Source organism: Acomys minous (genome assembly GCF_964271855.1).
Source record: "Acomys minous genome assembly, chromosome: 11".
Lineage (NCBI taxonomy): Eukaryota > Metazoa > Chordata > Mammalia > Rodentia > Muridae > Acomys > Acomys minous.
In genome coordinates this window covers 113,593,369-113,881,726 of record NC_140492.1, presented here as the reverse complement: position 1 = coordinate 113,881,726, position 288,358 = coordinate 113,593,369, and the positions used below count along the sequence as shown (strand labels likewise).

The 288,358-nt window shown below is 38.9% G+C and overlaps 1 long non-coding RNA gene across 6 annotated transcripts; it reads left to right on the top strand.

The window, feature by feature from the left end:
- Positions 1 to 104,029: 104,029 nt before the first annotated feature.
- LOC311608606 lies at positions 104,030 to 246,123 on the top strand. 6 transcript variants are annotated; one of them, XR_014783047.1, is made up of 12 exons: positions 104,032 to 104,114; positions 106,193 to 106,256; positions 106,863 to 106,954; positions 133,491 to 133,615; positions 140,235 to 140,280; positions 143,601 to 143,752; positions 168,717 to 168,814; positions 170,989 to 171,127; positions 193,293 to 193,500; positions 203,385 to 203,500; positions 243,583 to 243,725; positions 245,950 to 246,123. It is a non-coding gene; the product is annotated as an uncharacterized lncRNA (long non-coding RNA). The 6 variants fall into 6 exon arrangements; XR_014783045.1 differs by lacking the exon at positions 106,193 to 106,256 and having other exon boundaries at positions 104,030 to 104,114; XR_014783043.1 differs by lacking the exons at positions 106,193 to 106,256; positions 140,235 to 140,280 and having other exon boundaries at positions 104,030 to 104,114.
- The last annotated feature ends 42,235 nt before the right edge of the window (positions 246,124 to 288,358 follow it).

Genomic DNA, 288,358 nt, shown 5'->3' with positions numbered 1-288,358 from the left:
CTGCCCAACTCAGAGCCTTTGGGTTTTTGTACAACCCAAGAAGCCTATGGGTCTTCTACAAAGACCATAAAAAGGGATCTCACCAAAATGTGTGAGTGTATGCTTTCCCAAAGTCTCCTATTGTCTCTTTGGAAGGACAGTAAACACAAAATGGAGGTAGAGAGCAGAGGGAAGAGTGGAAGAAATTACATAATGTGAACAAAATGTCAACGCCTTTCTCTAATCACTAAGATAAACAGAACCACATGAGGACCAGTTGTCTCTTTTGGCATCCTGCCTGGGAACCCGGTTTTTCTGACTCTCAGGTCACTGCAGCCCAGAGGGTGGGGAGTACCACCTTAGCGGCTGACTTCCACTCTGCTTTTCCTAGCAGAGCTCGACCTAGCAGCTACTCCGTGTACATGATGAGACTGGAGCCAGAGGTGCGCGAGGAGGAGGAGTGATGGTAGGAAGGTTTTTTTTAAATACATTTTTATTAATTTATACATATTACATCTCAGTTGTTAGCCCATCCCATGTATCCTCCCATTCCTCCCTTCCTCCCACTTCCCCCCTACTCCCCTCCCCTCCCCTAAGTCTGTGTCTGAGGGGGACCTCCTCCCCCTGAATATGCTCATACGGTATCAAGTCTCTCCTTGGTGACCTATTATCTTTCCTCTGAGTGCCACCAGGCATCTCTGTCCAAGGGACATGTTCAAATATGGGGCACCAGAGTTTGTGTGAAAGTTAGATCTCCTTCTCCACTCAACAGTGGAGAATGTCCATCGGCTAGTCCGGGTAGGGGTTCAAGGTTTTTACTGCCTATTTTTTCCTTGGCTGTTGCCACAGTTTGCGGAGGACCCCAGGGCCCAGACTCGCCTGTAGTTTTCCAGGACCCACTGGATCCTTCCATTTCCTCTTTCTCCCAGGCTTCTCACACCTAAAGTTTCAATAGGATGTCCTCCCCTCTTACCCACTATTCTGGTAGGTACAGTTTTTCATGGGGACGTACACCTTGGACTAGTGTCTCGATATAAGTGAGTATATACCATTTAGCTCTTTTTGCTTCTGTGTGAACTCACTCATTATGACAATTTCTAGTTCAATCCATTTGTCCACAAATTTTGGGAATTCCTTGTTTTTAATAGCTGAGTAGTATTCCATAGTGTAAATGTACCACAGTTTCTTTATCCATTCTTCTATAGAGGGACACGTAGGTTGTTTCCAAGTTCTGGCTATTATGAATAAGGCAGCTATGAACATGGTTGAGCATATGTTCCTGTTGTGTGGTGGAGCATCTTCTGGGTATATTCCAAGGAGTGGAATAGCTGGGTCTTGAGGAAGCACTATTCCCATTTTTCTGAGAAAGCACCAGATAGCTTTCCAAAGTGGTTGTACTAGTTTGCATTCCCACCAGCAATGCAGGAGTGTTCCTCTTTCTCCACACCCTCGCCAGCATGAGGTGTCAGTTGAGTTATTGATCTTAGCCATTCTGATGGGTGTAAGATGGAATCTCAGTGTCGTTTTGATTTGCATTTCTCTGATGACTAAGGAGGTCGAGCATTTCTTTAAGTGTTTCTCAGCCATTTGATATTCCTCTGTTGAGAATTCTCTGTTTAGCTCTGCGCCCCATTTCTCTATTGGGTTATTTGGTTTGGTGGTGTTTAATTTCTTAAGTTCTTTATATATTTTGGATATTAGACCTTTGTCAGATGAAGAGTCGGTGAAGATCTTTTCCCAGTCTGTAGGCTGTCGCTTTGTTCTCTTGACAGTGTCACCTGCCTTACAGAAGCTTCTCAGCCTCATGAGGTCCCATTTATTAATTGTTGATGTTAAGGCCTGGGCTGTTGGTGTTCTGTTCAGAAAGTTGTCTCCTGTGCCTATGAGTTCCAGACTCTTCCCCACTTTTTCCTCTAATTGGGTTAATGTCTGTGGTTTTAGGTTGAGGTCTTTTATCCACTTGAGTCTTACCAAAAGCAATTTACAGATTCAATGCAATCCCTATCAGAATACCTACTAAATATTTTGAAGATATTGAAAGAACAATTCTCAACTTCATATGGAGAAACAAAAAGCCCAGAATAGCAAAATCAATCCTATACAATAAAAGATCCGCTGGAGGAATCTCCATACCTGATCTCAAGTTGTACTATAGAGCAACAGTAATTAAAACAGCATGGTACTGGCACAGCAATAGGCTAGTGGATCAATGGAATCGAACTGAAGACCCAGAGATGAATCCACACACATTTGCTCACCTGATTTTCGACAAAGAAGCCAAATCCATTCAATGGAAAAATGACAGCATCTTCAACAAATAGTGCTGGTCTAACTGGATGTCTACATGTAGAAAAATGAAATTAGACCCATATTTGTCACCATGCACAAAACTCAAGTCCAAAAGGAAGGTTTTTCTTATCTCAGAACATCCTGTCGGTCTTATGGGACAGTTCAATTAAACCTGGAATGAAGACAGCAAATTATGCATTGTAATGTACTGTATCTACTTTAGGGGGGTGCAAATACTGTGATTTGGTCAGGTTGTGGGGGCTCACCTCTTTCATGCCAGCACTCAGGAAGCAGAGGCAGGTGGATCCCTGAGAGTTAGAGGCCAGCCTGCTCCACAGAGCTAGTTTCTGGACAGTTAGGGCGACACAGAGAAATCCTGTCTTGAAAAACGAAAACAAAAGCATGCTTTTATATCTAGAAGTGTCACATGTTTATGGTGATTTCCAAACGCTGGATTCTTACCACTATTCATTTGTTGTTCCTACCGCTGACCTGTCTGACTATTTTAGATAACAGACTGGGAGAATCTGCGTGTATGAGGCATTTCTGTGATAATGCAGAGAGCACCTCTGCGAGAACCATCCCTCTCTTCCCTCCTGGAATCATGAGTTAAAGGTGTAACTTCATAAGAAAGCAAGCAGGCTAGGCCCGTGGAGTCAACCACTGGGAGGATGGGAGCCCTGATCAAAGCATCCAGGCACCCAGGATATCTAGAAGGAAATAAAAATTTAAAAAATTCTTAGTGTTAAACCTCAGAGATTTTGATGTTTGCTGTTAGCCTGGATTAGTCTGTCCTGACTAATATACTTACCGAGTAGTGCCTGTCTGCTCTGGCTTTACCTTAACTTGGGTTCCCTCATTTGGGCTACACTTATCTCTTTAGCTACGAGCAACTGGTTGATACAACGGTTTGTAACATAGCAAAAGGGGAGAACTCTATATAAACTTGTAAGTAAGTCTCAGGACAACCAGAGAGCTTTGCGCCAGGTACAGCATGCCATGGTTTTGATTAGAAATACAAGGACTCTGACTGCTCTGTTTAATTTAGCACATTCTTTTAGAAAATTCTAGAATAAAGGACAGGACTAAAACACTTGGAAACACACCAAGGCTACTCACTTATTGAATACAAAAGTGCAAAGATACCTATTGTAAGGCTCATCTGTTCATATCAGTAATAATCTATCATTTGTTTAAACTCAGAGAACAAATTTCAAGCAAGATTCTCCCATTGGCCCATTCTAACTCTATGAGTTGTGTGTGAACTTTTGAGAGTCCGGGAAAGGCATGAAGAAGGAAATGGGAAGTGGAACCATTTCCTCTTTTTGCTGGAAGAGTGCAGTAGGCAGGAACCAGCCTCCCACTGCTCCATCTGCATCTGTGAACACTGGGATGAAAATGAATTCTCTACAGACGCCCTTCTAGATGGATTCCTTAGAGTTTAACAGTGTTACCCCCCATATGTAAAGCAATCAGAGGTAAGAAACTACCTTTTTTCACTTTCAAAGAAATAAAATAGATTTTGCATTTTTGGAGACCTCCTTCTAAAGAGTTTTTACGTTAAATGTCTGAAGAAAATTTTTTTTTAGGCATTTGAGACCCTCAACACACATTTCCAAGTACTTAACAATCCATTTACTTTCCAAGAATGGAGGCCCAAGACAATTACATAATTTTGTTATGTCTGTAATTACTGATTTAAAATCCCACACAGATTGACAAATACATTTTACAATGAATTTCCAATTTCTTTATGTCTCAAATGATAACAAGGCTGAAAAATAGATCGTAATGAAATTGAATTCTACTCGGGGCAGAGAGAATATGGTACCGAAGAGGACGTGCCTTAAGGTTGGAAGATTATGTGAAGTTAGGCCTCAAAACTAACTTTTGTCACCTCCAGAATGAGAAATGGTCACGCGTATTTTAGCAGGTCTTTGTAAGGAATGATGTCTTCATCAAGGTCACTAGTAAGCAAAGTCCCTCCCATCTCTTGCAGTGCTCTTCACTTTCCCCTAACACCTCATGAGTAAGTACTAAATGCAGCCAATCACTCTTTGCTTCTTGAAGTGACTTTCCAGTTCTTAGGTTCCAGGACCTGACTTTGGTTTTCTTGCTGTCTCTTGAGCTACTTCCTCTAGACAGAGAAGACTCTAGAGAGTGTAAGCAGTTTCACCGGTTCAGACAAGCCTTGTGTGCTAGGCAGCTTTGGTAACCTGGGAGGACCCAGACTTCTCTCATCAAACCAGACCTGTATCTGGTTGAGGTTGCAGAATCATTGTGTGTTATGACTGTATATTGCACATGTAGGTAGATGTCCAGCGGACGTCACAGCCTGCACGTCTCTAAGTCTCATCTCAGGAAGCCCTCCATACAGGTGCAGAGATGAACGCTCTACCATGTCATTATAAATCCCCCTCGTTCTGTGCTTCTGTAGACTCAGTTAGCTCCATGTCCAATCCTTCCCCACCAACTCAACTGTGAAAATGCTAGTTCCCAGGTGCCCTTATTACTTCCTTGATAACTCTAATGACCTGCTTTTAATTGCTTCCTTATCTCCACAGTGACCCTGCTGCAAGTTCATTTTTTTTTTTTTTTTTGCTGAACAGAAAGGTTATCTGTACAACACATTATATATGATGTCACCTCCTATTTCAGGATGCAGTCGCCAACAAGCATCTCTTCGTATGATCCAATCCCTGCCAACTGAAGGACCTCATCTCCCTGCCCTCTGTCTCTCTTGCCTGTGCGTCGGCACCTTAGTCTTCTCTCTGCCGCACATGCTGTGCGTTTCTAGTTCTCCCAGGGTGTTCGCACGTTTGCTCTCAGTTTGCTATAGCTTCTCATTCACTCATGTGTGTGTTTGGAGGTTGAAATGTCAGAGTTGTCTCCTCCTTAAATGTCCTAATGGAAGCAACTGCCCCAGCTTATCATCTACCAAGATACCTAACTGGTTTTGTATAGAGCATTTCATCAGTTCCCAGAATCATTTACACTGTTGTTTATTGGGCTTCCTCATCTCCTTTCCACTAAAATGTGAACCTCTAGTCACTACTGTCTACTTCCCCAGCCTGTTGCTGTTGACCGAGTGGCTAGCACTAGCTTCACACAACTTGACAGCAGAAGAAATGACTGTTGGAACCGCAGTTTGTTCAGTCACGTCTGACTCAGTCTCTAATGCAGAGGGCAGAAGTAAGTGGCTTAATAATAATTTTTATAATTGTCCTTTTGTTTTTTAAAAAAGATATTGCATATCGAAGGGGAGTTTTTACTTTGTGTAAATGTTTACCAATTCTGACATTACTAGGAAAAGGGAAGCCGTATCAGCTCAAGGCTGGATTTCTCTGTCTTAAGTAGCTATTCACAGCTATACACAGCCTTTAGGCCAACAGTCAGGTGGAATGATTTGAGACACAGGCTAGTTCAGCCATTTTGCAGCCCTGCTATCTAGAACCTCACCTTCTAGAAACTTCATTATGTAGTTGTACATAGGACTATGTTACTGATGGCTTTACATACTATAGACCTAAGTCATCTTTTGTCCTTTAGTTAATTTCTCTTCTGCCTTTCCCCACCGGTTTCTTCTGTCCGTCCCTGCAAAAGGCTTCATAAATTTTGCCATTTTAGCTTTTGTTTTCTCTTGCTCGTATTAGTGAAAATGTGTTCAGCCCCATAGGTAGTGCATAATAACTTATTAAAGATCAGCTAAACTGCATTGTAGTTGCCTCGGATCCACACCTTAGGCCCTCGGGCTTGTACACCAGGAGGTTTGCCATCAGCTGCAGCCATCTCATCCAGGCGCTCTATTTTGGATTCAGCTTTAGTGAAAGTTTAAGCCTATTTGCCAGACTGAGTTAAGTGTATTGTGCACATGATGTTTATTCCAAATATTTAATGCTCAGTTCTTTCCAGATAATCTTCATCTGTGGGCTACAGTTAGTGAAAAATCTGGACATTTGTTCACTTCTACTCTTGCTAAACCCATTTTCATATTTGTGCTATAAAAAATTAGCAAGTGAACACGTAAATCCAGCTATTATTATTTGGAACTCAATTTTTTGTTTTTTTTTGTTTTTTTTTTTTGTTTTTTTTTTTTCCGAGACAGGGTTTCTCTGTGTATCCTTGGCTGTCCTAGACTCACTTTGTAGACCAGGCTGGCAGGATGTATCTTTTGTGATAAAATAGATTAGTAATTTTTAAGTTATGATAGATAGTGATTTACATTCAGAATTTCAGACTCACCAACATAGGAACGATGTTTTCTTCAAGGCGGCCAAATACAAATAGGCAAAATGCTATGAATGCAACATTTATATAATTCCTGATTGTTTCGTGGCTCTTCTTGATGTACTTAGTTTATTGTATATATGTATAATAACATAAATGTGTATGTAAAAATATTTAATAAAAAATTGTAAAAAAAAACCCAAAAATTAACTGTAGAAGATGATAAGAAATTTCAAATGACGGAAGGAGAGAGAAAGCAAGAGAAGAGGAGGATGTGTGGATGTGTGGTCGCAGAGACTTTCAGGAATCTGCCCTGGAGTGGGAAGCAATTCCAGTTTTTGTTTGTTTGTTTGAGGAAACGCCAAGGATATTTTCATAGTAGCTAATCTAGGTGGCTATCAATAGAGTAATGAATAAGGAAATTGTTATTATACATAACGAGATAATATTCAGTCATAAAGATGAGTAGTTTTATGATATTTGTAGAAAAATAGATGGAATTGTACATTATCATAAGTAAATTAAGTCTGTCTTAAGAAAAAGATTATTTTCTCCTGTTTGTCCATAAGCAAATGTATATATGTATACACACACATGTATATGGATAAAAGAAAATTGTCTATAGCAATAGGCAAAACTAATAAAAAGGGGAATGGGAAGAAATTTGAGGCCAGGAAATAAATTCAAAATGCATTATAAATTTGCCTTGAAGTGTCCTTACGAGCCTCTATATAGTGTACAATGAGAATATGCAATAAAGGTGGGAAAATCCTGCTGTTATCCAGTCCCACATAGTTTAAATGAATGTGTGTGAAGCATAAAACTGTGGAGAGCATTTGATTCAGGCTGCCATAGAGAAGGGGGGAAGACTGGCCGGATCAAATGCACGGGAATTCGAAACCACGGAATATCATGGCCCACTGGGATTCTAAATATTCAGGCATCTGTTAGGTAGCAGATTCAGCTAAATATGGCTCATCAAAGGAATTCCAAAATTATGTTGAGGACAAGTTTGTAATCCACAAAGGAGAAAATCTGTCACTGGGGAAGTTATCCTAGAAGAATGTAATTCTTTGAAATATTTACTCTGTTAAGTAGAAGTTCCTGGGGAAAGAATTACAGAATTTTTCAACCCTCTTACTTGCTTCCATTTCCACCTTGGAGAGAGAGAGAGAGAGAGAGAGAGAGAGAGAGAGAGAGAGAGAGAGAGAGAGAGAGAGAAAGCCACTGAGGTCAGTTTGAGAAAACCAAGCTGTGACTCAGAAAACAAACATGCATTGTCATTGGTTTAGAATAGAGTGTCCTAAGTGACTTGGAGTTGAAGGTATTTGCTGCAGTTGTTTGTCTGTGCTTTGTTTTTTGGCTAAATTTTACAGTCACAAAGAGTAGGTTGTTTCTTTATTCTTTAGAAATATTCTACTTTTCTGAGCAATCTCTTAGGTCATTTTCTAGAAGCAGATATTGGAATGGCCAACCCAATCTTGGAAGGACAAGGAGGATGGAATCTCCAGCTCTGGGACTCTAAAATGTGCTCTAAAATGTGCAACGTCACACTGTCTCCACGGTAGTGATATTATCTCAGTGACAATAAGAACATCATTTTATGCAACAAATACTTGTGAACTGTCTGATATGCCTTCATTTTTAAGACCACGTAAATAAAAAAACAATAGTCAAAAATCTCTGGTTTACCAGAAATCCCTTCTTTCTCACAGGAAGGGTTATGATTAGAGTGTGAAGTCTACAGATAAAAACATCTCACATCAACTCTTCCTTATTCTTTCATTGTAGTCACTCAGCAAGATGTCCTTTGAACATTTTTAATGTTTTCCTTATATTTTATTTATTTTAAATTGTGTACACTTAAGGTTTCGTATCTGGTATACATTATGATGAATGTATATTAACACCCTCCAATTATATGTTGAGGTACAGTGACCATCCATCCATCCATCCATCCATCATCTATCCATCCATCTATCATCTTTATATATATATATAAAGTGGCTACTGATTCTTACTCCTTTGTATTGATAGGAAACCCATAGGACCAATGGAGTTCACGGTGTAGACGATGAGGATGCTCCAGTGAGGGATGCAGAGGCCTGATGTAGTTACAAGTCAGAATCTTACAGGAAGCATTTCAATCCAGTAGTGAAGGATGCGTCACTCTATTTTTCTCAGTAGTGTACATAAAACTTTTTCATCCTTTCTTCTTCTCCATGTATTTATTGTTTATTATTTTTCTTGTCTCCTCTTACACACTCACTGTTCTGATAAGAACAATTTGAATTTCCAGCCTGTAGAATTATTGGAAAATTAATGTTAGATCGAATGTTGGTGGGAAAAGCATGGCTCTGACTGTAGCTGATTACCTGTATGTCACTCAATTTACAGCCTTAAAGAACATAGTTATAGTGCTATTGGTATTTTAAATAATTCTTTTGGTTACAGAAGTTTCTATATTGTTTATGAAAGCCTTCACTTACCAGGAAACTGGCACAGAGGGGAGGAAATCCTATTGGGACTCTAGATGAGAGAAGCATGGGAGAATAGCAAAGTAGAAGGATCCAGAGGGTCCTAGAAACCTACAAGTAGAACATTATGATAGGCAGATTTGGGCCCAGGGGTCCTGCTCAAACTAAGGCAGCAACCAAGGACAATACAGGCGGTAAACTTTAAACCCCTACCCAGATCTAGCCAATGGTCAGAACATTCTTCACAGTTGAGTGGAGAGTGGGATATGACTTTCTCACATACTCTGGTGCCTCACATTTGACCATGTCCCCTGGAGTTGGCACTCAGAGGAAGGACAGCAGGTTACCAAGAAGAGACTTGATACCCTATGAGCATATACAGGGGGAGGAAATCCCCCTCAGGAACAGTCATAGGGGAGGGGAATAAGGGGAAAATGGGAGGGAGGGAAGAATGGGAGGATACAAGGGATGGGATAACCATTGAGATGTAACAAGAATAAATTAATAAAAAATATGAAAAAAAAGTTGAACAGTATTTAGAATCTTTATTTCCTGTCTCTCCAGTTGGTACCTTTACACCATGGTCATTTTATTGCTCACTGACAGCTCTGTTAGCTGTTCCTCAAACTAATCAGTTGTGATAGCTGGCCGATATGGTTTGTTGTGGGGAGAAAGTTTAAAACATTGCTGACATAGGTTTGGGGGCCAATGCATAACTCTGACGTTGGCAAATTGCAGCGGATTTACCACAGGTAGGGGACATTAAAGCTCCAACCCCTCTGCAAATTCCCAGGGCTTGCTTTAATGACTCAAGCATAGTTGCCACCCTCCAGCTCAGATGAAGCCTTCTCATTTGCTTTTACAGCTTGGCTCCTTAAGAGAGAGCATTCAGAGTGGAAACCAGCAGCAAGGGTTAGATGACTTTAAAAAGGAAGCTGTTAGGGAGGTAGTAAAACTTGGCCAGGTAATTTCTGCCTCCTCTTGTTCATTAGCTTCCATTCTTCTTTAGTATTATGACTTATCCAAAACAGACTAGCATTGAGTCAGGGCTTTCCATTTCTTTTTTCTTAACTATGGGAAGTTTGCCCCTTAGCTCTATTTTAACTTGTCTGACTGTACTCTGGGCCTGAACCTCAATAATTCTTTTATTAATGTTCTCAGAACATGAGCTTCAGAAGTAAATTCTTAAGCTGTGTCCTTAGCTAGGTTTTCTGAAAATGTATCAAACTTGAAATCATTCTGATCGCATTACTAGCTCCGTCGGTATAGAAGCATAAGCTCTTATGTTTATGTATTTTTTCTTTAAAATTCTTTTTTTATTATGGAAATTTTTAAACAGCACCCAAAGTAGAAAGTGTAATAAGCCTACATCTACCCGTTCCCAGGTTAAATAACCATCAACATTTGGCCATTTATGTTTATGTTTTAATAATGATCGTTACTAGGTAGTAAGAGAAAGGATCAGCTTGTTTTGGGTAAAAAAAAAGAAAAATACCAGTAAGATTCCCAACCACTATGACTGTTGGTGCACTTCATTAATTATGGTAGTTGTATGCTCTGTATTACATTACAAAATTACTTATTTTAACATTTTCTCTGTTTCATTAAAAATATTAGAGGAGGATAAAGTTTGGGTTCCCAAGTGTCAGCTGTTCTTTTCTTTCTGTTCCTGACTCAAAGCCAGTATTGTCAGAAGGGAGACAGGTTGGCAAGATGCCTAAACACCAGTGGGAATACAGCATCTCATCTGGATGTATATTCTTAAATAACACCTTAAACATCTGTAGGTAATTACCGTAGCGATTCTGAAAATATTCATTAAGAAATGAGCTAATAATTACCGCGTCTCAAACAGAAAGTGATATAATTAGACTTAAACTGTGAGGTTTTTCTTTGAAATTGATTAAGACTTTCAATATATTACTTGGCAAGGAGAATTTCCACATTTCTCCTATTCACCAAAATATGAATAGGCCCAAGTGCCTTATTGATCCTTGTGTCTAATTACTTCTTGTTTTAATTCCCTACCCGTGAAATGCTTTGTGGAAGTGAAATTTGTCAGATCTGGACAAATAATCTTGATACACTGAAGAAATTTGGTCGTCCTTTTACAAAATGCTATACACTTTGAGCACGTATTTTCTCTGGGGCGCTTCTAGAAGATTTTCTATAAACTGTTGCTTATGTACACTTAACAATGCTTTGAATTTATGTCCCCCCACCCGCACCCCTCACTGCCCAAGCAGAGAAGCCTTGTAAAGGTGACTGGAGTAGGCAGAACTTTCCCAAGTGGAATGATGCCAGTGTGAGTAGTGTGGCGCTGACAAGGTGAGTGTGAGTTGAAGAGCCTTGGGTTCTGGCTCTACCCTAGCTGTGTGCATAATAACGACTCTTGTGAATTGCACAGCCTGCTCTGCCTGCAGAGAACTTAACCGCATCACTCAGCCCCTTTCGCCTAACCTATGAGGTCATCATTATTACCTCATTTTTTTTTTATTCAGACATAATCCAGGCTGAACTTCAGAAGGCTTTCTGCTTTCCCCATCACAAGTTATTACCCTGAAATATAAAAATAACCCATGAGACCTTTTATGAAGCCTATCCTCTGCTTCCCACTGAATTTGTAGGTGAAGCCACACACCGTTTCTCTGGCCAGTAGATCTACAAGACCTACATCAACCCCAGGGCATTGGCTCAACATGAGCAAATAGAAGAAAGATGCTATATATGTATCTCAATGTTCTGTGCAAAAATCTTAATTTCAATTTTGCTTTCACATATATATGTATACAATTGCAGATGTTCACAAATTTTCTTGAGTAATAACTGACTAATCATATGCAAAACCTTATGAAATGCTTTTGATAAGACAAACAACCTATAAAGTAAAATAAAGGCTCATGCCATCAGTATTAGAAATAAGAGTCCCTACAACCTGTATTGTAAAAATAACCCTATGGTACAAGAAACTTCTTGGTCACTCATACATAGTGCTATTTGTGTGAGAGTATTAGCTCAGGGAGATCAGAATTTCTCCAACTTTTATTCATCCTTTCAGCCAGCATTTACAAGAATAGCTTCTTTGCATCAACTGACGCACTTCTGACAGATGGGTGATTTGGATAGAGAAGGTATTTAGATTTCATTTTTTGAGTCTTAAGTAACATTTAGAACTTTAGAATATTTCTATATTCACTAAGTTATTAGGATGTCTAAAATTAGCCATAGTGGAAAATTTCAAGAAAAAAAAATATAGTCAAGACTGAGTGTTTCAGAATGAACATTAAATAGCAATAATGATGCCATATTTTACACTAAATGTAAATGACTATAATCAAAAGGCTTCCGATTTTTATTCCCTTGAGTCCTCAAGTGTCACCAAAAGCTGTTGTATAGAAGAAAAATACCTTTAACTCTACAGAAAACAAAAGCCAATTTTCCCTACCTGACCATTATCTGAAGTTCTCTGGAGTGAGGTTATTCCATTCAAGAACAACACTGTAGCGACCAGTGTTAAAGGGCTGGTCTAGACTGAAAGTGGCCGTTCATTCCGCGGCTGCATCTCGCCTAAGCTGCCTTAGCCCAGGGTTCTGTACTCTCCAGAAACTGAGGCTCATACAATCAACCTTCTGTTTTGTTTTTGTTTTTTTTCTTTTTTACTGAAGGTTTGTGGGCTACAGAAAGTAGTTGCATCTCAGAAAACACTTCCACTATAGTGTCGGGTACGGATACCGATGCTTTCAGTTATCGTTGGTCAATAAGAAGATTTCGTGGTTGTTGCTGTGCCTTGAAATCTCCAGCTTCTCCCAGATGCCCTTGCAACTCTCCCCTCTCATTACTTCCTCAAATGCCTTTCCCCCCTGGGCTGCCTGCAGCAGAGGCAAACCCTTCTCGCTCTATTAAGCAGAGTAACAGTACATTTTTGTTCGTAATCACGCACTACTCATATAATCATATGCTGGGATCTGGTCTTTTCTCAAACAAAGTAGAAAAAAAAACCATATACCATTAAGCTTCATCTCTTTCTTTTCCACCTGTTTATTTATTTATATATTCACTCACTTTACATCCTGGTCATAGCCCCATCGCTCCTCTCCTCCCAGTCCCACCCTCTCCCCCGCCGCCTCCCCTGTTGTATTCCTTAGAAAAGGGGAATTCTCCCTTCTCACCCACACCAGTCACACCAGGACTGTGCGTGTCTTCATCTCCTCTGGCCTGGCAAGGCCGTTCCTCCAGGGGGAGTGATAAAAGAGCTGGCATCAGAGTCCATATCAGAGACAGCCCTCCTCCCCTTACTAGAGAACCCACAGGAAGCCTAAGCAGCCCGATTGGCTCCATCTGTGTAGGGGCCTAATTAAGCCCACTCCATGCTTGGTCCTTGGTTGGTGCTTCAGCCTCAGCAAACTCCTCTGGGCCCTGGCTAATTGGTGGATCTTCATGCTCAGCTCCTGTCACCTTCAGGTCCTTTTCTCCTTCCCATCCACTTTTCCCTGCGTATCACCCAATGTTTGGCTGTGAGTCTCAGCGTCTGTTCTGAACCGCTGCTGGGTGGAGCCTCTCGGAGGACAACCCTACTAGGATCCTGTCTGCAAGCATGGCAGAGTATGGTTAATAATGTCAGGGGTTGGCTCTCTTCCATGGAGTAGGTCTTGGCTTGGGTCAGGCGTTGGTTGGACTTTCCCTCAATCTCTCGTCTATCTTTAGCCCTGCACATCTTGGACACCAGGTGAATTTTGGGTTGAAGTTTTTGTGGGTGGGTTGGTGTTCCCCTCCCTTTACTAGGAGTCTTGTCTGGTTAGAGGGTATCTTCTTCAGACACTATAGTCCCTGCTACTAGGAGTCTTGCGAGAGCACCCCTCGTATTCTTGCCTACCCTCACTTACCTCTCCAGCTTGTCACAGAGATGCTCTGCCCACAGTTTTTCTTTTCTCTGCTGGCCTCCTGACTCTGCTGTCCCCAGGCCAGATCTGCATATCTCTCTTTCCTCCCTCTCCTATCTTGTTCCCTCTTGTCTAAAACTACCCCGGTCTTTTCTATTTCCCCTTCTGAGTGATATTTGAGCATTCTCTATGGGATTCCCCCTTGTTACTTATCTTCCTTGTGTCTGTGCATTTTAGTATGTGTATCCTGTATTCTATGGTTAAAGTCCACTTATAAGTGAGTATGTACCATGTATGTCTTTCTGTGTCTGGGTTATCATACCCAGGACAATCTTTTCCTGCAAATTTCATAATTTCTTTGCTTTTAATAGATGAATAGTATTCCACTCTATAAATGTACTACTGTTTCTTTATCCATTCCTCAGTTGAGGACTTCTAGGTTGTTTTTAGATTCTGGTTATTATGAATAAAGCTGCTATAAACATAGTTAAGCAAATGTCCTTGTTGTATGGTGGGGAATTTTTTGGGTGTAGGCTGAGGGTCTTGAGATATAACTATTTCCAATTTTCTGATAAAGTGCCAGATTGATTTCCAAAGTGATTATACAAATTTGCACTCTCACCTGCAATGGAGGAGTGTTCCCCCTCTCTCCACATTCTTACCAGCATGTGCTGTCACTTGAGTTTTTGATTTTAGCCATTCTGACAGGCATAAGATGGAATCTCAGAGTCCTTTTGATTTGCATTACCCTGATGACTAATAAAACTGAGCACTTATTTAAGTATTTCTTGGCCATTCCATATTTCCCTGCTGAGAATTCTCTAGCTCTGTTCTCTATTTTTTAAAACTAGGTTGTTTTGTTTTTTGATATTTAGTGTTTTGTGTTCTTTATTTATTTTGGTTATTATTCCTTTATCAGCTGTACGATTGATGAAGATATTTTCCCAAGCTTTAGGCTGTCATTTCATTCTACTGACAGTGTCTTTTGACTTACAGAAGCTTTTCAGTTTCATGAGGTCCCATTTATAAATTGTTGATCTTAGAGCCTGAGCTATTGGTATACTATTCAGGAAGCAGTATCCTAAGTCAATGAGTTCAAGGCTCTTCCCCACTTTCTCTTCCAATAGATTTAGTGTATCTGGTCTTATGTTGAGGTCTTTGGTCTTGGACTTGACTTTTGTGCAGGGTAATAAATATAGATCTATTTGCCTTTTTCTACATGGAAACATCTAGTTAGGCCAACACTATTTGTTGAAGATGCTTTCTTTTTTCTATTGCATGGTTTTGGCTTCTTTGGCGAAAATCTGTAGGTGTGTGGGTTTGTTTCTGGGTCTTTGATTTGGTTCCGTTGATCGACCAGTCTATTTCTGTGCCAGTACCACAGAGATTTTATTACTACTATTCTGTAATATAGCTTGAATTCAGGGATGGAAATACTTCCAGAAGTTCTTTTATTGTATAAGATTGTTTTATCTATTCTAGGTTTTTGTTTTTGTTTTCCATATCAAGTTTAGAATTTTTCTTTCAAAGTCTGTAAAGAATTGTACTGGTATTTGATGGAGATTACATTGAATCTGTAGATTGCTTTTGGTAAGATGGCCATTTTTACTATGTTGATCCTACCAATCTGTGAGCATGGGAGGTCTTCCCATCTTCTGATATCTTCTTCAATTTCTTTTTTTCAGAGACTTGAAGTTCTTATCACACATGTCTTTGACTTGCTTGGTTACAGTTAAACCAAGATACCTTATCTGTGGCTATTGTAAAGGATATAGTTTTCCATATTTCTTTCTCAGCCTGTTTTTCATTTGTATACAGGAGGGCTACTGAGCTTTTAAAATTAACCTTGTATCCACCACTACAGCTGTAGGAGTTATCTGGTGGAATTTTGGGGGTCACTTATGTATACTATCATATCATCTGTGAATAGCGACACTTTGGCTTCTTCCTTTCCTGTTTGTATTCCCCTGATCTCCTTTAGTTGTCTTATGGCTCTAGCCAGGACTTTAAGTACTATAAAGAAGAGACACAGAGAGACTGAGCAGCCTTGTTTTGTTCCTCATTTTAGCAGAAGTGCTTTGAGTTTCTCTCCATTTAAATTGATGCTGGATATTGGCTTGATGTATATAGGCTTTATTATGTTTAGGTATGTGCCTTGTGTCCCTGATCTCTCAAAGACTTTCGTCATGAAGTGGCATTGCATTTTTCTTTAATTTCTTTACTTTACATCTCAATTGCAGCCCCCTCCATCATCACCTCCTGATCCCACCCTCCCTCCCTCATTCCCCCCTCCTTTTCTCCTCTAATCTTCAGATAGGAAGGAGCCCTCCTTCCCTGTCGTCTGACCCCAGCCTATCGAGTTTCATGTGGACTGCCTGCATCCTCTTTCTCTGTGGACTGTCAAGGCTGCAACACCAGGGGAAAGCAACCAACAAGTGGGTACCCAAGTCCAGGTCAGAGATACCTCATATTTCCCATATTATGGGACCCACAAGGAGACGGTGCTGCCTCTCTACTACATCTGAGCAGAGGGTCTAGGTCCTCACCATGCATGGTCCTTGGTTGGTGCATCAGTCTCTGCAGCACGCCTCCCCCAATCTGGATTTGTTGGCTCTATTGGTCTCCTAGTGGAGCTCCTGTCCCTCCAGGTCCCTCTATTCCCCAACTCTTCCATAAGACTCCCTGTGCTCCACCGTGATGTTTGCCTGTAATTCTTAGCATCTGCGTCGATCCCCAGCTGGGTGGAGTCTCTCGCAGGATCTTTATGGAAGGCCCTCACACTGCTCCTTCTCTTCACCCACTTCCGGTGTCTATTCTATTTGCCCTTCTGAATGGGAACTAAGGAGTCTCCCTGGGGTCCTCCTTGTTGTCTATCTTCTTCATGTCTGTGTATTGTAATATGGTTATCCCGTATTATGTGGCTAATATCCACTTACAAGTGGGTATATACTGTGCTTGTCTTTTGGGCAAGGATGATCTTTTCTAGTAAGTTACGGTCAATGCCTCCATGTCGGGTTAGGTGGTAAGAGAATGAATTGGATTTCATTTGGCATGTCCAATGGGAGGCTGGTTCCTGTCTCCTTTCCTGCTAGAATACGCTGTACAGAAGTGGCCGATGCTGTTGGATAGACCAAGGCATGACTACCTGTGTCAAACAGGAGGCTTCGAATCTCCAGTTGGCCACTGTTTTCCCACTGCAGGAAGACATGGGCGCATTTGGAGTTTAGTTTTGCTAGTGGAAAGGATGCCTGCTTTGTTCTTTTGTGAAGCAAGTCTGGGACACCTGTGGATTCTTGGGGTGGAGGCCATGAGGAAGTGTTTAAGGTTCTTTGCTTTTCTGCATGCCAAAATCCTACTTGCTACCTATACAACAAAAACAAAAGCAAAACCAAACCAAACCCCATATAATCCCATTTTAGTATGATAACACCCAGACTTAATTTTTTTTCCTTTTTTATTTTGTTTTTCTCTCTCTCCATTGGACAGTTTGGCTAGTGACTAACAGTAGCAAAGCAACTGGAATTCTACATACTATCATTTTTTTATCTCATTTTTAATAGGGAATGAAAGAAGAAATAAACGCCCCTCTAAATGATTCAGTCTTTTCCACATACAGTAACTCTAGCAATTAAATCACAAGTAAATCAAAACTGATTAAAGAATGTCAGCAAATAATGACATTCTGCTCTCCTCCTAGATCAGTGTCGTGCTGAGCTATCGTCGGAGAGTCTTGTTCCTGCAGTAGAGTATTAAACACAGAGGCTCACAGCCAGACGATGTACAGGATGAGAGTTTGGAATATTTAGCCTAAAATGGGATGTCTCTATCCAATCCCCTCAGGGCTTAGGGAGCCCTGAGCAAGAGGAGACAGGAAGAGTGTAAGAGCCAGGGCGGATGAAGGACACCAAGAAATTCAGGCCCTCTAACTCAGTGGTTCTCAGCCCCCCTAACACTGACCCTTTAATACAATTTTACATGTTGTGGTGACCCCAGTCATAAAATTATTTTTGTTTCTACTTCATAACTACAATTTTGCTACTGTTATGAATCATACTGTAAATATTTTGGGAGACAGAGATTTGCCAAAGGGGTTGTAACCTACAAGCTGAAAACTGCTGCTCTAAATCAACATGATCAAAGCTCATATAAACTCACAGAGACTGAGGCAGCGTGCACAGGGCCTGCGTGGTGTCTGAACCAGGTCCTCTGTGTATATATTATGGATTCCACTTTCATGTTTTTATGGGATTTCTGAGTGTGTGAATAAGTGGTTCTCTGCCTCTTGTGCCCTGTCTTGGGCACTTTTTCTTCTTCTTCTTCTCTCTCTCTCTCTCTCTTTTTTTTTTTTACAATTCAGATATGCTAGTTTTGTTTTTTATCTTATTATGTTAATTACATTATATTATTAAGTATATTATTTGTATTATATTACACTATACTATATTATATTCCCATTGAAGTATGTTTGCTTTAATCGATTTGAACGGGAAGGAAGGTTGGAAGGGATTTGGAGGAATCAAGGGAAGGCAAACCATAATCAGGATATATTATAGGAGAAAAATATATTTTCAATAAAAGAGAAGAATGTTAGGAAAACTATCAACACATTTAAAATCATGGAAAAAATATAGCATTCATTAAGCTATCCACAGAGAAGATACATTCTACCCAATTATAACAATTGAAGTTATTTCTGTTATTTTTGGCTTGTGACTATTCATACACTTAAATTCCAGAATGTTTCAATAACTTTACATTAATAGGATATGAACTCATCTGAAGAATATGAGTGTTGGGGACAGAGAAGTATTTTGGATCTTGCATTCTGGATTTTCTATTGGTCAACTAATATTTTGTAGAACAAAGCTTAGAGAAAGCTTAAGATGGTTTTGAATATTCACACACAGGCTTAGAGGCTACTTAAAAAAAACTGTACTATAGTCCTGAAGGCTAAATTTTAAACAAGGACATTTAAAATTTGCTTCCTTCAAAGGGTCTAACTTATACGAAGTGTGTTTAAAATTTGTTTGCTTCAGAAGGGGGGTCTAACATGAAATTAGAAAATTCAAAAGGTAATCAGTATAATGAAATTTGGATAAAACCAAATGTTTATCGAGTTTGGCAGTTCAGCTAGGTCTGTGAATGACGCTAACGAAGGAGATGCCTTGCAGAAGGGTGAAACCCAAAGCATCCGGGAGGTTGCTTTAACTCCTCACTGGCTGTGGCGGCTAGTCTTAATTATCAACCTGATTTGGAGTCATCCAGGAGACACACTCTCTTTGAGAATGTTTATAGAAGGATTTAAGTGAGGATGGGACACCATTCTGAATGTGATGGCATTACCATCTTGTTCACTGTGGTCTTAGATATTTGAACATAATTGAAAAAGAGGAAAACATCAGCTAAGTGTCAACATCTGTTCTTCTCGATGCTCTTACCCAGGTGTGATTAAGTCTATAATCACATCTTCCCTTACCACAAGGGACTGTATCCCCTCAAATTGTGAGTCAATACAAACCCTTTCTCCTTTAAGTTTCTTTTTGACATGGATTGGGTGACAATAATGAGGAAAGAAGTTACAACACGGTTCTTCAGAATACATTTGGAATGTGGGATGGAGCTTAAAATCTGACTCAAGAGCGAAACCCACATCAATGAATCTACTGGGGAAAAAGAAACCCTTTTCCCAATGTATGTCAGAAACTTGAAATGTTATAAAATGGTACAAGAAACAATAGGTGAGAATGAACACAAAAGGCCTTTGTATGGCAAATGAAAAGACAAGCAAATTCTTAAAAAAATATATGTGTATATTATCTTTCCCACCACAAACCAAGTCACTGAGGAATTTGGAAGCACATACTAAATTAAACCTATAATTACCAAAGTCTCTATCCAGCTGAACAATGTGCCTTTTCCCCTCTTATTTGTTTTAAGGATGAATATAAAATTTGCAGCTGATTAGACCCCGTTGCCACGTTTGGAAGTCGTGTCAATGCTGTTGTGGCCGAGTCTTCCACTTATGCACAAAACACTTTCACACTCTCTTCTCTTTCAGCCCTTCCACAAAGTCCCATTGTCCCCAGCATGCTTAACTGTGGTCCTTCCATGGGACTTTCCCGTGTGGAAATGTAGTTTGTTGAAGGAATTTAACTTTCGTTCTTTTTGGAGCAGATAATTTGTGTTTGTTGTGATTCTGTTGGCACAGAGAGAAAGAGAAAGCACCGCTGAATGCACTATTGTGTAAAAGACCCACAAACCATCTCTGTATGTTGTAAAACTACCATAATTTAATCTTCTAATTATATATGATAATTTTTGGAAGGTATCTTCTCTGGAAAATAGAGATATATTCTTACAAGTGAACAACAACAAAGAAAGAAACAACTGATGGTAAGCTTGTGGTTATAGATGTATTTTAGTACTTTAGTAGTACAGCATTTGCCTTGATGGTACAAATTTCTCCATTCTAGAATCAAAACAAAATAGTACAAAATGGTAAATAACTGCATATATTTTATTGGCAACATATGCTCTTAGAATGTATCAGCTCTAGAAAAGAGCGTCCTGTGAAAGATTCCTGATTTGGATAGTGGTCATATTTTGAATTAGAGGTGTTTGCTGATATTTAAGTTACTTGGCATCTTCTTTGGTGTAAAAGTGTTCTTGTACTAGAAAATTACTCAGCAAATGATGAACAAAAACATCATTTCTTTTCCTGTATAAAGCCACCACCAAAATTTAACCTCCTGGTCTTTTTTCCCTCTTTATGATATTACAATGACAACATGCCTCAGTCTGGTAGCAGTTATTCACTATTGTTGATTTTTTGTGGGCTATTTACTTTTCATCTATTTCTAGTAAAAAGTTCTTTCTTCTTCTTCTTCTACCATGTCCTCACAACGCTACTGAGTTACATCGTCTGCTATTGTAGAAATACTCTGGAGCCACAAATCTCAGCTCACGGAGCTGTGGGCTCTCAGCCTGAGTACTCAGCTGTGGCTTCCTCTTTTTCTTTTCTTTCTTAATTAAAAAAAACATATTTTTATTTACATTCAGATTTTTAATTTTTTAAATTTAATTTTAATTTATGTGGTTTGCTGTGAGGATGTCAGATCTTACAGACAGTTGTGAGCTGACATATGGGTGCTGGGAATTGAACCCGGGTCCTTTCGAAGAGCAGGCGGTGCTCTTGACCACTGAGCCATCTCTCCAGCATGGTGGCTGGGCATTGAAGTCTCTCACAGCACTGGAGGGAAAGGTCTTTACCAGCACAGAATTATGGAGGCCAGGCCGGTGCAGACCCTTGTAGAAGGAACAAAGACCAAAGGCTCTGCAGTACGTGATAGAAAGTCTTTGTCATTGATTCTAAATGAATTATGCCTTAGAAGCCAGAATATTTTTTCCATTAGGACGGTAACACACAAAAAGACTTACGGTTCTGGAGACATCCTTTCAGCCTATTTTTAAAACTATAGATCACATGGTATTTGAGTCTATGAATGGAACAAATATGCTGTGTAGAACATTACTCCTGAAAATCCTCATTAATCCTGAAAATGTGTCTCTGTATTCATGGTGACAAATTCTTAGACAGGAAGGCAAAATAATTTGTTCATACTCTAAATTATTTCCAGATAATTTAAACAATTTTGAAGAGTAAAGATGAACATTCTACTCACGGGGGCCTCAAGGAGACTGAACCACCAACCAAGGGGCGTACATGGACTAGTCCTAGGTCCCTTGCACAATTGTAACAGAGACGCAGCTTGGTCTTCATGTGGGGCCCCGGAAACAGGAGCAAGGGCCCTCCCTGATTCTGAGGCTTGCCTTCGGATCCATTCCTCTAACTGGGCTGCCTTGTCTGGCCTCACTGGGAGAGGATGTTCCTAGCCCTGCAGTGACTAAATGTGCCTGCGTGAGCTGGTCTCATGTGGTACTTTTCCCTTCTCTGAGGAGGGGCGTGGAGAATGGGCGTGAGGGATGTATGAGGGGGTGGGGCTGGGAGGAGAGGCTGTAAAGTGAATAACTAAATAAATAAAAAGAAACTTCAAGGGAAATAAAAGAATGAGAAATAACATTATAAAATAGGGAGAAGATTTTCTAAGTTCCATGACAGCTGACTAAGGCCCTGGAAAGATGGCTCAGCCGTCAGGAGTACCTTCTGCTCTTCTGGAAGATCTAGGCTTCATGCTCACTCTCACATGGTGTATCCAGCAACCAGCAACTAAGGGAAACTAATACGCTCTTCTGGCCTCTACAGGATGCAAGGAGTGCACACACACACACACACACACACACACACACACACACACATACACACACATGCGCAAGGAAAAAACCCCATAGACAGAACATAAAAAAAAAACCTAAATAAAAAAAATTCTTTTTAAAAGATAGTTAAGTAATGAGTGTCTCTTAAAAAGCTGTATTAACTTAGAGTCCACACTGGTGCCATGGCTGAAACCCTTTAGCTCTTGACCAAGGGGTTGGTTTGATGCATCTGTTTTCTTACTTTTAAAAACCAGCCCCAAAGATAAGACACATATCACCATTGTGTGACCTGAGGTACAGAGGTGCTGCAGGTAGAACGAGAGATAGGCAAGATGAAGTTAAACTCCTCCCGGCTCTTTCCTAGGGTGCAGTAAGTCTGTAGCCCATTTCCGCTGGCCAATGAATCTAGCTTCTTGATATGCTATTTTTTCTCCTTTATTACTTTATTCTTGTTACATCTCAATGGTTATCCCATCCCTTGTATCCTCCCATTCTTCCCTCCCTCCCATTTTCCCCTTATTCCCCTCCCCTATGACTGTTCCTGACGGGGATTACCTCCCCCTGTATATGTTCATAGGGTATCAAGTCTCTTCTTGGTAACCTGCTGTCTTTCCTCTGAGTGCCACATAATGAGTGAGTTAACCCAGAAGCAGATATGCTATTGAGAATGTGACAGAGATCATCTTAGGAGCAAACTAATGAAAAGAAAGGTGATCAGGGAAAGGTGATTATTTAGAATAATTTCAGAAGAAATAGGTTTTTTTTGCCTGCAGCCCTTGTTTTCAGGAACATTTTAATGCCGTACTTCTCGCTACTCAAGCCTCAGCTCACCATCAACACTGTGTATAGAATCATTTAAGAAAGTAGGGAACGTAAGGCATTACTCATTACTTATGTGTAAAAAAATCACAGAAATAATTTGAGAATGATAAAAGTAATGTCATTATTTGGAATCCAGCTAGCAGTTGAAAAATGGATATCAAAATCATCATTTCCATAAACACCTTATGAGGAAGTCTTCAACATGACTAGCAGTGATAACCATGAGTTCTTGACGTGTGTGAACAGAAACAGCACCACTGACCGTGTACAAGATATTTTTAAAAATGTATTTAATTAATTTATTTGGATTACAACTCAATTGTTATCCCATCCTTTGTTTCCTCGCATTCCTCCCTCCCTCCTGCTTTCACCCTATTCCCCTCCCCTAGGTCTATGACTGAGGGGGATCTCCTCCCCCACTATATGGACATAGGCTATCAAGTCTCATCCTGGTAGCCTGCTTATTCTTTCTTTGAGTGCCACCAGGCCTCCTCACCAAGGGGAGGTGGTAAAATAGGGGGCACCAGAGTTCATGTCAGAGTCAGTCCCCGCTCTCCACACAACTGTGGAGAATGTCCCGTCCATTGGGTAGATCAGAGAAGGGGTGCAATGTTTACTGCATGTACTGTCCTTGGTTGGTGCAGCAGTTAGAGCAAATCTCCCTTGGCCCAGCTCAAAATATTTTAATAGTACATGCTACTACTAGGAGCTGCTAAGTAATTTTTGAAAACCCATTTTGAAATTAAGTAACTAACGTGGTGTCTGTTCATGTTTATTGATTCCTAATAAAAATTATGAACAAGAATATCTTCAACGTCACTCAAGCTTTGGAAGACATCATATATGACAAAATCCTCTAATTTAAATATTAAAGTGAGTACGGTCTTTAAAAGAATGCACACAGGATTTTATCGTAAAGAATGCTGCATGTAACTGTGTCTTGTTACAGTTACAAATAGTATCTACTTACTATTTGTAAGTAGATAAGTTGATTAGCAACCAAGTGATAGAATCTTTTAGAAGAAAGTCTGGATACATTCAGTTTTAAGAATCTCCTTTGTAAACCTAAGTTCAAATTCATTTAGCATCTAGGCACCACGATTGCACAGTAGTTGAACACTGAATGGATTCTGTGACAAGATGTGCAATTGATTGTAAGATATTTATTTATTTATTTATTTTTTGTTTTTCCAGACAGGGTCTCTCTGTGTAGCCTTGGCTGTCCTGGACTTACTTTGTAGACCAGGCTGGCTGCGAACTCACAGGGATCCACCTGCCTCTGCCTCCTGAGTGCTGGGATTAAAGGCCTGCGCCACCACCGCCTGGCAATTATAGATAATTTCAAGATGCAGCTGCTTGTACTTATGTACTAGGTGGTATGTTTCGATTTTAATCTAGCAAAATAATATGAGTCTTGATTTTAATTCTTTGTTGTATGTAGTGTTCTCTCCAGTAACAAAATAAGTACATTCTTGTACATTAACCCAACTTTTTGATTAGCAACCATGCCACGGGAATGTTGTGTATATGTCTGTGTCAAACACAGAGACGCTGACTCACACAATGTGCCTCTGCAGTTATGAAATCTGTTGCCTTTCAGTTATTGTATCTTTGTTTTCTTGCTGAGATATCCAAAGATATTATCAGGACAGTTGTGTGTTTAGGGTAAATATAATGTACAAGAGGAACGCATTACTAAAATGCTTTTCATTGAAATTCATATTTAGCATCTCCAAAACATACTTTTAGAAGCTATTTTCATGACTACTAAAATTCAGCATTGTAATTAGTACATCATAGGCTTAAAATAGTGAGAATCATAAACAATCAGATTCTCATAAGATTGTGACGATTGAATCATTTTTTTTGTTTTTAACTTGATAAAAGTCCATAGTGAGAAACATTTTTGATCCTCGAAAATTTGTAAATTCACTAATAATGTAACTTAATCATATATGCTAAAAAATTGAAAATAGTAATTTTTGGTAGAATCTTTCTTTCCTAGAAAATGTCAATGAATAACTTTGTTAATTCATCTTATTTCCAAACCTTGCATGTTTGAGCAAGCCGGCATTCATCTTAATTTTCAGATTACAATACTGGAATTGTTAGCAAATCTTAATGCTGGTTACTTCTGTCTGAATTAACTTGCAGTCTTTATTGACGCATGGAGAATGGAGGTTTCTCCTCTCGCTAATAATTATATTGTTCTGGTTGTTAGAATTACAGAGTCACTGCTTGGCTCAAGGCTGGTCGGGGCAAGTCTAGTGCAGCTGGATTTATTACCACTGACTCGTCTGAGGTCTACCACACTCTCCAGAGTTGTGACAGAAACGCCTTACCTTATACTTTAGCATGTTAGAAGGACAGGAACCCAGACTATAACAACCAAGGTTTAGGAGTGCTTATTTCTGAAGGAGTAAAAGCACTCAGGTGCTAAGTGCATCTAGTCATGCTTTAGGCTTCGGTTTTCTCAGATGTAAAAGGCAGACTATGTGTCTTGGATCGTATGCTCATAATTTGCCAAAGAAAACAAGTCGCTATTTTTTTTAGCCAATAAGAATAAAGATATATTTGAACACATTTTTTTTTCTTCAAAACCTTTTGTCCAGGCTTCTGCTTACTACAATAATACTTTAAGTATTGTGACTTTACCTGTCTCTTTCACCCCCACTTTTCCATCGTTCTCTTTCAAAAGCTTTTTTTTCCCAATCTCCCATGAAGGACTGAAAGAATATTATTTAGTCTTGGCTTTTCCCTGCACTTTATTCAGCAAAGCTCCTGACTGGAACAAAAGCAGCACTGTACCTGCGTCTGGTCTCCAGAAGCAATGACTAGCACCCTGATAAGATTAGATGCAATTTTAAATGCAGCGGGGACAAAGCCTCCCTCCCGCTCACCCTGCCCCTCTTTCCCCCTACTGTAATTCCACCACAGCCAGCAGTTGCAGAATCCCAGGCCAGCGCCAGACTGCCTGGTAAGCACCACCTCACAGGACAGTAACATGATCTGCATCGTTTTCAGGCTTGGCAGACATTTTGTGCATAAAAAAAGGGGGTGGCGGTGGGGTGGGGGAGTGAAGAAAAAGAAAGGGGGAAAAAGGCCATCTTTGAAAGCAGACACAAGCAAACTGCATTCCAGTTTTACAGCTCTTCAAGAGTGACTTAAATTTCAAGTAGTCCAACAAACACAGAGCTCAAAAAGAAAAACAGGTTGACAGCTTAGATTAGAATCCCTCCTTTTTCTATTTTCATTTTTTTGGGGGGGGCAGTGAATGTCTTTTCGCAGCTGAGATACACTGCTTTGTAGAGGGCATCACTGTTTTCAACTAGTGACCAGAAGCAGAGGCGCACAGGATTCTTAATGCATCCAGGAAACTTGTTTGCATACACAGCACATCTTCCTTCTGTTTGTAACAAATTAACCAGTTCCTGGACACGTGTGTGCTAAGTCCAAGAGCAGGTTGCTTTTTTTATTCCTGCTATTTGGGAAAAAGCTTACACGTATGTTTGTTTACATGTTATTTTTCTTATGCTTGAAAATACTACAGACACTTCCTTACACTCCTCTTGCCCATCTTTACCTACTATTTACTCATCTCAATCTATTATCTCTCTATCATCATCTATGTACTTTTCTATCAAGCATCGTTTTCATAAACAGTAAACGCTGGTTTCTAGACTTTGAAAGAATCTTACTTGGCAGCAAAAAAAAATGTGTTTGATTACCCAGAAGCAACTAATTTTTCCCACATAAAGCGTTTCATAACATCATAGTAAGGCTGATTTTGTGTGTGTGTGTGTGTGTGTGTGTGTGTGTGTGTGTGTAAGATGCACCGATTAATTCATATCTTAGAAATAGTTTTTAAGCTTAGGTATCTACTTTGTAGGGTGTATTCGATCTTAATTTGTCTTTGGAGGTACTCTTTTAGGTATCAACTGGTTTTTATAGGGGGCATGCCCACATGCTGAAACAAAGTCAGATGTTGAAAGAGGATAAAGCACTCGACCGAATTTGAGAGGCCTGCTAATCTCTGAACTTCTGATCCCATAGCAGTAGGTGTTTTTGAGTAATACAAGAGGACAAATCTCCACACTCACCTAGTTATGGAAATTAATAGCCTTTTCGAGTCAGAGCCTTGTACACAGACTGTGCTCCTATGCTCTTATTGCTCCTTTCCCCCCCCTTTTTTTCTTTTATCATAAAACTTCAAAAAGCTGAGAAAACGCCTTTCGGGTCTTAATCTCTATTGCAACACATCCTAAATTTTTATGCTGTCTTTCTCTGGGAAATGAGAGAGGCCTAAGGAGAACTTACAGGAATACCATTTTACTAGATTCTGTTAAACTTTGCTGTAGCACTATGTAGAACTGGTCTACTGAATGTACTCTATATCATGCACCATCTACAATGTAGCGCGCAGATCGACCCTCTGGAATAGTGACCTAGCCTGACTTTCTAGTTGTCTGGTTGAGAATGGAGTTTGTTTCCTTTCTCCCTCCCTCCCTCCCTCCCTCCCTCCCTCTCCCATCCTCTTTTGCTTCCTGTTTTATGCTTCTTAGCTTTATAATCTACCCACACGTCATCAACATCTTCAGTGCTCCTTCCTTCAATTTATTTATTTTTTTTGTCTTCTTCGGTCTGTCCTAGCTCTCCAGACAGCCTTTTGGTAGGGTGTTCTCTGTGTTCCTAAAGCCACAGCAATCTTCTCAGATGGTTTCCCACTTGTTTCATCTTCCCCGTCGGTCTTCTAGACACCACACACTCCCACACCCCGACCCCCCAGCACGCCACCCACTGGCTTTCTGTTTTCCCCCCACAGTATATATATATATATATATAAACTGGTGCCCCAAGTTTGCTTCCCTCAGGAGGACCGTCCAGCCCTGGACAGGGAGGAGTCAAGTGCAGAAGGAGGTCCATGCCACAAGATTTTTGGTCCAGCCGAGGGCACGAGAGAAAAAGATTTCTCTCAAGTGTTCTCTCAAGTGTTCTCAAGTGTTGTGTTCTTAATAAACAGCCAAGTTAGTGGTAGATGGTGCCGGTGAAGGTATTAGTTCACCTGTCTGATCAGGTTACAGCTGGAACATGGGTTCCAGAGCTGAGCCAAGCTGCAACGGAAGCTCAAGGCTCCCTTGACCTAGTCAGGTAGTGGAGGAGGCCCCGCAGTGACAGCCTGGCTAGCAGTCAAGTCGGGGTCCAGATACGGATTCTTCCAGGAGAGAGCAGGAGGGGAATCTTTCCTCAGCGCTACAGCTCAGAATAAAAAGCTAATCCCAGATGATCTTAGGTGAAGTAGATGGTGTGCCCTCACGTGAGTGCGTTTGGGCGTGTGCATGTGTGTGTGTGTGTGTTCATGTGAAACAGGGACTTCCAAACCTTGGGCCGTGGGAGGGGTTTGGGGGATGAATTTGTGTCACTGGCTGGGACTAGGATGCTAGCAATGCTCTGTTTACATGGGGGCAAGATAACAGGTGACAAACTTACATGACTGACCGCCTGTGATCACCTTGGGGTTGTGTCCTGTGCCCCTGAGGCAGGCACAGGAACAAGCAGAGAGCTTTGTCCCACACTTTTTTCTCAGGATGAGATTTTAAATCTCAAGTTTGAGATTTTTCTGGGTTTGAACACGCTTCATCTCAGCAGGTCCATACCGGTTTCTCTGGAGGCACAGACCACCAGCCTCTCAGTTCACTGTTGACAAGAGAGTAGAGCAGGAGGAGGGGTAGGGAGAAAAGGAGGAGGGGGGAGGAAGAGGAGGAAGAGGAGGAAGAGGAAGAGGAGGAGGAGGACAAGGAGGAGGATGGGGATGAGGAGGAGGAGGAAGATGAGGAGGAGGAAGATGAGGAGGAGGAGGAATACTTCTTTCTAATCATTTGGCATTCCATTCCTGATCAGACTGAGGGTGTCAATGTCCTCTTCTGTCTGTCAGGAACTGCGAAAAGAATGAGAGCCAAACAAACTGTTAATATAGTAAAGTGGTGTCCATCTCAGCATTTCAATTCCATCTCTTGCCTTGAATAATGAAATAGTGGCAACAAAGAAAACAACTGGAGGAAGGTGCGTTCTACATTGGGAACACGCTATGCTCTCTATACTCAGAACATTACAAACACAAGGAAATGTGTTGTCCCTAAAATTGGCCCTGTTTGCATTGTCTGGAGTTTATTCTGAGAAGACTTTTTTACATTTTTTTCTGATTTTCCATATTTTGACATTTACCATTTTGAACATAAAATCTGTGAAACAAAATAAATCAACACATGATTTGCATGGCAATTCATACAGATTCTACAACAACAAAATTTAGAAATAGGTTTGAAAATGATGTTTTCTTAATTTTACTAATATGTCCTTATAAAAATCAAAGGTGATTATTTGGCTCAGAAAATTTATAAAGACTCTCCCACATCCCCCTCATATTATTGTTATATGCACTGTAAATCCTTAAGTAAAGAATATTTATTGTGACATCATCAATTAACAACAATGACAAAATTAAGAACAAAACAGACCAAATATGTTTCTAATGTTTGACACCTGCTTTCAACATTTTCATTTGAATATTTTCCTGTCATTCACAGTGAAGTTGTATTGTGGTTAGTAGTTTTTAACATATGGAGATCACATATCACATTCATTTAAAGTGACACTTAATTTATGAATGTTTCTGTTTTTAATGTCTGCGTTGTATAGCTGTAGAATGTGTGCACACTCTTCTTTTCTCATTTACTACTTAGTCTGTCTCCTTACATCACTCAAGCTTACATCATTTATTGGAAAATCCTAAGTTTTCTGAAATTTGAATCCTTCCAGAATACCGATGTTACAACAAAATTCTACACATGAGCCTTGTTTTATGCAAAGTAAAGCCTTATCAAAAAAGTACCATAAATTACCTAAAATTCTGTGTATAGGTCTATATGAAACATTTATACATTTTATGTTTAGACTTGGGCCCGTTCCTAAAATAACTCACCATGTACCTGAAACTTTTCCAAAATGCAAAACCCCTAAAATCTGAAATCTGTCCTCACCCCAGGATTTCCAGATGAAGGATTCTCAGCCTGCACTTATGTCTTCCTGTTTGACTCCTCAGCCGCCAGCTTCCATGATTTTATCTTGTTTTGTCCAAAGAGAAAGCAGCCTTCCCCTCCCTTATCACCCTGACTGGGAATCTTGCTTTCCTTGCAAGGCTCAGTTGCTAGCCTCGCTTGCTCAGAAAAACTGCAAGTTCAGCTTCTTCCTCTGCACATCTCCCATGCTCTGTGTGTGTGTGTGTGTGTGTGTGTGTGTGTGTGTGTGTGTGTGTTTAGTAAAATTTACCACCCTGTATAGTGTGTGTGTGTGTTTAATAAATTTTACCACCCTGTATAGAATGGCATCAAGCCAGAACAGGCATCAGACTGTGCCCGGCAAGTGGCATTTATAGTCAAACCTCCCGCCGGCCTGCACTGTGTGCCCTAGGTGGCAAAGAGTGTTTTGGGAACTCTGATTTTTTTTTCATGGAAGGAAACTCTCCTGAAGCAGCTGTCTGGTTAAGTTCCATAATCAGCGTCAGCCCCAGAGCCCTGGGAGAAAGGACCCGAACCCCGGTAGTGACTGGGATTTCTGCAAAAGCAAACCTGATTGAGTGGCTGTGGATCCCTCCAGAGAGACCTGGCTAAAGGAAACTTCCCAAGAGAAAATGCCTTTCGGTTGACAGAGTTTGATTGAATGAAATGACAGAAATGGAAAAAAAAATGATTGTGGCCTGACTGGTATGGGCATCTTTGCTCAACCTGGGACAGAAATTACTGTGTTGATAAGGAAAGCCTGAGCCACTGTACACCCAGAAGGTTGGCCGTGGATGTCCCCCTGACACTAATAATGAGTTACACTGGGAGATGGGTGTGCACAGAAGGGAGGGGACCTGAAGGATCCCCTGCAGGTCACTCTGGCCCAGCAGAACAAGAAGCTGGGGCTGTGGCGTCCTGTGGTGGGGTACTGAGGCCCAGAGAGATATAGCACGTAAGAAAAGCAGCAGAGAACCCTCTCTGGAGGTTCCCTTAGTGATCCCCAGAGCCACACATTGTCTATTAGTGTACATGAAGGAAATGCACTTTCTGCATGTATTTGATAAATTTATTTCCTACTATGATCCTGACTTATTTTCTTTGGCCCAATAATGAAACTAGCATTGATAAATACACTTTTAAACAGCTTTTATTATTTCTTATTATAATTTAATTATATAATTTCTCCTTTCCCTATTTTCCCTCCAAAGTTTCCCATATACCCCACCTTGCTCTTTTTCAATTTCATGGCGTCTTTTAAATTAATTACTTTAAAGTGGACTCTTGTTTGTTTGTTTGGTTGGTTGGCTTTTCAAGACAGGGTTTCTCTGTGTGTTTCCTTGCCTGCTTTGGACTCACTTTGTAGACCAGGCTGGCCTCGAACACACAGAGATCCACCTGCCTCTGTCTCCTGAGGGCTGGGATTAAAGGCGTGCGCCACCAAGCCCGGCCTATATTGGATTCTTATTGCATGCTATGTGTTTCTTAATGTGCTTTTAGAGCCTATGCTTAGTTCTTGGAGAGAAAGAAAAGTGATAAGAGGTAGTTTTCACTTTCAATACAGACTCAAACATGGAAGATTTTTGCTGAGGACTCAATCCTTCAACATGAACTGTGAAGTATGCACTACATGTCCCCACTGTGGATAGGTTGGCAGCTTCATCCAGGCTCCTTATGCTGGAAGCGAGAGGTGAGGAGAAAAAGATGATGGCCATAGGCGAGAGCAGTGTAAGTTTTCTAAACAGCATGTTACTGACTTGGTGAGTGCAAGGTCTCAGTTTTGCACAACCATCACACCCAACGGTGTTTTTATCCATTTTCCACACTAGTTCTGAACTCTGTGCATCCTGTGTTTAATGCTGGGAGTGGTGGTGTGCATCTTTAATCTCACCACTGGGAAAGCAGAGGCAGGCACATCTCTGTGGGGTCAAGGCCAGCCTGGTCTACATAGTGAGTTCTGGGATAGCCGGAGTTATATAGTGAGACCATGTCTCAAGCACACACACACACACACACACACACACACACACACACACACACACACACACACACACACATCCTATGCTTGAGACATTGCCTACCAAAATAATTAGAAAATAAGCAATTATTGGAAAAGGAATGAACTCCATCTTTTTCTTTTCTTTTTCTTTTTTTTAACTTTCTGTTGATTTTTTTGTGAGTTTCATATCATGTATCCCAGTGCCACTCACCTCCGTTTTCCTTTGTACCCACCCTCTGCCCTTGCAACCTCCCCCCAAAAAGAAAAATTAAAAAAAAATCTACACAAGCAAACAAAACAAAGCAGAGAACACAGCTCCTGAAAGGTGTCATGTGTCACAGTGTGTCCACAGTATACCCTTTTGTCCACACTTCTTTGCTTGCAAATGTTCATTTCACTGAATCACTGGCTGGGTTCAAGGCCCCTGGCTTTTGCCCGCACTGTCAGTATTGGCTCCTCCCCAGGACTCCTCTCGGGCATCCTGTGGCTGCCCTGTGTCGTGGAGGTCCTGCAGCTTTGGGTCAGCAGGACTGGCCCTTTCACATGCTCCAGCAGTTCATAGAAGAGGTAGATTTTGTGGTGGGCCAACTCAGAGCCCTGGATCTGGGCCTGGCTGGCAGCTGAGTTGGTCAGCCCACCAGCTCTCTAGCGCTCACACCACTGGGGTGAGCTGTCCAGCATGGTCCTGGCTAGCTCACCCAAATCCATCCCAGCAGTGTGTAGGGTCAGCACCCCCTGTACTGTACTGCCCAGTCAAAGCAGGAGGCCTGCTCTCCCAAGTGTTGTAGCTGGGCAGGGGCTGAGCCAGCTTTACCACTCTCCCACATTCAGGGCTGGCTCATCACGGCCTTCTCTTTCTCCACTGTGTTGCCCATGTGAGGTGCAGGGCTACCTCTCCTGAGTGGCTGCAGCTGGGCAAGGGCAGAGTCAGCTCTTCCACTCTACAGACCTTGGAGCTGGCTCTCCTGCTTGTGCAGGCGGCAAGGAGTAGAAGGGAGGAGGGCATCACCATCACCCCTACACCTGGGCCATCTCATGACCGAAGGGTGGCCCTGTCAGCTAGCGCTCTCTCTCCCCCCCCCCTCTCTCTCTCTCTCTCTCTCTCATTCCCTCAGGGAGGCTCACGTCCTCCTTTAAAATACATCTTTTTTTCCCCCAAAGCTTTATTTGCCCCTGAATAGGCCTTGAACACAGAAGTAACTAAAATATGTAATATATACTAACTCATAAAAACAATAGTCAGACATTTAATTTGATAACAACTCCAGAAGCCCAGAATAATTATCTCAAGTTTATAGGTGACAAAGTGGGTCAAATATTAATTAAAAGTTTCTAATTTGACTAAGATCTGACAAGAAATTCATCAGCATTAAGAAAATAGGTGTATAAATTGTTTTTTTCTCTTAATTTTTGGCAAAATGTGATAATCATTTGTGTTTGGGTAAGATGCTCGTCAAATGACCGGTAATGCCTCTGTCTATAAAGATTTTATATTTAACTGTGAGTAAAGAAAATCAGACTTGTAAAAGGCCTATATTACATGTATGGGTGTAAAATAATACAGGACATGCTATAGGCACAAACTCTGAGGTCATGGAGGATGGAGAAATAGTATAGCCCTGAGGTTAATGCTATTAATACCAGGGATATTGCTTTCTCAGTGCATTGGAACGGTGTTGGGTGACTACCCTGAGTGACGAGACGTTCCCTATAGAATAGTAGTAAGGGACCAGCCCCCCCCCCAAAAAAAAAGTAGGTATCTTTGAGCAGGGGACAGTTTCAAAGAGAGGCAGCCTGCTTCAGAAAGCTCAATTTTATGACTAGTGAAATGAAAGTTACTATTGTTATTGTTTTCTTATTAGTTAATGATGCTGTTGCTTGTAACAACGTTGTGATAAGTCCTTGACAAAGTGTTAAGTAGTAAATAGGTGCCTCAGCTATTAAGACAGAACCTTATTTGGAGGACTTGGAATCTGCTGTGGGAAAATGCGAACCATTCACCAGAGCATCTCCCTTCCTCCAGTAGATGCTTGGTGTGAACTGCACAGGACGGTGTCTCCCGTTCTAGGGAGAAGGGAGGACGCAACACCTCACCTCTGTGCAACGCAAAGTGATACTTTCTGGAGTCAGGTTTTAGTTTACAACAGACCTGCAGCAAATATGCCCACAGGTGTAACAGTGACCTACACACACACACACACACACACACACACACACACACACACACACATATATTAAGCACTGAAGTTTTTGAAGTGAAAATGATTTTCAACAGACTGGCCTTCAGACCGCAGGCCCCAGGATAGAAACCATTTATATGGACAGTGATGAACTTTAAAGGTCAGGGAGGCTCGCCCAGCTTGTTGTGCTTGGAGCAATCGATGATGAGAGCTGGTTGCATGGAAAGAAATACATTTTCCCATGTAGGCGGCGGGTTCTCAGTTCAGAGAAAAAAAGCACTTTGTGAAGTTTTCAATAAGAAAACATATTTAAACACAGACACCTGAGATGTTGATTTTTTTCCCTTTATTTTGGCAAGTAACAGAAAGATAGTGCTTAAACATTGTATTCATTGGTTCATTCATCTGGTATTTTCCCCCGGATCTTAGCTGATTAGCCCAAGGTGGGGGTTTGTGAAAATAAAATAAGATGTGAACATTTAAAAACACTAATTGTTCAGATCCTACCAGTATGCTGAGTTACAAGCTTAGAAATGAAATATTTGTGGACTGGAGAGATGGTGGCTCAGTGGTTAAGAGAACTTGCCGCTCTTTCAGAAGACCCAACTTTTGATCTTGCTTTGTGAGTCAGGAGACTGACCTGCATCTCCAGTTGTAAAGGATTTGATGCTCCCTTCAGGCCTTCAGAGGCATACAAGTGACACACACACATAAACACATAAATAAAAACAAGAAATAAAATTCTATGTTTTGTATGAGATCTCTGACTCAGTATTTTTCACATTTTATGAAACATAGATTCAGGGCTGTCTCTCTTTTCCTTAATCTTTATTTCTTAGGTTTGGAGATAGGGGTTTGAAAAGAAAGAAGGGGGAATATAGAAATGTATAGGGAAGATAGAACAAAAAGTAGATTAGTGAAGATATCCCTCAACTTTAGGCCTTAATTGTTACTCACAAGGTTGTTTTAAATTTATTGGTATGGAATTTTGTATATTGATACAAATTAAGTTTAATTTTGATGCATTTAAGATTATTCTTCACACAGATTATATATATTTCAACTCTAATATGAGGTATTGCACCCATACCACTCAAGAAGAATACAAAGTTTACCTCCAATACTTTGAAAGTGCTATTGCTGACTGCTTAGGATAAGTAAGTTATACAAGTTAATTGTTAGTTGATCAAATCATGATGATAACAATTATTAGTCTATTTATATTACAAGAATATACATTCAAGTTTCAATAGATAGATATGATTCTATAGACAGATAATGTAAAATACTTAGATAAAGTCTTCAAAACCTCAGAGACGTACAGAATAGGGTATTTAAAGATGTCTTTACTATCTTACAGATTCATTGACAGTGAGACAGGTTAACTCCTGGCAACACCCAGCCTACCTCCAAGAAGATGGTGAGGATCAAAGAACTTCCCTATGGAGATGGCTTCAAATGTGGCCAACAAGCCCCTGGGCAAAATGTCCTGGTTTTGGCCACTGACAGAATTCTGCCTAAAAATGAGCAAGCTTGGATGTAGGCAGAGTCAACAGCCAAAGTCAGCCAAGAGAGGGAAGGCAAGTCCCCAGTACTTCCTGTCAGATATACTGGGCCAGAAGGCTGAAGGTGAGGCTCTAATGCTGTAGACAGTTTTCAGTGACTGTTCAGGCAGCAAACTTGCTCTTTCATTTTTTTTCACTCTGGATGCTGCTAACCTGCACTTCCTGTTTACTCAGGTAATTAATTTCATTCCTTCTCAAGTCTCTGATGGAGTTGAAGACCAGATAGTTTAGTTTTACAATTAAACTTAGTTGTTTGGGAGTAAAGATGTTTTTTAGGCCTAGATGGATGTTTTAACTTTTGTAGTTCCTCTTGCTTTCTGTAGCTTATTGTATATATGTGTAATAATATAAATGTATATGTAAAAAATAAAAAAATAATATTAGTGAACATTGCTTTCTGAATGACAGGAGCATACCTAGATATTTATTCCTACTTGAGGCTGTGACTTTATCTGTAAGATTATTAGATACTAGGATGGGTGGAGGCCACCAGGGTCTCGGCTTCCCCTTTTCATTAAATTTGCTGCACGATACACTATACAGTCCACTTAATTTCTTCATATCTCAGTTTTTTTAAGGTTTCCAAAAGCATTAACAAAGTTATCCCTTAAGATTCAGTTGGGAATGTCATAACGTGCCTGTAATCTGTGTGCTCTGGAGGCTGAGGCCGGAGGATCATTAGCTTGAGGACAGCCTTCGTCCACAGTAAGACCCTTTGCAAAAGAAAAGGAAGGTGGTATATTTATATACCAATACTTTAATGTTCACACATTCAGTTCTTTTCCTTGAACTAAACAGAATGTGATATACGTTATTATTGATACTGTAACTCACAGGTGCTTATTTAAAACTAAAAATATAGGTTAAATCTGTGGAGGTTCCAACATATGTAATGGTATGTTGAATATGAAAATTTTTAATGGGAGAAGAGACTTGAAATTCTGTCTATTTCTTACTAGTGCAGAATCATGGCGGAACTTACTTATCTTCAAGGAATCTTTATTTCCCTATATGGAGCAGGAATAGTGATATTTGTGTAACTGCTTTTCAAACAGAGCCAGGGAGTTCAGTGCTGGCAAAATTGGCATCATTCAAGTACAGGGCACATGTGATCAGTGAGTTGATTAGTGTGTGAACACATCAATTACTAATAGTCTTTTTCTTGCTTTCAAACATATGATATCAAGGTAACATTAACAAATGCTTGCTCTTCTTGCTCTTCTGAATGCCCAAATAATAAGGAGATTAGCTATCTTCATTGTTTCTTCTAACTTTAAAGAGGTTCATTTTGTAAATTTCATTTTAACTTATAAAAAAAGATTACACACACTTATGGGGAACCATGTAATAGTATTTTCATACATGTACAAATTTTATAGTGTCAAATCAAGTTAAATACTGATCTTTTTAAACATTTATCATTTATTTGTGCAAAACTGGCAAGGTTGCTCTTAAATTCTCTAAGAAAGAGTTATTTTGAGAGCTAAAATATTGGATTTTTGCTACATTGCAGAGTAATTAAAAATGACTACACCTGGGATGTGCTGTATTTTCTGGGCAATCAGTGAAACACTCCACTGATTTCTTCACAGAATGATTCTCTCAGTCCCTAAGAGTTTTAGAGTAAGACTCTTTAAGTGTTCATATTTTATAAAAGTGAGTCAAATTGTACCTTTGCTCTCAATTGTTTACTGTTACTGTTTTACGATAATTAGATGATCACAATTATTTTAGTAAGGTTTAGAAGTTCTTTGCAGTTTAAATAAGTGTAAGTTTGTTAGGGTTGCCTGTCATTTGGCTCTTAGAGGAAGTAAGATACGTTTGTTTCTGGTAATAGAAACAATTTACAGTTGTCATATTGATGTAGAAAAATTCTCTCCCTCTGTTCCTTCTCATCTCCCTCTTTCTTCTCCTCATCTTAGCCCCGCCCCCTCTCTCTTTTCTCTCCTGAAGTGTGGAGAATCAAAGCCAGAGGGCCTTGAGAATTCTTGGCACACACTCATTCCACCTTGCAGCTATTTCTCTGGTGTCTAGAATATTTAAATATTTTCATTACTTTGGAGGACTTCTTTTTGTTGTTGTATTTATCTACTCCCCACTCTAAAACAGTGAGTCATATTCATGACTATGGCTGCGTTTCTGTGTATATAATAGAAGTCATCCATCTTCACGGGCATTAGACTGAGGGCCTTGGCAGACTGTATTTACTTTCAACTGTATGTAATTTATTTTGTCTTTGAAGAAGCTAACTGAACTCCTATGCTAGGTTTTATTAGATACAAAACAAATACTTGATAAATCTTAGAGTGGGCCTTTAGGAAAACAATTCAGCCATGAAAGTGAATGCTAATGCATACACTTGCTCACATGAATATTGGTTATTATAGGAGAAGTTGTATAAAAAAAAACACAGAAAACTAATTCCTGGAGAAAGCATTTTGTACAGTCACTCAAACGTTTGTACTACAAAGAAAAGTGGCTTAAAAGCCAATGAAGTTACAAATACAAGCTTTGCTATGAGACGGAACAACTGCAGCGCTTACTACAGAACCATGGTAACAACATTTTTTTTTTCACGTAGAAGATGAAAGGACTTTCCTTCAGTTGATGACAAACAATATCCTGTCATAGATACTCACTGAAGATCCTCGACTTAGTTGCAAGATCCATTATTTCCTTCAACATTGGAGAGCTCGCATTTAAAGTTTGTCATTTAAATAATTGACATGTAATATGTGCATACGTTTATTAGGTAGAACTGATATTTTGATTCCTAGACAATTGATCAAGGTAATACCAGTATTCATTATCTTAAAATCTTATTGTTTCTTGATATGCATCACATATTCAAATTCCTCTTTATTTTTGAGTTAGGGAGTGCATCCTTGCCAGTTTACTTCCCCTGCTGTGGCACAGCACATGCCGACTTGTTCCTCCTACCAGACAGAAACCTTCGTTCTTCCCTCCTGCGGCATTGCCTCTTAAAGTTCTTTTGAGAAAGGGCCTTGAGAAACTGCTTTGGTGGCGTTCTCTCGATGCTGTGATGTCCCACAAGGATGCTTTTAGTAGGGGTCAGAGTTCACCCAGGGAGAGAACATGCCTCCAGAGAAGAGCATTCCGTCCTGGAAGAATTTTGTGGTTAGAAGGTTTTCCGTGTTGTTAATGGAGACGAAATAATTGTGTTGCTTTTCAGACTCGGAATGGAGATGAGAGTTTCGTGACTTCACAGTGGAAGTGCTTGTGGCACACGGTTCTCTTTCCTCAGCTGAACCAGGAGGTTTGCTTGTAGCTCAGATGAACCATACTCCGAAAAGACCGAGGGAGGCCTTGGAGACTGAAAAGGGCTGCTCGGTTGTTCTCGGTCTTTTCACTCTTCTCCTTCGTCAGCGTTTATACTCTGGGTAGATGTCTCTAGAGAGCAGACCTTCCCGTGGGCTAGACGCTTACATTTCTTTCGAGTCCATATGAGTGAGATTAAATAATGCAAGAGAATGCTGAGATGATGGATAATTTTACTTATGCAAATCAGTAACTTTCCTGTGTGTGTGTGCATCTATGTACGTATGTGTTGTGTATGCATGTGTGTGCATGGTATGTGTGCCTATGGATACATGTGTAGAGGTCAGAGGTCGACATCAGGTGTCCTCTTTCGTCCCTTTCTTTTAAAAGACGTGACTTAATTTTTATTTTGAAAATGTTTTACTTATTTTTGATAATTTCACACATGCATATAATACATGTTGATTAAATTTGCTCCTCCATTCCTCTCTCTCATCCTCTTGTGAGGTTGGTGTTATCAGTTTGACAGAATCTGGAATTACCTTGGTGATGGGCGTTCAGGGACACTTGTGGGGGATTATATTGATTATATTAATTGAAGTAGAAAGACCCATCCACCATGGGTAGCACCATTCCCTGGGCAGGGACAGACTGTCCAAACAGAGAAATTTAACATGGTTTGAGCATTTATTCATCACTCTCTCCTGAAGGTGGATGAAGATGTGGAAAGATACTTGAAGTCCCTCCTCTATCTCCTGTCATGATTGATGTACTTTGAGTACCCTGAATGAAAATTAACTTTTTTCTCCCTTAAATTACTTTTCCCAAGGTATCTTTTTTTAAATCACAGAAACAGTATTTTATTCAACCAAACTCCTTATTAGTAAACCTCCCTCCTATTTTCACTCCTTTATTCTCTCCTTCCTTTTCTTTTCCTTTCTTTTGTGACCTACTAAGTTGACTTAGGGTTGTTTGTGTAAACGTGGCCGGAGGGACCATTTACTGCAGCATGGTCAGCTGTGGCTACATCACCACAGAAGATGACTGCCCCCTCTCCAGCATCTCTCAGCTGTCAACACTGTCAGTAGCTTCTCAAGAAGAGATGGTATCCACTCTATTACCTTGCAACAGGGCCTCTCACTGAGCCAGACCTTCATGGTTCTCAGCAAGAGTGGCTGGCCTCTGAACCTCTGCGGTCTGCCTGGTCCTTCTCCACAGAGCGTGGGTTAGTGTATCATACCACCCGACTCCTCTTGTGCATCCTGGAGATCCAAATTAACACCCTCGGGCTGTGCAAGCAGTAGTCTAACCACTGAACCATCTCACCGGCCCTAAGGGCTAGCACTCTGAAGCCTCCTGCAGTAGGCAGCCGAAGTACTCATGATTTGGCAATGAACTATCATCACTTTCGTCCACGGTTAAATTCAAATAGGGAAGAGAGTATCTGTGTTAAGTTAAAGTTCAAATAGAGAGCAATTAATAGCAGTCATATCACCTTTTTTATTTAAAAAATGAACATTATTTAAATGAATATGCTATTTTATAAAATTGACTGATACGGGAAAAGTGGATGATGCTCATGTGTCTTCTTAGTAATTTTAATTGAGTTTTAAAATACTTTAACTCATTAATGAGGGGAGACAAGGTGAAACACTGACATGTTTGCGCTCTCTGGTATTAACAGTAATTCTCAATATGATCTCGGTAACAAATTTTAATTATTTTTTTAAAATGTATTTCCATAATATCTTAGTCCTCACTTATTGAACATTAAAATTATAAGTACCTTAAAAATGAAAACTTTAAAGCTGGGTGGTGGCACAGGCTTTTAATCCCAGCACTTGGGAGGCAGAGGCTAACGGAACTCTGAGTTCAAGGCCAGCCTGGTCTACAGAGAGAGTTTTACAGAGAAATCTTATCTAGAAAAACAAAAACAAAAACAAAAAAAACCCCAACCAACCAACCAACCAAACTTCAAATTTTTATTGTTTCAAAATGGACCGTGCCAGCAAGTTGTAGTTATATGTATGAAACAGTAATGGTTAAAAATGAGGGGTCAACAAGTGTATATGTGGGGTGTTAGAACTGGGGAGGGGATTGGAGAGAGAAAAAATATTTTAATTAAATAAATTTTTTTTCTGGAACAAAAACAGTACAAGAAGTAAATAGGTCAATGCAGGTCAGTCGTGATGGAAGGACCAGGCACCCCAAGCTTCCCATGAGGCAGGCGGGGTGTGCATCGGTCATCCACGCCAGTCAGTCGTGTCAGCGAAGCAGATTTCCACTTCTATCTTCAGAAATCATAGAAGCAGATAACTGAGTATCACTGTTTGAAGTACAAAAAAGCAAAATTGAGAAAACCAACCAAAGACTAAATTGGTGGTAAAATCCTAACCCCCTTTGATGTGGGGATGCCCTTCATCAAGTCTCTCAAGATATGGTGCATTCATTATTTATTTTATTTATTTATTTTACCTGATTACAAATATTAGCTTCTAGGGGCTGTTTCACTTTTCCACTGAAAGTGTTCCTTGTGACACAAGTGATAACTAAATTAAAACCAATTGTTTTTGTTTTTTTAATGGGGGTGGGGTGGGGCAAAGGGCTACTAAATATTTTTTATTTGCTCATCACCTCCAAATGCAAATTGGACATCTCTGGTGGATATTGTAGACAAAGCAGTTAACAGTAATACTTGTTTTGAGAGGAAAAAAAATGGTACATTTCAGTTTAAATAAGTAGTTTACCTTAATCTTTCTGTTGCCTAAAGTTAATGACATAGCTTTCCCCTAAGGCGCTGTGCTTATTCTTTATGGATGTAACCTTGCTTCCACTGATAAAGTGGTCATCTACATAAGTGATACTTGCACGGTGACACTTTTAGGAGTTAAAGTGGCCGGAGAAATGAACAGGGCTGATAGTACTAAGTTACACGTTTAAAAGTGACACCTTTGTCCTTTGATACCATTTCCCAATAAAGGTTATCGCTGAAACTCCTTCCAGTCCGAAGAATTGTATTTCTCAGTCGGCTAAAGCGGCTGACAACACAGTGTGAGCTGACATGCAGCTCCAGTTTCTTCCGACCTTGCTCGCCCCCTCCCCCTTCTGGAGTTCTCTTAAAAAGATTTCAGTTATCTGTCATCGGGCTCCAGTTTAGATTCCCAGGGCCAAAACCAGCTTGGAATGTGTTGGTGAAGGGGACAGTCCGAGACAGGACAGTATGCTTGTCTGCAAGGCAAGCTCTTGAGGAGGAGGAGGAGGTGGCGGCGGCAACGTTGCTTTGGCTGCTGGAAGCCAAAGAGCGCGGGGCCCCTGGAGCCGGACCTTAGTGCTGAAAGGGTGTACTTCAACCTTTCAGTTTGTACACAAACCCCAGAGCAACAGCATTATCTGCCAATTGGCCTTCTTGTGCCTAATTTCCAACCCACAAGTAGGAGTGATGTTGTTGAAGATCTACTGGCCCTTAGAGTGATTCACTCTGCATAATGACTCTACTTAGCACTTTCAGATGAAGTGCTGGTCCCTAAGTGATGATCTGCTCCACAGTCGTTACTACGCACCATCCAATTAAGAAGCCCAGATGTGAGTTCCATGAGATAAACCGAAACTGACTGCAGCGGTGGTTACAGGCCGTGTCCACTTGTCAGAACTCACCCAGCACCTAAAAAAGTGGGTGAATTTATTGTAAGCAAATTATGCCTTAATAGAACTAGATTTAAAAAAGGGAACGCAGAGTGTGAAGAACTGTTAGATAAAGTAAGAAAGCTGCTGTCATCAAAGGCATGGTAATTTTGGTTACTGTTGCAGAAAGAAACTTTCGAGTGTGGAAAGTACAGGAACTATTTCTAATAAACATTAATAAGCATCCCACAGCTAATTTGTTTCACTTTGATTGTATGGAAGAAGGGTGCCTGTTTTTCATTATTCTATCTCAAGCAATTTGCCTGATGCACAGCATGCAGTGAGTGCTCAATGGGTATTAGCAGACTAATTGATGTCTGATATTATAATCTTTAAGGCATAAAGTGTCATTATGCACCACTGTCTTAAATATAAGTAGAAGGAAAGGTGTAATAAGACGGATTGTTTAACTAATCTATAGCTGCAAAGGGAGTTTTGAAGCGTTTTGATAAATATCATATAGTGTTTTCATCCTTCATCTGCTGCCATGGGATCCATGTTGGGTGTTAGAACATGTGGCCAAAATCCCAAGTCTCAGCATAAGATCACTATAATGTGTATTTGATTTTGATTGGTTCCACATCTCAGGTACATGATACGTACCAATGAATAACTCTATTCTTACAACAAGGAATGGAAAATGACCAAGACTAGTAATTCTCGGCCTTGGGTCACTTACCTAGGTGGAGATGAGAAAGCAGAAAGGTTAGGGCTTTGCTCCTGTGCTGTGGAAGCTGCAGATCAGGGCCCAGGGGTTCTGCTCAAACGATGGCACCAACCAAGGACAGTACATGCAGTAAGAATCAAACCCCTACCCAGATCTAGCCAATGGACAGGACATTCTCCACAGTTGAGTGGAAAGTGGGGACTGACTTTCATGTGAACTCTGGTGCCCCATATTTGACCACATCCCCTTGATGGGGAGGCCCGGTGCCACTCAGAGGAAGGATAGCAGACTACCAAGAAGAGACTTGATATGCTAGGATCATTTACAAGGGGAGGAGGTCCCTCTCAGTCACAGTCATAGGGGAGGGGAGTAGGGTGAAAGCAAGAGGGAGGGAGGAATGGGTGGATACAAAGGATGGGATAGCAATTGAGATGTAATATGAATGAATTAATAAAAATGCAAAAAAGAGAAATTTGTCAATTTGATTGTTTTGTCATGATGCAAAAAAAAATGCATTACTTGAAAAATTGGAAATAGGTGGTGGGGATAGAGAAAACCAAATAGACAAATCTTTTTACCTGAAAGATGATCGTACATAATGATCATGTAGTTTGGAGAAAATCAAATGCCTAGAGGAAACACACCCAGGAATATTTGAATTTGCAACCAGACTCATTCCATTTGCTAGGAACGGACCCATAGTAAATGTTAAGATGTTAAAGTCTGGGGACAGTGGAAATGGAGGAAGGTGCTTCCTGTCTCTACTGTGTTAACTAGCCTGAGCTCACTCAGAAGAGAGGAGCTGGAGACTGTGTGTGTGTGTGTGTGTGTGTGTGTGTGTGTGTGTGAGAGAGAGAGAGAGAGAGAGAGAGAGAGAGAGAGAGAGAGAGAGAGAGAGAGAGAGAGAGAAACTGTATCAGTGTTAGAGTTTCTTTAAAATATTTACAAAGTAAAACTATTTCTTGGATTGTTTATGATCGGGCCACAGTTGTATTTACTTGGCTTTCTTACAATGAATGCTCACTTGGTTAAGTAAATCATTTAACTTTAAAGATTTTTTAGACAGATGAATAGATATTATTATAGTTCAGTCATCACGAACCTACAAGTTAATATTTGGACTCTAGATTCTTTCTTGACGTTTCACTTTCACAATTTTCCCATTATATCGTAGTTCCAAGGTTGGGGCAATTCATGCTTTTTACCTTGTCTAGAACCTAATAAGAAGCTAATTAAATACTTAGAGAGTAATGTTAAGAATGTAACAACAGGTACATAAATATGTGTAATCACTTCTGATAAAACTATTAATATCCTTTATACTTTCTGTCACCTCTTTGCATCTCCAGAATACCCCAAATATAAATTTCCATTTATAATCATTTTTGCAGGTAATTATGCCTGCTTGGCCTCTTTTACTAACAGAAGGAAAAAATGCCCTAAAGACAAGTTAGTAGGGCCAGCATGTCCAGTCTTTTGTCTTCTTGTGAATGAAATGCTAACTTGATTGTGACTTTTTATTTCACTGGACTTTGTAAAAGTTTTACTTTTGAAGTGAGAAAGTGTATTTTACTTATGAGTATATCAACAGATTATGCCCTTTTGGTTTCATTCTCCCAAAATTTGTCACTAAATAATTATTGTGAAAAAGTTAGCAGCTGTACTAATGAAAGGGACCTAGTTCTTCAGTGGGTCATACACAGTGGCTTCAAAACGCATCTTGTATTCATGTGGCCCTGCGGGTTTATGGGTTCAAAGACAAAGACTGTCCCTCTCTCCTGAAAGAGCCTTCTGGTTAGACTATATTACATATTTTTAATAAAAAGAGTCATTGTTTGTCAAGTTCAGAATAGATTCAACCACATGCACACATACACACACACACACAGACACACACACATACAGACACACACACATACACACACACACACACACACACACACACACACACACACACACACACGGGAAGCGACAGTTCTTCAGCCTTGAGAAACTCGCATGTGAAGTGGGGAAGCTTGAAGGAGAGATAAATATGTTTTTTGTTTAGATCACAAGTGGGGGATGAGAAAAAGACTTGTGAGAGAGCAGGTGATGTTTATCCCCTTAGAAGTCGAACCACCGTGTGGGGGAGATTGGTTGTTAACCAGCTGAAAAACATCCTTGAACAAATTCTGAGAGGAGGTATAAATGTGAGCCAAAAACAAGAGGCGGGGCCTTTGGAGACTTGGGATAGTTTTGTTTTGTTTTGTTTTGTTTTCTGGTTTTTCGAGACAGGGTTTCTCTGTGTAGCCATGGCTGTCCTGGACTCACTTTGTAGACCAGGCTGGCCTCGAACTCACAGCGATCCGCCTGCCTCTGCCTCCCGAGTGCTGGGATTAAAGGCGTGCGCCACCACGCCCGGCACTTGGGATAGTTTTGGCTGTTCATCGCTCCACTTAGAGACTCTCCTAGAGAGAACGGCTCGAGGGAAGGCTTCGGGGGCTCCGGGCTCCCGCTGAGGTTCTGGGTTCTGGTTGCTCCAGGTTCCAGCAGAAGAAATCCTGCTGATTACACCAGGAGAATCATTCCTCGGAACTGATATCCTTATGGTTTCATTATTGCTTTCTTTAATCTGTGTTTCCTATTGTTTAGGTTAGTTGGGTTATAAGTGAGGTACTCTCGGTTAATAAGCTCGTAATAAAATGTATTTGTTAAGAAAATTGAGCCTATAGAAGCTGAAATCATGAGTCTTGATAGTTGATAAAGAATGGAAATGAAGCCTGAAGTGTGAATAGGCTTGGCAGGAGCCTGGCAATGAATTTCAGCCAGGAGGAGGCAAGGAGAGAAGCCACGCATATCGTCAGCTAGCCAGGAGCAGCCTGTCTTTAACCGAGGCACTCCACTTAGGATCCACAGGGATAATACTAGGCTACACTTATTTCCTACTTACAGATAACCTTAATCGGTATAGACCTTACTTATTTTTTAAATACTGAAGAAGATACGAAAGCTAGCCTTTTAGAAAGATACATTTCGTGTTAAAGAGCTTAGAGGAGACAGAATGCAGGCAAAGAATGACACTGGAGGCAAATCACGGGTACTCAGGAAGGCCAGCATGTGGGTCTGAACTAAAGGAATGGCAGGTGTGTGGCTCTAGGGTCCTCTTTCTGTTGAAAACCACCTCTAGTTGTAGCTTTGAAGATTGACTAACTAAAAAAAATGCTTGCAAAGGAATTGTTTTCCATATGAGATTTTGCTTTGGCCAATGTCCTTCCTGCTTCATCTCCCTGCATGCCCACCTCCTGCTGTGCCTTTCCTTTCCTTTCCTTTCCTTTCCTTTCCTTTCCTTTCCTTTCCTTTCCTTTCCTTTCCTTTCCTTTTCCATTTTCTTCTGTTCTCTTTCCTTTCTTTCCCCTGAAAGCCCTCCCTAGCCCTTCCCAGTTTTCTGCATTTTTAACTCCTTTTATTCCTTCGTGGACAGGAGCATTTGGTAGTTAGAAGCCACAGTCCAAATTGGGAGAGGGCATTCAATGTTTGTCTTTCTGAGGCTGGATTACCACCCTTAAAATAACGTTTAAAGTCCTGGTTACTTTCCTGAAATTTTCATAATCTCATTTGTCTTTATGGCCAAAACTTTATGGGTTGATGCTATTTCCTTGATGATAAGAAACAAACAGTGAGAAATGTGGGTGTACAAAAGACTTTTAGGATATGGAATCTTTCAGATACATGCCGAAGGGTGGACGAGCATATGGCACATCTTTCTTTCTTTCTTTCTTTCTTTCTTTCTTTCTTTCTTTCTTTCTTTCTTCTTGTGAAGCCTCCAGTCTTACTTCTTTCACTGATTTACATTATCACCCAGTGTTTTCCGTTAGCAATTTTAGCACTCCTGGTTTTAAATTATAGTCTGTTGCCCACGTTGGTTTGAGTTTTGTACAGGGTGAGAAATAAGGGTTTACTCTCACTCACCTATAGTTCTGGAAAGTGCTTTCAATTTGTTTGATGGCCGCTGCTACCATTTTGTTACTTCCAGTGACTATGCTGAGGAGTCTGTCACACTGACTCTTCCTACTTTGTTAATTGTTCCTATAAAAGAAGTAAGTAAACCAGTAGGTGGCTACCAGTTCATAACATTTTTCTTCACTTCTGTTCTGTGTACTGTTGTAAGGAATTTACACGTACTCGGCTGACCCTCACAAAAACTGTCATGGTTACAGGTAAAAAAAAAATGATAGAAAAGACCCATCTTATATAGTTACTTAGTCTTCGCAGCAAATATAAACTGGCTGCCAGTGTTAACCACGATTTCATGCAAAGAAGTGGAGTCAGAGAGAGGTTAACCTGTCCAAGGCTGGCGAACAGTCCGTGGCAGGGCTGGAGGTTGAACACAAGCAGTATTGTACTATTCGCTAGTGGAAGTCGCCTCTTATCTCTTCCCCTACGCTAAGCCCTTTGGTGTAAAGCTCCCAACAGCCTCAGGAAGGAGAGGTTTCCATGTTGGATGCAGAAGAAAGCTTATGCACAAATCTCTAGCTTGCCTGCAATTATACACACAAAGCAATTGATTTGAATTCATCTCTGGCTTTGGATTTTTTCATATATCTATCTATGTATATCTATATCTATCTATCTACACACACACACACACACACACACACACACACACAAACATATATCATAGTATGCATTCTTATTATGGTTTCCTCTTCGCTTACTCCTTTCCAGTCTTATCCACTTCCCCCTTTACCCAAGTCCGCGTCCTTTCTCTCTCTCTCTCACTAGAATACAAATAGGCACCTAAAATTTAATAAAAGTAAAATAAAATAAAATAGGACAAAACAGACAATGACAAACAAATAGAAAAATAAAAAGAGCCAAAGAAAAACTAGAAGACAGACATGCAGGTGTAGATATTTCCACCTAGCCCCCGTACTATACCAGGAGTAGAGAGGCAGGCAGGCTGGTCCTTTTTGTTTGCTATAATCTAAGGGCTCCATCCACAAACTCTTTTTCATCACCCCACTTTCTTGCTTTGCTCTTAGACTTTCAGACTTCTGTCTTGACACAGTAGTGTGCACCATTCTTTCTCATGCCTCCTAGGTGTTGCCTTTGACCTGACGGTGACATCATTTCCTGGACTGTTTTGACCTTACCAGTTGGTCCGTTTCCAGCCATCCCACCTGTGCACTTCAGTGCAGGCCATAGCCAGGTGTTTCATCTCCACTTTTCATATTGTTTCAAACTTTGAAGTCCACAGACTGATTTGTTTTTAGATTTCCAGCTGAAACTCAGACCTAACTCAACCAAACTAAGGATTTTGGCTGATTTGCATAACCTCAGTGCAAATGTGTAATTTACAGCCTACGTTGATATTAAATAGCCTTTTAAAATGAAATGTGTGCATATAATGCATTCATATATTTTCGTTGAGGTTTCTAAATACCTCTTATTTAAAATGTTTAAGTTGTTTTAAATTATTTCTTTTGGTCTCAATCTGCCATTCACTTTCCTTTGAATTTAAATCTCGATTTTAATTTGGAGGAAATTTAGGATTTCCACTCCTGACACATTACTAACATGCTTATTCTGCTGGTTTTGTTTGTTTGTTTGTTTTCTTTCCCCCTTTATTCCTTCCATTTTTAGGACAAGGGTACAGGGACAGGGTCTCACTCTGTAACCTAGGCTGGCCTCAAACTCAGATAATTCTCCTGCCTCAGGCCAGAGCCACTGTGCTTAGTTTGTTCATTCACTTGTCCCAATGTAATAATAGCTCAGCTCATTATATATATATATATATATATATATATATATATATATATATATATGTATGCACACATATATACATATACACACACACACAGTGCTCTCTCAAATTCAACCTTCTCCAAAAGTATTACCTTTACCTTGGATTTTGAGTGTTACATTTCATTTTCTCTCTTATCAATCTCTCACTCACTCTTGACTGACTCTTTGTTGCTGTTTTAAAACTTAAAGCTTCGGCTCACCTTCCTACAAAGGAAAGCCAAGCAAAGCATAGACTCAAGATATATTCTAAGTCTAACCCTATGGAGTTTTCTGTCGTTTCCTGGGCTGCCGTCCTCTGCCCACTGCCGTGAAGTGGCCACTCCTGTGTCACTTGTCAGCTGAGGCCTTCTCACCAAATGCTTCTTAAACTTATCCAGATCAGTCCCGACTCTCATCACATGCTCTGTTCGTCACCGGCAGCCTCACCTTGCCTTTTATCTCACCAGCTCGGCCTGTGCTGTGATGTATACTGCTTTTTTGCTAAGTACTTGACACAGCTCACTGTGGACCTCCTGCCTGGAGAACCTCCTGCCAGATGACGGAATGTCAGTAATCTTTTCACTGTCTGCTGCCTTCTTTATTTTCTTGACTCTTGAATTCATCCCAAGCGCTCTCCATACACTGCTCACTCTCAAGCTTTGTCTGGTCTATGGAATATGATCTTGCTTGGTTAACACGTGGCCTTAAAGTCGGGTCTCCACATCAAGGTCCCTCATTGTATTTTCTTCTTTTTTTTCCAGATGATTCTTCTATATCGTTGTTTCATTTGTTTTGGGTTTTTGTTTTGTTTTGTTGTTGTTGTTGTTGTTTGAGACAGGGTGTCTCTGTGTAGCCCTGGCATCCTGGAACTCACTCTGTAGACCAGGCTGGCCTTGAACTCACAGAGATCCACCTGCTTCTGCCTCCTGAGTGCTGAGTGCTGGGATCACCAGGGAGTGCCCAGACAGAAGTATTTGTTACTGTTATTTACTTGTGAAATTTGTAAACATTTCTGAGCGTGTTTTGTGATATAAGAAAACAGCAGGCAATAGGGAGAGAATGAGGATGCACACATACATCTTTTCATCCTCAGGAAATTGCTATTCTAACTAGGGAGGGTACCACGGACTTCATATATTATAATAGAATGTGTGTTTTGAAACACTACAGAGAATGCTGAGGGGGGATAGAAAAGCACAAAAAGAATGTGATGAATTTATCAGTTTAAAAGCTCTCTTTCAGCCATATTCAGTAGCTTTCTTCTCTTCCTACGCCTTAGACATCTGTTTCTTTCAGAATTACTTTTTTAAAAACCTGTTCTTTTCTAATGGTGTTACTGTTTTTAGTAATCTCACATACCCATATTTCACGTCACTTCTCGTGTGTAAATCTACTTTAGTAGCCTACTCTTCTTATTCTTATTCTTTTCATTATTGAAAAAGATCTTCCCTTGGTTTCCTGTAACACCCTTGTATCCTTCTCGGCTTGGATGTCTTCACTAATAGCCTGAGCTATCCAGTCTCCAACTTTGTGATAGCATGCTGTGGGATGCCGCCACATTGTCTGCTTACTCATTCACAACTGAACTTTGCCTGTCATGCTGAGGGTGTAGTGATGCTCAAACTAAATGCACAAAGATGGAGAGTTTTAAGGATTATTAACAACAGGACGGGAATGGTAAGGGATGTGCGAAGCCAGGGTAATGGGGAGAGATGTCATATTGGCAACATTGAGTGAGAGAAAGAAGCAGTGTATCATTTCTTGGCTATGTTGTTGAATGAAATTCTCACTGGACTTCAGAAGGAAATTTGCTTGCTAAGGATGCCAGCCTGGTCTACAAAGGGAGTCCAGGAGAGTCAAGGCTACACAGAGAAACCCTGTCTTGAAAAACAAAACAAAACAAAACAAAACAAAACAAAAAAGAATGGCATGGGATTGGTACTTTTAGTTACCTGGATGTTAGAAAATGGAATTTTAGCCGTAATGTATTTGAGGTCAAAGTTGAAAATCCAATTGGAAAAAGTCCTGCAGATTTGTATAGACCACTTTGGAGTAAAGGAAAAAAAAATACCCACAACCATTGAATATTGAACTAGAACAGTTGTCTTGCGACAGAACTCAAAGCTGATAAAACAATGATCTGGTCAGATTGATTAATCTTCAGAGTGGCAGTGGTGTCCCCCCCGTATCCACAGTTATTTAGAGTCATCCTGACAGAGGTCTTTTGTGGAAGGCGATCAACCACATTGAAGCTCAGTTCAACCTGAAATGAGATGCAGGCGGGGAGAGAACAACGCCAGCTGAGCACACTGCACTGTTTGGTTTGATTACACAATTACAGCAGTTAGATCTGTAGGTATCTGGCTTACTTTTCACAAACAGGAGGAAGTGTACATGAAGGACATTTCAAAGAATCTGGTGTAATGCACAAGAACAATCATAAAAGTCAAAACAGCAAAGTTATAGAATTTTAGCTAACGTCAACTTACTTTGTTTCCTTTAATTTTTTTTTTTTCTGGAAGGGCTGAGGAAGGGTGTTCTCGCTGTGTCCAGAAGTAAATGAGGTGTGGGCAGAGTGGTAGGCAGGGACGAAAAGGGAAACTGAGCACAGCACGAACACACTAAGTGTCTGGCTGGACCAGTGTTGCCCAACTCTGCACAGCCCACCCAGACGACGCCTGCCTCCCCAGGCGGCAAATGCCTCTTTGTTGAGGGCACGCTACTTCTTTGGTGGCCAAAGCCTAGGATTGTGTGGTAATTTTCGTCTTACACTGGGGGATGTTCAAGCATGCAGAGATCTAATCCTTCCTCTGACCTTTACATACCTTCTTTTGTGGCCTTAGTAAAAGTATACCTGGTTGTGAGTGGAGACATGGCTTTTACCATTGAGATGCTGGCGAGGAGTCCAGCGTGAGTGATTTTTCAATCTTGGTTATTTTTTTACCATGTTAGATAACAGTCTTCTAAAAATCAAAGCACAAAGTAAATATGTGCTTTAATATACCCAATAAGGACTTTTATTAGGTATGATAAAATAAATAATTGAAATCGTTCATAGAAAATGAAGGGACTAGGCTCATATTTTGTTGTGATTGTCTTTGTGAATGCCAGTTTGTTGATGCCAATAATATTAATATACCTGTAGAAGATCTAATGAAACAGATAATTTCTGTTGCATCATTTAGAAAAACATTCAGAAAAACCTGTGGTATACAACTGTATATTTTTCTAGTAATGAAACAAATTTAATAGAGCCAGCTTTTATTATAAAATATTCTTTCAAGATGTTAATCTTATTTAGTGACTTCAAGGATCAGCACAAACATGACATATTTGGGTAACAGAATCTTCAAGTCTATAAAAGGCCTATCAGTAATTTCATCCACTTCTCATACATCATCAAATGCTTGCTACTGTCATATCCCCAAGTTTCACTGTAAATTACAAAAGTAAATCACATTTTTTTCTTACTACTTTGAAATACATACATTCATTAACCTAGAAAAATGTCTAGAACTTTATACAAACATTTAATTCTTAAGGATAAAAGTGATTGCTTCTTGGCACTGTCATCATATGTAAAGGGATTAGCAATACTTGACAACATGCATCATGCATGTGTCAGACTAGTCCACAAATTCTTTTAATAGGCAGAATTATTTGTCAGGCAACAGGTTTCAATCTGTCTTTTCACCTTTAGGTTGCTCCATCTGCTGTGGGTCATACCTACTAGTGTGGGAGCACTGCACACTGATTTTACTCCTCTTTCTTAGAAAAAAGAGTTTTTTAAAAAGACATCGTTTTCTCTATAGAATCACAACAAAAATGAGGTGACACAAGATGCCAATCACAGATACAGTCCAGCCACTCTCTTTAAATTTGAGAGATTAACCTCAATTATTTGTATAATTCTTGCAGTTGAATATCATCCTATATTAACTTAAGTAAATAAATATTATTTAAAAAAATTTTTTAAATCAATTCACTGAAGGCAGGTTACCAAAAGCTTTTGGTTCTATGCAGATATCTTGTTCCAAGGCAGTTTAGATCCTCAACCTTTAATAAACTAAATGTTATTGTGTTACAGATTATGTCTCTCATCCTAACTGAATGTATAAATGGTCTGTTACTAGGTTTTGTGGCTTTTTGTTTAGGAAAGTGATCAGGATTACTACAGTTTTGTATTTTATAATAGGTTATGCAATGAGTTTTATTGTTTTGTTTTCTTTTGGTTTTTGTGACTTGGGGTTTCTCTTTGTAGACTTGGCTGTCCTGGAACTCATTTTGAAGGTCAGACTGGCTTTGAACTCAGAGATCAGCCTGCCTCTGCCTCCTGAGCGCTAGGATTAAAGGTGTGCACCACTACCTCCCAGTGCAATGACTTTTTTTTTCTTGATGAAGTAAAGCTAAATTTTACTCAACAGATTTAAAACCTAAATTTAATAGCTTCTAAAACAGGTAGAGGTATGGAGAAAGATAAATTTTCAGTGTGTTATAATAATTTTGAGTAGTCTAGATACTGTAAAAAATAAGAGGAAGAAGAAGGAGGAGGAGAGGAGGAGGAGGAGGAGGAGGAGGAGGAGGAGGAGGAAGAAGAAGAAGAAGAAGAAGAAGAAGAAGTGTGTAGGTTTCTGATAGTATTGATTAAACACAATTGTCAGGCTTTCAAACTTAACTGTGAATTACTTTTATAATTTTATCTACCATTTTTAAAAGAACTGGGATTTGGATATATTGTATAGGAGAAATTCGTTCTTCAAGACCTCTGTTTCATGCTGCCTAGAAACCAGTTTTAGTTAACCCTGATTCAAGGATAGATTCCTTTTTACCATTGCTGTATCCACCTGGGCCAGCCAGCAATTAAAGGGTTATTTAATCGGAGAAGTTGAGCAGATCAGCATTTCCCAGTGGCATGTATCTTTAGCAGTGAGTGTGGAAGCCAGCTCAGAAGGAACACGTTTGAAGTGGCGGGACTAAATCATGCGGAAGCAATTCGCGATTTTCTCTCTCAGCCGAGATAAAGCAGAGTATTATGGCATTGGCTGTGAGGAACAAGGTCAATTTACTGTGAAAAACCATCTATAGACTACAACTTCAAATAGACTTTTATCCTGTACAGCCAGAAATAGGATTTACCCTATTGCTTACACTACAAAATGGGCAAAATGAAGTGGACAATTCAGTTAGGATGCACCAGGAATCGTCATGACTCCCGCCCCCCAACTCTTTCAGATAATCACCTTGTAACTAGAGCTGACAACTTCTCCCACCTACGAGAACAAAATATAAACGCTTGATTGCTCATGTCTTCTGCAAAGAAACTTATTTTTTAGTGCTAGTAATTTAATTGATAGAAATCTACCAATTAAAAAAAAATATTTGGTGCTTATTTTCTTTTATATTATTTAGTTCAGGAGATTTAAAATGACATTTGTTACTCCAATACACACAGAATGGCTTTACAAAATATATCGTATTAAACTTGGGAATGAGTTTTTTTCCAGTTTAGTGTTGTGTGATGTCCTACAGGAGTGTTTATCATCTTTCACATGAGACACTTCATAAAATGATCCCCACTTTTTTTTTTTTCGATGAACTGGTTGGAAAAGTGCTTTATCCAGCAGTTGGTGGAAACAGATGGAGAGACCCATAGAGCTTGTGAGGTCTTGTGGAATAGTTGGAGAAAGCACTGAGGAGTTGGTGGGGTCAAGGACACCACAAGAAGCCCTACAGAGTAAAGTAATCTGGGTCCACAGGGGCTCACAGAGACTGAACCACCAATTAAAGTGCATACATGGGCTGGACCTAAGCCTTTTACACATATGTAGCAGGTGTGCAGCTTGGTCATCATGTGGGTCCCGTAACAATTGGAGTAGGGAAGGTCTCTGACTTTGTTGCCTGCTTTTGAACCCCTTTCCTTTACCTGGGTTGCCTTACCTGGCCTTAGTGGGAGAGGATGCTCTTAGTCCTGCTGTGCTGTGCTAAGATGGGCTGGTACCCATGGTGGGGGGGGGGAGGCTCCCCTTCTCTGAGGAGAGAGCAGTGGGGTGAAGGAAGGGAACTATGAAGTTGGGTCTGGAAGCAGAGATGGGAGCAGACTGGCAACAGTCTGGAAAGTGAATAAATAAATAAATAAATAAATAAATAAATAAATAAATAAATGGAAAAACATTAATTTTTAGAAATTCTTATATTTATGGCAACAGTATAAATTATTTGAGTCATCACTGTAAATAAACAGTTTACTCTCTCCCCAATGAGTAAAGACTGCCTTACCTTATATTCTGGCTGATTTCCAGGGAAGGTTAGTCTTATGAAAAATGAAACTGTGTGTATTCTTAATTAGCTTCTCAAGGATTCAGCCATCTAGAATAGCCACACTTAGTACATTTAACTTTATTAAGTCCATCTGATAGACTCCCTCTAACCACAGTCTGTATTGATAATGGTATCAATTATCAACTATATTCAAAATATCCCAAAAGTTGGACGAGACTTGTTCCCCAAACCCAGGAAGTAAAGTAAATGAGGATCTGAATAAACACCGCTGTTAGTGTTGTTCTTAACACGGCATTTACACCCGCATAACAACGGCTCTAAGCTTGTGTGCTGGTCAGCGGCTTCTGGACCATGAACTGACGGTTCCACAAAAAAACTGGCAAGTGAAGGAATACCACGGTGTTGACATTCACTCCCGGAACATGGGGGAAGCCAGGCTTTAATGTTTTCATTGGCTCATGCAGGAGCTGAGCAAATGCATCTCCCGGCCAAGGATCACCAGGGCCCTGCTTTTGCTGACCTGATGTTCGAGGTAACACGGTGTTCTTTTAGCTTATGACTCTGGGTACAGGGCAGAGGAAAACATGTGACTTGGGACTAAACCGAGGAAGAAGAAAAGGAGATATAAGGTGCTCATAAAAGAGAAAAGGTCAAACCACTTAATTTACGTTAGGATGCTGTTTGAAAACTCAACTCTCGAAAGATGAAAACAGAAGTGAGTTTATAGTTCTCACAGGTATTAATTATTACAATAAATATGTAAGAATGCATAAGGCACACAAATATATACTAACCCTCTTTAATGTAAGTATTTTAGATTATTTACATATTTAGATATTGATTTCCTTGGAAGGATATCTGCTTGTGGATAATCTCCACAATGCAGGCCATATTGTGAATTGAGCCTGTCCTCTCTATTATAGCACAAGGCCATTCCATTTTGCAGTATGAGATATAATCCAGTCAGTAATTTACATGTGTTTCATTTTTCCCAAGTAATATTTTTATTCTTTAAAGTTAGGAGATCTCTTTTGGTATGGTGTATCTATTTGACTGTAATTTTAGTATGTTCACATTATTCTGTAAATCTAATAGTTATGGATGGAAATTATTTAAATATAATATAGACTCATTTAACTTCTGTAGTTCTCAGCTTTTCATTGGAATAAACTGTGGAGTGTCAAATATCTCATGGTGCATCTCGTGCTTTTTAATGTGAATCAGTTTGAGGCTAGAGAAATGGCTCAGAGGTTAATAGCATCTGTTGCTCTTGCAGAGGACTTACGTTCAACTCCTGTTCAAGGCATCTGATGCTGCCTTCTCGTTTCCACGGGCATGAGACATGCATGAGGAACACATACATTCATGCAAGCACATAAGATATTACAACTATTTTAACATATTAATAATATTATGAATATTGTGTGATATATTGTATTACCATACCACTTGGGAAGTAAAATATGTGAACTATTTTTGACGAGCATGATCCACTTTTCTGATTCTCTCACTACAAGTTTTGGGGCAAGTGTCATAGGTTTAAAATATATTTTTTCCTATTCTATTTTTACCCATATCTGTGTGTTAGAGACTATTCTCTCAGTCTGGTTTTTATGCCAAGTTCTTAGTGTTGCTTGTATAAAAAGAGACCGGTAGATGCCTCAAATGCATTTAAAAATTATTTTATTAATAATTTGCCTTTAACAATAAGTATAATGACTGGTGTGGTGTCGCATGCCTTTAATGCCAGCACTTAGGAGGCAGAGGCAGGTGGATCTATATGATTTTGAGGCTAGCCTGGTCTGCCAAGCTAGTCTTGGACTCCCAAGGCTACACAGAGAAACCCTGCCTCAAAAACCCAACCAAACCAAACAAAATGGAAAAAACAAAACAAAAAACTCAATATAATGGCAATTTAATATTGAATAAAAGTATATGTAAAATGATTATATACACACATATGTTTTGAAGTTAAGGAAAACAAATATGATATAGTGATATTGAGGTACTGTCTTGTATCAATAAATTCACTATGCTGAGACATTTAAAAATTCACATTGAAGCATACATAATCCAGCTACTGTCACCAAGCAGAAGTCTCAAGTGCCTTCTTAGGTTGTCTTCTTGACATTTCATGTTTAATCTAACCTCAATCAAACTTCTTAAAGCTTTAAGCTCCAGATTTTTTTTTGTGTGTGTGTGTGCATGTGTGTTTGTCTTCAAAAAGAGATCGCTACTATTGTACACATCTTGCATTTGGATAATCTAATCATGACAAGTTAATACTTTTGATTTAGTGTCAAAATAAGATACATCTTCAGGCTTAGTAATTATCAAACACGTTATGAAATTATTGCACTTTATGACCTGATAGTTGTCTTGCATAACATAGTTTAAGTGCTTTTAAAACTGCAAACACACCTTCAAAAAGAATTGAATCTATAAGAAAAACCAATGGTCTCCCACAAAGCCGCTTTCTGCATTTATTGACAGTGAAACCAATGAACAGATATGTTTGATTGACAGAGTTCTATCGTTCAATCTATTAAATACAACACACCAAGTACACAAAGGCAAGAGATCATCAGTTCCAGTCCTACTGTCACCCAAGATAAGAATCTTGCCTGGAAACTGTGAAACTGATGGGATAATCCTGATGCCAGGTAGAGTTCTAGAATATATCAAGAATGCAATCTTTTCAGGATTAAAGAACAAAGTGTCTTCAGAGAGACAGACAGAGGGAGAGAGAGAGACAGAGGGACAGACAGATAGAAGTGTGGGGAGAGGGAGGAAGGAGGGAGGAAAGGAGGGGGAGAGAGGGAAGGAGGGAAGGAGAGGGAGCGAGAAAGAGAGGGAGGGAGAGAGAGGGAGAGAGACAGAAACAGAAAGAGGGGGAAGGGGGATGGGGAGGGGGGGAAGGAAGGTGGGAGAGAGGGGTGAGGAGGGAGGAGAGAGGGAAGGAGGGAGAGGGGGCGGGTCAGGAACATTTAGTGCTTTTTTTTTTTAAGAACAGAAATGACTACCATAAGAAGAGAAACAACTCAAAGCAAATGACTGGTTATGCTTTCATAAAAGTGACAACAGAGAAACAGCTGGGGCCAAGGTGCTGAAAAGAGCAGCATGCAGAGCCTATTAAAACTAAAACAGTTTCCCTCACCCCTGAGTTTTTGTTTTAACCAGGAATAAAAGAAATCAATCTACTTGTGGGGAAAACTGGATAGTTTAAAGTATGCACTTGTCTTTGAACCGAGATTATCCAGGATGATAGGCAAGGAGAAATAAATCTGAAAATGAATCAAGAAATACAGGAGTCCTTCACTGGTCTCAGAGATCTGTACGCCTTTGCACCTGGTTACGTCTCACGAGTGTCTTTAAGTTTCAGCAGTCCTGTGATAAGTTGACGACACCGGATCTGCTCCACATGTCCTGATGGTTCTCCGTTACTTTCTCTTCTACTAAACTTTTGCTGCTACCACTGAGAAAAGTCAGCATTTAGTTCCTGTGAGCTAATTAGGATTAACTTTGGCCTGAAAGTGTCTGAACGCTGTCTGCTCTTTTCTTCCACAGGCACCAGGATGATAGTGAAAGGAGACTCACGTCTTCTTCTGTCCAGTCCACATCAGCTCGGTGAGGACAGGGACAAGCAAGGGCTGCAGCTTGAATGGACTGAGAACTAGGCAAGACTCTCTTTTACATACTCTGTAAAAGGCATAGACTTCAGGGTTGCAAAAATCTAGAACGAGGACCTCTCTCTGCAAAGCACTAATTGTGTCACCACAAAGACACTAGAGTGTTAGAGAGCATAGCCTAGTGGAAAGATAGGTTATGGAGTATGCAAATATCTATATTAGGGCACTGAATTTGTGCTATAATACAAGCCACTGGGTTATTTTAGGAAGATTTCCTCTTTGCAGAAGTAATTTTCTTTTTCTTTCTCTCTTTGTTTTTTGTTTGTTTGTTTGTTTTAACCTACAGGGAAGAAATGTTACAAACACGTGTGATCTTTATCATGCCTTGAGGAAAATCTGCTGCTGGTGGTCACACTGCAGAAAGCTTTGCCCAGTCTGTGTTATTTCCTGACCTATCACGCTGCGCTTAGCCTACTCTACCTGACTTCCTTTCTTTGGATGATGGTTCATGCTGTGTGTGTGTGTGTGTGTGTGTGTGTGTGTGTCTGTGTGTGTCTGTGTGTCTGTATGTCTGTGTAGTGCAAGGCACACCAGCCATGCTCAGTGTCCATTTAAGTGAACTTCAGGCACATGGCATGAAAGTGTTTTGTTCTTAAAAAATTTGAAAGTAAACACACGTGGACAAAAGGCTACACTGTGTGATACACTACAGCTTCTGTGACAAGATTCTTTTGTTTGTCTGTTTGTTTTATTTTACTCGGGGGAGGAGAGGGATTTTGGTGCACGACATGTAAATCATAGACATCCAAGAAAAGTATAAAAAATTTCACATATTAAAATAATATTCTGACAGACAGAAGTAAAGTGTTCTGACAAAAGGGTAGATTTATTCTGATTACACAGAACCATTGTCCCAGCCAGCAATGATCCATCCAAACTATATTCACTCAGATGATAGACTGCCTTCCTTAGGAGACAGAGGCCAGGAGCTGTTGTTTCCTGTGTGTTTTGTGTCTCTCTGTGCCGTTGTGACTCCTCCATCTTTCCTGAGGCACTTGCAGGTGCACAGCGAACAGGAACTTAATAGAAGTTTGCTACAGAGGCATCTGGTCCTTGACGAGAGGTGGTCTGGGGGAGTGAGAGATGTCAATCAATTTTAAGTTTGTAGCTCTTAAAACATTTTGTCCATTAAGATACTTTTTAAAGGTTTATTCATTTTTCTTTTATGTCTATGAGCGTATGTGCCCATCTGCATGTTTGCTGTCCTCAGAAACCTAACGAGGGTATAACTTCCCCTGGAACTGGAGTTTCAGACGGCGTTGAGCTGCCATGTACAGACTGTGAATTGAACCCAGGTCTTCTGAAAGAGAAGACAGCGTTCTTTCCAGGCTAGTACTGCAAAGGTCCTCAACAGACACACTTCCCAGCGTGCTGTACTGAAATGTCATAAACTGTATTCCGTGGAACTTTGAAAAGGCGTTTTTAAAAAATATTCTTCCTGGGTGTGGAGAGGTGGCTCCCGGATGGAGGAGGGCTTGCTGCTTTTATAGAGGCTCACAAATGCGTGTCACTTTAGCTTCAGAGTCTCTACCACCCTGTCTGGTCTCTGCAGGCATGTTTGCTCAAACTTAGGCACATATATACATGCACACACATAACTAAAAATAAGATAAATCTCTAAAACTAATACTAATTCGTCTATTTCCATTTAACACTTTAAAGGAATTAGCCTTAATTTATAAAATTAACAGTATATTCAAAACAGTTTCAACCTGATAGTCACATAAAATTATAAAGGAATTCTTGCAACTCATTAAAAAATAATAGTTGCTAAAGTCAGACAAGAAACATAAATAGGCATGCTGTGGAAAATGACATAAAAATGACCAATAAATATTTTAAATATATAATCAACATTATAACTCCAAATTATCCTTTATAAAAATTAAAACATTTATAGAACTATTTATAATATTCCAGGTTAGGAAATCCACCAAATGAGGCAATAAGAGAGTGGATTACATAATTTTGTGACCCAGAGACAATGAATACCGTAAAACTACATCCACTGAATAAATCACATGAGTACAAAATATGTCCTATCATTGCATTTCTATAATTTCATGACCATATAAAATTAATTTATAGTATTAGAAATTAGAGTAGTATATTCTTTTGAGGCGTGTTTTGGGGGGTATACATGGAAACTTCCAGAAGACTGGTGGTAATTTATTTCCTAACAGAAACCTGGAAACACATATATTTTTAAAATTTAATTTTTAAAATAAACTGTCTATATTTGGAGTTAATCATGATAGTAAGTAGAAAGGGAGTAGCGAAGATATTTCCTTAGAATAAAAAAAAAACTTTCTAAGAGATAGATCATAAAGAATACCACTGTTGAGGCAGACATTTAAAAAAATTATAAAATCCCTTAAGAGCTTTTATTAGCTTGATGGAAGACGGTGAGCATATTGTTAGGAGGAGAGAGTCGGAGGAGGGGCTTGGGCAGCCATGGTAGGCTAGGGGAGGGTCCAGATAGTCAGTCTTGCCTTTTGAAATATCTCCACCTCATTTCTTCTAAGCCTTTCTTTTGGGGCCCATCAGTCTTGCCCGCTAAACGTTAAGTGTCATATTAAAAGCTAAACAAAACAACCATAAAATTCCATCGTAGCTGTGCTAACAGCTCACTGAACATTTTCTTGCCTTAGAAGAATTCCCTTCTCTTGTCTGCAAAGCCACGTGATGCTCATGTGTATCTGTATCCGGAACACTCTGTCCCCTCTTCCAGTGCTATAGACTGTGTGCTTCCTCAATCTGACACCTATTTCCAAGAGAAGACCGTCACTTAGCCGCCCCCTTTGCTGGAATGTTCCTTCAGGTGGGCCCTTCTCTTAGCTGACCCTTTAAAAGTCATTTCCTTAGAGAAGTCTAAATCATGTAAACCCAATCTCGCTCAATTGCATTAGTGATCTGTAACTATATTTCTAATGGGTGATTAGACACGTACCGCTGTCTGCTTGCTTCCAACAGGCTACCTGGCCCATTACCAGAATGCATTGCCTGTTCTTTCTTCGCAGCCAGGTGGTAGGAGGCTTGGGCGTCAGGACACAGCAAGATGCTGCCTAGTTGCAGAGACAAGTTTTTTTTTCCCCCCAGAGATGAGCATCCTGGGTGTCGTGAGGGCTGAGGAACACAACGCATGGTTGGCAGTAGTACAGGCTCCTGGTCTCTAGTGGTTCCTGGAGCTTGTGCGCAACAGAGGTTTGGGTAAGCTGCTGAGGTAGAACAAAACCACACAGTCTAGCTGAGTAAGAAGACGGGTACGTGGGCACACTGGCGGATCCATAGACCTTGGAGGAAGAGACAGGAACCATCTACTTTGGCAGTTGGCCTGAGTAGAATATTTTGAATCCCAGCCTCATCTAACTTTTTGTCTAATTGGTAAGCATTTCTCAAGAAGAAAAGTAAATCCCAGGAAGCACACCGACTTTGGCTGGCAATTTAGCATTCATCCAGCTTCCTGCCTTCAGTCTTGAGCACTTTTGCTTGCTCACGCAGTGCATTGTTGTGTCCCTTTTACTCGAGGCAGAGTTTGAAGTGGATTTGAATCCAGTTCAAACTTCTCCTTGGCTTCAGCTTCGCTCTGTTGAAACCGACTCTCAATCACCTCGGTATCTTTTTTATCTTAATTCCTACATTGTTGATACAGAAAGGCAGAGCAGAAAGTTTATTCATGGTCACACCCCGAATTGCCAGTGTCTCTGAGAACCGATGCTTTGAGACTTCAGTTCTAAAGCTGTCTTGTTTTGAACTTTTGATGACTGTGAATTTCACCTCAACTCAGACTCAGGACCATAATAGAAAAAGTTAAAATTATAAGTCAGTTGTCTCCGACATCAGGAACCTGCACACAGGAAGGTTTATAATCGCCTCCCGATAATCCTCGTGGCATGCATGACTGTACCATGCCAGAAGGCTGCGGATCCTCAGGACGGGAATCAAGATTTCAGCTTCAGGCTAAAAAGTCAGGATAAGCTGGTGACTTACGCTGCCACCCATGACTCAAAGCACATCCATTCTTTGAAATGACAGGTTTTCTAGTTTAAACTGTAGGCATGAAAGAGAACATGCCTTTCACTGATGCATCATTGTTACTGCGGTTTAACTTCTTAACCTCTCTTCCTGTTGAGCATTCTCGCAAGCTGCAGAGGGTCTGCAGCTTCAGTCAATAATTACACTTGCACCTACTAGAATCTATGAATAAATTCACAGAAATATGTTCTTTGGGTTTATTTTGCAATGGAAAATGCCCCTTTTTATAATCACCTACATAGCTAACAAACATTGTTCCTTGATAAGATATTCAATAATATTATTTATTAAACATCACACATATTTAACTAGAATGATGGCTCAGGGTGAAGAGCACTTGCTGTTCTACCAGAGGACCTGAGTTTCGTTGCCAGCACCCATGTTTGGCTAACAGCACCCACATCAGGCATCTCACAACAGCCTGTAACTCAGATTCTAGGCATTTTAACATCCTCATGGTCTGTGAAACTACATACACATGTAGTTAGTCATACATTCATCAGAGACACATACACACACACATACATACTTATTAAATAAAAAATATATAAACCTTCAAAATCACATATTTTAAAGGCAAAACCCTATATAATTAACATATAAACATTAATATTGATAATTTTACATCATATAAAATAAAATTTTGAATTTGTCCTGAAGAAGTAAACTTTATTTAGTATTTTCAGTTTAATTAATTCATTCTATTGGAGTCAATAAATCATTTTTCTATTTAATAAGAATTATTGTCTCTGCAGTTTCACATGTATTTATAATTATAAGAAATCTCCCAATACCTTATCTACTTATTTAGTTAACCTATTCCATTATTTTACATATGCTCATGAGGAGTCCTCTATTGTCAACATTTCATATATACTGTGTCAGGGGTTAAAATCAAGAATGTATAAAGAACTGCAAAAAAGAAAAGAAAAGAAAACCCAAAACAAACAAACAAAACAAAACAAAACAAAATAGACACCCACTAAAAAAGAAATCTTTCAGTAACTAATTGAGCTAATGAGCTGAACAAAAAGCTCTTAAATGAAGAAATACATTGAATCAGTAATATCTGAAAATGGTTCAAAATCTTTAGACACCAGAGATAGGCAAAATAAAACTACTTTGATATTCCGTTTCATCTGAGTCATAATGGCTTAACAATAAGAATACAAAGGATAAAAAAATAATGGTGGGGGTGTGGCTGTTAGAAATGCAAACTTGTTAGCCAATGCAGAAATCAGTGTGGAGGTTCCTCAAAATCTAAGAATAGAACCACCACATGACAGTGCTGGTATTCACCCGACGGACATTTGAATAGCTTTGTTGACCTGCTCTGTTCACCATGCCTGGGAAATGGAACTCACTTAGATATCTAAAACTTGATGACTAGATGAGGGGGTTTTATTTTCCTATAAGGAAAATGAAATTGAAACATTTGCAATAACCGGAAAGTTATTACCTTCAGTCAAGTGCCCCAGACTCAAAAAAAAAAACACTGCATGTGTTCTCTAGTTTGTGGATTCTAGACTTAAATTTTCCTGTATGCAAATACACGGGTGACTTAAAAACAAAAGTGTGAGGGTGAAGAAAGAGCGCCAGGCAGAAGGGGGGCAGGAGATTATAAGAAGGAAGTTGGGAAAAGGGATCAATAAAAGCAAATCATTCTGAAAATTCTTTTATGAAACCCATTGCATTTTAAGGTAGTGTTACAGGCTAATTAAATCACAATATAGGATTAAACTTCAAGTAAAACTAAGATATGATCATCAGTACAACGCGGAAAGAGAACTACAGATCTTGTTTGGATAGGCCTTTCCCCCAGTAATGCTCTTTGTCTGTTTCCAAATTCCGTTCCACAGCTCACTTAGTTGTAAGATCTCCTCCACTCTGTGACAGCTTAGTCTTTGTCTTGCACATACCTGACACCTTTTAAAAGAGAACCGGTCCAGAGCTTTGTAGAACGTTCCTCAGTTTCTGTTTGTTTGGTGTTTGTTTTTCTTTTTTCATTAATTAATGTATTTATTCACTTTACAACCTGTTTGAAGCTCCCTTCCTCCTCCCCTCCCAACCCCCCATTCTGCATTCCCCCTCTTTTTCTCAGAGAAGGGGAGACCCCCACTTGGTGCCAACCCACCCTGGCACATCAAGTCAGAGCAGAACTAAGAGCGTCCTCTCCCAGTGAGGCCAGACAAGGTAGCTCAGCTAGGGAAAAGGAATCAAAAAAGCAGGCAACAGAGTCAGAGACAGACCCTGCTCCAACTGTTAGGGCACCCACATGGTGACCAAACGGCATGGCTGCTACATATGTGTGTGGGTCTAGGTCCACCCTACACATACTCTTTGGTTGGTGGTTCAGTCTCTGTGAACACTCATGGGCCTAGGTCAGTTTACTTTGCATGTCTTCTTGTGATGTTCTTAACCCCTCCCGCGCCCTCAATCCTTCCTCCCACCCTTCCACAAAACTCCCCTAGCTTGGCCTAATGTTTGGCTGTGGGTCTCTGCATAGGTTCCCATCAGCTGCTGGATGAAGCCTCTCTGAAGACAGCTATACTAGGCTCCCGTCTGCAAGTATAGCAGAGTATCACTATTAGTGTCAGGACTTAGCTCTCTCCTAAAGGGCGGGTCTCAAGTTGGCCCAGTCATTGGGTTGGTCATTCCCTCCATCTCTGTGCCATCTTTATCCTTGCATATCTTGGAGGCAGAAAAAAATTTTGGGCTAAAGGTTTTGAGGGTGGGATGGTGTCCTCTTCCTCCACTGGAAGGTCCCACCTGGCTGTAGGAGGTATCTATTTCAGTCTCCATATCCACTGATGGTAGGGTCACCCCCGCAGACTCCTGGGAGCCTCTCCATTCCAAGAGATGCCCCGAGTTGATTTCCTTCTCTCTCCCAGCCTTCCCCACACCTGATCCCCGTTCCTGTTCCAGTCCCCACCTCCTCACCCACCCGTTTCCCTCAGACTTCCCCTTCTGAATAAGATTCAAGTATCCTCCCTTGATCCCTCCTTGGACCGGAATTTTGGGTCTGCACGTTGTAGCATGGATATCCTATACTGTATGACTAATTTTGACTTATAAGTGATGCTTTTCTTTCTGTGTCTGGGCCACCTCACTCAGGATGCTTTTTTTCTGGTTTCGTCCATTAGCCTGCAAATTTTATAATGTCCTTGTTTTTAATATCTAAATAGTATTCCATTATGTATACATTATCCATTCTTTGGTTGAGGGACATCTAGGTTGTTTCCAGATTCTGGCTATTATGACTAAAGCTGCTATGGACATAGTTGAGCAAGTGTTCTTTTGGTAGGTTTGGGCATATGCCCCAGAGTTGGGTCTTGAGGTAGAACTATTACCAATTTGATGAGAGAGCTCCTGATTGATTTCTGAAGTGATTGCTCCACATCCTCACTCGCATGTGCTGTCACTTGAATTTTTGAGCATAGTCCTCCTGATGGGTGTAAGATGGAATCTCAGAGTTCTCTTGATTTGTGTTTCCATGATGACTAAAGGATGTTGAATATTTCTTTAGTTGCTTTTTGGCCATTAGAGATTCTTCTGTTGATAATTCCCTTTTTAGCTCCGTACTCCATTTTTTTATTGGGTTATTTGGTTTATTGGTGTCTAATTTCTTAAGTTCTTTACATTTTTTTTTTATATTAGCCCTCTGTCAGATATAGGGTTGGCGAAGATCTTTTTCCATTCTATAGGCTGCCGTTTTGTCCTATTGACAGTGTCCTATGACTTACAGAATCTTTTCAGTTTCATAAGGCCCCATTTGATGTATCCCTGGATTTGGTCTCACCATCACAAAATAAGATAAGAGTTGGCCATTACATTAGTATTTGTGGCCACAGATAAGTTGTCAATCAATTTGCAGTGGTTAAATAATGTATACTTATAATTAACACCAGACTGTATTTCCTAAATGAGTATGTTTTTCATCACATGTGAGGCAGCAACAGTGTTAGTGTTTCTGCAGTATCTTATGTGTCTTTTCTCTCCAGCTCCACAGCATTACACTTAGTGCCGCTAGAACAAAATGCTGGAGATGGGGAGATTTGAAAATAGTACTTTGTTTTTCCCATAGTTCTGGATGCTTAGGGGTCTAAGATACCAAGTAGTCTGATTCTACATAGCAGAAAGGCAAAGGCATTAGCCAAGCACTCTATCCAAGTCCTTGGGCACTATCACTTGCTTGTCAGCGGCCACCCCTCTAAATGCTCTTATGACTTGTGGAACAGCAAATCATTGAAAGCATATAACCCCCAAGACTCACTCCCTGCAGCTTAAATAACAGTTTTATTAATAATTTGGAAATTTCATACAATGTATTTTGACAATAGTCACCTCTCTTTAACATCCTCCAAAATTCACCTTCACTTTTGGAGTCTTCCTCCCCCTCCTCCTCCTCCTCCTCCTCCTCCTCCTCCTCCTCCTCTTCCTTCTCCTCAACTGAGTCTAGTTTGTGCCGCACAAGTGTCTGGAGAATGGCACCGGCCATGCAGTGCAGTCTATCTACTAGGAGTCACATCATTAGTAGAGAGAAGTACTTTCTATTCCCTGACCCAGCAGCTATCAAAGGCCCTTGTATCCTCAGCTTGAGGTGTGATTTTATGTGCCCCCAGCATGTGGGATCTTACCTGGCCTAAGCATGTCCAGGCCCTCTATATACTGTCGTAATCATTATGATTTCATATGTGCAAATTTCCCGTGTTGTTTGTTAAACAGTATGCTTGAATTTACTTACCAGCTCTATGAACCTTACAAGAGGTACTACAAATGATATTTTCAGAGGTGGGAGGATGACCCTCCATCCATCACTTATTCTAAGCATTCTGGGCAGATATGCTTCTCTAAATTCTCTGCTATCGACTACAGAGATAGGCTTTCATGGTTCAGGCAGACGGTAACCTTCATTCAAAGGTGTAAGCATAGATAGTTAGGAAGCAGTTGGAAGCTATGTCTATTTATCTAATAATCAGTAGTAATTTCTCCCATAGAGCCTAGGACCATTCCCCAAAAGACACAGTTCGGACTTCCTCACTTGTCTGTATTGAGCGGCTAACAAGCCCAATCCTTCCTCTGAAAAGGGGCAGCATAAGTTCCCATTCCCATGTTCTGGCCTAGAAGTCCTTGACCTTGGGCTTCTCTTCTCATAGGGTCATGGGTATCTACAGCCACTCCACCCATGCTAAGAGGCTAAGAGATAGTTTTGAGTCGTGACATAATTTCTTCTGTAGACTTGAGAAAAATAGTTATTGACATGACCATGATTTAATCTACTAACAATTAATTTGTATAACTTATTTCTCTGAAACAGCTGGCTATAGCACTTTCAAAGCATTGGAAGTAAACCTTGTATTATAATTGAGTTATATGGGTACAATAACTCATATTAGAGAAGAAATATATATATATATATGTATATATATATATATAATGAAGAATAATCTTACATTTGAATTCTATACCACTGTATCTAGAATTAAACTTATTTTACACCTATATACAAAATTCTGTACCAGTCAATTAAAAATACCTTGTGAGTGACAATTGCGGCATTAAGTTGAGGAGTATATTCACTAATATGCTTTTTGTTCTGTCTTCCCTATATATTTCTATTTCTATATCCCCCCTTCTTTCTTTTCAATCCCTTTCTCTTTTATCACAAGAATATACATCTTAGGCGCAGCAGATAGATATGACTCTATAGAAAGATAAGGTCTTCAAAAACCCTAGAGACATGCAGAATATGGCATTTAAAATGTTTTTTAATTACTTTAAAGATTCATTGACATTGAGGCAGGTTAACTCCTGGCAACAACCAGCCTACCTCAAAGAGGATGATGAGCATCAAAGAACCTTCTTATGGAGATGGCCTCAAATTTGGCAAAGTAGCCACTGGGCAAAATGTCCTCATTTCTACCACAGACAGAATTCTGCCTAAAAATGGGTAAGCTTGGATGCAGGCAGAGTTGATGGCCAAACTCTGCCAAGACAGGGTAAGCAAGTCTTCAATAGTTCCTGCCTCACAAATATGTTTGTCAGATATATTGGACAAGAAGGCTAAAGATGATGTACCAACATTATAAAGAGTTTTGGGTGACTATTCAAATAGAAAACTGTCTCTGTCATCTTTTCATTTGGAAAGCTACTAGCCTGCACTTCTGGCATACTCAGGTAATCAAGTTTGTTCCTTCTCAAATCTCCAAGGGAGTTGAAGACCATGTAGCTTAGTTTTACAGTGAAGCTTAATTGTTTAAGGGTTAAGATGCTTTTAAGTCTAGATAGGTGTTCTAAGTTGATAATGACATATGTTATGGAGATTGGTTTACATTCAGAATTTTAGATGCACCAAGATAGGAAACATGTTTTCTTCAAGGCTGTCAAAAACAAATAGCCAAAACACTAAGAATGTAACATTTATACAATTCCTGATTGTGCCATGGTTCTTCTTGCTACAGGAAATCTATTGTATATATGTGTAATAATATAAATGTATATGAAAAATTAAATAATAAAAATAGAATGAAAGAAAAAAAGTTAATTTTCAATTTGTGCTACTTTTTTTTCTTTTTCTAACTTGTAAGAATGTGAGGGATTTTGATGTTTTCCATAAGCTAAACAGGAAACTCAAACTCTACTTAGGTAATTTTGCATAAAATGCAGAGCTAGCAATTGCTCCTCACTTCGATGACTTCTATAATCCAAGGAGAATATACTCTCTGCTTTGCATTAACACATGGTTTCTCTATAATATAGACTTGATGCCATGCCTTGTACAATGCCACTTTAGGTAAATTCTACCAAACTCTTCGCTAGGCTCTCTGCTGAATTCCATCTTCCAACTAGTGTTCTATTATCAGTTTAATAAGAATGAATTTTCTTCATTGGGTCTGTGGATAGTAGCATGGTTATCCTTTATGTTAATACTAATAGCCACTTATAAGTGAATATATATCATGTTTTACTTTGCAGGTCAGTGGTACCTCACTTAGGAGGATCTTTTCTACTTCCAATTATTTGCCAGAAAATTTTATGATGTCATTTTTAATGACTGAGTAATACTCCATTGTGTAACTGTACCACATATTCTTTATCCACATATTCTTTAGTTGGGGGTGGGCATCTAGGTTGTTTCCATCTTCTAGCTAGTACATACAAATGCACAATGAATATAGCTGAGCAAGTGTCCTTGCGGTATGACGGAACATCCTTTGGGTGTACGGCCAAGAGTGGTATAACCGTTTTGTGGGGTAGATCGATTCCCACTTTGTTCCCCTTGCTCCAGGTCCTAACTCACATGAGGTGACACTTGTGTCTTTGATCTTAGCCATTCTGTCAGGTGTAAGATGGAATCTCACATGATACGAGTCAAATGAACCTAACAGATATCTATAGAACATTTCATCCAAACACAATAAAACATGCGTTCTTCTCAGTACCTTATGAAACCTCTCATGGGATGGGTGTCAACCGGGACCAGTCATTGGTTTGCTGCCACTTTACAGTTTCTGCACCAAAATTGACCACATTCTCAGTGACAAAGAAAGTCTCATCAGACAATAAAATTGAAATATACCTCTGTCTCGTATCATAACACTGTGGATTCAAGCTGGTATTTAATAACAACAGAAACAATAGAAACTCATGGAAACTGAATAACTCTCTACTTAATGACCATTGGGTCAGGGAGCAAATAAATAAAGAAATTAAAGACTCCTAGAATTCAGTGAAAATGAATGCACAACATACCCAAACTTATGGGAAACAATGAAAGCAGTGGTAAGAGGAAAGTTCATAGCACTAAGTATCTTCATAATGAAAGTAGTGGCATCTCATAGTAGTGACTTAACAGCACACCTTAAATCTCGAGAAACAAAAAGCTGGTTCTTTGAGAAAATCAGCAAGAAAAACTTTTATCTAAACTAACTAAAAGGCAGAGGGTGGGGGAGAATCCAAATTAACAAAATCAAAAGTGAAAAGGGGGACATAGCAATAAACACTGAGGAAATCCAAAGAATCATTCAGTTTTATTTCAATAATCTGTACTCCACAAAATTGAAAAATCTAAAAGAAAAAGACAATTTTCTCAGTAGCTACCACTTACCCAAGTTAAACCAAGATCAGACAATTTAAATAGATGTATTTTACTTATAGTTAAAATTAAATGGACTTTAATGGCTATGGGTATAGTGGTATAGAGCCAATGGCACTGATATTAACTGCGTGGCATTGAAAAGAATCAACACTCTGGACAGAATATGTGTGATTCAAACAATTCCCTGATGTTCCTCCTCAGAACCTGCTTTGCTCATCTCTGTTACCTGTTTAGCATTTTATTTTTTTTTTAGCTTCTGCTCCAGTGTGTTTATTGTTTGTATTTTGTTCCCAGCTAATCAAATTAACCTCCTAATTTTTCACAGTATATATTTTCAGGAGAGGAAAAAAAGTGTGAGTAAAAAAAGTATTGAATTCACAGAAACACTGATCTGGTTTTCCAATGACTAGTGAGTCAGGCAAAAACAACAGAGGACATAAATACTTGAGGTTGAAAGGAAGCAGTTGAGATGTCGAAAGACCTAAAGACAGGGACATGTAAGTGCTACATTGTGGGTTAACGAATGCTCAGAGAAAGTTCTAAAAGGAAATAAACCAATTTCCAAAGTCCAATCAGTCATTAGTTATATACATCAAGGGGGTTGAATTTGGAATCATGATTATGAGATACAGAAGATACACACTCTGGCATCTTTCTAGCTAGCATCTTTATGTGACTAAAAACAAAAGGTATGACCACAGATTTATAGAAATGTCTGGCTTTCAGGGCTCAGAATAAATTAAGTACATTATCTGATATTTTGTTCTATGCACAGTGAATATATATCAATCAAAGTATGTTGTGATAAACTTAAGACAAAAGCAATATAAATTTGGGTAATAGTTTGTTCAAACCAATCTAGTATGGTAAACTGTATTCACAGTGCTTTGCTTTGAAGTTTTTCATCTTTGATAACCTCTTTAACATTCTTCGTTCATTCATCTCACATTCTGCCTAACTAACATGTTGACACATGACCAATTTGATATTTTGTGCTGACATACTCATTAAAATTCTGAATATATTTTTTATTGTGGTGTTTTAAAATAGAAATGTCCCCCACAGATCCAAATATTTGAATATGTGGTTCCCAGTTAACAGTGATGTTTGGGAGGAAGCTATGGAACCTTTAGGAAGTGTAAATTTGCTGCAGGAAGCAAATTACTGTGACGAGGCTTTGAGAGCTTGTGGCCTTGCCTCTCGTTTGCTCTGTGTTGTCTGTGTGCAGATAATCCCACGTCTGATGCTTGCTGTCATGCGTTTCTTCCATAATGGCTTCATATCCCCCTGGAAATGTAAACCCAAATAAACTCCTTCTTCTACAGATTGCTTTTGGTCATGATAGTTAATCAAAGCTACAGAAAAGTAATTAATGGAGCAGCTGGTACCAGAGAGTGAGCTGTTACTGTGAAGAACACCCTTTTCTTTTTTAAATGTACAAGACTTTGGAACGTTGGATGTCGATGATGACAACAACAACAACAACACCCAAACAAACAAAAACCAAGCAAACAAAAACCCAACCCAAGCCAACCCAACCCAAACCAAAACAAAAACAGCCCCCTAAACCCCAAACAAAAATCAAAAACAGTTGACTATTGGAGGCAGTGCTTTACAGACTGTTCTCGTAGGAGTCTGGAAAACATTAGTGCTGAGAGAGAAGACAGAGCCTAGCTAGGATGTTTCAAAGGGAGTCGAAGACTTTACTATCAACTACTGTATTCTGAACATAGTTTTGAATCTTCTGGTGATGTCCTTATGGCCTTTACTCATAGAATCATATTATCTGCTATAAGAAAATGTAACTGCCTTTCCTACTTACATTCACTGCATCTCCCTCGCCTTGCTTGCTGCTTTAGCTAAGACCTCTCCCCCTGTACATCACCCCCTTTTCCTGGGTAAATCTTGCCACTCTCTCTACTCATTTTTTCTATTTTCATATCACACATGTCTGTTTTACTATCCTCACTGGTTTGAGGACTCTCTCCACTGCCTCCCTATGACCCTTTTATTACTCTTTGCTCTCTGAAAACATTTCAAGGTAAACAAAAAAATATTTTCAAGTTCAAAGCTAAGATCTACACACGAGAGAGAACACGAGGTATTGTGTTTCAGGTGTTCTTCACTTGGTGATACACCACAGTGCCACCCTTTTAAGAGCCAATTTCATTTTTACATGTGAATAAAGTTCCATTTTGTATGTATACCATATTTCCTTATCCACTTATAATTACCCTTCTTAGCTACTGCAAATGGAGCAGGAAGAAACCCGGAGGTGCAAGCATCTCTGCAGTAGGATATAGAGTCCTTTGAGAATAAGCCCAATTGTAGTGCAGCTGCATCATCTGGGAGATATTTCTACTTTTAAAGAGAAACTCCAGACTGATTGGAGGAAAGGCTTTTTACTTATTTTTATGTAATGTTGTCAATTTACTGGTAGAGTGTCTGATCCAGACTGATTGAAGGAAAGGCTTTCTATTTATTTTTATGTAATGTTGTCAATTTGATGATATATTGCCTGATTAGTTTTTAAAATTCAGGATGTTGAATTCTCTGGAAATTTTATATCAGTAAAAGTTGCCTTTTTTCTTGTTTCTTCTATTAGGTAGCTCCATGGTGTTTTATGTCTGTTGATGAGCTAAAATATCCAAAGTTACAATACTATTCCTAAATTTGTTCTTTATAAAAAACTTTTGCTGTTTCTGTTTTATCATTAAACGTAAGATTAACTATCAGCTGAGGCTAGACATGTGACAGTGGAAGAAAATAGCTGTTTTCTTTAAGGAAACTCAGAGGTCTAATATTTTGCTCAATGGCACAAAATGAAGAGAAATGAAGCTTATTTTGACTGTCTGACAAGTTATTTCCCCCTCTAACTTGATGGTGCTATACTTTCTCCTTTTGTTACTCAGTCTACCTAAAATGTATGACTTGTTTAAAGTCTCACTCTTGTATTTAATATAGAAAACTTCATGCACACAGGCAAAAATGTAAGAACAGAACATAGCACTGGTTAATTTTTATCTCTTTATTTTGAATCTCTCTGCAACTTCCATTAACTGCAGGCTTTTAATCACACGTATATGCCTATTTGCTGAAAGTATTATATCATGAAATCTGCTTATTTAAAATTTATAAAGAATTACACTGAAAAACTATTTGGCAAAAGTTTCTTGCAAGCTAATTCTTCAACAATTTGTAAATTTAATTTTTTCTTTATCTATCTGACATTTTGTCATGAAAATCAATGACAACAGACTCAGTAGGATGAGCAGAGGAAGTAAAGGGGTGGAGCTTCTCTAGAATAGAGTTTCAGTAGTATGCTTAATATTTCAAAGGCTGATCTGAAAATCTTCCTGAGGATTTGCTTCAGGAGATCTCCAGGGACTCAGGGGAAACAAACAAACAAAACCTTAATCCCACCACCAAAACAAAACAAAAACAAAAAACAAAAACAAAAAAACAAAAACAAACAAAAAACCAAACCAAAACCAAACCAAACCAAACCAAACCAAATCCAAAACAAAACAAAACAAAACAAAATGCCAAGCCAGAGAACAAACCAAGACAGTAATATCAACAACAAAAACCCACATGCGGCAACTTACCCCATGAGTCCAGTCGAAGTTGAGCGCTTGCTTTTCCTCGAGATCTGGCCAGCAGTGACTTTGCAGAGCTTAGTGGGGTAGCTGCTGAAATAGAACAGGGGCCTACCCACTAACTTAGGAAAATGATAAAAGACAGAGAAGAGCCAACAAGTTATGGCTCCATAAACAAACAAACAACTCTCATGGGTCTTTCAAACTGAAGGTGAGGTCACTGGCCAGGTGACTAGGTTCAGCGCTTATATTGTAGATGAAATCCATGCTGCCAGGCCCAGCTGCAGTTCATAGCCAGCAGGACTTGCCAATCAGAGCCCAGGCTACTGCAGAAGCAGCTTTGAACTTGGAGATCAGCAACAGCTGTGCTCATCAACTAAGCTCTGTTTTCAGGTACATTAAGAACCTTACAATTTGAATTTTCAGTAAAGGTCTGATGCTTTCCTAACTAAAGAACAAACAACCAAAAATTTCTCATTGGTTCTTAAGAAACCCTCATATGTATTGACTTGTAAAATCCTTAAAGTTTTCTCTTTTATCATTCCCAAGGGCAAGTGGAGTCCTTGAATTTGATACAGGCACGCCAAACGTGTACTTGCTGAGGCATTGCTTGCTGTTTTTGTCCTCCCGGTCATAGTGATGAAATCCTTAGTATGGAAACCGCTATTTTACTCTTTGTTGCCCAAAATTTTATGACTCACATTTTCTCTTGACCACTTGGAATTTCTAGTTGCGAATGTTTTTTTTTCATTTTTAAAATTATGTTTCTTTTTTTTAAACATGTACATTTATATTATTACATATGAATAAAATAAACTACATACAGCAGGATGATCCAAAAGGCAAATTAGGAATTATGTACATGTTACATTCATAGTGATTTGTCTATTTGTATTTGGCATACTTGAAGTAAACATCTTCCCTATCTTGTTGGGTCTAAATTTCTGAATGAAAAATCAATATCTATCATATCCCACCTCTATTAACTTAAAATATCTATCTTGATGTAAAAATATCTTAATCCCTAACCTACTAAGCTGAATTGTAAGACTACACTATGGTTCTATCAGCATGTTTCTGAAAAGCATCTTTTGGGAATAGATTATTAATCTTATATTTGCAAAGTAGCCATGGAGGTCTTATTAAGAAATTCTGTTGTAACATTTTTGCAAATTATTTTGTAAAGTGAATAATGTGTATGTGTAATTTATGACAGTTCATGTACTGGATCGGATAATTTAATAACTGGTATGCATATATGATGTATTCACACTTAACTATAAATCAGATTTTTATTTCCGTAATACCCAACTGACTGCTTAGTTGGGGTGTAAACATGATAGTTTTAGGATGTTGTGATCAAAGATGTAAACGTTAATTTACAGTTTCATCACAGTTCCACATACCATATGCAAAAAAACAATCTTGCATTTTAGGCAAAATGCATTAGTCTTTAGAGACAGGGGCTTTGGCAGAGTTGTTTCCGGCAGAAGAGACTAAGCCATGAAACTGACAAGGAAAGTAAATGAAGTGGATAACGAAGAGTAAACATTGCATCTGCCTGTGTGAGACCGTTGAGGGTAGGAGTTTAGGAAGTGTCAAAATTAGACCGTGACTATATTTAGGAAATGAAGGCATTGATATTAAAAATTACACAGAGTATTCAATGATTGTGTGAAGTCCCAACTCTTGAAAGAATAATGTCTGCCTTCTTACAATTAAAAAAAATCGTGAATTCATTCACTAGATCCCCCTTTAGGTGGGTCACTGATAGTGTACGATTACTTAAAGGCTAAGCCAATGAAATATGTACAATTAACCCTTCCAAGTGTTCTGAGCAGTTTTATGTAGGAACATAAGCATCTGTCAGGTAACCACCCATATCCATATAAACTGGTAATTAACTGCTCACTTACTGTAAAACTTAAGGAAAAGAAAGTATATGCCACTTTAATACTATGGCGTGCTACCAAAAATGAGTACTCTGTTATATGCTCAAGATATGAAGATAAACATTTTTGCACTTGTTATTTTTTAAAAATACTACTGCAGATTTTGAGTGCTCAGAAGTTCAAATGGTTAGACACTGTTATTTATCGTAATAGTGAATCAAATAAAAACAAGCTTTTTAAATTAACATTTTCATCACCTTTATCTACCCCTGCCTATCAAACTTTAAACAAATACTTATTATTTTTATTACTATAGATGATAAAAAAGCCAAAACAACTCTATGGAACTTTGCAGTCTTAATGTGGGCTCATTTTTGGAGTTTGAATAAGCATTACTTGAAGAAATAATCTTTAATCTTTATTTACAATAGTCCTTAAAAACATAAGCATTAATATTTTTTGAAAAAAAGAATATAATGTTGCTGATATTAAATTAGGAAACATGCAGTGTCTTCTGTTTCTGAGCTGAATTGCTTAGTTGTATTTTCAACCAATAATATGAAATTCAAACTATATTTGCTTTTTATTTTATTTAATTTATTTTTATTTATGTCTAAATTGAAATCAAGACAAATGTGATTAAATACTCAGATTTGCAATTAAGGAATTTATTACATGTAAGTATTATAAACATTTTAAAGGGAAAACATTAAAGTTTATAAATTATGTACGTAAAGAAAAAATATAATCCTATGTTCTATATTATTGCTTATTTGATTTTACAAATTCAAAACTGAATAAAACAATTCTTTTAAATATCCAAGCTACTGCCCCAAGCCCCATCTTTGGATAGGTGATTGATTGGGTTTTTCTGCCACCATTAGTAACAATGACTATTGAAAAAAGACTCTTGTCTTTGAAACTCTGAAAACGGATTTTTTGTTTATGTTACTGAAGAACGGAGAAAAGGCGTGTACATATGTAAACAGCAAATACTCAGGCTGAACTTGAGGCCTTGGGTGAAATTTACGATGAACATCATGATAAAGCGCGGGTTGGGGGGGGGGGCAGGAAAAAACATTTTGTGAGGAAAATGTAGAAACTTTTATATAGCTGGAAATTTACAGAGTTTTCTGAGAAGATTGGGCTTGTGAGGAAAAGTCTGGGTAAAATTTCAGGATTTAAGAGAATACCAATAAAGTGAAGATTGACATTAACCAGACCTGGCTATAAATACCACACAAAGAGACCAAACAAGTCCACCCTTGACAGGCCTGACCACCTCTCCTTCAGAAGGAACCAAAGGGAACGGCACTGGTATGAAACCCTGTGTTCTTTTAGAAGCAGCGAAACTTAATATGTTAGTTAGAGACTGTAGTTTTAGGATGCCTTCAATCTCTGTGTTCACGGTGGACGTACGTCTCTCCGCGCCGACAGCATCACGGAGCAGACAGGAATCTGCCCTGCTAGCGTGCGTTCGCTCATCTCCCGCATCTTCTTGTCTTACCAAACTGATCACACTTCCTTTTTCTTAGCATCATTTTGGTTGGAGCAGGAAGTCACTTTTATGTTTAAGGAAAAACTTCTGGTTCCCTGTACTGTACTGTGGAATTCAGCACACCTCTTTCTGCCTTTTCTTTTTATACACTGCTTGGAAAGCCTAAGGATGTGGCTGGTATTGACTTACATATTTTAAGGATTATTAATATTTTCAAATGTCTTTATTTGAATTGAAATTTCATACTCTATAACTGTTACAAATACAAATATTGAGTAATTACTTTTTTTTTATTATTTAGTGTTCAATAGTCCAACAATGATTTTAAAAGTATATATTCTGAGTTACATTCTTTTTTAACAAAAGAAAATAGCTTTCTTTGGCAAAACTTGCAACTTTCAAGTTGGAACAAAATGAATGAAGTATTGTTTTATATACAAAAATATAAAAACAATGATCTTATCCAGAAACTATACTGGTTCAAATGAAGAAATGATAAGCATTTGAGTGATAACAGATACCCTCTCAAGATATTTCCCATGAATCCATGTGAAAATTCCACCCTGAAGGATGTGATATGTAGTTTTCTAAGTATGTGTTTTAAAATAAAATTTGAATTCAGAAGCACAGATTCCAGAACATTCTGCAAGGTATAACTGAAAAAAAATCAATTTATTTAAAAATTTTAAATTTCCCAGACATTCTCAACTCTAAAATGTAATAACTTCTCTTCTTTGTTTATTTTAATTATCCTATGTTTATACATCAAGATAGAAGAATTAAAAGAATATTCATTAAATTGCTGACAATACCACCTGTAAATGATCAGTGTCAATATGAGCAACTTAAAGCAGTAATATTTCAACATTTTTATTTAAAAATTATCTGTAATATATAGTACGTAAATGTTTCAATTCTATTTAAATTGTTAGACTTGAGTAAATATATATTCAAATACATTGATCAACGATTTGACACTTAAGAAAAAAATGTTGGTTATAAATGCTTCAAAATCAGGTTAGAAGACAGAGATACTATCATCTGCAACTTTTCAAATTACGATTTTTCTGAAATTAAGATCTTTTTGGTAATGCATAAATAAGATATGTCTATTTTATTGGTTCTTGAAATGACAAATGTAGCTTTTAAAAGGAAAATATCCCTTACATATAACTGATTAATTCTTTCGCATTTCCTTTAATAAAACCTTCAGTGCTTTGGGGTCTGTCTAGCGTAGACTTGATACATTGTGTACACTGTTTTTCAATGTCCTGTCCCAATAAGCAAATGCAAGCCTCCAGAATGAAATAAATTCAATACTCATCAAACTTTTATTCTTTCTCTGATAACTCACTATTTTCTACTCTTTCAAGTTTCTTCGATTCACTTGTTGCCGAGGAAATTTTATTTTACCCTCTAAGAAGCAAAAATATTTTCCCTGTAATCGTACACAGTATCAAAGCCAATTTACCCATACACGGTGGGCCAGCAAATAACTTCCATTTGACCTTTATTATCCCATGTTGTCTTCATCTTCTCTTTGCCTCTTTTAATTATAATTATGCTTGCAGACTGACCTTTCAGTTTCTGAGTGGGCAATAATATTTGTAAAAATAGTGAGTCTTAAAACTTCCAATACTTTTATGGTGGTTGACTGTTCCATGGCAAGGGGTAATACGCATATTTCAAAACCGAGAGAAGATGTTTCTGTTTTCAAACAGAGACAATGCAACTTTAATCCTGGCATGGTGTGAGCTCCTCACTCCATACGTCATGTTACTATTTGGATTAATTCAAAGATGATCTTTTCAAATACTGACATAGTACAATTTTACTTTCTTAAAACTGTAGGGAAAATGTCAGCATTCAAAACAGAGCTTTAAAATTTGCCTTGAAACAAATGGAACATGTATTTACTGTTTTGATACTTTGGTAGAGACAGAATGATTTGGCTAATTTTAGAAGCTGACATTGCTGAACACAGAATGGATAAAATACATGTTACAACACTACTTTCTAAAGGGTGATAATTTGCAGTGGATGAGGAACTGTTCATCAACTAATTCTACCTTGAAAATTTAACAATTAAGGTTTGATAGCAGATGTTAGATAATGCTAGCAATTCAGTCTCAGAGCTGCTTTCTGCCTCTTCTGCTTTCATCTTCCAGATGAGTTAAATTGAAGAGCATCATGAAATTGCAGGATGAGTTGTTTAAAAACTGTTATCATTTGCAATTGTTCTATGTAACACGGAATTGTTTTTATATCACGGAAGCCAAAATAAAACATGCTCAGGCTTCTATTAAACTGCCATCTCTTATTTAAGATCTCTACTTTGGGATCTTTGTTTTGAAAATAACAACTCTGTTCTCCTCCATTCATATAGATATAAATGCATATAGACAAATTACTTCTTATATGTTTGACATTTACAGTTCTATGTCAATTTTTATTATAAAGGAGAAGTTCTAATTGTTGAGCATATTTGAAAAGACGTTTCTAGATGTTCTATTCTAAGTATTGATGTAAGGGACACACCTCTGACGGTTCCTCTGTAAAATACGGTTATTGTAGAAGCTGACTTCAAGAGCTGTCATAACAATTAAGGACAATATGTGAAATGTTTACAGATGATTTATGAAGCCATGTCGAGATACTTAGCCGAGTGTTTGCGCTGGACTGATCATGCCATAAATTCCATCATTATTGCTCCTGGATGGGCCTTCTTGTGTGAGCAGGAACCTACGGGGCCTGGCACCTCTATCTCCACTATCTTACCATGCGTCTATTTTGTATTACAGCTCCACTTGGGTGTCACACAGAATGAGCCTTGGGCATGAGCCATTAACATGGTCAAACTTTTTGGCAGTGTCCAGTTCCCTGTAGGGTCTCATCTATCCAGAGACTGCCAATTAAGATCTTTCCAAGTCTGTAACAGTGTGGAAACTGTCTGCAGTGAACCCAAACTAGACGTTTGGAGCTACCTTGGATTAAATATATATATTTACTGTTTTGCTGCTTGTAAAGAACATTCCTGTGGTCAATAAACTGGCTCTTCTGTGATCCAAGTTCATGTGTCAGCATCATCTGCTGTTGTAAAGAGGAAGATGGCTGTGGAAAAGGCACCTGACAAATGACTTTTGTGCTTCTAGCAATAAAACCATAATTAAAGCTTCCATCCTACCAGCCATGTCTGATATTAATAAGAGCATAAATATACATATCACCACTAAGCAAACACTAAGCAAGGAATTTGAGGGAGTGAAATGCTGTGACTTCATGCTTTTTTTTTTTTTTTTACTTTTAAAATGATAAACTTTGTTTGAAACTTTGTTTTAAAAAAGCCACAGAGTATGAAATGAATTCTATCTATATTTTGGATATTTAGAAGCAATCTGCAGATAAAAAGACTCTTCTTTCGTCTTTCCTTTAACGAGAGAAGAGTTGTGATGGTTAGGGTTACAGTACATCAGTGAGGGTCTCTGTTCTCTCCACAATATATCATGTGTCAAAACGTCTCTCTTTAAAATAACAAAAGTGACCTTTTGGTGCCATAAGCTCCAGCTGACCTTTTAGTAGCCATAACAGTGGCAAAGAAACAATAAAGATACGTCAAGCAAGGGTTACTTTGTGCCACTGGGATGTTCAGGAAATGAACCAAAATACTTTACAGAATATGTTCAACTGGATTGTAAGTGCAGATTAACAAAAGTGCTTTCTATGAAAAACAGCATTGTGACCTTGGAGTGGTATTTGACCATTCCAGTTGACAGAAAGCTTACAGGAGTCCATACTTTAGAGAGTGCCATTTTCAAGATACACTTGAGTGAGTGATGTAAATATCAACATTTTGAAGGCTACATTTATAGCTTCAAGTGAGTTTATTAATAGAAAATAGAATTTAAACACAAGAGCACTGCGGTTTAATTTAGATAAATGCAATAGAAAATAATAGTTTTTTTTTTTTAACTTTCTCCCATTAATTAAGATGTTAACATCAGCTTGTCACAGAGAATCTATTTCTTTTTCAAAGGGCTCGGAACCACACACTGGCTGATGTTTGAAATCCTGTATCTATATGATTTATCTGTAGGGCACCGTTTGAACATTTATTATCTTTGCTGTCCAGCGCTTCTAATTTTGTTTATGTTTTTCATGAAGTATAGAGTCACAATTATGAATTTATATAAACCCGGGCCCAGTAGTTAAATAAGATGAAAGACCTGAATTATTTCAAATACATTCCAGTGAGAGCAAATTGGGGTTCTTGTTACAGTGAGACTACTGTGAGCAGCAAAGTTGTTCCAAAGTCTGGGGAGTTGGCCGCTGAGTCTTCGTAGGCAAATCAAGACTACCAAAGAACAATGAATTCTTTTCTTCAAAGCAAGCCCAAGAATTACTTATTTGAATGCCGTTTGTTCATTGATTGGCACTTGTAGCTAAGGTTTTCTTCGTTAGTTTACTATGGCCTTTAGAGCACAGTAGTTTTATTCATTGTTGGAGAACGTCATGCAATGTGTTTTGATCATGCCCACCCCAGCTCCCCTCACAGACCCCCTCTCTCCATCTTCTTCTCCCTAGTTCAAGTTTTTTCTCCTATATTAAAAAAAAAAAAAAAACAGAACAAAAACAACTCCTCGGGTCCACTTTGTGTTGTCTTTGGGAAAGACTCTACTCTGAAGTGTGGTTGAGCCACCAGAGTTCACGCCACTAAAAGATGAGTCTTCCTCTTACAGCATCCATCAAAACTAACAGCGCCTCATCAGCTGTGAGATTTCACTCCCACCTCCCTCTCTTCAGTGTTAGCAGTGTGTGTGTGTGTGTGTGTGTGTGTGTGTGTGTGTGTGTGTGTGTGTGTGTGTCTGCCTTGAGCCTGTGCAGGTGTTGAGTATAGTCTCACAAATGCCGTGAGCTCAGGTGTGCTGTTTCCTTACTGCATTCAGGAAACCCTGAAGTCCACCCAGGAGCTCTAGCTCTTACAAATTTTCTTCTCGTTCTGTTAGATGACTGAGCCGTGCAGGGACGTGGGTGATGTGTACACCCCATCTAGTGTTGAAAACTCTACCATTTCCCATTCTCTTCGTTGACCAGTTGAAGGTGTCTGTGTTAATTCCATTCACTCCAAGAAGCCTCTCTAAAAGGGATGTATGGTCAGTGAGTATTTAAAACCTAAGTAATAAAATAATGAGGCTTCCATAGAAGGTTTCTTTGTGTGTGTGTGTGTGTGTGTGTGTGTGTGTGTGTGTGTGTGTGTGTGTGTAAATAAATTCTCCTTTTCTAAGCACTCCCTATGATAAAATGTATTTTAAAGTTGGTGGGTTTTTTTTTTCTCTCTCCTGAGGATGGAATCCAGTATGTTGTGCATTCTGGGAAGTACCATGCCATTGAGTTATTTCCCAGCCATAAAGCCTTTCACGGTAAATGTCAACTTAAAAATATAGCCTTCATGGTGCTGTAAGGTACTATGCATGTTTATAGAGGAAAGAAATGATCATCAATTTTACCCAGATGTGAACCCTGTGAGCTGCTATCATGGTTGACTGCCAATACATGCCCAGTAGTGCAATAGTGAGATGAAAATCATAAAAACCAATGACTTTCTGAATGGGTTTAAGACCAGCTCTACACGATAAAACCATATCTGGTACCAACATTTAGCCAAGAAACTATGGATAGACAGGACAGAGACCCTGGTTATCAACTACTATTACTCTGCTGAATGGATATATTAAGCCAATTCCTAATGATTTATCGTCACACCCATAGACTAAAGTACTTCTTAACCGTTAGGGGAGAAGTCCCCTTGTGTAGTGGCTGTGATTCCTACACCTACTACAGTTAGACACCTCCAGCTGTCTGAAGTGCAGAGCATATGACTGTCATAAAGGGGACATATTCACTCCTTCAAAGAAATCAGTGTGGAAGAGGGGGCAGACAGAGTCAAAGAGGCCCAGAGATGGTGGGCGAATACAAGGGCACAACGTATTCTGTACATATGAGCTCACTGCAAGTGTGACAGGATGCAGAACACCTGTGGGAGCCAAAGTTGGATCACACCCCAGCAAGAAGAGGGAAGGTGGGCATGAAGATCCATGTCTGGTCAAGGAGCTATTGGCCATTGTTAGCTCCTTGGGAAGGAAGGTCAGTTTTCTCAAAGAGGGTCCCCCTCATACACCAACTGTACCACATCCAAGCACCCACGTTGAAGACTATTTGGGTGGTACACCTTGGGCTTGATGCACTCAAAAAGAAATATACAAATAAAGGACACAGGTTGAGTGAGATAGGGAGGAAGGTTGACCTGGGAACAGTTGGGGAAGATAGGGTTAATATGATCCAAAACTGCTTGTATAAATTCTCAAAGAATTAATAAAAGTAAAATTAGTCTTATTCACTTAGACATATTTATTTAAATTATTTTAAAACAGTATAATTATTCTCAGGTCTTCACTTTAGCAATTAATATTTGAATTTCGTTTAATGGCAAATTCTAATAAATTATTTTTGGCAACCAAGCTTTGGCTTCACTCATTTAATTATGATTATTAATTATCCAGTATGTTCTGGGCTCTGTGCTTTGCCTTAGAAACAACATAAACAACAGCTTTTTGAACTATGCACCTACTTTTCAATCTAGCCATGATCTGGTAAAATGACTGATGGATTCCCAAAACTTTTCATTAAAATGCTCACTGTGTCTGGGATAGGGTGCAAGATGTGGAAGACAAAAGCATAAATGTTTTGGGTAGAACTAATTTTAAAGGTGTCACTAGTCTCCCACCCTCCAGGTTGCCTCTTCCATTGTCACCCCAATTGTCTCCACTTGGCTTTTAAGGATGTACATGTAGACACAATCTTTTTCCAGGAGCATAGCCTTCTTCTCAGTGAGTATAAGGCACCTTTGAGACATACGCTGCAGCTATCGCACACTGAGTGTCAGTAGTACATGTTACCATGGATTGCAAGGATTACTTATTGTTATAAGTGTTTCCCCTAAAACTGCAGTTAGGATTGAATCCTCCTAGTAAGAATTCTCATCTGGCACTTTGTGGGCCCAGGGAAGTCAGAAATAATAATAGCTGAAGTCTCTGAGGACAAAAATGGCAGCCAGATTGATGGGATGGAAAGTAAATGCTGCAGAAGGAAACAGGTGAACTGCAAACCAACAAAATCCCTTCTTTTCGGCAGAGACTCTCTTCTCTATTAGAGCAAAACAAGGATTCCACAATTAATAAGAACCGAGAGAACTAATTTCAACAGAACCATTTCTAAGAAATACTAAAGGAAGATTTTAGGCTGGAAGTAAGGGATTTTTGGCAGGTACAAATTGGTGCACATACAAGTTAGAAATGATCAAAAAGCTAATTACAAAATTATAAGTCAGCTGAAGTATATTTTTCCCTTTCATGTCTTAATTTATTTAAAAAAAAAAAAAAGAGACTGTTTCTAAAGGCTAGGGCTGGAAGCGCATGACCACAGTTCAGGCATTCAGGATGTTGAGACATCAATAGCTCAAGTTTAAGACTGTTCTTTTTTATATAAGTTTATTTATTTATTCACCTTACATCCCAATTGAAGCCCTTCCCTCCTCTCCTTCAGGTTCTACCCTCCCACCCTCTTCTCCCCCTTCCTCAGAAAAGGAGATGCCCCAACCCTCTATCTAACCACAGCACATCAGGACCCTTCCTCTTCTCCTGTGGCCAGCAAGGCAGCCTTACTAGGCTTCTGTCTGCAAACATAGCAGACTACCGTTAACAGTGTCAGGGGTTGGCTCTCTCCCATAGGGTGAACCAGGCAATGAATGGACAGTCTCTCAGCCTCTGCCTTTTACCCTTGTATAAGGGGTAGGCAGGTTACATTTTGGGTGAAAGCTTTTGTGGGTGGGTTGGTATTCCCCTCCCTTCACTAGGAGTCCTGTCTGGCTAGAAGGAAGCTTCTTCAGTCTCCATGAGCACTGCTGCTAGGAGTCTTAGCTAGAGTCACCCCCATATCTTCCCAGGAGCCTACTCTGCTCTCCGCCTTGCCTCTGAGATGCCCCAGATCTTGGTTCTCTTCTCTCCCCAAGTTGTCTGGCCTCCCTTCCCCACTCCTCCCACATCTGATCCATCTTACACTCATCAAAATGGCCAAGATAAAAACTCAAGTGACAGCGCAAGCCGGGGAGGATGTAGAGAAAGGGGACCACTCCTCCATTGCTGGTGGGAGTGCAAACTTTCACAACCACTTTGAAAACCACTGACACACCTCAGGGCATTTACACAATGGAATACTACTCAGTTACTAAAAACAAGGAAATCATGAAGTTAACAAGCAAATGGATAAAACTAGAAAATGTTATTCTGCGTGAGTGAACCCAGACCCAGAAACACACATGGCATATACTCACTTACAAGTGGATATTAGCCATAGAGTACAGGATAACCATGAGACAATTCACAGACTCAGATAAGCTAAGTGACAAGAAGGGACCAAGGGAGTATGAATCTCACTGAGAAGGGGAAATAGAATAGGCAGTGGAAGTGGAGGACAAGAGGGAACAGGGGAGGAGGAGGAGTGTGAGGGAACATCTATAGCAAAACCCTCCTTAGAACAATAACATTTGTGCAAGATAATATGTCTAAAATATGCATCTGGGCCTATGATATATACAGATCCTGCATGTCTCCCAACAGAGAGAAAAAGATGAATGGAATGAAGCAAATTCTAACAATGTAACATTGGGATTCTAAGACTCTTACAGGTAAGTGTATATTGCTGGTTTCTTGCACAGACAGATTACATATGTACATACAACATAATATTATTATAAAAATATATTAGAGAAGAAGAAGGGAGGGCAGGAATGGGAAGATAAGAGGGAGGGGATAACAATCAGAATGTAATGTGAATAAATTATAATAAATAGAATATACATTAAAAAATAAAAATATTAGTGTTATAACCATAATTTCACACAAGGAAACAAAAAGAAATAGACATCTATAGAAATAATTTTAAATTTTTTAAATTTTAATTTATTATAATTTATTCTGATAATACATCCTAAATGAATGCTATCCCCCTAGCCTGTATCTTTTTGTTCCCACCCTCTCTCCCTCTTCCACACTATACCCCTCCCCTAGACCTCTGCTGAATTAACTTTTTACATAACTGCCTCACGACCATACTCTGGAAGGGTGGTCCATGTATTTTCTTCTAGCCCTTGGTTTTTATGAGGTCTCCCCAAATGTTTGTATGAGTGAATCCGTCAGGACTTGTTTCTTCTCATTGTCTTAAATTATGCAGCCTTGGTCTCAAGGAGCCATACAAAGCTACCTCATTCAGTTTCCCGGCACTCGGATTGGTCCTCCTTCCTTCTGAGTCCAGTGATGCAGAGTGAGGGGCTCTGCCATTTCATTCTTGACGATCATCTCCAATTCAAGTAGTTCTTTTTCTCCTTTATTAATTTATTCTTGTTACATCTCAATGGTTATCCCATCCCTTGTATCCTCCCATTCTTCCCTCCCTCCCATTTTCCCTTTATTACCCTTCCCTATGACTGTTCCTGAGGGGGATTACCTCCCCCTGTATATGCTCATAGGGTATCAAGTCTCTTCTTGGTAACCAGCTGTCCTTCCTCTGAGAGCCACCAGGTCTCCCCCTCCAGGGGACATGGTCAAAGGTGAGGCACCAGAGTATGAGAGAAAGTAATATCCCACTCTCCACTCTACTGTGTTCTGTCCATTGGCTAGATCTGGGTAGGGGTTTAAGGTTTACCGCCTGTATTGTCCTTGGCTGGTGTAGTGGGACTCTAGATGAGAGAATCATGGGAGAATGGCAAAGTAGAAGGATCCAGAGGGTCCTAGAAGTCTACAATTCAAGTAGTTTAAATGCAACTGTTCTTTGATGCCAGGGTTTCCTCTGTTGGACCATTCTTAAAGCGCTCATCTCAGGTTCTGGGTCATGTGTCTTCCCTTCTTTTGCACTGAACATTGGGCACAAGGACTGCTTTATCCCTTCTCTCTTTATCTCGCTCCCTCCTCATATTTTCATCGTTCTATGAGTCTATATTTTTGAATGCCAAGTAAGACCCCTCAGCACAGAACTAATTTCTGTTCTCTGCTACAGTTTGCCTACTGTATGCATTCCCAATATTTCCCTCCCCACCCTTCAATTCCCTTGCTCTCCTATTGTTTCACATCATATATACTTGTTTCTTTGTCATGTAAAATCCAAGACTCACAAATGAAATAACATGGTATTTTGCCTATATGAGACTGACTCAATATATGTAACTTGGTTATCTCCACTTGCATCCATTACATTATAAAAGACACAATTTTGTTTTTCTTTAAGGCTGAAAAAAAATTGATTGCGTGATTATAGACCATGTTTTCTTCTCAGATATTTTGTTGGTATGCACCTCAAGTATTATTTATTTATTGTTATTATTATAGTTGTTTGTATGACCAAATTCTTGAAGAGAAACAACTTGACCAGAACCCGGAAATAGAGCCAGCATAGGTGATGCCAGACTGTAGAGAGTTCCGCTAAAGAGCCATTTCCTAGACTAGCAGGGCTTTGCTTACCAAAGGTCACACAACCTTCCAAAGAAGTGCCACCAGGTGAAGACCCAGTGTTCAAACACACTAGTCTGTGGTGACATTAGGCATACAGCCTACGACATTTCCCCACAAGCCTTTATAGGCTCATTGCCATTTCTTCATTCAAAAGACGTGTACCCCAACTTCAAAAATCCCCACAGGCTTTAGCCATTCCAACCTTGTTCCATAAGTCCAAAGTCTGAAGAGTGTTCTGAGACTCAAAACAATCTCTTCACTATGAGTCTCTGCTAAAAATAAATCTTACATGTTTCCAATATATATACTGTCCTAAGAGGACAGAGTAAGCGTTTCTGTTCCAAAGAGGAAGAATATGGACATAAGAAGGAAAGTCTAGACCAAAGTGAGGCTGAAATGCGGGAGGGAAAATACCGCCTCCTGCACGTCCACTTCCAGCATTTGAGCTCTTGTTGGAATACTCTCCGCTCCATCAGGCTTAGACAGATCTGCCTCTTCAGCCTTTTCCCTCACAGCGAATTACAAGCAGCTACTGTGGTCGCCTTGAGCACTGAACCTTGAGGCACTATGTAAACGGCTGGTAGTACAAGGGTAGCGACTGTAGTTTGATGAAAAAACGCTGCCCTGCTCCGGGGACATGTTCTCAGAATACAGACTGAACCACGGCCACTCTTTGACCACTGAGCTGGTGCAAATCTGGCTCTTTGTACACTGTTACACAATGCACACTCTGTAGCACACATATTTGTCTCGGGTCTATGTTTGGAATAAGGCCTGACACCAGCTATCTTGGCATTAAAACCAGGTTGAACTTTCTGGAAGTAACCAGCTCGGCTTCTTGGGTTATATCTTATGTAGATTCATTGCCAGCAACACGCAGGGATCACCACAGAGCGCAGACTGGTGAGATGTGCCTATACGACCGCAGGCCATCTAGCGGGCCGCTCTCACGCTCTCTCTGTAAGGGTAGGCTAACCTCCCTGGGAGCCATCCAAGTAGAAGGAATTGGGGAGTAGAAAGCCCAGGTCACTTCTTCTCTTGTCCCACAGCGAAAAGCTTGAGTCCAAAGGATCTAGTCTCTCTAGCAGTACGCAAACTCCGTAACAGGAAGAGAGAAGAGAGGAAGAGGTGCAGGGGAAGGGGGGAAGGAGAAGGCTAAGCAGGGACGGAAAGAGAGGCTGTTGCTACTTATATTTCACAGGGAGATTTACGTTGGCTTGAGGATTATTTCAGGCATATTCCAAAATTTCATAATATTTATAAAATGTTAAAGTGTTCTAAATATCCCATAGCGGCTGCTGTTCTTTCTTTCTTTCTTTTTTCCCCCTCTTATTTTTCTTGGCTCCTATTTTGCTGCCTTTCAGGGACCACGCACGGCAAACAAATTATTTACTAAGTTGAGAAATTTCCTCTTAGTTCTAGTTTATGGAGAGCTGTTTAATCGTGAGCAGAATTGGGTTTTTTTTTCTCAAACGATTTTTCTGCATCTATTGTTAGGAGCGTATAATTTTTCCTTCTTGGAATGTTTATGTTGTGGATTATATTAATTGATTTCAAATGTTGAAACAGTCTCGTATATCTGGACTCCATCTCATTTTGTCATGAGGCATAATTAATTTTATTCTTTGTTGGATTCAATTTGCTAATATTTGTTGAGGTTTTACATCTATGTTTGTAAGATATATTGGTCTGTAGCTATTCTTTCCTTTAATGCCTTTATCTGGTTTTGGTATTAAGGTAAATGGTTGCCTCATAGAGTGAGCTAAGTACTGTTTGCTTTTATTTTGTTCTCTGGACAGCTTAAGCAGAATTGGTATTTTTCTTTTGGAAATATTTATTATCTTCCATACAAAACATTTCTAGATCTAGTATTTTCTGAATTTGAAACATATTCATCAGCGTGTCACTTTCTCTGTAAATATACATTTGAATTCTCTATTTTAGTTTGTATTAATTTTTGAAATTTGTGTATTTTAAGAAATAGGTCCATTCTATATAGGATGTGTAAACATGAAATTACTAGTAATTTCTATTCACTTAACCCACGTAATATAGAAAGAATAAATAATGATGACTTATTTTTAATATTTATAGTAAATATCCTTTTCTCTTTTCCCTGCCGCTCAGATATAATTTTGTCAACTCAGTTTATCTTTTAAAGGATTACCTTTTAGTTTTACTGATTTTCTCTAATGTTATTCAACTTTAACTTTTTATCTGTATATTTTTGGATTTGCTTTATTTATTTATTACTTATAAGTTATGTGTGTATGTTCCTGTGTATTTACGTGAGGCCAGAACATATTGCTGAACCGAAGTGGGTACCCTCTGTAAGACCAGCAGGTGCTGTTAACATCCAAGTGATGTCTTTTCAGCTTTCTCTGATGCTTATTTTTAACTTGATTTAACATTTCTTTTAGTTTAATAAAGTAAAAGCAATGCCCTTGAACAATATCCTTCTTTAGTGTGAATGTTCAAAATGTCTCACAGTATTAATTTTTGTCAAGTTTATAAAATTTCAGAACTTGTATTTTTCCTTAGTTTAGACTGTTTTGAAATTTCTCTAGAGAATTATTTTTACAAATTTATTATTTAGAATATGTTATTATAGGTAACATGAAAGAGAAAGAAGGAATAATATGGGATGAGGTTTAGGTGTGGAGAAAAATAGGAGGCTAGGATAATCAGAGAGGGTGAAGGAAGGATAAATAACACTAAGTATGTTTAAAAGGCCATATGGAAGATCACTATTAATCATTTAATAAGTAGCTTAAGTGTTATAATATTACATAGGAAATAATGTTCTTCTCAGAAGGCATTGCCATACATGGATTTGTCAAATAAATAATTAATAATTAAAAACAAAACAAAACAAGAACAATGAAAACAGTGCCAGGTACTTCCCCATGCTTATTTGTCAGGGGTGTCCCAAAGAGTCTAAAATAATACAGACGATTGTGGTTACTCTCAGCTGCTCACCAGAACTTGATAATACGTCTCTATTGCTGAAGACATTGCATAGTTGATTCACACAACATGAGGAAGTCAAGCTGGTAATGACCTGAAGGCTTCCTCTCACAGGGCTAGCTAGCTTTCTTAGTCTAAGGACGTCTTATATAGGCTGCTAGGGGGGAAAAGTCATCAACCGTCTTACTCTTCCGTGGTCTCTGTGAATGACAATAATGACAGACATGACAAAACATACTCATGGGCACAATATGGGTACGAATGTTATGCTTTCTCACTGGATTTAAAGTCTGTTAACACGCTTGGCACTGTGATTCTGGACATGGATGGGGCTTCCCAGACCCTATGGGTGAACCTGTTACTACTTTTCTGCTAAATGGACATAGTGTCAGGCAATTTTCAAATTTTATTTCCACATCAGACGTCATCAGAGAAGATTCTCTGTTCAGTGGATGGTAGCTAATGCAGAAAGTCACGGCTAGTCAACGTGCAGAGGATAAGTGCCATTGGAATGCTAGGTCACAAACGGTATATGCGTACAGCCCCTCTCCCCACAAGGATTAGGAGTCATCTCAGAAGAAGAGATGGAAGGAATGTGGAAGGCAGATGTCAGGGAGAACTGGGTCTAAACGTTGTCTTGTTGACATGGCAGAACAGTTGCAGCCTTGAATTCACGGAAGCTACACTTCCCTAAACAAGACATGCACAAGATCAAGCTAGTCCTCACTCCAGCGTGGCGCTGGAGAAGCTGCTGACAGAAGGCTGGTGGCTTCTACGGAAGAAAGAGTCATTTTCCTTAAGGGCTTGGCTACCCTGGGTCGACATTTCATGAGTATGTGGGCAGCACAAATTAGCCTCAGCTGATTACAACAACAAAAGAGCGATACATGACATTGGAGAGGGAAGGAAGGTAAGGGATGGATCTATGAAGTGTTTGGAAGGTACTGGTAGGTGATTGTGATCAAAATACATTGCATGAAATTCATAAAGATTAATAATATTATGTTTTAGAAAGAGGTGTGTGTCATCTGACCTCAGAGTTGTTATCATCTTCCAGCTACCTTTTGCTCAATAATTTCTATTTTAATCCTGATATTATTTTTAAATTTAAAAAAATTATTTTATGTGCATTGGTGTTTTGCCTACATGTATGTCTGTGTGAGAGTGTCTGATCTTGGAGCTACGGAAAGTTATGAGCTGCTATATGAGTGCTGAGAATTGAACCCGGGTCCTTTGGAAGAGAAGTCAGTACTTTTCCCTACTGAGCCGTCTCTCCAGCCCTCCCACTACTGTTTGAAGATACACATTGCATGGTTCTATTCTTTTAAACTGAAGATGTTTTTTAAATGTCCGTCTTATAGTCTATTTTAGAGGTGTTTCATGAGTGCTTCCAGAAAAGAATATATTTTAATGTTGGTGGCTGAAGTTCTCTGTATTTATTGATTACTTACGTATTACATTTGGTGTTGTTTTTCTCCAACTTCATTCTATTTTCCTGCTATTTCTGTAAATCACTGAATTGTGTTAAAGTTACCAACATTAGTAGACTTTTATCTTTAAGTTATTCCCAGAAATTTTTCTTATTTATCTTTGTTTATTTTTCCTCATAAGTATGATTTGTCTAAAATGTTGTAACTTCTCTATTTTATTTTGTTTAGTGCTAACATTTTATGGCATTTTCTTTCACGTTAAGCAATCTGGTTTTTTTTTTTTTTTACATATGAAGTGTTGTCTAGTAGGCAGTGTACAGCTGCTTATTACTTTCTGATGCACTCTGGTAGTCTTTAACTTTTGGTTTGTATTGTTGGAAAATCCACATGTACAGCATTACTTGATCCAGTTGGGCTAATATCTACTTTTCCACTTCTGTTCTACTTAGTGTTTTGGTGCTTTTAGTTTCGTTTCCCCCCTCATTTTTGTCTCATCTCATTTTTTCCTATCTTTTCTGGCTTTGTCAATGCATTTTATAAGAATTTATTATCTTTATTTTGTCATGTTTGTAATTACTTTGAAGGTCCCCATCCCCCAATCATGTAGCATCTCTAAGGTTTGCATATCTAAACCTAATCAAAGTGCACTTCTAAATCATACTATAATACTTCATGGATCATATGGGCAACATACACTGATACCAGGAATGCATGGTATTAAAATTTTCCTCTCCATCCATTATTGCATTGCCCTCACTTAGTTTCCTTTTCTATATCTAAAATAAATTCTGTCTTGCATGGTTAATTTGATTGTTTTTCTAGTTTTCAGTAATCAGAGAAATTGCTTCCCATATTGTGGAAGCATAGAATGTACTACCATAAGTTGTCCTCTGATTTCCACACTTTACCCAAGATACAAGTATGTGCGCAACACATTCGCGCTGTGCACACACACACACACAATATATATATTTATATATATTTTATATATATATATAAAATATATATATATTTTTTTATATATATATATTTATAACCCGACTAACCTAAGCAACAGGAAAAGGAGATTAAAGAATACAATAATGAAACCGTAAGGATATCAGTTCCGAGGAACAATTCTCCTGGCGTAATCAGCAGGATTTCTTCTGCTGGAACCTGGGGCAACAAGAACTCGGAACCTTACCTGGAGCCTGGAGCCCCGAAGCCGTCCCTCAAGTGGTTCTCTCTATGAGAGTTTCGAAGTGCAGCGATGAACAGCCAAAACTATCCCAAGTCTCCAAAGGCCCCGCCTCCTGCTTCTGGCTCACATTTATACCTCCTCTCAGCATTTGTTCAAGGATGTTTTCCGTCTGGTTAACAACCAATCTCCCCCACATGGTGGTTCGACTTCTAAGGGGATAAACATCACCTGCTCTCTCACAAGCCTTTCTCTTATCTCCCACTTGTGATCTAAACAAAAAAAAAACATGTTTATCTCTCCTTCATTATATAAATAAAATATAATAAGAATTTAAAACAATGACAAAACTTATTATCTCATCTCAAGTATTTTATTGTAGCTACAAAAATGTGCATGATGGTTAGCAGATGTATATTAAGCACAAGCCTCAATTTGCATTTATCTGAGAAAGTCTAGTTCACCGTTTAAAGGACAGTGTGTTTTGGTGGAGAACTTTAAGTCAATAGAGTTCCACTCTCAACACATATATGCCTATGTATAACTGTTAGTTTCATCATTACTGTGACAAAGACCTGACAAAAGGAGTTTATAAAGAAACATGTTCATAACAGCCTTATTCATAATAGCCAGAACCTGGAAACAACCTAAATGTCCCTCAGTTGAAGAAAGGATACAGAAACTGTGGTACATATACACTATGGAGCACTACTCAGCTATTAAAAACAAGGAAATCCTGAAATTTGTAGACAAATGGATTGAACTAGAAATGATCATACTGAGTGAGTTAGCCCAGAAGCAGAGAGACTCACATGGCACATACTCACTTATAATTGGGCACTAGCCAAAAAGGGATGTCCCATGAAAGTCTTCACTTAGCAGGAGATTGAGATAGATGTGAGGACATCCTACTGGGACTCTAGGTAAGAGAAGTCTGGGAGAATGAGAAAATAGAAAGACACAGAGGGTCCTAGAAACCTACAAGTAAGACATCATGATGGGTGGATCGGGACCCAGAATTTCTGCTCAAACTACTGCACCAAGCAAGGACAATACATGCAGTAAACACTGAACTCCTACTCAGATCTAGCCAGTGGACAGGACATTCTCCACAGTTGTGTGAAGAGCGGGGACTGACTCTGTCATGAACTCTGGTGCCCCATATTTGACCACTTCTCCCTTGGTGGGGAGGCCTGGTGGCACTCAGAGAAAGGATAAGCAGGCAACCAGGATGAGACTTGATAGCCGATCACCATGTAGTGGGGGAGGAGGTCCCCCTCGGTCATAGACGTAGGTAAGGGGAATAGGGTGAAAGTGGGAGGGAGGGAGAAATGGGTGGATACAAGTGAGGGGAAAAGAATTGAGATGTAATTTGAATAAATTAATTAAATAGTAAAAAAATTTAAAAATAAAAAGTTTGGGTTTTGTTTTTTTTCCGCTTTGGTCTATGTCAGTGCATTAGGGTGGCTAAGCAGGGCAGCAGGAGGTTTGGGTAGCTAGTCACATTGTATCATGACTCAGGAATAAGAGGAAGCAATTGATGCTGGTGCTTAGTTCCCTTTTTATTTTTATTCACCCCTAGAAACTATTCCAGGTGATTCGAGATCCTGTGAATATTGACTTTTGATGTCAATCATCACACCATCTAATCTTTTCTTAGAGCCGTAGTTTATGAGAAGTCTTGTGTAGCTTTTTCTTGTCAATCTATCAGTAAGATTTTCCCCCTCCATTCTGTCTTCTTTAAATAACTACTTTGTCTTTGATTTTAATATTATGCTTAAATTTTTCTGAGTTTTCTGCATCTTGAGTTCTGTGTCTCTCATTAGTTTTGAAAAATTCTGAATGATATGATTATATTATTCCCTGTATATTATACACATTAGTAATATTTGTATCATCCTTTAATTTTGATTCTGAGATACAAAATATAGGGCAAGAGAAACCTAATTATTGCCATAATAATAGTTATATTTGGTCAATCTTCATTATTGACTGCTGATTATTATTGCATTATTACTATATTGAATATTATCAACATTACTTACTGATTATCAGTGAAATTTATTATTCTCCTGTGGACATACAGAATACAAAGAAACTTTAACACAAACTGAAGAAGAAAAGTATTCCAAGTGGTGTAATTTCTATTACAAATTTCTCACATTAGTTTTGTCCTTATCCCAAGTCGTGGTCTTTTACCTGATCATAAAATATTCAAACTCTTGCTCATGTTATACGCAACTTCTAAGTCTGCTTTGTGAAAATTCCTTAATCTTAAAATGAAGAGTTCACCAAGGTATTGCATGGTATAACAACGCAATGAGTAGCATCTTGTTGGAACCAAAATTGATTGTGTAATCATTTAATGAGAAAACTTTTGCAGAGTACCCTGGATCCCACTGAGTATATTTAGAAAATTTTATTTGTAGTTGTTCCTTAAATGAGTAGAATAAGGTTGAAAATTTATGAGAAATTCTGAATAAAGTTCATAATTCTATCCAATACTTAAAATGATTGCACAAAAACCAGAGCAGGAAGAAACTGGACTTATTAAAAGGACCATTAAGTAAGGCACTAAACAACCTCAGCTTGCAAACTACTGTATTTAGATGGCTTTTCCCTTGTGGACACATAAAATACTTAGAAATTTTATACAAACTTAAGAAACAAAATATTCCACATGGAACAATTTTCTTGAGTCATTTGGACTTAGCTACCCCACTTTAAAGCAGTTTGCATTATACTAATTGACCCGAGCAAGCACTTTAGTACTCAGAGCACACACTGGAACACAGGCTGGGGAAGTTTTAAGCAATGAGTTTTCCTGACTTCCTATTTTTGTTTTCTTGATGACCTAAGTACTAGTAGCACACTTTATAAAAAGCACAACAGCACTCAGTTCATACAAAATTCTCAGAATTTTATTATATACTTAAAAAAAATTAAAACAAGATGTGTTTCTGATTTGAAATAAATTTCTTCCAAGGGAAGGAACTTTGTGTTCCACTTTACACACACACACACACACACACACACACACACACACACACACACACACACATACACACACACACAAGAACCCAAGACTATGCAAGAAAATACTTAAGAAATACATGAATTTATTTCACTGTAAGATTCTTATTTAAAAATCTCAATTCATTTGCACTCACCTGAAATTTCTCATAGTAACCACACATATATTAAGTGTCCCATTATGTCTGCTTTCATTTTCTAATAAAAAATTTATTCATTCATCATTTATTAAACCATATGTATCCAAACTAGATTTGTTTGTTTTAGGACAAGCATTGGTATCTTTATTTTTTTTTAAGTTTATTTTGTTTTCTATAGAGTTCTAGAGAGTATTTTAGGATCCCTGTAACTGGTATGGAATTCTGCACAGAAGCATGCAAGAACACACAAATGAGCTGTGTTGAAATTTTACGTTTAACATCTACCCACTGGCTGGATTTGGCGATGGGCTACAGTTTTCTCATTTCTGTTTGTCAGTGTCCTTCCTTCCTCCCTCCCTCCCTCCCTCCCTCCCTCCCTCCCTCCCTCCCTTCCTTCTTCCCTCCCTCCCTCCCTTCCTTCTTCCCTCCTTCCTTCCTTCCTTCCTAATCCTCCACTTACACTTTAGAAAGATGACGTGACACTTGGCATTGTTTTCTTTCTAGAGCTTCTACAATAGCGTTGGTGACATTCTCCATCTGCCTTTTTAAAAATCTTATTTGAATATTCTAAGCAATTACTACTCCCTTTGAGCCTGTTGACTCTTTAGACCTCAGAGGTAACTTTAGCCTACTCAACATATCTTGGTCGACCACACCATTCAATTCATATTTCATCAAACTTAGAAAGATAATCTTTCCTTGATAACTAGCAGAAAAATTTTTGCCTATAATGTTCATTTATATAACTTTTAGTTATAAAAAGTATTCTAAACTACTATGTTTCTTATGATGGTTTTGAACTTGCTTTGTAGCCAATATGTCCTTGAACTTTTGATCTACTTGCCTCTACCTCTGAAGGCTGGGATTGCAAGAATTTGCCCCCATTCCTGGTTTATGTGTTGCTGGGGACTTAATGCAGCAATTTAGACACACAAGGCAAACATTCTACCATCTGATACATAACCTAGTAATGCATTTAACCATCTGCCTTTCCATCTGTATTTTAGTTCATCCTTTGTTAAGCATAGTTTTAATTTAATCCACTTAGGTTAGTTTCTGCTTAGCATCTAATGCTTTTAACTAAAGCACAACTGTTTAGGGGGACGAACTATGTTAAGCTCATTACTTTCCCTCATACTATCCACACAGTGACCACTGCATGGAAGACGTGGAACATTGTATGAGTGGATGGAGACCTCTCAGGCCACTGAAGTTTCTCAAGATGGTAGAGCAGAGAACAACTGCTGCTTGGTGAGACACTTTTCTCTCAGAAGCACTGAGCTGACGCACCAGACCTTCCTACCCTGATCTTGTGCAGCGGCTGCAGCCTTATGCTATGGAACTCTATGCTAAAACAAATCTCTTACTGATGCTTTAAAATGCTACTTCTGATTTTTTTCCACAATGACAGAAGTCTGAGTAACAGTGCATATGGTAAGAAGTGAAAAAGAAGAAATGAGTGCATGTCTATTACAAAATTCCAATTCCAACAATGAATAACATGTGTCAACTTGACTGGGTTATGAGATGCCAAAACGTTAGGATAAACTTTATTTGGTGTCTGTGAATTTATTTCCATATATGGTTATCCCTTCAAAACAAAAATCCATCTGAAATGTCTTGCTTGGTTTCCCTGCAATCTGCTGAAAGCATGAAAAATAAAAATGCTCCTCCCTTGCAGATTCCCCTTGAGCTGGATTATCAGTTTGTTTCTTGGGACTGAGACAGACAAGAACTTACAACATTAGCTCCCCTACTCCTTAGACCGTGGTCTTGGCTTCCAGCATTGTCATCAGCCCTTCTTGGTCTTCAACTCATCAGCTTAAAGTCACTTTACGACTTCTGACCACCTTCCAAAATGAAAGGATAGAAGCCGAGAGTCTTGAGAAAGAGAGTTCTACATTAGAAATAATCAAAGAGAGTATTATTTTTTTCTCAAAATAAATGGAAAAAGAGGACATCTTTAAACACATCTTTAAACAATTTGCCAGTAGAGCCATGATATGCAATGATAATTCTTCAACTGGTAATAAATGTTCACAAGTGGAACCAGATAAAAACTATGAAGTCGGGGTATAGGATAACATATGGGAAAATGTAAATTATTATTTTTCTTTTAAAAATTACAGTTAAATGTTTCTATCTTACAAAATGTGTGTGAAATTAAACTTTATGAAAATAGCTGACTTGTCAGGAGAAAGGGCTAGGCAAAACGTGCAAAAGAGAGCTTGCATTTGAATGTAATAGACCAGATTGCTACCAGGATGCCTATGAAATAGCAAAACAAAGTATAAACATGCCTCGATAAAAGAGCATGTAAAAATATGTATCTTTAAGTCCCCGAGCTGAGAAGGGGAAGCGGACATAAAGTCCTACCCCTGACAAAGAAACTATTTGCAATCGTTCACTCCAGGAAAGGACATCCTCAGAGTCTGGGGACCGCTTACACTGACCAAAGGGGACACTTTCCCAGTTGTCACTGGCGGATAGGGTGCTGAGCTATTGGTGAGCAGGTGGGTGGATGAGTCTGTTGAGGGTGGACTGCAGACGAAGGAGAGGGCCCAGTGTGACTCCTCACAGGCACCAAAGATAAGTGTGTAGCTCTGAAGGGAAAGGGGTCTCCTACTTCAGCTGCCAGGGAAATTTCCCCAGTGCCAGTGCAACCGCTCTGTTCAGAGAGGAATCCTGGTAGACAGTCGGGAGCCAAGGAACACCAAGTCACACAGCACAACAAACACCCCAGGAGGGTGGCTGCCTCTGCTTGGGTGTCCCTCCAGCACCCTCTGGCATTCTTGGAGGCATAGCTGGATCTCTTCACCTGACTCCATCCCACTACCCCCAGAGCTTCAACCAAGCAGTTTCTTTAGGCCAACTGGGCTCCTTCCTGCCCTCTTCCCCATCTTTACTTTACAGCTGCCTGTAAACCCCATAGCTCCTTTAGGCCCTTAAGTCTCTTGAGACTCCTTTCCTGTTTCCCAACCCTTTCCTGTGGATGAGACCATGACTACTAAAGTGCATGGATGGAGGGTGGGGGAGGAGGGGGTGAGAAAAGAAAGAAAGAAAAAAAAAAGGAAAAAAATAAAAAATAGAAACCAGAAAAAGATATTTAAGGCTGGGGATATAACTCAGTGGTAGAGTACTTACTCAACACATGTAATAGAAGAGCAGATTCTCATCCCAGCCTGTACAATACATAAATAAAATGAAAATAAAAACAAAAAAAAATTTTTTTACAAAGAAAAGGTAAATAGAGGAGTAAGGAAAACAAAGTAGATCAGTTAAGTTGAAAATAGTAGCATGGCAGTTGAAATTCAAATATATCAATATGAATGCCAATTTAATAATTATTTCTGTTTAAAATTCATGACTTAGTTTGAGCGGGACCCCTGTGCTCAAATCTGCCTATCTTAATGTTCTACTTGTAGGCTTCTAGGACCCTCTGTATCCTTCTACTTTGCCATTCTCCCATGCTTCTCTCATCTAGAGTCCCAATAGAATGTCCTCCCCTCTGTCTCAGTTTCCTGGTGAGTGAAGGCTTTCGTGGGACATGCCCCTTGGGCTAATATGCAGATATAAGTGAGTATATACCATTTGAGTCTTTCTGCTTCTGGGTGGCACTCAGAGGAAGGACAGCAGGTTACCAAGAAGAGAATTGATACCCTATGAACATATACAGGGGGAGGTAATCTCCCTCAGGAACAGTCATAGGGGAGGGGAATAAGGGGAAAATGGAAGGGAGGGAAGAATGGGAGGATACAAGGGATGAGATAACCATTGAGATGTAACAAGAATAAATTAATAAAGGAAAAAAAGAAAAAAAAAAGAAAATTCATGACTTTTAGATGATATTGAAATAACATCATACATAGGCATATATCAAGAGGTATATTTATATCATGCAAATATTAAAAGAAAGTATATGTATATTAATGTCTGGCATATTTGAGCTTTGGAAATGTAAGCTCTTAAATCTAACAACTTTTCACCTTGTATTAATTATGAAAGCACCATACATTACATTGGTATGCACCAAGTACTTTAAATGAGTGCTATCACTCATCTGAGAGTCTGAAAGTTCAGGGAAGAAACAGATAGTATTATTGTGTGTACTGCTATAAGACTGAATATACATGGGGCATGCTCTTAAAGTAAGAAACTGGTCACTTAGAGTAAGTAGTTGCCTTTAAAAAGTCACTAATTTGTCTTCAGTAATAAATGAGCAGAGAGCTCACATGTACATTTCTTGCTATTATGTTTCTATTTTAAAATGAACAAATAAGAGAAACAGGACAAAGATTGATATAGAGGAAGAGGCAAAACAGATGTCATTATTTTGTGTGTGAAATTAGGAAAGACCTTAAGCTCAAATCCTGTCTTTGGCCCTTTAAATTATAGGCTGCAAGCTTGCACACAGAATTCACACTTTAAGTAGCTGTGTAAAACATGAAACTGTACTAATTTCCTAGGGACATCATAAGAAATACCCATGGATTGTGAGGCTTAATGCAAGAGAAAAGCAATCCCACAGTCCTTCTTGCTGGAAATTTGCAATCAAGACATCAATAGAATTGGGCTTAGACTGAAGACCTTGGAGGGTGAGGGGAGTTACTTTTTTCTAGATCATAATTTCTAGTTCTTGGCTGTGGTCCTTGGTATTCAACGGCTCACTGCCTCATCTTTAATTACTGCCTTTGTGTTCCTATAGCCTTCTTCTCTCACTGTGTGCCTGTGGCATGGATAGCAGCAGATATAGGGGTCTAGTGGATACGTCCAGGGTTCCGGGTCTGTGGGTCACAGGAAATTAAACAGTTAGTAGCAGAAGCAGAAACAGGGCATGAGGTACAGATACAGTTCTGAGGGAGGAAACGTGGGCATTGGGGGTTGGGGTCAGGGGAGGGTAGGTTATAAGCTCAGATGGGAACTGTATAAGGAGCTGGGGTTTTTGTCTTAAATCAAGGACTTTGTGGTTCATTAGCAGTGTGAGTTTTTCCTGGCGTATTCTATGTCTTAAACACAGTCCTATATATACGGTCATACTCTGAGTACCTTGTTAGATATTTAAATATATAATATAATAAATATCCTAAATATCTGCCCAGGGTATATATTTTAGCATTTTGCAATCTACAGGGCTCTTTTGGCATCCTGGAGCGCACTCTGCTCGACACTGCCTTGGGTAGGGAACTTCCCAACCTGCCTCCTAGCCAGCTAGTTGCCATCCCATGCTAACTTAGTAAGGTGGCCTACACCACTCCCATCCTTTTTTCTTTCCTTACTATCAAATCTCTTTCTTTAAGAATATCAGTTATAGCCAAGCAATGGTACCTGCCAGCCCTTGGGAGGCAGAGGCAGGTGGATGTCTTGAGTTCGAGATATTCTTAATGGTGAGAGTGTGTAATGACTAAACTGGTCCTTACAGAGGAAAAGAGTCTCATATGGGGAGAAGGGAGGATAGCCAGAGAGATAGATCTTTGTGCCAACCTCCATGACTAGACAGGCTTTTTACTATTTTTTTCTAAAATCTTTTAAACAGACAAATTCTTGTTTTTTTTTTTTAATGTATTTATTTAGTTATTCACTTAACGTCACAATCCTTCCTCTCCTCCTGGTCCCACCTTCCTTCTCTCTTCCCTCTTATCCCCTCAGCGAAGGTGAACCCTCCCCACCAACCCACCCCAACTCATCAAGTCACATCAGGCAGAGCACACCCTCTTCCACGGTGGTGTGGCAAGGGAGCACTGCCATGGCAAGGGAGCACTGCCATGGGAAAGTGATCGAAGAGCGTGCAACAGAGTCCGTGCCAGAGACAGCCTGGACTCCCACCGCTAGTGGACCCACATGAAGACCAAGACGGCAGAATCCATACAGAGTATCTTCCTATGAAGGTTAATGGCAGGAATGTTTGTACTGATGGGATCATCATACTCCCATCACATCAGCCAACCCAGCCCCCTCTGTGACAACACATACATATATTCTCTAGGTTCTGTTCATGTAGAGAAATCCCGACTAATAAGGTTTTATCATCAGGAATGCTTTTAGAGAAAAAGAATTCTAAGGATGGATATTTTTAATGGCTTTGATGATTTCTGGGTCTGGATTTGCAGTTCAACTATAGGTAAAATTGCTAAAGACTCATTAAAAAAAAACCACCAGTAATCTATGACAGGACCTGTTTAAAAATCCATAAAATTACATTTGGAATTGCTGATCTACTTCTTGTGTATTTTGTGGCTCCAAATTAGTGACTTCAACAGGTTGGTGGCTGTGGTGGTTTGAAAAACAAAGTAGCCTCCATAGGCTTATAGAGAGTGGTACTACAATGAGGTGCAGCTTTGGATTTGGTGTGGCTTTGGAGTAGGTGTGGCTTTGGAGTAGGCGTGGCTTTGGAGTAGGCGTGGCTTTGAGTAGACATGGCTTTGTTGAAGGTGAGTCAGAAAAGGGTGCGCTTTGGTACCTCAGAAGCTCCAGCTAGTTCTCTTCCTGTTGCCTAGGGATCAAGGATTAGACCTCTCAGCACCATGTCTGTCTGCTTGCTCTGCCCGTCCTCCCATGATGATAATGGACTATACCTGTGAACTGTAAGCCAGAATGGTTTCAATTATAAGAGTTACGGTGGTCATGGCGTCTCTTTAAGAGTGATAAAAATCCTTATTAAGGCAGCTGCTTAGATGAAAATATCACTTTTAAACAGGTCTGGAAAGCTAAAGACTACAACTATGTTGGCCGGTTCTTTTAAGATCTCTGGACAAAGTAACAAAAGAGACACATGAACTCTGCTTGACCTGGGCTAGAGGGAATTACTGTTGCACTTGACCCGCGATCTGGCTGACTCGTCCCAGTTTCCTGAGAGCCTGGGTGAGGATGAAGTCAGAGGTAATGGATAATGATTTTTGGGTGTGAAAAATTAAAAAAAAAGTTTGCTTTCTGTTAGAGTAATGGCTGTTGTCAACTTCTGTTATTCAGATCTATAATACATGGCAGCCAATGGATGTGAAAAATATATAGTTTGATTAGGAAAGGCATGTGAGCAAGCTTGACGTTGTAGGGCAAGAAATACAAAGGATCTCTGTTAAAGAGATTAGAGATAATGATAATGTCTGCTAAAGAGATTAAATGATTTTCACTCTTTAGTGAGACCATAGGAAAGCTTGTAAATGAGATCCTATCCGTTGAAGGCTCCAACATATGTAAATTAAAGTTCATCTGAAAGGAGAAAATTGGACCTGACAATGCAGCTGATGTGTTTGCCTTTTCAAAAAACAACCCCTTAATTGTCCAGGACGATTGCTCAGTTGATGATGTATTTGTCTCACATGGGTCTTTGTCTTACATGGGTGTGAAAGTAAATTTTATGGCCTGTTATTCATCTTGGAGGCTTACTGCCTCCGTCTGCTAACCTAGGCCTAGCCCTGCAAGTTTCTAGCCTTCATACAATGTAATCTAGACCTAGAATGCTTTCAGCCCCTGAGACTGCCGAATAAGCTCACCAGCTCTAGCTCTTTCTGAGCTCTGGATGGCTGGTTCAACTCAGCTCGAACTCCTCTCCAAGCTGACTGATTCAGTCTGGCCTCTCTCACTTTCTCACTGAATTGCACTGCTTGGACAAAAACTAACTAGCAGTCTCTTCTAACCTCCTGGCTGCTTCTCATTCTCTGGATTGTTCTGTTTCCACCTGTGTCTAAATTGTGTCTCACTTCAATCTCTCTCTGTAAAACCTGCCACTGAATTACATGATCAGAACTGCCACAAACTCAACTCCACTGCACTGACTCAACCAAACTGCTTTAATAGCACTGACTAGAACTCAGAGGTCTGCAGGCCTCAGTCTCCTGAGTGCCGGGATTAAAGGCCCATACCACCACATCTGGACCTAAGCCTTCTATACCTAAAATTTGCTCTATTCTGGGCTGGCCTTGAGCTCATAGATCTGCTTTCCTCTATATCCTTGGATTAAAGGCTTGTCTGTATTCCAGGTGAACCACACAGACCTAGAAGGTCCTTGGATGTGATCTCTTACCAGAGCAGCCATGTTCTGAATTAAAATGTCTCTACAAATGAAGCATAAAGTTTGGATTTCCAGCAACCACATTAAGAAAAAAACTGGGTTTAGTTTTGCACATCTACCACATCAGACTGTTGGGAACCAAGTCAGATGATGTACAGCCAGTACGGCTGACTTGAGGGGCTTGGTCGCTGGAGCTCACTGTACAGCCAGTATGGCTGAACTGATGGGCTTGGTGTTCACATAGAAGACCAGTCTCAATAAAGTAAGGTAAGAAGCAGTCAAGGAAGACCCATAACCTCAACCACTAAGTTTTAATGCATGGGCAATTCTTATTAATCATCTGGTAAACTATGATATCAAGAGAATGACCTTTTTAAATTCAGGGCAAATTTTCAAGGTAATACTGTATTTGGGGCAAATGTTCTCTTGACTTTATAAAGTATTGAATTGAGTTTACTTTAAAATTTAAGAGTGGTTTTATTTTTTCTTAAAAGTAGTAAAATATGTCATAGGAGAAATAAGACATCGACTCTGGAAAAAATTTAGCTCTTTGGAGCTGAACTATCTCAATTAATGGTACTCTCTCACGTCTCTTAAATCCTACTCCTTTGCTCAAAATTCCATTATCATAAATTTATTCTTTTGTGTTAGGACAGGTCCAAACTTACAAAGTAAAGTGGAAAATGGAACCAACTACTGAGATAATTGCACTGAGGTACTTATTTCCCCTCATTGCTATGGCTTTAGACAAAATTATTTTTAGGGCTGATTACATGTAGAATTACCTTAGTTCCTTCTCTATTGGTGTATAAAGTTAGATAATATTATTTATTTTTCTAAATCTCATATAATTTCCTATTTTTATACATGGTCTGTGAAAGTCACTGTCTCCTTATCAGTATTAACATACATGCAGAGAACCAACTCAAAAGTGAAATATTAAACTTTGTTTAACATATCTAGGGCATTAAAAATTTTTTATCCCAATATGAAAAAACCTATAAGTAAAACAAGAGCTAAATTACTTTGAATAATACAAAAATAGATTTTAAAAATCTCACTTGCTTGAATAATTCAAATTTGCCACTCATGTGGAACACATTTTTGAATCTAAAATTCAAAGACACAGTGAGTCATCCTTTTTGGAGTGGCAGAAAGAAGAGCAAGGACAAGCACTCGTTCCTTACAACACACATTTTCTGTTAGTCATTCTGAAAATTATAAACCGTGGTTTCCCCTTATTAACTACGGATGCTCTAATATATTAGTTTTAGTTTTGTTTCTAAAACATTCCTTAAATGTTCATTTCTCTTTCTTTCAGTGCACTTAAAAATATATATGTGGTGATTTGTGGATAGCTAACTCATCATGCCAACAAATAATAGGCTAAACACAGAAGAAGGCATTTCTAAGGTGAGTTGAAAACTTAGAAGAGGAGGCCCTGTGCCTCTCCTTGTCTGAGCATCATGATAGATCTGATTCTAGTGGTGATGGGTGAGGCAGCCCCAAGAGCCTGAGCATGAGAGAGCTAGCCTTGCAGTTTGTCTGCCTTGTGGTGGTGTGGGCAAGGTGGCGACGTCCTCCTGCTCCCCCTCGCCTTTAGCCATCTCTGGCAGGCAGGAGAGCTGGAGACCTGCCCCTTCCCCCTCACCAACTGCAGCACACTAGAGAGCAGCCCTGCACCTAGCCTGGGCAGCACAATAGAGCTGGCCCTGCTGGGGGAGAGGGGCAGGGGATGAGCCTGTCCTGAGGACATGGGAGTCAGAAACCTGGCTCTGCCCCTTTCTGGCTTTACCATTGAGTGAGCTATCTGGGGGAGTCCTAGGGAGCTCAGCCTGGGGGTGTCGGTACAAGAAAGCTGGCAGGATGACCAATTCAGCTTCCACTCAGGCCCAGATCCAAACTTTGGGTTGGCCTACCCCAACATCTAGTCTATTTATGAACTGCTGGGGCATATGAAAGAGCACAGCATGTTAAAAAGCAGAACAGCAGTTAAGAGGGCATACTGTTCCTACAGAGAACCTTAGTTTGGTTCCCAGCGCCCATGTCAGTTGCCTTGCAATGACCAGCAACTCCTGTTCCAGGGCATGCTTGTATTCTGCAGGCATGGGTACACACACACGCACACGCACACACACCTTAAAAATAGCAAATAACTAGGTTTGTGTATTTACTGTTCCACAGTTTTGTAACTAGAGTATACTCTTACTTTTCAAGAGTACTTTTCTGTAAAGAAAAATGTAGCACTGAGTGTATAACTCACACTAATAAGAAAACACTTACATTTGCTATAACTTAAATAATGTAACACCTAATTATAACTCACATATATTAATAAGAAGAAAAACAGGAGGAATAGAAAAACTGTCAGGAGAAAAAAAATAAATATTTAATAGATAAATAAAAAGATTAATCTCAGTTCCAAGATAAAAATTAACAATATATTTAGATATATACATTCATCTAATTGTTAGAAATTATATCATATTACTATTGTTCCAGACATGTGGAAGGACAGTGTCTTATGTGCCACCTATGACAGTGCAAAAATGATATAATTCTTCATTAATAATTTATACACATTTTGACAAAATTAACAATTCATGTAATCCCTGGTCCCACTATGGTGTTGAAACTGTAAGTAGCACAACCAAGTAATTCCCTGGGAGAAAATTTTGAAAATGTAGTTGTTGCTTTCTGTTGGAGTACCAAACATATAGGGACACATTTTTTGCAAATCATGACAAGGTTGGGTAAGGAGGAGCAGATCCCTCACTTCTGAACATGCCTGCACCTTACAAGGTCAAGTTGGAGAGAGACCCTTCTATAGACGTGTACACCTAACTCCAAACGAGCTGGGTTAGGACATTGACAGTGAAGAACACATGCTAATCTTCTGCTTCTCCCATCAATGGAAGGGTGAGGTCATCCTGTTCACTTCCGTAGTATCCCCCGAAGGGTAGTATCAATCCTACTCAGCCAGAATGTTGGCATTGACTGTGCTGTCGGTGGAGCTTCCTGAGAATTAATGGGATCCTGTTGCTTTAGCCAGACAGGACAGTTTCCGTTAAGGCTTAGGTAGAAGCCGGGGACCCTCACTCCACTCAGGGATAGCAACAAAGGCTGAAAGGAGGTCTTGGACTCCCGTGCCACCTGCAAGCTCTCATATGCCTTATTTTGTGCACCAGAATTCAGCCAAGTGAGGTCCAAAATAAACATGTAAATACGGCCAAGTCATTTTATATGGTACCCCAAAGTGTCAAATTGCAATTGCAAAATATCTAGAGTATCATAAGCAAGAAACATTAAATTTAAAAAAAATCACCAGATGTCAGCACTGAGGCAAAACAAGTGTCAGAATCATCTGGGGTGCAGTTTAAAACACTCTTGGAAAAAATATGACCAATTGCTGGTGATGAATAAGGCAGACATTTTAAGAAGTAAAAAGAAATTTTGATTGATTCAATTGAACTTTTGTAACTGAAAAAATACACTCAAATGAAAAGTTCCGCACATGAGCTCAACAACACAGCGGAATGGACAGATAAAAGAAGAAGGAGGAGCTTGAAGACAGAGTAGATGCTCATTTAAATACTGAAGACAGTGTACTAACACAAGGAAACATAGGTCTTCAAATATCTGTCAGACTGCTGGACCAGATCTCATATTCTTGTCACTGGATTCCCAAGAGATGTGAAAGGGGATGGAAAGGCATACAAATTAACAGTAGATAAAACTTTTCAAATGTACTTTTAGACAAAAATCTGAAGATACAGTAAACTGAGAACACACCCGACAAGATCAAAGGATACCTATACGAAATAAACACAACCTGAATAAATATCTACAAGATAATAAGTGTATTACACCTTAAAGCTAGCAGGAGAATAAGTGCCCCTCCCCCAGAATTTGGAAACAAGAGTGGTGATAGGGAGTTACTTTCTCATCAGAAACCACAAATTTGTCTAAGGAAATAGTATGGTTACCAATTACTTTTTTTTTTTTTAAATATCTGATTGTGTGCTCATGATTTAGTGAGAAAACAATAATGTCATGGTAAATTACAAGTGAGTATTGTTGTTGTCAACTCTCTAATTAGCTAGCCTTAAGTGTATGGGGTGTACCTGCACGTTAAAGACAGACTGTGAGGAAGTGCTGCCGTGTAATAAGAAAAATGAAATTGTGTTGCCATTTAACATATTAAATGAAGTAGTAACGTGAGGCGTACCTGACATCACATGTTTTGATGCCATTCATCACTATACATTCAGATATCAAAGAAACCATAATACTCTGTTCTGGTCTGAATAATTAGGAAGGAGGTTAGCCTGCAATTCATATGAATACAAGGATACTGAAAAAAATAATACCACCTGGGAAACGCAGTAGAGCATTTTGTAGCTGTGTGTTTCATATAAGGGGCAGATAAAGCCAATTCTACAAGTGCACTCATCATTCATTCCACAGTGAAGCAAGTGGCACAGACTGCAGGGGCAACCCTAGAAGTCTGCGAGATTTGGGACTTTGAAATATGTCCCTCCCCTCCCCCCAATTAGGCCAAGTCCTACCATCATATAACCTCTTTTCCCTCCAGAATTATGCAATTTTTTTTGAATGGATTGAAGTTTCCGAGCAAATAAAAGGAAAACAGAAAAATCCAAATGTTTCTCTGGCAAATACCATGTTGGACACCATCTCTTTTATAATCTAAATTCTCTCTCTCTCTCTCTTTCTCTCCCTCTCTTTTTTAATTATTGATTTGTCTTATGATCAGCTCTAAGACAGCTGGAGCATGGTCCTAGTCAGTACACTTACTACGAACATTCGTTAAAAAAACCAGGAGCATGAGGCAGTGGTGAGCCAACAAGACCTATCTCCTTCTAGGTTGTCAGACGGGGTTTCACCATCTCCTGTGTGAAATCGTCCCATCCTTCCCTGTGGATGCCTGTGGCCACATGGGTGACTATAAGACAATCCTAAGATGAAGGGTGTGGTTCAGTGGGTATGAGAAGATTCTCTTACCCACTTGTCAAAGATTCAGCTCAGTCTAAACTAATGGCATTTAGAACGACCTTGCAGATATTTGAAAACGTTCTGTTCAAAGCAAGTTTTGGCTCAGCTTTATAAGAGAGCTTTCTTTGTGCTGTTGCTAAGAGTATGTGTATTTATGTTATTTTTAAGAAATATAAATATTTACATAGCTATCTATTTATTTACTTTGTGTGTGTGTGTGTGTGTGTGTGTGTGTGTGTGTGTGCGTGTGATGATCTAACTTGGAAGAGGGAGGACAACTTGCTCAAGTTATTTTCCCTCCAAGTTTTCCAAGTGGATCCCTGAGAAGGAGCACAGGCTTTAGGGCTGGCAGTCTGTTACCACTAGCTGATTCTCTCACTGGCCGGCCCAAGAGCAGTTCTAAAGTTTGCCCTTGTTTTCGTTTACCTCACTGAAAAAAAAAATTTTTTTTTTTACAATTAAGTAACTAACTAACTAAACCATGGAAAACACTTCCCTTATGCTAATATACAGATCATTCATCACAATCAGTCACTATACGATGAGAATGAACAGGGACTTCCAAGTTTGAAGATGTTCCGTAAATAAGTTAAAACCCGCAACCCCTTTTGTGGGCCTGCGTTTGCCCACAGTTGCTCCCACTTCTCAAAGTAATCAGTTATAACAGTGTACAGTTTATAGATTTCATGCAAATCTGTTTGAAGTGTTGCTTAGACAATCTTACATTTAAGGAAAAAAAATACTTCCATCAAGATATTGTACAATAGAAAATGGACACACCAGCTGGATAAATCTATCATATGTGGGGGGGGGGGTGGAGGAGGCAGGCACTTTTAATTAGCTGAGTGAATGCAGTTTGCTGAACACAGAAAGCACAGCCCGAGTCATATTAAAATGTGCCTAATTTTCTGTGAAAAAGTCCCATCTGAAAAGGCCTGACCACAGTCAATCATACTAAAAGCCACTGGTGCTTAATTTGATTTACCAATATAAAATGCAAATTAGGTTATTAAGTGGAGTGGCAGACAGAGTAGGGCCCCTTTCAAACCATCAAGTTAAATGCAAGCAGACAGCAAACTGGCTGTGCAAAGAAAATTTTAGCATATTCGTTTGATTAGTGCTACAAAAATTTAATTAGGTTGGCTAATTACTTGACAAATTGCTCTACACTAGAGAAAAGGCAGAGGAGTTTTTTTTTTCTTTCTCATTGTAAATACCTTGTGTGTATTTTATCCCAAATGCTATCTGCCAATTTGCGAAAGCCGTATTAAACGAACAGAAGATGGTTTCCAATAATAGCAAATCGTATAATGCATATAATTAGGCAAGGCCCACACGGCTGTACCCGTATGTCCACACTCTCTCATGACTAAAAATATTGAACACAGTATTCATATGTAACTTCTGTCAAAACAGATTATTACTAGGAAGCAGTCTATTGCTAAAAAGGAAAATAGTGTGCATGATATAGAAAATAGATGTTTGTAAAAATCCTACCTCCCGGAGGCATTTGTCTGTAACAATTAAATGAAACCAAGGTGGCATGCTGAGGTTCATGGTCTCAGGAGGGGCCCGTCAGCCAAGGTGTAGCTGGCCAAGGTTAGATCTAAGATGCAGTGTAAAAGTGTTCATTTCCGATAACTGCTTACTGACATTTTGTAAAGCAAAATTTATTTACTCCAAATGCTTTGTGTTTGTATGTGTTCATTTTCCTCTGATTTTCTCTAACTTGACATGTGAGAGAGACTACATCACACACTCAGGTTTGGGAAGTGAAGGCACAGGTCTGATCACAAGATATTGCCTTCCTGTCAGGATTTTACAGAGAGTTTAGGAGTGACTTTGAGCGGAGTGCTCTCTATCCACAGGCGGATATGATTCCTAGCAGAGAAACTACATTGTTGTAGGAGTGGCCAGGGGAAACAGAAAGTGGGTTTTGCATAATTACAATATTCTTTGCCACATTATGATTTTTTTTCAGAAACTTCTCTAAATTTTTTAAAGTTTGATTGTCAGAAGATCTAATGAGCCTGTAGCAACCAAATCCGTATAATTTTATAACAGATAATCACCTTGTCTATCTAGCTGTAGAAAGAATTCGATTTCACAAACACACATTACAGTTCGTAATTAATGCTGTATGTAACCCATCTTCGGCCAGGAAAGCTGTAAGAAACAACATGTAGGCTCCAGACTTTGATTTTTTTTTTCTTCCTTAGGTTTTTCGAGACAGGGTCTCTCTGTGTAGCCTTGGCTGACCTAGACTCGCTTTGTAGGCCAGGCTGGCCTCGAACTCACAGAGATCCACCTGCCTCTGCCAGTCCACTCTTCATGGTTAGGATTCCAGCAGGTCCTCAGCAGCAGCAAACAACAAGCGAACAGCAGCGCACTTCCTGAAGCGACCTCTCTCACTTTCTTTCTCTGGGCTCCTATTAATACCCTCTCACATGTTTTGAAGCTAGCAAAGACCATACTTCTGGTCAAGGCAGTTCCCAGCTGACAAAGATCACGCACGCTCTCGGGAGGCTGTTATCAGCTGTGGATAAGCTAACGGCAGTTTCACATCCCACATTTGGGATCGGAACAAAAACATGCTTACATAACACAAAAAGAACTTCCACTACAGTAGACTCTGCATTATTTTTAAAAATTAGTATTTTGTAAGTTTAGGACAAACTCTTATCATAGAAGTAATAGATACACAGGCTTACAGATTGAAGAATCTTTATAGCCCTTTTCTACTTTCAATTCTCACCACTTTTAGGCTTTTGCCCACTGCTAAGATTTAGTAAAATTGTCTGTAGTATGTTGACTATGCAGATAATTGTCTTATTATAAAATACAGTTATAAGAAAAAGCTGTGGCCCCTGATCACACATTTGGACATAACATTAAATTCATAAGTCCTGAGGGTGCTGTTTCACTAAGAACAGTTTTTATAAAACAAAGCTTGGAAGTGCAAAGTGAAGTCAACAGTGAAACAAACATTATCTATATAAGAAGGCTATACCAACTACTGGACACTTTTTCCATCATTTATTTGATGACTTTCACTAATTTATCCATACTGTTACTTATATAATAGGCTAACTGATATTTTAGAAAGATCTATTAAAAATAATTTATCAAATGAATGAGTTTAAAATAGTAATATTGTTGGTTTACAAATATACTAAAAATTTTTATGAATCATTGTGTTAATATTACCTGCTGTCCTTGACTGTTTAGAGACTTCTGCTGTATTAGTTTCCGAGGAAACAGACAAAAAAAAATCACTGACTGAAAGTTTTGTTTTGTTTGGAATAAATTGTATTCATGTGTAAAAACAGTATCATATTTCTTGAGCCTTATGTGAATTTGAAGGCTTTGATGTTTACATAGATTTTGTTATCTAACTCTTTTAACAAAGTAAAAAAAACATAACTATTAGTTATAAAAGATAATATTGAGATCATTGAAATGATTCAAGTTTAAACTAAACATATGTTTTAAAAAAGAGCTTAAATAATTACCCTGGGATAGGCAACAGTCCCCCTACCAGGCTGACAAATAAAAGCCCAATGTCAGAAATGGGCTACTTCTATCTGAGCTGTTAGGCAATGTGGTCCCATAGGCCCTCAACTATTACTCTCCAGAGCTTTATTGCCAAAAACATCAAATATTTGTGCCTTAGAACAAAGAGAAATCACAATGGTTGTAATAAGGAATATCCATGCCTCCTCGTTAGACCTCTTAGTTCTGGAAGGCACAATAGGTATTTCCAGAGCAGAAAAGTACTCATCACATCTTACCCATATGTGAACGCCCTGAGCAACAGTAACTACCTGCCCAAAAAGGTATGCCCACTGATGTGATAATGGCACCAATGGCATAGGGGTAAAAAAACCCCCAGAGTTTGGTTAGACTTATGATCCAGTACTCAAGATGGCAGTGGTCCAGGGCTGAGAATCTGTGGAAAGTCACACCACGGACTATAGGAGAGGCCTCCTACTTTTACTGCACTAAATATACCTAGTGTTAAACCATCTCCCAGCTGCTTCTTGTTATAGTCACAGATTAACACGTCTGAGAAACCTCTTTTGTGGTAGATGGAATAAAAACAGACACCAAGAGGTAATCAAATAAAGATCATAAGTGACTGGGGAGTGACCAGTTCTGTACTGGACACCCCTTTCTTGTCAATCCTTAGGGATCTTTGCACAAGAGTGGAAGAAGAGTGTAAGCACCAGAGGAAGGACAGCAGGTTTCCAAGAAGAGACTTGATACCCTATGAGCATATACAGGGGGAGGAGGTCCCCCTCAGGAACAGTCATAGGGGAGGGGAGTAAGGGGAAAATGGGAGGGAGGGAAGAATGGGAGGATACAAGGATAACCATTGAGATATAACAAGAATAAATTTTTTAAAAAAGACCCAGAGGCACGGATGATTACGAGGAAATAGTGTTCTCTAGACACAGTAGGGCAGTTTCATATGTGAACTCATACAAACTGTGACAACGTGCGTAAGATCTGCACAGCCACAAACAAGGCAAATCCTAACGGGAAGGGAGACTTTGGACAGAGTCCCACCCCAGCTGAGAAGATTCTGGCAAATGATAGCTTCTGGTAGAGGAAAGTCAGTTGTTGTTGTTGTTTTTTTTAATTGTGTGGCCCCTGGTAGGTCTAACATTCTGTAGTGGATGAATATAGTGTGTGTATTTCTCAGAGAGTTAAGCAATAACAACAACAACAACATAACCCACAATTGGCCTATAAACCTATATTTGAGCTGTAGCCTGTCTTAGTTCACATATGGTCTTTCCTTATGCCATGAACATTTTTCAATGTGAATTTATAATTCACCTATGTATATAGCATATAATCAGTATGTTTGTATACAGTCTGAAAATGACTTTAGTATGCAATTATATACAATTAAGGCTTAATCCCTATGACTATAAGTTATACATGCCCAATGTAAACTAGTATGATAAATATATGCTCAGTTTATTTTCATTGATCATCAAATAATATTTCATAAACTATAATCAGTCAAGGTAATTGCTCTTTTTCAAAACAATTAAGTTTTTGTGGTTTTTTCTATTTTTTGAGAATTTCATACATATATTTTGATCATATTATTTCCATTCCCCCAGTTTCTCCTAGGTCTTATCTTGTCTATGGTTGAGTGTTTGGATATTTTTTTGACTGATTGATTCTGCATAGTCAGATTCAAAGCTTGCAAATGCCAGTATTCCATGTAAACTGTGGTAATTTGGGAACTTAAGATATTTGCAAAACCCTCACCCTCTAAAGTTGGATAAACAGAAATAATGTAATTTACTGAATTGTACACATGAAAAAAAAATGAAGAAAACCACCCATCAAAGCAAAGATAGGGGCTTGGAAATGGCTTAATTGTTAGTAGCATTTGCTGGGAAAGCAAAGGGACCCAAGTTCAACTTTTTAACATCCTTATAAAAACTATATATGGCAGAAGTGCAGGTCAACATCCAAGTGTTGCCGGATAGATATACGTACATACCCGGACTTCACTGGCCAGAAATCCTACTCTAATTGTTCCATCTTAATTTCAATATAATTCCTGTTAAAAATAAAAAAATACGCCAGGCAGTGGTGGTGCATGCCTTTAATACAGGCACTTGGGAGGCAGAGGCAAGTGGATCTCTGTGAGTTCGAGGCCAGCATGGTCTATCAAGCGGGTCCAGGACAGCCAAGACTACACAGAGAAACACTGTCTCAAAATAAATAAATAAATAAATAAATAAAATAAATTAAAAATACACCCTAATTTATTCTTGATGGGATTACAACTTGGTCCAGCCACTGTGGAAGTCAGTGTTTAGAATCCTCAAAAGGCTAAAAGTGATGATTCGGCAATGCCAAGCTTTGACACATCCCCAGAGGATTCAACATGCTATCCCACAGATAACTGCTCAGCCATGTTCATGGCATCTCTGTGTATAGTAGCTAAGAGATATCAACAATGTAAACGTCCTTCAGCGAACGGGTAATGAAAACGTGTCTCTGTTTCCCCAGGTTCAGGCTCCACCTCTCCTCCCCTTGCTCCGACAGAAGAGCAGCCGCAGCCTTCCTTTCTCACCTCCTCAACTCCTGTGGATCATTAGTCCGTTCCCTCAAAACCTTTCCTTCCACTTGGTTCTTTTATTCCACCTCCAACTCTAGAAGGCAGGCTCTGCTAACCTATAAAATACTCATGCCAGAAAACCAGTGGGCTGCCTGCGCAACTTCTCTTTTCTCTTTGTTTCCTTAGACGCAGCTTCAGTGTCATCGCTAGAAGAACACCCTTCGGAGCTGTCCCTGTCCACCTACTCCCACCTCCTGTGGATTCCACACATCCTCCCTGCCTAAACTTCATTCCCCAACTCATTGCTTTGCCCCAGGCCCCAACCCTATCAGCACCCTCCTCGTAAATCAAAAGCCACTCCTCCAAGAGCAGCAAGTAGGATGAAAATAGACCCCACCTCTCCTACTGCTCCTGAGGTCCAGTCCCTCAGTCTCATGCCTAGCTCTGTAGCAGGAAATCTTTCATTTTTTCACCCTACCCTCAGCTGATCACAAAGACCTTCTTCCACAACTTTTCTCTCCCCAACTCATCCTGGTATCCCAGTCTCCAACACCACGAGGCATTCCCTATGAACACATCAGCTGAGCCACAGTAAACAATAAACAAGCAATATACAACCATCATGCCCTCCTAAAGCCTAGAGAGAAAACGTGAACCAAGTAACAAAACACACATTCAACAAAGAAAAATCCAGAAATCAGTACCTAGACCTGTAATCATCCCAAACCCAGACTCTTCAATGCTAGCTTAAGAACACATTCAATAACAGCCAGGATAAAAATGTCTCCACTAGAGTCCAGCCATCCTACAATGGCAACTCTGGAATATTCCAACATAGCTGTGGCAGGAGAAAAAGACATTAATACCAATTATATGGGTCCCACAATGTGGAGAGTAGGGACTACTTCGGAGATGGATTCAGGCCACCGAACTTTGATCACTTCCCCCTGGCAGGGCGGCCTTGCCAGGCTGCAGAGAAAGAGGTCACAGGTAGTACAGATGAGACTTGCTAGGCTGAGGTCAGGTGTTAGGGGAGCAGGGATCCCCTTTTTGAGGACTAGGGGATGAAGGAAAAGGGGATGAGGGAGGAGGATACAACTGGAGTGTGAAGACTTTATACTGAAGAATAAGCTAGTCCCACTATATGGGAACAGCTCTGAGACTGACTGAGGCATGCATGTCTAGGCACAGACAGTGCTTCGTGTTGGCTACAGAACCCCTATGAATTATTATTAGATGCCATTCTTCATATGGCATCAATGAAGATTTACAGATGTCTTTTTTTCCGGCTCATACAAAGAGCAGAGAAGCAGCCTTAATTGTTCTGTGCATCACCCTCACCTTATACATTCATAATTTTAGGACAGAATAATGCTGTGAGAATTTATACGTTTTCAGAACAAAAGAACCAAACATTGACATTGGATCAGACCTGACAGGATTCATTCCTCTCAGCATGCTGGACACTGACATCCTGTATCCTTCATGTTCCAGCACCAAGTGCTTCAGTTGCTGTTCCTCATCAGAACAGGACAGCTTCCAGGACACCTTCAAAGAAAGCTTCCGATTTCAATTCGTCTAGTATTTTAAACTGTGCCACACAAGACTCTAATTAAGACTGGAATTTATCAACATTTAGAAACTGGAACACAAATGCTATTCCTAACTTGTTTAACAATTTCCCCAATTTTATTTGGGCCCCTACAAAGGTTCTATTCATCCCGTATCAGCCAGAAGAAACCTTAAGAGAATGATACTCCATTTCCTTTAAGTAGGGTTGGGTAAGTTTTTGTTTGCTTTCTTGGGCTATAGAGGGTTATTTTCAATGGGAGCTCGTTATAAGTTATTATTGGTCTATTTAGAGAGAAAACAAGGTTGGACCCAGGGATGTCTCTCTTTTCCTTTATCTTCCATTCTTAGGTTTGGAGATAGGGGTTAAAAAGAAAGAAGGGGGAATATAGAAATATATAGGTAAGATAAACAAAAAGTAGATTAGTGAATCTACTCCTCAACTTAATGCCTTCATTGATACTCACAAGGTTATTTTTAATTCACTGGTATAGAATTTTGTATATAGATTCAAAATAAGTTTAATTTTAGATATATTGGTATAGAATTCAAATGTAAAATTATTTTCATACACATTATATATATTTCTACTGCAATATGAGGTATTGTACCCATATAACTCAATTATAATACAAGGTGTACTTCCAATACTTTGAAAGTGCTATTGCAGGCTGTTTAGGACAAATACATTATACAAGTTAATTGTTAGTTGACCAAATCATGGTCATATCAATTACTAGTCTATTTTTATCACAAGAATATATCTTAGGTGCAACAGATAGATATGATTCTATAGAAAGATAAAGTAAAATAATTATATAAGGTCTTCAAAAACCTCAGAGACATACAGAATACGGCATTTAAAGTTTTTTTTTTATTATTATTTTAAAGATTCACTGACAATGATACAGATTAAATGCTGGCAACACCCAGCCCACCTTTGATGAGCATCAAAGAACCTCCTTATGGAGATGGCTTCAACTGTGGCAAACCAGCCTCTGGGCAAAATGGTCTCATTTCTACCACAGACACAATTCTGCCTGAAAATGGGCAAGCTTGGATGCAGGCAGAGTCAATGGCCTAACTCTGCCAAGACACAGTAAGCAAGTCCTCAACAGTTCCTGCCTCACAAATATGTCTGTCAGATATATTGGGACAGAAGGCTGAATATGATGCTCCAACGTTATAGAGAGTTTTGGGTGACTGTTCAGCTAGAAAACTGTCTCTGTCATCTTCTCATTTGGAAAGCTACTAACCTGCACTCCTGGCATACTCAGCTAATCAAGTTTATTCCTTTTCAAGTCCCCAATGGAGTTATAGACCAGGTAATTTAGTTTTACAACTAACCTTAGTTGTTTAGGGGTTAAGATGTTTTTAGGTGTAGATAGATGTTTTAAGTTGATAATGATAAGATATGATAGATATTGATTTGCTTTCAGAATTTTAGACACACCAAGATAGGAAAATTGTTTTCTTCAAGGCTGCTAAATACAACTAGCCAAAACACTTAGGATGTAACCTTTGTATAGTTCCTCATTGATTTATGATTGGTCTTGCTTTAGTCAGTTTATTGTATATATGTGTAATAATATCAATGTATATGTATAAAATAAATATTTAATAAAAAGATTGAGTTAAATGTAAATTTTTGTTTGTTTCTTTAAAAATATTTTAAAATTTATTGTTTTTATTATAATTTATCACATACATCTGGATTGTAATACCCTCACAGTTATCTTCCTGTTCCCGCCCTCCCTCACTTTTCTGATGCATTCCCCTCCCTTAGACCTCTGACCAGTGGGGAATCCTCCCTCACCGTGTGACCACTTCTCTTCCTTTATTTATTCTATTTTCTTTTTAGAGCCAGTGTTTCTCTGTGTAGCTTTCCTGGACTTGCTTTGTGGACCAGGCTGGCCTTGAACTCACAGAGATCTGCCTGCCTCTGCCTCCCCCAATGCTGCTACTACTTTCTCCATTAAAAAAAAATTCTTTCTATATAGTGATTTATTTTTTTCGTTGTTGTCAGAGAAATTAGGTGATCCTAAACTATGTAGTCTATTCTCCTGAAACCATTAATTTGTCTGTGTGTGTTTGTGTTTGTATGTGTGTTTTTGTATGTGTGTGTGTGCGCGTGTGTGTTTGTGTTTGTGTGTGTGCACATATCAAAATTCTTTTCAGTTGTACTGAATTTAGAGACTCCCAAATAAATAGAATTTTGCTGGTTTACCTCTGGTTTTGTCTTTGTTCCTTCAAAGAGTTTAAAGCAGTTGGCACAAGTCTGGGTAACAAAGGCCTGTCTGTGCTGAGATGCTGAGGTCAGAGCCAGCAAGGTTGTCTGCTATCTATAGACATGCATCAGCCTGTGCGGTCCTCTCCTGTCCTGAAGAGACAGCCTTTCCTCCCCCTCTCTCTCCCTGTTAAGAGTCATAATGAAGGGCTGAATAATTTTCAATGTGGTATACAGAAGACCCTTCTTAAGGCCAAAGTACACACAGTAAACAGCAAATTGTCTATTTCACCTTGAAAGGAAAGCTCTGGCAGGAATGCATGAGAACCGTGCTTTCTATACCGTGAGCTGTCTAAGACTTAATTGCTTACTTACAAAATGCCTAATAGGCTCCTTGCCTGATAAAGCCTTGGCTCCTTTTATTTCCTAATATTCCCTAAAGTATTAGTTACACATATGTGAAACATTCCTCGTTTATCGTGACACCAGCAGTCTAACATTACACACTGTGAATATGTTATAGACACCTGAGAAAATGGGGACAATGTGCTGAGTGACCAGCAGGCCATCTCGGTCCCAGTGTGGATTCTTACCGAAGGCAGATAAGCACCTGTTCTGTAGAGAAAGCTACTAGCTTTGTTTTCTTCTTTTTGCAAGAAATTTTAATTGAATAGTCAAAAATAACACCAAGCTAAAAAAAAAAAACTTCTCAGACTTGTGACAGTTTAAAACTATTTGACTAGAAAGATATTTTCAAAAAAAAAAAAAAGATTTCAAGTGATATCAAATTAACCTAAAAGTTTAGCTCCATTCTTTATGAATGGTATAAACAGTAAAACTTTAAATCTTAAAGTAAAATTCCAAGATTCAATATTAACTGTATTTTAATAGAAAAAAAGGGCTTTCAAAAATATAAACATTATATTCATAGGCACTTTTTATGCAATCTTCGTATTTGAACTTGTTACATTTCTTTTCTTCTAAGGATTTCTCACCTACATTTGTTATTAGAGAGATCTTTTTCATATGTTACTCATGATTCGTTAGAGTATATGACAAAGTAACACAAATGTTAAATATTCAGGGCTTACTGATTTTAGCTGTAGCAAGCCTAGTTTAGATAGGAGAATGCCGTAAAGTGAAGTTTTGACCAACAGAGGGAGTGGGAAGGAGATACACATCCTCGAGAGGGTTTCAACACAGCGAGAAGGCTTCATGCTTTGAATTTGTTTTGACTTATGCTTTAAAATATTTACTTTTCAAATGCTCCTTACAATTAAAAGCAAATATTTCTGTAGAATTACTGGTATGTAACTATAGGCAAAACAGTTTTTGCGTTAGTATAAAACACCTGCCTAGCTAGGCAAGCATTGTGCCATAGAGCACTGTGTAAATATAAAAGAAATGCATTTTCTCAATAACACTGAAAGTAATCAAGCACGACTTAAGAGAACACATTCTGTGTGTCAGTTTAAAACTTTCCTTAAGTTTATTTTATCCTTGTGAAGAAATCCCATGAGACTTCTATTTATAAACACTTGATTTTAGTAAAGAAATTGTCAAGAAATTTAACAATGTCTTTATTTTATGCCTAATTATTAGTATCAAGAAGCATACAAGCCCACATAAACTTTCTTCAATACAGTTTTCGTATTTTTAAAAATTTCAGTTTACTATAACCTATTCGGATTGCATCCTGGTTGTTATCCCCTCACTTGTATCTTCTGGTTCCCTCCCTCCCTCCCTCTTCTGCCCTATTCCCCTCCCCAGACCTCTGACAGAAAGGGACCTCCTCCCTCACCCTATGACCACAGACTAATCTGCTCTCATCCTGATAGCCTGCTTCCCTTTCCTCTGTGTTCCCACAGGGCCTCCCCTCCAAGGGGAATTGATCAAATCGGGGGCACTGCAGTTCACGTCAAGACAGTCCCCGCTTTCCCCACTACCGTGGGGAATGAGCTATCCATCGGCTATATCTGAACAGGGGGTCTAGATTCACTGCATGCACTGTCCTTGGTTGGTGCCACAGTTTGTGCAGGTCGCCCTGGTCCAGATCTGCCGGCCTTGGTGGTCTCCTTGTGGGGCTCCTGAACCCTGTGGGTCCTTCCATTCCCCTACTTGCCACGCTGCTCTCAGCCTCCACCACTCCACCCAGAGTCCAGGAGTGAGTCCCAGCATCTGACCTGATCCCCTGCTGGGTGGAGTTGAACAGCTTTATTAACAGGTTAATAACTGATAAAAAAAATTTCCCATTATGAAAGATAAGATTTTACATAAAAAAAGAAATTTTTCTTCTGTAAAACAAAGTGTTCATGAAAATCAATAGACTATTCAGTGAAGTGCACTGGGCTCTTGGTGTAATGAAAATATTCTTCCATACTCAATAGTTACTAAGTATATTTTGACTCATTAACAAGACTGGAATACTTGTATGTTTCTAACTGCTCTCCTATCTCTATTACATTTTAAAACATGATTTCTCTTAACAACTTAATATTATAAATCTATGAGCGGTGGTGGCAAACGCCTTTAATCCCAGCACTTGGGAGGCAGGGGCAGGCGGATCGCTGTGAGTTCGAGGCCAGCCTGGTCTACAAAGGGAGTCCAGGCCAGCTAAGGGTACACAGAGAAACCCTGTCTCAAACAAACAAACAAACAAACAAAAAAGTATAAAAAATAAAATGCAAGATAATTTCAAGGTTTAAAAATTGGTCTGAGATCAAGCCTGGATTCATAGACTCTGCTGTCTAATGCAAAAGGTACGTCCTATGTTCCAGGAAGCTGCCTCAGACATGATTGTGTTCCTACCAGTTGCTCTTGGTCTGTAGTGTCTTGCTGAGAAACTTCAAGGAGGAGCTGCTTGACAGTGTGTGTTCACTTTTGGAGCACCATAAGATCAAAGAGATGGAATTCTTTTGCCAATCAGGTAGAGGAGTAGATTCCAACATCGTTCCAGAACAACTGATTCCAGGATAATTCATTCCTTCCAACTTAAATTAACTTAAGCGAGTCAACAGTATTATTGTACAAAAGGGATGGGGACGGATGTGCAAGTGAACACATGCTCTGTTAAATCAGCCATTGGGCCATGTTTCCTTAATACAGAAGTATTAAGAACAGAATTCTCAGAGTCACAACTAATCTCTGATTAGGATAACTGGTGGTTTAATATTACACACTCGAGACAGGTATAGCATACATGCAAATCGCTTCGTTGTGCTGTAATTTTCATTTTATTTACTTCCAAATCAAACAACATGTTTGGGATGCTAGCCCTTCTAGTTGAATTTTCTGTCTGAACAACTATGCTTTCACTAGAGAGCACCTTCTGAGTACCAAAGATGCAATCTCAAGAAGAAAAGTGAATTCCCAGCTAGGGGAGCAGGTGGGCGAGCTGCACATTTGCACCTTTCCTGTCCTCCACATCCAGTGCCCTCGCCTCATCCCCAGTCTCAAGCAGACCACCTGTGATGGCTTCCTCTTCCTCTCTGCCTCCACCTCCAACGGACACAGGTCTTCCCTTCCCAGTGTCCCTTTCCAGCCTCGTTGCTTTATCCAAGCCTCCAACCACAGCAGCACTCCATGCAATCTCCAGGCCACTCCTGCTAGGGAAACGGATAAGCTAACTGCAGATCTTCGCCTATCGATAATTCAACTCTTCCAAAGTCAATGCCCCAGTCTCATGTCCAGCTCTCTAGCAGACCATCTGCTGCAGGCTCCCCCCTCTCTCGCCCCCAACCCAAGCCTACTTCTCCAGTGGTTAACACTGATCTACCCTTCTAAACTTCCTTCCCCTCACCCATTGTTTTATCCCAGCAACCAACTCCAACAAGCATTCTCTGAGAACCCTCAGGACATCCCAAAGACCAACGCAGGAACCTTAACCGCAGCTCTTCACCTCTCCCTGCGTTCTACCGAGTGGTGTATCCTAGTCTCATCTACAGCTCGGTGCCAGACCACCTACTGAAGTCCTTTTCTCACTCTTTGACATTCTTTACCAGTATTAAACGAATCCTGGTGGAAGACCCTGTTTTCTTCCATCTTGTGGATGCTGTTAGCCACCGCCATTCCCATGTCTAAATTTCAGTGCCTAATTCCTAGAAACACATTTCACCTGGAACCCCATTACCTTCTACTGTCACAATCCCAGAAGAATTTCCTGTGAGGCAACACACAGCCACTACACTCTCCTGAGAACCAGAGAAGGCAAAGTACCAAAGAACAAAACACCTATACAGTAAAGACAAGAAGAGGTGCAGGTGTTGAGAATTACAATCTTTCCAAACCCTGATGCCCACACACCAGCATGAAAACACAATGGATAACAGCCAGGACATATGTCTTCACTAGAGCCCAGTAACCTTATCACAGCCGACCCTGAGTATTGTGACACAGCTGAAGCACAAGAAAAAGAACTTAAAATGATGTTTATGGATATGATAAGTTCTTAAAGACAAAATGAATAAATCTATTAAAGAAATATATGAAAACACAAATAGAGAGTAGAATAAAATTAAACAAACGGTTCAAGACCACCTCCCCAAAAAAGAAATAAAATAATTAAATAAATAAAAACTCAAAATTAAGGAAATCTGGAAATTAAAAGTTCAGGAACTTGAAAAGGAACCTTTGAGGTAACCCTCACCTACAGAACGCGGGAGATGGGACAGCAGTGAAAACAAAATAGAAGAAACGGATACCTTAGTCAATAAAAAACGTTAAATGAAAAAAAAAAAAAGAAAAGTCAAAATTCTAAGAATAATAGAGAATGTCTCTAACCTAAAGAAGAAGATGTCTATCAAAATGCAGGAAGCATACAGAAGAATGAGGAGAATGGAGCAGAAAAGAAAGCACCCTCGGCACGTAACAACTAATACAGTAAATGTACAGAACGGAAAAGAAATGTTAAAAGCTGCATGAGGAAAGCATAGACAGAATATCTTTGCAATTCTTAATACCTACGCCCTAAGTACAGGGCACTCAAGTTAGTAAAACAAATGCTACTATAGCTTAAAAATCACACATCAAATTTACACACTGGTGGTGGGAGACTCCAATACTCAACTCTTACAAATATACTGGTTATCTAGACAAAAAATTAACCAGAAAGAAAAAAAAACCCTGAAATTATCTGACATCATAATGCAAATAGACCTAACAGATATTTACCAAACATTTCACTCAAACACAAAAGAGTATATCTCTATTTCAGGACGTCATGGAAAAATTTCCGAAATTGACCGCATATTCATCCAGACACAAAGCAAGACTCAACAGACATAAGAAAATTGAAATAACATCCTGCATCCTATCTAACCTCTAGGGATGAAAGCTGGATATCAATAACAAAAGCACCAGAAAGCTTAGAAACTCATGGAAACTGAACTCACTGAATGAAAAAAAAAAATAGATCAAGACAGAAATTAAGAAAGAAATCAAAGTGTTTCTCAATTGAATAAAAATGCACTCACAACATACCCTAATTTATGGGATATATGGAGGACAATCCCAGGAAAGGAGGGGTAAGAAGGGATAGAGAGATGGAGAACTCCAGCCATGTTAGCCAGGTGGATTCAGAGAGAAACAGAAAGCAAACCATGTACTGGCAGACTTACAAGCTTTAGGGTTAGCTTACTTCAGAATATTGTGAATTCTAAGCACAGAGATGCACTAACATTGAATTTCGTAGGCAAAACATCATGTGTTGTAATACTTCTTAGTACCGTTGGCTGTGAAACAAAAGCATTTTCTTTCCACTATTTATTGATTTTAATAATCAAATCTATTGATGGATTGATTGATTAACCAGAGGGGTAATCACTTATATCCATTAAATCTTTATCTATGTCAGTCCTCCAGAATATCAGAAGGAAGTAATATTTCAGATAAATTAAGAAATTGGTGGCACACGCCTTTAATCCCAGGACTCGGGAGGCACAGGCAGGCAGATTGCTGAATCCGAGGCCATCTTGGTCTACAAAATGAGTCCAAGACAGCCAAGGCTACACAGTGAAACCTTGTCTTGAAAAACAAAAACAAACAAAACTAAACAAAATACAGAAAGAAAATAGGGACCTGTGCAATGTTTATTCTTCATTTTTAATTTTAAAAGTAGAAATTTACTCATTTTATATTAATATTTAATTATCAATTAACTATTAATTTTAATAGAAAAAGGCCAGGAATAGGCTTATCAATTTAATTATGCTTAATGGATCATTTTTAGATGAAAAACCCATAAAGAGTTTACTTCATGGGGAACTGACTGAATTTTACTCAAACACAATTTCCATGGGAATGTTTAGATAATTGTCTAGGAGTTAATGTTCTAAGTATTTTGATGGAATGATGGATTACTGTTGGTAATAATGAACGCGTTATAAAGCCTCACTGTAGCAACCACTAATTAGCTTCATTATAGCTCAGAGTTAATTCTTATGAATAACTTATGTAAATGGTGAAACTCGCATAGCTTTACTAAATTTCATGACAATGGCATTTTGAGCATAATAGGTGTGGAAATTTTCTGAAAGCAGACACATTTCTTTTCTGCTTTTTGAAAATGAAACAATCCAAACACTAGAATTTATTTAGCTGTGCAGTTTTCTCCCTTTGCAAAAGGACTGAAGTGTAAATGGAGAATAAGCAGGCTAAAAAGACTTCTCGATTGATTTGCATGTGAAGAACAAAGAAATAAATGAAAATGCGACTATTGTCTTTATCTTCTGTGATCGGGCACACTATCCTTCTATAGTCTTTTCTTGTAATGAGACTTAATAGCTGCCTTTGAGATATTAATGGAAATTGTCACAGACAAGGGAGATATCACTGCATCTAATGAACTAAAGTAAGACTAAACGGAGAGGAACAATAAGTAAAATATGCACAAATAGAATTTAACTAGTTTCTAGAATTTAACCCCGTGTTTGACTCTGCCATAAAGTCTGACGAAGAAAATGCATTCACAGTCAGCTTTCTCAAATATCATTTGGCGCATATCTAAATTGGCAGTGTTTAACACACATTTAACATCCTCTTGATTTTAGTTTACACAGTATATAAAAGAAGAAATATTATAGGGTGCAAAGGGCCAGTTAGGGCTTTGTGTTTGTTATGGCAAACAAAGAGACAGTTTCCATGCAAGAAACTCAAGTATTGATGTAAAATAATAGGTAATATTAAAAGCAACAATATAATAATTACAGTAAGGTAACTGTAGGTTTAACAATTGGGTAGGAAGTGTCACGTTTCAGTGGGGATTTTAGAGTTATTCAGCTATCTGCTGTGCCTTCATCAGTGCCCATCTTGGAAGAGTTGGTGCTTTAGTAGCTTGGTTTCACAGACGCACACTCACTCCCATGCCTCCTGAAAGCAGAGTAGCGAGTGGGTGCCGCTCAAGCAGCAGTGTTTTGTCCTCTAATTAAACCAGGGATGTTCAATTGAGCTGTCAGGCAGGGAGTTATGAGGGTAGTATGTAAGTTATGATGGCAACTAGACTTTTTTTTTTAAGGGCAATCCCCAAGGAATAAATTGTAAATAACGTCATCTAAACTTCCTGAGAACAAGATGCAATGCCAGGTTTCTGCCAGGATAGCAGTTGATGCCTAATTGAGCCTGGGATTGTTAAAACGTCTCCTTTTTATAGTCCTGAATAATGTACAGCTAATGAACAGATTCAATTTTAGATCTGAAGTATCAGCCTCCCTAGCAAAGATTCTTTCATGATTTGGTATTTAAAAAAAAAAAAGGAGAAGAAAAGAAGAAAAGAAAGAATAAAGGAATGAAAGAAAGAAAAGAAAAACATAGAGGCTTTTCTCAGCACAGCTAGAACAACCACTTTATACAAATGGAAACAAACTATTCATTAATATTCAGATGTAAATTGTTCACAGGCTATAAACACCCATTTTAATAAAATATGACTGATGAATTGATTGGCCCTGAAAACCACATTCTACTTTAGTCATGTATTTTGGTTCAGGAGTGACAAAAACAAACAAACAAACAAAAACAAACAAAAAACACTACCACCATCACCACCAACAACAACAAAAACCCAAAACACCCAAACCAACTTCTTATCTGTTGTCATTTTCATTTTCTTTCTTTCTGCTCCCCAAATTTTTAGACAATTAATACTTATCCCATGCTTAAGAAGAGATACTTATTTTTTCCCTACTTGACTGTGGATATTGCAAAGATATTAAGAGCTACTCCTTTGAGGGCTGTAGAGGTTGAGGTAGCTCCAGCTCCTAACACTGTTGTAAGAGGTCAGAGGCTTATTTGACATTCCTGTCAAGAGGATACTCAGCTCTCCAGCGTGCACAGCCTAGCCTAGGGTAAAACAGTCCTGTATCTTTGGTTGGCGCCACACACTGCAGACACAGTAATTCTGCTATATAACATTGAATCTCTCCTGCTTAAAAAGAAAATCCTAAACTGTAATTTACTCATTAATGATATTGTGATTTGCCTTCTGCAGAAATAATTGATGTTAGAATATATGTAATCCAATGACTACTTTTAGGCCCTTTTTACTAATCGACTATGAATAAATATTTTATTACCTCAGTACCACAACACTAATTAAATTAGAACTTTAAAAGTGTATAACTACTAATAAAGTTATACAGAGCAACAAACAGATATCCAAACAAACAAACAGACAAACAAAAAACCAGAATCTAGATCGTGTTCTATGGCTAATTCTCATTCTTATTTTTTATGCATATATTTTTTTAAGTAGGATCCCAGGCTGGCCCTAGCCTCATGTCAGCTCTTGTGCCTCATCTTCAGAACCAAAAGATAAACCTGTGTTTTGCAGTTTGAACATGTAGCTTCCACATGACCTCAGTCTGAGAGGAAAAGATACGACACCTTTTCTAATCAGCTGTTCATTAAGTAATTATTTTCATGTGAACTTCATGATAGGCCCCGGCCCCGTGTTAAGATATTTGATCTAGAAGAGTAAGGAAGTGATAAGCAGAGCATATGTAGTTTATTGAAAGAGAGTGAGTCCTGGGATGAATGGAGAAGGAAAGCTGCCCTGGGTGCCAGCAGGTCAGGGGCCGTGATAACGCTGAAACCCCGGAGCTCACACAGATGAAGAAACAAAACTGAGAGGTTCTATTTAGATTCACATATATCCTATTAAACTCTTTAGCTAGTAACGTTGATCATGTAGATGCGTCATATTTGTTGAATTTTTTACGGCAAATTTAATGTTTTATTTCAACCACTCTTTCGAGCTAGTCCAGGTATGAAGTATTTAAACCACAATCTAAAGTTTCCAATGTTGAGGTTACTGACTTCAGGAAAAAAAAAACTTTCAAAAAAAAAAAAAGTAAATTTTATTGATATTTGTTTATTATTCTGTTTATTACAATGTTCCCAAAATGTTCTTTTAGTTTAGGCTGCATTAAAATAAGAGGAGGGAGTTGAGAAAGAGAAAGATTATTTTTGATGACTAACTACAGCCTTTAAAATATTATGTTCTAAAAAAAAGTAAATAAATTTTATGTTATAATTAAAATGCCATGCTGGTCTTCATAAACACAAACTTTCTATGTAGTGCTCTCTTTAGTAAAATAACTCTGATGAAATAAACTTCACTTTAAATTCAATTTGCTGTGAGCACCTCACCGTTGAGGTGCCCGGGCAATTGCCAATCAATTAGAACAGGTTGGCTTTGCTTTTGTTAAGTGGCTTCCAAGGTGGATTTCAGAGAGGACAGATCAGGCAGTCACATGCTTCAGAGAGAGCTACTTAACTCTGTAAGCTGTGAATTTGGCCCCATGAAGGGACCAGATAGTGGAATAACCAATCTTACTCTTCTAAAATATAGTGATTTCTTTTTAAAAATTAATTTCTGGATTTTACATGATTTTTTAACTGTCAATGACTACTTAATAGTCTTGTAAACATCCCCTCACATGTGTGATAAGCAATATTTATCTTTAAAATAAGATGTACCTTTAGAGACATTTACACTTATTTACTTAGCTTTTATAATAGTCAGTTATTTCCTGGCGATACATTTCCTTTTTAGTGGTTTGTACTTATTGCTTATGGTACCGGGCTTCATAAGGACATTTTCATGTAGTTTACAAGGCACTTTGAATACGTCACCTGTATACTCTTTTAGCATCACCATCTTACCACCGTTCCTCCTACAAAGTGTTCTCCTATCCTCTTGTCGTATGTACAGATACTTCCCAAATATTTCGGCAAACTGTGAAAAACGAGGAGCACGTGGCATGTTTCCTGGTCGCAGAGTAGGCTGCTCTAGGAGTCTAAGAAAAGAATCCTGGAAGGAGGTCGGCTGAGTCACAGAATGAGGGGGAAACAAGCATCCTTTAGTAGAGCAGGTGTGACTAAGACATGACCGGGCAGTCGCAGAAGCAGAAGCGTTTGCAATCCAGAGAGTATTGTCTATGAAGTAAACGGATGCACCTGTGCAGCTGGGACGTTTTAGCTAGGGGGCTAAACAGAGTCCAACCAGGTAAGAAGCATCCATATCCATCTTAACGGAATCCTGAAAGAATGTTACTGGGATTGAAGACCTGAAGTGTTTCTGGTGTGAATAAAGGACCACTACGTTTGCAGTTTAAGTTTGTGATTGTTAACTGCAGCATGTAACTGTCCTAAGAAAGAGAGGAGAGACTGACTCTAGGTCTTGTTTCTCTAGACATTTTGTTGAAAAAGGAAAATAAAATATTAGAGGGTATTGGTACTATATAATAAATATAAATGTCGAAAATGTTCTCAGAGTGAAGATGAGTAAAATTTGGCAATTTACCTTTAAAGTAACAAGGAAAATATAAATACCAAAGACGGAGTGATATTAACATTTTTGGTCATGTTGATATTCAAAGTATTCTTGTTAATTAAATATTAATTTATATTCTTGGCTGACATATACCAAACATCAGCAAGCTTTATAAAGAGTTATAACTTGGCATCTGGATTTTAGAATTATATACAGTACAACTTCAAATCTATCATCAGACTAGTGTAGGCAGTTACAGAACTTCTTTGAAGGAGATATAAACCTGTTTTTGTTATGATCCCAAGTGTGGGATCGGAACGGTCTTGTGAGAGAACAAGTGAGGTTAATCCACTAGAAGACCAGCCACCTCGTGTGGGAACTAGATTGTTGCCAGCTGAAAAGATCCCATGAACAGACTCTGGGAGGAGATATATAAATGAGCTGAAAACTGGAGGCGGGGCCTTTTGGAGACCTGGGATAGTTTTGACTGTTCATTGCTCTATTTCGAGATGCTCCTAGAGAGAACTGCTTGAGGGAAGGCTTCGGGGCTCTGGCTCCTGCTGAAGTTCAGGGTTCTGGCTGCTCCAGGTTCCAGCAGAAGAAATTCTGCTGATTACGCCAGGAGAATAGTTCCTCGGAACTAATATACTTATGGTTTTGTTGTTGTGTTCCTATTGTTTTGGTTAGTCAGGTTATAGGTGACGTATGCTCAGATAATAAATTGTAATAAAATATATTGGTTAAGAAAATTGGGAATATACTTCTTCACACAACATACAGCATAGGTTTTGGGCAGTTGTCAATCACTGTATTACCTCAGTTCAATTAAAATGTTCAAGTATTATACTTAAACCTATACTTTTGCTGTAGTGGAAATGATGTAGTCTAACAGTATCTCTAAAATACTGTCTTCCTCATTCATTACATGGGAACACAGTGTGAGTGAGACACAATTAATTTCATTTGATGCTTCATCTTCATGTATTAGTCTTTGGGTAGATTATGTTTATAACACAATATAAGAATAATAACAGATGAGCCTTATGGATTCTGGTTTATACTTGGAAATGCCAGTTTCCAAATCTACAATGGCCCTTCCTGTTCACTGTTTTACTTCCTTTCTCTTCTTATTCTATTATTCTGTTTATTGGACTCTTGCTTTCCATGGTGACTTGACGTGCTCTCTGAACTCTTTGTCTTATTTCAGAATAGTATTATTTCGATATATTCTCAGGGCATGCATTTTAAAGAGCTTATTAATTCAGTATATGTGATTAGTTAGAAGCACTTGATATTACAAAAGTAATCTTTGTTTTTTCTTAAAAAGAATAAGGAGAAAACATGACCAGGGAAACAGGTTTTTGCTGTTGTTGCTGTTTTTTGTTTTGTTTTTGTTTTTGTTTTTTTTGCATTCTTTTCCCTCCAGCACAGCATTTTTAGTAACCATTTGGGAATTTCATACAATGCGTCTTGATCACACTCACTTTTCCTTCTTCCCAGGTCCACCCTCCCGCCATTGCTCTGCCCACACCCAGAAAGAAAGAAAACACCAAGTCAAGTTTGTGTTGTCCATCCGCTCACTGGAACATGGTCAAGCTCATGTAGTCAGCTCCTAAGTCCTTCCTCACCCCCAACCCCACCCCCTGTCAGGAACCATCAACTGTGAAGAGCTACATTTTAGTGTCCCTATATCTATTTTTGAGGATGTTCTTCATTAGCTTCCTGTATGGGCTGTTTCTGTTTTTTGGGGGGAGGGCTGAGGGGCTTGTCACAGATGTTCTCAATGTCTCTCATTCTCAGTGTTGACTCTGCAGTCATTGATACCACTGAGAAGGAAGCTTCCCTGCCCTGAGCAGCCAGCAGTAGCCCAGGTCGCTGCCTTCAACAAGGCTTTTTGACAGTTCTTTGTGTTCTTAGCAAAACTGCATGTGCTGTCTTCTGTAAAGCACACACTAAATAACTGTCATTTTATGTAACATACATGTGAAAATTAAATTATATCCATAAATAATTAAGTATTTTGAATTACAAATATGACTTAGTTACTGTCTTAGGTATTCATTGATATGATAAAACACCATGATCAAGAGAGACTCTGGGAGGGAAGGGTTTATTTTAACTTACAGCTCTCAGGTTATACTCTTAGCACTGAAAGTTATCAGGGCAGTGGCTCAAGTCAGGAAACTATAGGCAAGAATGGAAGTAGAGAGGCCATGGACAGAAAATCGCTTACTGGCTTGCTCCTCCTCATGGCTTGTTCAAGATGCTTTCTTGTACATTACAGGACCAGACCACCTGAGCAGGAATAGCACCACCCACATTGAGCTGGGCCCTCCAACATCAACGAGCAATAGAGAAAATGTCCTACAGGCTTGACTGCATGCCAGATCTATGGAAGCATTTTCTCATGTAAGACTCCGTTTTCCAGATTGCCTCAGATATGTCACATTAATATGAAAACTAGCCAGCACTCTTAGAAGTACTTCTATATTTTATCATTGCAAACTAAGCATACTGAGGAAAAACTTAACAAACAAAAGAGCAACTAAAAAAAAAAAAACGTTATAGGGTTTCTAACACCTGAAATTTATTTCCATAATAGTAAGTAATGCATCAAAAGATATAAATTCTAAGGCAGTTGGGATAGCTGAGGGTAAAAATGCTTGTGGCCTGGTGACCTGGGTTCAGTTCAAGAGACCTACATTAATGGAAGGAGAAAGATGACTTCTTAAAGCTGTACTCTGATCTACACATATATACCATGACATACACATGCTCCAACCACACACTCTACAAACACACACACATAGATACACTTACACAGAGACACACACACGGACACACAGACACACACATACATCATAAATAAATGTAAACAAGCATAAATTTTGATAAGAGCAAACTCACATGCAATGAGAAATTTTCAGTTTTGCAAATTGGCAGTTTCTTAATAGATAATATCTTTATGTTTAAATCTTGCTTTCAGTGGTTATTGACAAATATGCAATTAATTAGTATAAAATTAATTCTCTATCAACATTTGAAAATGCTTAAGTAAATGGTGAGTAGTTCAGGAAAGAAAGAAGCAATTCTCAAATGTTTGGGAATATACTAAGCAACAATAGAAAAAGGATTTGTTATAATCAATTTATTCTTTCAGCATTCAGAAATAATTATATTTCTGTTCGTTATGGAGGTGAAAAAAATAAACACTTATGCTCTAAATTCATGAGTTTATACATCTGTTAGATAATCTGATGATCTTAGTGTTCTACATTATTTGAGATACACATTATAGAATATGTTTTTATAATTTTATAAAAGGTACAAGTAGGTATGAATTATGTAACAGAATAATTCATGTGAGACTATAAAAATCAGTTTCATTCTTTCTATAGTAGAAATGGGGATTAAATGTGAGCATGTCTTTTCAGCCTAGGAAGCTATGTGGTCATGAAGACATATATTTTTAACTGTGTAGCTTGGCTCTGTGCTCCAGAGAACGTCAAACATATGTCATTGTCCTGGATATTTTCATTAAAATAATATGTAAGTGTCCTGTAAAAGCTTTCAGACATGAGTCTTAAGGTAGTGAATCAAGTGTACCTGAGTTTGCATCATAAAAGCTTAATCCATGAAAGTGATACTCTATTTGTTTTGTGATATTTGGCTCTCTGTTAAATACCTTTAAATGGAGGTTCTCGTCTGCATGTGTGATGTAAAGGTACTTAATAGATAAGAGGATTCACTTGTCATCAATATACTTAGGGGTCTTAAAATACTTTCTGAATGGAGTCACTTTGGAGATTAGCCTATTCATCGCTCAACTCTACTAGAGCAAGTGTTGGGTGATTACAAAGTATGATGCAGAACATATATTTCTCATTGTTCTAATTCAAGTCCAGGATCACATGAAACTGGAGTCAGAGAGAACAACGAGACGATAAACACATGTTGTCCTGTTGCCTTTAAGTAATTGCAATTAACATCTTATTGGGTTTTCTAGAATTCTTTCATTAGGAGACTATATTCACTCGAGATTCCTTTCCCATATGCATGTTATATAGACAAAGAAGTGATAATTTCAGGTATCTAACTATAATAAAGGGTTTTTTCCATAGACTAGAAAGGGAGCTGATGACAAAGCTGAGTAGTTAGGAGCCCATCCTGCTTCTGCAGAGGGACTGAGTTTGGCTTCCATCTTCTATGGCGGAGAGGTTACAACTATCTGTGGTTCAGCTTAGGGTACCCAAAGCCCTCTTCTGTATAGGGGTTTTGTTAGAATGACTTATAGCCACTTCAGAAATGTCCGCCCATGAAGGTAGGGTCCAAGAACCCTGTAATTGTTTAACCCACAAGGTAGGAGGTCTCATCAGGAGGTGCGGGACCCAGAGAAGCAAAGAAGTATGCGTAATGTGAGTGAAGGAAGGGACTTGCTAATCAGGTGGAAGCAAGCACAGACCAAAACCCTCCTTCCTTCTTCACGGCCTTACATAGCAGTGGGTCTCTACCTGTGGGTCTTGAGCTCTTTGGAGATCAAACCCTTTCAAGGAGGTCATCTAAAACCATCAGAAAACATAGATCATTTGCATTACAATTAATAACAGTAGAAAAATTACAAGTTTGAAGTAGCAATGAAAACAATTTTGTGACTGGGGGTTCACCACAACAAAAGCAACGGTGTTAAAGGGTTCCAGCATTAGAAGGTTGAGAACCACTGTTATGTAGGCTTCCAGCGGAAGGTGTGGTCCACATTAGAGGCTGGTCTTCCTACTTCAAAGGATTTGGATTAAAGATGTGTACTCCCACGTCAAAGGTCTAAACTAAAGGTCTATCGTCCCATTTCAAAGATCCAGATTAGAAGTGGATCTTGCTACATCAAATTAATCAAATTTACTCACAGGTATTGCCCATTTTTGGGTTTTAGTTAATTCCAAATGAGGTCAAGTTGCCAACCCAGAACAGCCATCACAACCTGTGAGTCCAATTAATGTTGCTCATATGTACATGGTTGAGGGGCCACTCACTGGGGGCAGAGACAACCTTCCAGTGGCCAACTACCAAGGAAATTTGAGTTTCCTTCCCTTAGCAGCCATCAAACGCTAATCATTGCTCTCAAGGTGTTGGGCCTCAGGCCTCCCTGCAAAATGATATTTTCTCTTTCATTTATATTCATTTATTTATTTAATCACTTAACATCCTGATCTTAGTCGCCTCCCTCCTCTCTTCCCACCTCAACCACCTCTTCCCATTCTCCCCTCTCTTTCCTCCCAGAGAAGATGAGGCTCCCAATGGTTACCAGTCCACCCTGGTATCTCAAGTCGCTGCAGGACTAAGAACATCCTTTCCCACTGGAGAGTGACAAGGCAGCCCAGGCAGGGGAAAACGACCCAGCAGTAGGTAGCAGATTCAGAGGTAGCACCTGCTTATATTGTTAGGGGACCCAGATGATGACCAAGCTGCAGATTTGCTAGATGTGTATAGGGGGGCTATATTCCTGTTCATGCAAGGTCTTCGGTTGGTGCTTTAGTCTCCTTGAGCCCCTATGGGCCTAGGTTAGATTACTCTGTAGGTCTTCTTGTGGTGCCCTGTTCTCTTCAGCTCCCTCTACCCTTCCTCTCACTCTTCCATGGCACTCCCTGAGCTCAGTCCATTGCTTGGCCTCGGGTCTCTATGTCTCCATCAGCTGGTGGACAAAGCCTCTCAGAAGAGAGTTATTCTAGACTCCTGTGTGCAAGCATAACAAAGTATTATTGATAGTGACAGTGGTCATTCCTTTCTTGTGGGGTGGGTCTCAAACTGATCCAGTTGCTGGTTTGCCATTCTCTCAATCTCTGTTCCATCTTTGCCCTTACTCCTCTTGTAGACCAAAGAATTTTTGATGTGGAAGGTTTTAACGTGTGAGTTGGTGATATATTTGATACGATCTTGGATTTGGTTTGTGAGTTTTTGAATATTTTTACCTCAATGTTTATGAGTGAAAATGGTCTGAGATTCTCTTTCTATGTTGAATCTTTGTGTGGTTTAGGTATCAGGATGACTGTGCCTTCATAGAATGAGTTTGGTAATGTTGCTTCTGTTTCTATTTTGTGAAAATTTTCAGGAGTATTGGTATTAGCTCTTCTTTGAATGCCTGGTAGAATTCTGAGCTAAAACTATCTGGTCCTGGAGTTTTTTGGTTGGGAGAATTTTAATGAATGCTTCTCTTTCCTTAGGATTTACAGGACAGTGTAAACTGTTTACCTGAAATTGATTTAATTTTGGTCTACACTCTCAGTATGTCTTTTCTTTTCTTTCCCTCTCTCACTATGTATTTTCTTTCCCTTTCTGAATTCTATTCTTCTCCTCTTACCTATCCTTCTGCTCTCATGTTCCTATTCTTCTCTCCCTCTTTTTAACTCTAGATATGAAAAAAATAAAAACATTGAAATGGATGCTTTACGGCTCTGGTTTATTTTTCCTAAAACACTGATCTCCCTATTTTTGAAGATGACATGATTTCATTCTTCCTTGTGGCTGAATAAAATGTCATTATAAATTTTATCATGAAAAATAAATACGCACCACACTTTTCTAAATTAATTTATCCTTGCATAACAATGATGGCCCTATAGCCTGGAAACTGTGAATAGTAGAAACATGGTGTGCAAATATCTCCACTGCATTTCTTTGGGTATATAATGGAACTACGATGGAGCTTATGATAAACGTGTTCTTTAATTATTCTAGTATACTCAGTACTGATTTAAATATTGACTAAATTAATTTTTCATCAATAGTATAGGACTCCCTTTTTTCTCATGTCTTCACTAACATGGAATATTCATATTTTCCTAATGATAATCATTTGGCTGTGGTGAGATGAAATTTCAAAATATTTTAATTTATACTACTTTTTGGTAACTTACTCATGTGTATATATGTATATATTTTCAACTTTTTATTATAATCTATTCACATTGCATTCAAATTGTCATCCCATCCCTCTTATCTTCCTGTTCACACCCCCTCCCTCTTCTGTCCTATTCCTCCCCGAGACCTCTGACAGGTGGGCCCTCCTCCCCCACCATCTGACCACAGCCTATCAGCTCTCAAAGGTGAAAAATGTCAGTCTTTGCTCAGTTACTAACTATGTTACTATACCCTGAGGGTCCTAATTATTTACTTTGTTTATATATTTTAGGTAATAATTTATTCTCATATGATATCTAGCAAACATTTTCTCACATTTCTTAGGTTTTATTCTTGTTCTGCTGTTATTTTTACTCTGTTGTATAGAAACATTTTAATTTTATGCAATGCCGTTTGTTGATTACCCCTATTATTTCTTGAGCCATTCAGCTCCTTCTCAGAGAGTTCTCATCTAAATACACGATACACAGGAAGCATCATGTGCATATGCAAAACACACATGTACAGCGAAATATTATTCATCCATTTAGAAGAATGAAATTCTGTCGGTTGCAACAAAAGAGGACAGTTAAGAAAGAACATTGTGTTAAGTTAAGCAAACAGATGTAGGGGCATATATTGAGTGTTTTATTTAGTATGTAATGTAAAATAATGATTAATAGAGGCAGGGAGAGTAAAGGTGTAGGGATATTATGGGATGTTACACAGTAGGCACCACAGCAGGATTAGATAGAAAATTTAAATTTCTGAGTTCTACAGCATGCTGAATGACTGTACTTACCACTGAGCTAATATTTTATGAAGGGCTGTCAAAGGCTCCAAAAATAAAAAATAAAAAGCGTGAACAAAGTATAATCCTCTTTCTTTGATTAGTGCATACCAGTTATGCATACATGTTGAAATTTCATATTATACTCTCATTAACAAGTACAGTTAATTTATCTAATAGAAAGTAACACATTTTAGAATTCTTTACTTTAAATATAGCACTGAAATGTCAGTATTTAAGAAACAGAAGAGATTGAAAGAATATGAAAAATAAATTTATGTGGCAAATTGCTTTGTGCAGAGCCCAACATACTTGTTTAAATATAAATAATGATGGAAAGTTTAAAAAGCATAATATTATTTAAGATAGTGTCTCAATATTTATATTTATACTTTATCAACTAAAATCCAAAAAGGATTTTATTAATATACCCACTATAATTTCATTTTATCTTTATATTCTTTAGCTAAGGTAGAAAAGACATTTGTCAAAAGAAATGTTGTCTTCAATAAGCATTAGTTATCAAGTCTTCCAAAATTTTTTATTTTTAATTAACGCCCCCTTGTGTGTGTGTGTGTGTATGTGTGTGTGTGTGTGTGTGTGTGTGTGTTTGTGTGCACTCATGTGTGTTTGTGTGTACGCATGTTCACAGAGGCTAACAGGTGACATCAGTACCCCTGTGTGTGGAGTTGTGGGTTGTTATAAACTGTGTGATATAGATAATGGGAATAGAGAACAGGACTTCCGTCACAGACATAGGTACTCAACCCGTGTGCCATCATTATAGCCCTATAAATTCTTATTTCAACTGAGACATCACTTTAGTATTTTTCTGAATATTGACATAGAGATCATAGAGTTCATATGCAGGGATTAATTACTGTCATGCAATATTCATTACTGGGCATTAGGAGCTAAATAAGCATCGTGCCTTCATCACATTTTGAGCCAGTGAGTTTCCCAGCATGCCATCAGCTTCTCCACGCGCTGCAAAGGGCTGCTCGCCGTATTTTAATGTTTGTGATATTACTCAAATTCTGTGGGCTTTTAAAAACATAAATTTTGTTGATTATTTTCCTGTATGTCTTCAACTACTACTCCTTGATGATATACAAATATTACTGAAGAAACGTAACACGGTAGCATTTGAAGCCTAAACCAGCTTCTAGACTCTAAAAGGAGGTTGTATATGGAATACTTTGAGTTTCTAACAGCAAATGCTCCGAGTACATTGTCAGTACCCTCTGCTCATGAGACAAGAAGCTAAGTTTATAGATTTCATAGAAAGATCATTTTTCCCTTATGTTTTAAATCCAACCAAACCATTGCCTTTTGTATCTTCCTTAGAAAATGCCAGCAGTGATAGAAGCAGAACTTTGCGACTATCTGATTGGTGAGTCAGAAGGGAAGCGCAAGGCTTTTAACACAAAATTGGATAGACCACATATGTCACATTCAACCCACTTAAGGAGAGGACAATTTGACAAGGCAGAAGAGGGAAATGTGTATTTTCTGACACAATACCTCTCTCTGTGCCACCCTGGCTAGCCTGGAAAACTATGCCGATCAAGCTTACGTTGAATTTTGACAATTCTCTTGTCTCGTATTTCCAAGTGCCAGGATTACAGATGTGAGCTCCTACAAGCAACAGCAGCGAGAGGTCGTGCAAATCATACATGAAGTATCTACTTTAAAAATGAAAACTTCTATAAGAATCTAAATTGCAAGTATATGGCATTAAACTAGTATTTCTATTTGAAAAAGAGAACATATGTTTTAAGCAGAAAGTTTGTAAATAATTTCTTATGGCTTGTAATTGACTTGGATGGAAAGCATGTGCCGTTCTTATGTATAACATTAGGACTTTCAGAGCTAATGGCAATTTAGGATTTCATTAAATACTGTGGAAAATGAAAGATGAGGCGGGCTGATTTTTGTTGAGGTTTAATTGGAGATAAGCCTATCTTAATTTGGATCTTCATGGGAGTTATCTATAAGCTGCATTCTCTTCCCTATATCCTATGCTGAAAATTGGACATGATTTGTGGGCCTGATGCTGGTGTGTAAAAGCTGCCTGGCCCCAAGCCCGACTCGGCAGCCAGTGCTTCCCAGAGCAATAACTATTAGGCATTGTAAGTCAATCAGCTCTGCTCTTCCCGCTGATCCTGGCTGCAATTCCCAACTCCTGTTAAAGAAAGGCTATGCAAGAACTCCGAAGATTTGTAGGCTTGGATGAAACCCAGTGAAATCAAATTCATACTCAAAGTTTACTCCAATTTGTAAAACCATTTTTAAAAAAACATAATCTCTCTTAAGGATCAGGAAAACTTATTAACAGTTCATCTGAAAAGATTGTAATTGTTCTTATGGTCAGAGATGGAAAACATGTTACCACATTGAAATAGATATTTACCAAATTAAATGGTTTCTTCATTTTACTGGTGTACCAAAATGTATTGTGGTGGTTGCTTATAATATTTTATAATGTTTATGTGTAATTAAGTTTTCAAAAGTATTTTTTTAAATTCATCTAAAATTACTGCAGAGAAGATAAAAATTGGAAACCTTTTTGGGTTGACAATTAATAATAATATGTTTTTAAGGCTTCAAAATGGAAAATTTTGTAAAGGATATTTCTGCTTCCACCTTTTGAATGGAAACGGCCCCTCCTCCCCCCAGTGAGCTCTCCCAAAATGGAGATTCTACAACACAACCACACGTGTGAGTGACAGACAGAAGAATGCGTGCAGGCAAGACTAAAATCCCCAGAGGCTTTACTGTGTAGCTACTATTGGCTACAGCTCGCAGCCTACATGTGGGATCTTATAAAGTGGCCCAAACACTAACCAGACATTGTAGTTCTTTTTAATATGCTCTGAGAGAATATGTTTCAAGGAAATTTGCTGCTTGGAGAAAAGCCATTTCCTTGCTTGGACTGCTGCAGCCTCTCTTTTCTCAGAGAAGCCTTATAGGTGTGCCACCCCTCCCCGCTGCAGCACAATTAATATGCCCCAGAAAAAGGAGCTATTTTATGCATATTCATTTGTAGCCTGAAGACATTGTAAAAATGAAGTATCGATTAGTTCTCTGTAACATAGAGCACAGAATGGGCTGCTGTGCTTGCTTTGTCGTGAGGCCACGGGGAGCAGACGACTGAATGAGTCAGGGAGCTCCCCTATTCTATGGAGATAATCCAGAAATGCCAGTTCCGACAGTGAGTCAGATAAGACTAATAAGGTTTTTCAGACGCTGTTCTTCTGGGTAACGCTTTCCAAAGAGTTTGGCACAGAACCGTAAAAACTACAGAGGTGTCTTAAAATGAAATTCATTACCATAGTAGCTACATAAAAATGATTGTGTTCTACATGTATACGTTCTCAAATGTTAAATAGAATATTATAGATAATATGGTCTTCAAAGAATATTTTTGGAGTTTGTAAAAGTCTAACTCAACTCAACTAAGTGTCCAATGGCCAGAGGTCATAATCATGAGCTTGAGAAACATTTAATACTAGTTAACATTACCCACTTTCTCACTTGGAATACTAAAACACTTCTTTCAAAATATGTTAAAAAAAAAAAACCAACCAGCATACTTTCCAACTACATTTTAAATATTATTCTTTTACCCACAGGAAAAAATATAGTTCTCAGTCTTGTCATGAAAACTAGTCTTTACAACAGACAAAGACCATTACAAACAAACAAACAAACAAACAGACAAACAGAGCCATTGAACTACATGGAGCTGTAGAGTCCCAGCCCAACGGTTGCATCAACAACACAAGTTTTGAAGTGAAGGATTGGACATGATTGTGGAAGAGGAGGCAGAAATACCTCAATATCCAAGGTACTTGTTCAAATATGTTCATAACAGCTTTATTCCTAATAAGCAGAAACTAGAAACAACTTAGATGTCCCTCAATCAAAGAATGGATAAAGAAAATGTGGCACATTCATGCAAGGGAGTGTGAATCAGCAGTTAAAAACAAATCAAAGCATAAAATTTGCAGGTAACTGGAAAAGAATCATCCCGAGTGAGGTAACCCAGACCCAGAAAGACAAACATGGCATGCACTCACTTATTACAGGATATTTGCTGTTAAGTAAATGATAATCATGCCGCAGCCCACAGGCCCAGAGATGCTAAGGAGGGATTAAGGGGGAGACAAAGATCTCCCTGGCAAAGGGAAATAGAATAGATGTTGCAGGTGGACTGGGTGTGGGTGGGGTTGGGATAGGAGAGATCAAGTGTGGGGAGGTTGGAGGGAGAGAGTACGGGGAGATATGACTGAAATTGGAGGGCATTTGAGGGGTGATGTGGAGACCTCTGGCAGTTGAAACTCCCTGGAGTATATGAGGGCGACTGTAGTGATGACTCTTACTAATGGAGGTTACAATCCTGAGCCAGCCACCATCTGTAACCAGGAAGGTTTTCAGTGGTGGGACTCAGGAAGCAACCCAGCCACGAAACCTTTAACCTACAAGCTTTCCTGCCTGAATATGTGTTGGAGTAATGGTGGCACTGAACTTGTGGGGGTGGCCAGCCAATGACTGCTCTAATTTGAGGCCCACACCATGAAAGGGAGCCTATTTCTGACATTGCCTGGAAGACCGGAAATGGAGGCTGGATAGCATTTATGGTAGAACCAAAGAAGACTTGTGGAAAAAAAATCAAAAATTGCTTCTGATAATGTTCTGTTATATTCATAGGTCCTGTTCCAGTAGTCATCAGTGAGGCTGCCTCTGACATCAGATGGGAGAAGGTGCAGAGACCCACAGCCAAACATTAGGTGAAGAGAGAGCCCATGTTGGACGCTTCCTTTGAATCATCCTTGTTCATCTCCTGGAGCCCAGTGGAAAAGGTAGGGAAGGAATTATGGGAGACAAAAGGGTTGAAGAAACCAGGAGAGCACTGCCAATGGAATTAACTGAGCAGGGCTAATGTGGGCTTACATGCATCTGTGCTAGGTCCTCTGTATGTATGTTGGCTTACTGTTTTGTGGGGACTTGTGACACTGGGGTGGGGGTGTCTCTGATTCTTTTGCCTGTTCTTGGGACCCTTTTCTTCTTACTGGGTTGAATTGCCAAGCTTTGATGTGAGGCTAGGTGCCTGGTCTGACTGTATCTTGTGCCACCTGCAGTTAATCTTCCTGCAGATGTGGGTTCTATCTCGTGGTGTGGTCCTAAAGTCAAATCAGATATTGGTTGGCTACTCCCACAGACTTTTTCTGACTGATGGTGCATTTTGCCTTTCGGAACATTTTCAGTGTCATGAGTACCATTTATGAATTGCTTGATCTGAGCGTGCATGTAATGTTCTGCGCAGAAGAGGCTCCAATATCTCAGATGACTTCAGTTTGTGTCCACTTGACATAAAACTACTTAGCACAGAAACGCACTACAAAAACTTTGCATTGAGTTACAGTTGAAGCTGTGACATTGGCAAGTCTTAGACCATCGATGAGAGAGACTAAGCACATTTCACATGACGAGAGACTGAGGAGGAGACTCTCCCAAAGGCTTATGTGTTGATAATCTTGACCGGAGCTGACAATATTATTGAGAAGATGCTGGAGTTATTAAGCAGTAGAGACTAACTGACAGGAACAAATCATTAGCAGCATATATTTGAGATTGCAAGGCTGTATCTTCTTGGTTTTTTCTTTTCTCTCTTTGCTTCTCTCTTTTTCTTTCTCCACTGGGCATGACCTGATTTGGAGATAAGGTCTTTCATTTGATCAAGTTCAAACAGGATCATCGAAGTGGACTTCAATCCAATAGGTGTCTGTCCTTATTTTTTTTTGAAAAGAAAAGAAAAAGAAAAAGAAAATTAGGTACAGAAGCAGATCTGTGAAGGGAAGATAACAGAAAAGCACATAAAAAGTCCATATATAAAAGGAATTTTAAGACTACTGGAAACTCTGTGAAAATAATAAATGGTCTTAGTCTTCAAAGTATTGAGAATAAATCCCACAGACATTAGACTCTGGGCTCGGAACATAAAGACATATAAGATAACACAGTTCCAGCTTGTAAGGTACTCTCATGTGTATTCCTCTGTGAAGGCCTAAGAACCTAATATGGCAAACAATGGTGCTTCCTCTTATTGAATTAGCAAAATGACCCTGGGGGAAAAGTTTTATCTTCCCTAGTTGTTTTCATCTTTTTTATTTGGAAAGTATACATTACATTGTTAGTCTGACCATTTTTTTTCTGGGATCTTTGAGACATGCTCTCACACTGTGTCCCATGCTATTTTGTAACTCACTATGCTCTCTAGGGTGGCTCCAAGCTCAAATCCACCTCAGCCTTCTCAATATTGAAATTACAGTCACAGGCATGCACTACTACAACTGGCTTAACAGTCATCCTTTAAAAAAGTTCTGAGGCATTATGTAGAACAAAATGTTCTCTTTTTTTGGAGTACAGCTCTGTGAGATTATACATGTATGTATAAGCTGTGCAAATATTGTCATGATCAAGACTCAGAACACGTTAATCATCTGAGAAAGATATCTTCATAGTTAATCATCTCCTACCTGCAAATCCTGTTAATGAGTGACCTACTTTCTGTCAGTGCAGTTTTTGCCTTTCAAGCACAGCACGAAGGTTGACTCAGCATCATAGCTTTCTTTTTGAGTGAGTGTTCTTACACGTAGGTAACGCATTGAGATAAGGTAGTGTAGTGTGTGTCAGTAGACTGTTCCTTTTGTGCTGGTGAATAGCATTCTATTGTATATACGTGCCCCGACCCCCGGCATGACCATTTACCACTCACAGGATAGTTAAGTTGTATTCAGTTGGGCATTACTGAATAAATATGCATTGAATATAAACATAGAATTCTTTTTTATTAATTCATTCATATTATATTTCAATAGTTATCCCATCCATTGTATCCTCTTATTCCCCCCTGCCTCCCATTTCCCCCTTAGTCCCCTCCCCTATGACTGAGACTGAGGGGGACCTCCTCCCCCTGTATATGCTCATAGGGTATCAAGTCTCTTCTTGGTAACCTGCTGTCCTTCCTCTGAGTGCCACCAGGTCTCCTCATCTAGGGGACATGGTCAAATATGGGGCACCAGAGTTTGTGTGAAAGCCAGTCACCACTCTCCACTCAACTGTGGAGGATGTCCTGTCCATTGGCTAGATCTGGGTGGGGGTTCGATGTTTAGTGCACATATTGCCCTTTGCTGGTGCCATAGTTTGAGCAGGACCTTTGGGCCCAGATCTGCCTGTCATAATGTTCTTCTTGTAGGTTTCTAGGACCCTATGGATCCTTCTATTTCCCCCATTCTCCCATGCTTCTCTCACCCAATAGCATGTCCCAATAGGATGTCCTCACCTCTGTCCCACTATCCTGATAAGTGAAGACTTTCATGGGACATGCCCCTTGGGCTAGTGTTCAGATATAAGTGACATAGAATTCTTTGAATCAGTTTTCATTTCAGAAAAAAACACGGGGAACATTTATAGGATTTCTTTAGTCTGAAATTTACCTTTCTTAGTGTTTCACACTGAAATATTTAGAAGGAAATCTATATGGATTTTCTGTGTATGGGGCAGCATTTTGTTATGATCCAACTCTTTCAGAGAGAAGCTTCTACATAAAGAACTTAGATTATTTTTTCCACATGAGATTTAATGCTTAATTATATCATCTTGGGTTAATGATTATTTGTGGGATAGTTTATGTTGTTTTACAATGCTGCAGAAGCTTGTTCATATTGGTACAGCCTTTGAGACTGAGCTAATTTTTTTATTAATTAAACATTTTTTATTTTTTACAAATACATTTATATTATTACACATGTATACAATAAAGTACCTACAGCAAGAAAAATCATGATACAATCAGGAATTATGTAAGTGTTACATTCTTAGTGTTTTGGCTATTTATATTTGACAGCCTTGAAGGAAACGTCTTTACTATTCTGGTTCATATAAAATTCTGAATGTAAACCAGTCTCCATCACATCTTGTCATTATCAACTTAAAACATCTATCTAGACTTGAAAACATCTTAACCCATAACAACTAAGTTTCATTATAAAACTAAGCTCCTGGTCTTCAACTCCATCAAAGACTTGGGAAGGAATAAACTTGATTACCTGAGTATGCCAGGAGCGCAGGTTAGTAGCTTTCCAAATGAGAAGATAACTGAGACAGTTTGCTACCTGACTAGTCACCCAAAACTCACTATAACCTTGGAGCATCATCTTCAACCTTCTGGTCCAATATATCTGACAGACATATTTGTGGGGCAGGAACTATTGAGGATTTATTTACCCTGTCTTGGCAGAGTTTGGCCATTGACTCTGCCTGCATCCAAGCTTGTCCATTTTTAGGAAAAATTATGTCTTTGATAGAAATGAGGATATTTTGCCCAGTAGCTTGTTTGCCACATTTGAAGCCAATTCCATAAGGAGGTTCTTTGATGGTTATTATCCTCTTTGTGGTGGCAGGGTGTTGCCAGAAGTTAATCTGTCTCATTGTCAGTGAATCTTTAAAATAATAAAAACCCAAGTCTCTTTATCAGTAATTCACTATCATCTTGTGAAAGCCCACACCAGAGTTTCTGTTCAGAAGACCCAGGCTCCAGCTGTGGCTACTGCATAGAGGTTTTTATACAAGAAAAATAAAGTGAATTAAGTCTGTTAAAGGAGGAGGAGGAGCACCTAATAGAATTCTAAGGAGCCAAGATCTCTTTTACACCTGGGCAAGATATCGTATTATAATATCATCCCTGGCCTAGTCACTTCAACTAGGAATAGCCCTTAGTACAAAGGTAAAAATATCTAGCTATTGATAGACTAAAGTAACTCCATTTTGCTTTCTCTATTTGGATGACCTACTCCTGAACTCCAGGTCTAGAAAAACCCATAGAAGATACACTTGGCACAGAAATAAGAAATAACCAATCAGCTGAAAAACAGGAAAGTACTAAAAGTTTGGATGCTCCCCCAGATCTCTCAAGAGTTATTCCTTAGGAGTTAATTACTCATGGTTTGATACCAGACTTGTACCAGATGAATATCGATTAGTTTAAGAGATAATCAACAGGATGCTTGCCAAGCTAGAAACCCACTTACCTGTTTTCTCCCTCACTACAATCTATAAAACGTTCTTTCCTACTTGGACTCGGGGCTTACACCTGTTCCACTGTGTTGGTGATAGTGTGGGCCCAGCTTAAGCTGAAAAATTAAAACACCTTTATGTGTTTGCAAATAAAATAAAATATTAAAAACATTTGTAAACGCCATATCCTGTATGCCTCTGAGGTTTGTGAAGACCTTATCTAATTATCCTATCTTATCTTCTATAGAATCATATTCTTGTATCCCTATTTCATCCTCTCTTTATTTTATTTTTGTCATCTGTGTATTTCGATGTTTATAATAATTCTACATGTAACGATCTATATACAAAATAAAATATGACTTAATATAGTGTCTCTTGCACATAATCCACTAACATTTTTTCTGATGCCATCCTCTTGAGTTTATGGAAAATCCAGCTCAAACAGTAAGACACCTGAGCCTAATCATCTTACATAGATTATCCGATTATTAGATTTTGGGGTAATGTTTTCAAAACTATCACTTTGTGAAGCAAGCTTATTAACCATAGTGTTGATGTTGTCTGACAGTCCACTCAGTACTATCCTGATTAGTTGTAATTTTATGTGGTTGTCTTTGTCTATTGCAAAAACTAGTTCCCTTGAAAAAGAGTGAGAAATGCATTTACCTGTGTAGGTAGAGACAAATATTTAGAATGCAGTTGGGGACTGTGCTGGGTTAGTAAAATCGCAATTGTAGGTTTTCCTGCAAGATCCATGATGTCACTAGGCTTAGGGCGTTGTCTGGGCTTCTACTAACAGGAACTTTTCCTCATGGTGAGCAGGTCTTAAGTCTAACTAGAGGAGAGCTGCTGGTTACCAGTAATTTATGGGGACACTGTTGCTCCCTTAGGGATGTCATGCTGTGCTGGTCACTGTTGTGGCTCATAGTTGGGTAAGACTATTGATTGATTCCCTTCTTTGAGGGTTAGATAGTCCCATCCAATACTATGAAGGCAGTCCTCAAAGAGGAGACATTCAGATTGGATCCAGGAGGGAGGTTTGTGGGCTCTGTGTGTAAAATATTTCTTCTCTTCAGCAATAAGGAATTACTTTCCATTTTATGACAACCAAGGACAGAATTAATATCCCACATTTTTGGAATCTCTTGCACAACCCTGACCAACAACCCAAAATAGGGCTTTTCGTGCTTGGTGTTGAGGTGTTTGTTGGATGTTGTATGGCATTTAGGGGAATAGAGAGGCTTGGAGGTCAGGAGCTCCACAACGAGACCAGTGGAGCCAACAATTCTGGGCTGAGGATGGGGGTGCTGCAGAGACTGATGCACCAGCCAAGGACCATGCATGGTGAGGACCTAGACCCTCTGCTCAGATGTAGTCAGTAGGCAGCACAGTGGGTCCCATAATGTAGGGAGTAGGAACTACCTATGACATGGACTCTGGCCTCCACATGTTGATGATGTCCCCCTGTGTCAAGCCACAGAGGAAGAGGATATAGGCAGTTCAGATGAGATATGATTGGCTGAGGTCAGTTGTTATGGGAGGAGGGTTTTGCTTTTTGAGGACGAGGGGAAGGAGATGGTTTGAGGGAGGGAGGGTAGAGTCAGGAGGCAACAACAGAGAGGGCTACAATAGGGATGTAAAGTGAACAAATTAAAAAATTTTAAAAATTAACTACTTTGGCTTAATAAAAGAAATAACTTCTCAACTCATTATAGAACCAATAACTTCTCAACTTAAAAATTTAAGAATGGTTATTTTCAGGTACCTTGATAGTCTAGTTATAGGTTTATAGTTCATTTTATATTTTCAACATACCAACTTTCAGCTGAACTATGAATTTTATTAAACATCACAATACAATAAAAACAAATAAAAGGAGATTCAGAATCAAAAGGTAGATTCTTTCGCCTCTGCATAAAAATCAAATATTATCTGTGCTGGACGGTGTTCATTCTGTTAGCTCACAGTGACTCAATCAGACGTTGCTTGCTTGCCAGTAGTAATTGCAAACTTAGGCCATTTTAACCATTCTGAGTCGTGGTAAATACTGGGGTGAAAATTTGCACTCTAGTATACACCGATCCAAAGCATTTTGGAGTCTGTGTTTGGTTTCGGTTTGCCATTCTTTAAGAGAGACATTGACAAATTGGAGCTAATACACAGGGCAACCAAGATAGTAAAAGGGCTAGACATGGTGTCACATAAGGAATGTTTAGAAAAAACTGGAATGTTTAGTCTGCAAAGGGAAAGAGTGATGGGGCTACAGAATGCTTGCAGGAACATGATAGCCACCTATCTTTAAACATTTACAGGACCAACAAAATAAAGAGGATTTTTTTTTTCACAAAAGGATTCTCTTGGCTTGCTAGATTACATTCAGTGCAGGTCAGAGCTGTCTTGTAAAAATGGAACTTCGGTGAATTTCAAAAATCTGAAATGAAATGCATTTTCTAGTTTAGCTTCAAATTTACCAATATTTGATTTCTGAATTCAGTAACACACATGAGTTCTGCCTAAAATCCCCTGTAGCTTACTATACTTTTCATTTACCTATACTTTACCAAAGAGAAAATTTATGATAATTGACAAATGTATAGTTTTAAAAATAAATATCTAGGTACTTAATATAAATTATTCTGTAGCAATTATGATAAAAGATGTCAAAATTAGAACTTTAAAGACAAATAGCTATTGGATTGGTAGAGAAGCAATTATTTTAACTGGTAGTCTTTAACAACAAGAACAACAACAAAAAACCCTAAGTGAATATGTCATTTTGTAAAACACTGTGATGGAAAATCTTACTTGAAAACGGAGTACAGGGAAATGTTTTGAAATAAAAGTTTAGAAGGATAAAGTATGTTAGTTTCATCTATTTTTGAAAGTATAAATTTCACATTGAGTTAGAAGTGATCACAGTCACTTGGCTTTTAGCCTACACAGATACTTTTGGCCACTCTTCTTTCTTTCATTTTTTAATTTAATTTAATTTTTAAATTTTTTCACTCCCTCTTCTTTCAAGGCAACCAGCATTTGGTTTTATTATTCCTTTCTGAACCTTAGTTTAATTAGCTTTACTGATTCTTTACACTTATTTCAGAGGTGGTATAATTCAAATCACACAAAAATCCTATGCCCTATAGAAATCATATCCCAAATTTATATCTCCTTAAATTTCAACACCTCCCCCCACAAAGACATGTGGCTGTGTCTTTGCCTATAGCTCTTCACCATTTCAGTGGAGTCAGCATCATTCAAGATAATTCATGACCCAGGCACCGCTACTTAAGACAGATTTGCAGGACAGTGTTCCCCAACAATCTGCCTTAAGTTGTCCTTCCTGTGCCAGGGTTACTGGTGTGTTCTTGTCCCTTGGATTTTACTTGGTTGCTCAAGATCTAAGTCAAGTCTTGCCGCATGTACAAAAGACGCTTTTACACACCATATCCCCACCTCCCTCCACTCCTCTAAATTTCACATTCAGTTACAAAACATGTACTTGGTTACCTACAGTCTTTCACCCATCGAATATTAACTTAATACTATCAACTGAAGGGCTGCAGAGATGCCTCCTTGGTCAAGGACACTCGCTACTGCTCTCCCAGGAGATCGGAGTTCATTTCTCAGTATTTATATCACGTGGTTCACAACCATCTGTCACCTTCCATTCCAGGAGATCTGACACCCTTTTCTGTCCTCTATAGGGATCCACACTCACACACACACACACACACACACACACACACACACACACACACACACACACCTATCCCCCATATCCATAATCAAATATAAAATCTTTTAAAAAAGAATAATAATTAAAACATGTCCAGATCCAAATTTCTGCCTGTCCTACTTTTCCTTGCTACTCTCTCTTTCTCTTTTAACAGTCTCAATCTTATTAAATCATAGTTCTATTATTGCCATACACTTGATTTTTTTGTTTTTAATTCCTCTTGTTTCCACCTTCTAAAATGTATTGGTCTGGTCAGATCAACCTTCATTCTACAGTCAGTACATAACCGCTGTTCATCTTAGCCACCTTCACTTATTTCCTAGATTACCCTAAGCTTTCTCCAAGAATAAAGAACTTTCATTGCTTCAGAGTCTAAGACTCAAGTTGGGCTGATTTCTTTGTTCATCCATTATGGTACCAGTGGGACACACCGAGATGGCTCTCTGTAAAACCTAGTTTTCTTGGTACCAGTGGGACACACCCAGATGGCTTTCCATAAAACCTAGTTTTCTTGGGTCTTGTGAGACGGTCTCACAATTGATCTCATTAATGTAACTTATTGTCTATGGCTGCTCTCTCACTTCATTCAAATTTGCCCCATCAAAACTGTGCGCCTTGCACTCGCTTAATAAGGTACATAACTGGAACCTTCGGAATTAATTCCCATCTGTTTACACTATTCTTCCTCCATTTCTTCAGAACACTCATTAATCGCCATTTTGATAAATTCAATATCTATGGGTAAATCTATATGTGTCCCTGTCCCTCATTTATAATCTGGAACCCAAGCACAATCTGAACATGTCTGAAGGTGAGACCTTTGGGATTAAATCGGCCCCACGAGTGGAGTGCTAAGTGGCTGTATTATTCATCATGACATGGGGCACAATGGAGTCAGTATCTGTCTCCACTGTGCAAAAAAACATTGAGAAGGGCCCACTTGGATACCACGTAGAGGGTTCTCAGCACATAGAAGCTCTGTTGACACCTCAATCTTGGCCTTGTAATGTGTTTTGAAAATCTCAAACATGAGAACAAATATTTAGAGTGGTATTTGTTTTACTTCCTGGCATTGAAAAGCGACTTATTATGTTAAAGGAACGTTGTAAGAAAATTAGCTCCCAAAAGTAAAGCTAACAGAGTATTCAAAAGCTGCAAACATCTAAAAATCAGAAACAATTTAGGAATATATCACAGAAATTATTTACAGTATCTCATGGCCAAAATTATATAATATAGAATAAAAGATAGTTGTAAATAAAGAATTTTCAAAGTTGGTTATTAAATGGGGGCTATAAACCAGGAGTTCAGGGATGACATTAGATACTTAAAGGTGGACAGGTATTGATGTCAGGCTCTTACAGTAAATACCTCATATGGAGAAGATATTGCCACTATCAAATAATAATAATAGTAATAAAAGACACCATTAAAAACTACAAATAAAACATTATTTATTTGTTTTCAAAAGCTGCCACATGCTCACATGTTTTCTTTGGGGTAGTGGAGGGAAATATCTTGGTGAAAATATCTAGTATACATTGTTTTAGTATTTATTTTTCCCTAATAGGTCATAGCTTTTCTTACCTAATATGGGTTTGCTTGAGTTCCTGGATTGTGAAAACAGAAATCAAGGACAATTTAATATAGCTAGATAAATATTATTTTTAATTTAAGAAAAGGGAGACATGGCAAGAATCAATCTTAAAATATAGAAAAAAATACATTGTGCAGCATAACTGCTCAATTAAACTTGAAAATAAATCATGATTTAAAAAACCTGGATAAGATCAAATGCCCTTGTTGTATGGTAGAGCATCATTTGGGTATATGCCCAGGAGTCATGTAGCTGGATCTTGAGGTAGCACTATTCCCAATTTTCTGAGAAAGAGCAAGATTGAATTCCAAAGTGGTTGTACAAGTTTACACTCCCACCAGCAATAGAGCAGTGTTCCCTCTTAACTACGCTTAACTATGCTCATAGCATCTTTGTACATAATAACAAGAATCTGGAAACAACTTAGATGCTCCTCAGCTGAAGAATTGATCAAGAAACTGTGGTGAATTTACACAATGGAATACTACTCACCTATTACAAACAAGAGTTTTGGGTCACTGCTTAGGCAGCACTCTGTCTCTGTCAGATTTTTTTCATTTTGGAAGCTACTAACCAGCACTTTCTGTTTATTCAGGTAATTAATTTTATTTCTTCTCAAGTCCCTGATGGGTTGAAGACCAGATAGTTTAGTTTTATAATTAAGCTTAGTTGTTTAGGGGGTTAAGATGTTTTTACGACTAGATAGATTCTTTTAGGTTGATAGAGATGAGATATGACATTGATTTATATTCAGAATTTTAGACTCACCAAGATAGGAAAGATACTTTTTCAAGGCTGCCAAATACAAGTAACCAAAACACTATGGATGTAACATTTATATAATTCCTGATTGTTTTGTGCTTCTTGCTGTATATATATATATATTGCTGTATATATGCATAATAATATAAATGTATATGTAAAACCTTTTTTTTTTAAAGATAAAAACAAAACAAGAAAACCTTGAGATTTGTAGGCAAATGGGTGGAGCTAGAAAAGATCACCCTGGGTGAGGTAACCAAGGCCCAGAAGGACAGGCGTGGCATATATTCACTTTTAAGTGGATATTAGCCACATAATACAGGATAAACACTACAATACACAGACCCAAAGAAGCTAAATAACAAGGAGAGCCCTAGGGAGGATGCTTAATGCTCATGCAGAGGGACAAAAAGAGTAGACAACTGTAGTTGAAGAGAAGGAACAGGACTGGACCCTACCATAGAGATCCTCTGAAAAACTCTGCCCAGCTGAGGATGGAAGCAGATGCTGAGACTCACAGCCAAATGTCAGGGTAGAGTACAGGGAGTCTTATGGAAGAGTTGGGAGACAGAAGCATCTGGAGGGGACAAGAGCTCCACTAGGAGAATGAAGGAACCACCAAATCTGGGCCCCAGGGTTGGGGAGCTTCAGAGACTGATGCACCAACCGAGGACCATACACGGCGAGGACCTAGACCCCGTGCTCAGATGTAGTCAATAGGCAGCACAGTCTCCTTGTGGGTCCCATATTATGGGAGCAGGGGCTGCTTCTGACACGCGCTGTGGCTCCCACTCATTGATCACTTCCCCTTGGTGGGGCAGCCTTGCCGGGTCACAGAAGAAGAGGAAGCAGGCAGGCCAGATGAGACTTGATAGGTTGAGAGGTCAGACGATAGGGGAGGAGGGCTCCCCTTTTCTGACTGACTAGGGAGAGGGGGAAGGGGGATGCCTGGGGGAGGGTGGGACCAAGAGGAGACGAGGGAAGGGGCTAAAGTCAGGATGTCAAGTGAACAAATTAAAAATAAAAAAAGTTTTAATTTAAAAATCTGGAAAAGAAATCAAGAATGAAGTGTGGAAAAAATCTCTTTTAAGCAGATAAAGGAGAAATGTGATTATGAAATATGAAAACAGAGCTATTGCTACAGATGATTCAGTCAGTGTCCTACCTGACCCCTTAGCAATTATAGACACCATCATTACTACTACTACTATTGCTGCTGCTGCTGCTGCTGCTACGACTACTACTATCATCATCATCATCATCCTTGTTATTGGATGCTGGACTTTTTGGTGAGATTGATAGTTCTTAACTAAGAAACTCCAAGAATTAGACTTTGCTGAAGAAATGATGATCTACGTCCCACGATGAAATATAGAGCTGACTTCCTTAAGTGGAGGAGACCCTGGAGTATCATCCCAGCAGTTACTCCTACACTGAGGTCTTTGCTCTTACTCCTCCTCCTTCTCTCCAACCTCTCTGATCTCCTACTGACATTTCTGCGGAGAGCTCCATCCGTTCATCCTGTACATGAGTCTCCCTTTTAGAGAAACACAGACATTAATTGTTATTCAATTATAATTACTGCAGATGAAATACAATTTAATTATGAATTTCCAAGACATTCAATGCTCATTGACTACTATCTGGCTTGTTATGAGAAGCATAAACATAGCGAGACAGGCCTTGGCCCTAATTTCACAACAATACATCAACCTTACAAAGTAGCATTGATTCAGACTGAGGCTGAAATGGTCCTACATCTCAGTTACATCCATGATTAACAGTCTGCAGATGTGCGCAGACCTGTGAACAGCTACCGTACCCTGAGTGATGTGTGAGATAATACTGGGTTTGCAAGGCAGTGCTATGAAGATGCTCTCAGCGTCTATGAACCATTTAGTATTTTTAACTACTATCTTAGTTCCTTGCACAAGCAGGTATATGTGATTTCAAAAGCAAACAGAGTAGAAGGCAAGAGCTTGAAGCACTAGATGACTAACAGAACTATTTTCCGCACATAATAGGGCAGTTGCATAAATAAACTCATAGCAATTATGATACCATGCACAAGACTTGTGCAAACTCAAGCCAGACAACATGCCAAAATGGAAAGGAAATGAAGACACAAGAACCTCACTCCTAATCCAGCAAAGTGTTGATAACTAATGGCGAGGACAGGGTGAGGTAGCTTTCTTTGGAGGTGTGGTCCCTGAGAGGGCTGAGATGTTCTGTTGTACGGCCACACAACCAGCAGCGTGTCAGCAGCAGGAATGAGACTTGATGGGCTTCAAAATGATGACACATAGTCTAGTGGTTATGGAAGGGAGGATCTGGGGCAGGCGGACATAACATGATCAAAATACAACATCAAAAGAAAATATAAATTGATTTACAGGTTTTCCCATTAAATGTTGTCCCTTTTGACCTCGCATTAAAACAATATATGTATGGACATTTCTTAAACAAACTAAAAATATTACCCACTATTTCAGAGATAATTAACTTCTACAATTTTAGGAAGCATTGAGTGTGGATGTTATTGTTAAGAAAGATGATGTTGAATGGGCATGTTGTATGGAAGATGGGCATGTTATATGAAAGGGGGAAATTTTTTGTGGACTTCCATCTCTAGAAAAAGAGGCACAGGAAGTGATGACTGCTGGGAGAAGGAGACCGAGCCTTTTCCTGGGATAAGCCCACTCATTGGTCGTCCAATGCAATGTGGTCAGCTCTCAAACCATCCACACACAAAGCAATAAAGGTGTGAGCAGGTGGTATTAACATATTTGTAAATTCACCTACCTACTTACATACATATTCATGCATTCAAGCCTACATGCATGCATGTATACATACATACATGGATATAGATATATATGTGTGTAACCATAGTCAAAGGAAAAGAGGCTATGAACTTGAGAAAGGAGGGGAAGCGAGGGGTTTGATGGAGGGCAGCTGGACGGAGCTGGAGGGAGGAAAGGGAGGAAGAAATGTGATGTAATTGATATGAAATTGATTATGATTTAGATAAAACTGTCTTTTAAAATATTTGTTTCATTTCTTGCCTCTCCACACTTTGACCCAGAAAGAGTTCAGGATCACTCTCACACATGGCCTGGGGTGTGCGGAGGGGGAGGGGGAGGGGGAGGGGAAGGGGTGTGGGGAGGGGGAGGAGGAGGGGGGAGGGGGAGGGGGAGGGGGAGGGGGAGGAGGAGGGGGGAGGGGGAGGGGAAGGGGTGTGGGGAGGGGGAGGGGGAGGGGGAGGGGGAGGGTGGACCATTACTATCGACTGGTATCTCTTGGATAGTTAAGGATCCTATAAAACTCAGTTGTAAGAATTACTAGGTATGCTGTAAAGGCCTATAGCAAGGAAAACATGCCATTATATATTGCACAAGTGGGAAGTGGAATCACCCAGCAAAGATGCTATAAAAATACTACCACAAGTAACCATCTACTAGGTTCTTATGCACTTCTCAGGAAGGAAGTCAGACTTTAATAGTCTTTGCCATCCATCATAAATAAATCCTTCTATGACAACTGAGTTCCATCTCCTTTTTTTTTTTTTTTTTTTTTTGATCTTTAAAGATCCCAGTGATCCAGCAAGCAGCCTATAATAACAAATTGTCGTCACCCTAGCTGAGCCATCATTGGTTCGGCTGCTTCAGCCTCCTTTCCTAATCATGACGTGTTCAGTAGGAATGACCTAATTCCACTTTGACACCCCAAATATGTGTAAACCACTCTTATCTACGTTGTTTTTTATGATTCCTGTCATGAAAATATTTTCTATGGATGTTGCTACCAGGATGAGGACAGCTGAGCAATTATGGAGAATAATAGGGATTATTTTCAAGCTAAGGACAGCTGATTCCATTCAGTGCTTGCTGCCTGCACTTGGGGTTGGCTCTGCTTGACCAGGGAGAAGCTGAACTCTAGAGTCTGATGAACTGTAGACTCTGCACCTGGGCTTCATGACCTCAGAAGAGCGCATGCCTGGGAGGGCCCTAAAAACATTCCCAACTGAACTGATTATTAGAACTTAATTCCCTGCTTCCCCTATGAAGCACTTCCCTCACTGGGAAGGGAGCATTCAGCAGCATGAACCTATTTCTTAAACAAACAAACAAACACCAAACAACGGACAAGCATTCTACAGCGATGCTGTGTTGTTTCGGTGTGTTCTCTACCATCTTCCCACAAACTTTTACACAAGAAACACGAGTGTTCAGTAGATCCAGTAGGCACGCCAAGAGTTACAAACTGGGCATCTCGTTTCTTATGTTTAACATTGATTTAGTTACCATTAGGAGATGGAATTCTTCTCCTACTTTAGGTTTGGTCCTCTTACATTGGTAATGCAGATACACTTTTTAGGAAATGATGTCTTTGCAGTTTGCATTATTAAGCTTTTACTTACGAAGAGGGCGGCACAGGGAGTGAGATTGAGTCTGGGAGTCTCCTCAGTGAATACACTTGCTTGGCCCCACTTTGCTCATGTTTTCTTTTTCAGCCCACAGAATGTCTTAATCAGCACGTACTCTGTGTTTGTTTCTATCACTGTTCAATGATAGAAATTCAACTTGTTTGGGAAAATATTTACTGAATATGACACTAAAGCAAGGCATATGCCTTATTTATTAGGAAGGTTAAAAAAATCAAATTTATCTTGACAAGTGTAAATGTCTACCGTAAGTGTTAATTGATAATGTTCTATTTTGGACAGCTAGAAGACAACACAAATAGCCTGGCAAACGTTTTATATGGTACCCAAATGAATGATTAATTTAGTTTAATTCCATTTGAAGATCTTTGTATAAAACTAACTGTTCCAGAAACAGTTTAAAACAAAATTGACAAATGTGCTATCACATTTGTCAAATGTTTTGTCTATTCTCCCCATGTAGTTAAAATGTTTTTGGAAAATAAGACATATTTCTGTGTCTCTTTTGATTACAGTCCCACAAATACTATGATTTGGATAATGGTAGCTTTGTTAATCAACATCATCACAAATTGGAAACACAAGTGCCTGTAAACCCTGTTACTTCTTTTTAAAATTTGTTTATTTTTCTCATACATTCCATCCCCAAAGCATTTACCCTCCCTCTTTCCATCCTAGTTTCTCCCTCCACCTCCCCTTCCCTTCCCACCCCCTACACTCCTCCCCTGTTTCCCTTTAGAGATGCTCAGGGGTATCCATTTGGAAAAGGTCCCAGGTATATTAACAAGCAAGATGCATCAAGTTGCAATAAGATTAGGCACCTTCCCTCATAAAAAGGCTGAACAGAGGAGGCAACCCAGTAGGAGGAAAAGGATCCCAGAAGATAGCAAAAGATTCAGACAGCCCAAGGCCTGCTCCCATTTTTAGGAATCCCAAGAAGACCATGCTACATAACCATCACATATATGCAAAGTGCCTAGATCAGACCCATGACGGCTCCCTGGTTGTTGGCAAACCTGCTACTCTTTTCAAAGTTATTTGCTTAAACTATATAATAAAAATAAGATATGAAGTATTGAATTACATGTGCAAAAATTGTAGGACATACTGCTAAGCAACACTACCACATAGAGGTGCTAATGAGCATGATATGGCCTCCTAATAATGTATACGATGCATACTCTCTTGCATATATCATTGTACTACGCAGGGAATATTTGAACGCTTGGAAATAATGTCAGAATTCTCACATTTGTATAATCTCCAGTATTTGAGTTTTCAAAACTATTTGTTTGGGTATGAAGTTATTTTTCTAAATTAAAAACAAGTCAAAGAATGTGGTACATCACTTTAATGTTCAGGGGTGAGGAAGATGTGCCTTCTTTATACTCTTATGTCTTTTGGTTTTTTTTTTTTTTAAGTTTTTTTTTTTAAACATGAAAGTGTGAATTAGAAGTCAGCTTCTATCTTTTTATGTATCCAATCATCCTATGATATTTAGGCTAACTTCTAAAATTTTAAACCATGTTACCTGACATGATCATTTCTTAATCAGATCAAGAACAGTGCTGGGGTCTTGCAGTCCTGAGGATTACTGCATTCCTCTTGCCGCCTTCTTCTTCTTCTTCTTCTTCTTCTTCTTCTTCTTCTTCTTCTTCTCCTTCTTCTGTATAGAAAACATTTTTAGAACTTTTCAAACAAGGTAAGTAAAAAAAAGGACAAAAGCCTAAAAGAAAATGTTCAGTAAAATAAAATTTTATTCAATGATATGTAAATTACCTGTAAATTATATTAAAATAACATTAATGATACATGAGTGAAAATTAGAGAAGCATTGACATCCATAGTCTGTGAAGCGCTATGAATTTAATTATAGCACCAGGTGTGAACATTGTGAGGTGGAGAACAGCTTTATTTTGAATTCACAACGTGCTGTTAAATAAGCCATAAAAAAATCAATCTACCATCTCTTTGTTTTTATTTTGAATTTTTTAAAGTTTTTATTCTTTAAATGTATTTATTTGTTCACTTTACATTCTGGTTGCAGCCCCTCTCCTTTCCTCCCCAATTCTCCCCTTTTAGTGGTAAATTAGTTAAATATATATTGAATTTTAAACCAACAACTTCTGACTTCTCTTTTAGGTTTATTAAAAAGGACACAGTTGTTGCTAAGGTTGTTATTGTTATTGTGTACTTTTAAAAAATCTGTTGATGCTTTGTAAAACATTTTCACTGCTAACTTACTTCCAACTCCTTAAAGAGGAATGATATGAAGAAAAAGCATTATTGGATGCTTGGAACATCATATAGAATTCCTGGAAAGCAGTCCATCCTCGCTCTTGTTTTCAAATGATCACTCATCTCAACACCATTCTATCTTGGTATAAAATCTAAAAATGGTAAAAAAAAAATAAGTACATAACAGCATGTACATACTATTGGTATGAATAATAAATGGTTTCAATAAGTAAGTAAAAATCATTCATATATAATTTGATACCAATATACAAGTTCGTATTTATTTATTACCAGACTCTAAAGTAGATAAGTTGAGATGAAAGCTGTAATTTAGTATGGTAACATTTATGTTTAGCAAAATTATTATAAAACTATTATATATATTGGAAACATATATATTAAAGATAGAGAAAGCATATCGAAATAAAAACACCTCTTGGCTTCAAATACAGTTTCAACCCATTGTTATTCCAATCAGTAAGTGTAACTGTAATACACTGAAATTGCTTCAGCCAAAAGCACCACAGTTACCCACATTTCTTTCTTCCTCTCACCTAACGTGTGTAGCGCATTATTTCTAAAGCTTAGCAGCCAGTGTATCTCCATCTTCTCTTGTGACACTTCAGTGCGAGTGAACAGGACCCCCTGCCTTGGCCCCTTCAAGGCATATGCCAGGATCCCTAATTTTGTGACCTCTGGAAATCCACCCTTCACAGAACAGTCAGAGTGATCTTCAAAATACACAGCTCAGATCATAGCTCCTGATAGAGAGCCTCTGGTGCCACTTAACTCACTCAGAGTAATTAAGTGATAGTGTTTAATATCTTACCACCTAGTGTAACACCCAACGTGCCTGAATCCTAGTCTATCTTATTTCCTGCCGACTCTGCTTTGTTCTCTCTTTGGTTATATTGGTCTTCTCAACATACCAAGTAAGATTGAAATATATTTCATAATTGCATGTGGAATTAAGGTCATTTTGTTCAGAAGTTATCACGGACTCCAAACAAGAGAAACATCAGTAAACAGATCAGAACAATGAATATTCCAAGAACAATGAGAAAAAAAAAACCTAAGTGTTCATTTGGGATATAAAGAGCAGTCATCAGTTTTCTTAAGAGAAGGCAGTTGAAGTAGATTTTGAAGGACAGCTTAATATACCTTTTCAAGGACTCAGATTAACAAATGCAGCTGCCGTAGCTCCTGAGGTTCACCTAGGATTGAAATCACACCAAGAGTAAAACGACACAGACCTGACTTATTCACGTTTGATCAAAGCATTACACCCAGACCCATCCTGTCATTCCATTTCGTCATGAGCAATCTGAAATGTAGGTAAAAGAAACACCGTGAATGTTATCTAATGCCACCATTTTGTATAGCCATTTCTCAGTGACCAGGGTAGTTTTCTTACGTTTGTTGAGTGACTTATTCAGTGTCTGTACGGTGTAACTGGTTCTATCTGTGAAAGAGGTGGACAAAGGCCCTGCTTTTGTAGGTAGGCCTGACAGGCCAAGTGATGTCAACCCAAAACAACCCAAGTGCTGGGAAGATAGTTAGATGCTTGCGGTGTAAACATGAGAGGCTTGTGTCTGATTTCCAAGATCCACAGGCAATCCTAGTCCTGTGACACACTCCTCCTAGCACAGTGATGGAAGGCAGAGACAGAGGCTCAAAGTGCTTGCTGGGCAGTTGTCCTAGCTAAGTGATAAACTTAAGGCTCAGTGAGAGACAGTGCTCAACAAATAAAGTGAAAAATCACTGACATCCAACATCTACCTCAGACCTACCCATGCACAAAGGGCAAATATGTGTATACAAGTGTATGTGCTTCACAAGCACATGTGCACATATCCCTATGTGTATACACACATGCACACAAACACACCAATAAATGAATAGCAAGCACTATTTCAGATGGTAATAAGTGCTGCAACTGAAAAACAACTTGAGTAGCAAAATCATATACTATTGTGGTACTAAAGAGATTGAAAGCCAATGGTAATCATAAAAGAAAATTCCAAAACATGAACCTTTAAATTGTTATCAGAAACAAAACTTAAGTGTTTTGTTAAAACGAGTTTAAATAGAAATTTAAATTAAAACTAACAATCTAATTCCACAATCTTAATGGTTAAATATCATTAGTCTCCCTGAATCATTAAAGAGAGGGATGTTAACCACAATGTCTAAAAACATTGCTGTAACGGGTGTGACCTTAGAATTTTACCCCTTTCTGTTTAATGAATACAATTAATGTTCTGGAGGGGCAATTTATCTGGAACTACTGTACTCATTATGTTAAATTGTCCCTAATTGTTATTTTCAGGCAATTTGGCACAAATAGACCAAGTTCAAAATTACAATCCTCGTGCGATCTGCGGTGTTTGATAAACAGAGTTATAACTTTATGTGTGTAATCATGATGTCAAAATCAGCAGCAGGCTGAGGGAAACTTGATGGAGCCCAGGTTTTCCCTAGAAGCTGACACTAAGTAAGAGCTGGGGAGCTGTGTGCTTCCCTTCCACCTGGCCTCCTTCTGTGCCACAGAGAACCGCTCTCCTCAGTGGGGATGAGTTGCAGCACTTGCTCATATGTAACTACTAAGATTAGATGCAGTTTTGAACTCATTAGGTGAAAGGAAGTGCTTTATTGTAGTGCTACAATAGAACCGTGGTTGGAACTGGGCAGAAGTCTACGGCCAATGATAGAGATACGTTCGGCAATGAGCAGGCCCCAATTAGTAATTCTAGCCACCACTGAACTTCCAGAGAGAGAAATAAATACTCTCATTGACTCTGAAAGGTCTGGGCTGTATCCGTCACTCACACGCCATTCCTTGCTTTTTCCTGGGAGCTGTGCGCTGCTTACATGGAAGGTGGAAACACGGAGTTTCAGAAAACAACCTTCCTAGCAGAGGCCTTGCCTTCTTATTGTTGAAGACCATCCGAGGCCACAGAAAGACTCTCTCACAATGGCAGCAGGCCCGACAAACGCTGTCTGCCCAGGGCCCTGCCTTCCAAACAGTGTTTCAAAAGAAGAGGAACTAACTGACAGGAAGAGAAAAGAAATGTGGTTAGGTTCGAAGGAGGTTATGTTTAGTTTTTTTTTTTTTTAATATGCTGGTTTAAGAATTTCCTAAAATGCTGTTGAAACACAAAATGCTATAATCAAGAGCAATTGTAAAAATTTCCTTTGACGTTTGTTTTACGTTTTGTAATCCTGTGGAAATCGCATCTCAACCTTCCTGATTTTTCTATTTGAATACACTTTGTGAAAGTCTTTGGGGGAAGGAATGCATTGAAGACGTATCGCAATAAAGCTGGAAAGTCACAAGAGAAAGCCAGTAGGGAAATCTATTGTTCTAAATATCCTGAAACTGGCAACATTCATTGTTTATAATTTAATCCAAATAAGAAAAATAACTGGTATATACCATAGCCAAAACCTAGCCATGATGTAGGTATAAGACTAAGTAGTATTTTATTTTTTTAAAAAATCACAAGTTCTTTTCCAGCACGCAGCAAATGGTATTTTACACCCATCTCTCTGTGTCTGCAGTTATTTTAAAGCCAGCACAGGCCGACTAATATGTTTAAATCATGTTACTCTCTGAAAAGATCTCAGTTGAAGACTGTGGAGAGCTAGCCTTTCCTTTTGCGAGGTCTCATTCTACGGCTGCCAGGTTAAAGAATTCTCAGGGCTGGGTTGCGTAATTGAACACTCCTAGTGAAATCAGTTCACTGGAACGATGGCTTTCCCTCCTCAGCTTGGCCCTGATCTTCGGAACGCTTGTGAATGCAACCTGGCCCTTGCCCACCGGTCTGAGGTTTCTCCTCCTCCCTTCATCTCGCATTTCCACACAACAAGACAATCCAAAGTGTGTGTCATTTAGGTGTCACTGGGTCTGTGAGACCTGAAAGGCTCTGCCAGTTAACATAAAACAAAATCCAGGAGGTTTCGGGGAATCACGTTTCCCTATAGCAGAGAAAGTTGAGAAGAGATGCAAGGAAGCCTTGGAGCGCGGGTTTGAATGAGGACACGTTGTCCAGGAATGGAAACTCCGCACTCTTTGTTATTTTAACAGGCTGTGTCTGTTCTCCTTGAGAGAAATTGTATGAGAGAAGATTGGATTAAGTAGTTTTTATTTTATTTCAAAGCACTTGTACACTTTTCCAAAGCTCAGCTTACTTAGCCAAGTAATAAACGCTTGTTTTACAATAATACGAGTGCGTATTATATCACCCCAGCTTACTACAAAATACAGAATTAGAGTTGGGAAACAAAACATTTGTTTCTTTGGTGAATGAGGCATATATCATTACCTATTCACTTCTCAGATATAATTTGAACCTTCTAAGCTAGTTTAAAAAAAAAGAAGAAAAGAAAAAGAAGAGAGAAAAAAATCCAAAGTAGTTAATCTGCTTTAGGAAGAAAAGAAAAAGAGCATTGGCACCTACTCAGACACTTAAAAAAACTTAGCCTTTTGCAGTCCAAAGGAAGTCTGCATTTATATTTTCTTAGCATTTGTATCTTTTGAAAGGTTAAAACATGTGTTTGCACACTTTCCAACCCTACTTTTCACAGCTTTCAAAGAGCTACAGTTTCACGCAGGTGAACAGGCTCATCGCACCGAGCACTTATTTAGCTCTGGATAGCTCAAAACACGAAGAGTTGGGTAGATAAACTCCAATTAAAATACACCTTTTTTATACTATAGTCTGTGGAAGATTATCAATACTTTTAAAAGTTTTATATATATATATATACTGTATATTAAACATATGTGCACACTTATGTTTAAGGATTTCTCTGTCATGAATTTAATCTTTGTTTAGATATTGCCTTATACAGACAAAGCTGTTCATAATTTCTGTTTAACCACCATTTAAATATTTATTATTCACAGATTGGACAATAATTTTTATCATGTTATTTCTTATCTATCCCTGTATAGTAATCAGATGTGAACTAGCTATTTATTACACCTGTTATTGACTATTGCTTTTATCCAGAGGGATTCATGTTTTTGGTTAATGTTGTGTCTTTACTTCTGTCAGCTTTCTTGCCAAGAGGCTTCCTGGTGGATTTGTCTTCCTCTATGGTTGCTACTGCTTAGCCTACAAAGTAGTCAGAGACAATGCCGCGAACGGTGTTTGGGCTTAACAAAATTTATCAACGATCACTTGATTTTCATTTACAATAAACACTCCATATTAAGAATTTCAGTTAAACGGATAGCAAATTTATTATAACTGAGTTGTCCAAAGCACACATCTTCCTCTCATCCGCATGTTGCTGGTTACGTGAATAGCAAATGCAAAGCCAGGTGAGTCAAATGGTAACAACCTGTAACTCTTTCACAGAAATAACTTGGCTCCTGCACAAAATATAATATCATCCATGACTGTGACTTTCTTAACCATTCAGAAGATCTGGGGTATTTGGGGAAAGCTGACATTGCAGGTTCAAGTGACCATATCTGATTCTTAAAGATTAACTGTTGTTGGTTGGTTCCATAATAAAATTCAATTATTTTCTTCATAGTCTTAAGTGACTACACACACACACACACACACACACACACACACACACACGCACTAATATATATACACATTCAAATTGGCTTTATTATTCACATACTTCTTAGAAAAGGGGGTTTATCAAACAGGATGGAGCTGTATGTAAATTCCTGGAGTGGTCCAACACTACTATTTACACCTAGGAACAGCATTGTCCTCACATCAGGCACAGTAGGTGCACTTGTCTGAAGCATCCTTGCAGACACAGCCCTGGGCCCGCCTTGCCTTGAGCAGCCCACAGAGCAGCAGGGGCACCAGCTCTTCTGGCAGGGGGTGCACTCGCAGTTCCTGCAGCCACAGGAGCTGGAGTAGCTGCAGGAGCTGGAGTAGCTGCAGGAGGTGGAGCAGCTGCAGGAGTGGTGGAGCAGGAGCGGTGGAGCGGGAGCAGTTGGGGGTCCATTTTGAGATCTGGTGAAGCTGGAGCTACCGAGCAAGACAACTGGCGGTCAGGCTCCTGGAAGCTGTGGTGACTTTATGTAGCTCATCTTTTCTTTGCACTTGCAAAGTTCAGAGAAAAAAAATATCCAAAGAAATGGCATGATGTAAGCTTTGCTAGCTCTCCAGTGAACCGCAGAAGTGTGTGCAACTTCACTGTTTTGAAGCACTAGTGAGCATTCAGGTGATACACAAGTGCACACATACTACTACATAGACATAAAATGCTTCTTTCTTTTTAAAGATTAATTAATTTTTATTGAATATATTGTTTCCCATACAGTACATCTTGACCACACTTTACTATTTCTTAAGCTGACCAAAGACTATAGTAGTTAGAAGGATAGCCTGCATAGCGGAAAATTCTGGACCTAACAGCTAGAGGTATTAAACCAATATGCCACGTCAGGTGTGGAGTGCTTCCTATGAGTGTGATCACAGATGCTCGGTCTTCCCTGAGAATATGAAAAATCTTTCCTTCTCCCCTGGGGTCGCACAGCAGAGCGAGTTGATGGGGAGCGGCCGCTGAAGACATAACACATACTTGGTCTAAGGCTCAGAGAAATCAAAGCAGATGTGCTTGACCTTTGGCCGGATTTCATAGTGTCCGGATGTAAAGCATAGGCTGTGGGAGTAGAGAAGGGCTCCACAGTCCTACCCAGCTGAGAACCTTACGAAGCGCGGTAACAAACTCTCAGTGAAAACATGGACACTGCCGTGACTGACAGCGCCGCCGTGACTGCGAAGCGGAAGCAGAGAGACAGGCAACGGCCCTCTGATTGGTTCTGAGACTCGCTTCACGTGAGAAAACCCATGCCCCCTGGCCGAGGAAGTCCTCGGATAAAATGTTTCTTAAGGAACTTTATTTGGAAGTGGCTGGCATACTGTGGAGGTCTCAGACCTGTTGACAGAATTAAGAAGGAGCCTTTGAGAGATGGTGTGAAGGGTTTGACACCACTGTGAGATGACAAGATGAAGGGTACTGTGATGAAAACGTCCAAGCATATAGTATTCCTGATACCAGAGAGAAAACAACTGCTCAAAGATTGCAGCTCTTCATTTTGATCAGTTGCTGCTCCCTCTAATGGTTTCTGTCTGTTGCAAAGAGAAGTTCTTTCTAGGTGAGAGGTAGGAACTACACTTACCTGTGGATGTGAGGATACATATTTAGAATCTAGCTAGGAATTCTGACGGTGTAGTAAAGTGGTGATCATAGGGCAAATCCATGACGTCAGTAGTCCTTGGCAGTTGGCTAGGTTTCCAGTATGGAGACTGATTTCCCTGTTGTTGGGCAGGCTCTACGTCCAGCTAGACAGCTATTGGCTACCACCCTCATATTCATGGCACACTACACCCGTAACGTTATTTTGCCATGCTGGCCATTGTAGCATAAGCAACATAGCTAGGCAGCACTATTATTTCTTTCTCTTCTGTGAGAGCTTGTATGTACCTTCCTGGTGTCTCGGAAGAGACATTCAGGTCAGAAGCAGCTTATGCCTTCTGGGCCGTGTCAGACGTGCATATGGGCTCAGCAATAAGGACTCACCTGCCGTCTCTGGGAGCTAGTTGAGGGAAAAAGCAATGACCTGGAATATTTGGGGGTTTCCAGGACAACAACTCAAAAGAAGGGTTCTTGTACCTTGTGTAACACAGTCTATGTCTCTTATGGAAAGCATTGCCAACACAGATGGGAAAATTCTATTTTATATACATATATATATACATATAAAACACATATATGTATATGTATATATAATAGAATATTCCCATCTGTGTATATATGTGTATATATACACATACATTTACATGTATGAACCTTGGTGCACTATAGGTTTTAATTTTTAGGGATATATTTAATCCCATGATTCCTATGACTCTGCAGGTATTTTATGGTCTTCTTTCTTCTTTTGTATTTTTTTCTCCCCTTCCCCAACTATTTGCCCCACTGGAGTGAAATGCATATTTATAATCCAATGGACATGCAGATCCACCTGACTACACCTGTGGTTCCACAATAAGCCGCACGCTATGAATCTGGGAAAAGTTCAGGTAAGGAGGACGAGTAACAGTGGATAGAGAAGAGAGGGAGATTAGAATCAGTGAATAGTAATAGGATGTATTATACACATATACATTTTTAAAAGTCTTATTTAATTAAAAAATTGTAACAGATTTAATTTTTAGTAACTACAAATTCTGAAAATAAGAATAGGTGTGAGGAGATTAGTAGGGGGAGGGTAGGGCAGGGAGGTTAGGGTGATGAGACTACAAACCAAAATATAAAGTAAATTAATTAATTAATTAATTATTTAATTAATTAAAGAGGCTTAAAACTATAGTATTTTACTCAACATTATTATAAAACATAATTCAAATATTAGTTTAGAATAATTATAATTTAAAAGTAACATAAATTATTATACATTGATTGATTTACTGTGAAACATAACCCTCCACCGTGAAGCAAGGCCATTAAGTCATAGGATGTCCTAGAGGAAGGTGAAACACTCTATCCTGTATGGCAGCTGAGATGTTCAGGAAGCAAACAACTCAAAGGTTTCATCAAGTCCCTGAAACTGACTAGATTCACTGGCTCCCTCCCTCCCCCAAGCCTGTAAGCAGTAAGCAGTGCCGAGAGGTACTCTCAAGCAAGCTGAGATACATGGAAGTGGCTCAGAGCTGTGTACCATCAGGAGGAAACAGAACAGGCAAGCTGGCTGGAAAGGAGAGTCTTCCACCTGCTCAGCTACATGAAGGCTGTGCACTCCATGTGTCTACCGTGGGAGAGCTGTCGCCCACGCTTTTGGTGACACAACTGTCTTTGAATCACTTCTGCTCCTGTCAACAATTCCTCACTCACGTTTACACAAGTAACCCAACAACACCCATTGGTTTATTGTGGCAGGAGCCTGACTTTGGCCTCTCATCCGTTTCCTATCTTGGTTGAGTGCATTTTTATTTGTGTCCACCTAAGCATAACATCACAGAACAAAGTTAGCAAATGTCAGGTGCAGTAAGATTTTTGGATTTTTTTTCCCCTTTTAAAGTGGGCCCTTTGGTGAAGAAAAAGGTAAATGGTTTTAGAAAACTCAACAGCAAACGCAGAATACTTTGTATTCATCTGTCCTCAGTTGTTTCCCTGTTATCTTTGATGCACAGAGCCAATGCCATTGCTTTCTAGGAGGTAGAGCTGAGGAGCAGAGCTATTGGAGATTGGATATCTTGTCTCCACTCACTGCTTGGCTTGGGCACTCATGCTGTAATCATTGTGAATACTTTCACCCCATGGTTATGTGCCAAGGAGGCTAAATGAACTAGTCCTTCCATGTGGTTACCACAATTTTGGACACATAACACGTGCTTGATAAAGGGAAACAGAATGCTTATCACCTAATCCTCCATGAAACCTTGTAATTGTTATACCAATGAAGAAATTTAAACTAAATTAGATGAAGTATCCTTGATTGCTTAGCTAAGGTGTGCTTGACAGGGGAAACAAATCTCCGTCGTTACAGCTTGCGTTCAAGCTGTTTCATTTTCCTAGCTGCTGTTCATAGATGAAGTTATGTAAATAAGTGGTTTTCCTTATTTGTTGAGAGTGAGCTGGAGTTTGAAGTGAACAGTGAATAGTGTTGCTGTTATGGTATGTATTACATTCAAAGGAGCAACCTCTTCTCATGAAATGGAACCTTGAGATAGAATAATACACAGGAAGTATCCAGAGGCAGAGGCACCGCAGCTTCTTGCATCACTCATACGCATGGCTATGCCCACTCCCCATTTAACTGACATATAACCTGGGGCAAATCAGAAACTTTCTCTAATTTAATTATGTCCCCTAATAAATGGGTATAATTATACCCTGTCAGACATACCTTGGGATAAAGAATATTAAAATGGCATCTCTTCTTTCCGTTTTCAGTGTGTGACTCATTTCTCATTCTAAACAACATTGCTACAGTTTGTGCACTCACCGCCACATCAAGGGCCTCTTTACTTAGGACTTACGTGTCTCTCAAACAGGGCCACAGTGAGGTTGTATAAACTGTGATGCACTCCAAGACAGCCCCCACCTAAGAAATTCAGTTCAGTTATGTCTATGAAATCTTATGTGATATTTTAAGCAATGTTCATAGGTTCTGAGGAGTCTGAAATTTTGTGTGTGGGGGATTGGTCAGTCTATTACAAAGGATTCATAAGTGTTCATTCTGTATTCCTTGCAGCCAAGAGGTATATCATAGCTTCTGTAGTGAGAGCTCCTACACATACCCCTTCCAGTAGCTTCAGTGTTTCACCTGTAAGCATTCTAGTCCTCATGATGGCCATCTTCAGCTCTGTCGATGAGGAAACTGAGAATCCAAGGTAACCATGCTTCTAAGGGGGAGGTATGCTTTGAAATCTTGCAGTCAGAGCACGGAAACCATGATCTTACAGTGTTTCTCTGCCACTTCTTGACCAGAATTATGCTTTCCTAAAATGTACCTCAAAATTTGCACCTCAAAATTAAGGGAATTTTTCTTTTTTGATTTTCTTTTTTTGCATATACATTTATGCTATTGCACACATATAAAAGACTACCTACATCAAAACAACCAGGAATTATATAAATGTTACATTCATAGTGTTTTGGCTATTTGTATTTGGCAGCCTTGAAGAAAACATCTTTTCTATCCTGGTGCATCTAAATTTCTGAATGTTAATCAGTATCTATGGCATCTCATCTCTATCAACTTAAAACATCTATGTAGACCTAAAAAATCTTAATCCCTAAACAACTAAGCTTAATTGTAAAGCTAAACTATCTGATATTCAACCCCATCAGAGACTTGAGAAGCAATAAAATTAATTGCCTGAGTATATAGGGAGGGCAGGTTAGCAGCTTCCCAAATGAGAAGATGACAGAGACATTTTGCTGCCAGAACCCAAAACTCTCTATAATGTTTTTATGTCAGAGTTTTGCTTTTGGTTTTCTTTCTTTCTTTTTCTTTTTCTTTTTTTTCTTTTTTTTTTTCTTTTTTTTTTTTTTTTTGCCAGTGGACTGTTAACAAGGGAAGAGACTCTGGTGTACAGGATAAACATAACCTTTCATTGTGTTAGCTTCATCAAATGAGTTAGTTTGCATCATTAGTATATAATATTTAGCCTGTGACTTAATTTACAACTTTTATAAACAAAAGAAATCAACTAGTGTATTCATTTTCTTTCTGAGGATATGCTCTTTGCAATATTCCTGAACTTCCCTTCACTGCCCTGTTTTTGATGATAGTTAACATTTGTGGTTCAACAGAAGCCTGTGTAAAGAAATAGTTAGCTAACAATGAGCATTAGAAAGTCATTAGAATCCTGCATGACTTGTTGTAATAAATCTACTCATTTTTTGCTTGAGAACCTCTTTCTCGTTTCCTACTAGATGTAAATCCTCCTAGGTCAGTCTTCAAGCACTGCACCATAATCCATTCACTTCAGACCTTTGCTTATTCACGAGCACAGTTCTCAGTTTCAGGTAGACTAACTAATTTTTTTGTTTTGTTTTGTTTTTTGAGACAGAGTTTCTCTGTGTAGTCTTGGCTGTCCTGGACTCACTTTGTAGGCCAGGCTGACCTCGACCTTGCAGCGATCCTCCTGCCTCTGCCTCCCGAGTGCTGGGATTAAAGGCCTGCGCCGCCACCACCTGGCAGTTTTAGGTAGACTAATGTCTTCCCCAACTGCACTTCTAGCAGGGGGATTGGCTCGTGCCGCTCACATTTCTTAGCAAGCACCTTCCCTAAATGCAGCAAACGGACCCTACTGTGAACCTTGACCTTCTCTTCCCTCATCCTTTGCCTTTCTCGAGAAATAAAGTTTGAAGACCCTGGCTTCATGAACTCTGGCACAGCTCACAAAGCGCATACGGTTGTAGGAGCCAGCCCTGCTTTCTAAGATATGAACTCTACCACAAGGATTGTCTACTCCTTGAGCATTTGCAAAAGGCAGAGGAGCCATCCAACTTAAGGTCTTAACAGTAAAAAGGAGAAAGTATTGACATGACTTTCTTTAGATGCCAACCAAGCACTGTTTGAGTGACTCAGTGTAGCAATTATGAGTGACCCATGTCTCCTTTATTCAAATATTATCTTGGAAATATTTGGCATTAGATGTTGTGTATGATAGCTCAAAGGTAAACAATGCATGCTTTATTTTCTGTCTTCTTTAGGCATTCAGTTGGAGCAGGCAGAGCTGGATTTCCAAACATGCTTTGTACATTTTCTTCTAGATTTTACCCCTTAATAGAATGAATATAAAAGTAGTTTCTGAGGGTGAACATTGGTTGTACTTATTGGTATTTCTCAATTCATAGACTTGCCCTATCAACACTGATATCACACACTTTTGACAAATCAATACACTATCAGAGATTAACTTAAAAACATTGGCCAAACAACAGGTTCCTAACTTTTAACTTACTCATGAATGTCTAGTCATAGGCAATGCTTGTTGGCTACAGAACCCCTATGGAACCTTATCAGATGCCATTTTACCTATGGCATGAATGGAGAATTACGGCTGTCTTTTTTTCTGCTTATACAAAGAGCACAGAAACAGCCTTAATTGTTCTGTGCATCATTCATACCTTATACATTTATAATTTTAAGAATGAATAATGCTTGTGAGAAATTATATGCTTTGAGAACAAAAGAACCAGACACTGACATTGGACCAGACCTGACAGGATGCATTCCTCTCAGCATGCTGGACACTGACATCCTGCATCCTTCATGTTCCAGCACCAAGTGCTTCAGTTGCTGTACCCCATCGGAACAGGACAGCTTCCAGGACACCTTCAAAGAAAGCTTCCAATTCCAATTGGTCCAGCATTTCAGACGATCCCACACAGGACTCTAATTAAACCTGGAATTTCTCAACATTTAGACTCTGGAACACAAATGCTATTCCTAGCTTGTTTAAGCATTTCCCCAATTTTATTTGGGCCCTTACAAAGATACTATTCATCCCAAATCAGCCAGAAGAAACCTTAAGAGAATGATGTCCCATTTCTTTTAAGGTGAATAGGGTAGGTTTTTGGTTGTTTTCTTGGGCTATAGAATGTTGTTTTCAATGGGAGTTGGTTATAAGTTATTATTGGTCTTATTTAGAGTGAAAACAATGTTGGACTTGGGGATGTCTCTCTTTTCCTTTATCTTCTATTCTTAGATTTGGAGATAGGGGTTAAAAAGAAAGAGAAGGAAATATAAAAATACATAGGGAAGATAAAACAAAAAGTAGATTAGTGAATCTACTCCTCAACTTAATGCCTCAATTGTTGCTCTCAAGGTTATTTTTAATTCACTGGTATAGAACTTTGTATATAGATGCAAAATAACATTAAGATTAAGATTATTTGTCACACACATTATAAATATTTCTACTCCAATATTAGGTATTATACCCATATAACTCAATTATAGTACAAAGTTTACTTCCAATACTTTGAAAGTGCTATTGCAGACTGTTTAGAATAAATAATTTATACAAGTTAATTGTTAGTTGACCAAATTATGGTTATATCAATTTGTAGTCTATTTTTATCACAAGAATATACATCTTAGGTATAATAGATGGATATGATTCTATAGAAAGCTAAGCTAAAATAGATAAGGTCTTCAAAAATCTCAGAGACCTATAGATATGGCATTAAAAAATTTTTTTTTATTTTAAAGACTCACTGACAGTGAGACAGGTGAACTTCTGACAACACCCAGCCTACCTCAAAGAGGATGATGAGCATCAAAGAACCTCTTTATGGAGATGGCTTCAAATGTGGCAAACAAGACACCGGGCAAAGTGTCCTTGTTTCTACCACATACAGAATTCTGCCTAAAAAAGGGCACACCTTACCCTGCCAAGACAGGGTAAACAAGTCCTCAATAGTTCCTACCTCACAAATATGTCTGTCTGATATATTGGGTCAGAAGATTGAAGATCATGCTCCAATGTTATAGAGTTTTGGGTGACTGCTCAGGTAGCAAATTGTTTCTGTCATCTTCTCACTTGAGAAGCTGCTAACCTGCACTCCCTGTATACTCAGGTAATCAATTGTATTCCTTCTCAAGTCTCTGATGGGGTTGAAGATCAGATAGTTTTGTTTTACACTTAAGCTTAGTTGTTTAGGGATTAAGATGTTTTTACATCTACTCAGATGTTTTAGGTTGATAACAAAGAGATGTGATAGAGACTGATTTACAATCAGAACTTTAGACACACCAAGATAGGAAAGATGTTTTCTTCATGCCTGTCAAATGCAAATAACTAAAACACTAGGAATGTAACATCTCCATGATTCCTGGTTGTCTCATGGTTCTTCTTGCTGTAGGTAGTTTATTGTATATGTGTGTAATAATACATATATACGTGAAAAATAAAAAATATTTAATTAAAAAATAAAGTGAATTTAATGGACAAATGAGAACTACTTATACTTATATTTCTTAATTGTTTGATCCACTGCATTTTTAATACAAAACGGAGTCTGGCAACATTATTTTAATATTATAGAGATTATACATATATCATACATGAAGTTTACATACACTGGAAATAAAAGTTGTTTAGTACCTGAATTCTTTGCTTATAGTTTATGATGATGATCCTAGCGGTGAAGTGAGAAAAAAGGGTAGTTCTTAGAAGGAAGACAAAGGGGGACCATGTTCTCTGGAGGAAACAGTGCCTAAGGTTGTTTGGTTTTGCTACCTAATAATAAAACAGGATTGTGCCATGATGGCTTGCTACTATTTTAAGTTTTTCTTTTTACAAACCTACTTTATTATAATCAATCTCAAGAAAATTATTTCTACTTTTTCCCTTTGGCACACAACTGTGTTTAGATCATCTAGTGTGTGGAGCGTGGTTTTGAATTCATGCTTTGCCTGGCCTTGGCTAGTTCCCTGAGGGGCCCAGCATCCTCTTTGCTCTCTGTTTTCATACCTCTACCCTTACTCAGTCTGGTTTCATATCCTGGATGTGTGGGAGTTGACTTATAATTTGATATTATTTTTATTTTTTATTTTTTCCTTTTATAAAGCTTTGAAAGCCATGTGTATCGAGCAGAAAAGCTACTACAATGTATGGATCTTTATCTCTCCTTAGGTAACCATATGTCATAGGTTACTTTCTAAAGAGGAGAATAGAAAACTTAGAGGCGACCCTCTAATGGTGTGGCCCTATGCTGTCAGCTTAGTTAATTATTTCAAACACAGCTCACATTTTGAAATTTCCAACTGGGTTTGAGATAAATTTGGTTATAATGTAGAGCATAAAGACTTTAATGACCAAAAGAAACAGAAAATTAATTTCCTTTGAGATACAAATAATAAAGTCATAATTGAACTGGAATTTTAAAGACAAGGGTGAGATTTCCTGCTTTTGGAGTGAGGGAACAGCCGTTTGATACTGTCCATTTAGGGACAGAATAGCAGAGTACCCTCTTTCATGCTATGACTACTGATTTGAAGGGTAGCATTTGCCTTTCAAGAGGCATTTGGAGATGAAATTTCCTAAGCCATAGGATCATCCACTAGTTACAAGTTGTAATACAGAAGGTGACATGTGCATTGGGGGTGAACCTTTGGGTCATTCTTTCAATCATTTAGGTGATTATTTATATATTGAAAAGCCTCTTCCAAGATTTTGGTCTCCAGTGGAAACTTTCCAATATAAAGAGACATGGATCATTTTCACTACGCCAAAAAAAGTTCCTAAGGAGAGGAACAAGCTAATGATCTCAGAGTTGTTTTAAAATGTATTGGTTTACTGTTTGAAAAAGAAACGACCGCCATCCCACAGTGGGGTCATAAAGAAGAAGTATATGAAAATGTCAATGCGTGATGTTAAAATGTAAGGAACAGGGGAGATTTTCTGTGTAATCCTGGTTTGTAAGATTTCCATTTGAGGAAAAGAACTCTTAAGGTCACTCCAGTGTGAGTTGTGAGCACAGCATTGCTTCAGCATTGCAGGAGACTGACCCCACAATTAGCACCTGGGGATTCAAAGCAGGCACAGTCTCACCTACCTAGCTCTGGCCTGGATCCCTTGAACCATCAGCGAGGCTTAAGGCATCTGTAACGTAATGGCTGTCATCCTTTTTGCAGAGAGCAAGCTCCATTGGTTCACTTGTAAACTTAACAAGTTATTATTTTATTTTTAATTTTAATTGACAAATTATGGTTATTTATGCTATACAATGTGATATGTTGACACGTGCATATATTAAAGATGTCTAAATAAAGTAAATCAGCACCAACTCACTTTAAAGATCTCTACCTAACTAGGAAGTGGCAGGTGAGCATGCACCGAACACTGCTATGGAGAAGCAACAGGGAGAATGTGTTCAGTCTCATTGAGTTTGCATCCTTTTTTTTTCAGTATATCTCCTAGTCTGGCTCTCCAAACTTACAGATGCTGTTACCTTTTGAGGCAAACCATGAACACCTAATTTCAGAAAGAAACTGACATTCGATATGTTTCAGAGCAGTGGCACTGGTAGATGCTCCATTTCTTTGATGCCACTAAAACACTAGTTTGTAGAATCTGCTTTCCCATTTAAAAATTCACCTTAATTAAGGCTTTGTTCTTCATTAAAGTGGTTTTTTTACTTCTATAATTCTACCTGCTATGCTTTATAAAATCATTAAAACTTTTGTGCTTTTTAGTGGAAAATATCAATAACTGCCAATCTAGATTTAGCTTTATACAAGGAAAAAATCCCTTTATTTACAAATTGTTCCTCTTCTGATTTGCTGGGTAAGATTCAGGACTTACTCCATTTGGGCACCGCTGATTTGGAAGCCTTTCATGGGGCCCTTTCTCATCAAACCAGCAATTGCACTGAACCAGGGATAAAACTTTGTTCACTTCAGCACTCATCCCCGCTTTGAGACTGATTTCATTTTGCTCAGATGCAAGCATCCTTGCACAGCTGTGTAGGACACCTTTCCAAGAGCCATGACTAAGGAGAAAGAAAATATTTTCCCATTCGGTTGTAGCAACAAAAGGAAAAAAGGATAAATAAAAGCTTTTTCTCTTTTACTTTCTAAGCATGCTACCAGCAGTTTGACGCCACCCCTCCTGGGAGTCTGGCTCTAAACTGCACACCGTGGGCCGGCTGCCAACCCATTTTGTGCAGAAGTTTCATTGGCAGGAGTTTGCGCTGGCAAAGGACCCATTTCTTTCTCAACCTCGGGGTATTACAAGCTTCCTGTCGTATCTGGTTCATCTGATTCTCTGCGTATCACTCTGCCCTGACCAGAGCCACCTTTTAATCCACTTAGTGCCTGAAGGGGATACAACAAATCCTCCCATTATTCTATCTTATCACAAGCTGTCCTGCTACTCCTCTGCTTGAGAGCCCGTTGCTCTGATACTGGAGTTAGAAATGGTCACAGCACCAGTGTGGCTTATGCCCATCAGTGACTAGCTTACCCAGAAGTAAGATGTTGGTCTCCTCTGGATCCATCTCTTCTGCATCTTGGACTGGCATCATTCTGTTCAGACTGTAGTTTCTTTTATCTTCTTGTTTTTGGTAAGATATGAAATAAGTGTATTTTATGAAAAATGATTCTCGTATCTCCTTCATGTATTCATCACTTAATAACACAGTGGATTAGAACATGAACTCTGCAACTGAATGTAACTGTGGCTGATTTCTAGCCCTCTAGGTTTATTTTTATCTGTTATCTATCTATCTATCTATCTATCTATCTATCTATCTATCTATCATCTATCAATCTATCATCTATTTATCTATGATCTATTTCTGCATATCTATGTATGTATATATATATATCAAGAGACAGATTGGGAGGCAGGGAGGAGAGAAGGAACACCTGCCCGAGGAATTGGGTCAATTCACATATTACCTACAAACATGTCCTGGCCCTCTTCTAGGGGTACTGTTGATTGTGTTTTGTCTACCTTGTCCCATGATTCAACAGACTCTTTGTTTTGTTATTTATGGTGGAATTGCTTCATGGCCAAAAAGTCATATCCAATTTCTTTCTTCTTTGCCCCGCTCACAAGTGGGAGATACTATCAGCCCCAGGTGGTATGTTTTGCAGCCTCCTTGAGAGCAAACATGGCAAAGCATGGGCAGTGGTGAGCTCTGCACAGTGCACTCAAGACAGTGTTTGCTGTTGTATAAAAGAGAATAACATAAGATATGAGGTCATTCTCTAGTCTTTTCTTTTTGTTTTTTCCTTAATGGCACATGGAATTGGACTCAGGACCTCTTCTGTCTTAGGCAAGCTAATATCTCCAGCCAATAGAGACATTAGCTTTTTAAAGGCTTATGCATTAGTTCAATGTTTGGGGCCAAAGCAACTGCTTTTTTCCATGCAGCAATTTCTATGAAGACAACTGGCAAATGGGTAAAAATTATGAGGTAGGAAGACATAAAGACACGGAATCCTTGACAAACCACGTGATTCCTATCCTTTCTTGAGGCCGCTCAACTGTTGCTTGCCAAAGCAACAATAACAATTTGTATTAAGCCATTTAAAAGTGGAATCTCTGTTTCTTGGGGGAAGGCATAATTTCTTAATGAAATATTTAGATTATGTGAAGCATAAAAATACATAAATGAATTACATGACCTCAACTGATTCTGCAGAGACATGAATTGTCTCAGCATATGTCTGATTATTATATAATACAGCGAATGTTATATTTTATCTTGTGGTACAACAACTCAATTATTGCATTTGAACATATTATGACCTACATAAAAACATTTGTACTGGAGTTTTGAGAGTTGTACAAATAAAGAAGAATTTCTGTTTATGGATTCTGAGGACCTCTGTCCTTTCTGTGACAGGTTACAGCACTTTTCTGGATTTTAGTATTGCCACTCAGTCATTAATAAAGAGGGTTATAGAATACACTGCATGCCTCTGTGGGTCCTGGAAAATATGTTGATAAAAGTTCTCCTAAAATTTAAGAAATGGTGAGATTTTACATATGCGTGAATGTGTGTGTGTGTGTGTGTGTGTGTGTGTGTGTGCGTGCCTGTGTGTGTGTTTGTGCTGTTTTGTGCTTGTGAGCATGTGTATAGAGATCTCAGAAAAACTTGAAGGATTCAGTACTCTGTCTTCCCAACACAGCGTTACAGAGAGGTGTTCAGCTTGATGGGACATGTTGTCCCCAACCGAGACATCTTGCCAACAACAAGAAATTATTCTTAAAGAGGAGTTTCTCTCTCACTTTACTATTGAATTCACTCATACCAACTTTTTAAATGAGTTTTTTTTTTTTTAAGTATAGCAATTTTTTTTTACTTAAGTCAGTGTGGAAATCCAAATGAATGAAGGGTCAGAAATAAAATTGTGGATTCAGAGAAACATGCAAACAGAAAAAGAAGAATTTTAGTTGGAGTGTGAGAGTAGGAATAGTGGAAAAGAAGAGGAAGCCTTTACTTCACTGAAAGAAAAACAAGAAAATATACATAAAAATACAAAGTAAATGGTTGTTCAGAAAGCAGGAAAATAAGAACAACATCCCATGGGGAAGTCTGAGACTCCAAAAACTGTCCTTTCTTCCTAATGAGATACATATGTAAGTCTCTATAAATATGTGTTTGTTATGTGGTCAGTGTGTGTGTGTGTGTGTGTGTGTGTGTGTGTGTGTGTGTGTGTGTGTGTGTGTTCTATGTTGGCATGGGGTTTGTTTGTGGAGAGACAGAGCAAAGAAAAGCATACTGGGATGGTGTGCCCCAGGTTCCTCTTTCTTCAATATGTCTACACATAAAAGGAACAGTGTACATACATAGCCTTGGAGCCTAATTGCACTTTAAGCTATCTTGGACTTTCTGACACTCTTTTATTGACCAACATAATTTTCATGTTCATGCAAAATGTAACACTTAAGAATGTTCGCTGAAGCATTACATGTTAAAATTAAATTTTGAAACAATTAAATTTTCAATAGAAAGTGGATAGTTTACAAAGTCATAGTAAACATATATCTATTAACATAATTGGGATGAAATTATGTATTTTTATTAAATAATGCCTACGATGCACAAAGTCAACAATATTACAATTTGGAAAATAATTAGCATAAGTTTACACACAGAGATGTGTTTAAATGTTATGATATGTGTATGTTAAACACATACATGAAAATCTACGTGCAAGTTCATTAAGAATTTTGCACAAGTGACTTTTTTTCTATTTAAATTCTAGTTTCATCATTTCCAGATACTTTTTTCTATCTTTGTATTGATTATTAAGGTGGTAGGCATGCATCAAGACATTTCTGAGTGAAAGTACAAAAAAAAACAGATACTAATCATTCTACTGAGCAAAGACACCCTTTGTATCTTAGGTCTGCTCCATGCGTGGTTTATCATGCACAGTTTAAACTCAGTGCTTCTCTGCCCTGTAAACATTTGGATTTTGCAGATCTAACATCGTATCATCTGCAAATAATTACTTTGCCTTTTCCTCTCCAAGTTTCACCATCTAACCTTACTCCAGTGTTTGATGATAATGGTGTCTTCCCATGGCTGTAGGTCAAGGCCCACGTTGTCTTTGGACCAGAATGGATGCTTTTCATTGTGTTGAGGAACGGCCTTCATTTCAGTGCATTAAAAACCTTACCCTGCCTAATGATTCATGGATTTTGTTGGAGTCTTTTGGGGGAATCTAATGGAAAAGATTATATAGTATTTTTCTTTAACTTTACCATGTGACACATTTTATTACTGGATCTCATCTTGATTAATGGCTTGATTCTGCGAAGAAAGACCATTTTGATGTAGTCTGTTTAGGGTTTGGCCTCTATGAGGTCATAAAGAGTTGGATATACAGAGTTCGTTTCTGTATTTCTTGTCAGCTTTTATTTTCAGAGTCATTATTGTGTTATAAAGTGACTTTTGCAATCTTCCTTTACACTACACTTCCTTAAGCTACAATGTTTTTCAGTAATTTTTTATAGCAGAGGCATTATCTGTTTCTTAAAAACTTGGACAAGTCAAGTGAAGGAGAATCTGTCTCTGGAGATGCTTTTGTGTTTGTGATAAGTTTTTGACAGTTTGGAACATTTGCTTCATTACTTTTCCGTTTTAAACACTGTTGAATTCATTTGGTTCCTTGTATTCTTTACTTTGCTGGGGAAAGGGCATGTGAGTCACTAGAAAATAAAGTTTACTGAAGAGAGCTATACCTAGAAAGATGGTAGAGTTTCAATTCTATTGTAAAGAAATAGAAAGATAAGGATTGGGATTTAGACTTTACAAGAATAATGTGAATTAATATGTAGATAACAATTTTGTAGTTCACAGTGATGGATTATTGGTAGCAATGAAAGTTGGATATCAGCCGACACAGCATTAATTCTTAGAATTTCGTTGTTTTCTAAGGTGTTTTTGAGGGAGACTATATTTGTCATGGATAATAATATCAATTAAATATCAGTGATGCCAGCACCTCCAGAAACTGAATTCAGCATGATACACAGTTAGCTCTTATTCAGAACCTTTTCTTTGTCTCTTCAAGCACACTAAAATTAGAAACTTGTGATGTAAGGGAAGGATATAAAAATGCAATAGTGTAGGAGTCTGAAAGTTTCAAAAACATTAAACTTTGGTCTGTGTGGAACTAGAAAATATGATGTGCAAACACGATGAAATCCATTTTTAAATAATGAATATACAATAAGAAGTTTATGATATGCATAAAAGAAACCATATGTTATAGATTCTGCTTCTGTTTCTTGTCCCCTATCTCATAATGAGTTCATTTCATATATCATAATAGTTGAAAAAATTATTTTTAAAATATGCCATTGAATCTATGTTATAATTGTTTTCACCACTGTATTTATTAAAATTTATTTCTCCTTTAACATTACATAGCACTTCTAGTAAGATACTTTATTTGTACACATCTACCAGGAGGAATTAAATGCCATATTTATAGAAGTAGAAAATCACTGAACAAAATTATGAGATTCAATGATTTATAGATAAAGCAAATTCACTTTGTTAATGTGTTTCAATTACCTAAGGCTATTTATTCCTGAAGATATCCATGTTTTTGCATACTCCATAGCACTCATGTATATGAAAATCAGGGTGGTGTTTACACATATCATGAAGAATTGAACTACAATATGACCCAGCTGGATCACTTCTGGGTATATATACCTGAAGGGACATAATTAAGTATATCACAGAGATATATGCTCAAAAACGTTCAAAACCATCAAATTGTGGAATAAGCCTAGATGGCCAACATTAAAGAAACAGATGCTTAAAATATGCACCTATGAAATATTTCACCACAGTGTACAGTGATACACATATATGAATGTATCATGGAACACATAATTCTATAATGTAAGTATGCATTCATAAAATTACTGTTATGTCTTCTGTCTCAATATCTTATAATGAGGAAATTATATAGAACTATTGACATATAACGATTGGTTTTATCCAATATGAGACAAGATAAAGTTATGTATATTGTGACTAACATACATAAATATTACTGGAAACGAGAAAACCTTTTAAGCACCTGATATTACAACAAAAGTGAGTATGGGCAGCTTTGTACATGGTCTTTTCCCAACAGTTTTGCATACAATCTTGATTTTTTTCAAAGAAAGGGTTTCTCTGTGTAGCCTAGGCTGTCCTAGAATTCACCTTGTACATCAGATTTTTTATCAAACTCAGAGATCTGCCACCTGAGTGCTGGGATTAAAGTCATGTGTCACCACCACCCCACTGCAATCTTCATATTTTTCTATCCCTAACTTTTTTATTAAAGGTGTTAATGGCCTACATAAAGTTGGTACCTCAGTGATAACTTCTCTCCTAACATGTATGATAACATGGACACAATACTCAGCAACACACACATGTGTGTGCACGCACACACATGTGTGCACACAGACACAAAACATTCATGCATGCACATACACACGTGCATGTACACACACACATGCACGCATGCACGCACACGCACACACACAGAAAGTGATTTAAAGTTATAAATGTCAAATCCAGGCAGTGTGGTGCACACCTTTAATCTCAGCACTCAGGAGGCAGAAGCATGCAGATCTGCGAGTTTGAGGCCAGCCTGGTCTAAGAAGTGAGTTCCAGGACAGCGGGATTTACACATTTTATATCAAATAAAATGTTTTATTCTGATAGGATGTATACTCACTTATCTCTTTGTCCTATTCTTTTAAGACAAATGGCATCAGAGGTTTCAATTCTCGTGGCCTTTGCCTTAATGTCAACTACAAAAACATTATTAGATTTTTCTTAGATAAAGTATGCAATAAATGTGAAAAAAATCAACTGAAAATTTTCTTCATTGTTCAGCTTTCTTGTTTTGTATTTTATTTTTTTATGTTGCAAAGATTTTTTATTTATTTTTATTAATTTATTCATATTACATCTAAATTGTTAGCCCATCCCTTGTAACCTCCCATTCCTCCCTCCCTCCCACTTCCCTCCCTACTCCCTTCCCCTATGTCCTCCCCCTGTATATGCTCATAGGTTATCGAGTCTCTTCTTGGTGACCTAATATCCTTCCTCTGAGTGCCACCAGGCCTCCCCATCCAAGGGACATGGTCCAATATGGGGCACCAGAGTTTGTGTGAGACTTTAGGTGTGAGAAGCCTGCGAGAATGAGGAAATAGAAGGATCCAGAGGGTCCTGGAAAACTACAGGCGGGTCGGGGCCCTGGGGTCTTCCTCAAACTATGGCACCAGCCAAGGAAAATATAGGCAGTAAACCTCGAACCCCTACCCAGTCTAGCCGATGGACAGGACATTCTCCACTGTTAAGTGGAGAAGGAGATCTGACTTTCATTGTTCAGCTTTCTAAATAAAATTGTGGTGACTGGCCTTTAACACACACACACACACACACTTCACAATTGTGTTCTGTACACTCTCTTCTTACTGTTCACCTCACTCTTCTTCAGCAGTGCACTTTGGTCTAATGTCTGTCTGCTGCAGTGTCGAGACAGTACTGCGGATTGAACTCAAAGCCCATTAGGGTGGAGACGTTCTCGGTGTAGAATTGTTTGATAGAGACCCAAAGTGTGTTTTTATAGATTAGTTTCATAGTACCCATACATCTGTGTGTGTGTGTGTGTGTGTGTGTGTGTGTGTGTGTGTGTGTGTGTGTGTGATTGTAAATGAATCCTGGAGTTTTGGACACACACAGAAACAAAGAAACAGTTAAGGAAGAGGATACGGTGAGAAAGAGAAAGAAGAGAGACACAGAGGCGAGAGAGAGATATAGGAACATGATGCTTTTGAAAGTAGCTTTGTTGACAAGTGAAAAGTTTATCAAGGTGGTTCTACTGTCTATTTGTTGCGGAACAAAAGTGGTTGCAAACCCAGCAATGGCTGGTTCTGAGAGGCACTGCCACTTTTAACAACCTACACTAACTGTATTTAAACAGTATGGTTCCTTATTTTTGTGTTTCTAAACATCCCTGATATGTGATTGCAAATTCATTGATTTGGTTACCAACCCTGGGGACTTTCTTCTTTTTATCTAGAAATGAATTGTAAGACTTTTGTTAAGATCCAATTCAAGCATGCATTTTTCTCTACGGCGTTGCTTCCTAACAGACACTCAAAATCAGTGATATCGACAGCAGGCTTGCACTGACAGCTGAATTTAAAATAGAAGATAAACAAGCAGCATGGATTATATATTTCTGTAAGCAACTCAAGCCATAAATTTACAATGGTTATATAATAAAAACAAGTGGCCAAGTGGAAATATTCTTTATTTGCTTATAAATTAGTTTGATGCAGCATTTTTCTCTATAGTAGCAATACAGTATAATATTTGGAAATTGAGTGTTTTAACTAATGTACTAATATTGTATTTTAGACATCTGACTAAATTTTTAGGGCCTTCTTTTCCTCATTTGTGAAAAATTATTAAAATGTATGTGTTTTGTAAGTAGCAAAGCAATTAATTATAAGCAATATTCCATTTAGATAGCAGTTATTTACTCTAAAAGCGTTAAGTTAATATTTAGATTTTTTTCATAACTTAATAATTATTTCCCAGTTGTGGTTGGTTCTTTATAATCTGGTAAATATTGAGTCAAGAATTTTGTTTAACTGTGACCACATACCTGCAATATAATTTCAAAAGTACATACTAGTGCCTTGTAGGTGTGAAAATATTGATCAGAAATATTTACTTAATATGGGTTAATTTTATTAAGAATGTAGTGAATTTATGTGGTGCAGAGGATGCCTTTAAGTCAGAATAATTGACACATTACTGACTTTTGTATATTAGGAGTAGGTTTCTTCAGACTTCTTTAATTACAGGAGTCTCCTAGTTGGATAGTTAGGTAGGTTTCTTGCAAATGCTATGCTTACACCTATTTTAGATTTTTCTGAATAAAAATTTGACATTCTTACCTTAGTCTGTGTTACTTTACAATAAATGTATTTTTTTCTGAGGATGTTCTAAGATCAGGGGTTCTAGGTAAGAAATGGAGAAGTAAAACATAATGTAATTATAAACATGAATCAATGTGATTATTGATATGAATTACTGATTGATTTTAAAACCTTTAAAGTAGATGCTACAAAGAGTAGAAAAAGAAGTAAAATATATTTAAAAATAAGACGACCTTCTAATTAACGATCTCTTTGAACTTAATAGGAAAACTTAGATTTGGTGAATTCTTTCAGCAAAGTGGCAGTGCCCAATTTTAGTATTCAAAAGCCAATTGCTGCTTGTATCCTAAACACAAACTGGCCAAAAAACCAAAACAAAAAAAGCTAAGAAAAGTATTCCATTTGCAATAACATCAGAACTACATCTCAGCAAGGCGCTAAAAGACTTCCACAATGGAAACTTTAAGATAACTAAGAAAAAATTCAAAGACAACACTAGAAAGTGGAAAGATCTCCCCTGCGCAGGGACAGGCAGATTGAGCATGGTTAAAACGGTTATTGTACCAAAGCAATCTGCAGACTCAGTACAATGCTCTGCAAATTTCAAATGGCAGTTTTCGTACAACTAGAAAGACAATCCTGAAGTTCACACAGAACACAAGGAAGATGAACAATTCTAAGCAGAAAGAACTACTTAATCTACAGTTACCTAAAGCTCCGGGAACACCGTGGAAGGGGAGGTTGGGAGGCTGGAAGCGTCGGGGGAACAGGGAGTTTTCTGCAAGAATGTGTCTCCTAAGAATGGTAGACCCTTCAGTCATAAAGTCTCAGCAACATGGCTAAATTACCTGATGCTTGTTGGAGTAATAATTCAGTGTTCCAATGACTTATTTGTCCGTGTGCTTAGAAAGAAAAATCATGAGCATTGTGACTTCTCACTAAGTATGAACTACTGTATTCCATCAGAGTAAGAGCTTTCCAAAAATGGGTTTTTGGCTCCCTCACCTCTCTGTCATTTCGGAGAGGAGTTCGTATTACCTTAATCAACACTACAGAATTAAAGCACTGTTGTTACGTATCAATAATTTTACACAATTAATAGCATTGTCTTAACCAAATATAAGTACAAACAGTGCTATCCATCCAGTTCCCTAATGGTCATTTTAGCACACACACACACACACACACACAAATCTATGGCAAGACTTATGCTCTGGCTCTATTCTCCTCACAAGTATACTTTGGAGAGGTTGTCTAGGCATGAGGGAGAGTTAAAGAGGACTTTATAGAGATGGAGTTTAGCCTCAGTTCTCAAATAAATCCTATCCAGGAGGTCCAAAAGGGGAGGGAATATTAAGGTCAAGTCATGAAAAATATTTATGCTAACTCAAGTTAAACTTAATCTTGTACACTTAGTTTTCTGTCTTCTAAGTCCGTTTCACTTGTCTATTATGGCTAGGTCATATAGAGTATTAATATGTGAGGAAACAGTGAAAACTATGACCATGCTAGGTTAATAATTGAGACTTCAAATTAACAATTTTAACTAAACAAAAATTATTTATGATAAAAATCAATCTTAAATCCTACAATTGAAAATATATATATATATATGAGAGCCAGGCTGAGTGGTGCGTGCCTGTAATCCTCTCACTCAGGAGGCAGATGTAGGCAGATCTCTGTGAGTTCAAGGCCACCCTGGTCTACAAAGTGAGTCCTGGACTGCCAAGGCTACACAGAGAAAGTCTGTCTCAAAAACAAAAAGAAAATTACGTGTGTGTGTGTGTGTGTGTGTGTGTGTGTGTGTGTGTGTGTTTAAGGTCTTGTAGCCTCATGTGTGTGGCATATACATGTGTGCACACATCTGTGCACACACTCACTTGTGTGTGGCAGGTGGCTAGTGGTTGACGCGGATATCCTTCTCCTTTGCTCTTTGCCTTATTCCTTAGAGACGGGGCCTCTCCCTGACGCTGGAACTTGCTATTAACAGTTGTACTTACTGGCTGTAGGGTCAACCTCTGTGTCTAACCTTGCAGTGCTGGATCACAGACCCGGCTGCTATGGGGGTGCTGGCCGTCCTGAGTCACGCCCCCATCCTGCTCCAGAAAGTACTTCATTTACTAAACCATCTCTCCAATCGAGGACTCGTTGTTCTGTAATTTACTTCTTGTTCTTTGTAGCATATTATAGCTTTATTTCCAGAATAAAGAATAACTTGACTTCTATTACTTGCCCTATTGTTTCCTTCTTTCTTTTTTTTTTTTTTTTACTTCACTGTAGCCCTTACTACCATGAATTTCCATTTCCAGCATATAACCTATTCCATTTTTTTTTGTTTTTTTTTAAACATGTTTATTTACTTACTCACTTTACATCACGATCCTAGGCCCCTCCCTCTTCTCTTCCAGTTCCCACCTCGTCCCCTTATCCTCCTTCCACTTCTCCTTAGAAAAAGGTGAGCCCCACCCAAGCCACCAACCCACCCCAGCACAATGGGCCACATCACAACTGAGCACATCCTCCTCCTCTGAGACTAGGCAGGCGGCCCTACCAGGCGGAGGTGATCAAAAAGCAGGTAGCAGAGTCCATGGCAGAGACAGTCTCTGAATTCTTAGTACTGTTTTTCTTAAACAAACACTACTATTCCATGTTGATGTCATCATGCTAAAGTGGCATCTTTTGCAGAACTGACCACTCTCCTGTCAGATTGTATCATGACATTTAATCCTTCCTATTTCTCACCGTGCCTGCTTAGGTTGCATGTAGTGAACTTGTGTAAACAGTGGACCAGGAGTATGTTAATTGCTCTCTACTGTATTCTCCCCCCTTTATTCTCCATCCTCTCTTATTCCTTGTGTGGGATAGATGGCGAGGTTCCTGCAGAGCAGAGTCAGTAGGGCAGGAAGGCAGTGTCCCTCTGCTCCGCTTTCCTGCTTGGTGCAGCAGGTGTCCCTGAGCACAGGCAGCCCAGAGGACTCCAGCTCTCAGCCAGCAGACGGTTTGCACTGTAGTGAAAGCCGTCAACCCTCTTGTTCCATCAGCACTGGCAGTAATCATGAGGTCTTGCTGGTCTGTCTTCGTTTTATTTTATTCTTACACAGGCCCCATTGCTGAATCTCTTTACTTGAAATATCTAGGGAGCATTCTGCTTCAAAGGGCTCAGAAATTGCAGACCTTAAACCCAAGAATGCTAAGACTGTAGGATATTTAAAATTGTAAACATATTAAGAATATGTCATCTGTGTGTGCATTTTTTACCTCAGTGTCCCTCACATTGCACTCACAGGACTATTTCTGACTGTGAAACAAGTTAGAAACATTTACCTCTCTAGAAATAGGTATCTCTCGAGAAAATAGTGGGTGTGAAGATATTATATTTACTATTATAGATTTCTCTCTTTTAACTTCCAATGTGGCTTTATTTTCTCATACTTAAAATTTTTCCCTAGTTGCTGGTTAAGGGCTACTATTCTCCAGCTTTTCAGGCTGCTGCCAAAATGTTACTTTGATTCACAAAGGCTGTACTGAATTTTTAAGAGTTAAACTGGGTTATAAAATCTGCAATCAATAGGGAAATTTTATGTTTACAACATTCATTTTAATATTAACAGCAGAAAGGAAAAAAATTCTTGGGGTGACAGGAATGGTAATTATCCTACTTAATATTATATAACTGTATGCGTATTCAAAATGAATACATTATACATTCTGTGTGTACCAGTACTATCTGTCAATTGAAAATGTCAGAATAAAGATTTTTAAAAGACTTTTAACTGTATTTGTAGTCTATTGCAAATGTAGAATCTTTCTTATATGTAAAGGAAAGAAAGATCAATAAAACGCTCCATAATGATACTCTGCTACGTGCCTAGCATCAGTGCCTGGACCGGCCTTCACCAGAAAGGCTTCCTCCAGCACCTGATGGGAGCAGATACAGAGCCGCGTACTCAAACACCATGTGGAGCTTGAGAGACTCTAGAAGAGGGGAAGAAAGACTGTAGGTCACCAGGAGAACACAGCCCACAGAGCTCCTGCGTAGGGCTCCCTGGGCTCACAGAGACCAAAGCAGCAACCAATGAACCTGCATGGATGTACACTAGGTGCCCTGAGTGCATGCTGAGGTGTTACACTAGGTGCCCTGAGTGCATGCTGAGGTGTTACACTAGGTGCCCTGAGTGCATGCTGAGATGTTACACTAGGTGCCCTGAGTGCATGCTGTGGTGTTACACTAGGTGCCCTGAGTGCATGCTGAGGTGTTACACTAGGTGGCCTGAGTGCATGCTGAGGTGTTACACTAGGTGCCCTGAGTGCATGCTGAGGTGTTACACTAGGTGCTGAGTGCATGCTGAGGTGTTACACTAGGTGCCCTGAGTGCATGCTGAGGTGTTACACTAGGTGCCCTGAGTGCATGCTGAGGTGTTACACTAGGTGCCCTGAGTGCATGCTGAGGTGTTACACTAGGTGCCCTGAGTGCATGCTGAGGTGTTACACTAGGTGCCCTGAGTGCATGCTGAGGTGTTACACTAGGTGCTGAGTGCATGCTGAGGTGTTACACTAGGTGCCCTGAGTGCATGCTGAGGTGTTACACTAGGTGCTGAGTGCATGCTGAGGTGTTACACTAGGTGCCCTGAGTGCATGCTGAGGTGTTACACTAGGTGCCCTGAGTGCATGCTGAGGTGTTACACTAGGTGCCCTGAGTGCATGCTGAGGTGTTACACTAGGTGCCCTGAGTGCATGCTGAGGTGTTACACTAGGTGCCCTGAGTGCATGCTGAGGTGTTACACTAGGTGCCCTGAGTGCATGCTGTGGTGTTACACTAGGTGCCCTGAGTGCATGCTGAGGTGTTACACTAGGTGGCCTGAGTGCATGCTGAGGTGTTACACTAGGTGCCCTGAGTGCATGCTGTGGTGTTACACTAGGTGCCCTTCCTACTGGGTTTCCTTGTCCAGCCTTGATGTGAGGGTTTGTGTCTAGTCTTATTTCATCTTGTCATGCAGTAGATGTGGAAGAGAGGGGAGGTGCAGGTGGAGTGGGAAAAGTGGATCGGGGAAGGCTGCGGGGAGGAGGCAGAATGTGGAGCTTGATTGGCCTGATTGGCTGGCCAGCAAGACCCCCAGAATGCCCCTGCCTCCACCCCCAGAGTACTGTAGTTAAAACATGTACATCTCCACATCTGGCTTTTAAATGAGCACTACATGTTAAAACTCTCAGACACTTCTCAGTGTCCTGTTGTAAAATAAATATTTTATCACCAATGATGCAAGCAATATTTATTTTTATGTTGTTTCAAAGTACAAGAAAGTTAATTGTTGCTCTCACTAGAATGTGTTTTCTAGTTTTGCCATGCAATTTGATCATTCAGTTCTTTCAATTGTCATTCATTAAACTTAAGACTTTGGTAATTTGATTACCAAAAAATTAAAAAGAGCTCCATATTCTAAAATAAAGTTTTGCCATTTTCTTATCCATGCTCCCAAATGTTACTGGTGGGAAAAAAAAAAGAATCATTCAAATTCAAACTCAGGTATGTTAATATTTGAGTCTTCAGTCTGTACCTGTAGTATTTTTCCACATGCTGATATCCTGACCTTTTGTTGTACCAATAAAAATGGTCTTTTGCTAGTTACTAAAGATGGATTTTAGTTGTTCCAATGCCTTGAGAGGGAAATTATGGTCAATAAGCTTCCTAATTAGCTCAGTCTTTTAAATTACAGCATTAGTAATTGACCAATATAAATGGCTAAGAATCCAGGCTTTAAAATGAGATAACCTGGGTTAGAATCTTGCTTTTATCACTTACTCTCTGTGTGACATTGGGAAGTTAATTAAACTTTTATTTTCTTATCTATAAGATAGGAATAATAATGACGCTAACATAAAGCAGTTTCTGTGAGGCATAATTGAAGTATGGCATGCAAAACTCTTTCAACAATGCCCAACACACAGTACATGTATGGACATTATTTTGTGACTGTTACTATTTTTTTAATTTATTCATTTATTATTTGTAAGTATTCTGAGCTGGGTGGTGGTGGCGCACCCCTTTAATCCCAGCACTTGGGAGGCAGAGGCAGGCGGATCGCTGTGAGTTAGAGGCCAGCCTGGTCTACAAAGGGAGTCCAGGACAGCCAAGGCTACACAGAGAAACCCTGTCTCAGAAATAAAAAAGTATTCTGGCAATTGCTTAGAATTGAACTCAGGACTTTTGAAAGAGCAGTGTTCTTAAGCTCTGAGCCATCTCTCCAACCTCCTGTTATTATTATTTTAATAGAATTATTAATGTTTTGGTCTTAACAATTAAATTGTAAGTTCTTAACAATGAGAAGAGAGTAGTTTGATTAAAAACTTGGTTAAAATAAAAACATTTTCTCTAAAAAAAAAAAAAAGAATACGTTCTTTTTAAAAGTGAGAATAAAAAGGAACTGGAAGAAATGACGAAAAAAAAAAAAGAAAAGAAAAGAAAAAGAAAACGTATGTCATTATATCATGAGACACTTCCAATAGTAGGTACAGGAGGCAAAACACCAATTTTAGAAAAATTCACCTGAATATACACCGATGGTTTTGGAGATTGTGAGTAAGTGTGGTTAAGGAGTCTAGATTTAATGTGGTCATGCTATATGTACATGTCAAAATATCATACTAAGCATACATAAGATGCATTTGATACATAAAATGCATGCATGGTAGTTAAAAAAAATTAAAATGAAAACAGGCCACAGAGGAAGGCTGTATGTGTCGATTCAAACTTTCTAGAAGTCATATTTTAAAAGTTAAAAGCAAAACATGTAAATTGGTTTTGATAGTATATTTTGTTTGACCCTCTATACTTAAAAGTCATTTTTCAACAGGTGTAATAAATATCACAATCACTGATGAAACTTTTTACCTTCTTTTTGCATTTGCCTCTTTGAAATCCAACAGCCTTACACTTGAAGCACATTTCCCTGAAGACCAGCCAGGTAATCAGGGTTTCCGTAGCCAGAGCAGAGACGTTTGTATTGGGCAGCAGAGCTGTGCGCTTGCTAAGTACTGGGTGCTCAGGGTCAGAATGCGGAGACTTTCCTCTGAGGTTCCCCTGGCCCATCGTTTATTATTTATTCCCCAGCCTGCTTCACCCATCTCTGAGGATTCTGTTTCTTTGGAACTGGGAACACCCAAGCTCTTCTGCAGTGTCTCCATGAAGCACCTCAGAATGGATTTCTTTGTGAAGACCAGAAGAAAGCTCTGTTTCCAACACTCCCCACCAAAGCACGATGGGTACCCAGAGGCCAGGGTTCTTGCTATCACTGAGTCTGACTAACAGCAGCTGGCAGGTGAGTGACTGACCTCTATTGCCCTCAGACCGCAACCTCTAGCTAGGGTGCTCACTCTGTGGTCCTGCCACACATGGCCCTTTTCTGACACCGTGGTTGTTTTGGTGTGAGGTGTGACTCAGGCTTGGTTGCAACTCCACCACTTTGAAGATCACTTTCACAAAGACCCCCATGTGGGCTACTCTGGAGTACAGTCCTCAACTGATCCATACTTTCGATCACAAACTGCATCTCAGTAAACAGGTGCTTATATGTGTTAATTCCTGTCCGCCCATGGCACCTTACTTTCATGCTGATAATCTGTGGCTTGCGTTACAAAAATATTCTCAGTTGTGTGGTGATAAATCTAAGAAGTAATTGCTGCTGGGCTTAAATCATACGATGCAATGATACATTCTTTTTTTTTTTTTTCTTTAAATCCACCTTACATCCTGACTGTGGCCAGCTCCTTCATCTCCCCTGGGTCTTTCTCTCCCTCCCAACACCCATCCCTGCTCCTAGTCCTCAAAAAGGGAGAGACCTCCTCCCTAACATCTGACCCCAGGCTATCAAGTCTCATCTGGACTGCCCAAATCCTCTTCCTCTTTAGCCTGGTAAAGCCACCATGCCAAGGGGAAGTGATCCACGAGTGGGCACCAGAGTCCATGACAGAAGCAGCCGCTACTCCTCTTACTATGGGACCCACAAGGAGACTATACTACATCTGAATTGGGGATCTAGGCCCTCACCATGCATGGTTCTTGGTTGGTGCATCAGTCTCTGCAGGCCTCCCTGGACACAGATTTGTTGGCTTCTTTCGTCTCCTTATGGAACTCCTGTCCCTTCCAGGTCCTTTTATCCCCCAGCTCTCTCATAAGGCTTCCTATGCTCCACCTTAACTGCAGTATGATCTCAATAATAGCTTGGTCTTGTCAGTGGGTCTAAAACCTAACAGAAAACCATCGAACACATGCTATAACATCCTAGGCAATGGAAGTCTGTGTACCTAAGTCCAAATGCCACCTTTCGGTTTTATTAGCTCTGAGATGGTGGGAACTTTACATAACTCCCCAAATCTCCACTTTATTTTTGTTATAGCAAAAATAAAATCAGATAGTGTTTGATCTAATATGCCTAATTGGTACAGTAGAGAACTTAGTGCATAATGGAAATTTGGAAGCCTGGATTATCATTTCCACGCCTATTAGCTGGCATTTCTTTACTGAAGCAGATCTTTTCCATCAACTTGCTTGTTCTCTTTAATATTTACGGCTGCTCTCATATGTGCAGTGCTGCTCTCAAAGGTGGAGTTGAAGATTGAACAAATTGCAACCTGCCCCTGCCCTTCTGACTCACAGTATAACAGGAGCTGTAGAGAACTCCCCAAATAAACATGGGCAGGTGCCGTGATGAAGGATGCCCATGGACTGCAAGGCATCGACCTAGATTCTGAAGATGGGAACAAGCTCCAAAACGCCCTCTGAGGAAGGCGATAGTAAGCCAAAGCATATGAGCAGACAGATCCATCAAAACACAGAGAAGATGTGTTGGTACTCAAGAGAAGATGGTACATACCCCCAGGGAATTTGTGAACAGAACTAAAAAAGATGAAGGGAAAAGCACAGAGCCAGGCGGCTATGGCTTGTTCATACAATTACATAATTCATTCGAATTTCACAAAGCACGTCTTGATTCCATGTCTTAGGATGGACTTCCCTTTCTCTCTGCTCCTGGAGCTGTGATATTGAGGTTCCCTTTCTTTTCAGGATTACTATTACTACTCATTTGATCTTCCATTTCATAATTTGAAGTGTTTTCTAGTCATCATTGATAAACCTTCTTCCTAATGTGAGCATGATCCTAGATTCACCCACATGTACAAGTCTCCAACAGCATCTCCTGCAAATCATATCCAGCCAGCCTCACCTTCCTGTGGCCAGTATCACATGATGGTTTCCCTTGAGCCACTTATAGTGGGTCTGCGGGTACCGTGTTCTAACTTGAGTGTGATCAGTGCTGTCTTGGCAAGAGTTTGTGGAAGATGGCCAATTAAAACCTGTTTGGTCAGACACAGGGAGGAACATCTCATAGCAGTGTGTTGCCATGGAAGCTTGAGCTATCAGAATTTATGACACAGTGGGATTTTCCACTCTCTCTAGAGTGACTGTAGTAGAATTGTTTCATAGCATAGAAACCCAAATTGTACAATTTTGAACAAGTTTGCAGATTGCTTATATGGAGAGGGTGAGATGTGTATGCTATTGGCCTTTATTACACGTTACATTCTTTTGTATCAAATATTTTCTGGGCTGTATTCAACTTTCTTTAGTGCGAGGGCCCTTAAAATGACCTAAACTCATTTTCCCTCAAGATAGAAAACACCAGTGTATATCTCCCTTTTTTGGTTTGTTTTAATTGTGAGTCATAATAGTCTTCACTGATCTATAAATAAGGATTGGCAAAAGCCTCTCAGGACTCTGAGTAAAACAGAGTAAGCGTGCCATCTCTGTTGAGATGTGTAATAAGCTCAAATGGCAGCGAGGTTGAACACGGATGACATCATGAGAACACACATGGCTATAAAGCCCAGGAGTCTCCCCCGTTCTCTGGGCAGCCAATGTCCTTGTCTTTTTTTTTTCCTAACTTTAAACATTTATCCATGTTTTTGTAGTTTTGAGAACTTTCACTTGTTTAATTTTGTTGGCCTAGACAGTCTCATTGCCTTTCTCCTACTTGAAAGTTCTTTCTCCTTTGGATCTGTATTGGAAGTATCTTCCTCATCCTTTGCTAGTCCTCTTTCCTCTTTGTAAGATTTATATTTATGGTTTCCATTTAAGCATATCCATCATATCCATGTGATTCATGTTGGGTATGTATACATTAATGTGCTTCTATGTGGGCATGTATGCACATGCATGTGCTTCTGTGGGGACAGGATATGAACACATGTGTAAAAATTTCCCTGGAAATCAGAAGAGGGTTTCAGATCTCTTGGATCAAGAATAACAAGGTATTGTGTACTGTGTAACCTGGTTGCTGGAACAGACCCCATGTCCTAACATTTTTGCTGTGTGTTTGTGTGTGTGTATACATGAGCATAAATATGTACATGTGTGTGTGTGTTTGTATGTGTGTGTGTGTATTGTAAAACAGGAGTACGTTCTTTTTCCTTGTTTTCATATTTTTAGTACAGAGGCTATTTCATAAACCAACTGACTACATATGGACCCTTAGATATTATTTATGTAACAGTGTAGTTGCTTGTACAAAATGCAAATCTATTTTCATATTTGCTTTAGTATCAAGCCAGATGAAATTTGGTAGGCTAATAGTGTGAAATCTCTTCTTTGGACACTAAAGTAGTGGAGTACGGGAGACAAGCAAATTATCACCTTGTTTATTTTGAAATATAAGCAAAGATCTTTGGGAAAACCTTACATATGTGTCCTCATGTTCCTGTTTTCAGATTACTATTATTATTATTATTATTATTATTATTATTATTATTATTATTATTATCATTATTATTTCACTTACTTCTTGCTTCCTTCATCACCCACCCACCTTCTCTCTCTCCCTTTCTTTCTTTCAACCAGGTCTCACATATCCCAGGCTGCCCTCAAGCTCCCTATAAGAGAGGAGACTTTGAACGTCTGATCTTCCATCTACTGATTTCCCAGTGCTAAGAGTACAGACACGAGCACCGAGCTTTGGCAGTGCTGAGGACTGAATAGGTAGATGCACATCAGGCAAGCCCTGTACCAACTGAGTTACAAGTCAGTTACAATTAAGCCCTCTAGTTAAGTTTTCATTAAACATTTTACCTTAAGATGCTCGAGTTAAAGGACTTTCCAATGAGATAAACTAGTCAGGTACATAATCTGTTCACTTTTATTTATTATGACTTTCCCCCCCTTTTGTCAATGCCTAGGCAGCAGAGACCAGACCACTGTATAAAGCTGATTACTGGCAGGGATTTCTTCATAGCTGGAGCCAACAGTGACCTCTTTCTTGAACAGCTTTGATTTTCTGTAATTGCCCTGTGCATCTTGGGTTAGCCAACTGAGCTTGATTGTCCTGACTGAGTCATGGCTTCCTGTGCTTAACTCCTGACTCACTGTTTCAATGTGTTCCAGGGAAAGTCAGATAACTTCCAGTGTGTTCTCTTCGTGTCTATGAATTAAAATTAACAGTGACTCTGAGTTCGCCTTTCTTATGGGGATTGTGAAGTGATTAGCACGTGGTATGTCACAGCTATGATGGACATTCCCGTGGCGTCTACTTATACACAAACATGTCCTTCCAGATCACTTAATTCCACTCTTCTCTTTCCTACATGGAATATTTAAATTTTGTCTATAGTATTCCTGAAATACTTGTACAGTATAGTTGATGTTGCTTGCCAAGTCTCATGGACATTAAAGATTTTTCTAATTGCTAAGAAAGCACATTTTGCCTTTGGAGTGCACTGGTTGCTAAATGAATGTCTGATTGATTGTGTGTGCGGTCGGGGCGGGGTGTGCGCGTGCGCGCGCAAACACACATGCGTGTCCATCCTGTTTCTGTGCCCCTGGTTGTGTGTTTTTAGTTCAGCCACATGAAGTTATCCCATCACAGTAATAATCGTTTGTTCTCAAAGCTGTCCTCAACTTCAGGAAAGGGGCTAGTTATTTGGCTTCTAACTCCAAGTTAATAATTTTGTCTCACTTATATCATGACTGTCCTTAGACAGTGATGTTAATATATTTTTTTTAAGTATGTGAACTTAGGAATTCATAATTAGGGCAAAGTGCTCAATAAATACTAGAGCTCATTTGCTGTTGTTGATTCCTGTTGGAGCACACTAAAATCTCCATTTGTCCACTTTCATATCTGCACAATTTATATATATATATATGTGTGTGTGTGTGTGTGTGTGTGTGTGTGTGTGTGTGTGTGTGTTTGCCAATCCAATTTAATGTTAAAAGTTGGATCAAAAAGGAAAGTTAGTGGACCTTCTCATTCAACCCAATTTCAAGAGTATGAGTAGACATGATTGAGCATAGCGTCTTAGGAAACACCATTCTCCATACTGAGAATGTCAGCAAATAGCACTATTTCAATCTGGTTCTACTTTCAACCTATTATGTGTTCTGCCATCAAGACCACAAAATAGCTTGCGACCAAGAAGAGAGCTTCATGGATATTGTGAAATGTATTGCAAGAATTCTGGGACAATGAGTCTGAAAAAAAAATCTCCTGCTCCACTCAGATAATAGCTGTACAAATGGAATATACTCCACTTCTTTGCCTTCCACTAACTCTAGGAGTCTTGCCCCCCATTTTAAAAAAGATCATTTCAAAACCCAATGCGTCCTTTCTCTCAGTATTGATTGTAAAGTAACATATCTGCATTTCAAGAGATGTTTTTATGAAAATTAAAATCATTTTTAAGTCTCAGCAAAATTAATCCATATTCTTCTGATACCCACCAAAGTTATTTGTACCATTAGTACACAAAATTATATAAATGCTATTTGCTTTACTGCTTCTGACTACATATGATTTTATGCTTTCCCAGTAAAAGATCATTTAAAGAATAGAAAGTGATGTTTGGTATATGAAGCTATATCAGTTACATTATTTGAACCTAGCTGCAAGGTTAAGATAATTAATTAAACATTTTGTATCACTTTAGCCATGACTGTTTCCTTGTAAATAATTTGTTCCCCAGAATTCTGAGCACTAATCACAACAAAAAGATTATAAATATTCTTTTTTGAACCTCATTATAGCTATTAAAATAAAAATATAACATGATAAGTAAGAGAGTTCATGCAAAGCCTCAGATGCCTCTTAGACAATTGAATAAAATAAGAAATCTGGGCAGCAATTTCCATGTTAATTTTTAAAGAAATTGTGTTAAAATTATAAGAAATAAAATACATCTTATTCCTTTTACATGGAGATTTTTTTATTTACCTGATCAACAGATATTTATTATACACACCAATGACTACAAACTACAAATGGTGCAGGCTTATTAATTAAAAATCAAGCAATATGGACTACAGATCACTGGGGACATAGTACTTGAGTGTGATGGGACTAAGAAGGAATAAAATTGAGAAAAGGAATTTGAGGAAAACAAAGCTGCATGTGCTTTGCCCAGTGGCACCACTGTGCAGAACTACTCCAGCCCCTAAGACCTTACCAGAGTGCGACAGTGGAGAGTGTTTGTGTGATGTGTGGAGTCGTAGAAGGGCACTGTGAAAAATGCGTGTAGATGATTCTGTGCTTGTGGACTATCCCTTGCCTCTCTCGGACTGGGAAGGAGAATGACATGAAAAGATGGGTGTTTGGTCAACAATGGCTTTGCAGGATATTACTAAGGATATTTGGATACACCCAAGAAAGTAGAAAGTCCCGAGATAGTTCATTTAGACAAGCTCCACATTTAGGACTTAGTATGAGTATTAGATAGGGTTAGTCATAGTGACTGACATATTACAAGATCAAGGAGCTTTATAAGCAGCAGGCACAAAGCCTAATAGCTCAGCAGAATATTAATTATATCATCTGTGTATACAGTAAGACAGAGTTTTAAAGATTGACCTATTGCTTCATTCTGTGGTGATACAGTCAACTGATGTATTGTAAAAACCAAGTAACTATTGTCTGCGTGATCTCCACATGCTGGGAATTTTGTCAGTTTCTTTCTCCTCCCTAAATCTGTAAAACACATGTAGGAGAAAAATACAGATGCACTTATTTCCTAAATAGTATAGGAAAAAATGCTTTCTGGGGTGCGGGGAGAATAGGTTTTTTCCCCCAGACAGTCGATTTGTTTCCATTAAATGAAACAAAGTCGTTTTTCTAATACACGTGGCTAAAGAAATGCCCCCTGGGAAGTCCAACAAATCTCCCAATTCACCAAACCAGATTCTGTGTGTCTTCCTGAAAGTCAGGTGCGCCGATTGGTAACTAAACCCCAGGACCTCACACTTTGTCAACCACCACATAGAACTGAAGCTTCCATCCGTATCTGCAAAGTGCTGGATCTAAGTCTCATCATCGTTATTACCCATCAGTTACAGACACTGAAAGTGAGCCACGCGTGTTTCACACAGCGATTCAAGCTAGTTAGGGACCCAAGCCAATTCTCCAATCAGTACTGTGTTTTAAGTACCATGCTGCTTTGACTACAGGGTCAGGAGTCTCAGGGTTCCAGGGTTACAGCAAGGGGAGGGTTCTCAGAGGACACAGAGAAACCCCTGGGAACTCGGTATTAGGCTGTAGTTTACTTTCTGCACAGCATCTGGTTGGTTATCTAGCCAAGCGCCAAGCTACTGAGTCTTTATCATTTCAACACTCTTTGTGGTCAGCATTGTGATCCGCTGTTGGCAGGGCACTGGCTGTAATAAGAAACAGTTGTCACAGCCCCAGAGTAAATAATTGTTATGGTGGTCAGTGCTGCCACTGCCGGGTCTCAACTCTATCAGTCACCCCACGAATTGATTAGTTCCCTGCTTGTTGAAGCTTCTGTCTCTTTAAACTCTACACTCTCTAAGGTAAGCTTTCCCAGCATGCTGTACAATTAATATCACAACCTATGGAATCCAGCCTCTGTCTTTTCATTTTTGAATTTCATTTGTCATTATTTGGGACAGTAGGCCAACTTAACTCTTTAGTACTCAGGTTATTATGGAAGACTAATTTTGGAAACCTGACAGAATTTCTAGGTTAGACAGCAAAATCTCTCTCTCTCTCTCTCTCTCTCTCTCTCTCTCTCTCTCTCTCTCTCTCTCTCTCCCTTCTCTCTCTCTCTCTCTCTCTCTCTCTCTCTCTCTCTCTCTCTCTCTCTCTCTCTCTCTGTGTGTGTGTGTGTTTATGTGTCTCTGTGTGTCTGTGTCAATGTATGTGTTTCTCTGGGGAGGGTGTGTGTGTCTGTGTGCCTGTGTCAGTGTGTATGTGTGTGTGTGGGGGGTGTTTCAGGTCTGACCACTGTGCAGTGGACAACTATTCATGTTTAAACATATTACATTGATTAAACACAAGGAAACACCCATCCACCTTAAAGTATATGCTTCATTTATCAAAATATAATTGCCAATAGTTTATGAAATATTCCTGTGCATCTAAAATGATAGAGAGCCAAGTCTGAAACAGCTCATCAACAAAATCTCATGCAAGGAGAAGAACATGAAGGGCATCCTGTATATCTCTCCTCATAAATAAGACCAGAAACAAGGTTTTCATGCTCCACTTGAAAAATCCTATGTATTGAAATAGGGAGGGCAACTGAAAAGTATAGTCTAAAAACAGACCAGGCATTTGCACAATGAAGAGTCAAGAATTCCTGCTGTTGTATATTTTGTCACTGGCAACACAGAAAGACAAAGTAACAGCAACAGGTTTATCATCTCCTTGGCTTAGAACTTTAAATCTATTGAATACAAAGGGACATAACAGTAGAGCCAGTAGACACCTCTCATTCATTTTGAACCTCAGTTTTCACCAGTCAGCATTTGGGTGAGGAAAACATGAGACTTAGAAGGTGTACTGTCGTTATAATCCTACACGGATTTGCTGTGTGTCCGAACTCCTCTTGCCAGACATAGCCGCATCAATGTCCCTCAGCACGACCTTCCTTTAATTCAAAAATCACGTGATTGCTTGACTCGTTCTGTGTCCACCAGGTTAGATTTCCAGGTAGAACCAATGGCTATTTGCCAAGGAGATGCATGATCTTTATTACTATTTTGATTCCCTCAATACATATACACTTAACCTACTCAGTATTCTCAGAAACTATTATTAAGATAAATAAATGGCTTTTTATGAGGAAACAAAGTAAATGGAGTATTTAAAAATGGGGCTAAATTTGCAATAAAGAGAAAGGAGATAGAAACAGAGGGAAAAGAACAGTTAATAAAATCTGTGGTACTCAAATTAAACTTTGCTTCTCTGCTTGTTCAAAACTAGCCTCAGTGTTCCTATGGAATGGAGACACTTTGGTTTGATTATTTACGAGGTTTAGGGCCATATGCATGATGATCTAATGCTTTGGGTGTTTTTTGTTGTTGTTGTTTTTGTCCCTTCTGTATTTTTATGGGTTTAACTTGTTTCTTTAAGGATACAGGCTTTTAATGAACTAATAAAATATAATAGCATTTAGAGTGTAATTGTAATTAAACTATGAAATTAGTGATTGAATAAGGACTGCAAAATGACTGAGAAACTCTTAACAACTTCACATTTTTTTAAAATCAGCACGTAAACACAGTTCACATTCTTTAATGTGAGGATATATATCATTTGAGCGTGTTGAGACTGTCATTAATTAAGCACTTCATTGAAAAGATTAACTCAAAATTCTCAATATTGCACATAATTTGTCAATCTCATACTCCACAAGACGTGTCACACAGAACAATGTATTTTTGAGGGAGCAATTAAGTGTCATCACAACTTCAGATATAACTCATGGAGACACCTTGTTATCACAGTGTTACCAGTTGCCCCGCCCCTCACCCCTGCCCATCTTCTCATTTCTTTAATCACTTTGAGAAAGCAAATCCCCCATGGTGGCATGCCATCACAGCACAGAATGATAACAAAACCGCTCAAGTAGAAATAGCTCAACGTTTAAACTATTTTTGGTCTGATGATTTCCCAGTCCATTGTCACAGAGGGCCTAATTGATTCCAGGAGAAAGGATGCATCAGTTTAGGTACAATTAAAATTCGTGTCCAACATGAAAGGTTAGAAAAAAATTAGTTATTCTCTGGGTATTTTAAGTAGTTTCTTCCTCTCCCTCCCCATTTCAGAATATATTTTGATAAGAGGTCCTTGCAACTTCCATTTTTATAATCAGATTAGCAACCTACATGCGTTTTGCCTTTTGTCTCTTTTGTCTTGTTTAGATGAATGAGGCACTATGACTTGGTCTGGTCAGAAGCTGTCCCCATGTGTTTAGGACCATACAATTTTAAATATCCACAGTATGCAGTAAAAAATAGAGGAGGAGAAAAAGTGCTTTGTAAGTATGCATTTAATTCAAAGCTATTCAGCTCTTGAGGTCTGGTTTTGAGTTTAAAATAAGTTCACTTCTTACATACTGTACTTTTGCCATATGCAAGAATATTTTTCAAGGCTAGTAGCTGGTTGGCAGCTCCTCATCTTCATGTATTGGGCACTATATGTGGAAAGTGGCATGTCTTCATAAGCTCAGACTTTCAGAAAGGACAGTGCTTAAGATGAGGCGATGAGCAAATATGTAAGGAAGAGGCTTTCCAAGCCCTTAGTACACATGCACTTTTCCAGATACTTCCAAATATGGTAAATTAAATGAATGTGAAAATGATCTTTAACTTTTCTAACTTGAAGGATAAAAATGTCTTCCACTCATACCTTAATATTTCTTGTGCTTTTTAAGTTTGAAATTGTAGCTCTATTTGCCTGGATGGCTGTTTCCTTAGGTAGGTGGATGGTGATAATTTGCTGATAAAACCTTTGACCTGGATGGCAAATTAGAAACCCATGCCTCTCATATTCTTAATACTTTATCCTAAAACCAGTAAACTAGGCTGATACTACCTTTTCTTTTAACTATAGCAACCCTAGTCACGGAAGTGTTTTATGGTACATAATTTACAAAATGATTACATAAAAGTGTGATAAAATATTAGTATATTCCACTCCAGTGTAACTTAACCTCTTTAAAATTAACTATGTCATAATACTCAATAAGTTAGAAAAGACTACTAAATTTAAAGTCAACATTAAGAAAAATGACTAATTTGCAAGGTTGTACTTTGCTGGTATTTTAAAGACAGAGGATCGAAGAATATACACATTTACTTATCTTGTGAAGACATAATCACACTGTCATCTGTTTTGAACCACAAAAGATGGGTAGCATAACATATGTTTAAAATGGATTCACTCATTATCAAAATAGATAAGTGTTTCATCAGGTATATACAGCTGATAGTATTTATCTTTCCTCATAGAGGGAAAAGATTAAAGTAATTATTCTGCATATACTGAAAAGAAAAGCCTGCTACCCTGCAACTGTCATACTGTGACACTGGCTAATACACATTGCCACTGGTGGCAAAGTCTCACAAACACAGGTACACATGCCTTTTTAGATTAACAACTAGAGTGACAAAAATTGACGAGACAAGGAAGCCATTCATTCTCAATATTAGTACCACATATTAATTTTTCGTATCTCACATAAGCACAAATTCACCATAAAGTCACCAGAATAATTTTAAGACATTTTAGCTTGGTTTTACATATTTTAGAAACTCTTTCATATACCAACCCCGTGGGTTGCCTGTGACCATGGGTGCATCTCTGATGGCTACGGTGGCTGTGGGTGGACAAGAATCATTAAGCAAGGCTTTATCATCCAGACCTTACTGATGCTTTTCTCTTTATGGGGTGATGACCCTCATGTTCCTTGCTTACTGAAACCATTTTTTCTTTGAAAAATAACTGAAATTTTTCTTTTTTTATATTTTTTCTCCTTTATTAATTTATTCTTGTTACATCTCAATGGTTATCCCATCCCTTGTATCCTCCCATTCTTCCCTCCCTCCCATTTTCCCCTTATTCCCCTCCCCTATGACTGTTCCTGAGAGGGATTACCTTATATTCATATTCCTAAATGTACCTTGAAGGGGAAATTATGTTAAAATATTATTAATAATATGATATAAATACATTGATGTATTATTACATATAAAATGTCAATGCATGTAGTTGGAAATAATGAATTTCAGGTATAATGAGCCTACAGGTAAAAGAGAGCTCTGGATTTTTTTTACCATAATACAAGTGCACAACATACTTTACATGCACTGCGGTGGTCATTTATCAGGTGGGTTTTATAATTCCACGCCTTCCCTCTCACAGGACTTGGTGAGTGAACCTGCCTCTTGACCCTTTGACATTTCACGCTGCTGAGGTGCACTCAGACCACATGACTCCACATTTCCGCACTCCCTTTCAAATACTTTTACTTTGGAATTGAGAATACGTTGTGATGTTTACGAACAAATAAAAAAAAAACCAAGCAGTTATTTAGGTACAAGAGTTCTATCTAGGTTGTTCCATGCTAGCAGTGAAAGAGCTACCACACTAGCAGTCACAGGCATGCTTCCTGTGATGTTAAAGACACGGGTTCCTTGGCCTATTGGTTTTCAAGTAGCTGGCAGATGCAGCATTTTTGTCCTTGTTGAATGCTGTTCAGCTCCACTGATCTCACTGTTAAGATTCATATTATGTACCTCTCCGTAATCAAGTAAGTTCCTTTAAACTTAGTCTATATTGTAACATTTATCCTGTCAAACAGTTTGAATCATAACCCTTTGGTTTGGTCATATGTTCTTCCCTCAAGCAAATGACCAAGTAATAGCAAAGACACTTGAAATAACTCAGTTGTTGGTAAAGCACTCAAGGGCAGTTTGCTAACCTGAATGACACCAATGTGTGTGGGTATTAAAAGAAAATTACCAGAATTGAAAGCAGTAAGAGTCACATGTTTAATTTTGACTGTACTCCACTGATGAAATTCAAATTTGCCTTTTTAAGTCATCAATTTATTTAAGAATTCGTATGAACATTGATAAAGCAAGAACGCCCATGGCAGGAATCAAGACAAAGCTCACACTTTTAGGGACACACATTTTTCTACAATGATTGCACTGGCATTCTGTGCTCTTAAATATTCTCATGACCTTTAATTGTACCAAAAAATAAAATAAATAAAATGGGGGAAGAAAAAAAGGCTAATATTTTGCCTATTCTGATCAAGTTAAAAATTATTTTAAAAATAGTATGTTAAAGTTTCAATATTCAAAGTATATGGTTTTATTACAAATTTCAAACACAACTATTCAATAATACAACATTTTTGAACTGCTGTATCAAAACCCTGTGTTTAAACTGAAATTATTCATGACCTCCCATGTAATAATTTTGTCCATGGTTGAATTTAACTGAAAATGTTCAATAGCTAATTTTGTGAAGTGTTCCATGTCAGATTTTTCAAACACAACATTTATTGTAAACAACAAATATGAAATAAGGAAATTAATTTCATATTATAAATTAATATTTCTAAAATATTGGCTACAAATTTCTCCCATGAAATATTCTTTTTATCACTGTGAACTTAACAAAATGCTTATCACTATCTGTAATCAATACATGTACAGTTGTGAAGATTTATGAGATGTGGGGTTATTTTCTTGATTAAAATACATGATTTTCCCCAAGCAAATATATGCTTTCACTCTAAACGATAAGCAGCACACTAGTACAAACTGTGAGGTGCGCTTGCAGCAGATTTGAGTGACAGCAGTTTCTGTGAGCCTTTCTCTAAATCTCTTTCCTCACGCCTCACTCCAGATTAGCACTGACACGTTCCCCTATGCAAATGAACATCTAATAATTAGAGACACCTCCCAGTCAGCCAGCCGCTTTCTTATCTCCAGTTATATTACCTGGCAAGCCCTTTCTCTCCAGTCTTGGCCCACCAAGAATCTTCATTCACTTTCTCTTCCTCTTCTCTGCAAAGTGAACTGATCACGCATAATCCCTGGAATGAGGTAGTTTCTCTTGCGGAAGAGCAGCTTCCATCTCTCCCTTTTGCACCAAGTAGGCATTCTATTGATCTTTGCTCTATGTGGTTTCCACAGGATTTGACAGACTTCCTTACAGGTTAAACATCCAGGCTTTCTGAAGTGGCTATAAAGCTTTGTTTTTGGTTTTTCTAACTTTTTTTTTTTTGAAACCCTTGCTCATCTGTAATCTTTAAAAGCTCAGTGGATGCCATGCAGAGCAAAGCCTCATTTCTTTGCAGAACTAATCTAGACACTGTCTAGTGTTGAGTACAGTTGTCTGATTCAAATCTTCTGTTACAAAGCAGATGCCATCTAGCTAGATGTCATGAGAAGAGCCTAACAATGACAATTCACTTATCCCTTAGAAAGAATCAATTCTCCCACAATGCATCTGTCAGAGAACTCTCACTCAGTAAAAGCAATTTTTCTCGCTGTCTGACACTGTAATTGCTCTTAAATTTTCAATGAACGTTTTACAAGGACTCCCCTGAACCATGATGAAAAACTTAACTTTTTTCTAAAAATGAGAGGCTGACAGGATGAAAGAGGTCTTTCTCTTTAAAGCCTTGCTTGCTCGAGTAGGAATTCTTTCATATCATCAACAAGCTGTTGAATAGAGGATAGATTACTTTCCATTTATTTCATCAATCAGATTAAAGGCTCTCCTTCACAATGCCCTTTAAACAAGAGCTGTTTATGATGTCCTTCCAGGCTTGACTTTAATGTAGGTTTTAAATCACCATGGACAGTGGCTTCCATAATATAAATATGACGAGTACCTGACAACAATTAAATGTTGCATACATTTTGATTATTATCTTCAATCTTGTCCTAAAGGAGAGGTGAAGAGCAGAAGAGAAGCAGCTATAGATTTTCTACTCTTTAGTTTGCAAAAAAAAAAAAAAAAAAAAAAAAAAATCAACACAATTTCCTCTTCCCTATCGGCGAGCAGAAACGCCTAGCATGACAGTGCTCTCCCCAATTTAGATCAATGACGTTGAGAGGAAATAAAGCAAGCAGGTATTTTACATTGATGTATGTGTTTACCATATTTTAACAAAAGGAGTCTGCATTGATACATTTACTCAAATCCAGATAGGACTACAGCTACTATAAATGAATTGTTACTTTCATGCTTTTCTATAAATAAAATACAGCCAAGCTTATTAACTCATCATATTAGTAATACATCAGATAGTCTTCTCATTATTGGAGTTATGTGTGTCAGATAGGTTAAAATGACCTTCTTTAATAAGTGTGTGAGCTTGAATGTGCATCTATAAGTAAATAACTAAAATGTTAGATACACTTAAATCCCTTATTTAAATGATAGAACTCACCTGCAGTCAATTTATTTAAGATGCCTAGCTATATACATCTATATACATCACTATATATCTACATATTATATATATATATATTGCTATGTATGTCACTTATATTTTAAATCTAATATAATCTAAATTTTAAGCTCAAATATAAATGACAGGAAATTTAGTCAAGTTATTGAACCATGTTTTTTAGCTTTAAACTGTGGATAGAAGTTTATAGCCTCTCACCCTGTCCCTCACCCTGTCTGTCCCTCACCCTGTCTGTCCCTCACCCTGTCTGTCCCTCACTCTGTCCATCTGAACCTGAACCATGACCTCACCACCTTCTGTCTCCTCAGGGAGTCTCAGCAGGCACCAGTCTCACTCTGCTCCTAGACAGCACGCGTATGCTCACACACTCCTAGTTGGTAACTAATCTTTGGTTGGTACCATATCTTCATTCTGTGATGCATCAGCTGTTCTGTTGCGGATGGCTAGTATTTATCTAAACCAGAGATTTAATATGTGAAATTTTTAAATGTTTAATTTGAAGCAGTAGGTATTCAACTTTTATCTCTTATCTATTATTTCTTCTTCTATCTTTAAAGCTAGTCGCAAATATGTGGGTGTTTATTGACAGTATCAATGTAATAGGAACAAATTTTCTACGTATGGGAAGTATGCACACACAATATTGACTCCTTGATGTTTCATCGATAAACACAATGCACACAGAGAAGACAGAGGAGGCCCATAAACAGCAAGTAAACAAAGTCATGTGCATAGTAGATGCAGTGCCTATGGATGCCATTGGCAAGGGCTACTACGTGTACGTGATCCCACACTGTTGACAGACTGCATACTAACATCCCAGTACTAACTTCTAAAGTCAATTTTCTCTATTATTGTTAAACTGCAAACATTGTTCAAAGAATACAGATAAAATCATGGTGCTATGCCCCTTGTTACAACTGTGATGGCCATGAGTATGAAGTGTCAAGATGTACAGACATATTTTATATGTGTCCTTATTATAAATAACTTTCACTGGCCTTTTCTTTCTTCTTCCCCCTTTTCTTCCTTCTTTCATTTTTCTTTGTATACCATATATTTTATATCTATGTTTATTTTATATATTATATATTATTTTATATTATTTATATATTATATTTTGTATTTTCTCATCTCTTCACAAACATACTGTAAACTACTGCGTCTAACTCAGTGATAATATTTTTTCAGTAAGCAGATTTGAAATTTGTACTCTTCAACAATCCACTTAGCAATTTTATTTTACCCACATCATCAAGTTACTGGGCAACCCATGCTCTACATTCACGACTCACCTATATACATCAAGTCACCTTTACCTCAGTGTTCAACATAAAAAACATGAAAGTCTTAATTAAATGCATGCATTTGATATGCTTTGTCTAGGGCATTATCCTGGTCAAGGCTTTTAGGTCTAAACTGGAAAATATTAATGTCACAATTTTAGAATAAGTTTAAATTTTTTCCCTTGAAAATGTCATCACCTATGCTGTGAATTTTGATCATGTGCACCCCACTCTTCCGCAATCTCCCCAATAACTCTCCACTTAACTTCATAATTTATTTATTTATTTACATACTTGCTCACTGAGTTCGAATAGAACTGCTCACAGAGGTCTGGGTTTGGGGTCAACCAGTGGGGCATGTACGTTCTGCCAGTGGGAAAACCGCAGTCCCTAAGAGTAGTGGCCCTCCAGACCCTAGGTTTCATTACTTAAAGAAGGAAGTGTCAGAGTTTCGGAGTGTAGCTGAGGATTTCAGTGCTTGTCGATCATGCACAAGACCCTGGTTGATCCCTAACACAACAAAAACCAATCGAACGAACAAAACCACCTTTATTCTCTTGTGCTTTATCTCCATTAAGACATAACTTGTGTAGGCATGAGCCATTACTTCCCAATAGCCTATGGCTCATCATGTGATTTACACTGTCCACACATGCCTTTTTAAAGAGATTCTGATGTCTGGGGTGTGGATGAAGGAAGGGAACTTGGTAGGAGAAGACGTGGGGGAGGGGAACAGGCTGGATCAGGTCTGGGGAGAACTGAGGGGGAAAGAACTGGGGGAGATAACTGAAATTGGTTGTGGGGGTGAGGCAGCTCTTGGAGGAGCCAGAAACCCAGGGCAAGGGGAGCTCCCAGGAGTGTATGAGGGTGACTCTAATTGAAAATCCTAACAAGAGGGTAATGGAGCCTGACCCAGCCACCTCCTGAAACCAGGCAAGACTTCTGTTGGAGGGATGGAGACACCAACCCCCTCACAAAACCTCTGGCTCAAAATTTGTGCTGTCTATGAGATGCGGAGAGATACAGATGGAGTATAAATTGAATAAATAATCAATTGGGACCCATCTGTGAGAGAGAGCCAATCCATGACACTAGAAACCATATCTCACCATACATGCAGACAGCAGCCTGGCGTAACTGTCCTCTGAGAGGCTTCACCCAGCAACTGATGGACGCAGATGCTACAGTCAAGCATCAGGCGGAGTTCAGGGAATGCTGTGGAAGAGGGGAACTGAGGCTTGAAGGGACCAGAGAAGTCAAGGTCACCACAAGAAAACCTATAGAATCAGCTAAGCTGGGCCCATATAATGGCTCGCAGAGGCTGAACCACCAACCAAAGAGCATGGATGGGATGAACCTAGGCCCTCCTATGCATATGTAAGAGATGGGCAGCTTGGTCCTCATGTGGGTCCCCTAAACAGAGCTGTCTCTGACTCTTGCTTGCTTTTGAATCCTTTTCTCCTAACTAGGCTTGCCTTGTCTAGGCTCAGTAGGAGAAGATGCGCCTAGTTCTATGCCGAGGCAGGTTGATAGACACGCCTCTCCTCCTTTTCTCTGAGGAGCAAGGGAAGGTGAGATGGGGAGGGAGGTCAGAATGAGGGAGGGACTGGGAAGAGAAGGGAAGGGAAGCTGAGAGATGTAAAGTAAATTAGTTAGTTAATTAATTAATTAATGGGAAAAATAGGTGGGGGGAGAAAGACCCAGAGACCATAGAGGCTATATACCGAGGAATAATTTTTAGCTGTAATGTAAAATTTTTCTAAATAAAAATTATTTTATTTATGACACTATCTATTGAGTATATCAATTTATAGATGTTTATGTTAAAATTGTTGTTCTGCATGGATTTTGTTTTGTTTGCTGCAAGGATTACATAGGCCTCTTGGAGAAGAGAAATGTGTTTTATTTCTTTTCCTTCATTCTACAATCTATTCTGATTTTTATTGCTTTACACATTTCATTAAGACACATTTCACTTCAGAAGCAATCTCCTAAGTTCATGTACTTACTTGTCTTAGATTTGTTCTGGTAACTTCTGTTATTATCATCAAACAGCTGTATTCTTAAAGTTTCCAGTTTCTCTAATTGTTTTCTCTTCTACATTTTTAAAATCTTGCTTTTATACTTTGCTCTTGGCAAATACACCTACTTAACTTGCTATCCTTAAACTATATTAAAGCCATAGGACATAATGTCCACTCCTGATAGTCAATTTTTCTTTCTGCTTTTCTTTTTAGACATGTCCAGATTCTTGCAAAAGAGCCATCTCAACCTCACTGCATTTCTTCACTTCCTGTCAGACTTCAACACTCTAGCATCTAGCCTCAAATATTTCCTCTAAAATTTCTCTGCTAATATTATTGGGTCACTTTTGCTTGTACGTGTTACCCAAAGGCTCAGGGCTCAAAAATTCGGTCCTTACCCCAATATGCTTTTGGGATATGATGGAAACCACTGAGGGATGGAGTTCTGGCTTTGCTCATTCAGAAATTACGTTAGAGGACTGTTTTGTTCTCTGGCTTCCTTTCTTTATTTTGTTCCATTAACATGGGGAAACCGTTTCTTTTTTTTTCTCCCCATGCTTTCCTGCTGCTGTTGACCAAAGAGAGACTAAAGCAATGGTGCCAATCAATCCTAGACTGGCACATCCAGCACTGCAAAGAAAAATAAACCTTTTCTCATGACTTGATGCTCGCAGATTTTTTTTTTTCAGCAGAAAGCTGACTAACTAGAACAGTTATTGAGGAGATTCTTGTGGCCATTACAAGCTTAGTGGATGTTTGATGGAAAGATAAACCTGTTTTTTAGGATCCCAAGTGTGGGATCGGAAAGGTCTTGTGAGAGAACAGGTGAGGTTAATCCACTGGAAGACCAACCACCTCACGCAGGAGCTTGATTGTTGCCAGCTGAAAAGATCCCGTGAACAGACTCTGGGAGGAGATATATAAATGAGCCCAGAACTGGAGGCGGGGCTATTTTGGAGACTTGGGATAGCTTTGGCTGTTCATTGCTTCGCTTCGAGATGCTCGTAGAGAGAACCACTTGATGGAAGGCTTCGGGGCTATGGCTCCTGCTGAGGTTCTGGGTTCATGGTTACTCCAGGTTCCAGCAGAAAAAAATCCTGCTGATTACACCAGGAGAATCGTTCCTCAGAACGAATATACTTACAGTTTTATTGTTGTGTTTCTTAATCCTCTTTTTCTACTGTTTTGGTTATTCGGGTTATAAGTGATGTACGCTTGGTTAGTTAGTGGTGATAAAATATATTGGTTAAGAAAACTGAGCCCACAGATGTTACTTTGGTATTCAATACTATAGCAATTTATGTCTGAAACAGTCGTGTTATAGTAATGTATCATCAAGTTCAAGCTTTTCTACTTGTCCTTGATAGTTGAGATTTCCTAAAAGATTTAATTCCACATTTTTAAGTGCTATGTACTCGCTTTAGGTAAACTCACCCAAATTCAAGGTTTTAAAATACGATGTTAGTAATTTTAAATCCTTTTAATTAGGATCTCCTTTTATATCTAGATGTGGATGTCTGCTACTACACATAAGCATGACTGACTGGCTAGCAATAGGGATACTAGAACACCCAAACCAAGGGCTTACGTTCACCAGAGGAGCCGTCAGTTTCCCCCAGCTTTTCACACCCACCAAGCCTAGATGCTAAAGCTTCATCCTGCTAAGGGGCTCTGGGAGTGACTCGTGTCTCCCCTTCCAAACCGTCCTCTAGAGCAGGCTTAAGATACAGTTTCCTCTCGCCTTCCTAACAACTGTGCTTCTCCCTCATGCACTTCCTGTCTTTCACTTCATCGATTTCATTTTATTGGAAGCAGAATGTGTTTAGTTTTAGCATGCCAAAGACAGAGATCTTCCCTTCATGCCCAGTCACTTAGCCACAATTGTCTCTATCTCACTTATATGTGCTATCTCATAAGTGCTCAATCTTATACATGAACACAGCCATGAAAACTTCTTTTTCTCTATTTCCCAACAGAAATCTAATCTCATTTATCTCATCTGATAACAGGTATGTTCTTGCTTAGTTTTGTTTAATTTTTTTCTTTTTTGAAGCAGGGTTTCTCTGTGCAGTGTTGGCCAGGCTGGCCTCGAACTCACAAAGATCTGCCTACCTCTGCCTCCCCAAGTGCTGGGGCTTGCACCTCTGTACTCTGCTTGTCTGATAACAGTTTTATATTTCCATTTTTTTCTCCTGTACTACCACTCACTACTTATCTTAGAAAGGCAAAATTTATGGAGTGGAATGGCATGGTAAACAGTTACTACATCTTTTATTAAATGCTTTTACTCACTTCCAATTATATACAGAGACTTCCTAACTCACACTGTGCCTGAATTCACCAAAACCCACTTTTGTGTCCCCACTAACAACCTTCTTTGGAGGGATTATAGTCCGAAAACATGGCTGCCCTGGTAAGCGATCATGTCCAAAGACCTTCTACGTCTATCTGATCTGATTGCAAAGGCAGATGGCAGATGTGCTCTGGGGTACAGTATGTAGCACATACTCAGTACACACATTTAATCCCAAAGGATGAAAGTAAAATTAGTTTATAGTAGGAAGCAGCCATAATTGAAGGTGATGACTAATTGAGAAGCAGACAAAGTGATAAATCAGAGAAAGATTGACAGAACATGTGAGAGAGATAGGATACACCCAGCTCTCAGGACAACAGCACAGGAAAGAGCGGCTATTTAATAGCAGCACAGGGAGAGAGAAGAGGTTTTTTTTTTTTAAATTTAAAATTAAAAAGTTAATTTAAAACAATATTGTAGCAACAGTCTTTTTTTTCTTCTTCAAATCTAGGAGCTGTTGCAGAAGAGTAAGGCAAGGGCTGGAGTTTTTATTTCATATTTAATTATTTAACTAATTAATTTACATCCTGATCACAGCTTCCCCTCATTCTTCTCCTCCCAGTGTCTCTCTTCCCCTCCCTGCACTCCTTCTCCTTTCTCCTCAGGGAAGAGGAGGCCTCCAGTGGATATCAGCCTGCCTCGGTGTAACAGATTGAGGTAGAATTAGGCACATTTTCTCCTATTGATGTTAGCCAAAGGCAGGTAACAAGTCAGAGGCATCCTCTGCTCCAGTGAGGTGTCTCAGCCATTAATGACTAGCCTCACAAACAAAAATATAAGAGAAGAGAGGTTTTTAATTTTTAAAATATTTTTACATATACATTTACATTATTAGACATACATAAAATAGACTACATATAGCAAGAAGAATCACAAAACAGTCAGGAATTATAATCATGTTACATTCATAGTGATTTGGCTATTTGTATTTGGCATCCTTGAAGAAAACATCTTTCCTATCGTGGTGAGTCTAAAATTCTGAATGGAGGTTTCCAGTGACTATTCAGGCAGCAAACTGTCATTTTTTTTCACTATAGAAGCTGCTAACCTGCCCTTCCTGTTTACTCAGGTAATTAATTATATTCCTTCTCAAATCCCTCATGGGGTTGAAGACCAGATAATTTAGTTTTACAATTAAATTTGTTTAGGCATTAAGATGTTTTTAGGTCTAGATAAAGATGAGAGAAGAGAGTTCTTAAGGAAAGATTTTTACTGGGACAGGCTTACAGAGACAGGTTATAGAGAGAACCAGCTAGACACAGGTGAAGACAGAAGGAGCCAGAGAGTGAGAAGGAGCCAGAAGATTAGAACAGATTCCCAGCATTAGTTTGAAGCCAGACAGAGCAATTCAGTCAGAAGGCAAGAGAAGCCAGTTTGAGTCAGTCAGCTTGGCGAGGAGTTCGGGTCAGAACAGTTGAATTGAACCAGCCAGTGAGAGTTCAGAAAGAACTAGAAAGACTAGTGAGCTGCTCCATCTCATACCCTCATCTGAGAAAATAAAATAATTTATAACCTTCCCCTCCCTCCTCCTTCCCACACGCTCTCAGGTCAAGCTTACTCTCCCCTGCTTTTCCTGCTTGTCCATCCTCACACCAGCTGTCCCCCTTAGATGAGGGGGTCATGTGAGAATCATACCCAACCTATATGAAAACACAGCTTCAGTTGAACCCAGAGCATTTCTTCCTTAATTTTTAACTACCTCTAAGCCTAGGCCTAGAAGTTTCTAGCTTACATAAAATTTAATCTTCTGCAAACCTGAACCTTGAAGACCTCAGCTTCCAGCCTACATCTGCTAACCTGTGCCTAGAATGTGTTCACTCGCAAAGACTTGTGAACAAACTCACCCTTCCCAGTTCTTTCTGAAGTCTGGATGGATAGTTCAACTCAGCTGTTCTGGCCCAAACTCCTCTCCACTCTGACTGAGTCAATCTGGCTTCTCTCGGCTTCTGACTGAATTGCTCTGCTTGGCCTCAGACTAACTCTGGCAGTATGTTCACATCTTGTCATTCTCTGACTCCTCTATGCAACCTAAGTAAAACTGTCCCACTAAAACTGCCACACACTGCTCCTCACCACACTCTTCCTCCTACTCCACTGCTCTCCCTGTGCTGCCCTTAAGTAGATTCTCTTTCCTGTCTCTTCTCCTGAGAGCTGGGCATATCCTATCTCTGGTTCATTCTGTCAAACCCATCTCTGGTTCGCCACTTTGTCTGCCTGTCAATTAGACATCGCTTCCGAACATCAATGCTTCCTTCTTCTATAAACTAACATTACTTTCATTTTTTGGGATCGAATGTGTGTACTAAGGGCATGTCTGCATCCTAGCCAGATCACTCAGACCTAGTATGATCTAAGGTGAGATGCCTTGGCAGAGGAGCCATTTTGCTGGGTTCATGTTCCTCTACACTTAGCTTAGTTTGTGTCTGTCTAAGTCTCCTGGGTGTGCTTGTGCTTCTCTTATGGCCAAAGTATTTTTTCAACTGCTTTTTGAAGTCTGGTGTGGTGGGTATGAATACCTTTTTGTTGGGTGTATTAGTCCAGTTAGGCTTCTGTGGTCTTTTAGAATTTGGGGTGTTTTATTCCAGAATTTTCTGGCTTCCAAAATTTTTCATTGATAAATCAGTTGGTATCCTGATGGGTTTTCCTTTTTATGTGACATGCGTTGTTGTTCTTGTTGTTTTTAAGTCTTCGATACTCATGCTTTGTTTTGTATTTGTAGACTTTTAATTATAATATTCTCTGAAGACGTTCTCTCTTTCTTTTTCTTTCCTTGTTGTCATACCTATTTGGCATTCTGTGTTCTTCTTCTATTTGTATAGGCATGTCTTTCCTTCATTTCTGTCTGATAGTTTTCTATGATAGACTGAGTACTATAAATGATATGTTGCAGGGCTATGCGTATGTTCACATGCGTACACTATGTGTAATTTGTGTGCATGAGTGCTCACATGCATGTGGAGGTGAGAATTCAACCTCAGATGTATTTCTCAGAAGCTGTCCCACCCAACCTTTAGACACATTGCTTGACTGAAGCTGCCTGGTCAGTGAGCATCAGGAATTTCCCCATCTCTGAGCCTCACCAATGTTGGGATTATAAGTATGTGCATAGTTTCTGGCTTTTTCAATGTGGGTTCTGGGTATCAAAACTCAAGCCTTAATGCTTGAACAGCAAACAATCTACTGACTGAGCTATGTCCACAGCATCAAAATATTTTTTCCCAGGTTTGTCATCTTCATTTGTGTTTAGTATGTAATTTTTGCATCTTCTTAGAAACTCGCTATCTCTCAAAGGCTGTATCTATCTTTTTCTGGATATTCTCTAACATATTTATAAACTAATATCATGTATAATTTTCTAATAATAACATCTGGGTTAAATTTTATGCTGATTTTAGTATCTGTATTTTGATATACACATATGCTCTTTTAAATTCACTCTTTCTTTTATTTTTCTACTTGGGGATATAAGCTAAATTTCTTTGTTCCTCTCCTATGTCAGGTAGTTTTTAACTGCACACTGAGGACTGTAGATGTTATTTCAGAATCTGAATTGTTTTTGCCTTTCTTGAGGGGATAATATTGTCTTATCCTAACAGGTCATTTAATTACTGGCACATCACCTCGAGCTGTCTCTTTTTTTTTTTTTTTTTAATTTGCTAGAGTGACTCTGTTTCTATTGTTGCTGGATTATTAAGACAAATTCCTTCCTTTGAAAGTCTGGTCTTTATTATTTATTTATGGTAGTCACAGAGTTTAAGTATGATGTACAGTTCATCATAGTACAGAAGTTGTATTCTGTCTTTCCAGACATGAGGTATTTTTGAAACCTATTATCTGCTCCTAACGCAGCTATGGTTTCTTTGGTTATGGGAGTCTCATGTATGCATTGACGACTTAGGAATCAGCATTTGAAGTGAAGAAGTCGGCTTGCTGGCTTCTCCTTCTTCAGTAGTCTGCTTCTTCCTTGTACTAACGCAGCTGTCTTACCTGATCTTAGACTAAGCTTTTGGAACAATGAAAGATACCCATTAGAATCATTTGCGAATATTTTGTTGTAATCAGGCAATTCCCTATGATTTTATATCCTCATAATATCATGTGATCCACAAAGACTAAAACTAAGGTTCAATAAAGCCAATGTCAAAAGCCATTAATTGGTCACTCTGTTACCTTGGCATCAATTTTAAAGCTGAGGTTACCATTTTCTCCTCTCTTTTTTTCTTTTACAAAGCAGATCATTGAAAATATTCAATCTGTATAATCTTTTTTTTAAATCATAAATGTTTAAGTCATCTCATAGGCTATATGCCCTCGTTTTTGAAGAGCCTCGATAAATGGTGAACACTGATTATCTTTAGTTGTTTTCTTGAAAGAGAACTTTCTGAGAGATTATTTTGAAAATGAAAATGTGTATTTGTGTTATGAAGATCCTAAGTGAGTGAGCGTGTTAACATATTTGTCTATGGGGGAATTTCCAAAATCATACAGAGCATTCTAAGGGTGGGGAAAAAAAAAGATATGTTTCAAGCCACACCCCTCATACTGTTTCAAAAACCTGCAAACCAAGCAATTAGAATCATACAGCCCTTAAAATATGAGGCTGTATTTCTAGTACAGCTAATTGATTTTACATCTGGCATGCTGAAAGAATTTATGGAACTTGAATAGTGTCTTTGTTTATACTCCGAAGGCTCAGAATGATTTCTCTACATCATAATCTCTAAGCGGAAGTAATCTTCTTTGGAAACGCAATGTCACTTCAAAAGCAAATCCATTTCTTAAGACCTTGCCTGAACAGGAATGGTTTCTTTTACAAACAAGGCTTGAATAGTCATCCAAATATTAATATATTATCATCAATTGTGATAAGACACCAGTGGAATATATGAAAAGAAAAAAATGATGTAAGTACATTCAAACTAGAAAAATTCAAGGAGTGATAAAATGAATCCTCTTTGGAATAATCATACAAGGAAGGGGCGGGGAAGGAGCTAATATTTCTTAAGCACCATATATATTGTTGCTAATAACAACTGGTGTTATTCACAGCCTCGTTAACAGCTCTGTTCTGAATACTCACCAGGAGTTTCTTGTTTTAATCTTCCTATGTACTCAGTGAAGTCACCAGTAGCTATCCTCACTTCACAGATGAAACCCTCAGCACAACAGACACAAAGACTTTGCACACTTGCTCAAAGCAGCATGAGGAAGTGTGGGAGGCCGGGGATTCACACCCCGGCAGTCTGGCTGCGGAGACTGTGCTGTTAAACTTCATGATATACAACTTCTTCCAGTATTGAAGGCTGACTCTGCCAGAACACTTTTTAAAGGATTTGCATCCATTATATCTTTTAAACTCAATAGAAAAGAAGTAAAGCTCAGATCTCTGGTCTATCTTAACATCCATATATCAGTTCCCTGCCCACGTCTGACAGGACCGACGCTATGGTTTCTACCACAAAGTGATTAGGAGACAAGTAAGACATTGTGGAATAGAAAATCTCCTCAGCTCCAGTCTCAGGACCTTTTGGTGAATGTGTGTTTTGGGAAGTATTATCCAGAATACCACATATTTCCATGTGGATCATCGCTAAAAATGGTTTTATAGTTTTCTGCATTGCGAGTTTGCTTCTCACTTCTGCACACGTGTGTTGATGATTGTGTGTGTGCAATTCCTCACCAAAATAAATGGATGCAGAAGTATTTAAAATTTCAAAAATTTTAAAGATGGGACAATTTCATCTTAGTTTACAATAATAACTCAATAGAGCAATGTATCCTGAAGTATGAAAAAAATTATGGCTAAATTAATCCCACCAAATAGAATTCTGAAAATAGTGTTTTAAGGACCAGCTACTGATGACACACATTACCACGTTAATATTTTATACTGGATGTGATGCTACATGCCTGCCATATCAGCACTTGGGAGACTAAGATATGGAGATTTTAAATTTGAAGACACCCTGTTCACCGTGTGGTTTTTAGTTTCAAAACAGGGTGGGTTTTTACAATGAAAATAAATCAAATCTGCAATTTTCTTTCTAGTCTCTGTTCATTCTCAAAACCTGATGCAAGCAAATTATGGGGAGAGTATGGATGTATACAAATATTCTCGTCTAAGTCAATAACATCTCAGTCTTTTTTTTAAAGTATTGTTTTTCTTATTTTAATTTATTGTAATTTATTCAGATTACATTCCTTTTGTTACCACCTCACTTGTATCTTCCAGTTAACATAAAGCTAACTAAGAGAGCCTCACAGATACAATGGAGGCTGTTAGCCTGGGGATTTTATATGTTTGAGGCCATTAAAGCATATATTCTAAAAATTACTCTTTGGTAATTTCATATGTGTATGCATATACTTTACTTAGACAATATCCACTTCCTACCCCCTCCAACTTTTCCTAGGCCCCACCACAGTCCCCTTTCCAATGTTATATACTTTTTTTTCTTTCTTGATGACCCATTTAATCCAATTAGTACTGTCTGTATGTTCATGGTCACAGGGCATTCCAGTGGAGCTTGGGCACATTCACAGCCAATGGGCTACGTTCCAGGAAAAGAAAAAAGAAAAGAAAAGAAAAGAAATCAGTACAACTGACTCCTCCAGCAGCTATCAGTTTCTCATAGCTAGAGATGGGTGGGACCTCATGATCTCCTTCCATATCCATGCCGGAGTGTGGACTAGTTAGATCTTCTGCACATCTTGTGCAAAAAAAAAAAAAAAAAAAAAAAAAAAAATGGCTGAAACAGTGAATTCGTTAGCATAGAGACTTGGCCATTTATAGAAAACATTCCTTTACATCAATTTCCTCGGCCTCTGACCCCTACAACATGTCTGTCTGCGCTGCTCCGCCTCCCGTCATGTTCTCTGACTTTTGCGTGGAACAGCGTGATGTCTTGTGTAGAGCTGAACACTTGGCAGTTATTGCTCTCCTCCCTTTTCACCAATTATGAGTCTCTCCACCAGCCTCCATTCAGTGCAAAAAGAAACTTCTTTGCTTAGGGCTGAGGAACGAATTAACCTACAGGTCTAAGGATAAAAATATTGGAAGTAATTTGATACTGAAAATAGTTAATAGGTAAGAAAATAAAAGTAGGTTCTCTTCTGGAAATCATGACCACCACAGCCCTGGGCTCTTGGCCAGGTAAGGGACATGATTTTCCATGTTTGCTATTAGGCATATCCTAAATAATTGATGAACATATCTTCAACAATAATGCTATTATCTATAGTGACTTAATATCAAACAGTTCATAATGAAAGCGCATTTGTGAAGACTGTGCATCTGATTTTTAAAATCCTGACAGGTTTGTCATTTCCTTTTTGAAGATTATGATATTTCCCTGTTTGAACCTTTAAATCTTTCAAAGCAGTTTTATTGATGATGAGTACAATGAAAGGAAAATGATATGTAATACACTGAAATGGAAGAAAATGTACATACTGATAATTATAAATGGTGAGACCTTTTTATGAACTCTTTGTTCATTCATACACATTTTATAAAATAATGTAATATGAAACTTTTTATGTGGGTGGGGCAGAAGACACCCAAGTTCTGTCTCTGCCTCGTGGCACAGGGCAGCCATGCCATTAGGATGAACAAATATGTGATGGAGAAGTGGGGAAAGAGAAAAATGGAGCAGTGGGTTTACTATGAAGAGAGGTGGAACCAGAGACATGATGGTGGTGACAGGTGAGAGACAGGGCTGTGGTTGACAGCTGCCATTGCCTGGTAGGATTAGCAGGATGGTGTGCAACAACTTGGAGCGTGGGCAGATGTAGATCTAACCCTGGAACTTTCCATCCAGTGGTGGTATCACCTGTCAATGGTTCGCTCTCTTGATTGGCTCTCCTCAAAGCACTGCAGTTGTCTGCAATGCCACCAGAGGCCATGCTAATGTCTTTGGTCCATGGTGCTGCCTCAGGCTGTGATGAAGCCTGAGATGCATGTGGACATATGAAGTCTGTGCCACTGACTGAAGCCTTGGTGATGTCCTCTGGCTTTCCTGCCTAGGGGCCATGTTGACATGAATGTCATGAGCAGCCCCCTGAGACTGTATTGAGGCACATGGTCCATCTAGCCACTGAGGCCCATGAGTGGGTCTGTAGTCCTGATATGGCCAGGAGCCATGTTGACGTGTGTGTGTGGCCCATGTTACCACTGAAGTATGTGTAGATGCCCATGTGTGGGTGGAAAGCTGAAGCCACGTTGATGTCTGTGAGTGTAGGAGAGCTTGCCTCACCCCTTGCCTGCAGCACAGAGGTACAGGGAGGAGCACGGGTATGAGAGAGCTTGCCCACTCCTTCTCACTCTCAGGCTGCAGCACGGCTCTCCTCAGATTGTGGCTTCTTGCACTGGTAGAGGTGGAAAAAGATTCACCTTTCCTTGGAGGCTGACCATGCTCCAGTGAGCATGGGGACCTATGGACAACACAAAATGGGCTTGTTATTTCCCTTTCCCTTTCTTTCTTTCTTTCTTTCCTTCTTTCTTTCTTTCTTTCTTTCTTTCTTTCTTTCTTCTTTCCTTCCTTGTCTTCTTCTCCTTCTTCTTGTTCTTCTTGTTCCTCCTCCTCCTCCTCCTCCTCCTCCTCTTCTTCTTCTTCTTCTTCTTCTTCTTCTTCTTCTTCTTCTTCTTCTGTGAGGGGTGTGGGTGTCATGGGGAGGAGGGTGCACATGGAAAGACTGGAAGGTGAACTATCAAGACCAGGATACATGATGTGAGATTCCCAAATAATCAATAAAAAAATATTTGTGTGTGTGTGTGTGTGTGTGAGAGAGAGAGAGAGAGAGAGAGAGAGAGAGAGAGAGAGAGAGAGAGAGAGAGAGAGAGAGAGAGAAACGATCTTTCTGAGCAGCTTTAAACAGCCTGGTGCTTACTATTTAGCCCAGAACTGGCCCCAAGCTTGACACAATTCTCTTGCTTCAGTATCCTGAGTGCTGGAAGTAAAAAAATCTATTGTCATATTTAGATTTAACAATACATGTGAACGGTAGAGGGAAGTGTATTACAGTACATAACAAACAACTGTCTAACACATATAGAGTGTAACTCTCAAGCTAACATTATTTCTTAGCTGATGACATGAGAAACGTGGAACTCTTACTTTACCTTACAAACTGATTCTCTCAGGATTAACATGCAGAGTCAGACCACCAATGTGTTAATATCAGCATTGGGAAAGGAGAGTTTTAAATTGTTTCTTAGGCAAAAATTTAGGCCATGGAATTGAAAACATTTTATTAAATGTCAGATTAGGCATTAATTTCTGTTTTGTGTTTAATTATGCTAACAAATCAAAGGGGTATTCATAAGAAATTTATTTTTTTAGTGGATGTTTGGAATAATTGGACTTTTCTAGAAACTAAAATATATGTGAAAAATATATACACCTCTGTGACATACAGTTATGTATTTGTATGTGTAAAATGCTGCATTGTTTTTTAAAAATAGAGTAAGTGAACATATACTTGGAAAAGACAAAAACAATCAGCCATTTCATTAGAAGTAACTTGTGACAAGTTTCTAACATTCATCTGTTTGTCCTACTCTGTATTTGCCACATTTAGTCTTCTGAACATGGGGCGGGGGGGATACTTGTTGGCACTGAGCATGAGGATGAGGATGAGGATGAGGAATGAATATCCACATTTTGCAGCAGTGGAAGAAGATACGTGGTAAAACTATATAGAAGCCATATGATTATTCTTGCGTGACTTGTAAAGCACCTGTTTTATGCATACTTAATTTTCCATCAACAAAGACTAAAAACATTTGCAAGATTTTACAAGTCTATTAGAATCAATGGTGCTAATTTTACTTTGTAGTAAGAATTCAATTAGGAGAATATCTATAGAATATTAGGGGCATATGAAAGTGCTAAGGATTAGGGAATTCAAATGGATTTCATGCTAGTTGGATAAGTAAAAGTATCTCACATGGTTTTGAAGTAAAAAAAAAATCTTCTGCATTAGCATAAGCAGCTTCCAGCTGCAGCACATTACTTAAAAGGGGCTACTTGTAAAACCACGGCTGCACGGTAGATTCATGCCTCTCTGTTTCAATTAGCAGACCCATTTATTACCCACCAAGATGTGAAACTGCGAGGTGAAGTTCAAGTGTCACCAAGGGTGTCTTCATCACTTCAATATCATTGCCTTAAAAGGCACTGACCAGAGGAAGCAGATGACCTCATTTCAAAATTATTACAGTACAGAGAACTTAGTTTCAACATTATAATTCATTGTCTCGTGGAATATTTCAAATTTATTATCAGCTTCCTGACACATAATGGCTAATCGTTAAGAACAGCCACTTTAACATAATATGAATACGCATTTCTCCATAGGTGATACAACGGCTCCTGCATTAGCATTATTGACTAAGGTACATTTAACTTCTTCACTAATACTTAATGGAAGGTTAATGCACAAGTCAGAAGAGTAAATGGCTTTTACTTAAAACAACTATATTGATTAAAATAACTTAGTGAGATTCTTAAGGCTGATGATATAAAAAAAGTCACACATTTTAATATTTTATTTGATATTAAGAGCAAATTGGAGGGTGTGACAGATCACGATTAGTGGGAGCTATTGCGCTAATTACTGGTGGAACTGATTCTTGCTCGTAGCTAACAAATGGATATTGTATATTGAAAGGCAGCAAATCATTCTGGCTATTTCTGGTGTTCAAGAGATTTCTCTGTTTGAGACTTGCCATTGTTTCTCGAAATGTCCTTCAGGAATGCCTTCCCTGTATCTTACACCTGGCACCATTAAAAGATAAAATAACCTTCCCCAAACAGAGCTACTATTCAGTGTCATTGAAATGTAGCTCTGTGTCTGCTTCCTCCTTTGCATCCTATTATTTAAATCTGTGCTGAACCCAATACATGCAGCGTTGGCAGAGAATTAGTTGATGTTGCTTCATCATTTTTCCTTTGTTTGCTCTAAATCCAATATTCTACCATGTTTAGGAGGGCCAACAAATTGCCCTTGTAATAGCAGGACACACGATGCCTGCAGGTCATCCCCTCCTTTGATTCTGTTTCCGGCTAGAAATACCCAGGCGCCTCCCCTATTCATCCATCCTATTTAGGTAGCACAAAGTTACACCTGCGGGGTCTTGCTCAGTTTTGACCCTAGCGAGAGCTTTGTATTTAAAGGGATTTCATCTCAAGGGAAAGTGACTGAAAAGACTGTTAGTGTAGGTGCAGGGTGGAAAGCACGGAGCAGGCAGGCCTGCAGTGCATTCTGCAATGGAGCGCAAGGTGGTAAATTAGGCAATAAGAATTTACAACGCTAAATGTGCACTGTGCTATCAAAGTGATCTATGCTCATAAAAAATAAAAAACGCTAACACTCAGGTAGTACTGCCTGTGAGCCAGGAGATGGTTTTAAGTACTTGAGTGTAATAAGTCATCCGTAACTCAATGGTACTCATGAATAGATAATTTGTACTCTCCCTAACTTTCTGATGGGAAACTGAGGCACGGGATTTTTTTTTCTGCTTTTCTTTCTTTTTTGTTAATTTATTCAGATTACATCTCAGTTGGTACCCCATCGTTTGTCTCCTCCCATTCCTCCCTCCCTCCCTCTTTCACCCTATTCCCCTCCCCTAGGTCTGTGACAGAAGGGGACCTCCTCCCCCACCATATGGTCACAGCCTATCAGGTCTCATCTTGGTAGCCTGCTTACCCTTCCTCTGAGTGCCACCAGGCCTCCCCACCAAGGGGAAGTGGTCAAATATGGGACACCAGAGTTTATGTCAGAGTCAGTCTCCACTCTCCACAAAACCATAGAGAATGTCCTGTCCATTGGCTAGATCTGAGAAGGGGTTCAATGTTTACTGCATGTATTATCCTTGGTTGGTGAAGTAGTTTGAGCAGACCCCCCCTGGGTCCAGATCTGCCCGTCATGATGTTCTTCTTGTAGGTTTCTGGGACCCTCTGGATCCTTCTATTTCTCCCTTCTCTGAAGCAAGGGAATGTTAAGGTGCTGTGGCTTAGCAGCTGTACTGCAGATCAGAAAGAAACGCAGCAGTGAGAGTTTGTGTGGCTGTGGAGGCCAGCCTCCTCACCACCATAATGCATTAATTCCCAGTATTTAAAAACAGACTTCAGTTTGGATTCCAGTGCTGCAAGGTGCAAGGTCATTAAATGGACCATCATGTGTGTGTGTGTGTGTGTGTGTGTGTGTGTGTGTGTGTGTGTGTGTATGTGTGTATGTGTTATGCATGTATGCACATGTATACCATTGCATGAGAGGTAGGGTGCCAGAGGTTGAGGTTAGGATGTGTTCCTCAATCATTTCTTAAGCTTAATTTAAAGAAATTTCTCTCAGTGTGAGTCACTTTTTTAGCTAGTGTAGCCAGCTTATGAGCTGTGAGGATACCATTGCCTCTCTTTCTTCTCTCTGAAACTGGGGTTTTAGACACCTGATTTATGTGTGACCTTTATGGAAATGTGAGCTAAGGCCGTGATGCCTGTCCAGCAAGCCATCTTCTCAGTCCTTAATTGGAATATATATATTCCAATTATGTATATATCTATGTATATATATATACATAATATCGATGCTATAAGATGTTACATGCTATTTGAGAAAAGAACAAAGTAATTCATGCAACCAAACACGTGTGCTACCATCATATTATAAGTAGTCCATGAATGAGAACTATTATTGTGAATATATTTTAGCTGCGCGCATTTTTAATTAATCCAATGGACTTTCTATTTAATTAACAGCGGCCAAATGGAGGCGGAGTCGTTGGTGATGTGCCAATGGAGAGGATAGGGAGACCCAATACTTTGCTGTTCCTTTTGCTTCCCAGGAACCATGACGTGGACAGATTCATTTCATTCCTAAACTTCGTATGTGATCCTGTGTCATCCGTGGACCGCAGAGCATTGGCGCCCAACCTACGGTTGACCAAAGCCCCACAGATATGGGCTTCAGTAAAGGGGTCTCCTAGTAAGGTGATTGTATCATATATTTTGATAGAGAAATGCAACACTTCACACGATATGTAAGCAGTTAATGACTTAGGTAAACAAGGGCAGAAAAAGTAACACTTGTAAGGTAACACTTCCTGTAGCAGTAGGCCCTCCGTGGGACGACCCATGGCGTACTTATGTGCTTTGTCACGCTGTGATTTTGCTCAGGTTGAATAATATATAAGCCAGCTGGAGACTTTATGTGTTTATTCAGATCATTGCTCATCTCAAAGAATCTTGGGGCTAAGGAGAACATTAAAATTCAAACTCTTTCCTACTATGGCACAGAATATGTTTTATTGAAGGTTCTAATGAGATCAATTTACAGGATTCTGTATTTAAAACATGAGACTGAATTGTGAGAAAAATAACTTCCACCCTCCTGCTGCTGCTCTCAGATCTGGAGTAAAACTACGTGTGGCACTGAGAAGCACTTTTGTGTCTTCAGATAAGCATTGCTTTTGGCAAATGATACGTTAAATAAAAATTAGGTATAGGAGTGTCACTTTACAAAAAAAAATTATTGCATAAGATTAAATGAAAAGGTTTTCACCTCATAAAATATGTCTAAAAGCAATTAAAAGCAAAATATCATTAAATATTCATGAAAGTTTTAATATTTTTTTCTCAAGACCTGATGGAAAGAGCAATACTGTTTACATATATTTTACACTTCATCATTATTATTTCATGATTTTTATATACATATACAATTATACAATTATCTATATCTACTGAATTTTGGTCATTTTCAACATTTACCATGTCTTCTCATCACCACCCTCTCTTGCTGAAGTCCTTGTCCCCAACAAGTATCTTCCCACTTTGATGTCACTTTTGTATGTGAACCACTGAGACTAACTATGACTGTTTACCCAAGTGAAGGAAGAACTACTTACCAGGATAAGGCAATGGTATCAACGGTTATGTCACAGAAGAAAATTATGCCTTTCCCTTGCAATCATTAGTCTCCAATATCCCTCTAGTGAGGGTTGGAGCCTAGTAAGTACCTCCCTGCTGCATGCTGGGAAAGTGATAGTTCCAGTCCCGCTCAGGTCTGTGTTGTGCAGGTAAATACAGATGTGCTGAGTTTATGAACATATTGACCATGCCCTATTCTGAAGACACTGATTCGCAGAAATCTTCCACAACCTCCGGTTCTTTCATTTTCCCACTCCATCCTACTTCTGTGTTCCTTGAACCTCGGAGAGAGTAGTGTGGATGTCGTGCTGAGGGCTGGGTATTCAACAGTGACTTGTTTTCTGAACTTTGGCCACTTGTGAGTCTTCGAACTACCTACCATCTGCTTAAAGAGATTGCCTCTCTGATGAAGGCTGAGAGCTGTGCTAACCCATTGGATCCATGGTGCCATAGGAACCCCATAGATGACATGGGCTGCCGGGGAGAAAAGTCATCAGTTTGGGTCAATTACCAAGGACAATGTCAATAGGATGTCATACTTTGGGGCAAGTGGACTCTCACTGACCAACAACCAACCCCAGCGGCACTCAAAATGCCACATCAGAAACAGATCCAGAGCTCTGTGTTACACCAAGGTCAGTTTCTCAAGATAGAATAGAGGAAAAAGGTTGTTCATAAAAACATAGTTTCAGTGGTTTATTTTTAAAGAATTTTTCCATTATGCTAAGTTAATTTTAATACATCAATGCAACATTCTTTTTTCTTTTTTCTTTTTCTTTTTCTTTTCTTTTTTTTTTTTTTTTTGGCGTGGGAGGGGTTTGAAACAGAGTTTCTCTGTGTAGTCCTGGCTGTCCTGGACTCACTATGTAGACCGATATGGCCTCGAACTCACGGAGATCCACTTGTCTCTGCCTCCCAAGTGCTGGGATTAAAGGAGTGTGCCACCACCACCCAGCCCCATACAACACTCTTGATTGGAAAGTATATTAAAATAAAACTCCTAAGTTATTGTCTATATTCCTCTGTTTGACCAACTTAGGATTTATCATAAAGTACTGGGAAACTTGAGGAGTTTGGAAACAAAAGTAAACATTATTATTTTTCTTTCTTTCTTACTTACTTTTTTTCTTCCTTTCTTTCTTTTTGACTTCTCACCTGAGACTTAGTTTGGAGAAGCCAAGGCTCCATTATGAATTACCTTTTATTAGATACTTATCAATATCTAAGTAGCTGTTTAATATCCCGAATGACTCATCAAACTCACTAAGAAAAACAAAAGTACATTTAAGTAAGACTATTTTCCATTTGTAATATAAAAGCCACGCTGACTCTCACTTTCTTCACTGCCCATTCCTCCATCCTTTTCCCCAGCGTCTGCTCCAGTTCCCCTTCTTAATAGCCGTGGTCAAACCAGGTCTCCCTGGAATTCCGTATGTGGGAATCTTAACTCTTAGAACCTCAGAACGAGACACTATTTGAAGACAAACTTTCAGAGGAGAAATTATGGTAAAGTGGTGCATGTTTGGGGACAGCCTGTCTACACAAAAAAAGACCATATTTCAGAAGCCAGAGGTAACTCTAGCCAGGCACGGTAGTGCTCACCTGTAATCCCAGCACTCGGGGAGGCAGAGACAGGCGGATCTCTGTGGGTTCGAGGCCAGCCAGGTCTACAAAGTGAGTCCAGGACCGTGAGGGCTACACAGGGAAACCCTGTCTCTAATAAAACAAAAGCAAACAGAGAGGTAAACGTTATTCTGTTCTCCAACAAAAATCCTACAGGTCAAGCAAGTGCAGACACATATCTCTCACTACTCTGGAGCTGGAAAGTTGGATATCACAATGAGATTGTGGGCAGTTGATGGTGAAGGAGCATCTTTTGGTAGGGCATTGAGCTCTCTTCCGTCCTTATCAGGACGAGAAAGGGTACTTTTCTCTCAACATCTAATGTTTCTTAATATATCTTCATATGTGTTTACATGCCTGTATGCATGGGTGCGGATGTATGCGGGTTCACATACATGTGCGTTCATGCGTGTGCATGTGCGGTAGGCTGGAGGTAATTGTTCAGTGTCTAGGCATCATATTTTTGATACAGTCTCTCATGGAACCTGGAGCTCACCAGTTTGGCTGCACTGACAAGCCAGAGAATATGATGCTACACCTGCTCTCAGTTCTCAGGTGCCAGGTTTACCAGTGTATCCTTATTTATTGATTGATTTACTTTTATTAATTTTTTACATATACATTTATATTATTACACACATGTACAATAAACTACCTACAGCAAGAAGAGCAATGAAACAACCAGGAATTATATAGATGTTACGTTTTTAGTGTTTTGGCTCTTTGTATTTGGCATCCTTGAAGAAAACATCTTTCTGATCTTGGTGCGTCTAAAATTCTGAATGTAAACCAATATCTATATCTTATCATATCAACTTAAAACATCTATCTATACCTAAAAACATCTTAACCTCTAACAATTAAACTTCATAGTAAAACTAAACTATTTGGTTTTCAACCCCTTCAGAGACTTGAGAAGGAATAAAATTAATCGGCTGAGTACACAGGAAGTGCAGGTTTGTTTGCAGAGCTGAGGGCACCGGGAAGAGCTAGGTTGAGTGGAATAATCTCTCACTAATCTAAAGATACTGTATCTATTTTTCTCTTGAAAAAAATTGATTTTTGGAGCAGAATTTTCTACTCTGGACATTACCAAGGACTGTAGAGTTCCGAAAAATAAGTTTGTTTTGAAAGTAGCTGTTTTAGCAACATATGATTATGCTGTATGTTTCTACTAAGCCAGTTATAAACTAATGTCACCGTTCAACATCTCTGACTACCTACCATAAGCTGTATTCTTTTGCAAAGATATTTCTCTTGACATATTTGTTAGATTGAATATTTAATCATTTAAATAATTTTAAAATGACGTTTATAGATGACCTGAATATGAACATGCACTCAGTCAGTTTTATAAAGATAGATATCAGTTTATAACAAAATTGTGCACTACATACCCTTTTCAGGTTGTTCTGAATATTCCTTTCATTTTGGTATTGCATTCACAGATTTAAAAATGGTTGCCATGTGACGTGATTGTCTTTTCTTTTTCTTCCACTTGAAACTTTAACTTTCAGTAAGAAATGATAATTACCACTAACAACATGAATCTGGAATGTAGCTTTATTTTACCTTTGTTCTCACAAAAGGAAAGGAAAGAAAAAAAGATAAACTGTAAAATTCCACCTACAAATTTTCTATCTCCTAATAGCACAAAATCAATTTAAACATTTTAACATCCTAGTCATATTACAGAAATGATTATAAATACATTAGAAATATTATATTTGATCAATATATTTTCATTAAGGATTTCCATCTGACTGGGTACCCAGGATTTACAATGTATGTGCATGTGGGTGTATTTGGTGTGTGTGTATGTGTGTGTGTGTGTGTGTGTGTGTGTGTGTGTGTGTGTTTGTGTGTGGTGTGCATGTGTGTGTGGTTTGTGTGTATGTATGTGATGTGTCTGTATGTGTGGTGTGTATATGTATATATGTGATGTGTATGTGGTATGTGTGTGTTTGTGTGTGTGGTGTGTGTGTGTGTTTGTGTGTGTGGTGTATGTGATGTATGTGTGTGTGTGGTGTGTATATGTATATGTGGTGTGTGCACACAGTGTTGTGTGCATGTGGGTGTATTTGGTGTGTGTGTGTGTGTGTGTGTGTGTGTGTGTGTATGTGTGTGTGTGTGTTGTTCATATGCACTTACATAAGTAGGTGCTGTGCAGAGTAGAAAGTGTTATCTGGTGCCAGCAGAGGAAATACAGAAAAGACGCAAGAGGGTACCAAGAAACTTTTCATTCAACTGTGATACTGCTTCTAAATTCTTTCCTCTACATGGATTTAAATATAATAAACCTTCTAATTTAAGCCTTTTAAAATTCTGTCATTAAAGTTTCCTTTCTTATGCGTAAAATTTCATTGGATATGATCTTAAAATTATTACATATAATCTTCATGCCTCACTAGTAATTTTTTATTATTTTCAATGCATAGCAGGAACATTTTAATAAATGGATATATTTCTCTATCTTCAAATCACAAGAATATAATCAGCTTTATCATGTATTTCCTCAGTAATTTATTTTGGCTAAAATATACAGATTGATAAGAGAGATGGCTCTACAGTTAGCAGCACTGGCTGCTCTTCCAGAGGACACAGGTTCACATCCCAGTGCCCATGTGGCAGCTCACAGTTGTCTGTAACTCCAGTTCCAGATGACCCAATTCCCTCGCATAGATATACATACAAGCAAAACACATAACACATAACACATAAAACAAATAAATAAATCTTTAGGAAAGATACAAGTGAGGGGATAAAAACTGGGATGTAATAGGAATAAATTGTAATAAATTTAAAAATAAAATAAACATTTTTATGTTTGTCTCTTTTAATTCACTTTGTTAAACACTATAGGTTTACTATTGTTCTTAAAAGTAGATCTTGATTTACTGCGCTCTTGATCAAAGTTGGCCAATTGACACTCTTCAGGAAGTTGCACACTGAAATGCATGGCAGCTATCGTAGAGAGAGGAAAGAGTTCAGAAATATGGCTCATATGGAAGAAAAAATGAACACAGCATATTTTATTAACATCACGACTTCAAAGTTTACTCATATTGTGACATTATTTTTTTCCTACAGATGAAGCCCACGTGGAAGGTATTTGAGCTTGCAGAGACCCGACTGATGGGGTAATTTACTGGTCTCTATCATCAGGGCCAGCATCCAGGGCACTGATCAAGAACCCGCTGTTCCACGAACACTTTACACACAGAAAAGAATTCACACTTGCATTTCCTTGCCATCCCACAATTTTTGTAGCTGGTCCTTTGTACTGAAAGTTGGTCACTATTAATGCCGTCCCTTGTGACTGTAGCAATCAGCTTAAATCTTACCGGTGCGATTTGTACACTCCTATCACCTTACCCGTAGCTCCGAGGCAGAGTCCTCCAAATTCCACCTGTATAACGATGGCTTTACTCTGTCGTTCGGGTACCAGCTCTTCTGCTTGCCGCGGCTTTTCTGTACTAGCAAGCTTACATATCAGCTGACAAAAGCAGGGGCCATCTGGTAAGAGGAATCTTAACTTAGAAAATGCCTCCGTAAAGTTCTAGAGCATTTTCTTGGTTGACCAATGATGTAGGAGGGCCCAAGCCACTGTAGGTGGTACCACGTTTGGGCAGGTAGACCTGGATGGGATAATAAGACAGGTTGAGCCAGCTGGGGTTGTGTGTGACACAGTTAGCTGCACTCCTCCTCCGTGGATTCTGCATCAGCTCCTGCCTCCAGGTTCCTGTCTTGAGTTCCTTACCGGTCTTTCCTGGATGATAGCCCGTAAAGTGTAAGCTTAAATAAACCTTTTCTTCCCCAAAGCTGCTTTGGTCTTGCTGTTTAACGAAACAGCAGAAACCCCAGCTGAGACACCTCCGTCCAGAATCTGCCCTGTCTCTGCACTATATTTTGAGTTTCTGATATGAATTCTTCACTCTGGTCAGGCGAGTTTCACGCTTATTTGCTTCCGTTTTACACCCCAGGAGCTCGTTCGTGTCCTTGACATCTTCCTGTGTCCCAAAACCCAATGTAATCTGAGTGATAACGGCTCTGACTTCCCCCCAAACCTTTCCTAACTACCCGATCTAGTTTTTAGATTCAATAGGAAATATATGATCATCGACAGGTATCATCAAATATGACTACATGTGAGGATTTCTAGCCCTTATAAATCTAAAGCCCAGGGAAGCCACATTTTGTGACACTCATAGATACTGAGCTGTACACGCTCCATCTGTGTTGGCGAGTCTCTCCTGCGCTTGCCAGTTCCCAGCAAAAGTGCTACGGATGTAACCTCTCTAGTTCCTGATATGAGGCTAAGCTCATGGTTAATAACACTTCCAGCACTCACTCATGTGATCACATTTTAGATGCGAACCATTCGAAGCACGTTTGAAGCCAGGAACACTCCCTTACAGCTTAGATCAGGCCTGAACCGTAACCCCACTCGGACATTGGACACAAGTGAAACGTACTTTTCTAATTCCTGAAGAAGTAAAACTAAAGAAACCTTAAAGTAATCACAGCCTCATGCCAGACACTGTAATGATTTAAGGAGAAGAGAATCAGTGTCGTATACTTTGAAGTCCCCCGGGGGCATGTGTGTGGGCTTATACCTGGGAAATTGCCTTTCAGGTTTTCCTCGTCTTAAACTGTTTGAAAGGTTGTTAATCATGCTTTGGCAGAATTTAAGCACAGCAGAATTGCTTATTTTCTTATTGTAAAATATGGAGTTTTGTTGTTGTTGTTTTGTTTTGTTTTTGGCAGAATGTGTTCCCCCATGTGCTTTCTCTGTGCACTATCAATAGACTAGATAGAACGTAGCTCCCCAACAGGCAATAAAATCTATTTCTTTTAATTTATACTTTAAAAGATGTATTCTTAGGGATTACTTATACGATTGATATGATGATCAGAAATTGAGAGGGTGCAATGCAGTTCCTAAAACTAATGAGCTTCACAAAGGACTTATCACTATGCACAGGCCACATCTCAATAGCGGACATGGGTGACTGTGAAAAGATGTAAGGCTTCAAGCCGACCGTGTGGGTCACGTTCCTACTCCAGAAACAACACCAGGTGGTCCTCCATAAGGTGTCCATATGGCTGAGACATGATGCTGCTGAGAATTCTGTACAGAGAAAGGCAACTTACAACCCCAGGGAACAGGATCTCCCACATTGTGACCAGATTGTGAATCCTTTTATAGGGAACAGTTGTGATGGATAATCACACAATCGTAAGCTTAAAATGTTTATTCTTCTGAGTATCTATAGCCCTTTACAGTCAAGGAGTTCCCCCCTGAGACATTCTTATCAGGGGAAAAATAAGATAGAAATAAATCTTTTATATTGAACATTTACTATACTCCTTTGTATATGCATAATATGCATACTCCAAACTGATTGTTCACCTGGATAATTTAATATTTTAATAGGAGTATAATTAATTGAATTCTACTTTATTGTAAAAGATACAAGTACATAAGTATATGTGCATAGGTATATGTCCATAATCAATCATTTTAAATCTTCAAGCACTTGCCCTTACATGAATAATGTCTTTCTGGTGTATAAGTTGGTCACTCGCATACAAAGCAATCTTTTCCTCATTTTGAAAAGAGTGACCATAGATGCACATGAGCTGTTTAAGTATGTTTTTATATAAATTTTATTGTCTCATTTTTATCAATAAGTTATTTACTCACTTAACTTTATAGAATCGTTGACTTGACTACTATAGTTACCTATACTCTGTATCTACTTTGAATATTTAATTGGAAATAAATACAGAAAAACTAATTGTATGTAGACCATGCTCACATTTTGGTAATGCTTCAAGCTAGCCATGGAAATAAGTACTGAATTATTACTTCAAGACAGCCGTTTGAACATATCTAACTAATTTCCTTTCAGATAAGAATATTAGTTGAGACTAGACATTCTTAGCAAGAAGTCTGTACTGAACTGACTGAACTGTACTCTGCTGGAGTCAGTACATTGATTAGTTAAGTTCACACGATCTAATTGGTTGTGTTCTATCGGTTTCATATGCATTTGTCTTCAGACTTTGTTTCAGTTCATTTTGTTGTCCACTTCCTCCCTTCCAAGCGTGGTCTGCCTTCTTCTGGTTGATTCCCTTCCTTCTCCTGTGCTTTACGTCACATGTATTTACTCTTTTCCCCTCACTAATTAAGTTTTTTTCTCCTTTTTTTATGATTCATTTTCTAATATCATGACTGAAACACACAGGTATACATGCAAGCATGCACATCTGCACTCAGCCAGGCATGTGCACACACACACAAGCACACACACACACATACACACACACACACACACACACACATTTTAAATTGAGGTTCAATATATGAGAGAAAACATGGCATGCTTATCTTTCTGTGTCCTGCTTATTTCATTTGACATAATGACTTCCAGTTCGATCAATTCAATTTTTTTTCTTATTCCATGATTTCATTTTCCTATACAGTGGAATAGAATTCTTCATATAGATGGGCACCACATTTTCCTCATCTATTCATCTGGTGATAGGCCTCTAGGTTGGATCTCTACCTTAGCTGTGGGTGCCTTTGCTGTAGGTTGACTTGGAATCCATCACGTATATAACCAGGAATGTTATAACTAACTCATATGGTACTTCCAATTTCAGTGTTTTGAGAAGCAGCCATACTGATTTCCACAGAAGCTACACCAATTCTCATCATCAGTAGGTTTCACTCCCCCAGGTTCTTGCCAACATATGTTTTCTTGATGACCACCGTTCTGACTGGGGTAAAATGAAACCTGAAAGCAGTTTCAGCTGGGATCTCCTTGAGAGTTAAGAATGTAGATGTGGTCAAAAATGGGGCATGAGAGTTCGTGTGAAAGTCAGACCCCACTCTCCACTCAACTGTGGAGAATGTTCTGTCCATTGGCTAGATCTGGGTAGAGGTTTGACGTTTACGGCCTGTATTGTCCTTGGATGGTGCCATAGTTTGAGCAGGACCCCAGGGCCCAGATCCGCCTGTCATAATGTTCTTCTAGTAGGTTTCTAGGACCCTCTGGATCCTTCTATTTCCCCATTCTCCCATGCTTCTCTCACCTAGAGTCCCAATAGAATGTCCTCCCCTCTGTCCCAGTTTCCTGGTAAGTGAAGACTTTCATGGGACCTGCCCCTTGGGCTAGTGCCTGGTGGCACTCAGAGGAAGGATAGCAGGCTACCAAGAAGAGACTTGATACCTTAGGATCATATACAGGAGGAGGAGGTCCCCCTCAGTCACAGTCATAGGGGAGGGGAGTAAGGGAAAAATGGGAGGGAAGGAGGAATGGAAGGATACAAAGGATGGGATAAAAATTGAGATGTAATATGAATAAATTAATAAAATATATTTGAAAAAATAATAAAAATATATAGATGCATACATTTACAGAGTTAAAAATTAAAAATTAAAAAAATATATAGACGCAAAGTTTTCAGCAATGCAAAGACCATGCCTGTTTGCTCTTTAGAGACCTGTCTATTCAGTTCACTAACTTAGTCATTCGTGTCCTCTGTGGTTAATTTCTGCAGTGTTTAATGTAGTTCAGCTGCTACTCCCTGCTTGATATGCAGTTTCTGAAGGTCTGTTCCCAATCCGTAGACCGGCTGTCATCTCTGGTGACTGTTTCCTTCCCTCTACAGAAGTGCTATAATTTTATGTAATCCTGTTCTTCAGCTGTTGAGGTTTTTTTTTCTTATTTTATTGGAATCTCTTTCAGAAAATCCTGCTTATATCTGCATTTTGCAGGGTTTTATGCATATTTTCCTTTTCTTTTCTGAGATTATAATTATATCATCTCATTTTCACTTTTCCTCCCTCCAAACTCTCCCATATATCTCTCCCAGTTTACTTCAAATCCATGATCTCCTTTATCATTAAACAGACAGACAAACACATACACACACATACACACTCACACACACTCACACATACATGTATTTTCCTCTGTCAGCTTCAAAGTTTTAGATATTATCTTAAAGTTTTTTATTCACTTTGAATTGATTTTTAGTAGCGATGAAAGTTATAGATTCATTGTTTACATATATAAATCCAGCTTTTTTCCCCCCGAGCATCTCTTATTAAAGTTGTCTTTTCTCCAGTGTATGTTTTTGACAGCTTTTCCAAAAAATGATAATAACTGTCTGTGACTGTGTGGCTGATTTCTAGATTCTCTACTCTATTACAATAATCTAAGTGCCTTCAGTGACAGTATTGTGAAGTTCTTGCTACATCTGTAGTATAGTATATTTGGCCACTTCCCCTTGGTGGGGAGGCCTGGTAGCACTCAAAGTAAGAATAATCAGGCTACCAAGATGAGACTTGATAGCCTATGACCATATAGTGGGAGGTGCCCCTCGGTCTTAGAGCTAGGGGAAGGGAATAGGGTGAAAGTGGGAGGGAGGGAGGAACAGGAGGATACGAGTGATGGGATAACAGTTGAGTTGTAATCTGGAAAAATTAATTAAATAAAAGAAAAAAGATTAGATCTTGCAATATTCATGTTTTCTTTTTTTGGTAAGGATTGACATGGCTACTTGCATGTCTACTTTGATGTCTTAAGGTTTTCACTGTATAGTCTTTCCTTGACGAATTTTTTCATATCTAATTTTTTTTAGAAAGGCTATTGTGGCTGGGATCCATGCCCCAATTGCTTTCTTGGTAAGGTTATTATTGAAAGATAATGAAGCTAACAGGTTTTATTCATTTTTCTACTCTACTTTTCTGAAAGTGATGATTAATTACATTTGTGAGTTTTCTGGTGGACACTGTACGTGGTCTTTTAGGTCTAGGAACATGTCATTTGCAAGTAGAAATAATTTGAAATCCTCTACTTTTGTGTCCTTTTTATTTCTATATCTAACTATTCTAGCTTTAGCATCAACCAATATACAGAGGAAGAGTGGAGAAAGCAGACAACCTTGTCTAATGTAAGATTGTAGAAGAAATGTTCCTGTTTTCCCCTTATTTAAACTGTATTGACAACAGATCTGTCACATGTAACCCCATTATGTGATGCATACCCTTTCTAGCCCCCAACATTTACATCATTAACAGGTGTCGGACTTTGAGAAGGACTTTCCCACAACAATCAAGATGATCATTTGATCCACCGATCTATTTTCTACATGAATTATACTTATTGATTTGTATATACTGAATGAATTGATCTGCATCCCTGGGATGAAACCGGATCAGGTACAAAATCATTTTAATGAGCTATACGAGAGTAAAGGAAAAGGACCTGTTCAGTGGGCCTTATCTTGCCTGCTTTCCACCTGAGATACTTCATGTGGAATAGGTTATTTTTCATCTTTGATATAATAAAGTATTGGGGACTCCTTGTCCTGGGAAGGAAGGGAGATAAATCATCTCATAGAAGTTCTCCAGCCTGCTTCCGCGTAATCAGAGCAGCTGTGGCCTCCTCTTGCTCGTCATTGGCCTGCCTGGCCATGTGCTTCAGTATTTCTTGTTTTGCTTTGTTTTGCTTTTGTTTTTGTTTTATTAGTTTATTCTTGTTACATCTCAATGGTTATCCCATCCCTTGTAACCTCCCATTTTTCCCTCCCTCCCATTTTCCCCTTATTCCCCTCCCCTGTGACTGTGACTGAGGGGGACCTCCTCCCCCTGTATATGCTCATAGGGTATCAAGTCTCTTCTTGGTAACCTGCTATCCTTCCTCTGAGTGCCATTATGATAGGCAGATTTGGGCCCAGGGGTCCCGCTCAAACTAAGGCACCAGCCAAGGACAATACAGGTGGTAAACTTTAAAACCCTACCCAGATCTAGCCAATGGTCAGAACATTCTCCACAGTTGAGTGGAGAGTGGGATATGACTTTCAGTATTTCTTTCTCTCTGACTTTGATTATTCAAGTCAGTAACATTTTGTTGCATTTGTTCATTGGTCAGGGAAAATTGAAGAAACAACGTGATGCACTCTGATTAATAACTGCATATCTTAATTAGGAGACACACACAAACACATACACACTTGTTAAGGGATGAGTATTGCAATCCTAAGGAGAAACTAGAAATAGTGTCAATGATGTCCAGCAGCAAAGATATAAGTTTCATTAATTTGAATATTTGTTTAATAAAAGGAGGAAGTAAATAATTCTTCTATTTATATTTATATATACATATGTTATTAAATACAAATTCAAAGGGCAGAATAATGTTAAAGGGGACACAAATACTATTAAAAACTATTTTTTAAAAAATCACATCCAGAAAAACTAATTGCTGGTTTTTGGGAGGAAAGATTTCTGTAGGAGGAAATTTATGTATCATAATTTTATTTAAAAATGGAAGACCAGAGATGTTATAAAGCATTATTTGAATTATGTCGCAACAGTGCTGAGACTTTTTTTTTTTTTACAAACTTGCCCTATATTTGACCACTTTCCCATGGTAGGAAGATCTGGTGGCACTCAGAGAAAAGAAAAGCAGGCTATCAAGATGAGACTTGATAGATTGCCTATGACCATACAGTGGGGGAGGAGTTCCCCCTCGGTCATAGACCTAGTTAAGGGGAATAGAGTGAAAGCGGGAGGGTGGGAGAAATGGGTGGATACAAGTGAGGGAAAAAACAATTTAAATGTAATCTGAATAAATTAATTAAATAACAAAATTTTTTAAAGAAACTGTAAAGGATTTGGGGGTAACTAATACTTTGCATCATTTTAATTATGATTTATTCATCTCATGTAAAATCCAACTGGAAAAACAGTCGGTATGCTTTCATAAATGAGCTGATGAGAGATGTCAACTGAATGAGAAATTGTTGAGATTGGATAAACCAAGGCATCCTTTGTCAGTTTATCTCTTTAGAAAAGTCAGGCAGAAAGGAAGACAAAAGCCAATATTCAAATTACCTGCATGATTTGTTCTTTTTTTGCTACAAATTGTCAATGTAGGAAGGATGTGAGAAGAAACAGTAAAAATCAAAATGTCACTTTGTTAGCAGATCAAAACCCCCTCTTTTAATGGTATGGAAGCTATATTGAGCTTCAACAATGGAGCGATACTTACTGTTCCTTGGCTTGTCAGTCTGGAGTTTGAAGTATTGTTTCTAATGACCCACCTTGAGAGTTTAGATTTTAAAGAACATGGATATATTTAGTTGCTTCATCTGTCAAAATCACGTTTTCCTTTTCCACGGTCAGACTGAATTCTGTCAGTGTGGTGGACCCTCACACAAACTGTCAGCTGATACTAAGACTACGTCTCCATGGGAGCAGTACAGCATATCCCCAAAATGCCTTGACTCTAATCTGCACTCTAGTCAATTAGAGCAACGAACTACACGCAGGCTCAATCAGAGCCTGTAATGCGACGTCTTCACACTAATTTCGCTGGTAAATTTGATGGAAACCAATCACTGCAGAAAGAATCTCAGAAATGTTTGCAAACACAAGATGTTAAAATGAAATTAAGTTAAAATTAAGACAGGTCTTTTTTTATTAAAAAAAAATGTGTTCACAAGTGGAATGTACAAATAGATATTTTTCTGTCTGTGAGTGAGTCTGTTACCACGTTTCCTTACTCAAAATTTAGAATGCTAATTATTCTATTACGTGCATTACATTATTTACATCACTATGCAACCTTAAGATTCAGCTAGGGAGAATAAAGCTAAACTGGAGTAAAACTGAATTTGGAGATAGGATGGGTGGATGAAGAAGAGAAAGGAGTGAGGAGAGACAGAGACAGACAGACAAACAAACACAAAGAAACAGACACAGAAAGCATGAGAGAGACAGAGACCCAGACAGACAGACAGAAAGACAGACAGACAGACAGATGGAGATACTCAGAGAGATCCATTGATTCTGGATAGTCAAATCTTCCAATATTAACATAATTACTCAAATACAGTCACTTAAATCTCTATCTTTCTTAGTGTAGAAATGTCAGGCTTTTTCTTCTCAAAATTTAATATGTTTGTACTTGGAAATCTCAAATGTTCCTTTCTGGAAGCGCAAAGGCAGGTGTAGGTGTCTGTGGCACGGAACCAGTGCTGGCTACTTTTCACGTGAACTCTGGCAGCAGTGCATGTCGTGGTGATCACGCGACTCTCTGATGGGAGCCCCGCTTCTTCCACATCGTCATCACCATCGCCAGGCCTGAGGAGACCTAGTGGTTTAGTCAGTCCTTGACGAAGCTGTCAGTAGGTCACCTCTGTGCAGGTGAAAACAGAATGCTGCTTCTAAGCTCCAAAGAGCTGGCGTTTGTAGAGTGTTGCATGGGACAGCATTTCTCTCACCTTGAATGTATTTAATGAAAGGATTTTTAAAAGGATTTCTAACTCTGAAGGATGATCTGGGGGAATCATGAGTTTGAGACCAGCCTGGGCTACGGTGATTCTGTCTCAAATCACCCAGAGGTAGGGATGCGAATCAGTGGTTGAAATCTTGCTTAGCATGAAAAAAAAAAAAAACCTCTGGGTTCCATCCTTGGCATCACAGGCAAAGTGAGCAACAATAATTTCTGACCTACTACTATGCTACCACGATGCTATTGACACCACTGCTCTTCTGTACTTGACAAGGGTTGATAGGCCCTGACCCCAGCTTTGAAAACCTGTTGCAAGTTTGAACACAACTCTCAAGTTGTGCCTTGCTTGTGCTGTGCTGATGAGGAGCTGCCAATCTGCTGTGTTACCTGGGGTTCCTGGATCTACTCTGTTTTCCTTGTAAACACGGTGGACAACAGTGTTTAGAGTTCCATGTAACTGAGGTCGGGAAGTGGCTGACTCTGAGAAGCTCCCAGATCACAGACCCTGTCCTAACACTCATCAAAACCAACTCTTGCCACCCAATCAGGACACTGGCTTGCCTCCAGGACAGAGGCACACTGCTAACTGGATCTGGAGATGTTCACTACCATCTGTCAAAATACTGAGAAATCCTGGTCTCCTCCATGCTTATTAGAAACCTGTCTATAACACTTTCTCATAAGCTGCCTGCCATTGTAGCTTCACTAGGCCCCACTTCCCTTTCCTATAGCCCTCGGATCAACAAATGAAGGTAGAAACATGGCGGCTCTCTGTGGATGAGAATGAATATGGATGAAGTCCTTGGGTCAATGGCTAACGCGCGGAAGGTGTTCACTGAGTGTTGTTTACTATTTGTCCCAGTTACTTTTCTGTTGCTATGGTGAAACACCACGACCAAAGCCACATGCCGAAGAAAGATTTTCCTTTGGGCTTCTGATTTCAGGGTTTAGTCTACGATGGTAAAGCCATGGTCACAGGAGGCAAGAGACAGGACGCTGCGCTAGCGCCTGGGAAGCACATTTTGAACTTATGAATAGGGCAGCTCATTATTTCGTTGGCTTTACTGCTGATTTTTAGTTTCCGTTATTATTTTGTGTGTGAGCTGGAGGTCTGCACTGAGGTGCTCATGTTTACACGGCAAACATGGCCCGCCGAGCTATGTCCCCCTCCCGATATGTATTATTATTATTATTATTATTATTATTATTATTATTATTATTATTATCATTTCTTAATATCAGATGTTCCATCTTAACCCAGACTGTCCCTAGACTGCAGAGTGTGGGGATAAGCACTATTTGACACTCACTTCTATTGAAGCAAGAAGTCCAGCCTCAATAAAGTTAAAAGAAGAAAGAAAAGACGTGAGGGAGCAGGGTATGCTAAGGAGTGATGCCGAGATCACAGCAAACAGAGATGCTACTGACATATAAAGCGAAGCATTTCTAATATGTCCGTGGAGGGGAGAGCCGTTTTTTGTTCTATTGACTTTAGTCAAAGTTTGCTACCCATCATGTCAACCTAGTTCTTTCTGAGCTGTTACTAACTGGCTTTTTTTTTTTTTTGAAAACTCAACTGGAATTCCCCAAAGTAATAACAGCATCAAGGAAGTATCATGCAAACTTACTTAGCATGTACCTGGACTCAACCTACAGCCAGGATGCAGGGCTGGATGCCATGTGGACCACAGCATATCCAGAGCTTAAGACGAAACGGGAAACACTGACAGAGAAGGTGAGGCGTCACCACACATCTGAGGTCAGGCTCCTGAGGAGCTATCACAGCCTGGAGGGTCATGAGGACATTTGATAGATTGATAGACATTATCAGTCTTGGCTTTTTTCAGTTTCCCATACCATGACATTTATGACTGATGTCAGGTGACCCTCCTAGATGGGCATCAGAAATACCAGGCAGAGGGAAGAGCCAGGTATATTTCAAGGGCAAAGAATTGGTTTAGAAAAGTCTGCACTGATTTTCAGTTGAAAGGAGACACTTTCTCCCCTAGAGGTTTCATATGTTCTGTTTCTGTGTCTGTGTCTCTGTCTCTGATGTGTGTGTGTGTGTGTGTGTGTGTGTGTGTGTGTGTGTGTGTGTGTGTTGCATTTTCTTTATTTTAATAAGCCACGGTCTCATATAGCCAGAACTCTCTGGGATGTTCTTAAAATCCTGATGCCCTGGCCTCACTTCCTGAGTTTTGGTATTAGAGACATACACCATCACATGTGGTTTCTGCAGTGCTGGGTATAAAATTCCAGGGCTGCTCCGTGTCTGATTTAAGCAAGCAATTTACCAGCTGATCCACAAACACATCACACTCATTTATGCTTAAAATCCTCTCTATAAAAATCTGCCTGGAATAACTGCCTACCTGTCGACTAATGGTTCCCTTCAGGAACAGAGAGAGGTTTTGCCTGTACATGCTTGTCTCTGTGTTCAGGGACAAGGAACACATAGTGCTGGGTTAACAAACACGCTGAAAAAGATGGGACCCAAAAGAAAAATATATAATTAGAACAATGACTGAATCTGAGGATGGCTCCAATGATGTCTCCTTGCAGGGTTTTGCTTATATTTTATATTATTAAAAACAAAAACCTACTTATCAGAGCTGCTTACATTTAAATATTCCTATGAAGAGTTGATGGGTCCTCTCTCCTAATGAGTAAAAATCTTTTTTTTTTTTGGTAAATGTTTTGTTGTTCCTAAATATTCTTTTTATCCTCTCTTGGGTCCAATAGAGGAGGCTGTTGGATTTGTATTTCTCCTATATTCAGCCATAATACTTTCAAGGGTTTTAAGAATTATTTTAATTTTTTTCATATTTCATTGGATTCTAGAGAACATTTTTAGCCTTATACTCACTAATAGTATTACCGTGAGTCCTGCCTCCTCTGTTATTCAACCTATTTTGGAGATTTTGATTTCAGCAATCATTTTTAAATGTATTTTGCTTTGTACATTAATATATGACTTTGCACTAAGAATGTTTTTGATAAAGTTTGTTTTTATCAGTATACTATTTCTTTTTTTTCTGCTACTATGATATAGCTGAGTAACATCGAAGCTCTCTTGTTAAACTGTCAGTCCTCAGCATTGTTGAAGACCACTGTGAGGTGCTGTGGACTTTTAGGAGGGAAATTTACTGGAAGGTCCCTGGTTAATTGGGACCATGCCTTTGAGGACTGCAGGACCCTGGCCTCTTGGTGTCTCTCTGCTTGTTAGGCTAATATAAAACCCCTTTGTCTCACCACATATTTCCACCATGATGTGCTGCCCTTACCAGAGACCCAAAGTGATGACATCACATGATTAAGAACTGAAAATTTTTAAAAATTCAAAGTGGACCCTTACTCTCAGTAAGTTAATTGCTTCCGGTGTTTTGCTATAGCAGCATGAAGTTTCCTGATGAGTTCTGATGTTACATTTTTACATGGAGACTTCAGACATTTTTATTTTAGTTATTGTTTAGCTGTTTTATGCTATAAATATTACAATTCGAAGTTCAGCATTTATGTTGGCGAGTTTTATCAACCGGTTGATTGAGACGCCCTCTGTTTGTTAAGGTAACATGGTACTAAAACGATTCTGTCTGCTGATGTTGTATTTCTCTTTCTAAATAGATTACTCTTTCCTGGTGGCCGGACAGTATTTTAGAGCAATGGGCAGCCACTCGGTGAATAATGGTTCTGACCACAGAAACCCTGATTTCAGGAGCTCTGCAGATGAATATGGCTGCTCCCTTTTTGCTTTCTGTTTTGTTTTGCCTTAGATGCGAATTTTGAGTCTCTCCCAGGTTATTCTCCACTGCTTGAGAACATCTGTCAGTGCATTTTGTCCTGGTGAAAGTGCCCTGACAGCTGCCATGAAAATGGCTCTCTGTGCAGATGCTCCCCCACCTGCATGATGAACAGCTAGAGGGCTTGCTGGTCTCTATCTCATCCCCTGCTCTCCACAGCTTAGAGCCTTTGTGATCTCCTTGCTGAGAAAGTCCATTTCCTGTGACGCCTTGTGTGTTCCCTGCGCATGACCGTAAATCACTGAGCCCTGACCAGTCTTCCTACCAGGCAAGCACTGCACACTTCATCATCAGCGACTCCTTAATGTTCCGGGATACTTCTGGTATTGTTTTTCTTTCCCTCATATATTTTTCTCTTCTCATTTGCCAATGTATCCTATCATTTTAAATAGCATTCAAGAAGAGGAGAAGGGCTATGTGTTGTACTCAGTAAGGGGCATAGTGAGGCAATGTAGCAAGGATATATGCTTTGCATTCTGGAGAGGAGCTTTAATCCAGCAACATGGCTGCTCTGATCACATGCAAGGACCCACTAGGTCTGTGTGGACCTGCTGCAATGCAAAAATGCCTTTAGTCCACACCTTTAATCTCTAACAATGAAGGCAAAATTAGTTTGTAGAAGGATGCACCCTTGTTTGAAAGTGTTTTCTGCCTGAGAGACAGACAAATGAGAGAAAGATTTGATGGAATAGGATATGCCCAGCTCTCTTGACCACAGAGAAGAAAGAGAAGCTACTTAAAAGAACAGTACAGGGAGAGAGAGGAGGGATTTTTTTTTAGCAGGATAGATTCACAGAGAAAGGTTGCAGAGAGAATAAGCTAGACAAAGGTAAAGACAGAACAAGCTAGAGAAAGAGAAGAAAGCCAAGGAGAGCAATTCAGTCAGAAGTGAGAGTGGCCAGTTAGAGTCAGTCACCTTGGAGAGGAGTTTGATCCAGAACAGCTGAGTTGAACCAGGCAGCCAGAGTTCAGAAACAACTAGAAAGGGTGAGCCTCTTCAGCAGTGAGTCTCAGAGGCTGAAAGCAATCTAGGCCTAGGTTAGATCGTAGGGAGGCTGGGATCTCCCAGGCTAGGTTAGCAGATAGATGCAGTAAGGCTCCGAGATGACAACCACATCAGGGGAAACAAAAGTTCACTTTATAGCTTTCATTGAAACGTATCAGAAATTTCTTTAAAGCAGCTTCCAAATGAGCCATGATATATTTTCCGTGAAGGAACTCTCTGGTTGCTAGCCTTTGTCTTGACTCAGAACCAGGTGAACTTACTATTTCAGCATCCTTTTCTCCACAGAAGATGAGGATGGGCATTTCATGCAAATGGGTATCAGGTTCGTTGTCAGTGACTAACGTCTGTGTTTTCAAAGCACAGATCAATGGCTTTCCATTGCTTTATTCATATCGACATAAAAGTATAATTATAATGGTCCAGTCTCCTATGGCAGGTATAAAATATGGATTGCACACGAACACTATTGTGTGCAAAGTAATTTTGAATCTAGCAGGTGGGAGCAAGTCAACTCTCTCTTTTGATATTTTCGTGTCAGTAGACCAAATTATATGCTATTTAAAATTATTGACGTATAAATTTATAAACATATTTAGAGGGCAAAATCAACTAAAATCTAAACAAATAAACTATTGAATTCAATTGAAAAGCAAACTTGTGATACATCTGTGCAAGAATCACACTGAATTTTCTTATTTCTTAAGCAAACCTCTGTGCTTTCAAATGCCTGTTTGTCAGATGTTGTATTGCATGTGTGCCAGTAGCTGTATCATGGAATGGAACAAATTGTGCCTTTTTAAATGTTGTTCATGTGTTTTGTTTTGTGGCTCCAGTATTATTATTATGATTTATTTATTTCTCAACACAATATTTTTATTGACTATTTCACATCCTACACTCCAATCACACTCACTTGCCAGTCCTTCCAGGTTTGTCGCCTTCCCTTGTGACTTCCATGCTCCCACGAAAAAAAGAAGGAAAAAAGACCATGAATCCAATTTGTGTTGCCCATATAGTCACTGGAACATGGTCAAACCTCCATAAAGTGGCCATCACCATAGAGAAAGCTCTGAGTCCTTCCCCATTCGAACCCATTCCAGAAACCATCAATTGTGGAGAGCTACATTTTTTGCATCTTTATCACGATTTTAAAGAGTGTTCTTCGATGCTTTCCTGTCTAGAAAAACATAATAATTTCACAGGGGCTACGATAGTGAGGAAGTACTACCAATTGCTATTAATGTGAATACTGATATATTAAAACATTGAGAGAGATCATGGCAGACCAGCATCAAAAGGTCTTCAGACTGTTGAGATGAGGGAATGGCATCAGATACAAACTACAAAACGTGTTCATGGTTTATTTACATGGAATTCTAAAGAGGTACTGTCTATAATGTTAGGATTTGGGGATAGTGATAATTTCCTATTTGATTTTCCTGTTATGTCCATAACTTTGTGCATTGTAGCATTTATATAGTTCATGTTTTTCAAAATATAAAGAAAATTATGCCTTTTGGCATGCACTGAGTAAATTCACACTTTCACTTCATGTAATTTTCAAGATTTGTCTTACTGCTCTACGTTTGCTGTGAAATCTCCTAAATTCTATGCTTTCGTCATCCTCTCATTGCATCAAAGTTATAAATATCCTGTTATATTTGCCTATAAAAGGAGAGATGAGAACAAAATTATTTTCCTTACAAATCTTCCCCTGCCGTGTGGCTATAGCTAACTTTATGGTCAATTTGACTGGACTTATAACCAACCTGTAAATACATCTTTATAGGTCTGCCTGTGAGGACAAATTCTTCACAAAGATTTAACTGAAGAAGAAAGACCTATACTGAATACGGGCAGCACTAGCCCATGGGTGACGTGAATAAAATGGGCAGCATGAGCTGAGTGTTAGCTTTCATCTCTCTGTTCCTAACTGGCTACGCCGGCCAGTCTCATTCCTGCCGCTATGACAGATAAAAGTTTCAACTGTTAGCTAAAATAGTTCCTTCTTCCAACAGTGGGTTGAAACAGATGCTGAGACTCATAGCCAAACAATGGGAAGAGTGCAGGGAGTCTTGTGTGAGAGCAGGGAGAAAGAGAGAAGCACCCAGAGGGGACCGGAGCTCCACAGAAAAACCAACAGAGCCAACTAACGGGCGCATGGGGGCTTCCTGAGAATGAAGCACCAACCAAGGACCATGTGTGGTCTGGACCTAAGCCCCCTACACAGATGTAGCTGATGGGCAGATCGGTCTTTATGTGGGTCTCCTAGTAAGGGGAGCATGGCCTGTGTTGCCTGCTTTTTGATCACTTCCTTCTGGTGGGGCTGCCTCATCAGGCCGAAAGGGGAAAGGATGTGCTCAGTCCTGATGCAATGTGGATGTGCTGGGTGAGGTTGTAGGAGGATGGGTCTTGGGTGAGGGAAAGAGAGAACAGCTGTGGGAGAGAGAAAGGGAAGAAGAGTTGCAAGGACTCGGCGGAAGGTGTTTGACACATGAGTTGGAGTAGAATTTATAAGAAGATGAACTACATTTCAAGAGACACAGCAAAAGAAGCCAGCACCAACAATTGCTCCGTGACAGAACAGCAAGCTAAGAAAAATGATCAGTTCCCTCGGCTCACTGACGAGACTGAGATCAATTCCCTGGGAAGGAAAGGACGGAGTATCAGCGTGGTTCTGATTGTGTCACTATCAAATGGACGCGCTCACTGTTTGCATATAGGTTACAGGGAGCAGAGAGCCACATAGTTCATCCTGTCCACTCTCTACTCTTCTGAACAAATTTTTATGCATAAACTTGACCTAAGGAGCATAATTCTTAGTAGAATTGTACACAGACAGTTGATACCCTGGCTCTTCAGACCTGCGTCTATTACTGTGAGACAATGGGAATTGGGTGTTGCAAGTCCTCCAGAGTGCTGACCACTTTTTTTATTAAATATTTTTACATATATATGTATAGTTTTACACATATATACAATAAATTACCTATAGCAAGAAGAAACATAGCACAATGAGGAGTTATATAAGCGTTACATTCCTAGTGTTTTGGCTATTTGCATTCGGCAGCCTTGAAGAACGTATCTTTCCTATCTTGGTGCTTCTAAAGTTCTGATTGTAAGTCAATCTCCATCACATCTTGTCATTATTAACTTAAAACATCTATCTAGCCCTAAAAACATTTTAACCCATAAACAACCAAGCTTATTTGTAAAACTAAACTACCTGGTCTTCAACTCCATCAGAGACTTGAGAAGGAATAAACTTGATCACCCGAGTACGCCGGGAGGGCAGGTTAGTAGTTTTCCAAGTAAGAAGATGACAGAGAGAGTTTCCTACCTGTGTAGTCACCACAAACTCTCTATAACATTGGAGCTTTTCTGAAGAGTAGGGGAGGGAGGGAGAGAGGATGAGGAAGGAGGGGAGAGAGAGAGGGGATACAATAGGATGTGAAGAATTTAAACTGCAGAACAAGCCGGTAGCTTATATTGCTAGTCCCCCTATAAGGGAACAGCTCTGAGACTGGCTGAGACATGAATGTCTAGGCATAGACAATGCTTCTTGTCGGCTGCAGAACCCCTATGAGTTACTATTTCTGAAGCTACATTGTAAAATCTACAAACCACTATTTGTTCCTCATCTCTTGGAGTGCTATTGTGAGAAAATCCCAGTATTCAGTACAAGATTTTTAACACTTCCAACAAAGATCAGATCTGGGTATGTTGCTTTCAGCTCCAGCTGTACTCCCTGACACTCTGTCTTCTAGATGACTTGAGTATTCCTTTCTCTCACTGCTCAGTGAAGCCTTCTAATTAAAATAACTCTACTGTGGTCCATGAGAAACTATGAAAAAAATGTGATATGTTCCCAGCAGAGAGTTAGTTGGTTTCAGACTTACAAACTAATGGTAATATAAAATCCTGTACTAAACTAGCAACATCCATGAGGTGGAGTGTAGTTCTGTGTGTCAGTTCATTTGTACATTCCTATAATAATTTTTGATGCATAATATGGCTTAATGACTAGTTATAACATGTGAAGACATAGAAAGAAATTTAGTAGGAATGTGTATCATAAAGGTAAATGCTTCTTTAAAGAAGTCCATTTATGTTTTGTATTTTAGCCTTTTTAAATTTCCCCATCTATAACATTGTTTTCATAGCATGAACATATTAACTTCTTTTGTAAGTTTTGCAGGATTTTACTTTTGACATTTAGAAAACTACTGTTTGAGAATTTCAAATATGTACTCATGACCAGCTATGAGTCTCTGAATTGACTGCTGATTGTTGCAGAAAGTTTATCTGACAAAGGTGAGAGAGAGAGAGAGAGAGAGAGAGAGAGAGAGAGAGAGAGAGAGAGAGAGAGAGGGAGGGAGGGAGAGCGCTCCCCAGTTCAGTATGTATAGGCACACTGACAAGACTGCCTGAGCATTTGACAGAACAGTAGTAGTAGCAAGCTGTCCATTGTGCCTATGACCTCCTGCACCGTGGGTTTTTTTTTTTTTTAAATCAGGATTACAGTACTGGGCATACAATTCTCTCCTGGGGAACAGGCCTCAGATCCAATCAGACAGAAGTTGGTGTTCCCATCACACTTACACTGTTGTTGCTTTACTGGGCGTTTTTTGGTTGTCAGGTCAGTATTGCAGTGTACATACAGTGTTCGAGGTGGGTAAGAACACTGGCGCCTTTTCCTCTCTGGAGCCTTTAACACCTCCCACAACTGTGAAACAAACCATCATGGGGGTTTCCCAGCCAGTTCCAAATTGATTTCTGTACACTCTTCAGCAATTAGGATCTTACCCCGCCATTATGGAAGGTAACAGCAGCAGTGGCAACAGTCCGGGTTGTTCTGGAGATCTCTGGGGCCTCCTTAACCTAGGAAGGGGTGCGGTGCCTGGCATTCTGATTTCAAACAAACACCTATGTCTTCCGAGAATAGCATTTTCTTTTTCTTTTTTTTTTTCTGTAATTTATTTATTTATTTATTTATTTTTATTTTATTAATTTATTCTTGTTACATCTCAATGGTTATCCCATCCCTTGTATCCTCCCATTCTTCCCTCCCTCCCATTTTCCCCTTACTCCCCTCCCCTATGACTGTTCCTGAGGGGGATTACCTCCCCCTGTATATGCTCATAGGGTATCAAGTCTCTTCTTGGTAACCTGCTGTCCTTCCTATAAGTGCCACCAGGTCTCCCCCTCCAGGGGACTCTAGATGAGAGAATCATGGGAGAATGGCAAAGTAGAAGGATCCAGAGGGTCCTAGAAGCCTACAAGTAGAACATTATGATAGGCAGATTTGGGCCCAGGGGTCCCGCTCAAACTAAGGCACCAGCCAAGGACAATACAAGTGGTAAACCTTAAACCCCTACCCAGATCTAGCCAATGGACAGAACACTCTCCACAGTAGAGTGGAGAGTGAGAATAGCATTTTCCACTCAGGCTAGTTCGGTCTTTGAAAAATCTATATTTTCAAATTAAATTCATAACTACTGGGTGTCCATGATGGCTCTCCTTCTGTTCCTGGTTTTTCATGCACTTCTATTCTCTCCTTCTTCCCCATTCCAGTACTCCACGCCCTGCTTAATATTTTTACTTTCAGTCTCTCATCAGTCTTCTTTCGTACCACATTGGAAGGATAGTATTTTATTATCTCTCCAAGGATTAAATGGTTACTGGGCTGCAATATATTAGTTTTATATACAGACTTTTAATTTTTTTAATCTTTATTAATTTATTCAGATTACAACTCAATTGTTATATATGCAGATTTTTGAATTCATGTTCCATAATATTAACCCTCCCACTTACCTATATGTCAATGTGTACTGAAAACAAGTTGGCTTTTAAAAAAAAACAGTAACTGTTCAAACACAAAGATCATAAATCATTTGGGAATTTGAATCTTAAAGTCATAAACACTTGAAATTTTAACACAATTACACGGTACTATTTCACTTTTGAACCCCTTGGAGTTAGTTACCCAAAACCATGATAACTAGTAATAACAGTCCATATTCAAGTTTTGAATCTTACCAAACACAGTATTTATTTTCTACAAGTAAAAAACAATCCCAAGTGATACTAAGACTGTACACAATTTGCCGCATTAAGTTGAACTTACAATACCGTTTTTAGCTGGCATAGTCTCACACATGACAATGCACGTCCAGGCTTAGAGAAGTTGTCTTGCATGTAATATAATTAATACCCAATATTTTTGCTATCATTTACTCAACTGCATCTAATATTTATGTATCAAAACAGTTTTAATCAAGCAGAGTGAAAATTTTTTTTGCATTCTTTGTTAATCAGTTTGCTGATCTCATATGCAAAAAAAAAAAAAAAATCAAGAATGTAACCCTTACGCTTTTCAGACATATTTTCATCCTACTTTCTAAATTAACTTTGAAGTTTACACAGTAAGTGCATGAAGATTACTTAGCAAAATTATAGGTATGGTAGTAGTGTGAATTGAAACTAATGCTTCACCCTGTAAAGTAGAAACATCTATCACATCACACAGCAAACAGAAAATTGATAGAAAAAGCATCCAATGAACATTCACTTAATTTGCAAAAGTTCAAAGGCTATCCATTCTCAGCTGAATGACATAAAAAAGAATGGTAAAAATATCTCGTTGAGCAGCATTGTTGTTTCCTGTAGCTTTTTAATCACAGCATAATGTTAATGCTATTAATGTTCCAGCAAAGGTACACAGAGGTCAAGGATTCAGAAAAGAAGAAAGCTAGAGAAAGAAAATGTTAATTACATTTCCTGGGAGTTTGATAAGATGATGTGACTCTCTTTTGTAAACTGTACTATAGTGTATTTGTAAGCATATGACCTGATTAAAACAACGATTTGCATTTGCGGATTCTAGAAAAGGGACTGGATGTAAGCATGGCACAGGCGCATTAAAAAAGGCCTAAATTTACAGTTTGGAAAATTTGAAGTCAATATGAATAAACTTAAATCAAACACTAATGAAGAGTTTTGACCCAAAATGAGAATATTTGGTGTTCAAATTTTTCTCCATTTTATTTCTATAAGCAAATATTATTTAATTGAAGCAGTAATAAATGTATTGAGAATGAATCTGTTTATTAAAGTCTTTAGAATTAACATTTACTAAAGACATATACTATGTAGTTTATATCACTTAATATATAAACCATACTTTTCAAAGTGTATGTGTATACAATCACTCTCATATACAAAGAGAAAGGCAGAAAACTCTGTAAACACACTTTATCCATAAAGTAATATCATTTCTAAATGCTCTGCTGTGTACTGTTAATATAATTTTTTTTTGCTAAAACTTAAACGATGTAACATTTTTATTTCACTTAAAAATCTTTTTAGAGTTACATATAAAATGTTTAATTTAGATGCACTAAGATAGGAAAGATATCTTCTTCAAGGCTGTAAAATACAAATAGCCAAAACACTAAGAATGTGCATTTATATAATTCCTGATTGTGTCAGGGTTCTTCTTGCCAAAAGTAATCTATTGTATATATGTGTAATAATATAAATGTATTTGTACAAAAATAAAATAATTTAAAAACAATATATTTAGCACTCAGAATCAGCAGTCATCATGATATAATCAACCTGTTTCCATCTAAGCAGCCTCTGCCACAGAATAGTGAGAAATAAATATTATCATGCTAATAAATAAATAAATATATTTAAGAAAAGAAAGTAGGCTTTTAAAAATGTCTACATTCACAGATAAATTGGGTACATAGACTTACATGTTGGCAAAATACCCAAAATAAATAAAAGTAAATAATTAAAAGTGGATAATGCCAAATTCATGTTGTCATGAAGATACAAGTTCATCAGACCTTCATTATCAACCTGTATTGACTCTCTTTTTAACTGTTTTTATATATGCAAATCCCCTCACTACTTACTGGTTGCACTGGCCAATGACTGATGCAATGGATCTTTTATTAGGTTATCATTAAATGTTTAAAATATTTTTAAAAAGTTTCCGTAGATGTATAAATATACAACAGTGCCAGGATCTCTTTTGCGAACTAAAAATTGTTCTAATGGGAATTTTATATGCACATCTTATGTACTTTGTTATTGAAACAACAGCTAACTACTGTTGCTATAAAGTACACAATATGGACCTAGAGTTGCTTTTTTTTGGCTGCCTAAATTTAACTTGCAGTGAGAGACACCTTATTTTTCTCTCAGATCAAACATTTCAAGCTGTATAATTTTCTTGTTGCTCACAGAAACAAAGCAAGCCAGGCCCAATATAGCAAGTGCAGTCTGAATGCTACAAATATTTGCTATTCAGCAACGCTCAATGAGCATTTAGTTATTTAAAACTAAAGAAAGAAAATTACTATTAATAATTGGTTTGAGCTAATGAAATGTTTTTATGCAAATACATGAACCCTAAATATGACCTGGAGACAAAAGATTGCTTAACAGTTACTATTAAGCAACACATTAGTAGATCAATTAAACAGAACTTCTTTCTAATGAATGTTCAGTACCCTGGTTGCCATAGAAACCTGGAAGGAGAAGGCTTGAGAACACTAATAGCATGAGAAACACAACAAAATATTTGTAAACATACACCTTTAAAATTTGTATGTTCAGTGAATTAATGAGAGGGAGGCAAAGAATTTTCTCAGCATAGGAGAAAGTGCCCAGTTCTCAACTCAACGTATTTCTTTTCTTTTCTTCTTCTTCTTCTTTTTAATTATACACATCAGCCAAAAAGCTGTCAAACCTTATCGTGGGTCACACTCATGTGGGTCTATTCAGTTTATTTCAGGAATATGAAAGAAATTAAGTGTGAAATTATGTAACCCTGAGTATTAGTGGAAAAAAGTCAGGTGGTTTTTTTTTGTTTGTTTGTTTGTTTTTTTTTAAGAATGAGGAGGAAAGCAACACTGGGTTAAAAAAAAGCAGTATTTCATTTCTCTCATAACATTTTCATCAAAGAATCTGTAGAATCTGTAGAATTGTTTTCTCCTACATTTCTCCCATCCGAGTCTCTCCTTTGAAAGCCCCTTTACTCCTTTGTTTTGCTGCATGCATTAATGACATTAGATTGGGCTTAAACAATTCCTAACAAAATGAGATGTCTGGAGCTCAGCAGACAAATGCTGTTATTAATACAAGTACAATTACTGAATTGAACAAGAAATATAATTCTGGCCACTTTAGGTTCCTGACTTCCAGTGGTAACTACTCCAACTAAGGTTATACTTCAAGAAAAAACAAAGCCCTAAACAGCAAATAATTAATTTCTTGCCTATTCAGTACTGTGACAGAGTATTATTTTTTTAATTTTTTTTTTAGAATTCAATAAATAAAAAATACCAAAGGCATTTTGTCCTGAGTTTCATTCATAATTATTCAAATAGAAATTGGGACAAAGACAGCATTTTGGTGTCAGGAAAGGAAAGGTAATATAAAGGGCCTGGAATTCTCCAAGGACATATGTTTGTATCTTTTCTGAGGAGCCTACAAGTCTGACAGTGCAATTCTTCCTTCACAGTGGGACCTGGCTGCTTCCTGATTGGTGTGGGATAAAAACCTTTATCCCCACTTTGGTGCTTTCTCAGCCTGAGCTAATTACTAGAGTGTGGCTGGGTATTATTGAGTTCCTGTCAGTTACATAAATGTGGCCGATGTGATGTGCTTGCTGCCTCCAACTAAGAACAGCGCTGAGTCTTTCCTTAATGCAAATCAAGATCTGTCTTCAGAACCCTGTCTTGGGTCTTTAGAGGGACTTGTGTGTCCACTGAACTCTCATCAGAAGGTCTGTATTGGTCTCATACGTATTCATGGCCCCCGTACTCTCAATATTCTAGGTGGTACTGAGGCTGCTTCATGGTCATCACTGTATGTGACCTGGCCATCACTGTTAGTAATAACTGAGAACAACCTTTCAAAGATTCAAGTCATGGCAAACATGGCAAACTCTGCTTAAAGCATATTTTACTGAATATAATGGCGGTGCAGATGACCGCACTGTTAATCTTTTAATCTGAAAAGTTATAATAGTAGTACCATAAAAACTGCTATCTACCAAATAACCAAACAAGGAAATGGGACCTTGGTCAGATTTGCTTTAGACATTTCTTCGTCTGTAAGTAAGAAGTAAAACCCAAGTCACCGAATAGCGGAAAAACAACTTATTTTTTCCAAGGCTTAGCGTTTCCTTCTCTTTTAAAAGACAGCATGATGTTGAATTTCGTTTGTTGCAACTCAAAGCAATACTTTGATAACATAAATAATATTTTATATGCTCTATTTTCCTAAACATAAAAATCTCATATTATGCGTTACTTTTCTAAAATACTTGGCTATTCATATACAGTGATATACTTAGGTTATTCTATCATTTTATGTTTGAGTGTGTCATACCATATCTTATTTATCCATGAATGGTTTGATAGGTCTTTGAATAATTTAAAGATATTTTTCACACAGAATTTCTACATGCAGCATCAATGCAGCTGTTACCTTGTGGCCTCTGCTCTGAAGGAGCTGAAGGGTACCTCTTATGTTCAGTCTGGCTTAACATTGTCAAATTAGTCTTTAAATATTACTCCCTGGTTTCATCTCCGATGTCAACAAATGTTGATTCTACTGTCCCCCCTACATCCTTAGCAATGCTCTGTGACCAATCAATAGTCTTATCTTAGACTTTGGGTTTTTGTAAGAGTGATTATTGAAAGTATAGTATAGATGTATCTGTTTGCTTTCTGCAAAGGTTGATTATATTTTGCTGGCTTGAGCCATGAGACCATCTTTTATTTGTGTCTGTTCTTTGATTTTGGCCATGTTGCTATTTTCTGGACTGTCTTTATTCTTTTCCGTCTTTCTTTGTGGAAGTCCTTTATGGGTTTTAAAAGGTAACATACGCCTGACTTAAAACCCTGTTTATGAAATATTAGAATATCCACCTTTGTATTTGTTGATGTATATTGTAGGAGTTTTGGTTTACATGTAAACATGATTTTGTTTCAATCCGTGGGGCTGCTCCAGTTTGTCCACGGCTGATAATTGCCTCCTAAGAGGGTGCGTGATGATTCTCAGCTGTGAAGCACCTCATGGGGGTGAGGAGGGGGGTGGTAGCGTGGTCTTTGTCAGTGGGGATAAAAGCCAGACCCGAAGAGAGGCTGCAGGCTCTGGGAAAAAAGAAGGCTGCTGATGCTGCCCCTGCTGCCCCTGCTGCCCCTGGTTGCTGTGGCTGCAGTGTGATTATAAGAAACAAGCATTGGACTTGCCCCAAGCAACCCAACTGATCCTAAACAGCAGAAGGCAGCTAAGGAAAACTCTGCCCCTTCTCCCCACCAACATTCTTTCTCCCCTACCCTGTCTTGGAATGTTGGAAGGGATTGGGGTCGAGTAGGGAGAGGAAGAGATTTAAGAAACCCAAAATAAAAATAGTTGGTTAAACGTATGCCAACAATTGGCACCCAAAGTGGGACTTGAACCTACAACAGTGAGATTAAGAGTCTCACGCTCTGCCGACTGAGCTAGCCAGGCTTGTTCTCGTAAGTGAGCATAGCGCCCTCCACCAAGCAATTGATCTTTAACAACATTTAGCCCCTTTGTTAGATTTTTGTTGTTCTATTTCCATAGCTTTGTTTTGCCACCACAATAACCACTGAAACTGTCGAGCAGCTTCTAACGCAGATGACACCAATCCCTTCCAATCTTGGGAAATAAGTCTGTGCTGCATCGCCCAGTTACTTAACATCTGTTTAACAAAAGATGGATGCATTCCATACTGTACTCATTAAAATGCTTTAAATCTACAATATCTACTGGACGCCATACCATCTCACCATGAGCCTCACCACCATCACTAGCAGGGATATGATGCACAAAGCCTGGAAAAGCCGATGCTGTCTGTGTAGGTCTATTTAACATTCCCTATGGAAGTACCTTCCAATGGTGTCTCTTTATCGGACTGCTGTTCTTCAGAGTAAGTACTGAGAAAGCAAACCTTCACCTTTCCTGCTCATGCAAGGGTATTGTGGGAAAACAATCTTTTAAGTCAGTTACTATTATAGAGAATTCTTCCAGTGGTACACCTGCCTCCAAAGCCCTTTTAACATGTCCGGCTTTCAGTTCTTCTGGAACCCTTTTGCCTTTCCAGCTTCCAGTTCTCCCTGCTTGCTTCCTCACACAGGTGCCCTGAATGAGTACCCAGTGAGCAGAGTGGCAATGGGAGGGGAGGAGTTTGACTCTGGTACCAGGTGTTTTCCCTTTATCAGCGGCGCTTTTTGTTTTTCAAATGCTTCAACCTCAACCCACAAATTCTCTAGTTGTACAGCCAACTCTGCAATCCTTTCCAGAACCATAGAATTTACTGACACTTCTGGGCTTTGTAACTCATCAGTCTTTCTTCCAATCGTTTTAAAAACGGAATACAGTAAGAAGACAAAACAAAACCAGAAATACAGATTGAGGAAATTGGCTTCGAATTATTTCTAATGGTTGTTGCACAAAGTATTGACACAAAATTGGGATATTTAACATTCCATATTTAATTCCAGTGTTTCATTTAATCTTAGACAAATCCACTGCATCGTATAGTGAAATATTCTTCTCTAAGTTCAATTAAAAATGGCTGAGAAACACTTAAAGAAATTCTCTTTCTTCAATGCCTATTATCCTCAGCTATTCAGCTATTAAAAACAAGGAATTCCCGAAATTTGTGGATAAATGGATTGAGCTAGAAATGATCATAATGAGTGAGTTAACCCAGAAGCAGAAAGACTCAAATGGTATATACTCACTTATATCTGCATATTAGCCCAACGGGCATGTCCCACGAAAGCCTTCACTTACCAGGAAACTGCGACAGAGGAGAGGACATTCTAGTGGGACTCTAGATGAGAGAATCATGGGAGAATGGCAAAGTAGAAGGACCCAGAGGGTCCTAGAATCCTACAAGTAGAACATGATGATAGGCAGATTTGGGCACAGGGGTCCCGCTCAAACTAAGGCACCAGCCAAGGACAATACAGGCGGTAAACCTTAAGCCCCTACCCAGATCTAGCCAATGGACAGAACACTCTCCACAGTAGAGTGGAGAGTGGGATATTACTTTCTCACATACTCTGGTGCCTCACCTTTGACCATGTCCCCTGGACGGGGAGACCTGGTGGCACTCAGAGGAAGGACAGCAGGTTACCAAGAAGAGACTTGATACCCTATGATCATATAGAGGGGGAGGTAATCCCCCTCAGGAACAGTCATAGGGGAGGGGAATAAGGGGAAATTGGGAGGGAGGGAAGAATGGGAGGAGACAAGGGATGGGATAACCATTGAGATGTAACAAGAATAAATTAATAAAGGAGGAAAAAAAATAGAGAAAAAAAAAGAAAAAAAAAATCTCCAGAAAATTTCAGCCTAAAAAAAAAAAAAAAAGAAAAAGAAAAAAAAGAAATTCTCAGTGACCTTAGTCATCAGGGAAATGCAAATCAAAATGACTCTGAGATTCCCATCTTACACCTATTCCAAATGGCTAAGATCAAAAACTCAAGTGACAACGCATGCTGTCAAGGACGTGGACGAAGGGGAACACTCCTCCGTTGCTGGTGAGAGTGCCAATTTGTACAACCACTTTAGAAATCAATCTGGCACTTTCTCAGAAAATTGTGCTATCTCAAGACCCAGCTATACCTCTCCTGGGAATACGCCACCATACAACAAAGACATTTCCTCAACCATGTTCATAGCAACTCTATTCATAATAGCCATAATCTGGAAACAACATAGATGTCCCTCAACCGAAGAATGGATGAAGAAACTGTGGTACATTTACACAATGGACTGCTACTCAGCTACTGAAAACAAGAAAATCTTGAAATTTGCAGGCAAATGAGTGGAACTAGAAAAGACCATCCTCAGTGAGGTAACCCAGACCCAGAAAGACACCCATAGTATATACTCACTTATAAGTGGATATTAGCCCAACATAGATGTCCACTGAGAGACTCCACCCAGGGGATTGGGACAGATGCTGAGACTTGCAGCTGGGCTCTGGGCAGAGTTCTGAGAATGGTATGGAAGAGAGGAGGGATGGAAGGGCCCGGAGGGGTCAGGAGCTCCACAGGGAAACCATCAAGGCTGGAGGATCTGGACCCAAGGCTGCCTGCACACACTGATGCACAAACAAAGGACACTATGAGCAAAGAACCTATACTCCCTGTTCAGATGGAGCTGATGGACAGCTCGTTCTCTTCATGGGGGCTGGTGGGCATGCAGAGCAGGGACTGCCTCTGACATGAACTCTGGTGCCAGCGATTTGATCACTGCCCCTTGGTGGGGAGGCCTGAGGGCACACAGAGAAAGAGGCTATAGGCTATAATGATCAGACCTGACAGGCTGAGGTCAGATGGTGGGGGAGGAGGGCTGCCCCTGTCAGAGGTCTAGGGGAAGGGAACAGGGTGGAAGCAGGGTGTGTGTGTGGCAGGGGGGAGGTAGTGGAGAGAGGGAGGGGGGGAGGAGGGCTGCCCCTGTCAGAGAGAGGTCTGTGGGGGGGGGGAGGGAACGGGGGGGGGGAGGGTGAGGGAGGAGGGCTTCCCCTGTCAGAGAGAGGTCTAGGAGAGGGCAATAGGGTGGAAGCAGGGTGTGTGTGTGTGGGGGGGAGGTAGTGGAGAAAGGGAGGGGGGGAGGAGGGCTGCCCCTGTCAGAGAGAGGTCTAGGGGAGGGCAATAGGGTGGAAGCAGGGTGTGTGTGTGTGAGAGGGGTGTGGGGGGAGGGAGGGTGGAAACACGAAGATAAGAGCGAGAGGATAACAATTGGGTCATAATGTGAGTAAATTATAATTAAAAAAAAACACTTAAATTTAAAAAAGAGTTTAAAGTTCATTAGCTATTTAAATCTTTGAATAACCTTAACTATTTTATACTTATGATGGAAATTAGAGATATAATTTGATTTTTTGTTGTTGTTGTTACACAGGGAAGATAATTGTTCCAAGGCCACTGATCTAAGAGATTACCTGCTTCCTTTCACAATGTGAACTTACAAGTACCATTGCCTGGACATGGTAGCTTATTCCTTTTTTCTTTGACCTTGCGTCATATCTGCATTCCTGGTGTTGTATCACTTACTGTCAGTGCTGTAAGATTCTTACATTATCACTATTAAATGTGGCTAAATATGTCTGCTCTTTCTTTCCTTCAAAACTGTTTTTCTTCTTATGTTGACACTTACAGGTCAGATCATCCAGCTCCAGAAAGACATTAAAATTTAGAATTAAAATAATGGATACATTTTATAGCAGTTGAGTGCTTTTTTTTCCCCTTTAGTGTAAGCTATACCAAAGACTTTTGATCTTTTCCCATTTTATATACACCGGTTAGTATTTTTCCTTTGTTTTTATTAGTTCCTTGAGGATGTTTTATAATGTGCTTTGATAACGTTCACTATTGCCTTGCTTTTCCCTGGTCTGCTCAACCTTCTTTTCCTGTCATGTTCCCCCCTCTTTTTTTTTTTTTTTTTTTTTTTTTTTTGGTAAATTCATGTTGTTAAATTCAAAATCCTTATATATTATATTATATATTATATATTATATATTATATATTATATATTATATATTATATATTATATATTCATGGCTATGTGGCTTTCCACTGGAGTCTGGTTGACCTACCTAGGCCTACACTCCTATAGAAAATGTACTTTCCTCAATTATAAGGGTGAGATTTCATGTCTTCCTCTCCTCTCCACACTGAGGTATACCTTGGCCTTTCCTCCTCCTCTGAATTTGTCTGCTTGGAATGATTTGCCATATGGTTATCCCTATCTACTGAGTCAACAAAAGTATGTTAAGTTAAAACTTCTAGTTATTCTCCTTTCCTTCTTCTTCAGTTTTTATTTAAAGTCTCAAGAATTAGGTTTTATCATGATTCTGAATTTCTATATCTTAAGGTCCACTAGGCAAGCAAAAAGGACTAATGGAAAGAGTACATTCCAAGATTATAGGAGTGAAGGCAGCATAACTTGGGGTATAAATGAAGCATTTTCATGGGTCTAACAGAGATGTATTTAAGAAAAAAATTAATGCAGCACTATTTTGAAGATAAATGTGGATATAATTGCTTTCGAAATTTTTTTATTTTCTTTCTGTACTTAGTAAAACACTTTCTTTCATCACAAGAAAAGGAGTACACCAATTTCCTACCAGTTCCTAAGTGTAACACTTTAAGTTACCTAGACTTATCTTCCTATATGATCATTAGACATTGCATTTGTAAAGACCGGACACTACATTGTATGCATGAGAATCACAGTCTGTGTGAGAGTCCCCAACGTGCTGGAGGCCAGTGGTGGGAAAGCATTCTCGAAATCTTTGAATGAGAGTCTCTAAATCTGAAGATCCAGGGAGGAGGAGAGTGCTGTCATCCTCAAACACGAAACTGCAAGTCTATTAAACACCTGTTTTCCTAATGTGCCCAAATAACTATCAAGTTATTTTACTTCTGACCTAAAATTTATTAGCATTGAAATTATACAGCATTACTAAGAAACATGTGTAACATGTATAACAGCAAGAACTTTGTGGTATACAGATATAGATATAGGTATAGGTAGATATAGATAGATACATGCATCTGTGTAGTCTTCAAACAGTTATATGTATTCTAGGCTGTACTTGCAGAAGCAATATATATTTTTGTAAAGTTTAAGGAACACTGAAATAACTAGTTGCGTTTATTTCCATAGCTACTTGCACCGTGACAGTTATGTTGGGCTTGCTATCTCCCTTTTGTCCTGTTGTGCGTGGTGGATGCTTCCCTCCAGCCCCGACACTCATCCTGTTAAGCATTCTGAGTGGCAGCAATTTTTTTTCCTGAGGATGTCCTTGATTTTTCACATTTTGAATTTAACTGTTGTTATGCACGCTTTCTCGCCGGGATAAAATATACTCTTCATCTTAGTTTGCTGTATTAACATGCTACTTTCATACACAAGAACTTCTAAACAGACCCCCAACTTCATACACTAACATCTTCCTCTGAAACTCATATTCTCTCAAAAAACAACAGCAACATTCCTTCTGCATATACACAGTCAAAAAAAAACCTCAGCACATATGTAATGTTGGGGTTATTAATCTTTCTAAGATTTATTGTATTCACTGTTATGTTTTTGGATAATAAATATTTTCTGGATCCAAATATAAATTAAATATTATTAGTATATTTAAATGGACGTACACAGTCTTATGCTACTCTTACACTAGAGGCTGCTTGCATTAATGTTTCTTGAAAGGATGCCTTTAGCATCTTAAAGAACAGGTGAACATAAATGTTCTATAATTTTGTAATATGTCAAAGATTTTCTTCACTGGCAAAGATTAAATGAGGCTCCAGCATCATTTGAAAAATATACCCTGATAAAGTTAAAGAACTTCCGCTATTTATCTAAAACTCATTACCACACTGCAGTTTTATGTGCACAGCAAGACAGCCAACTAGCTCCACAAAGAAACTACTACCTGTCCTTATTAAACAATAAGTAGCTTTTGCAGTAGAAAACTATGAGTTCTTTCATTTAATGTGAATAGAAACCATGGAGGTAAAAAGGAGTGGAAAGAGTGAAAAGGGTGAGTTCTTATGGAAAACAATAACTTCACTCTATGAATCAATTAAAGTCTTGGTTATATTGCGCACTAAAAGCTCATCTATCAAGCTCTTGTTTGTCTGGGTTTTTCTATAACACACTGTGTGTTTTTTCGACTGCTAAGCTTCAATCTGACCCAAGCAGATAATATAGTTTTAAGTTTACATAGAGCATCTAAAACACTAATATTATAAATGTGTAAAAGTTTGTTGTTCCTCACAAATATGCTAACCTTCTTATTCTTTAAATAATTGATTTTAAGCTAGCTTTTTAAATAATTCACATATGGTGTTATGAACATTTGCATCTAAAACAGGAAGAGGGTTTTTTTCCTACAATGCAGCAGTAGATATGCTGCTCTCAGGTTTAATTATCAACAACAACAGTGTGTGTTGTAAGGAATCCTACTATCTCAGTGGTATTTTAATGATTTTCTGATATATTTTTCTATGACAGAAGTCTCAGTGACATGACACTCTTCTGCCACATATCGGTCATTTAGATATGAGTAAGGAATAAGTGAACTTATCGTTCAAGGAGGATTTGTATTCTCTTGTTCAATATTTCAGGTGTCCAAATTCTTATGTAGCTTTACAAAGAAAAGTGATTAATTTCTTCTTATGTTTAAGCATTTACAATCCTGCAGACAATGCCAAGCATTTTCTGTTGGCGTATCACTCTCCAGACACATAAACAACACGGAGGGGAAAAATCCCCCATTACAATAAAATCCAAAGAAATATGTCTAACGTAAAATACCTAAGTGAGGAAAATTGAACAATAAAGTCATAATTTGAAGGAATAAAAGTAAGAGTCCTGACAGAGACTCCTAATAGCAGAAGCACATGCTAAGAAGCGCTAACCCAGTGACACGGTCATGAGAAGCACATGCTAAGAAGCCCTAACCCAGTGACATGGTCATGAGAAGCACATGCTAAGAAGCGCTAACCCAGTGACATGGTCATGAGAAGCACATGCTAAGAAGCGCTGTCCCAGTGACATGGTCATGAGAAGCACATGCTAAGAAGCGCTAACCCAGTGACATGGTCATGAGAAGCACATGCTAAGAAGCGCTATCCCAGTGACATGGTCATGAGAAGCACATGCTAAGAAGCGCTAACCCAGTGACATGGTCATGAGAAGCACATGCTAAGAAATGCTAACCCAGTGACATGGTCATGAGTAGTAAGATGGGTGTGTGGAGACCAAGGGTGACAGGAGAGCGCGTGGAAGCTTGGTTAAAGACCAGCCACATGTTTATGACAGCAGATATTTAGAAGGAATGCCTTTGTCTTCTCATTAATAGTTGATTATCCTACATGTTATTAAACAGAGATAATAAAATATTAAACAAAATGAAGGGAGAAGAGACAAAGCATCCTCCAGGTAGGTGGGTCCAGGTGAGACACACAAATCACCGATGTGAGCTAATGAGCCTGAGATCTATGCTCCTTGAGTGAACACAACGCCAGCCAGTGAAGAATCTCTTATTTACTAGTGGCTAGTCCAGGAGTCAACTATAACTTGTATTCTTAATTATCTTTTTTCCACTCCACATTACTGTTGGATTCATTTGCAGTGGTAGTGATATACTGTTTCTCTATTCTCTGCTTTTACATCAACCACTGAGTTGATGGACTCACATTTGCTGTTTCTTCCTTCTGTGCTGCCATGTACATAGACACAGTTCATCAGCACAAAAGATGGAGACTGAAGAAATAATGCAGGTCAGAGCTTATTACCTCAGGAAAAAGCATCAGTAATGGACGGTCCCTCAGGAGACACAGTTGCTGCTTCATCAACATTTACCAGCACCTCCAATATTATGGATTCAGAAGCAATTGGCAAGGAATGCATTTCCAAACCATGGCAGTCACTGCTTCATGACTTTCACTTCATATATGCTAAGTTCAAATATAAAATAATTTTATATGCATGTATATATCTAAAAGAATCATCAATTTCTACATGTTTCCCAATCAAGAAAAATAAACACAGAGAGACAGAGACACAAAGGCAGAGAGAAACAGATAGAGACAGAGACAGACTGAGATGCACAGAATCTTCACTAATTAAAACAAAATAAAAAACCTAAACTTTTAAAAAGATCTATACTTAAGTTTTGTTTTTAAACTATTTTCCAGGCACTGCAGAGTTAGCCTATATGTCCACAGCATTTTTGCGTGACTGTTTCAAAGATGAACTGTCATGATGACTGCATTGACTTTGTTTTTTTTTTTTTTTGCTGTTATTTTCTTTATTTGGATTGGCACCTACACTTCTGTGTTGAAGGCCTGGTCTCAGGAATTGAGAAAAGCATGCCTTTGAAAGTGATTGGACGTGACGGCTTGGACCTCATTGTGCATTAATTCTTCACTGAAAGTTTCAGTATTGAATGGGCTAGCAGGAGGAGAAGAATGAGAGAGGTGGAACTTGATTACAGAAAACAGGTCACTGGGATGTACCTTTTTACCTGCCCTCCACAGTCGCCCCATCCTCTTTCACTCAGGACGAGTTTGAGCTGAATGCTTCGCTTACATCAATCTACTCTGCCATGAGGTTCTACCTTGACACACCAATGGAGTCCAGTAACCACACACTGATCTCTCTAAAACCGGGAGTCACAGCAGACAGTTTCTCACTAAGCAGTTTTCATTTCATTTTTCTTTCTTTTTATTTTCCTCTCTTCTTTTGGACTTTTGTCTCTCCTGTCAACGTGCCCTCACAACTGTCTTCCACTGTCTTTCTTTCCTTTCCTTTTTTTCCTTATTTCCCTCCCTCTTCTAACTTTTCTTTGAATACAGGTATTCACTCAACCTAGGCTGGCTCAATTTGATATGTAGTCAAGGTCGGCCTTGACATAATTGTAATCTTCTTGTTTCAACTTCTTCTCATGCTGAGAGTAAAAGGATGAGAGACCATACCTGTATCAGTCTGCTGCTCTTTGTCATAGCAGCAGAAGATGTTACCATGCTCATGCACACACATATGTAGACATGAGGAAGATAATGATAGAGATGCACAGATAACTGTACAAGGTGAGAGAACGGATAATCATGAACTAAAAATAAACGTGGTAGAATTCTGTTGAAAAGGTGGATCCAAGTGATGTGCTTACTTTATTCTTATGTCCTTTTTTGTTTTTGTTTTTGTTTTTGTTACAAAATTTCCAAGAATACAATAAGCATAAATATCTCATGGGCTCATAAATGTGGATCTTAAAGTGCAATACTTAAAAACTGCGAGAGTGGAGTTGAGCATCCTGCTAGTCCTGATACAGTTTAATATCTCCTGGAGATGGGCCTTGCTACCAAGGTTCTTTAGTCTAATTGAAAATTCTGTATAGTATGAATTAATTTAAGGAACACAAAGTCATTGGTGTATGAAACAAGTCAAAGGCACTGGAAAGAACAGACCTCTTTTTCTCCTTTTTCTTCTTTTTTTTTTTAAACCACAAGAGTCTTGATTTGGCTTCCACTTGCTAGAGAAAAGATTAAAAAAAAAAAAAGCTGGCCAGAAGAAAAGCACAAGATGAAGAGAGTGGAAATTGACTTCTACTCAAGCTGGTGTGCTATTAAATTATGCCCTCTCCAACTCTGAAAAACGGGAACAAAGGACACATGGATTAGGTAGAACCAGGGTTGGGCAAAATTCACTGAAATACTAAAGGATCTTTGGCAAGCTAAAATAAAAACAGGGCACTGTGCTCTCTGCATCAATTGACAATCAGTGCTGTCACATACAACCCAATATAGCTGCTAGTTCCCCAACAAAATGTCAAGGAAATGGAGGTTTATGTCACTGTTGTTTTGAAATTTGGACCTTTCCTTTATGCTTAGATGTTGAGCTGGGTTTTTTTTTTTTAGAGAAATGGGGGTAGAAATAACACAATTTTATATCCTGTGGATCACATTGCTTCCCTGTGGAAGCATAAAATGCCCTAGTGTATGAGCCAGCAAACTTGCTCTGCTTGACAGTGCCCTAAGATTCAAGAGGACAGCAATGCCACAGCTCAACTGTGGAAAATGCTACAAAAACTACTGTGTAGCTACACTGGTGGTAGAGCTTGGTTTGGGGATTATATGGAGAAATTAAACTATTCCTAGAACAATCTAGTATGTGAATGGTGGGATGCTAATGTATTTTAGTAGGTGCTTTGGATGCTTAGAGTGTCAGAGCAGAACTAGGAAACAAGTGGACAGATTATGGAGGGTATTGAGTCGGTTACTTGTACCAGAAGCTTCTGATGAGTTATTGTGTGTCCTATGGTGCTATCATAGTTCTCCAAACATTGTAGTCCAACCTCAGTGTCTAGATGGCTTCTGTATAGACAAGGACTGTTATTGTTAATATTTATTGAGAAATATTAGGAGAGTGAATTCCATCTGAAGCTTCTAGAAAAACTGCTGTAAGTAGTTAAAAATTCAAAAAATTAAAATCATAAGCACATTGAGCCTTACTGTTTGTATTTATATGCTCTTTACTGATCTTGTCAGTTTGTTTACTGACCCCCATCTTGTTAAGATTGCAGTTCACTTTCTATTTTCAAAAATTATTTATTTTACATCCCAAACATAGCCCCCTTCATCCCCCTCTCCTCCCAGTCTCACCCTCCATCTCTGTTTCCCTTGAATGCCTTCCCTACTCCTCAGAGAAGGAGAGCCCCCACCCCCACCCCCAGCATATCAAGTAGCATCAGAACAGAGCTCATCCGCTTCTCCTGTGGTCTGGCAAGTTATTCTCTACAGGAGAAAGTGATCAAAAAGCAGGCAACAGAATCCATGGTGGAGTCATCCCACATTCCCCATACTAGGGCATCCATATGAGGATGGAGCTGCCCATTGGCTATATCTGTGTAGGGGGTCTAGGGCCAATCCATGTGTGGTCCTTGGATGGAGCTTCAGTCTCCACATCCTCCCTTGGGTCCTGGTTAGTTGGTTCTGTTGTTCTTCTTGTGGAGCTCCTGTCCCTGCAGATTCCTTGTATCCTTTTCTCCACTCATCAGCCAGACTTTCTGTACTCCCACCAATGTTTGGCTATGGATCTCTGCATCTGTTTCCATCAGCTGCTGGGTGGAGTCTCTCTGAGGACAGCTAGGCTAGGCTCCAATCTGCAAGTACAGCAGAGTATCTTTAATAGCATCAGAGGCTGGCTCTCTCCCATGGGGTGGGTCTCAGGCATTGGTTGGACATTTCCTTAATCTCTGTTTTTTTTTTCATTTCATTCATTCATTCATTCATTTTCAAAAATTGTTACTACATGTCTCTTTCTCCATATCTTTTTGGGTGTGCTGAAAAAATTAAAAGATTATTTTTAGACTATCTTAAAATATTTCACTGTACATTAATAATAATTTAAGTGCCCTATTCCTTTTAAGTATACTCTGTAAATATCTGAGCATTAAAATATGTCATATAATTTATTTTTAGAAATAAATAAAAAAACTGTATTATATAAAGGTAACTTTTATTTGCCTGAGGTAATTCTTGTCTCCAAGGCATACCACCTCTGTCTGCTGACCTAGGCCTAGTTCAGGAAGCTTTTAGCCTCCACACAAACTAATCTAGGCCTAGAATGCTTTCAGCAATTGAGACTTTCTGCACTCTAGCTGGCTGATTCAGCTCAGCTGTTCTGGCTCAAACTCCTCTCCAAGATGGCTGACTCAAACTGGCTTCTCTGAGCTTCTGGCTGAGTTTCTCAGGTTGGCATCATCTAACTTTGGCAACATGGTCTAATTTTACATCTCCTTCTCATTCTCTAGCTCATTCTGCCTTTACCTTTACCTAGATTCACCTTTTCTTTCTATGCAACATGTCTCTGTACATCTTTCCCAGTAAAACTGCCTGATCTCTTTCTTGCCTCTGTTCTGATGTCTCTTAAGTCATCACTCTTTTGTCTCTCTTCTAGTCAGAGTTGGGCATATCCTTTTCTGCCAAACCTTTATCTTAGTCATCATTTTTTATGTCCCTCAACTAGACGTCACTTTCAGAACATCAGTCGGGCCCTTCCTTCATGGGCCCTTCCTTCTACAAACTGCCTTCAGTGTTTGGGATTGGTGGTGTGCACTAAGGGCATGTACATATTCCTGCCAGGGGTATTACAGCTCTGTCAGTCCAGCTGGATCATACAGACCTCATAGTTTTTGGATGTGATTCCTTGCCAAAGCAGCCATGTTGCTGGATTAGAACTCTTTTACAGTATTGCCAAAATAAACAAAAAGTCTGAATATTATGAAGTTATAGATGTTGATCAAGACAAGATGTACTATATATCTTTATTTATTTGATTGTGCCTGAAAGGCAAATTGCACATACTTCTATGGCTACTTTACACAATCATATCAGACAACTATTACTTCTATCACTAAAGTGAATTTAACTGACAGATGAAACAGCTCAAGTAGCTCTTGAGATTTCTGGATAAATAATTCACAATAACTATGTGTTTATTCCATGGACTGTAATGTTATTTCTCCCATTTAAAATATACATATTGGATGTTTGGCTATTTTATACAAATATGTACACGAATCTGGGAACAATATTTTAGAAATATAATCAGAAAACCACATAATATATACAATATGTATGATAAGTGGCTGCTTTTGCACTTTTCTCTTTCAAATTTCTTAAAGGAATAATGTACAACGTAAAGCTTTCCAGAAGACATTTTCATATGTTAATAAAATGTAGTAAACTCAGAATAAGTGCATGTATTATGTAGATAATGGTGCTATACTAGAAACCATCAAAGAGTTAATTTAGAAAGATCACTATCTGCATAAATGGTAGTCTGAGGACCATTCACACCCAAAACTGTGTGATCTTCTGTTTATATTTTGGATAATGATGTGTAGTGAATTAATATATCTGAGTAAAAAACACAACAAACAGGGAGATTCTAAGCTAACTAACCGATTCAGCATATGAACTCCTGCTAAAATGTTAGCACTCCATTGTTTATTTGTTGTGCATTTACCAGGAATTATTTCAGTATTTTATAATTCTCATGATCCATTTAATCTTATATATTGTCAATCAATGTCTTTTTAAATTTATTTTTATTTGACATTAATACTTGCAAATAGAAATGAAGTTACCACATAGAGTTGAGGTCTCTCTCTCTCTCTCTCTCTCTCTCTCTCTCTCTCTCTCTCTCTCTCTCTCTCTCTCTCTCTTTTCTGTTTGAGAGGTAAGAAATATTCTGGGTCTCACAGCCAAACATAGGACAAAATGTAGGAAGCCTTGTGGAAATGTAGGGAGATGGATAGAAGGACCTAGAGGAGACAGGAGCTCCACAAGAGACCAACAGAGACAACTAACCAAGGCCCAGAGACTGATGTACCAACTAAGGACCTTGCGTGGACTGGGCCTACGTCCCCTACACAGACGTATCCTATGGGCTGCTCTGACTTCATGTGGATCCCCTAGTAAGGTGAGTGAGGCTGTCTCTGCCATGGACTCTGTTGCCAGCGTTTTTGATCACTTCCCCCTTGGCAGGACTGCCTTGCCAGGCCACGTGGGAAGAGGATGTGCTCAGACCTGACGGGACTTGATGAGTTGGGGTGAAAGAGTAGTGGGGGAAACTCCCCTTTTCTGAGGAATACAGGAGAGGGGAGGGGGAAGAAGGAAAGAGGGTGGGGCTGGAAGGAGAGGAAGGAGGGGGCTGTGCTCAGAACGTAAAGTGAATAAATACGTTGATTTTAAAAGAAAGTGAAAAAGAAAAGAAATGAAACAAACAAATAAACGTCCCAAAAAAGAATGTGTTCTCTTTCACTGTTGAGGCTCTAACATAAGGTTGTTATTGGCTTATTAAGTTTCTCATTTTCTGCATTATTTCTGCTGGCTTTTTTTCAGCAATTCGATCTCTTTATTGAGCTTCTTGGGGAAAACATTTATTTATTTTATACATTTTTTAATTAAAGTATAATGTGCCCTTTTTTTTTCTGACCTCCAGGCTGTTCCAAATCCTCAGTCCAACTCCTTACAGCTACCCCCCAAAACCTGAAAGCCTCAATCTCTTCTATATTATTTTGCATATAGAAGCATACATACGTATATAAGACAATTTGATGAATCTGCTTTTGTTGTTTGTATATACATATGGTTCATTGCTCACCACTTTCTAGTAGATAACAAATTAGGGTACCCACCCCTAATTTCCTCTCTCCCCAGTCAGTTGCCAATAGGGGTTGGCACTTTTGAGATCTCCTTTCATTTTAGCATGAATATTGATATTTTAATGTCTTAAATAGACTTCTTTATTTCATTCAAGTCTTTGCTTTTGTTTTCTCAGAGACAGTTTATGTCTTCTTTTAGTTTTTAACTGATACTTATAATCATTCTTTTGAATTAAATTTTCGAGAAGTTCTTCTTTGACATTTTCTTTCGAGGCAATAAATATGGCAGAAATTTGTGCAGGAGACATGTCTTTTCTTTTCCTGTTGTTTGTATTTATGTGGTAAAACTTGTAGATCTGGAGAAGTCTGTTGGGTGAAAAATGAGTCATGATAGAAATTAGGAAAGAAAAAACAAAGACTATCTAGAATTGAATAAATATAAAACATACCAAGTATATGGGACTTGATGAAGGCATTTCCGAAAGAATAGTTCATAGCACTAAGAGCCTATGAAAACAAAACAAAACAACAACAACAACAGCAAAAGAGAGAGAGAGAGAGAGAGAGAGAGAGAAAGAGAGAGAGAGAGAGAGAAAGAAAGAAAGAAAGAAATAGAGAAAGAAAGAAAGGAGATTGGAAAGATCTTATACTAGCAAGTTAGCAACACACCAGAAAGCTCTAGAACAAAGAGAAGAAATCATACTCAAAAGGTGTAGATGACAAAAATAATGCTGAAATCAATAAAATAAAAACAAACAAATAAACAAAAATATAAAGAATAAATGATATTAAAAAGTTGGTTTCTTGAGAAAAATCAGTAAATTTGACAAACTCATTTTTTTTAATTTGACAAACTCTTATCCAAATATTCAAATGAACAAAATTGGAGATGTTAAAGACTATATAAAAACAGACAGTGATGAAATTACAAAGATACACTTTAAAAACTTGTACCCCACAACTAAAACACCTCAAAGAAATAACCACTTACCAACGTTTAATCAAGACCAGATAAGCAATGTAAACAGACATATAATCTCTAGTAAAATAAAAGCTGTAATTAATGATGTAAATTTTCCAGTTCAAAAGATCTTCACCAACCCTATGTCTGACAAAGGTCTAATATCCAAAATATATAAGGAACTCAAGAAATTAAATACCACCAAACCAAATAACCCAATCGAGAAATGGGGCATGGAACTAAACAGAGAATTCTCAACAGAGGAATATCAAATGGCTGAGAAACACTTAAAGAAATGCTCAACCTCCTTAGTCATCAGGGAAATGCAAATCAAAACAACTCTGAGATTCCATCTTACACCCATCAGAATGGCTAAGATCAAAAATTCAAGCGACACTACATGCTGGCAAGGATGTGGGGAGAGAGGAACACTCCTTCATTGCTGGTGGGAATGCAAACTAGTACAACCACTTTGGAAATCTATCTGGTGCTATCTCAGAAAAATGGGAATAGGGCTTCCTCAAGACCCAGCTATTCCACTCCTTGGAATATATCCAGAAGATGCTCCAGCACACAACAAGAAAATTTGCTCAACCATGTTCATAGCAGCCTTATTCATAATAGCCAGAACATGGAAACAGCCGAAGTGTCCCTCAATAGAAGAATGGATAAAGAAACTGTGGTATATATACACTATGGAATACTATTCAGCTATTAAAAACAAGGACTTCCCGAAATTTGTGGATAAATGGATTGAGCTAGAAATGATCATAATGAGTGAGTTAACCCAGAAGCAGAAAGACTCAAATGGTATATACTCACTTATATCTGCATATTAGCCCAAGGGGCATGTCCCACGAAAGCCTTCACTTACCAGGAAACTGAGACAGAGGAGAGGACATTCTAGTGGGATTCTAGATGAGAGAATCATGGGAGAAAGGCAAAGTAGAAGGACCCAGAGGGTCCTAGAAGCCTACAAGTAGAACATTATGGTAGGCAGATTTGGGCACAGGGGTCCCGCTCAAACTAAGGCACCAGCCAAGGACAATACAGGCGGTAAACCTTAAACCCCTACCCAGATCTAGCCAATGGACGGAACACTCTCCACAGTAGAGTGGAGAGTGGGATATGACTTTCTCACATACTCTGGTGCCTCACCTTTGACCATGTCCCCTGGAGGGGGAGACCTGATGGTACTCAGAGGAAGGACAGCAGGTTACCAAGAGGAGACTTGATACCCTATGAACATATAGAGGGGGAGGTAATCCCCCTCAGGAACAGTCATAGGGGAGGGGAGTAAGGGGAAAATGGGAGGGAGGGAAGAACGGGAGGATACAAGGGAGGGGATAACCATTGAGATGTAACAAGAATAAATTAATAAAATAAAATAAAATTAAATTAAAAAAAGCTGTAATTAAGTCTACCAACCAATAAAAAAGTCCTCTGTCAGATGGTTTGAGCTCAGAATTCTACCAGACTTTTAAAAAGGGTTACTGCCAAAACTCCTCAAATTATTCCTTAAATTTGTTCTACAAAATAGAAACGGAAGAAACATGGTTCATTTTATGGGGCCACAGTTACCCTGCTACCAAGACCACATAATGACCCAGGAAGGATAGAGATTTACAGGCCAATTTCTTTTAAGAATATAGATGCACAAATTCTCAATAAAATAGGCACTGTTTTTCTATAGTTTTATCAAAACATTAGTTACGTCTTTAGAGTTTGTAAACCTTCTTTTATTTACCTGGTGGATTCTTAGGTTTGGTCTTTTATTTGTGTCCAAGTTGTTCAAAGCTTTAGACATGTTATTTTTTCCCTTTATATATAGCAGAATATGGGATCTTCTCAACATTGCTCTGCATAGCTTAAATTCCTTCTGTCTGTGGATAAAGCTTCCTGCTCCACTTCTTATTTGACTTACCGAGTCATTTCAAGGTTTCTGTTTGGTTATTTTTCAAAGTCTTAAGCTTCTTTAATGAATCTCTTCCAAGTATTAAGCTTCTACTCCAAGCTACTGACCTCACTTTTACATTCACTTTTGTAATTTTCTTATTGAGGCCCTGAATTAATTTCCCTATGTGGTTTATCTTGTTATTTGAGCTATGTGCTATTGAAAAGAAGAGAAATTTGTGGTCAGAGAAAAGAAAGAACAGGTGTAATAGTCTGTCCCTGCAAAATACACATTAAAACATAGCAGCTGAGCAACAGAAGCATAGCATTCTAATAAATTATTAAAACCATAAAACAAAGAAAAATGATGAATACAATTTTAGAAAATGAAGATGAGCACTAAAATGAAATAGAAGCCATTATGCACGGACATTGTATTGTTTCCTCAGGGGATGACTCTGTTTCTTCTTGGTCTGGGATTTCAGGTGCTGGTGAAGAACCACTTATCCTTGGTAAATTCGACAAATTAACTCTGTTAGCTTACAGATGAGAATGTTTCTACTTCCAAAGTCTGATTTCTGCCAGAATCTCTCACATGTGAGTTACTCCAAAAAGTTACAAAGTTTCCTCTGTTGACTAAGGGTCAACTTTCCATGTGCAGGGTTGTGTGCTATTCAGAATCTGAAGGGTTAAGGATGCTCCCCATCCTTGAGGTGAGCAGGCCGCTCTGTGTACTGAGTTCTGGAGTGTGGTTCCTTGTAGCTCACAGTGACTGCGATGGTGGGGGGGGGGGGGGGGAGAATCTTTTCCTTGGCTGGCTGGTCTCCACCCCAGGTTCCCAAGCCATGCTTCCATACTAACTCCTGTGCTTCCCCTGTTCTACTCTGTCCCCAAGCACAGCGGAACTTGCTCAGGTCTTTGCTGCTTTTAAACAGTTGGAAGCTCCTCCCCTCTGCTCTCAGGCTGCTGCTCAGACAGCACTGACATAGATGTGACAGCCCCATCAGCACAGGTAGCCTTGCAGCTGCGCTCTCAGGCAGCCCAGCTCTTTCTCCCCCGCCTCCACTAATATTTAAAACCATATGTAATATATTTTTAGAAAGAGTAACCCATATAATGTTATCATGAAGGTCTCATAGCTAGCATAGTTTAAACGATCCACACTAGTGTCACTAGAGGCGTGTGCTACAAACAAAATACACACATTTTCTAGTGCTCGTGTGACTCAATTTGCTTTACATGAAACAATTGTCAAACATTAAAAATAATGAACGGTGAGACTGAGGGAGTAATTGCTACTGTATCCTCCAAGTATAATAATACCCAAATTACAAAATGTGGTAGCTTAAAGCCTCTTATTGAAATTGTTATTTTAATTTACAATAATAACTGTTAATGGCTTGTTGTTATTAGTAAATTTTAGAATTTATAAACAATAACTTTGGGATATAAACACTCACTATAAAAGCAGATAATCACAAACTTTTGCTTGGCTGGCATGGAACATTATAGATATAGTCCTTCCAGATTGATTATTGTAATGTGTGCCTGAATTATTTTTGTGATTAATCATCTTAAAGTGTAATTTTAAATACAGCATTTAGAATTTTTCAAAAGAGAAATGAACATTATGTTGAAATTCAAGTACTATGTTGATTGTCATGCCACCCTGACAGTGCCCAATTGCATATAAACTACAACAAATTTAGTATGCCCTGCTTCAGAACAGTAAATATATGATAAGATTTTTTTTGTCTCTCAACATTTATACACAGATGATTTTAGAGATATATTATGAAATGCACATTTTTAATTTAGTCATTCTTAACTTTATCATTTAATGAGTATTAGAAGATCTGGGTCATTTGTGCATAGGATCAAGAAAGGTGGAAGACTTGACACCCTATGAGCATATACAGGGGGAGGAGGTCCCCCTCAGTCACAGTCATAGGGGAGGGGAATAAGGGGAAAATGGGAGGGAGGGAGGAATGGGAGGATACAAGGGATGGGCTAACAATTGAGATGTAACAAGAATAAATTAATAGAAAATTTAAAAAAAAAAGAAAGGTGGGCCATAGGCATGCATGTGAATTACATCGTAGGCTTGATAAGAAACAGATTTCAAAGGGCAGGGACTTAGTCAGTGCAAGTTCCTGACCTGTGTTTACTGGGAATCCCTTGTTCATGGAGAATAGTTGCAACTCCCATCATGAATTAGGTAACCAGCAAAGGGTAGGTACAAGTTGAGCCAGGGAGTCGGGTGCCTATGTAGCCCCAGACATCTAAGGGCATCACAGAACTGCTATTGCTCAACCCCCCGTGGCTGAATGCCTCTTGTTCCTCTAAGAGGTTGTAGGGGTCACATAACTAGTGAGCCTGCCAGAGTTCCATTCCTTTTGGAAATTGACCAGACAAATTCCTCTACCAACTAAGGACAGCCATGACAGTGGTACATCAGCCCCTCCAGGACAGGCCTCATGTTCAGAAATAGTTAACCAATGGACCACAGAGGTGTTTTTTGTTTGTTTGTATACATGTGTACGTGTGTGTGTGTGTGTGTGTGTGTGTGTGTGTGTGTGTGTGTGTGGTGTGTACTTGCGCCAGTGCTTTTATTTGACTATAGTTTGGTGAGATCTTGGGGGGATTTTGTGGGATAAGTGATGGTGGGTTTATTTTGTTTTCTTGGGTTTGGGGGTTTTGTTGTTGTTTTGGGGTTTTGTTTGTTTTTAAGAAAGAATTTAAAGTTTGATGGGTAGGGCGAGTGAGAGGATCTGGAAGGACTTGAGGGAAAGAAAGAATAAGATCAAACTATATTTGAATTTTAAAACTATTTTAAATAAAAACAATATAATAATTTTTAAAAGAAGCAGATTCAGTGCCTTTCTTGATTCCATAGTTCTACATGTGTCTTGTGAAATGGCATATCAGGGCTGGAGACTCAGCAATTAAGAATACATACTTCATAAACGAGTCCCTGATTGTGTGTCCAGGACCCAGGTCACAACCAATGCAACTCCAACTCCAATGCCTTTCCAAGCCTCTGTGAGCACTCCACAAACATGAACAAATTCCACACACAGACACACAGACATATAATTTAAAAAAATCATTAAAAAAAGAAATGGTATTTAGTTGGGCCTGTTGGCACAGTCTGCAATTAGACCTACTCAGAAGTCTGAGGTGGGACAATGCATGTTCAAGGTCTACTTGTGACGTAGAGAGACTTCAAAGCTAGCCTGGGTAACTTTCAGTACCCTTGTCTCAAAAAAAGGTTAAACACACACACACACATGCACACACATACACACACATGCACACACATGCACACACATACACACACATATATACTATATACACACAACACAATTAGGGATATAGCTCACAAGTTCAGCACTTGTGAGGTATACAGAAGGCTCTAGATTCAATGTGTTTACACACACACACATACACACATACACACACACACTCAGAGAGAGAGAGAGAGAGAGACAGACAGAGAGACAGACAGACAGACAGAAGACAGACAGACAGTTCCCAGTTGACGGCACCAATCATACTTTTTGAGAAATAGTGCTGAGAATATTATAATCCTAATGTATATTATGCATCAAATAAAAATGATCTATAATGCTTTTGCTTTCATTGCTCTCTTTCATTACACAGACTTGTATAATGCTATGAATTTATTCTTCCATCAAGAGCATTCTCTACTGCATGGAGAAAAACTTCTAGGCCAGAAACAAGACTTGAGTTTTGATTAAGTTTGAATTTCATCCTTATTTTCTCTCCTGTAAAGTAAAGATAATTCTCTGACATTTTCATTGTCCTGTCTAATTTAGGTATATTTTATATGTAAATATTGTCTCTCATACAAATGAGGATATCAAATTATCTTTAGTTCAGAAACTCTCATTAAAACAAGAGTCCAAATTTGACCTAAGTTCTCAGATAAGTTCATTGAAATCTGTGTTAAGTACATGGTGATATTTTTCCCCTGTTATGTTTGGTTCCACTCTAGGCTGTACAGTCTTGGGTTCTGGGATAACCCTAAGGGGCCTCTACACTTGTTACCATGTGCTGCCAGGTGAGTCCCTTCTGACGGTGACTGGACAAGACACCAATCTGTGAGTATAGCAAAGTATCACTAAGATTCATTTTATTGATATTTTCCAGTTGTGTTCCACTCTACTGTTGGTCTCTGGGCTTTCCAATCTCCTGTTCCGGGACATCAAGGCAGTATCAGACATGGGTTCCCTCTCATAACAGTCAGTTTCAAATATTGGTTGGCCATTTCTAAAAGTTATGCACCACCATTACCCCCAGCACATCCTACAGGCAGGGAAGATTGTTGCTTGAGGGGTTTGTGGCTGGATTGGTGTCCAGATTTATTTTCCTTCTTGCACCAAAGAGACTAGACCCTAGAAGGACTCCATGCCTGCACCAGCTAGACCTCTCTACCCTCAATGTCCTGTGCTGATGTCCTCTGAAATGGGGTACACTGTCAGTTTTTAGAGGGCAAACCTGTCCTAGCGTCAGCCTAGGTATTTAGGGATCTCCATGGGACACCCTTGGTCAATAACTTGACAGAATGCACCCGAGTCCCACCACTGGAAGCCCTGCCTGGCTATAAAAGGTAGTCTTCAACAAATGGTGCTGGTGAAACTGGATGTTTGCATGTACAAAATGCAACTAGGCAAATGCATGTTTATTACTCTGCACAAAACTCATGTCCAAGTGGATCAAAGACCTCAACATAAAACCAGACACACAGAACCTGATGGAAGAGAAAGTGTGAAACAGCCTTGAAGCATTGGCACAGGAGAGAACTTCCTGGAGAGAACACCAACAGTACAGGCTCTAAGATGAACAACTTAATAAATGAGACCTCATGAAACTGAAAAACTTCTGTAAGACAAAGGACACTATTAATGGGGCATAGAAACACACCCTACAAAATGGGGAAAGTTTTTTTAAATACAAATTCCAGATCCAATAAAAGTCTAATATGCAAAATATAAATAACTCAAGAAATTAGATATCAGAAAAACATAACCCAATTTTAAAAAAGAGGTAGGTAGAGAATTCCCAAAGGAGGAAACTAAAAATGCCTGAGAAAATTTTAAGGAAATGTCCAACATCCTTTAACATCAAGGAAATGCTAATTAAAGCTACTTTGAGATTCCATTTTACACCTGTCAGATTGGTCAAGATCAATAACACAAGAGGCAGCTCCTGTGGGCAAGGATGTGGAGCAAGGGGAGCACTCCCCCATTGCCGGTGGGAGCACACAGCCTCTGTGGAAATCAGTATGAGGGTTTCCCAGAAAGCTACTATAGCACCCTTGTGAATATAGCCAAGGGACACTGCATCCTACCACAGTAACGCTTGCCTAGCTATGTTCATAGCAGCTTCATTTATAATAGCCTGATTCTGGAAACAACCAAGATGTCACTCCACTGAAAAATGGATAATAAAAAAGTAGTACACTTATACAATGGAGTATTACTTAGCTGTTTAAAAAAAAAAGGTGCCATGAAATTTCCTGCCAATGGATGCAACTAAAAGAAAATTAAACGGAGTAAAGTAACCTATACCTAGGAAGATAAATACGGTTATCTATTCACTCGTAAATGGATACTGGCTATTACATAAATGATAAACAAGCTACAATCCACAGAAGTAAAGAGAAGGGCTATAGATCTCCCTGGGAAGAGGAAATAGAATAGATTTTGTGGGCAGAGGAGGAGGAGGAGGAGGATCAGGTGTGGGACAATGGGAGGAAGGAGAGGAAACAGAGAGAGGCAGCTGGAATTTGGGGCAGCCAGGGAGTGGTGTGGAAGCCTAATTCAGTGGGAACTTCCCGGAAGCTGTGAGAGTGACCCGAGAGAAGACTCCTCGTAATGGAGGATGCACTATGATTTTAATAAAATTTTTGAAAAAAAATTGTAACTATCTGGAGTGCTTTTTCTACAAGCAATGTCTCTCTTTGTTTCTAGAAAGATTCTGAGTTTGTCAGACTACCCTGCAAACTATGACAGGTTCATTCTTTGAAAATGTTCAAAGAATTCTGTGCATCTTTTGGAACACATAATCTTACACACTGGACTTTTGTTTTGAATTCATCACTTCGCCTAAAATTGGAAATTGGAAACATTTATTAGATCAGGAAGTAGTTTTCTTTAAGTGCCTTCCATCACAACGCAAAAGTACAGATGTTGGTGTGCCTTACCCATTAGTGCCCAATTTCACCGCAGAACATCTGTCTTCCCCTATGTATGGTGTGCAGTCTGTTCTACTGTGTAATATTCAGTAATATTAATACATGAAAAGGAGACAGACAATTGGATCTAAAACTTGGCCATATTATATTATTAATTTCAAATGTCTAACACTTTTTAAATAGTAAGAAGTACCTAATTAGTCAGCTATTTCTCATCATTTATTTATTGTTTTACTTTCTCAGACATAAAGTCTCTTTTCTATTTTACTTTGTTATAGTTCAATGCTCTTGCTTCTATTACTGGAGCAACCAATCACAGGCAGAGTCCAAAGTTTCTCACAGGACGGAGGGTGCTGTTGCTTACTATAACTACAATTCAGGGCAGGACCTATGTCATTGTCGTAGGCACAATGATGAAGATCCAGCCATTGAAATTCTTATTACAGGTGAGTGATTGTCCGTTAATATGTAATGTGTGCATAATTTCCTACATGACCAGAGGAAAAGTAGTTAGCCTCTTCAAAGGTACTAGACCCTAGTTGTTCTTACAAGGACTTAAAGGTAATGTTGTCATTAGGAGGAAGAGCAGTTCAAGTCAGATAACTCTAAGAAGATGTATTTAAAGATTAATCTTCCAGCTAGCTATTCTAAAGAGAGAGCTTATGGTCTGCAAGTGCGTGTGTGTGTGTGTGTGTGTGTGTGTGTGTGTGTGTGTGTGTGTGAGAGAGAGAGAGAGAGAGAGAGAGAGAGAGAGAGAGAGAGAGAGACAGACAGACAGACAGACAGACAGACAGAGACAAAGAGAGACAGAGAGACAGAGAGACAGAGAGACTTGAAACCTTACTAGAATACGAGAAAGGAATCTTAAAAAAAAAATATGTGAGCCTTAGCATATGAGATTTGTGGCGCCTGCGCCACCGCGGTACCGAGTCGAGGGCGAGGGCCTGAAGATTTAACTCATACACACACACACACACACACACACACACACACACACACACACACACACACTAACACAGCGGGTTCTTCCTGCTAAGAGAGCAGCAGCCACAGCAGCAGCTGCGGCAGCGGTTTATTATTCTAACCCTCTTCAGAGTGCCAAAGAGCCTTCTTATAGGCAGCAAAACAGGAATCCTCCTCCCAGGTGAAATCCCTCAAGAGGTGATTACACACAGGAGGAAAAGTCTCGAGGAAGGGAGGGGCGCGTTCTCAGAGCAGTAGACATGACTAGCTAACCAAGATAAACACAGACATTGGAAGCTGCTAGAAACAGGACATGAAACAGCAAGACAGGCAGGCAGCCCAATCGGGCCTGGTTCCTACAAGACTCTCTAAAATTGTACATAATTGTACATTACATAATTTCTGAAACACTGTTAACTGTAGTGTGGTTTGATAGAACAAAATCCACAGAGCAGAGAGATGTCTGCAGAAAACCTTAGCTCTGTCTTTTATCTGCTGACACAAGAGAGACCCCCGGCCAACGGGGAAGTCTCAGTGAGGTGACATTAAGAATGAATTACATACCAGGGGAGCTGTATTACTTCATTTACTACAGGACTATGGAGTTCATAGGACATAGGAGGGAACCTCACAGCATCCAACTAGCATGTAAGGGACTTTGTATTTATCAACATTTCAGTGATATTTTCACAAGTATAGTTCCAAAATGTACTTATTTAATTTAGACAAGAGTCTGATTATTCAAATAAAGATGTCCTGCTAACCCATATAACGAGATTTTTATAAAACATCACTTGTTAGTGACTTTTTCCAGTGGATATTATAAAATATGCAGGTATAGTTATGTTTGAGAGACTGCTTAACCAACTGTCAATTATATTGTATTCTACCCTTTTATTCATGAGGCAGTGTATGACTTTCCAGTTTGACAGAATACAGCACTACATATAATACTCTCAAGATCTACACAGAGTAAATTTCTACAGCTTAGTTTTCCCTCTGTGGATTAATAACCTTTTGTGATCTTGTCCTTCAGAGCCTTCAGTTGAATTGCCATATTGATAAAAAAAATAACAGTTCAATTGAAAATTTGTACTTAATTTCTCCGCTTTTAGGTAATGTTAAATATAAGTGCATCATTATAGTCTTTGTATTTTTTCTTGGAAGAATGTAACATTATTTTTTATTTGAGTGTTATTATGCGTTGATATATATGCATATCTGTATCTAGATAATTACAATGTTTGTTGATAAAGTCAGCTACTTTACTGTAGTGTTTCATATTTTTTAACCTTTAATATATTGCTTTTATATTCATGGTCATGCTATTTTAAAGAATTTTGTTTTTATATTATATGATATATTACATATCATATAATAAAACCTGTCATTTTATTTAACAGTTTTCATTCCTTGAGAAAATATTCTATATGCTTGTTACATATTTTAAAACTCTATTTTTATTATATAGATCAGTGCCTTATCCAGTCATCAAAGAGGCCGCCTACAGCAGCAAATGGGAGCAAGGGATGGTAGGGGAAGAACTGGGTGGAGTAGAGGGTCAGACAACTAAAATCAGGATATATTGTATGAGAGGATTATCTGTTTTCAATTTAAAACATGAAATTTAAATATATTTTGATCATTTTCTCCAAACCCTTCAGGATTCTTTCCTTCTCCTTACCAAACCAACTTTAAGTTCTTTCTCAACAACAACAACAACAACAACACAACAATCTCAAATAATTAATAATAATAATAATAATAATAATAATAATAATAATAATAATAGTAAATGACACTCTAAAAATCCTAACAAACTGTAAACAAATAAAAGCACATATTATGACTGTGGAGTTCATTATATGTTGGTCCTCCTGCCGTGAGACCTGCCCTGGGGGTGGTTGATATGCCCAGTATCACTCAGTTGGAGAAAACTGATTTTCTCTCTCCCAGCAGATGTAAATGACTGTTCAATTGTTGATCTTCACTCTAGTGGTTAGGTTTTCATCCATCCACTCACCCATCTGCCCATCCATGCATCCATCCACCCATCCACCCATCCACCCATCCATCCATCCATCCATCCATCTATCCATCTTTCCAACCAACCATTCAATCACTCATTAATTTAAGAGATATATCAGAGAAGCTTCCTCCTGAAGCATATGGGAACAAATATAGAGACCCACAGCCAGGCACTATACAGAAAGCGAGAGACCATGGAACATGTTGACCTGAGAGGGGTGTGTCCCCCATCAAATCCTTTCCATGATGGATCAGGGAACCCAGGGCAAGAGGAGGCAGAAAGAGTGTAAGAACCAGAGAGGGTGGAGGACTCCAAGAAAACCAGTCCCTCTAAATCAACACGGGCAAGCATCTGAGCTTAGAGACTGAGGCAGCAAGCACAGGGGCTATATGACTCTGCCCCAGGCCCTCTGTGTATATGTTATGCTGTCCAGTTTAGTGTTTTTGAGTGAACAAAAAAATAGGTCTCTGATTCCTGTGCCTTCTCTTGTGCTCTTTCCTTCTTTTGGTTTGCCGTGTCCAACTTTAAGATAATAGTTTTTGTTTTAGCTTATATTTTATTTTGTTAAAACTCTGTAGTGTTATACTGATCAGCCAACTGTGACTTCTTTAGACAGGTAAGCCAGTTACCTTAATTAAGCTCTGCAGTTTTTTTTCCTACTCAAGTAATATTTTTCTTTTAATTGAAAGTTGTTATCAATTCACCTGTTCTATGAATGCTGTACATTTCATTTATTCCCCTCCCATAACAATCCTTTCTCCACATCTGTCATTTTCCATTTGCCCTTCATCACTTCATACACATTTGTTCACCGTTTGGGGTTCATAGCTATGCTGTTGACCAGGATTTCTAAAGCTACTCGCATTATTTATGTTGGACGATGCGTGGCATTTTTGGTTGCCATATGGGAATTTCTTGTGTATATTTCACGAGGCTTTTATCACTTTGTACCTGACCTTTCACTTCAGTAACAACCATGCACAACTCCTTTAAACAACGCGGCCTGTTTCCATTGACTGTGAAAAGAGAGAGAGAGGCTTCTGTTGTTAGCTACCACTAGCTACTGGTCTACTTTTATTTCTAACTAAATTTGATACTTCATGAAGTTTTCTATTAAATAAAACATGCTTCTCCACTGTTGTGTGGAAATTGGGGACTGACTCGGACATGAACTCTGGTGGCCCATATTTGACCACCTCTCCTTGGTGGGGAGGCCTGGTGGCACTCAGAGAAAGGATAAGCAGGCTACCAAGATGAGACTTGATAACCTGTGACCATATAGTGGGGGAGGAGGTCCCCTTCTGTCACAGACCTAGGGGAGGGGAATAGGGTGAGAGCAGGAGGGAGGGAGGATACAAGTGATGGGATAACATTGAGTTGTAATCTGAATAAATTAAATTATATTAAAAAATAAAAGCTAAGGACAAAAAAACATGCATTAAATTCTGTGTGCTCTTCTTGAATTTAGAACTCTCCATATTATTTCCTTTGTTCTTTATTTTAAATTTCACACAAAAAAAACCCTGAACGTCCCTAAATCCAACTTCACAGAATAATGATTGCACAGTTCTGTTACTTAATTCCATACACTTAGTGAATATATTGGAAACGTTTTTAAAAAAGCGTTTCATATATAACACTGTCAAAGTTATCACACAACTGATAAGAAACAGTAAATATTAGAAATTAGGATATGTTCACACCCTGCACTCCTTTAATTCCTCCCTGTAAGCTTCTCTGATGCTCTAAGATTTTTGTCTAAAGTTATTCTTATTTTTCTCCATGCAGCTTCCTGTGTTCTGCTATTGTCAGTGAAGACAGAGAAGCAACGTGGTTTTCCTAATTGATCATGAACGTTCATGAGTATTGCCTCAGTGTTTCACGATCTTGCTTTCTCTATACATATGCCAGTGCTTTAAATTAGCAGGTTACCAAGAAGAGACTTGATACCCTATGAGCATATACAGGGGGAGGAAATCCCCCTCAGGAACAGTCATAGGGGAGGGGAATAAGGGGAAAATGGGAGGGAGGGAAGAATGGGAGGATACAAGGGATGGGATAACCATTGAGATGTAACAAGAATAAATTAATAAAAAAATAAATAAATTAGCATTTCACCTGGAAAAAATAGGAAAATTGTAATTTGACAACTGCCTCTCAGGCAGGAAACTGGAGGCTTTTATTGATCCACACAGCTTCCCCTGTATTGCCTGTAAAGGCTGCACTGAAAAATCTATTCAGTAATGGCAAAAGTAAAGTCCATGAATAGCATGTTTCTTGTAGAACTGTCCTTGATAGATGAGATGTGTAAAGCCATTATCAGAAACTTCCCAAAAGATTTGATTCAATTAACTATTATTGATATGGATTATAGAATATTGGTTTATATGTATAATGCATATAAAGATACATTACTAAAATAATATTAATATTTACAAAAGATTTATGAAGTTGTTTAATAAAATAAGGCTTAAATTTTCTATAGAAACAATTTAAATATACTTTTTATATACTATATGTCATATATAAAACTTTTTTCTAAAATTACACATTTTTCCATGATTTAAAATTTCTTTTCACTTATCTCCAGCATGGCAAAGGAAAATCTCATATGAATAAAGCATCAGTCTGCAGAATTAAAAAATATTTTTACAAACTTCATATCTGATACAGAACTAATATTTAAATTATACCAAAATAACTCAAAACCTAGATATTAGAAAACCAAATAACCCACTTGAAAAATGAGGTAAACATACATCTCTGGGATATTTTTCCAATTCTGGGAGGAGTGAAGGGAAGGGAAACTGAGGTCAGTTTGTGCTAAAAAAAAAAAAATTAAAATACGAAGTAAAAGTGGGGCACACATCTAAACAGAGAATTTTCTCAAAAGAGGAAATTCAAATGCCTAAAGAACACGTAAAGAACTGTTCAACATCTTCAGCCATCAGAGAAAAGGAAATCAAACAAACTACTTTGAGACTGTCTTATGCCCATCATAATGGGTAAGATCAATACAAAAAAAAGTGACAGCTCATGCTGCAAAAGATGTGGAGTAAGATGAACACCCATCCGTTGCTGGTCAGAGTGCAACTTTGTACAGCCACTGCGGACATCAATAAAGCCGTTTGCTAAGACAATAGGAATACATCTCCCTAAATATCTGGCTGTATCACCCAGGCATATACCCAAAGGGCTTCTCATCCTACCACAAAGACAGTTTTTCAGCAATGTTCATTACTGTTCTATTCATAACATGCAGAAATTGGAAACAGCCTAGAGGTCTCTCAACAGAAGAATGGATAAAAACCCGTGGTACACTGACACGTGGAATATTACTAAGCTGGTTCAATGAGAAATCATAAGATTCAGAAATAGGATGAAATCACAAACAAGTCATCCTAAATAAGGTACTACAGACATAGAAAAACAAATATGGTATGTATTCACTTTTATGCAGATATTAGCTGTCAAGTCAATTATAAGCAAGTTGTAAGCCATGTAAGCATAGTGGTTACGATAGAGAGTAATGGACTGGGAGGAGCAGAAAGCTCTCCCCAGGGGCGTGAACTACATTACACAACTATGGGTAGAAATGGGGGAGTGCAACAGGAGGGTCAGGGTTAGAAGGAGGAGGAGAGCAAAGGAAGAAGAGGATGGGCTGGGGATTCGCAGAGAGAGAGTCAAAATTAAGGTCCATCTGAGGAGTAGGATGGAAGCCTAACATACTAGAAGCT